Genomic DNA, 288,358 nt, shown 5'->3' with positions numbered 1-288,358 from the left:
CGTGTACTGCAACTTATTCACAGGGTAATTTGTATCAACATGGTATTTACAATTCAAATAGGAATGGAGATGTATGTAACTTATCAGGTCACACTCTCTCCATCCATCTGTTACACTGTGCTCTTTGAATGCTCTGTAAACTTAGAATATTCAGAAAATACTAACCTTCATGTCTTTCCTCAGTGTGTAAACCATTTGTCACCATGCACTACACTTGTGGTTTAGTCCAGATTGTTTTGTCCAGACTATTGTCATTTAGTCCAAGTGCCTTCTAATCACAAAGAGCTTGACTGAAGTGGCTTTGCTAAGATTACTCCTAAGAGTAAGAAATCACAGCTGCTTGTGCAATTTTTTAAAAAATTATCAGCTGTTATGGTTGTTTGTGTATGTGTTTTAATATATCAAAATATATTAATTCAGCAATCATATACATTAATGCAAAGCTATTATTTTTAGTTTTTTTTCATGATTTGAAGAATAGTCAGTGCTTTTTCTGCTCCCTGTCCTTAGCACAGTATGAACACAGAACTGTTAATTTTACAGGCCTTTGTGGTGCTTAGCATGGGTGTACAAAAGGTTTGTAAGTATCAACCATCTGATATTCACAACATTCCTCTGAAGCAAAGGGATATTTCTGTTCACATTTTAAAATTGGCAGTACTATACTCGGATTAATACTGGAGTAACAAGTAACTTTATGTGAACCTTTAAGGAAAAGAAAAACTCTGTGGCTTTCTGAAACTAAGTCTAGATGCAGGTCTTGTTCTAGTTCCACCGATACTGGCAGAGGTTGCCAGCACTCCTGTTTTCCTGAAGGTCTGTGACATAAGCAATTTCTTACCCATTAGAGTAGAAATAAGCTGGGTTAGTTTAAATAGTAGGAATATAGTTTTTCTGACACAACTTTTCTTTCTTACTAAAATGGGCTGGGGTATATTATCATACAAGCAAATAGGCAGCAGATTTGGAAGGTGTGACACCCTATTTCAAGAAGGACAATAAGCAGCTAGAGACAGAATGACTTACTAAACTCTTCAGATGACACAGTGACACCAAGAAGAGAATATAGTCCTAAGTTAGCAGGTTACTTGTAGCCTAACAAACTGTCATGTTAGGAATTTTTTTTGTAACTACCTACCACTTACTAGCCTTTTCCATTTCTAAAATAACATGTTAGTTTGCCCCACAAAGACATGTGAATCCCAGTTCATTTTTGTCAGTTCCCTGCCCAGACTTCTTGATCTTTGATTATGTGTTGTCCTTGGGGATTTGGCTCTAAAAGGCACCTGATAGTACTGTTCAAGTAGCTCTTTCTGTTAGATGTGGAGTTTAAGGACCTGGGGGTGTTGGCGGACAGCCAGCTGAACATGGGCCAGCAGTGTGCCCAGGTGGCCAAGAAGGCCAACAGCATTGTGGCTTGTATCAGGAATAGTGTGGCCGGCAGGAGCAGGGAGGTGATCATGCCCCTGTACTTGGTACTGGTGAGGCCGCACCCAGAATACTGTGTTTTGGGCCCCTCACTACAAGAAGGACATTGAGTTGCTGGAGCGTGTCCAGAGAAGGGCAATGAAGCTGATGAAGGGTCCGGAGAACAAGTCTTATGAGGAGAAGTTGAGGGAACTGGGGTTGTTTAGTCTGGAGAAGAGGAGGGTGAGGGGAGACGTTATTACTGCCTACAACTACCTGAAAGGAGGTTGAGGTGAGGTGGGTGTTGGTCTCTTCTCCCAGGTCACTAGCGATAGAATGAGAGGAGACAGTTTCAAGCTGTGTCAGAGGAAGTTTAGATTGGATTTTAGAAAAAAATTATTTACTGAAAGAGTAGTCAGGCACTGGAACAGGCTGCCCAGAGAGGTGGTGGACTCACCATCCCTGGAGGTGTTCAAGGAACGTGTAGACGTGGCACTTCAGGCTATGGTTTAGGAAGCAGGGTGGTGTTGGGTTGACAGTTGGACTTGATGATTTTAGAGGTCTTTTCCAACCTTCATGATTCTATGATAATGGGAGAAAGCCTCTCTAAAGGACTGGCTGTGAAACCAGATTCTTGTGTTACATGGAGAAATGAGCTTCTTGAATTACAGCCAGCAGGCTATAGGCTTCAAAGTGTTCTTCAGTTGACCTGCAGTTGACCTGGCTGGGACTGATGTGTTAAACAGTATTCAGGTGTTGGTGGAAGGCTGTACTTGCCAGGTTTCAGTGTCTGGAGTTCAAGTTCAGAGAGTCTGGAGAAATGCTCAGACCTGTGGATCTCAGAACTTTCCCAGTAGCTGGAGGTAAAGATTTCTGGATGTGAGTGGGGAAAAAGAATCTTTAACAGAAGTAACAACTCACAAGTAGTGAGGGACTGAGGTTAAGTAGCTATGAAAATCTTCTGAAAGCATAATTTGGAGGAAAAAAGCTATTTACTTGTTTGAATGATTGACAGTTCCATCACTAGCATTTTACACAGCCTAAAAGCTCTTTCCATTAGACAAAGCAAAGCATATGCTAGTCCTGCATCACACTGATGCATTTAGGACATAATTCTAGCTTTCTGTAATTGTTTACATGAATAACAAGCTTGAAAGAAAATTACTGAAAATTAATTGGTGAGTCTGCTTCCAGTCATGTACACAATTGTATTTGAAGATAAAAATCTGGAAGTGCCCATCAGACAAAATTGTCTTACATCTTTATAATAATGGTGATTGCTAACTTGCAGGAGTAAACCATAGCAGGGTTTTTCCACTTGCCACAAAGTGGGGGGGGGGAGGGGGGAGAGGGGAGAGGGCAAGTCCCAACTACCTGCCTACTTGTTCCATGTACTTTCAAGTCTATTCTTGTGTAAAGAAGAAAACTCATAATATGACATTGCTTTTGCATTTACAATTACTCTGAGCACTGTTTTGTTTGCGTTCCCTCTCTTTGCTGTGTGAAATATGTGAAAGGGTAGAGCTGCAGCTGCAGTAAGAGATATCTTGGTAGAACCTTGCATTATTACTATTAGTTGTCTTGACCTGAAGATGGGGAAAGAGAAATAATACACTAGTGGAAATCTGTATTTAAGCATAGCTGCAGAAACCTGTTTTAGGTAAATAGCATGTTGTGTGCCCTGTACTGCCTCATGTAGTAACTAGAAAGCTTATGTGGGCTTGAATTTATTTGGCTGGTCTCTGATGAGGGATTTTGGTTTATTACTGATGTCTGTAAACACCAACTTCTTGAGAATGGGCTCTATTTAAAGAGCAACGTGCTGGCCAGCACACATGAAATATTGGGTAAACAGATGATGAGCCTTGCTCCAGTGCCTATCTTATTCTAGCTGATTCACAAACTAGATAAAAAATTTGCTGAAGGATTTTGTTTAATTCGCGTGATTAAGACACATATTTCTACAATAAAATGTCCAGGACTGCATGTTTCAAAGGCTGTATGAATATATTAATAGTTTTCACTGTATGTGTATAATCAAAGATTAATTCCAGAATAATATACTTATTTTAACCAATTATTTACTCTACACTGATTATTTAATATCCCTTTTGAGGCATTATTGTTGTGAGACTCGGTTGTTGTTACTGGTGTCAGTAAAATGAAGATATATGACGAAGTAAATATACTTGAGAGGTATGCAAAGTAAATTTCAATGAAAGATGTCTCATTTTAGGATTACTTTCTGTTTTGTGAGAAAGAAGAAAGCAAATACTTGTGATTTAGATGTGAATTACACATTTTCTCCTCCTTAAGGAATTTATAAGGTACTTATACCTTTTTCTCGAATCCTTAACCAGATGTGGGCTTCATTATTTTTAGGCAGATGCTTTTTATAGACTGTTATGTTTTATTGAATGGTAAATAATTTCCTACTGTATAAAGTCACAACTCTATGGACTAAGCTTTTCATTAAAAGGAATATCTTCATTACAACTTAAGTTACCTTTAAGCTGGAGGGTGATGAATCTGTGGAAGTATGGAGGTATGACAAGGTAGGGGTGACCATGAAGTGAGGAACTTGCAAATGTAAGTTTTGAAGGGTGTCCTCTGTGATACTAACAAACTAGGAGCCCAAGGGGGACTGGCAAGGGTATTGTCTTGACCACTGGTGATCTTGCTGGTTTGTACCATATTACTGGGTGATCCAGAGTTTCCTCTCTCTTCTCCTCTTTCTCCAGCCCCAATATAAGGAATGGGCTTCTGTGGTTCTTCTTATCCTCTGAAACAATGAAGGTTGAATGTGGAAGAGGGAGATGATGTACTTTATCAGAAAATACAAAATTATTATTTCTTCTTGTGATATTAAATCTCTTCAATTTCAGAGTTGGGATGACTTGCAGTATTTTGAATCTGGATGGAAATTTCTGGTGATTTACAGACAAATAAAAACAATCAAATTGTGTTCTAGTTCTTGTAACATGGTACATTATCCACTTCAAAAGTCATCTGGTAGTTTTATCTTCTGAATTCCCTGCTGTTCTACCTCATATTCAACTTAACAGTTTCTGTGACTGCCTTGAAAACTAGATTGTGATTGTGTTTTGGCTACTTAAAATATTCGCTTTCTTATTTAAGAAGTAAAGGTCTAATCCTGCTAAATGGTGAACAGCTTCCGTGGTTATAATGACTTTTCATACTTCCTGTTGTGAGGAATACTTGAGTGAGCCCTTTTTAAAGGTAGCTTTAGCTTTTTGTAAGCATGAGTCTGCTGCGTAATACTACTGGTAAGCTCAGATAATAATATTATCAAATAATCTGATTCTCTGTGAAGGTTAGTGTGGCTAAGGGGTTCAAAGTGATTATTGATTTTTATTCCCGAATGTAAAATCTGGATTCCGCTAAAGCAAGTCTCCTGTTTACAGGACTTGAGCAAAAACTTTCAAAATATGCTAAACCTTAACATTCTGTATTGTGTTATAATTTATATCCTTCATCTTATGTCCCCAGTACTAGTGCTGGCAGATAAATTCTCCGTTGTCATTTGTAGGGAATATCCTACTGCTACTTATGCAATCAATATATGAGATTTTTTTCCAAATCTTTGTTTGCCATGTGCATTTTATATAGCCATTTATTTTCCAGCATATACTTGGGGAACACTGCAAAAATTCTGGTTGATTGTCTTAAAGTCTTCCAAAAAATGCATCTCTCTGCCTTGTTTGAACATTAATTGTTCACTTTAGAAAAGGTCATGTTACATGTAAGTCTGATTTTAGAAATTTTTTCAGAATCTTGCATATCCAAAGATGAATAAGAGCTATGCCTGGCATTACTTTTGACAGATAATGGCATAGTTTTTTCTTTATATAATTGTAATTCTATAAGCTAATTGATTATTTTTGCAAATTAAACTGGAAATGGGTACTGATAAATTATATTCCAGTGCTGATCGACAGCGTGGTCTAGGGTTACTTGATTAAATGCATTGTGTATTTGTTGAGAGAAGATGGATAGAATGTGTCACTTGCAGCATGGGTAAATTGCTATTGAGATCATTGTACTATTTTTCAAAAAGCAACCATTAAAGATAAAGGCTGACCTTTCAAGTATGTTGCAAGTGAGATTAATGCATGTACAGAAGTGGAGAAAGTACTTTCTTTAGAGACTACGGCATTGTCTAGCAAGTATAGATTAATGTGATGTACATAAGTTCAGCCTCAGACTATGGCTGATTTATTCTTGCCTTAATCTCTTTGCCTTGTTTTTATCATTCTAAAAATTGAATCAATTTATTAAAAATGCTGCATGCAAGGAATCTTCATTCTTTTATTCATCTGTGTAATATATTAGAGAATCCCAACAGAACTGGATAGAAAAAATCAGAATATTTAGCAATGTGTATATATACACATCTCTATGTAGGACATGTGTACATGCACATATATAAGTATACGTATGATGGACAACAGAATTTTCTGTGTCCTTTGCTTCTTGTGAAATCATTGATACTTTTTTCAAAGGAGATCCTATTTCTTAAGTATAGTATCACTTGTCATATAATTTTAAGCAGATATTGCTTCCTAAATATTACTTGATGATATTAAGCATCACAATACCCTTTACAGAACTGTGACTTTATGGTGTACAGGTTTGTTTAACAAGAGTAACCACAGTAATGTGAGTGCTTGTTTCTGTAGATAAAGAAATCACATGGAAGTTAATGTTAACAGAGTGGTGCAGCAGCAAACAGTAGAAGATCGCCCAAGTTAGGGGAGACGAGTGCTGCATTAGATATTTCAGGTGGCAGGAGTCATATATATGTGTTTAGTTTGCTTCTTTCAGTTACCTGCTGCAATGATACAGGCTGCTCTATAATTTTAGAATTTTAAAAATATTTTTTACCTGTGAAATGCAGCTATTTTTCTAGCATGGATTTATAGACATTAACATCTTGTAATTTCATTCTTCATAGGATAAGATCAATCTGTTTCTGCCTCTAATACAAGTTCAGTTTTGTATACTATACATGGTGTTGTATCTCAGAAGACAAAAAGGCAATAGGTATCGCAAAAACATTTCACAAACAATTGCCCTTTTTGGTTAATTTGTAGGTTATATGTAGTTTTGCAAAGCATCCTTAGGGTCCTTTTTACCCCTGTGGTCTGGATTGAGTCACTATAATGTTATATCTTGTATGTGGCATAGTGAGAAACTTGCATTTATTAAAGTGGGAATTTCCTGTGGTTAGAAACGCCTTTGTACTGGCCTGGTCAGATAAAAGTTGTGGGAGAAACTAAGGCTACTCTTGTATTATTAGCCCTTGAATCAGAATGAGTGGGGCAAAGATGTGGAGAAAACCTATGTATAGACTGGTGGGAGAAGACAGAAACCCGTGCCCTTTTTGCACTAAAGAACAAAATGCCGATAGAGTTTTATATTCTGGGAAGAATATGTAGAATGGTATAGTGCCTTTAGCTGCCAATTCTTTTGGACTACTGAGTGCTGGGGGGATGCTGTGGTGTTGGAGATTCACTTTCTAGAGGTGAAACTTCTAGTTGCAAGTCAATACCATTGGCAGTTAGAGAGTGGGAGGAAATAGGGATATAGCTATCCAGTAGTTTCAAATGCATGCATTTCCTTAAAGGTGTTATCTTTCATTATACAAGTAGTGGCATTGCAGCAGTCCTGCATGAGTGAATGTTGTAGAGCTCAATAACATCTGTATATGTCTTTTGCATCCTTTTCAAAGGCAAGATGTTATATAGCCATACACTTACACTAGTAATTCTTCCTGTTTTCTTTCATGTCTGATACTGAATATGTAACTGAACTTCCATTCAAGGCACAAGGAGCTGAAATCTGAGAAATTCTGGGATCAGAATTCAGTGTTATGAATATCTGTAATATTGGAAGGATTTAATTAAATCCTTATGCACTGTTGAATGTATCCTGAATTTCATTTCAGTTGCAATCAAGCATCTACAAATGGAGTTGGTGTAATTGCAGGTTTTGTGACATCTGATAAAGGATTTTTATTAGCAATCTAAATCAGCTACAAGATTTGAGAATAATTTGAGGATTTTGCAAGTCCAGTAGCAAAAGATGGGTTTTATTTCATGGGAAGTCTAGTTGGTAGGATATTTTTGTTTAAAGAGTAGAGATCCTAAAGCTGTCATTCAGGAGTAATCAAAAAGTTAGGATTTAATGCTTGAGGTTTTTGTGCTTTTATGCAACTGCAAGAAATTGGACTCACATTTCCATTTCCTTGGGGAACTGTGGGCTCCAAAATGCTTGTATCTTTTAAATAAGCCATACGTCTCCAAAAAAGGCAAAAATGTCATAGGAATGACATTTTAAAATAAACTGTGTTTTTTCCACATTAAAGTTTCTTGTTGAAAGGCATAAGTTCCCTCACCCCCACCCTCATATGGTAGAAATAGATGCAGTTTTGCATAACCACTTCTGCATGATAAATTATCATGTTGGTCTTGAATACACATAAAAACGTGATTACAGAAGAAATAGAACTGAAGAAATTAGATTGTGCTTTTTGGTCAATAATGAAATTGAAAAGCTTCGGTTGCAGATATATCCAAATTATGTGAAACTAAAGCAGTTCAGATGTGGTTATTTTACCCGAAGAACCCTGAGCAATGGTAATGCCTCAGAGAGATATGAAAGATTTGCTATACCATGGAAATATATTGAAAAGACCATGAAATTAACAATTCAAGCTGCAGTTTCTCTACTTTATGCACTGAGGTCTCTACACTGGTTAATTCACTCCCCACCTATGACTCATTCAATAGTATACCCAGCCACTGTTTTCATGTTTTGGAGCACTGACTGCAGAGGTACTATTTTGGTGTCCAAAGTAGGCTTTTGGTTTTATGAAGCGTGCACCATTTAGACCAAGTTTCACTGCTAGAATGACAGGAACGGTGTTACTTTTCACTTCAGTAAACTTATGTGCTTAAAGAAAATGATAAGCAGTCCTCTGTAATCAAAGATGTGTTACTGAACCAAGTATCTCTGATTTTGATTACTAAGGAGATGTTGGCCTTTTTTCAGTGCATCTTAATTGAGGATAGAAGATGTACAGTCCATGGCTCAGATCTCCATTCAGATTGTTTAACTAATACCATGTCTCTAACGTTGGTGGTTTTAAGCCAGTCTTCTACTGAAAAGAGAGATCCTGCCTTCCCTTTCATCCTCTGCCATGCATTTTGCTATGTCCTTTGGGCTGTTGCCAAGGGAGCGCACAGTATGCTGGAGCAAGGAACCATGCTGATTGAAAATGAATCAGTTTTTATGTTTTTTTTTTTTGCTGGTTTAGTTCCAGCCAAATCAGTTTTCTGATAAGCTCACCATGTGGCCACACAAATGCTTGCACTAATACAAGGGAAGCAGCACTGCTTAGGGTAAGGGGAAGTAACTTGCCCCTTTGGTAGCAGCGTGGTATTAGATCAGATTCATGTGGTCCATTGAAGCACAGTCTTTGTTGTCTGGCATTAAAAAATTAAACTAAAGCGATTGCACTCATGTGACTGTAACCACTTATGTCTAGGGTCCTTCAAAGGGTTGGAAGTGTCTCTCACCTTCTCTAGTTTCATTGCTCCACATTCTCCACGGGGTCCATTATTACAGGACTGTACGGTTGATGCACAGTGAAGCATGGCAGTTGAAAGCTTCTTCCTTTCCTAAAAGTAAAGGTCTGCTGTTGTTGCTGTGCGACATAAAGAGGGGTCTTATGTGCACAGGCATTTTGCCCTATATCTGCAACAATAGTTAGCAGCTAATATAGTGATGCTGATGGAACTTGAAGTGAGAGAAAGAAAGCTGGCTTCCAGGTGAGGTAAGCACTGGTATTAACAGTGTTAGTGTTTGTAGTGGTCTTGTAGATACTATTTTTTGTTTATATCAGTAGTTAAATCATCAGTTGCTGTTACTCAGGTGATTTCCTGTATTAGACATTTTTCCTGTCTGTTTAATTGTTTAATTGATATCTGCTCCTTGCCATCATCAGTAAGCTTCTCTTCTAAAAGTATCCAGCTCTTAAAGGAAGTAATTTAAAATCTGTGTTTTAGGCATGCAAATTTTCTTCTGTGGTCTAAGTTGCACATTTGAGTCAGGGATCTCAGTCCATCTGCCAGTAGAGATTCTTGATGCTGCTGCTCCTTTGTTCAAAGCATTTTATTCCAACTTTCTGACTTTCTTAGTGGAATTTTAATTTTGTGTTGATGTAGCAGTAGCCTTTAGGGGTGGCAAAGATCTAGAGGTGGAGACTCCTTATTTTTTAAAACACACCTGTTCGTTAGCCAATCAAGCACTCAAACCAATACCCTCCAACCTCCTGAACATCTCTTTAGGGAGGAGTGCTGCATCTGATCTGACTAGCTTGTGGCCAGATGTGTGATGGAATGGAGCAGGTCTGGGAGTGAAGAACTGCTGCCTTCTGTAGCAATGAGTTATTACCATGTTCCTTGCTGGTCAGTGATAGCGTCTACTGGCAGGTGGTTTCCTGTGGCAGGTGCAATGCCACAAAGAGTTGCTTAGTCCTTGCTTGGGCTGCTGATTTCCTAGGAGAAGCAAAAGAAGCTGAAAGGTTTATTTTAGTCATTAAAGTCAATGGCTGTTTCTGTTCTCAGTGTATATTCAAGTAAGAAGTTGGGGTTTTTTTTTGTTTGATTAAATGTGCAAAATTTAGAATGTTTTATGGAGGCCTTGATCCCTACATTACTGAACGTGGGGAGAATGGAATTCCAAGTTAAGAACCGGTAGAAAAGAAGCAAATCCTACAAAAAGGGAAGTATTTACTGTCTTTGTTCTGTCAAAAAATGTATGTGATACAAGTATGTGACTTTTTTTAACCATCAATTTATTGTTGTTTGCAAATCTTGTAAGGCTTCCTGATTCTTTGCCAAATCTCTAATTCATTTGATTTATATATTTATTCTTGTAACATGAGTTTGCTCAAGGATATAAATAATTCTTTTTTTTGAGGGTGAGAAAGACTTTCATGGTGATGTTTTGGTAACTAGAATAATAGGGCCTCAATTTAACCATAGGAGCAATGCAAAGCAGCCTTAGACATGCTTGTTTTCAGGCAGTATTTTTAATGCAGTACTCCATGTAGCTTGATAATTCTTTTAAGTAAGAAACCCTTAATCCCATATACGCAATAACATTTTCACAAACTATATAATTTATTGCCAATCTATGTGAAATACATTTTATCCATTAATACAGCTATTGCTAGATGATGTTTCTATTTCAAACATTTGAAAGGTTAGACAATCAAATTAAAAGATGCGTGATGAAATGCAAACATTCTGAACTTGCTTGGCAGTGAATCTTAGGTTATGTTTCATGTAAGGATGCTTTTCTCCCCTTTTCTTCCTTCATATTCTCTCCAATCTTCAGATACTATCAGCTTTTCCACTTTTGGGATTAATGTGAGCTTTGGATGTTTTTAATAGGAGGGCGAAGGAAGAAAGACATTTTAGAAGATTAAGTTCTGAATTTTCGTGTTAGAATTGCAGAATTTCTGCAATAGGAATGGCAAACAATGAAATAAGAGTGCAACAAAAGAGAATGGGGGAGACATCTTGTTGATGATTAAATCCAGGTACTTGAGAGACAGTCACTGCCAAAACTGATACAGTTTAAGGTCTTTTATATCTTAATTACTTAGAAGAAAGGAAAGGTCATTTGCATGGCATGCTCTCAGACTTCGCAAACAATTCTCTAAAACATGAATTTCAAAGTGCTGCTAAAAATGTAGTCTTCCTGCTTGTTCGTACCGTTGAAGAGACTAACTTAGGCACATTTCCAAAGAACTATTTAGTGATTTTTTTTTTCTATTAAGTTTTAGAGTGTATGGGGGTGATGATATAACAAAAAATAAATACAAGGAATCTTCTGATGGAAGGTATTTTGAGGTCAAATGAACTGAAATGCACTCATGGATTATTCTGCTTTCTTTGGCCATTTGTTTGATCCTTATTTTTATAATCAGTTTAACAGAAGTAAATGTAGGAACAACTACTATAGTCTTATTCTTTAAGATGGTTGAGGAATTAATTGAATACGCAGAGGATTCACAAAAACACTTAGTGTAGGATGTGTACAAGTTTTCATGCTGCACAGTTTCCATTGGCTGTACGCTCTGAGGAGTCAAGTTTGCATTTACATGTTTCCTTGTGAGCACATGAGCACAGGCTGCTTAGCAGAAATTTTGCATCATAATACCTAAGCTACTGATACTGGCCTCTATGAAGTACATGGAATGAAGAACAAATTAAATAAATAAAAGAAGTTTAATCAAATTATCTGCTTATCACTATTTTCCAATTTTTAACATTAGAGCTGTAAATTCTTCCAGTAAATCTAGTTACAAGGACCAGCATCTGGAAAGATTGCAGTGACCTGTGAGTGCTGTGGGTTGTGGTTTTTTTATTTGTTTGGTTGGGGTTTTGTTTTGGTTGAAACATTTTTGGCTTATTTTCCTGTCTTGCTGATTTTGCAAACGTTCAGATGCTACCTGAGTTTTTTCATACTGGGGCTATTGTAAACTTTGGAAGTTTCTAGAGGAATTTTTACTAAATGCTTCTTGACTAGTTACTGTTTCTGCTCACTTGATTTTTTTCCAAATGTGAAACTGTTTTGATTAGTCTTTGGTACGATATGGGTATGTGTTAGGATTCCCAGATGCAAAATGAAATTGTCACATAACATCTCCAAAATAATCTGGCTAAAAGCACTTTTGGCCCTGGGCAGAACAGTTCTGTCCCATTCCTGCTTTTGCCTTGTGTTCCTCCTGGGCTAAATGTGGTTTGGCCAAAAAAAAGATTCAGAAAAAGTTTACTTTAGTAAAGACATTACTCTGATTAATACTGGTGTGGCTGAAGAGTATCAGGTTAAGGGTCCCTGTGGGCCAGCCTGTACATCTGTTTGGAGCAAGAAACCTTAAAGTCTGAGCCTTAAAGTCTAAGCCATATAAATTGCTTTATTGCTGCAATAAAGTTTCTTATTATGACAGAGGATGGAGTTCTCTAAAGCACAGAACTGGTATTTCAAATATGTCCCACATTGTCCAGCGTTGTGCACAAATTAATTTGAATCACAGAATCACAGGTTGGAAGGGACCTCAGGGATCATCTAGTCCAACCGTTCCAGGAAGAGCACAGTCTAGACAAGATGGCCCAGCACCCTGTCCAGAAGACTCTTGAAGGTGTCCAACGTGGCCGAGTCAACCACTTCCCTGGGGAGATTATTCCAGTGGTTGACTGTCCTCATTGTGAAAAATTTTCCTCTCATGTCCAATCAGAATCTCCCCAAGAGCAATTTGTGTCCATTCCCCCTTGTCCTCTCCGTGTGACTCCATGTAAAAAGGGAGTCTTCATCTTCTTTGTAGCTACCCCTTAAGTACTGGTACATGGTGATGAGATCCCCTCAGCCTCCTTTTCTCAAGGCTGAACAAACCCAGTTCTCCCAGCCTATCCTCATATGGCAGGCTTCCCAGTCCTTTGATCATCTTGGTGGCACTTCTTTGGACTTCCTCCAGCTTGTCCACATCCTTTTTGTACAGCGGGGACCAGACCTGTACACAGTACTCCAGGTGTGGCCTGACAAGCGCTGAGTAGACGCGGGATAGTGACTTCTTTATCTCTGCTGGTGATGCCCTTTTTGATGCAACCGAATTTGGTTTCATTGTCTCATGTTTATATGCTGTAACAATGATCCAGGGAGTTCATAGTAGTTCAGAAGCATCTTGAATCCTGAGTTGTTTGTGGACCTCAGTGCTGGAATTGTCAACATATTTTTTCCAGTTCAGCAGTAGATTGTAAATCAGCTATACTCTGGCAGTTTGCAAATTTAATTTCAAAAAAATTAAACTGGATAAAGCCCTGAGCAATCTGACCTCATAGCTGACCCTATTTTGAGCAGAAACTGGGACTAGAGATCTCCTGAAGCCCCCTTTGACCTGAATTATTCTGATTCTAAATAGAAAGTGGGTTGGGTTTCGGGTTTTTTTTTTGTTTGGTTTTTTTTTTTTTGGTTGGTTGGTTGTTTTTTTTTGGGGGGTGTGTGTGTTGGGGGGTTATTGTTGATCTGTTTTTCCCCAGAATGGGACTGCAGGAATTCAGGTTTAGGAAATCGTTCCCTTTGTGACCACTCCACAGTCAAGAATCTTGCAGAGTGCCAGAAACTGGAGTGGTTGTGTAGGTGGATCTGAGAACTCATTTCTACCCACTTTGACAGTGTAAATATTTGTTCCACTGAATAGTGCAATTGCCTTTTCCTGTGGTCTTTCATTGCAGTTTTTGACATGGATAATCTTACTTCAGAATCACAGTCAGAAAAGCGGACCCTGTGTTACCCACTGGCATTTTCTACATTGTCCTGTCATTTGCAATTCGGGTCTGTGTGTCTTTTTAGATTAAAGCAATGCATATGTTTTGTAGTCATAAAGTAACAATACCTTGGGACCCGTAACCAGGTAGTGACATTTCCTGTCCATCTTTATCCCTTCTAGGTATAAACATGTCAGTCAGAGGTTGTATGTATAAATTCCAGGTGGTCCCTTTATGTCTCCAAAGACCAGCACATGAGAAATGGCCTTGACTACTTCACAATGAAGAATCAAAATTTCTGCTTTGAAACTGCATGGGAAAAGATCTGACAGCACAGGCACGTATAGTTTATTTTACTTGAAAAACAACTTTGTCTGTTCTCGCTTTGACATTGTTTATATCATGAATTCTTAATAGGGATAGGCAGTATAGAAAGCATGTCTGTCATGAAAGTGGTGATCAAACACTGGCACAGGTTGCCCAGAGAGGTTATAAAGTTGCCATCCATACAGATATTCAAATCCCGACTGGACATGGTCGTGGGCAACCTGCTTTAGGTGACTCTTTTTCAGCAAGGGGGTTGGGCTGGATGATCTTGATGGGTCCCTTCCAACCTAGACCATCCTGTAATTCTGTGAAAGTTTCCTTGCAACCAGAGAGCTGCAGTTCCTGCATTGGATTGCATTTTACTGTCAATAATCCTGTCTTGAATGATTTCAACATTTTTTTTTTTCACTATATACATCATCCCTAAGGCATTTAATCACAGCGTAATATCCTGCTATTGATTTTAAATCAAAATTTCTGTTGATTCCAAGGGGAATGATGACAGAATATGACTCTGGAGAGATCAATCAATGTCATACTCAAGTCTCCTAACACCTAATTTCCTACATGACTGAAGCTCAGCACTTGTAAAATTTACTGCCTGCTGGTATTTTTAAAGGGCCATTTTGATTTTATAAACCATCCCTCAGCAATCAGGGACTACTTTGAAATGAATTACATTATGCATCTGGGAACTCTTGTTGTATGTGTAGTGAAATATGAACAATGTTTAGCATCTGGACACAATGAATCAGTCAAAAATTATAACTGAAAAAACAAGGCATCTATTAAAATTTATTCCAATTGCATGGGGAAAACTCAGCACTTTTACCTAGAAATTTCTTTTAATCTTTTTAGTAGACTGCTGAGTTGGTTCACAACTGAAATTTGACAGCAGTAACTGTGGGTTTTATTTTAAGCTCCTGTAGTGTAGTAATTCTGTAGTTGATTTTTTCCCCATTGTATAAAATACTGATAGGAAATAACCACCAGGTAGAAACACCTGGTGAAAGAACAAGGAGTAAAAACATGATAGAATTTATATAAAAACACAACCCTAAGCGGTCCGTAGCATGAGGAGGAAGAAACCATCCCTGTATATCACAGAATTACAGAATCACAGAATGGTAGGGGTTGGAAGAGACCTCTGGAGATCACTTTGTCCAACCCCCCTGCTTGAGCAGGCACACCTAGAGCAGGGGCACAGGAACGCATCCAGGCGGTTTTGAATGTCTCCAGGGAAGGAGACTACACACCCTCCCTGGGGAGCCTGTTCCACTGCTCTGTCACCCTCACAGGAAAGAAGCTTCTTCTCATATTTAAGTTGAGCTTCCCGTGTTCCAACTTGTGCCCACTGTCCCTTGTCCTGTCATTGGGGACCATTGAAAAAAGTCTGGCCACATCCTCTTGATACCCACCCTTCAGGTATTTATAAGCATTGATAAGACGCCCCCTCAGTCTTCTCTTCTCCAGGCTGAATAAACCCAAGCCTCTCAGCTTTTCCTCGTAAGGGAGATGCTGCTGTCCCCTGATCATCTTCGTAGCTCTTGACTACCAAGATGGACGTGCTTAAGCAGTTCCCTGTCCTTCTTAAACTGGGGGCCCAAAACTGGACACAGTACTTCAAATGTGGTCTCACTAGGGCAGAGCAGAGGAGGAGGATAACTTCCCTCGACCTGCTGCCTACACTCCTTTTAATGCACCCCAGGATACCGTTGGCCTTCTTGGCCACAAGGGCACAGTGCTGGCTCAGGGTCAGCTTGCTGTCCACCAGCATTCCCGGGTCCTTCTCAACAGAGCTGCTTTCCAGTAGTTCAGCCCCCAGCCTCTACCAGTGCCTGGGGTTGTTCCTCCCCAGGTGCAGGACCCTACACTTGCTCTTGTTGAGTTTCATGAGGTTCCCCTCAGCCCAGCTCTCCAGCCTGTCCAGGTCTCTCTGGATGGCAGCACAGCCTTCTGGTGTATCAGCCACTCCTCCCAGCTTGGTATCATCAGAAACCTGCTGAGGTCACACTCTATCCCATCATGCAGGTCATTGATGACTATGTTGAACAGGACTGGATCCAGTACAGACCCCTGGGGAACACTGCTAGTTATGGGCCTCCAGTCAGACTCTGCCCCGTGATCATGACCCTCTGAGCTGTGTTCTTCAGAATCCTCCTTATCACATACCTCGCAAAAAAGAGGATTCTCTCCTTTCTCCCTTCCCCCATCAACATCACCTCACCACCATCATGCTCCTCCAGTGAAGATTTGGGACACTGAGGCTTCACTATAGCGTTCTTGTAGGCTGAAGCGACTGACCTTAGGACCCAACGGGCAGTGAAAGGCTATGCATAACATCAGAGAAATGGGTAGATAGTAGAAATCTTGTGTATGTCAGTTCTGACTCAGTAAAATTTGAACTATAAATGTTAATATCACACTTTAACTGGACAAATAATTCTTTGATTAGACTGTTAAGGCTTTAATTAAACTATTGTAAGCTGTAGCTTTGCATATAAGTAGTATTCCCCCTTTTGCCTGCAAGATGTGAGTAGAACGTGAGTCATAAGTAGGCACATGCTCACACTCTGCTCCTTCTCCACCCAGTTCAACAGCGGTGTAGGTATGTTCACATCCTGTGTTTTGGGGCAGTGTACGTGGAAGAGTTGACATGTCCGTGAGATACGTGGCATAGAACTGAGTGGACTGAAATAATTCGTACCATATTTTTCCACCCTTCTTTTTTTCTAGAGTGATCTGTGTATGAACAAAATCTTCAGAGACAAAAGACTGTGCTTATGACTATGCATCTGCTATCTCAAAGGGCTCAAGAGGAAACATTTGGCTTTTTTGTGATTATAGTATTTTTCTCTGATAATTTCTGTAACGTGCTAGCTGGCCTCCTACATCAACTCCTGAATGGCAACTGACAGCATTTTTTCTTCATGAAAAGAAATTTTTAATGGGCTCTACCATAAATAGCTAGAACTTGCTGTCTTATGTGAAAAATACAGGATATGAGTCATTATCAACAGTAGGAGACCTTAGATCCTCTGTAGCTTTACATTTCTTCTGTGGCCATATCAAGGAGTGCATTTAATCTGAGTAGCACATGTTCATTCCAGATAGCTGTAGGAGGTGACTTGTCTCCCACTGGCTGGTTTCGTAGTACCTGTTCTCTAGTAAAACCTACTCCAGTCTTTCAAGAAACTCCAGTTCATTTTGCAGTCACAGTTTCTGGTACCTTAAAGTAAAAGTGAGGAAAATTCAGTAAGTACTGGCTTGTCTTTGGGACAAGAAAGAGAACAGGCTAACTCAGGAAGCCAGACTTCCGTTCTTTTGGGAGTTTCTGATGTCCCCTGTTCTGCCAGAGGGGTCACTTTTGTGATGTAGCTGATGTCTTTCAATGAATCTTTAAACTAGGCTAACATTTTTAGTAGCCAAAGAGAAATTATTTGTTATTATTCCAGTTTCTGTAAATCTATTTTTTCCCCCCTAACATTTTTAAACACAGTTCAAAAGCAATGTTATCTATTTCTCCTCATACCCCATTCCCAAGAGTTACATATAGATTTTGAAATTCTTGAATACGGTTTTGAATTGCTTTACAGTTCAGTCTTTTACAGATAAAGCCCAAGGACAAACATTGTAATTTACATTAATGTAGGGCTCAATGGAAGAATACAAAAGCAATATCTTCCAGATCTTTTGACCCCCAGGACTGTGCTTTAATCAGACACCATACTTCTAGTTAATTTAGCAGTAGTCTGCTAAGGAAACTCAAATTTAGGAGACCTTATTGCTTGAAACCAGGACTGAATAAACAGCTTTAATGGTTCATATCTGGCAGGTCATTTCCCACATCTTTTAAGGTAAAAAGTTAAATGTTTGTTTAACACAAGGTGAGAAAATAGTGGTGACACACTGGTAATGGCTGGAAAATCACATTTCAGGTGGTCAGCAGGAACTTCCAGTGTCCTTTGAAGGCTAAGCAAAGTCTGCCTGAAATCTGTCCCACTTCTTAATATTTCAGCATGCTGTGTTTTGTTGTGTTCTGTTATTAGAAAACACCAGAAGCAAGCATTGGAACACAGGTGATAATGCAGGTGTCTGTCTCCTGGGACACTAGCGACCTACTTGGCAATAAAGTTAGGCTGTTCTTGTGTACATTCTGTTTATCATTCTTTTATGCAAAAAATGTAGCCTTTTTAAAGAAAAGCACTGAATGAGTGCTTGGGGCCACCTGTCCCTGTTAACCTGGTGGTTAAATAAACTTCTGACAAGTGTGACCCATGAAGATCACATTTCTGTGTCCCTTTGTGGATCCCAGGCCAGAAAGCCTTGGAATGAAAGACTGAAGTGAACCTAATAGCTGTAAACTGAAAAACTACCTGGAATTTTTTCATCAATGTGTTTGAATACTGTAACTATAGTTATTTCTTCCCATCGGCCATCGTATATTGCATTTTTTTGAAGGTAGCATCCACAAGGAAATGAGGTACTACATAACTGCATTTTAAGCTTCAGATTTACAATTGTAGCTACAGAGAAATTCCATGTTCTGAAGAAGCAGGTGGAGAGAACTCTAGTTAGTACTAAGGGCTCTTCTTTCAAGAATGAAAGTGAATAATTCAGCCAGGATTAATTCTTAACAATTCTTAACAGAATTGCTGTTCTGGATGAAAATCTCTATATTTTTTCTGCCACACACGATGAATACATATATCTGAAAAAAATGGAGAGTTGAACTGAACTTTACTCAAATATTTCAAATATTTAGCATGAAATCACTAGTTTGGATTTGTCCCCATAGAAGAAAGGCAAGAGAAGGCTCAGGAATGTGGCTGGACTTCTGATAATAATACATGTTTTTTAGGCATCAATCATTATTTATTAAATGTAAAGTAGAAGTAATACTTGTACTTCAAATGTCGATAAAGAGTCTTTTCCAAGTAGATGATTTTTATGGTTGGCAATACTTAAGCTCTTATTTGAAATTCTCATACAAAGGTTGCCTGTTACATGTTGATGATGGCAGCCTCGTACCATGAGGGGGTTGTTCTCACATAAGAAAACCTACTGCCTTGTAGCTGTGATATTATACTGTCAAAGGAACTAATACATACAAATACCAGTTTTCTGCATACATTTCAAAGGAAGAAGATAAAAATGATGTATACAGTGCTGATGTTCCTTGGGAAGTCGTTTGGATTTGTCAGAATATATGCAGTGCTATTTAGTGTTATAGACCAGCAAAAACTCTAATCTGAATTTTCCTTAGGTACTGTGGAAACATCTTCTGTAGCTGAACTTATTTAAATGTTAATGGTTACTTAGATCATGATACTTTCATCAGAAACTGCATAACGTGTTCCTGCAAATAGCTTGTGAACTTTATGGTACATTAGGTCATATGGGAACACCTGTTAAGCTGATTTCTGTGGCTGTGGCAAGTAATAATGTGGAGATTTTGACTGTGGAATTATGAAAATCTATACCATACTTACAGTAGGGTAACTGACCATGACTGGGAGGACATACCTATCTATAGAGTCACCACAGTGAGCCGAGGTTTAAATTGTGGTCTAAAGTGGCACCTAGCAGACACTGGTTTCCAAATACTTTTCATTCCCGTGGAAGCTACACCTTCAGCTCCCAGTGCAAGTATGTGTCAAGTGACTATTGTTCTGCTAAAGCTGCAGAATAATGCACTGCTGGGGAGGCTGCTGCAGTCACTCAGGTGGAAATCTGGTATGTTTGGACTATAAGACTAAAGACAAAAATCTTACAGCTGTGTCTGAATAAGCTGCTTATGACATTTGTAAGTAAATAAGTAGGAGAGGGCTGATGGGCCCTTGACTAACCTTGAACTGTCAGATGTCAGGCCAGAAAAAGGATGGGCGGCAATGTGCTTTGTATTTTTAGATGTCAGCTCGAAGCTGATTTATAGTAGCTTTCCAGTCTCAGAGCAAATGGCTTAGGGCTTCAGGGACTGGGCTGGATGTTACAGACTTTCCGGCATGTACGCAGGCAGCTCAGAGAGGCTTTCAGTACAGAAAAAGAGTGGTCAAATTAAGGGATTTATGTAAATCCACACTCTGAAGTTAGTCTTTCTGCTATCTGAGATTTCTGATTCTAAAAGACGAAGTGCATAATCCTGAAATTTGGCAAGTGCCACTGAAGATGAGTAGCTGTTGCCTTCTCTCGGCCTGGATTTTCCGCTTCTATTGGAGCAGTTATGTGCAAAGTTACAGATTTCTGGCATTGCTCACCAGCCTTCAATGAGCACTTTTGCTTTGGTAGCAAAATACCTATTTATATTTAATGGTTAAGAAGTTACCTGCAACAGAGCAGACACGACAATCTCTTTCATCTGCTGAATTTTAATTAACTACCTGTTACAGATGTATAAAAGTTAGGACATTAGCCTGATTTGGATAAGGCCAGTTAACATCTGTGCTTGCTTTGTAGCTAAACAGAGAGGGAAGTTGTATTCTAGACACCTTTCCTTTGTGATACACTTTGATTTAGGGGACTAGCCAGAAGGTGAAGGTGCATATTGCTTCTGCATCTATCACTTCGTATGCTCCCCATTTTGTGGCAGGCAGCGAAGCTGACTCACAGTTCAAACACTAGTGGCTCATGATGTTCACCAAGTGGCGGTCCCAAATTTCATATATGCTTTCCTCCCATCTGGTAAGTGGATGAGTCATTTATGACTCAATTTTCTCTGCTCAGCTTAAGAATAATTCCTAATGAGTCAGATAGAATGTTTTCAGGAACTTCTGCTGTTGGAGAGCACTTCACCTCTACTGCTCTCATCTTCTCATCTTTCCCATACTGTCAGCTGTGGTCTAACTTCCAGAGCAGAATCTTTTTACTCGAAACTCAGGATTGGTGAATTTTCTGCTTTAGTGAGCCAGTTCTGATTCAAGTATGACTTTTATCTTTGTCTATAGTACTGTCACGTAGTGAGGTGGAGGGTCAGCTTCATGGATTGTAGTGAATTGCAGCGTAAAGCCCAGGTGCTGGAACTCGTGGAGGTGCTTGTGGTGCATGCAATACTTCTTCACAGCATGCTGATATAGGGACAGGACCTGTGCTTTCTGGTGGCCATGTCCACCAGTGCCAACAGATGATCATGCTCATGGCTGTCTAATCCAGCGCCTCAGCAGCACAGGTACAGGCTTGCCTTCAACTGGAGGACATTCAGTGGGCCAATTAGGGTGACAAGTTTGTTATTCCTTCTCTTGTGCACAGTGAATAGAGAGAGTTGGCCTGGGCTTTTGCACTAGATCTTTCTTAATTCGAGGCAGATCTTTGTATGTTGGCTCTGTATTTGGAGTGCAAGTTCCATATAAGTCCTTGTCATGGATGACTGTACTCTAACACAAGCGACAGTGAGAAAGGGCAGGCGCCAGGCTGCTGGCAGGCTGCTGACAGTCACTGGCAGGCTGTTGATCAGTGACAGGCCTCTGGAAAATGGTTAGGACTGCCACATTTGTAATAATACAAACTGGGCAAACTGTCTGCTAGTATGCAGCAACGGTCTGCATTTGTGCAGAGAGCTTCAATAATATTCTTAAAGTTGCTAGTAAAGTCTATAGGTGATTAAGAGGAGGTAAAGGGATGGCAGAGAACTTTTGGTGGACTTATCTTCATATGTATATATGTACTTTCTTGACATACTGCAGCTAAAAATGTATGCAAATGTACACTTCCCAGGGAGAAAAATGCAGATAGTGCATCCATGAGATGCAAATAGCAGCTCATGCCTCTTAACATTTTCCCAACCATATGGCCAGTCCTATAGATGTGCCCCTTATGTAGGAGAGACCCTGTTCCATGTTTTACTGCTGCACGATAGATCACTGGAAAAGGAGTTTGAGAACCACTAATTGAAAGAAATTTCAAGTTTCTTCCATATTTGAATCTCAGAGCTTTTTAATTTCCAAATAGTTCCATGAATAATAAAAGTTTGTACATTTAAAACTGAGTCTTTGGACTATATCTCCTTTTACTTATCTTTCCATTTAATTGGAACCAAATAGCTGTTTCTCCTAGGCTCATTCTTTTGCCTCTGAAGTAATTTTGTTATATTATATCCTCACTAATTATTAAAATCACATCTAAACAGCATCCATTCCTGATGGCTTCTTGATTGTTTAAGGATTCAGCACCAGAAATAGTATTTTCTTCACAATCTATATCTGAAATTAAATGCCTCAAAATAATGTCATTTATGGCTTGACTTCATTCTCTGTTAGCAGATATTTTCTAATTGGTGATTGAAGATAATGTGGATATTGCTGCCAAACTTAAACTTTGCTTCAGTTTTTAGTAAGGTTGATAATATAGAATGTAGAGGCAAAAAAAAAAAGGATGGTTAACAGAAATACAGTTAACTGCATGAAAATGAGGATTCCTACATCTGGAAGGAAAATGAAAAACATTTTAATATGGTCACCTGAAAGGGATCAAATTATTTCCTCTCCAGACATCTGATAGCCATGGAATGTGAAAGGTTTTTTATTTAATTTATTTGACACCAGAAGGCTCTAGGATTATGTTTAAAATAACTCAGTTTGAAGAAAGGGAGTGAAACAGACAAACTGCAGTCCCCTTTGTTATCAAAATAATAATTAAAAAAATCCTCTTAAACACATTTTGAAGGAGAGAATAATTAAACAATCATATTTGGAGACAAACAGTTATGGAAAAGAGAAACAAAAATGGGCTAAGACAAAAGAAAAAAATCAGGGTGGAGTAAAATTAGTAGGTAATACTCCCAAGCATCAGCTTACAGCCTGGTCTTGGACTTTGGTCTTACTAATAGCTATAGCACAAAGTAGGAATGTACTGATTTCAGTTTATTCATGCCACAAAGTCAGGAGGAACAAAATAGTGAGGGTGATAGTAAACTTATTGCATAAAAACAATTGCATGACCTTGTGAAACAAAGTAATATCAATAGTAAATTTAATAATGGGAAAGGTAAGGTTATGCTTCTATTGATTAACATTTCTATTAGAAACTAGAGGCCATCAGTTGGAAGTGGCGGACAAGATAAAGACTATCTTTCACAAGGTGACTATGAGGCACAAGAAGATGTGTAACCTTGAAAAAAGCAAACATATTCCTAGCAGCATATTGGCTGAGGTCATTCCAGCAAAGATGTGTACCCAAAGATGGGTTCAGTGCTGTTGAATAAGGGGCTGATTAATCTTTACATGCTTCAGCATACTGAAGCCTTGCTTGTGAGAGAAAAAAAAAAAGTATAGAAACTATAACTTTTCAATTCTGCATGCTAAACAATATATATAGCTTACATGCTTCCATGACTGTCACTTAATAACATTAGTGACTGTAGAGGTGCTTTTAGCATCACTGGAGATAATGCTACTGGCTGCAGATTTTATAGCTTGAAGAAGATGCTGTTCTCTAACATGTAGTTTTCCAACGAAGCACTTCGATTTATCTACCACTGAACAGAACTACATTTCATTACTGACTTTAATGGAATTGGGAAGGGACCCAAGAATATCCTTATTGGTATCTGGTGTTTTGTAGATGCCTTTGGAAAATCTGGTATGCAGAACTGACCAAGAATAGCTGTCTTCTCATATGAAGTGATCTGCAAATAGAAGCAACTGAGAAAAAGATCTATGTTGTTGCCATTGGCATTGTTGTTGCCAACTATGTTGTTGCCATTTTATTCAAATTAGAAGAAATGGTAGGAGAAGACAGTTAATTTCGTTGCACGCACTGGCATATTATTCTTTATTCATCACTTATATTTTCAATAGCACAAGCTATGAAGTTAAAAAAAAAAAAGTAAGATAAATATTTGGAGAGTGTCCAGCAACAAGCTATGCCGATGGATCCTCCTGGATTCTTTTTGAACTCCAAATAAAATGTAATAGGTGTTTAGACTCAGTGTAGGTTTAGTTTGAAAAGATTTGTTAAATTAATTTCTTCCATTTGTTTTGCTGGAAGAAATGATGCAATAAAGAAATGGGGCCAAAACTCTCAGCAGTTTTGCATTTCAGTGGGTTGATAACCAAATTATTTTGTTGTCAGTGAAACATGCATAGATTTACATCCCTCACATCATAACTAGTATCACTAATGAAATATGAACTAAAAAGTAGTTACTGAAATATTAACATCCAGGGCACCTCTGCAGCCTGACAGTCCCACTTGCATTAAATCCTATCCTCTCTGTCCTGTCACTGGTTTATTAACTATTTTACAATTCTTATACTGACCCTCACTTTCTCCAGTGCATTAAGAAACTTTCCATGTGGTTCCTTATGGTTTGTGGAAGTGTGACTTTACAAGTTAATTGATATTTATACTCTGGATCATTCTCTAGCTCAAAAGAATTTTGTGAAACTTTTAAAAAGTTACATTTCTGTTTAAAGGGAAAGGTAGCTGAAGTTCTCCTTCTGTACCACCCCAAGTTTGTACATCCATGTTTTTGCTGAACCCAGCTAGGATTCTGGGAAAGTAATTAAATTATCACTAGTCATGGCTAGGCAAGTCAGTATTTTCTAGCAAGGAGGAGTAGAGCGATGGATATAAACTTAAATGTCAGTAGATAATTCTCCCACGGATAGCGGATGTGAAATGAAGAGGTGAGGTGGGGCTGAGCAAGAGTTTGATGCGTGCTATCCAGGATCTATAACCTGATATGATTTTTACCATACGTAACACTTATTTTTGGATTCATTATTACTTTTTCCCATAGTATGTGTTCTGCTACTGTGTTTCAAATAGTACAACAGAAAATCTCCAATAAATTGTCACTTTCCTCACAGAAATCTAGAGGTTTATCATTCAAGATGCTAGTGTTAGAGAGGTCCAACTGTTCAGGCAGGGACGTCTGAGCTTTGCATGGATATTTTGGGTGAAGTCACACGAGTTACCACAAGTAATGCCGCAAGAGTAATATGAGCAGCATTGGAGAGCTGTACTCCTCAAGGTGCCAAGGGCAGAAGGCTTCTGATATATGAGGGCTACATCTAGTCTAGAAGATAATTCTTAAAAATGTTGTAACTGATCTAATTTTCACTTTGAAGAGTTAAGCAGGTGCATCTGCAGTTGTCTTCACTTGGTACTTCTGTGCTTACCTCTGCAGAAGGGTAGTGCTTGGATCCTGCAGGGTATAAACTATTCAGTATTTTTTAGTTGTATCAGGCCCAAAGAAATCCCTCCACATTTAATTAGAAGTGTCAAAACAAGTTTCTGTGTGATACTTTGACCTTGGTGTCTTAAAAAATTTCAAAATTGTTTACATGTCTGGAACTGTATATTAAAAAACTCCCCAAAGCCCAAACTGTCTTAATTCAGCTTAATTCAGTCCTCTGGACTTGCATATTTAAAATAATTTTTTCTAGTAATCTTTATGATGTTAGCAGTTCTCCATTTTCTTTGAAAATTAGCAATAAACTGGATATTGTCAGTAGGGGTTCCTTTTGCATGCAGAGGAACGCTTCTCCAAGGTATTATTGCCGTCTCTGTCTTCCTTCCAAACCTATAAGCATATACTCAGCTCACCATACAGAACACAGATGGAACAGAAAGTCATTGGATAATAATTCCTTGTTCACTGATTAGTCTTTGCTTTAAAAGTTGTGTTTGAATTTACTGCTCCATCATGCCAGAAAGAAAGGGTGAAGTTATTTTTTTTTCCTCCATGTAGCAAGCACATGGCAAGCAGCAGCAGCAACATTAACTTATCCATTTTGCTCTGGCAATGTACTTCACTCCTCTGCAGGAGCCATCCCCTGTGTGAGATAAAATGCTTATCTCTGTAGCCATCAGTTCGTAACGTTTTAGATAACCAAAGTGAAGGGCAGCTTTAGTGGTGATTTGCACTCCTCCAACTATGTTAAGAATTTTCTTCCTCAGGAAAGCTATTGAGTTTTGTTTCATATAGACCAGTGCAGAGCAAATTAAAATTATTGCAGGGATATGAACTGAAACAGCATTCTAAAGTGAACATAATTTTTGGAAAAAAAAAAAAAAAATCTGCAACATGATTTTCCACCTAATTATATACATTTTATTAAGGATTATATACCTGTATTTTAGAAACTTTCTAAACCCATTTTCTGTTTTATATTGAGTTTAGCAAAGGAAAAAAATGAGCCACCTTTCTGTTTCATTCTTTTTTTCACTCTGTATTTTCAGTCTTTATTTTTTTATCACAAAGGCAGCTTGTTTCCACATCGCTTTCCCAATCGAGTGCTCTTTTTTTGATGTACTTAATTAGATGACTCCAGACAGCATGAACTGCACTAAGCTTAAGCAACATCAGCAGCTGATGGCATTGTGTTGCCTAACAACTTCAGATCAGTTTCTCCAATTGTGCTGAGTTGCCATAGTAATATCTGCCCACTGGTGGTGGACTTGCTTGAGAAATTTAAATAAAAAAACCTGTCAGACTAGCGTCATGACAGATACGTTAGCCACAGCAACAATGAGCAACTGGAAGTTACTTCTGTCGCAAACATAAATGAAGCTTAATTTTGCTTAGGTTCACCCCTAGTTCTATGCCTGGTTTGGGAGGTCCAACATTGTGCTGCTTTATTCGATAAATATAAGTATATAAATATAGGAGAAGGGCACACATGAGTCCACAGAATTGCTTTCTATCCATGACACTACTGTCTCCTCTTGTTTAGGGTCAACTGGATTTGTACCTTACCTTATATTTATGCTTTATTCTGTGGAATATTTCAATATTGGACACTTAGCATGAGTGTCAAATACTTGTCTCATGTGAACAGTACTCAGAGAGGACTGGTTTTAATACTGTGTTTCTGCAACATGTTTCCTTTTCCCTCTTTTTGGTATGGAACCATGCTTTATTATATTTCTTCAGCTTGCTGCAAATGTTCTTGAGATAACCTCATTCTCCTTTTTAAGCAGTTCAGTTATTTGGAGAATATAAAGGAAAGAGGGAGAATGTTTGTGGATATGATTTTTAATTATATTTTTTTAAAAATACCTCTGAGTTCTGAATACTTCTGTGTCTTCCCACTTCTTTAGAGTCTTTCAGATATTTTAATGTATATGATATAGTTGTAGCATTGAGGTTTATGTGCCCTGGAAAGCTCATGTAGCAACTTTAGCCCATTAATAATTATTAGCCCATCTGTTTTGCTTCACTGTCCTATTGAGACAGATAGAAATAAACCCAAATCACTGCCTCTGCAGAAGACGTTGGAGCCTTTACTTTTGATGCGTGTTTCCAGAGTTGTTCCATCTAACTCAACAGATTGAGAGAACCCTTTCCCCTCTGCTGTTTGGTCTGTCTGTTTAGGTTTCCTGGATTAAAATGCAGTTTGGTCAAATACTTGCACGAAATGATGCTTTAATTTTGTCTCCTTGACAGGTATTTTTCCTCCCCTAAACAGCAACTGCTTGCTTTTCTCAGTATGCTCTGCAGCTGTGGTATTATGTGACAATTGACCTAGGTTTCTGTCTTGAACCACAGTGTCGAAACCTGTTTAGGAAGTATCATATTGTCCCATCCCACTCTGCCTTAACTGTCCAAAATTAAATGTGATCAGAGTGGGACCCTGTTTAAACAGACACAGCGTGGAATATTAACTGCTTGCAGATGATGTATTTGCTTAGCAATTTGCAGGCTATCATTCTGATTAATAAAAAAAAATCTCTGTATCTATGGAAACAAAGTGTGGAAAATAGCTTTTACGTCTGAAGAATGTTCAAGGAAAATGGCTAGGTGGTCTTAAAAATCATAGCAGATGTCTTCAGAGCAAAACTCAAGGCACTGCTGGCGTAAAAAGGAATGTAGCAATGTGCAATGTGTAAAACCTTAACATTTTAACTGCATTCCAATCAAAAATTGTGTTAGCAAATTATATTTATGCAAATCATTGCATCTGGAGTTTTTTATGTTATGGGTGTCGTCCCCCCCCCATACTTTTGTGAATTGCCATATCCTAATTAAGAAGATGTCCCAACAGATTATTTAAATCACATTTATTATTATTAATGAATTGCCCCATGTTAACGCTAAAAGAAATTAAAATTGCCATGAGGAAAATAAACAATATTTGCACCAAATTTGCCATTGCTTTGCTCTCTTGAAGAGCTTCTGTGTGGAACTGTGTCTCCTGCCCAGATTCTTGCTGTAAAGTAAGCACATAGGCATTCTTCTTTCTTTCCCCTTTTATTTTTGTGGCTAAGAAGTGTTGGCCAACAAACGACAGTTTTAGAAAGGCTCCTGGCATTAAAAATTCTAGCCTTAAAGATGTGTTTTTCCCCCAGTTTATTGACTTCTACAGGTTATTGTTTGATCTGCTCAAAGCATCTGTTGTCATGTGCCATTGTCATGGGAAACACAGGGAACGTCTACATTCTTGTTATGACAAATAAAATTGATGACTCAGTTTACGCACCTTCTCTGATACTGTTGATAGATGTGGAGGGTCATAATCTTCCTCAGTTATCACACTTCCATTCATATTACAAATTTGTCTTGGAAAACATGAACTAGATTCCATCTGGATGAAGGTAAATAAGATTTGCTCCAGGAACACACACTGCTTTCCAGCCAGTAAGTGGTGGTTGATCCAAGGGACTAGGCAGAGCTTCTCTGGAGTAAATTCCCCTGATACACATGTAGAGGAGACATCATGCCCTAGGCTCTACATACTTACTCCTATTGCAATCTGTTATCGAGATAATTAACTGAGCTGTGAGTAGACTGGAGTGAAAACCCAGCTCTCCCAGGATGATAGCTCTGAACAGGGCATTTTTCCTTAGAAAAAAGAAAGGACCTGATGGAGCAAGTGGATTTTATATTTCACTATCTTCACTGTTTCATTAAGCATATTCTTTAACAAATTATTGTGAATGAATGAAATGTCAAAAAAGAATATTCAGTTTTGTTAGTAATATGTTAGTATAACATATTTCATAATTCAGGTCCTTTGTTGTAACCTGTTCTAACGTGCAGTTAGGCCGAAGGACTTGCCTGTTGATTTGCTTAAAGGAAAGGCTTAAACTGAAAGAATAAACAAAAGCTTATCTAGTGTATCTTACCTTGATCAGCATTAAGCAGGACACAGATCTGAAATCCTTTGTCAATAGTAATTTCTATAGGTTTTGTGTAAAGGCAAAAGGATGGAGCTTTACAGAATGTACATTATATGGCCTTGGGTGGTTTTTCCAATTTTTTTTTTTCGGTGAAATACTGCTCCTCAGGGGCCAGTGAAGGCATCTTGAGTATGATGCAAGTTGAAATGAGGTGCAAGCTCTGTGTGGCAGCAGAGGTCCCCCCGTGCTCCTTGTGAAACCAGCCTTTGCTGACGGCAGGAGAGCGGCTGAAGGAGCTCTTCTGTGACCGTGTCTCATTTAGATTGATTGCAAAGTTTGGTTTTCATTTAAAACTCATGTTCTTGCCTGTGCTCTGTGTTCTAAGGGAAAAGAAACTTCTAGAAGTAAAATACTACTAGTGAGTCAACCGTGGGAGCTTTTGCTTGGGTCCATCTTGTAGACAGAATCTGAATGTATATTTGGAGGCTTAGGGTCCTTAATTTGGCCTGGCCTAGACCTCTTTGTAACAGTAGTGGATCAGTTAGTGGGGAACAAAAAGTAGATAAAAAGAAGGAAGGAAAAGAAAATGTGATATAACACATGAAACAAAAATAAATGAACAGTTACCAATAAATATTTAAGGTATGTCTCAAGATATATTTAAGGTGTATAATATATTTAAGACATAATGCAATATAATAGAAACATTAATTGTCAAAATATACATGCATGAGCCTTTGAACATTTTAACACTTTTTAAAGGCCCATATAAGGCATAAAAATTCAGCTTTTTAAAACTGCTATTATTGCATTGTTGGACTATGCACGTTTATTTGCTTGAAAAGAAACTGAGCTCAGTGAGGTATCCAAGTATATTGCAATAGTTCTAGCTGAATTTACACCTTTTCACTACATGTCAAAAGAACTGTTTACATGGATGAAAATATTTTAGCAGTTAACTATTACAGTGGAATTTATGGGCAGCTGAGTTTGGAAAACATTCATGTAGAGGCAGTACAAAATGATGTAATTTCATCTGCAAAAGTGTTTGTGAAGGACTACACTGTGCTTTATCTAGCCATAAGCAGCAAAGCGCTCCTTGGTCGATGGTACAGCAGAGTTTTTCTGTGCAAAAGATTTTTGTTTTGTTTTGTTTCCATATGCTTCCAGATATGGTAAAAGTTTACAGGAGTGTTTCCAGATCATCCTTGTAAGCTATACCGTGTGTGCAGTTTGGAAAGTCAAATGTCTGCAAATGTGTCTGGATATTCCAGACATCATTGGATTGGCTTTGCAGTGGGATTCTCTTGGAGGGACACAGATTTAATTCCAACGAGTGAGACAGAAACTTGGCAAAACTTGGTGAACAATCCTAATGTAGACAGTCTTCAGATTTCTAGCACTGAGAATTAAAAAAAAACAACAACACAACCCCCCCCCAAAAAAAAACCAAGACGCAAACCCTGCTCCCCCCCAAAAAAATCCCCAACCCCCCAAAAACGAGAAAACCAAAAAATCCTCCAGATGTAATACATACCAGATAGCTGCAAAAATGCCATTTTTTTTTTTTTTGTCATCCTCTTTAAGAAACATGTCAAGGAATAGTTGAAAGTTATAAATATTACATGCACAAACCTATGATAGGACACATGCTCCGCTTTCACTTACTAAAGGGGAGTCTGAGTCATGGGGAGAGTGAGCAAGTTAGGCAAGGTCATACAGGCTACCTGTGACAAAAATAGACCCTCCCTCTCCAGATTCTCAGGCTGGTGCACTTAGAGCAATGCTTTTTTCCAGTTTGCCTGTTTTTAAACTAATTTCATTGAGAAGATGTCATCACTGATAACATGTAAAAGATAAAATGATGAAGTATTTGAGAAGACTTTTAAAAAGGCTTATGCTAAATTAATGGTGTTTCTGTAACAAAGTTTGGCCAGAGACCAGAATATTCCTTACTTAGTTTCTAGGAAAGGTTACATCCTCAGTATATAAATGAAAACAACTGCAAATAAAACAGTACTTTTTTTTAAATCTAGCAGATATGACCAATTTACCACAGTATAATTTGTGTAAATTACCCCATTCCTTTCAAAATCTGAATCACGGCTTTTAAAAGTTTCCAGTTCAGGTCTCTGTATCACTGCATGTAAAAGAAGTCGTATAAAAAAATAGTCAGAACATATTCTTAGGATATCACATCTATTAAACAAATTATTTCAAAAGCTCCTCAGTCTACGTATGTATCTATATCTGAATTAGAATAGTTTATAATTGTACATTTAGTGTGATACTGGTAAAAGATAGCGAATCTTCATCTGCAGAAGCCATACTTCAAGAAAGGCACACTTCTGCAATTCCTTCAAAAAGCATCTTTTTATCAGTGGAAGATGGACACAGGGATACAAAGATATAAGAATAAAGAATTGTTAAACTTGGAACTTTATTTGAATGGCTAGTGTCTGTGGAGACACAGTGTGGTTACGAAATCACAGTTTACTTACAAAATCATTTGACTTCAATATTACAAAAAGTTATTAAAAGTAAACAGGAATACTCTTTCATGTTCTCTCAAGTATGAGTGGGTACAGAAAGTATCCCATCTATTTCTTTTAAATTTTCCTCACAGGCTTAACATCCTCATAGGTATCCTCATGCCTGTCTTCCTGTGTACCAGAATGAATTCTTTGTGAAGTAGAAGAGTGGCTTGAACGGGTATGTGATAAAATAAACCAACTGGAATTAATAAATATTATTATTCTATAATATACACCATAATTAAAAAATGTACTTAAAAAGAATGGACTTAAGCAGAACATGCCTTTGTGTACCATATAGCAAAAACATGAAAATGGAATTTTTGCTGATTATAGGTAGGCTTTGTTGGGATGACCTGATTGAGTGCAAGCAATTTGTAACAGTGGCTTTGGGTTTGTATTTACATAAATCTTCACCTTGCACCAATTTAAATAAATAGGTGATCATGCAGAAAACAACACATAATCAAACCTCACAACACCAGTGCCCTGTTAACGTGAACGTCCTTTAAAATGCAACCTTAGTCATTTTGGTCTTTGTTTTTAATAGAGGGAGTTTTCTGCAGGTGACTGAGACAGAATGTGGAATATACAAATGACTTTAATCTAGGACATGTTTTATTATTTGTGCTACCTTGCTTAAGCCGAGTTTTGCTGTGTGCAGCTGTTTATGATTTTAATTTATTTTCCTTTGACAGAATGCTTTTCTTGCATAGTATTAAAATGTTGCCAACGTACTTTTGCTAGTAGAAAAAAAAACCTGTGATGGTTTGTTTGGAAGAGAGGTTCATTTTAGCTTTGCCCTGCAGTTTTGTTGGTATAGCAGGGACAGGGTAAGTGCCAGTTCAAGTCACATTTCTGTGTACTATGTACGAAGAAAATAGCACATGGTTGATTTCCCTTCCCTGTCTGTCATTTCTTACAGAATTGTTTCATCACTTAGTAGATGCCTCAACTTGTTCAGTTTTCAATTCTCAAATGAGTATTAAATTTCTACTTTCATTAAACCTCAGTGTATGTGTTACATTACAGCTTTAGGGTACTCATACAGATGATTACACGTATAAATTTAGTTGCAACTGCTGAAAGTCGTGTAGGATTTTGGTCTGCCTATTTGTTGAACTTCCATGCTGCATTTAAAGGAAAAAAAAAGGCCTCTTTTAGTTTTATCCACTGGAAATGAAAACTTTTAAAAGCCTCTTATTTTAAGGCAAAATGAACACTGCTCCAACACATTGATTATTAAATAGTCTGCTCTGTAATAAAGTGTGAGCAAATGTTATCTCCATCTGTGGTCTTCACTGAAGACTAAATAAGGGAGAACTTACATCTAAGAACATTTTGAATATGATGCATTTGCTGTTGAAAAGGCCAAGCTTATGGAACTTCTATATTGCAATATTAGTACTTGGAAAACATGGAGTCTGTCTTCATTCATGTAAATGAGACTGCAGATAGGAGGACAGAAAGACTGACAACTCTGCATTTAAAATAAAACTTGGATATCAGTGTCCCATTGCTGTGCTAGGATGCATTTTACTGAATATCTTTGAATCCTAAAGGTCTTCTTTAGTATAAAGGTACATTGAATATAATATATTCCATGCTTTACTGTAATTTAGTTTTGAGGATTCTTCTCATGCTTCTGTTCCTTCCCAGTTTTAAACTCTATCTGAGAACAACAGGATGCTCTGTTTATTTTATATAGAAAAACAAAGAAGCAGAAGTGTAGGGCATAATTTCAATTATTTTGAGAAGTATAAAGCATCTTCAGTGATACCTAAAATCAGTGGGGTTTAATCAGTAATTCTCACAATAAAGGTTTAGGTAAGGACCCAGATTGCTATAGCTTAAATTAATAAAAACTTTTAAAATGTTTTTTTAAGAAAATAGGAATTTAAAAAAGCAGACTGTAGCTGCTATATATTCCGCATAACAAAATTTAAAATAAATTTTTTTGTTCTGTAGTAACTGAAGAGACACCTAAGTCAGCTTCAAGTTCACTCTGATGTACAATGTCTGTCACAGAGGACCTAGCCTCAAGCGAGTGCACTATATAATTATGGACCCATGCTAGTATTTCTGTGGAAAACTTGCAACTGTCCTTGAGTACTTAATGCTGAAGGAGAAACAGGTTCATAAAGTGGCACATGAAGGGGCTAACTTGTCCCACTGAAAATATAGCTCCTTCAGCTTTAAAGGACAAATCCAAAACCAAATCTGCTAACTCTAAGGAATTTCTACTTTCTGATTTTACAACATATTAATTAGAGGATTAGTAACAGTACCAGTTATATTGTTACAATGATATTGCAATGAACAATCACTAAAATGCTACTGGGATGATTAGTTCTTTTTCTTATTTCCTTTTTTATTTCTGTAGGGGCCAGCAGCTGCACCCCCTGACAAGTGGCTCTGCTTGCATTGTAGGTTGAGGCAGAGCATAAAGATACTTCATAGCTTCAGAAAAGCTAGCAGAAGTACGGGATGCCTTCAGCACGTAGCGTCAGGGTGATGTGCGCAAGCCCACTTACCTGTTACTGTACACCGTCCATGCAGTGGTAGCTAATGGCTATTGATACCCACACCAGCCCGCTCATAGCTCACTTAATAACTGCGCTGAAACATCCACTGTAGGCAAAGGTGCCTTCCTGGGTTAGCAGGTCTGCAATTCAAAGTATAAGCAGACACTTGTCCGCATAAGCATCTTCAAATGGATATTAATGTATTTCAAATTATGCTCTGTCTTAAATACTTCGAAGTAGGTCTGCAGTTACAGTTTTTATTATTTGCTTTTCTAAAATTCAGTGTGTAATTATGCAAATTTCCAAGATGTTTTGTTTATCAGTTAATTAAAAATCCAAAATAGTGTTTTTCAAATTTATTCTCCTGTTTACACTTTCTGTTCAGCAAATGGATTCTTGGCTTGGGACCAAATAACTGTGTTTTTGTATATTTAAGTCCTAAATGTACATATATAAGAAGGACAAAAATGAAAGGGATAGAAGGATAAAATGCAAAGATTTAATTTATTTAAAGTGGCAGTCTTGTAAATGTATTATTCTTCTTGATCCTGTTCTTGCTTTAAAAGAAATGGAAATCTAATTAGAAACTTTATTTAGAGAGCATAAATTCTTCATCAGGGAATTCTTTTTATACTTAAACTCCATGTTATTTCTTGGATTTTGAAGACAGTTGCCAACTGCCTGACAGTGAACAGATTATGGATAAAAAACTATATCTGCATTAGTGTGATCAGAGTGATGAGTGTTTTAGTTTTGTCTCCTGTTGTTTGTTTTCTTTGCTATTGTCAGTTTATTTTTCCTTTGTTTCTTTTCAATTTGAGCTTTCCAGCATGTCTGTAAATATTTTGTGGCATTGTTTGGGATGCCATGGGCTTACACTGATTTTGGATTAGGTCTATTTATACTTACACTGAATTTACGGCAAGAACGTTGAACATAAACCTTACAGAGTTTTTTCCCTATTGTTTTTGGTGCATTACAGAAGATCTTTCTAAGCTGCTGTCTTCATCCAAATGGCTGAAACCTTGTATACAAAATGAAACAAAGTGCTGCTTTGGAAAATACAGAGAGATTATGACAAACTTGAGATACTCTGTATTTTTTAAATTTCTAGCAGAAATATTCTGTTTAATCCACCAGATACTTGCTATTAAAAGTATGTGGAGAATAGGAAGAATCAGAAATGATGGACTAAAATAATTCTACAGAACAAAATATTTGTTAGTTATAAAAGGCCACTTTTTTTTTGCAATTTACACAAGTGCCAAGTGTAATTTTCTTTGTGCAGCCCTTGGTGCCTTGGTCTGGTGTTAGTTTCTTATATAGGAGTATACAATGAAAGCTGGCCATAGTTTCTCTCTCCTGCATTATTTTGTGGCAGAGATACAGCCCTTTTATCACATGCTATAAAAATCTCTTATATTTGCCTGAGCTATATGTAAACTATGGGATACCAAGTATTTTACATTCATAAAGATTCAGATTAGAATAATAAACTTTCACCTACAAAGAGTGGTATGAAAAAGCATTAGAAAAGTGTTTTTAAAAATGTATTTATCCTGTGTCCTGAACTGTGTCTTACAGAGGCACAAGCAAGCAGTAAATTAAAGATGGGGTGAAGTTATCCGTAATGGCCTTGGTTAGCTTCTCCATTTATGGCCTACCATTGTGTCCCCTTGGAGCTGCCCCTGCCTTTCCTTATGTAAGAAAATGCTGCTCTGCATGCTTCCAGCTGCCAAGAAATCCGTATTTGGCAAACTTTAAAAAAGGTGGGTGCTATTGTCTTTTAAAATCCTTACAACTCTAAATCCAGAACTTTTAAAGGAAATCAGTTGTTTCATGTCTGACATGATTGGGCTTTTTTATCTGAGAAAATAATTTGGAAGAAGACTTTCTGAGGTTTATTTGCCTTCAGAAAAGACTAGAACCCAGTTTAAATAGTTCTGACCAAACAGATCAGGCTTGCTTTTGAAACTTAATCTCATCTATCATCAGGAGCTTCCTAACTTTCATGAGTTACTGAGGAAATCTAAAACCATGTATGGTTTATCTTCTTTTTCTTCTCCTCCTCCATCTTTAAAAAAAAAAACAAACACAGAAAACCAGACAAACAAAAAAGCCCACCCCAATTATTACTGCTGTTGGCAGAGGTCATAGCTGAAGAAGAGTTCTCCCCTTTATTAGGAAGTGACAGATGGAAACTGAAGAAAGGTAATGGGGAATAAAAAATTTATCAAAACAGAAGCTCCAGCTTGCTTAGGAAGTGGTTGCAGTGTGGGAAGAATTGTTTTTATCTGCTAGTAATTGTGTGGGGCAGTGTTGGGAGATGACATTTATTCTATTAAAACAAGTTAGAAACGTGTTTGCCTTCTAGTACTCATTTTAACTAAGTTCAACAACTTTGTTAGCATGGAAGTTTTTGTGCATATTCACAGTCCACAAAGAGAATGTATCTATTGTTGTATCTCTCAGCTTTTTTTCTGAAATACCATTTCGTAGTGTATAGTCGACTATGGAATTCTTACAAACAGAAATTTAATTTGAAGATATTTATTGATTAGGAATGTAAATCTAAGGAAACGTGTGTAACTAGATTTTCACTGATGAGCACTTTCTTTTTTCAGTGATCAGCCCAAAGGCCACGGATATGTTGAATAACCTGATGTTCTGAGTGAGTTAGCAAAGCGTTTTTTTTTGCATGTTCTCTAGCCTTCTAGTCTAAGGGGTAGGAAAGCATTTCCAAAAAAGCTCCTGGATATGGATTTAATCTTTATCATTACCTCAGCTTTATTTTGAGGTATACTTACTTCTTTAACATTTCTCCTGTGAGGGAAGGAGTTGAGGAACTGAGAAGGGACTGGAGAAGGGGTTTAATATTATGTGCTTGGCACCTTTTGGGTTTTGTTTTTAAATGCTGTAATTTAAAAAAAATAAGTAGAAAATAGTATGTCTATGTTTCATTGCAACTGAAAAGTATTTACCCTCTCAGATATTTACAGATATAAATCCTAGGAACTATAAAAATACACACTAATGAGGATTAATGAACTGTTACATAAGTTAGTATTTAATTGATTTGGCTAAATATCAGTCTGTATGAACAAATACAATTTTTTTTATGCAAGTAATGTTTTTTGCATATGCAAATATATGTGCTTGGAGCTCTGTCAATCCCCAGCAAATTCCAGTGGTCTTTTGTGAGATTATAGAAGGCTTTGCCAAGTGTACTTTCAGATAATTTTTCTAAGCAAAGTTGGAATCTAAAAATTTCCCAAGAAAGCTTCAAAGCATGCAATTTCCTGCCAATTTTGCAAAGTCAATAACAGGGATGAGCTAAGTACACTTTATTATCTACCATAAAAAGTAAAATAAATAAAATTACTTTTAATCTTCCTTTTACCGTTGTCACAAATTTAAAATCTTGCTAAATGTCATGGAGGTAGGCCCGTGGCAGAGGTTTTCCCCAACTTGGTCTTTCGTTTTCTCTATTCTGTGCTTTGCTCACCATGCCATACATCTCTCTTCAGTAGTAAGTACATTGTCACCATATCAATATATCAAGTCATCAAATTGTGACACATAGCATGAGTGTATCTAAAAGAAAAAATGCATTCAGAAGAACTCTAAAGTCTGTGCTGATACTTACTTGGAAGGGCATAAACCATGCTAACAGTAAGCAGCATCCAATAGAACATTGTCCCAAGCCAGTTTAACATAGATTTCATCTATCCTTAATTCTAAGAACTGTTTACAGAAACCATATTTGGTTAAGTTACTTTTTATTGTCACCAGTAGATGATGTCAGTCAGATGGGTCTGAATCTGCAGAAGGCATTACTTTTACTAAAGCTTCACTAAAATTAAATTTGGAATTTGAATCGATGCCCAGGAATGATGTCAGCTGTAGCAGATTAAATTTGCTAAGGTCTCTTCATTTTAAATGTGTTTTTAAAACAAAGCAGATAATTCTTCCAGGCTTTGGCCTTTTAATGTTTTTAGCCTTTGTTTGGGCTGAATGAACGTTGTACTTTGGTTTATCGAATATTAAATTTTAAATCTATTTTGTAGTACCTTTTGCATACAAAAACATGGATTTCATAGATGCATATATTTCAACAATAATATGTAAGTAGTTAAAAATTCAATATTTTATCTGTCTTTTGCATGCTGTCATAATTGTTCTTGTATGTTTTGGAGGAATGAGTAAAAGGAAAGGCAGATAAATAATTACTGTTGTGCAGTACTGTCTGTCACTTATTCTCAAAAAATCAAATGCACAACATAGTTCTTCGAATACTTATTAGTGAAAACAGTATATATAACATGTAGGAAAATACTTAAATAATTCAATTTTCAATTTTCTTTCTGTGATAGTATTGTATATTAGATACACCTGTCCAAGATTTTGTATTATTGTAACAAGATAATTTTATTTTTGTTCCATCTGGTGATATGCTTACGGTCTGACTAAAGCCTGAAAATTGCTAGCCTTTTTATTTGTATCCTATGTTACATTAATAGCAGTTCTCACTATTATTTATACTTAATCTGCTAAAAATCTTAATAACATAATTAAATCAATTGCATCCTGCAGCAATAAATTCTTCAGGTAAATTATATCATCTATATCCTGCTACTGGAGACAATGTGAAGTGTTCAGACCTCAAGTACTTTTTTAAAAGAACTTTCATGTAATTGGAAATGAAAAGTCACAACTTACTGCAGTGCAAAGCACAGCTTTGCTAATACAACTTTATACATGGTGGAAGTACTTTGCTGTTTGTTAGAATCGTAGAGCCCCAGTTTTAGCTGGAAGGGACCTCTGGAGGTCATGTAGTCAAACGTGATCAAGATACTTGGGGACTTGTCCAGCTGAGCCTTGAACACCCCCTAGGATGGAATTCCAAAGCCCCTCTGGGCAACCTCTTCCAGTACTAACCACCCTCATGGTGAAAATTCTTTTCAAAATACTGGAATTTCTCATGGTAATTCCCCCCCCGCCAAATACCAGAGTTTCTCATGCTTCTACTTGTCTGTTGCCTCTTGCCCTATAAACGTTCACCTTGGAGAAGAGTCTAGCTCCATATCCTCTGTATCCTTTGACTAGGTAGCTGTAATGAGCAATAAGGTCTCCCCTGAGCCTTCTCTTTTACAGGCTTCCCAATTCCCTTGATTTTTCATAGGTGATAGAGAGCAGCCTCACAAGGACCTCGTCCAGCTCCTTCAGCGCTTTTGGATGCTTCCTATCGGGTCTCATGGATTTATGTCCAAGTTGTTTAAGTGATCCCTTCCTTTTCTCCCTCTACAGCAAGCAGTGCTTCACTCTCACAGTGTCTGCTAGGAGCTGCTTAGGGACTTGGGAAGCCTCCGGACAAGCTTTTCCAGGGAAAAATAAAATTGGTCTTGTCTATTCTTTTTTAATGCCTTCCAAAGAAGGTACTTAGGAATATTCTTTACCATCCCTTCTTTTCCTCTTTTCCAGATTGTATCTTTATCTATGTTTACACCTGTCTTTCGCCAATGCTCCTAACTATCTCAGTACCATGAGAATTTCTTGTCTGGGACCAATCAGAGAAGGCAGAGGGAAGAGGTTTGCCATTCCTGCAGAAAAAGGTTGGCTAGGTTGCACCTATGTAGCTTTAGTCTCTGTTTTTTCTATGGGATATTAACACGTGAGGATTCACTGACGCATAATGCTGAAATAAGGAGGTACTAAGGTAACCTTCGTTGTACTGTTGGATTCTTCTGTTTCTGGACTCTGGCTTATACAAAGGTCTTTATGTGAACTGGCCTATTATTTTTTTTAAAAATTTAGACGTAATGTTACTTTCTGGTGGAAAAAATGTCAAGCAGTAGGTTGCTAATGCTAGAAAATGTTTATTAGGTTTTCTAGTGTAATTAATCACTTTGATCTCAGAAGTGGTACATGGGTGCTGTTTCACTCTCTTAGAAGAGCAGAAACAATGTTGGTCTGACTTCTGAAGACAAGTGTAAGATGAAATCTTTCGATCATGTTCTGCTGTTATACTTGCGCTCCTACTTTTTTGGTCTTGTATACTTGTCATAGCACTTGGATAAATGATATTTCTGCTTGCTTGTTTTCCTTGTGTTTTCCTCATAGTATACTATAATTTTCCACACTGCCAGAAGTTATTTATGAAATTCAGAAAGCCAGGTACAAAGTTCTTGTAAAGCTTCTAGCTGCTTTTTTTTTTGTACAAAATAGCTGCTTTTTTATGCAAGGGGAGTATATCTTAAAAATGTATTGGAAATCATGTTATCCACTACTCCTAAATTTTTCTGGTCTTCTTTATCAAGTCTTTCAAAAGACAAGGGAAGTTATATTTAAATAAAAAAGTTCATGTCATACATAGGAATTGTGTAAACCTTTGCTAATTTTAGCAACACTCTTGGACAATCAACCTCTCTAGGCCCAAAAGCTCTTTCCTCTCCAGAACTCATTAGTCACATAATTCAGTCAAGTTTTAACTGGTAAGCAAAGGTACCATAACATGGTTAAGTGAGGAAATTTTACTCTGACCACACATTTTGCACAACACTTGAGCACAGTTTTAGCACTGCTTTGTAACCTAAAGTGGGAATTCTTTGCTGTTGGACATCTGCACAGGGGATGTTTCTTTTCTTGTTTTATTTTGTTCTCTGCTGCGGCTCAAATTTTGACACCAGGAGTGGTCTGTTTTTCCTGAGAGTGAGGTGGCAGTGTATACCTTCTTACCTGTGACTGTAAGCTCTTCATCTATAATAAGTGGGAAGCAGGGTTTGTAGAGAACTGCTTTTCTTGTCAGTTGAATAGGAGAAGGAATAATACTTTACCCAGCTGGCATGTGCTGGACAGTATCATTGCTTAGGGTACTGTGTCACCAAACAGAACCACCCCGGATACCTATCTTCTGAAACATCATGAGGACTGGTAAGCTGCTTGCAGTTGTCTCAGTGACAGTCTCACTCCTGAACTGTGTGATTTTAAAATACCAATACAATAGACAGAGAAAGAAAAGTTTAATTTGAGAGCGTTAGGCTTCCTTCTGTAAAAATCTCCCAAGTCAGCATTTTTTCATAGAACTGCTTTGTTTAGCTTCAGTTACATTCACTATTATACTTCTATTTTCAGAGAACACAATTCAAACTTTTTTGAATATATCTAGTGTTTTGCAAAGTAAATTTATACTTCTCTGTGAAGTACAGCCTTTCATTAAAACTTAGTTGTGTAACTGTAGAAAAGAATAATTTATAAACTTTTATGAATTAGGTATCAATGATTCAGACAGAGTTTAAACTCTATAATAACTGATCAGAATTCAGGAATAGAGCTAAATTCTAATACTGCAATAATAAGCTGATATCAGTTTGAGATAGGTTACAGGGCCCCATCGCGGCAGTCCTAATTTGAGGACCAGATACAATATGTAATTTGCGTTCTATGAAGGTTTGTTGGAATGCAAAATGAAGCAAAATCCATATGATGGAATGCTGAAAATGCTGAATTAGAAAAGCATGCTAGGAGTAATTGATAGTTTTTTTTGTTTCTTGCTAAAGTTGAGCAAAGAAAACAATGTTACGATTTCTGACAAATACTAGACAATTTGAATGTAGGCAATTTGTGGATAAATGAAGAATCATTAACACAGGGAGGGAAAAAACCCAGTCCTGAACTATATGTACACAGTACTGGCCTATATAATATTTTTGTTACTCAAGAAAGTGATTTCAATATCATTTTGATACTTATCCCAAAATGCCAGCTCAGGGCTCCGCAACCATGAAAAGGCACGTGAAAAGTTTGTAATTCTCAGGAGGAGAACTGAGAATAAAGCATGAAATATTATGCCACTCTGTAAATCCACATCAGTTACATGTGAACAGTAGGAAACTGAATGGTATGGAGAATGTGAACAGGAAATAATCATCTAATGCAAGAATTTAGGGATATCATATACAAGTAGCATGTGTTGCTCTTAAAGCATACAAATGACAATATATTTTCTGTAATGGGTTATTGAAGTGTAGAATGAATTGCCCCAGGATGTTGTGGAGAATAATAAATAAGGGATTTCAGGAAAGCTTTAGGCAAATTCACATGGAATAAATGTAGCAGGGGCCATGGGACATCCTATCAAATGTAATCTCTGGCTCAAAAAGTCCCTAGTTTGGGAAGATGCTGGAGAAGGCTCATTTTATGCTTACCTAATTTCATATTTGTACTCTAGATACGTAATGTTGGCTGGTTTTGCAGACAGGATATTGGCGTGCAGTAATCAAATCAAAGTCTTTATAGCCCTTATATTCCAGAAACTGAGCTGTTTTAATGAACAAAGGAAAGATATTATTCCAGCTATATCCAGCATTTTAGTCATCTCAGTAATATTCTGGCAGGTGCTTCAGTTTAAACTTGAGCTATGACCATTTAGTGTAAACGTTTGCAAGAATTTTAGTTACAGCTCAAATCGTGCTGATATTAAACGTTTAAGATTAACAACTGGAGCACATTCTTTCTGTTTTATCTATCAAAATTTAGTACCTTTACTTAAAAATAGGATCACAGGAGATATTTCCTGTTGAGTAAAATTCCTGCTCCGTGACATAGAGGCCAGATCCTTCATAGTGCAGCAACCGTAAGGGACTTACTACCCTAAGACCCATTTGTAAAGGACCACCCAATGCAAAGGATTGTGTCACTGTGTGGCCTCTCTTTTGCAGTTTATGTGTCAATTGCTTTTTATGTCAATGCTGATATGCAAAACAGCCTCACAAAGAAAAGTTCCCTAGGCCAGAAGACCTCAGTGAGAGCTGAATCAGGCCTTATAGAAACAGTGGAACTGTCTGAGTTATATTACCACTTTCTCAAGTAAAAGCCCAAAGCAGAACACCTTAGTTCACAGATTCATTAAAATCAGTATGGACTCACCAAAGTTTTGCCCTACACGAAAGGTAAATGAACTGTTATTTGCGTGTGTAAATACAAACTAATGTCATTAAGTTCACTGAGTTAATTTAAATGTTATAAATTACTTGGACCGATTCTATAAACAATCAAAGTATATTAATTACGTTTGGGTACTGGAAATGTTTTAAACTAGGTTTGGGTTGATTTTTTCGTCAAACGGCAGCTTTCCGTCAAATTTTTGAGGAAGGTATATAGTAGTGAGGAAATCCTCGTAATCCTCAGACAGGCTGCATTTAGTGAAAATTTTGTAGCCTGAGATTAAAATTTATATTATTTAAGATCTTGTACCAGACTAAAAATGTTACATGTGAACTGCAAAAATTTATTCCTGGCCATTGGAACCTAAAATGAATGTTGATGTTGTTAAACTATGACTTACTAAACGTCCTATTTTCCTCCAGTAATTTTCCATCACAATACAGTAAATATTTTTCATATCCTAATGTACAGTCATCTTTAAAACAAAACAACAACCCCCCCACCCAAAAAGCCACATCACCATGTGACGTTTGTTAAAGCTAGTTGTTATTTTAGAATAGAAACACTGCACCTCTTTTTCTATCTATATTGGTAATTTTGTGTTTGACTTGAAATATTCCCTGAACTTAGCATTTTGTAATTTTCAAAGGGTATGCTGTCATTCTTTTATCAGAGGAAAAACAAAATGTCGCGTTTGAATTCCACATCTAGCTTTTCTTTTTCTGCAATGATAGTCAGATATCTGTCCTAATGGTCATCATTTAGGTATCAAATGCTGCCCTGGAAAGTGGTTGACAGGGTAAAGATGCTTAAAGTAGTTCTGAACTAACAATCAATCGTTAGTCCTCTATCCTGTTTTACTGGGTTTTTTGTCTTACGTGTTCACCCAGGCCATTCTGTAGCCTGAAAATAAAGGGCTTACTTTCTTAAATAAGAAAAGGCTTATTGTCTGTCTTTTACGCATCTTTTATTAAAAGTCATGTAACTAATCTGATTGATGAACCCATCAATGTTGGAAGCTATCAAACATACAATACATTTGCTAACCACTAGTTATTAAAAAAAATAAAATTGCATGAACTTAATCTTTCTGATGACAAATTAAGTTACTTCACAGAAAACAGCTGTGGCAGCACAGAAAATAGAACTGTTTGAAAGCTCAGCTGGGACACTCAGGCTGATTTCACAATGAATTGATTTTAGCGAACACTGAAAATTGTTTTGATCTTGTAAAAGAGTGACAAATGTACCTTTTCTGTTGGAGATTTAAGAACTCAATTTTTTTTTTAGTTAATCAGTGTGATTATGTGGTGATTGGAATATGATCCGTAGGTATGGACAAGAGGAAGGAATGTACTGCAGAGGGGGTTTATAAGGCAAGAGGTGGAAATGGAAAAAGATCCTATTATTGGAAGTTGGTGCTAAAGCAGTTGGAAATGAGGGGCAAGATTTTAGTAAAAATAATAAACACTGGAATAGTTTAGAAACAACTTTGGTTCTTTCTTACTGTCATCTATTACTCTAATCTGTAAAATTAAGAAAAAATAGTGTTTTGTAAAGATATACTTCAACGATACCATTGCTCTTGAAAACTATGTGGAATTGGTCAAACTAGTGAGCTAATCTGTGTTCAGCAATGCACCTGATGGGGTGAAACAATGCACTTTTTAGCTCACAGAATATGCACATATAGTCATTGCTTTCTGTAGATACTTTCTGAAGAGTCAGAAATATTTTCATTTTGAGTGAAGTACAAACTGCTATTTGTTGCTAAAGTGTTTCTAGAGTGTTGGATTGATAGCATGGATATTTTTAAGAACACTCTCTCTTTATAAGAAAATGACTGTACTTTATTAATAGAAATGAAAATTAGATTTTACCAGTCATGCGAATTCTTCTGTGAGTAGCTGAGTGTTCTTGTGCTTATAATGTGCTATCCCATTGCTTCTCTGTGGGACCTGCTGCTATCTGCTTTTTCATGGGATGTATTTGAATATCTCAACCCAAGCTAATTAAAATGCCTATTTTCAAAATCAAGGTTAAAAACATGGAAATAGAAAAGATACAAGGGACTGCCTGTATTTCTGATAGATTTTTGTCTGTCCTGTCCTTAAGCCTCAGTGGAAAAAAACATCCATTATCACCCTGGGTATCCGGCTCTAGTGTTTAACTATCATAATTAGAGAATGTTTCTTAATTTCTCAACTAAACTTTGTTACAAATTAAACTGATTACTTCTTCTGCTACCCTAACTACATATATTAACAACTACTGATTTTTTTTTAGTTTGGCATCCAATATATATTAAAAAAGCATCGTATGTAACCAAACTCTTTTATTTTTATAGACTAGTAAATACAATTATTGCATCCTTTCTTTAAGTTAGCTTTATTTATAATTATATATACTTACGCTATTTTTTATTGTTGTTTTCCTCTGGACTCACTCTTATTTGGCCAAACTATTAAAGCTTGGTTCCGAAAACTGGACAGAAGACTTTACCAGAGATCTCTTAAACACCTCCTGTATTATGCATATTCTGAAATTTGCCATTTTTGCATCATGGTTACTTTGTTGACTTAATAATGAGGAGGGAGAGCCCTGATCTCGTAAGGTAGCTGTATCAGATCAAGCAGAAATTCTTCATCTCTTTTCACTTCTGTAAGCTGATAAATCTGTACTTGGTTAATGCTCAGTCTGTGTTCTGTTTTAGGGGAAACCTTTTTTTAAACTGTTTTATTAACTGTTTAATAACTGTTTAAACCTTTTAACCATTTTATTAAATATTTTTACATTTTTTAAAACAGTGGAGTGAGTTCACTCCTCTATCTCCCAGAGCTTGACATAGGTTCTGTCTGAATTAATATCCAGACTTTTTTTTGCTATTGATAGGAAATTTACAACTATTTACATATGCTAAAAATGGTTAGAAATTATGTTGATGAAGGTTAATACAGGCAGGAAGCATTACAAACGAACAGAAGGAAAATAAGATAGCCCAGAAAAGGATTCTGATGAGCTACATAGGGCTTACTTTTCCTTTACACTCCTTTTTTGTAAGTCTTTATCGCTAGTGCAATTTCACTAACCATATCAAAGTTTAGTCATCAGTGTTATTAACTGTACAGAGTGATTAAGATAAGAGATGGAGTAATGGTATTTTTCGGTTCCCACTTTACCCAGCAGTCCTATCAGTGGTCTTAGAATAATGTCAGGTGCAAAAAAAAAAAATTAATGAAAACAGTCTGTGGTGGAAGAGTTACAGGTATTCTTAAAGTAGGAAAAGCTCTTTTTGTTGTATACCTGACAAAAAAGTAGTTTTGCTGGCCTCCACTAACAATCAGTCTTTCAACATGTGTTTAGCATGCAATTGCTCAGCAGTCAGTAAAGTATAAATTAATAAGGTAGATAATTAAATCATGTTTTTAGAACCTGTCATTCTAAGCAGCCTAACATTTAAGAAAGAAAAATTAATTTTATTTGAAAGCTCATCATTTTAGTTGGTTTTTGACTTGAATTCACGTATTTCTCTCTTCTAATTTTTGCTTGGAAAATGTATGCACAGACATTTATAACAAATCATGGGTTGATAGGAAAAACTTGAGAGAAGATGTTTTGCCAGCACAACTTTAAAACTTACCTAAACTTTTACACTTTGGTTGAACTTGCATGTTCCAATATCATTAAACACATTTAAGTGATACTAAACATCTGACTGTCAGCACAGTTTTGTTCCTGTCATTAATCTTTTTGCATGCTAGACTGTTGAACTAATTTTTAAATGTGCTGCCAGTTCTTACCATCAGTTTAATACTCCACACATCTTTTAAGATGCTGAAAAGCCAAAAGCTGGAATCCATCTTGTTGGAATTAAGGTTACAATGCAGAATATGTGAAGAAAAGGCCCTCCTGATTTCAGCTGCACTTAGACTTCAAGTCATGTAGCAATTCCCTGAAGTGTAGAGGTTCTGAATAGACTAATTCTGAATCAGATAATATTGTGCATACTCCAGCACAGTCACATCACGTACTTAATAATATCCAATACAATTAGTTTCTCTTTCATACTGACTTTTGGAGAATATTAATTTTGTATAGATTAAATTTTTTTAAATTAGAAGCTGTGGAAAGTAAACTTGCATTTGCTGATTTTTCTCAGGTTCCTTACATTTCTACTGTAGTTTTTGTACTACACAGCAAGTTATCCAGGCCAAGTTGAAGGATGTGTGGAACGTATTCTTGGCTTTTTGTTTGATTCTCTATATATTTACTTTTTTACCATGCATATGCAGTACCACTGACCCATCATCTTGTTTACTGAAGCAGAAAGCATTTTGCAAAGGTTTTATCGGAGACTACTGCTTTATAAATTAAGGAGGAAAACCACTGCATGTACAGATACAGGGTTTTTTTATCTTGAAATTAAACAGAAATATTTTTCTATGTCACAAGAAGCACTTTTATATTGAATAAAGGTGTAAGAACTACCATATTTCTATCACTCAGTATTCTGTTCCCACTGATGGGCAGGAGAAAAAACTTAGGAAAGGAATATAACAAAGAATAGATTCATAGAGTGATCCTTCTCTACCGTGGTTTTTTTACCTTGTAACGTCCCACAGTTTGTTCACATCCTGAGCTGGAGGTTTCATGTGAACCATTTTGTTTAACACCCATTGTTGGACTTGTGGTTAATATCTTATCTAGTCCTTTATGGAAATAATTTATATTTTTGGTATTTCCCATTGCTCCATGATGTCGAGTCCCACATTTAGTAATGCAGAAGGTGCAGAATTACTTTCCTGGAGATTTTTAGTTCTGTTCTGTTGCTCATCAACACTTATATAAATCAAAGTAGTTATCAGGGATGTTGTGAAGTGAAAAAACAATTTTTTCCTGTTAACTATTTATGTGTTTTGTTGATTCTTATCCTCTGCTTTCCCTTTTGTTTTACCTGCCAGTCAACCACTACCAAATGCCCTTTTTGTCATGTTTTCTCTAAGGATGAAAGATTTGGTGTGGGATTGGGACTTTCTTCTCTCACTGGTAGGCAAGGTTCCAAGTGAAACCTGACAACCCAGGTTAGAATGCTTTTATTTGCAGATGTTTGTCTTTCCCCAGAATACGTAAAGTAGGAAAGAGGCTATAGTATTCAGTATTAACTGCTTAATTTTTTGAGGGGAAAGCCATTTTCTGATAACCCAAACCTAAAATCCTCTAGCTACAGTTTAGATAATCATGGTTTAGCTTTCAGTACACACCTGAATTTTTCTGATTTTTCAAATGCAAATTTTAGATGACTCTATGGGACTGAAACAGGCACTCAGAGAGTGAGAAGATAAGCCTGAAAAACTCGTCATCTTTGTTTTGTGCTTTCTTCTGATTGTTGGAGCATAAGTTACAAATTTAAACAGCAGCACAATAGTTGTGACTGTCTCTACATTGAAAAAAATATAGAGAATCAGATTTCTTTTACTGTCTTTCTCCCTGCCCCCCCCCTTAAGCAGGAGCCAAGGTGGGTCCAGGTAGTATCTGCAAGAACCTAACTGTGCATTTAGGGTGATGTGTCTAACTATTTTTATTGCTTTCCTCTCTTGATCAAGTGGCTGTTTCATAGATGCAATATGCTGCCATTACTGAATAGATTTTTCCTTCAATATTTTTGTAACCTGGATTGAGGAGGTCATGATCATCTTATTTTTCTTTAAAGCAAAAGCATACATGAATGAAGACCTTGATACTTTTGAAAGCACTGTTTGATGTAATCTGCTTTTAAGTTATCACATGCAATACTGTATATCATCCAGAAGTGCCCCAAACTTACAGGAGACGTTATGATGCAGAAGGTCTTGTGTCTCAAAAAGGTTGCCTTTGCCCTTCTGTCCTGAAAGCTCAGATTTGTAGTTCAGGTCTGGAAGGGACTGCTGTGTGGGGTGTAATGAATTGATTCCACCTGTTTGGGGTCAACTACTCGTGGAAAGCCGATTTACAGTAAAAACAGCTACAGTAAGGGTAGATTCCCTAATTTACATCTTTAGTTTGAGATGAAGAGACATTTTTTTCTTTGCTAGCATCTGTTCCATTATAGTCTTTTATAAATATCAAGAAACATTTTCTTGTTGCTATGGTCTTTGTGTAAGTAATGTATAGCAAAAAAGGAATGATTTTCTTGATTTCTTTTTTGAGTAGTCTAAAATAAATGCTTGAAATAACCTCTTTTAGACAATAATTAGCTGAAACAACTTTACTCCATGTTGTCTTTGTCTACACACATCTTGCCACCATGGACTAGTTATTTTCTTTACCTCTGATGTAGTTCAGTGGAATAAACTGGCAAATGCTTTGCCAAATCTAGATTTCCTAATTCCTTTTGCTTTGTATTCTGTATTCTCTCTCTCTCACTGTTTATATGCTCATTCCAATAACTTGGCAGTTACACTTTTTCAGTCAACCACAGCTTTTTTTGTTCGAAGGACTTTTACCTTACCATTCTCTCTTCTGTCTATGATTATCAAAATTATAATGGCTTCATAAAAATTTCTAAAGAAGAGGCCGAAAACATATGACATGTGATAAATGTGCCGTGGCCTCTGATAAAAGGAGCAGAACTAACCTGGAACATTTGTATTTATTCTACAACTGTCTATTCTACCTATGGAGTCGGTCTTGCCCTTTTTGACAATGAAAGGTAACGATTTCATGTTGTTATGAAGTACACTGTTATCCTTGTGATTCTCTGTGGGAATTTCAATCCGTTTTATTTCAACACTGCTGCTTATAGAATGGTTTCCTCTTTTTGCAAAAACCAGCATATTAGTTTTGTAGCCAAACTGCTTCCTGAGGGGTTCCTAAAAGTTAGTGTTTGTTTCATAAATGTTCCTTTTCAACATCAGACAATGCTTTTCAAAACCAGTTTGCCAATTCATCCTAAATAAAGAAGTTAAAAGCCACCGAACCTTAAAAACCTGTAACCTCTGTTTTCTTAGGTCATGCTGATTGCCCCATCACACTATATAAACTACGTGCAATTGCTAAAATCCCTGTTTTCAGAAACTTTAATCTGGGTTTCAGTGGTTCTCTATAGTTATGTTTTGAAGAAGGTAACCACAACCTCTCACTTTCTTTCTGAAGTACTACAGTTAAGTACTGAAAAGCTATAGCAGAGTCACTTTTAATGGGAACTAAGACTAAAGAAGACCTCAGAACTATTCTGTAGTTCTATTTTTTCCTCACTCAACATCCAGTTTGTTTTCTGTGTATGAAACAATTGTCTTTCAGCTTAAATTACCAGTGAATTTCTGCTGACCAGTTCCCACATACCTGGAGAAAGATGTAGCACATAACTGCCAACTGAGCATCTATCTTAAAAGCAGGTCAAGATGGTCCTTTTATCACCCTGCCTTGAACAACTTGCATGCTTCATTTCATTCACTGACATGCAGCACACTTTCTGCTGAACATTTGTTTCTTCTTGATTGACAGCTGTCTGTCTTTGTTCTCAACACTTTTCAAACTCTGCTTCCAAGGCCTCTTTCCAAGCCCAGCTGCTCAAAAAATAGTCATCTTTTTATCTTCTTCTGTCTTGCTACTAATGATGCAGTAGCAAGTTTTCCCATGCTGTTCTTTTTGTTCGGGTTTTCCATAGCACGACTCTCATGCATTCCACATCTCTGCAATTATTCCTTTTTCACCATGTCTTGATCTCCCAGATTTTTCAGATTGTTTGGTACACTGAAGCAAATGAATGATTCCTTAAAGTAAATGAATGAAAGACCGTATTCAAATTAAACTTAAAAATTGATGTGCCTGTGTAAGGCACCTGGACACATAAATTCTATTGGCTGCAGTGAGGTCCTGGACAAGATTACTGCAGATTTAAGACATCTGCTATAATCAACCCAACTTTACTTGGCACTGAACTGGTCTGTGAACACTCAGACGCAGTCATGACAGACTTTTGGAGCTGGTGACCTCTAGTAAGGGGCAGTATTGAACAATCAAATGTGACAAGGTCTTAATATGTCATAAGTAAGTTTGCAGATATATGTCTATTTGTACCCTGAGGTTTATCAGCTGCTCTGCTTGCAAGCTTTCATGGATATTTGTTTTCATTTTTAGTTGCCTAAAAGCTTTGATAAATCTGACTCCATGTTCATTACTAACGTGATATGCCATGCACTTAACAAATAGAAGATATTTTTTCTCCCTGCTGTACTTAAAGCTTGGCACTTGCAGGACACATGAATGAATATACATACTTTAGTGATTATATGAGAGAGCCTCAAATACAGTAAATCAGATGTAGCAGAAAATACTAAAATGTAAAAAAAAAAAAAAAAAAAAGGAAAATGTTCCTTGTTGGGTCTCCTGATTTAGATCATCTAATCACTGTTAATAAATCAATCCCAACTTTTTTACCTGCTTGAGTCAATGCCAATGCACTGTGTAGACCATATGTGTAAGTCTTTAAAATTGCTATTCCTCAATTATGTAACTCTACTAATTTTATTAATATATTCTATGGAGAATCTGAAAATCCAAGATTATAGTAACATTAATATTTTGCCATTGCCAGATTGCTGGTGACCTATGTATTTAAATAATTCCATGAACTTTAATAAAACCAAATATTCCTTTTTCCTCTGCTGTGCTTCTTATTGATTAATAATTCACACATATGGGCATTGCCAGCAAGCTGGAAACTCTGCTTGCGAAGAAGGGTTGCGCATCACAAATGCGAACGTAATAGACAATGAGGATGGCAGAAGGAGACATGGAGAACACTGTCTAGCAAGCCATTCCTTTTCTGCAAGGGCAGAATTTGAGTGATGGGATCTCTGTCCTACCTTAAGTTCTGTTCACTAAGTCCCCTGGCAGGCAGTTCCTCAACGATTTATTTACAATGGTGTTGAACTCTGTCTCACCTAGCAAATAAATGCAATGCTTTACCTGCTTAAAATTAAATGTGTTTTAGGGCTTGCTAGATCAGGGCCAGGACAGTCAGCATACAGATCGAATACCTGCTACTTACAATAAATTTATCTTATCTTTTTGAGGGTTTGCTGGTTTTGTTTTGGCTTTGAGTTTGGGTTTTTTCTCCCTTATATTTTCAGATTTCTTAATTTGTTTATGGCTCTCCTGCAGTTCCACCACAGGGAAGTTTGTGTTGTCAGGTTTGGAGGGATGAGTATTAGCCTGACAAGTCACCCTGCCGGCCTCTTGATACTTCCTTAGTCTCCATTTGTCATGAATTAGATATTTTGAAGATAATTTCAAAGAAAGCAGCATATTTAAGTTTCCTTCAGGAGCAGAGGATTTATTTGAAATAAAGTTCTAATTCTCATCAAAACCTGCACAATCCCTTTCCTGTTTTCATAGCTAATCTCTAACTGGGCTAGCTGGAGGGTTTTCCCAATTTTAAGGTAAGTTGTTTTCATAGTAAGTGTGTGATTTTGGCATAACTGTAAAGGTCTCTCAGTACTCAATATTGAAAAGCCAACCTGATTTCTTTACTGTTGGGTGTATTTTAAAATTATTTATTTGGATTGATATTACTACTGAAGTGAAGTGTTTTTAGATGAAAGAAAAGGAACTTGGACACATTATCATTAAGTATGGGATCCTATCTGAGGATTAAGTGGTACTGGGACAGTTTTATTTTTCCATAATTAAGGGTGAAAAGTTAATTATTCCTATTTTAAGCTCCATATTGACTATTAGAGGCTTTCCTTTAGCATTCACTTTAGTATGGAAATTTTAAGCTGGAATTAAAAGAAAAAAAGAAAAAGCTGTGGGCAAATGTGAAAGAAGGTTATATTTTTATGGGAGGAAGGTAGATTGTAACAACAACTTGCTAGAACTATAGCGCAAACACCAGGTTAGCTGGGGCAAGAACAGGAAACTGGAACAGGAACAGGAAGTGGAAAGAGAAAAACTATTTAAGATAACTTATCATTTCAGGTGCTATCTCTCTGGTTGATTTGGCTTCCTAAAGTAGCTGCTTCTTGTTTATTATTCTGGATCTTCTTTAGACCATTTTGTTCTGCAGGGGCACAGATGTATTTCTGAGCAAGTCAGGTTGTCCATAATTCCTCCTCCAATCCCCTCATTGTCATGTACGGGCTGTACTGTGTGGTTGTCCTAATATTCCCGTGGCACACTGCTGTCCTTTCTGCACCATGTCACCTCTTGCAGCTTTGGCTCTGTCATTCTCAGCCTCTGTGACTGCCTTCCTCTGAGTGGTAGGAGGCGTGCAGGCTCACCTGCTTCGTTCTCTGAGCGTTATTCGTAGAAGCTAAAGGGAGGAAAAGTCCTTCCTTTCCCCATGTCTCCATGAGGATTTCTTTGCTCACATTTCCAAGATAACAGCCTACCTAAAAGTTGTTTGTTTGTTTTAAATGGTTTGTTTCTCTCTCCTTAGGGATATACAGGACGTGTGCTCTGGCTACTTCCTTGATTTTCTAATGCCTTATCTATCTGTTTTTTATGTGTTTCCTGCTGTTTCTTTCGTTTTCAGATTTCACAGTTTCATCCTTCAGTGTCATCTCTGATGGTTTGCTGTATTGGTCCTGAGGATAAACCTTTGGGGAGGAGGCTGCTTTGTTCATTCTTTGCTTAAGCCATGCCAGGTGCTTTCACTGTAGGACTTTCTCTTGTTGCATTGGCGAGGTCCTGCAGAGCAAAGTTTTTACAGTTTTCCCTTGTGGAGTTCTGGTGAAGTTAACAGGTGTATCTCCATTTGCAGTGATATTATGTGGGCAGTTTATTCCTTCCCCCCTTCCTGAAGGATATTACATGTTCATAATACTTTTCTCCAGTAAACCAAAGCAATATCTTTTCAACTACTTATTTCCATTTAAGAGAGAGAGAACAGCTTACAAACACCACTATTTTTTCCGTTGTAGAATTGGACAACAAGAGCCGGGAATACTTTATGAGAAAAAAATAGGCCCTTAAAATTCCCCTCTGTCCCTGGAGGTTTATGTGGTTTCTATAAATACTTAATTTCTTTGCATTGCTTCAGATGTCTGGCAGTTAAAAGGCCGGGAAGAGCCCAGATTAGTGTGAGAGGTTCTCATTAGTTATTCCATGGAAGGATATTTATACTCTTTCTTACAAAGTTTAGTTGGACTCCGTGCATAACAGGAGCAGAAAGTTTGAAAGTTTTTAAGTGGTTCCTCAGTGAGTTTTCAAAGATACTACCGCTGCCTTTAACCAAATACATGCTTTGCAGTTTTTGAAAAAACAGCTGCTTGTATCTCTTCACTTTTGTCCTGTGATGCTGTACAAAAATTCTAAGAGATGTCACTCACCTAGTAACTGTTTTCCAGATATTGCTAGTAAATTTTATGGGACTGAGTCTTATATGTCTGAATCAGGAACAATTCTGTGAAAGTCCGTGAATCAATACCAGTTTAAAATTGTGTATGTGTTAAGTCCATAGAAGTAAATGAAATGTACTATTTAATTATCCACCTGAAATCAGTGTGTAGAAGACACATCTCAAACTGGTTTATAACTCTCATAGGGTATATTTTAAATCTGTAACGTGCATAAAAGGTGTCCTAGAGAAAGAAAATTGATTAGGAAATTCTGAAGTGTTAGGATTTTTTCAAAGCAGTGAGCCTAATTTTTATTTTTTCTGTAAGATCCTGAGTACTTAACATTGTTATTAATTTCTGCCAATTGCATCAGATGGGAGCCTCTCGTCATCTCACATTGTTGTAAAATTTAACGATAAAGCTGTCTAGTTAAAGCCATACTGAGATATGCATCTCCTACCCTTAGGCTCCTTCCAGTCAGCATCCGAGGATACTCATCCTCACTGTTCAGTCATGGACCAAAAGCCCCTTTTCCCAGCCATGAGTGGCACCAGTAGCTGGAAAAGCTCAGACATATTTACTCCTACTTGTCACACCCTTCTTGCATGGCTACTTGCACAGCTCTTACTCTGACTGAAACAAACATGATCATTGAGATAAGTCTGTGGTATATTTGATTATTTGGCTGCTGCTTCAGAAATGAAGATTGTTACTGACTCACCAAACAAGACAGGTGCTATTTACGGAGTACAGGAGCTGTTCTGCAAACCCAAGTCTGTGCCTGAGTAAGCAGTAAAGAAATCCTCTCCTTTGCCCTCTCCAAAACCCAGCTTTGGCTGTACAACTAGGTTCTTAGGTTTGCACTTGAAAGACAGAGCTGGCAGTCTGCTGCGTGGCTGGCATACTGTTTAGTCCTCAACCTTTTTGCTCTTTGCATGCACTTAATTGTTTTTTGCTGGTAGACGCACACAGTTCAGCATCAGATTTTGATATACGCATGCTGCTACCCCGAAGGATTCGCTGAGCAGGCTGTCTTGCAGCTGCTACGTTTTTCAGCAGTTAAATTGACAGTTACCTACTGTGTGGAGTTGCTAGGAGAAGGTGAATAGTCATCATTACAGCATATTCCTTCAATAACAACCTGTAGAGCTCTCTGATTTCTCTTCTGCAGGGATTTATACATGCCTTCACTAGTGACTTAGCATTTGTACAGTCATATTTTTATTGAGAGGCTGGTAGATATTTATTCATTAAGAATCAACTCAGGATCAACTAAAGAGAGGAAAGCTCTGGCATTTGAACATGCACTCTTTTTGTAGGGTGATGTGGCTGATACTGGCTTCTACCATCTGCTTTCCTATTGCAGCCTGTTTCTCCAACCTGCAGAGCAGAAACCAGCCTTTCTTTCCTTCTGGATTGTTAAAACCATTCACATTTATCCTGCATGGCAATGAATTATAGTCCATCTTAAGGAATCTTTTGTGCTTCTGTGCGTATTCCTACAGCAGAAAAAGTGCATGGGAAAGGAGCTTGAGCAGTCGGTAGTATAGTAGCTGGCACACACGTATGGATTAGACTCGTGAGGTCAGAGGAGCTGTGTGTACTTGCTCTGTGCTTGGGGAGGGGCAGGGGGGAAGACTGGATTTGTCTATCAAAATGAATAGTGATTCAGGCAGGATCATCCCTCAGCTATTGTAATTCTGATGTGTTTTGATATGACAGAAGCTACCGTCTAACATGCGTGGATATTCTGCCATTTGTAGTGGACTAAAGAATGCTTTTACTTGCTGCTGAGCCTGACTGTAACTGTATCCCTGTAGGACAATAACGATGGGGGCTCGAGCGACGGAAACAACTCGGGAACTGGAAAGCACCTCTATAAAGTATCAAATAGGAGGACACGCAGAGAAAATGTGGCAACGGCTCAAAGGAATGTGAGTAGCTTCTCTCCTTGGCTTTTGTTCTGTTCCCTGGGAAAGATCATTTTCATCTGTTTCTTAAAATGACTAATTAGCAAATGAGAGAGTTATCTCTAAGCTGTGAATAGTATTTGCTCTCATAATACAGTACATCACTCTCATATATGATGGTACTTAGATTGATGTCAGACTCTGTATAAGGTTCAATCACCTCATTTAAAAGATATATAACTAGTGAGAGTTATTATCCAAATTGAAATGCAGGTAAGTCCTTTCAGGTTAACACTTCTGTAGCTCTGCTATGATTTTGTAAATGTTTTCTTCAAAATCAGCATTGCTGGAGGTGTTTCATCATTCCTGTCAGTATATATGAGTAAGTACATATAGGTGAGTATATTGCAGTTCCAAAGGCATATCAATACTTTGCCTTCTGAGAGTTCAGATAAAGAAATCTATGTTAAAAGGTGTTTAGCTATTAGGAGGATGCTAAGTCTCTGGGGTTTTGTCAATTATTTTGGTGCTTAATGATGCTAAAAGCTGATTGAAGGACTATTTGAAGGGGCCACAGTGCACCTGCTGTATCTAATTCACTCCTTTCAAATGCAATTTTCAGTGTAGACTTTTGGTGCAAATGATCAGTAAATAAACATCTGCAACCTGTCAGAGAGAAACTCCATCAAACTAGCATGTTCTAAACCCCTTAAACATCAGCTCCTCTTTTTAAGTATTTGTCTGGGTTTTGCTGTGAAAGCTGATGTCAGGATGTTACAAATAAATACATGTTACATTTTGTTGCAAGGAAATGACACTGTTGTTTTTGCTGGGAAGTTTTGAAATACTGGGTTTCTAAAGGTATTCCACAGATGCTATATAGTGCCTCCGCTGTTGAAGGAAAACAGGTTACTTATAGGGCTAAGAGGATTAGATACGCTGGCTATGGCACTGCCTGTTTCCCCTAAGCATTGGGTTCAAGCTGGCTGTGGGAAAGGGAGTTTCCACCATCTGCTTTCTTTCAAAAGAAAGTTGGTTTGCTTTGCTGGGAAGTCACTTTTCAGTTGCGGCCAGGGTTTTATCAGAACTTCTCTATGATATATTTTTGAATATGTGCTCTGAATCCTATCATCATTCTGTTTAAGATTATGCACTTTGGGAATCATTTTGCGCCTAGAAACCCCAAAGCAAATATTTTGATCATTTCCTGATGCCACACATCTTACTTCTGAGTTTCTGCTACTACAGACCTCCATCAGTTTGTGCAGATTTCTATTTGTGTAGGGTCTATGCGGCTGCTTTTATTCGTTGGGTAAGTTCTCTGTTACCACTAGGTTCTTGGGTTGCAACATTTCCTTTCAGCTGCCTCTGGAATGGTTCCATTAAACAAACTAATGTAAATAACTAAATATTAGTGACACTCAGTACAACAGCTCCAGGAAATAACGTTCATGCTTCTTTAGGAGTAGTTAAAACAAGAGTTGGAGTTTGTGGTTTATCAAAATCAAATGGAGCTTAAGTGTTTGAAAACCGTGCACTTTTTGCAGGTTGATGCCAACCTCATGACTGTTGTGACTGCAGGACAAGGTAGTGCTAAAATACTCGTAACTAAAACCAACAGGTTAAATTATTAGATATGTGCTTAGCTGACTATTTTTCAGACATCCCAATGATTAAATTTTAATTACTTGCTAGTCAAGTGGAAATAACTGACTAGTCAATATTGTGAATATTATGTGGGGAAATTTCAGAGAGTTCAATTTTTCAGAGCAGCTCTCTGTGTTCTGTAGTGTAAGCATCAGTCTTTAAGGAAAAGGACTCATTTTGCTGATGTACAGACATCGAAGTAGAAGTATGTTTGTATGTGGTAGGGGAGAGGGACTCGTAAGTGGGACTGCCGCAGATAATCTGACTTGGGAAGAATTCTGTTATAAATTGTCAGTCAGGAGAATTGTTTCATCTTAAAGAGGGGAACTGTTAATGAAAATAGTATGTGTGAAGCAAATTATTGAGTTTTTAAAGGAGTGTACGCTAGTATATCGACATCAAAGTCAAGATGTGGTATGAGTTATGAAGCTGAACCTATTCTTGCTCATAGAATCCACAGGTCTACAGAACTTTTACCAATGTATACGTGTGATTTTGACAGTTTTACCATATTTTGCCAGTCAAAAGTGCAATTATTATCTTCTTGCAAGCAGGTCATTATTTCAGCTTTTCATATAATAGGCATTTAATTATGGATTTGGCTGCAGAATTCCATGTACATTTAACCTCATATGTCATGGGGTGTTTTTGTTGTTGGTTTGTTTTTTTTGTTTCTGTAAATGGAGGCTGTTCTATAAGACAGTTGAGCTGAATACACTTAAGGATAAAATAAAGTCCTTATTTGAGTGCCCAAAGAGAAAAGCTGGGTATTGTGAAAGCTTGAATGAAAAGGCATTTCTATGGGTTTTCTACTCTATAGGCTTGCATAGACCTTCCTAACCTAATGCTCTTGTTAAGTGCTACAATAAAAGCTTGGATGTTTTGAACAAAACTAAAACCATGCCTAACTTTCACCAGGTCCATGTGGCCCTACAGCCAAGCTCTGCCTTCTGCATGGCAAGTCAAAATCCAATTCTATTTTCTTTACATTGCAATTGCAGCAATGCTGCAATTGTCTGGCATAAAAGAGGTTGAGATTAATAACTTCATCAGCATTGATGCTGAGTTTATTGATATCTGAGTGTATAAAACAAGCTCACTGAAACAGGACTTACTTGTGAAAATGAGTCATGTATGTTTCTGTCTTGACTTGAGCTTCTGATCTTTGAATTAAGACATTTTCAGTATGCAGATTGTGAGCTTCTAACATTTTGTACTTCAGGAGGAAATAAAAAACAAGTGACAACTAAATAACTTGTATAATAGAGGGGCTTTTATAATTCTTTGTTATGCGGAAGAGTAAAAGCAAAAGCCATTCAAGCCACTCCGGAATTCCAGCTGCATGACTGAAGAGGAGTGTTGTACACCTTCCTACTTCAGAAGGCATGTCATCACTGCCTGGCCAGGGGTTTTCTTCTCAGACTGTTCAGTACCAATGATTTATACTTTTTCTCCCTTAGCCTTTCATTCTCTATCAGATGGAATCTTACTTCAGACAGTAACTAAGTCTCCAGCTTAAATGTATTTTGGTGTCAATAGGACTAGAAGATTTGCTACCTAGGAGTTTCTCTTCAGATGCTGATAGAGCATGACAGTGAGGTCTGAAAAAGAAGCAGCTTCCTTAAAGCGTTTGATTCAGAACCCAGATAACCAGATTTAAAGCAGAGCTCTGTATGCTTACTGGCTGTACAGTGTTTGATATTCTTCTTAATTTGCAGATAGAATTGACTTTGTGTTTTACATTATTCTGTGAAATGGTGTGCAGTCTGTTTACAGTATACGTTGCCTGTCTCCCACTTCACTCTGTCACCCACGGAATGGCCAGTCCCCCTCACCTTATCATATCCTGCAAGCGTCTTCTTTGCAAGTAGCTTCTTGTATCCCCACCACTGATGAACCTAGTATCAGCAGTGAGTTCCATTTCTGAGCTTTGAACTAATTAGTGAGAAAATAACTTGCTTTTCATAGATATACATATTTGCTAGAATTGTCTCTAGGAGGCCGGAAAATCTCTGAATGGAAAAAGTTCAAATCCAAGGTCCCGAGAGTTTGGGGGATTGGAGTTCACATGTGGTTAGAATAGGCGACTTTATGGAATTGTTACTGATTTAAAAAGAGAATATGTGTTATTGCTATCACTGTGCTAAAACTAACTTGTGCTAACTTGGGTGGCAAAAGGGATTTGAGAAAAAGCATAAGCTTCTTTCCTTACCTTCTTCCTTTTCCTCTATAATAAACCCCAATTTCTGCACCATTTCGGCAGAAAGGACAGCCTGTTTTAGACACTAAAAGAGACTGATTCATAGACCCAGTTTGTTGATCCTGCAATGCTGCAGTGACAAATGCCTGTCATTGTATGTGTACACATTTTGTAGAGACAAAAAGGGGCCCTCGTCACTGATTTGAAGAAACTTGACTTGATGTCGAGGCAAGTAGAGAAATGGCTTCCTCCACACCTGCTGAAATAAAAAAAGCAGAGAGAATGCCTTAAAAGGCATCAAACAGATTCCAGATTAGCAGCCTGTTAGGTCTGAAAGGGACCAGAATGGGTAACTAGTTAGGGAACCTCACCTGGTCATTCCTTCACCAGATCTGTGAATACTGGCAGAAAAGCTATAGAACAGTTGCCAGAACTGAATACAACAAAGAGGTCCTACCTTTGTTTTTCTAAGTTCCATGTTAACATTATATTTTAGAGTGTATTTGGTGTTTGTGTTTGCTTATTGTCCTTTTTTGTGTGATCAATTTGCCTAAACAATGAAAGTTCAGTAAAGGTTAGTTGAAGAGATTATCATTATCAAAACTTAACATTTTGTGATACAAAGGTTTATAAATTTGGGAGTACTGAACAATCAAAGAGAGGAGAAGAGGTAGAGTTACAGGTGGATAACTATGATAAAAATTGGCAAGACAGAAATTGTCATTTACTGCTAACTACATTGGGAACAAATGGATATACAGTTCAAGTAGTTTTTTACTTGTAAGGTTGCCTATTTTTACTTTTTCCTAATGTGAAAAATTTAAAGGAAAATCTTAAGCTCTTAAAAAAATTCAAATGACAGCTATTTCTATAGGGAATCTAAGTAAAATTAAAGTTGTTATTTGTCAAATATGTTTTGAGAAATGCTCTGAACAGAAAATTGAAGACATTATATAATGATTTACCTGTTGATTGATATGTATCCTATTAGTGCTATAATTACAGTAAGAATTGTTCCATCATAAATCATGAATGGCTTCTGAGTAGTCAAGGTAAACGATTTATAATGATAACTTGGTAACTTAAAAATATGTATCTAATTAAATTTATAATATGATAAATGTTAGAATTTTCAATAACTATAGATATTTTAGCCATACTCAGCTACTTAGCAGTAGCAATTTAGAGAACACTTTTATCCAGTCATATTAGAACAGTGATCTTATTTTGCCTTTAGAAAGGTATCTCCATTATTATCATGTACAGGAGACACAGAATTAATTTTTTGTCTCATACTAATTTTTTTGCTGAAATTTCTGGCACATATAGTGCTTTTGATGGATTACAGTAAATACTAATCCTCCAATTTACTGTGCGTAGGTGAATTGCTGTGCTTATAGAAAGCTCTACTAGAAATGATTGCAAATTGAAAGAGTGGTGTACAAGCCATAATTTGCCTATGATATCACTAAGAACAGCAGCAGTGTGTCTTTACAGGCCTCACAGTCATAATATAATATAATATAATATAATATAATATAATATAATATAATATAATATAATATAATATAATATAATATAATATAATATAATATAATATAATATAATATAATATAATATAATATAATATAATATAATATAATATAATTCTAAGTCCCCCATTTCTAGACCTTTAAATGTACGTGTACATGCTCTCTTCACATATGCTTCCAATTAAAATGAAGTATTTTATCTAAGGACACTGCAAAGGAAATTAAAGATAACATTTCATGAAGCTGACTGCAAAAATGCAATGAAATGTAGTCTCAAATTTCTATACTCTGTATTTTTGTGTAGCTTAGACTTCTGACTCTACTTATGCTACATCAAACATTTCTAAGATTTCCTAAAATATGCTTTCTGTGACTATTTAACTTACAAATGTTCAATTCAGATCTCCGCCTAGAGAGAGATTGCACATAACCCACTACACAAATAATTACTTTCCTCCTATTTTGAACTCGCGCCAGCTACTTGTGTAGGGGCCCTTGTTTGCCCTGCAGACCGAACAATTACTATAAACATTTCTTTCAAAAACCTCGTCCTCCAATTAGCTGGTACACATTGAAGCCTGCCACAAAATGGTTAGCAGTTTCTGAGAGCTATTGGTCAAAAACCCTGAGTTCATACTTCCCTCCCACATGTAACTCCCAGTTTCTGCTCCACCTCCACAATAGAATGAAGTCAAAATATCTGGATAGGCAAAAAAGTGCCTTTTGTCTTGCTAATTATATGGAGTTGGAAAAAAGCAAATACCTGAATACTGAAATTACATAGCTACGAGTGGAAGTTATAATAAAAATAGGCATTGACTTCATACATCTGAAAGAGAAACATAACCCCAGGTTTATCAAAATTGTGTCTGACAGAAGTTTTCCTGTAAAATGTCAAAATAATCCCTTAGGAGTGAACTAAGCATTTAGCACTGTTCCATTTTGTTTGCGTTTGCTATCTGATCTGGTTTACTCACGATATCCTCTCTGGAGCAGGGCTAGAGCAAAATAGTTGCCATTATTTCTGCTGCCATTTACTGGAGTCTTTAGAAAATTAAGACTGCAGAAAAAGGTTTAAGATTTACTGTATGGTAGCAGGTCCTCCTGTGCTACTGTATCTAACAGGCGGGTTTTCTTTTTGTCAAACAAAGAAAACATCCAAAGTGCCCCAGAAGGAAGCAAAATCAACCAAGCAACCAAGGACGGAATGGGCTAAACTTGACCCACAAGCTGCAGAGTGATGATGTATTTTACACCTCCTCTGGAGACAGCAGGTGTTTGGGAAGTTTTCTTTTTTCCCTTTAGTGCCTTCCCGTACAATTTCATTAAGTACTTGAGGTCACCAATGCAATTTCTGGAACTTTTAAAATAAGGCCTTGTAGAGAGGAGCTATAGTGGCAGTCAAAACTCAATGTGAAGTCAATCCTTTAATTTTACTAAGGAGATAGGGAAAAGGGAGCACTTGTGACTAAAATAAGAGAAAATTGCACTCTGCTGTGTTTAAGGGAAGCTGAACAGAAATTGAGTACATCAGTTACGAAGTTACAGCTGACAATGAAGTGACTCAGTTTTCACGGTCCATAAAGCTTTACAGTTAGTCAGGCAGTGTTGCAGACTAAACAAGCCAGCCTTCTCCTGAACCTCTCTTTTCTTTTAGAAAACTGCTTAGACTTACTTGTAAATAACTACTAGAGGCATTCAATATCTTTTAAAGGCTTCAGCTGGCTGCAGAGTAGTCTGTGGCTCAGACCATAGACACACAGTCTCTGAATACATATATGCAAGGAATAATGGTCTTAAAGGAGTAATCGACTTACTCCTGAAAGTTTGGGTGATTCTGACTATTTACCAGCATATGTAATTTCATGAGTGTAATTCAAATACTGTTAGCATGACCTGTTGCATTTATTCCTTGTGGATTCTGCTAGACAAGTGATTTCCAAACTGGTGTCTCTGTGAGCTGAGGGAATTTATCAGCAACGTGGTCCCTACAAGATGACTTTTTTCAGCAGCCGTCATGGATTAAGTTATCCCCCATGACTCATTCTTGTCTCCTAACTCTCATTGCTGCCTCCATGCTATCTTTCTTAGCTGTTCTAGTATGACTGGTTTGGATGCCATGTGGGGAATTCTGTGTTGAAAATAGCCTGTAATAACCTTTTTTTTTTTTTTTTTACCCCTACTATGAATTCAAACTTGAATGAGTTCCTAGGTTGGATTCCTTTTGCGTTTCCGTACCTGGCTGCATCCTTACAATGGAGGAGGTTGCCTGAGGTTGGGAATATCTGAAGATAAAGTGAAAGAGAATGGTCCTGCTTGAGCAGCTCTCCAACAAAACAATCATAGTCTTAAAATACTCCTGCTTTAAGTCCTTGATCCTGTGATACTGTAAATTCTATTCTAGGGTACCTAGTATTGGATCAAAACATGACAGAAAGTGTTGGTTCAATATGAACTTGTCCTGAGGGTTCAATTCAGTTCCAGTATTTTGAAAGGTTAACTTTGAGCTTGCAGATTTTATAAAGATCAAGTACTGCCCACGTCACTCCAGCTTTATGATGCATCAGATAACATCTGTGCTCCTGTAGTCAACAGAAAGCTGGCCTGAAAGAAAGCCAGTATAAACATCTGTGTTGTGTACTTTGGCTAATTCAAAGCAATTGTAATCACATATTTGCACCTCAACTAAATCAGTTAAGTACTGCTAGGTAATCTGTAACTAGCAGTTACAGAACTGTAATCTAAAATCCCCTAAGCCTATTGTTTGCCTCTGCTGTATAAAGCTCTTTGCCACCACTGGCAATATTTCGTGTGTCCGCAAATCAAAAAAGGTGAAAACTGCTATATTAAAATTTTGATTCTTCTTGATCTGAATGCCCTGAGAATGAGTACTCATTAGCTGCCATGGTGCTGTTTATGCTCTGTATGATGAAGCTGGACAGTCATGAGGTTTAATATGGGTTCCTTAGAATGAGTAAGAGAAACGATGCTCATCTGAGTCAGTGTCATAAAATGACAAAAAAAAAAGTATTCCTAAACTGCTTCCCTGTTTGGCAATTCAGGCAGATACATCTGATTTTAGACCTTCCAGAGAAGCCAGTATTCCTTGAGGTATCATCTGCTGGAGAACAGAAAAATGTGAGACATACATTAAAGCTTTACTTTTTCCAGAGCTAGTAGTTCTACAAATATGCCTCCGAAGTTTTAGAAAAAAAAAGTATCTCAAGTCTTCCTCAGTGATCTCATGGCTGCTGCATGATGGCATAACTAAATGTTTGTAATACTAGTCATTCAGCATGTTTGCCTGGTTTTGTTGCTATTTATTTAATGGATTTTTCAGCTTTAGAGTCTGCTGAATTACAGCAGTGCAACCTTCCAAGCATAATGCAGATATTATTCGATGCAGTGTTATTTAACAGGGAGAGATCTAAAGGAAGATGTTTGTCTACGCAAGCGCTTACGTCCATTATCTATTGTTTGACATTGGCTGCAGTTTGTTTGACCCAACCCTTCTCCAGACTTTTGGCGCCCCCAGGAAAACAAGTAGCCTCCATAAATATTATGCAGACATTTAATTGTTGTGAATTTCTCTGACAAATAGTGTTTGGAGGCAGTTAAATCTGAATGGTTCACTGTTAGTGTAATTTATGCCAGAAAGACACTAAGGAACAGACTACTGGGTAGTATTTACTTCTTTCTTTTGTTCATCTACAATACAGAACTGTTTTTCTGCCAGGGAAATTTGAAACGAAATAGTATTGTTGGCATTTTTCTACTGTATTGTCTGCAGAATTTATTGAAGAATTAACATCTAACATCATGCTTACCTGCAGTTATATGTTTTATATTTTTATTTACTGTTTGTTTTGAATAGTTTCTTTATTTTTAATACCACTGACACCACTTAGTCATATTCAGTGTCTTTCTTTTCCCTTTTTATTAAAGGCTTGATGAAGGTTTGAAATTTTTTCCTCTAAACTGAAGACTTTTCTTAATGTCACTGTATTTCCTAACCCCAAATACTGAGGGTACCTAAATAACTGAGACACCTGTTTGGTGGAGATGCCAAACATGCCAGCCTTAGCTGGATTGTGAATGGTTATCCCTTTTGACAGTCCCTTTTTATCATCAGTGTGTTATTTTCTGATGCACAGACAAGTGCACTGCAAAAAGCATTACATTGTTGGCATTGATTTCCATTAGGGTGGGCTGGAATGCAGAATTCCTGCTCTGAGCAATATTAAATACATAAAAAAAACCCAAACAAACTTGAAAAAGGCCTCGAAAACTAAATCCTCAGAAGTATAAATATTGTGAAATGTCTTAAAAAATTTGAATCAACTTCCCTTTCTGACTTTTTCTCCTTCCAAGACCATAAACTGAGGTGGCAGTAAGCCAGTTATTTGAAGACCAGTGGTTCTAGTGCCTGTGCTGACAAAAATGACTCAGGAGCACAGGTCTGAGCAACCCAGGGGAAAAATTACCTATAGTCAGGAAATCTCTGAGATAGATATAATTTTATAGCAAAGTAAGCTGTGCACAAAATCTGAGATTTTCCGTCTGGGAAAAAGTTCAGTTTAGAAAATTACTGACCAACTTTTATTTAATTCTTTTCAACTTCACTAGAAATACTTTAGGTTTTATGGGTAATTGAGATGTTTCTCTTTCACAGAAAACTGTTGAAGTATCACAGGTTTTCTCTCATCTTGTATTTTTTCTCTGGTAGTTTGGAATTTATGTTTCAGTGGCTACTAAGACACCTTCCCAGCCGTAGTGTCAGTTAAAGTTTACAAACCAGGTTTTTAGGATAATCCTATAACAGTCAATGGCAGCAAGATGGAGATATAATAGTCTTTTCCCTGCCATATACTGCTGTGACAAGGAAACCCTATTTTAGTGTTATACCTCTCTTGAACAGACATTATTGGTCTTAATTCTAAATAATTGGAACAAAAATGAGACTTCAAATTAATTTACCTGTGACTATTTTGCGTGTATGCGTGTACTTACAGTTCTTTAAATGTGCTTTACAGAAAAATACATAGTGTTTCTCTTCTTTCTTTTCTTCTTGGTTACAAGCTTGGTTACAAGCTCAAGTTAATAATGACATGAAATTTCTATCTCAGTCTCTCCATGTAGGGCATGTATGTGATGCTTTTAACAGTGGCGTGTTATGATATTGTGCTGGAAAGTGTTGAGCCCTTCCTTCCTATTCCCACCATGAAGACTTCTCAAAACTGTGTAACTGTTTTTTTTTGTTGAGTGAAACATTACACTTACCTCTGGAAGGAAAACTGTAATCATTAGATGATAGGAAGTATTATGTAGAGAGGTGAGACTATAGGTAGAAAGAGTGAAAAAAATTTATACTCTTCAAAATAAGTTTATCGCTACTAGATACTTTCTGGTTTATGTAGATTTTGTCAGAAGTATTATGTTCATCACTTAAAATGCTGTAGATAAAAACTTTGCCTTATTTGGGCCTTTTGACTTTGAAGTTCTTTTCTAAACAGATTGATTTAATATTGCTGATTCTCTAGAAATATTAAAAAATATTTGTCAAAGACATGTCAAAATGAAGAATGTTAATAACATATACATGTAAATAGTTTAGTGATAACTGTGAGGAAGATTTGTCTCCAAGAGGGGAATATTTAATTCTATTTTTGGTTGTTCTCTTGAGTAGTTTGGTTAGCTATTGTCTGCCTTGTGTGAGCTACGCATCAAAAAGGGATTCCCTCGCTGCTTGATTACTAGCACATCCCTACTGTTCCAGAAATGTTTAATATATAACGTGTCAAAGTACCTAGGCATGAAATTGTTAAAACATTTTGGGTCAACACACTTCTGAACCTATATAACTAATAGGTTTCCTGGCTTTGTAATTAAAAAAAGTATGATGCATACTTAGTAGCTTTCTGCTGTTAAGTGGGTTATGTCAGATGACCTTTTCGGTAAGAAATGAAAGATTAATAATATATTTCTGTCCTGTGAAACAGAATTTGATTTTCCAAGAATGCCAAACAGACAGGTCACAAACACTTATGGCCTAGGCCTTATGATTCCTAATTCTGGTTTAATACATCAAAACCCTCCCCTTTTATTCTTCAGTACTGCAAAAATGCGCACATACACCCCTGTTGTAGATTGAATGTGGTTCCTATGCTGTGTGAAACTGAACATCAGCTAAGAGAAAGATGGTTTGCCTACATAGCAGATAGGGACCAAAAGGTTTCAAAGTGAATGTACAACAGCTGCAAGTCTGTTTTAGAGATGGATATGAGGTAAACACAGGATGCGAGCATCCCAGAAGGTTATGATAGTTCATAGCTCAATCCAAACTTTCTGAGTTGTTTCTATCACTGTTACAGACTAACCCGAAGTTTGTGTTCAAACACTTAGAGCCTTATAGAAGACTAAACTGTGATAGATTTAATATAACAATGCATGTCCTGATGTTTGAAATAAACACGGTATTAGAATAATTTCAGAAAATCTTAGCTTTGATTTAGTCCTCTTAATTGTGTTTCTGCTTTTTCATTAGAATCTTGCATATCTATTTCATATCACATGCCAGCTCTGCTACAGTCTAATTAAATTCAACACTAACAAACGTGCCATGATGTATTGCTTTTATCACTTTCTGGAAAAACAGGTGGCTCAGATGGGCATGAGCTATATCAAGCTATCTCTGTCACCTACTTCACCCTTGACTTACACTCAGCTTTGACCAGATTCGTTCTGGATGCACAAGAGAGTCAACCTTGTCTTAGCATGTTTTAGCATGAGCTCATGTTTACCCTCTGGCTCTGTGCTGATCTTCTTTATGACAAAGGGCTATATCCAGAAAGTGTGTAGTTTAAAAGTATCGTTATGTTCAATACAAGATGAAAGCAAAACGTAAAGAATGGATGAGTTAATTGAAGTATATAATTTCCTACAAATTTTACTGAAGACCTTTTAATTTGAAAGTTCAGAACATTTTCATCATCCGTTCAATGCTAAAATCGTCTCTTGCTTGAGGAGAGAACTCAGAAGTTGCAGAGTCCTTTAATCATGTTAATGTTTAGGGAAACATGGTTGTTAATAGAGCTTAATTTTTAAATACTTTTCAACCTTTATATATTAAATGTAATCTCAAATACATCCTTAGTTTGAATAAGCAAGGGAATAGAGTGAAACTTTATACTTTAAAACATCAGTTTCAGTAGATGAAGATTTCAAGGGCAAGGATCTCAAGGAAAAGGTAGAATTCAGAGAATTTTTAGAGATTAACTATATTCTTTTCATTCCCATTAATGAAAAACAGTATTGCAGCTTTACATGCGGTGATTCTGCATGCAAATAGACTCAGAAAGATACTGCGTAAAGCTCTATAACGACAATGTAACGTGACAATAGATGTGATTTCTCATACTAAAATGCATTCTTAGCATTTGACAATGATTAACTTTATGATGATCCTCTTGGCAATGAACTTTCTATGTTGTACAAGCTATATTAAATCTGCCTTTAGCTGGCACCCATGCCTTACTGAAGTTGGCAGGCTACCACATGCGTGGAACCAATTCCAGCTTTATACATGGGCATGAGTGCAAAAATTTCCATATCATGCTTCACTTCTGAAAATTAGTTGATTTTCGCAAGAGGGCTGCTGCATAATACAATTCTGTATCTCAGCAAAAAAGTACTTCATGGCCCAGTTATGGGTTCTACTTGCTCAGTCATCTGCTTTTATCCAGTCCATTAGGATCTAATAATATATAAAGGCACTCCAGTTCCTGGCTGTTCTGGGGCTTTGTGCTTCAATCTGAAAGATCTGAAAACCTTATAGCTTTGTGAGACTGCGGTTCAGAGGCGTAAGAAGATGTCAAGATCCAATAGTCAATTTATTCCTTCAGGTGAAATGTGGTGTTGGACTACAGATTTTTCTGAAATGGACAATGTGAAAGAGATTTGGGGTTTTTGAATGAGGAAAAAATGGTGTGTAATAATTAGCACCAAAGGTATGTCATAATTAGCATAATATAGTTGATGTCATGCCCATAGACATTGACCATAGAACTTCAGCCTGTGATTTCTCCATCATGTCCATAATTTAATAAAACTAGTCTGGTTCTGGCCTCATTTACACTGATATAATTGGAGGCTACTGAATTACAGCACAGTAAATGAGACCTCAAAACAAATTTACCTTATTGTGACAAAAGAGCACAGTATTTCATGGATGCAGTGGAATTTGACTAAGATTTATTGGTTACTCCTTTTTACGAACACTTTTTACAAACTATGTCAAATATGTAGTAATTTTTCAAAGTTAGTTTTTACTGGATGAGATTCTTCTTTTCTTAATTGCAAAGGGAGCAAGTCACCTGACAGGACAAGAATGGTTCCCTGAAGCTTCTCAGTTTTTTCCTTTACTGTTTTTTTCCCCTTCTCCCAAAGGAAAGAAACATGTTTACCTCCCTTTGTCTATCACTTGGCTACAGCAATAGTAGTAACAAAGAAACAGATTGCAACGAATTTGCTATTTATTGCTATGATTTTGGATTTTTGCCACTCTTGCTAATGAGCTATGTTTTTGCAGATAGACAAACTAAGGATTGGCTCCTCAGCTCACATGCACTTGATTGTATCCTGGTTTGTCACTGAATTTATTTTTAACAATAAAATCAGCAGATTGTAATTAGTATTGTGATCGTCATTAATAGATCTTGCCATGTTTAACGCAACCGTGAAACCTTCACTGTGCAGGTGAGGGGAGTTAGACATTGAAAGAAAAAATGGTTGCACAACATCATCTAAAATTTTGTTTTAGCGGTTCTTCTGTAGTAATTTGGGGAATGGAAACAGGGAGGAAGGGAGAGATAGGTGGAAAGGGAGACTTTTATCTAAAGCCACCCACACTTAGAACAGCATGCAACTAGCATGATCCACCCAATCTTGAACAGAATTTGGTATAATAGTAGGAGTATATACTACATTAAGTGCTGAAGTCTTAAATGTTGTATTCACATTTTTATAGGTAGCTGAAGGCTTCTCACTATACACTCAGCACTGCTAAAAGAGTATAACAAATAAAAGTTTGAAGTTTTTTTTTCACTGCTGAGTTGCCCCAGAGGAAAGTGTCAGAAGCATAAAAGCCTTTGTTGCTTCACTTCATGATTAAATCCAGCCTTCCCCATTGAAAGAACTTCTTTTGCATTATTACCCTGTTACAAAATGTCTCTTCCCATCAAAAATATTTCAGTTTCCCTATGCTTCTCTTCCTAGTTAGCACTGAAAGCCATTCCTAACATTGTGTGTCTAGAAGCCTCCATTCTTTTGTGTGCACAGAATTAAGCTCAGCAGTTACACATGTAAAAGAGATGTTTTACTGAGTAAACTCTCTCTGCACCAAAAGTAGACTGCTAATGAGCAAATGTAGGCTACCATTTTTGATTTTTAATTTCATTATCCACAAAGCACCAATGTGTGGTTGCAGCTACCCAGACTGCCTTACCTGTGTAAATGCATTATGAAAGTGAAAATGAACGAAGGCATTGTCTGAGCAGCAATATGTTACCAATTATAGTGGTGTGGTTATACAATTATAACACTTCTACTCAGGCATTTGCACTTCAGTGGAAGGTAGCTTATTTCCTGTTCACATTAAAACTTTACTAACAAGTTTAGTAAGCATAAAAAGGTCACATTTATACTGTGGGAAAAATTATTAACACCAGAAGTTATCCCACTTATGTGTGTCCAGCTTCAATCCACAGCTTTGGGTACAATGACACGTGCTTACTTCAGTAGTCAGGCTAGTTTCTTCTCTCTTACTTCCCCACCCTTTTTTGGAAAGGAGAGTTACCTTTAATCCAGATTGTTTGTAGGAATCCAGATAATTTTAAGGATCTGATTTATTGGCACAGTTAAAGGGATAATGGATGTGACATGGGAATGAACTGTCAGAGCTGGGGTGCAAGTACTAATTTACTGCTGAAACTGGTGTATTGAGAAACAAAATTCCTAAACTGTATTGAAAAGATTTTCCTTCGCTAAAGCTGACAAACACAAGGAAATGCTACCCCAGTGCCGTTCACAGCAATGCCAGTGCTGAAGCACTGTTAACAAAACCATGAGATTGCCTCCATCCCTCCCCCAGTGCAATCAGAACAATAGAAAACACTGAATCAAAGATTCAGTGGTTTACATTTGCTTGGCACCATGCTAACTTAATCAAGAATGAACTTGCTCAAGGATTTTTTCCATAGAAAGAGGACAACAAGACATTTTGGTAGCACTCCCAGAGTATGACTCACAAAGAGAAAGCAGCACGGAGAGAGTGGATTTTTTTTCCTTTCACAATATCACTGTCTTCCTTTCAAGGTTATGCATTTGTTTTTGTTTCTAAATATGTTATTTTATTATCTTCCTATTAATATTTGAAAAAATAGTCTTAAAGGTAGATGACAGTAATATTTATGGAGTGCGTTGTCATTCCCGTCCACTTTTGCTGAAAGATGCATGCTAAATTCCTTCTGTGTTTAGTCACTTCCATACAACATGAAATCCTGACAAGATTGCAAGTTGTCTTGACTCCTTACTAAAGGGGCTTGTTCTAGTAAAACAGACCAAACAATTTATTAAATTGTCTCTCAACATTCATTCATTTGCATTAAGAAGTATTGTGATGGGCAAGACTTCTCTTGATGTTTAAAGTACTTCTCACTCAAGCTAAGCCCAACGGCTAGCTTTTCATTTCTTTTTGCCCCCTCTGCCAAGGTGCTAGTCATTTTTTATCAGTCAGCTTCTAAACAATATACTCAAATAAGATGCTCACATTGCTCTCCGCTTAAAAGTACTGATCAATAGCTTTGTCCTACTTATTACAGAATGCTAAGGTTGCGAAGTCCTAAACTTGCATTTAGTTGCAGTTACTTGGTATAAATTAGGCCATTGTTCCACATTCTTGTTAATGTCATGCTTCCCATCTGCTGTAGTTCATTATGATAGTATTGCTTATACTGTCTATGTACATGGCAATCAAACAACTTCTCAAACATTTCAAGTAGTTCTTCGAGCTCTAGTAGCACAAAAACCTTAACATATCTGGGACTATTAAGAAAATGCCTGTTGTTCTGAGAGCAAGGGAGTGAATTAGTACCTGACCTAGAATAAAGGATTAGTTTCTAGTTTCAATTGATTCTGTTTTGGTCATGTCACTGTGTTTTGCAAGCAAGAGGGTTTCTTTTAACACTTCACCTCTCAGAGAAAGAGGCTGAAGTAATATGAATGGCTGGTGGTGCTGAGGGACTTATTAATCAGTAAAATCTAGTAAGTAAACCTAATACATTTCAGATAAACATATGTTAATGGGGCTTTGGGAAGTGTGCGTTTTTTGGGTGGATGGCTCCTTGCTATTTCTTTGCAAGACAAAAGTATTAAAAAGGTATTTAAAAGGAACAGTTAAGACAAAAAAAAAAAAAGAGAAAAATATATTTTGGAAACATGAAATATATATCAATGCAAATTATCAGGATTTATTAATATGCCGAATATTTTGCTTTAGATAAGAAAGAAAGAAAAACAGGAAAGAAAGTGTCACACATGTTTGTGTTACCACCATGAGACATGTCTCTGTGACTACTGTTGATTCTGGATGTACCTAATCACATGTACAGATCTATGAGTCAGAGCTGATGTGCACTGAGGGCTGTAGCTGAGGGCTATACACTCTAGATAGTTCCAGTAGCCGCAGTGTCAGGGTTGATTTCTGTGTTGGCTTTTCATTTTAAGGGGAATTCCAGCTTTTTTTTTCTTTTTTCTTTTTTTTTCTTTTCTCTTTTTCATGTCAAAGGTAGCAAAACCAGCTAACCAAATCACTTGACTAGAAAGTTATATCAGATTCTCCTTATCTCTACTCCTGTTTGCCTCTGTGGTTTTTGGCTTTTTGGTTGCTCGGTGTTCCCCTGATGTATGCCTGCAGGAGACTTCATTTCTCTGGACTGACTTCTGAGGCCTCTGAAATCCAGAGTCACTGGTAAACCTGATTAAAAGCTAAACTATCCATCCTATAAGAAATGTTAAATTCTGTAGGCAGAATTACAGATTGGAAACTGTTTCAAGGTTGGGAAGTTCGTGCATCTTTTATTTTTCTGATATCTTATACAATCTGTTTATCTGGGAACTCAGTAGGAGCCCAGACAAATGATTATTGATTGGTCAAGTGATTTATCATGACCGGACTTGCCCAAGTCCACCTTGCAAAGACATGAGAGTGGTATCTAGTTAAAGATGATGATACACAGGGAGAACGAGTTACGAAACCTCTCCTCACCCTCTTCCCCTCAACCTACAAATGAAAGATTCTGGACAGTGGCCAGACTTGGAAAGTAGCTCTACACCGGGTTCACAAAAATGGTTTTTCAGTTTGACTTATCCTGGTTTGCTAATAAAGACAGTCTTTGTAATAGGGAGTTTTTACAGTGGATATATGTGGGTGCACCACAACCTTCCACCCTCTGCATACTCACATAGACTTACATCTCATTACTGTCTAGCTGTTAATTGTATGTGTCTGTGAACAATGATGGCTTCAAGTACTAAGCTGTCAATATGACTTTCTCAGATGAACATCTGAGTAGGTGTAAATGTCATGATAAGCATGCTGCCTTTATGTATCACAGAAAGTTATTATCTCCTTTTTGCTGATTCTTATGTAACTATACTTTTGGCTGATAGAATAAATAAGGATTTTTTTTCATAGTCAGTTGTGTTAAGCATATATGCATATATATGGGTGAAAATTCCTCTTACTATTAGTGATACTTTTTCCTTCAAAATACTTGTCAAGTCTGACTGATATTTTTTCACATGTTGTTACTGAGGTGAAATTGAATGCTTTAGAGCACTTAGATATGTGAAGTTAAATACACCGATATCAATTCAAGTCAGCAACAGCAATTGGCCCTCAGAAACTGGAGAAAGAAATTAATCGGATACTTTCTTTTGCTTAACAAAATGTAAGAATAATCTTTAGGGGTAGCAGCACTGCATACCATTGCCAAAAATGTATCTGAGGGGCTAGAGGCAGGTAGACTCATCCATAGTTTTGAAAGTTATAATAAATTTTAAAAATACTATTTGTATTCATTTTGGATTTTTTTTCTGTCAGTTTTCCAAACTGAAATAGTGTTAGACTCATAAAAATAGCAAGAAAACACACAGGAATAGTAAAAAAACACAGCATGAATTTGATATGTTAAACATAAATTGGAAACTAAAGAGGCATCAAAAGTAGGGCAGTGAAGTCTCCACATTTAAGATAGGTGTTGTTAATGCAGAATCTCACAGAAAAACATTTCCTTGCACAAAAAAAAAAAAAAGCAAGATCATTAAGCTCCTGTACAAGTTTTGTCCTTATAAGCACTTGTTATTATTATTTAAAGTACAGCAGCTAAAAAAATTTTAGAGGTTTCTGGGCATTATTCTCTGGGCTGTTTAGGTTGTAGGCTGCTGGGGTAGCTGTTAGGCTGCCCTGTTAGTGTTGCTTCTTCCCAGGAGTCAAAGTCTGACAATTGTGATGAAATGCAGAATACTGATAATCAGACAAAAACCAGAATTTAAATGCAACAAAGGTTTGGGGAAATTCATATGTGAACTTATAGGCTGCCGGTACTCATTTTATTTAACATGTACTGCTACTCCAAGCAGGCTTTTTTTAAAAAAGATCTTTATTGTAGTTTTGTGTCTTTTGTGTCAGGGTCATGAGCAGATGCTTGAACTTTCTAATCTCTTCTTGGCGGATCAGGGCATGGAAAAATCAAACAGCGCTGCCTGCTACTTTTAAACCTTTCTTTTTCAGTGGCTATTGGAGAACATGAGTTTGAAAATGTTCAAACCAAATGTTCGCCAGGCATCTCTCAGTGTTCACATAATCCTCAGTGCTCAAAGGCTTTGAGAAAAAGCATGAAGAGGAAAGTATTTCTTATTTCTTATTCCTCCTTAAAAGATACTGCTGATTATACTTGTCCATTAATGCCATAATTGGATAAACCAGAAAATGCTCCTTTGCTTCAGTTTAACTATTCTAAATCAAAGTTTCTAAACATTGTTTTCTTAAGTTACCTCTGTGAAGAGCATAGCTGTGTGCAAGACATAGGAAACTATGCTCAGGAGTGACTGACTTTTGTCTTTGTTTTTAATTAAGTCTCAGGTAAAATGAAGAAGTGAAGGCTGTACCCAGCCTTTAACTTTTGATGGAAACTAAGCAGAGGACTTTAAGGCACTTTTGATAGTCTTGCCTCAATCTGTGATGTAGATAAATTCCACTATTACAAGAATCTGCTCAGATAATGGACATAGCACTAATTATTTCACTAAGTATCACCATGTCACAAGAAACAAACTCACAGAATTACAGAATCACAGGTTGGAAGGGACCTCAGGGATCATGTAGTCCAACCTTTCTAGGAAGAGCACAGTCTAGGCAAGATGGCCCAGCAACCTGTGCAGCTGACTCTTGAAGGTATCCAACGTGGCCAAGTCAACCACTTCCCTGGGGAGATTATTCCAGTGGTTGACTGTCCTCAGTGTGAAAAATTTCCCTCTGGTGTCCAATCGGAATCTCCCCAAGAGCAACTTGTGTCCATTCCCCCTTGTCCTCTCCATGTAACTCCTTGTGAAAAGGAAGTCTCCATCTTCTTTGTAGATACTCCTTAAGTACTGGTACATGGTGATGAGATCCCCTCAGCCTCCTTTTCTCAAGGCTGAACAAACCCAGTTCTCCCAGCCTATCCTCATATGGCAGGCTTCCTAGTCCTTTGATTATCTTGGTGGCCCTTCTCTGGACCCCCTCCAGCTTGTCCACATCCTTTTTGTATAGCAGGGACCAGAACTGTACACAGTACTCCAGGTGTGGCCTGACAAGCGCTGAGTAGAGCGGGATAGTGACTTCTTTATCTCTGCTGGTGATGCCCTTTTTGATGCAACCCAGCATCCTCTTGGCCTTCTTGACTGCAGCAGCACACTGTTTGCTCATGTTGAGCTTCCTGTCCACCAGGACCCCCAGGTCCCTTTCCACAGAGCTGCTCTCCAGCCAGGTGGATCCCAGTCTGTGCTGCACTCCCGGATTATGTTTTCCCAGGTGCATGACCTTACACTTGCCCTTGTTGGCCTTCATAAGGTTCTTGCTGGCCCACTCTTCCAGCCTATCCAGATCTCCCTGCAGAGCAGCTCTCCCTTCTGGAGTGTCTACTTCCCCACTCAACTTGGTGTCATCAGGCTACACTTGATGCTGTTATCCAGGTCACTTATAAAGATAATGAATAACATTGGGCCCAATATCGATCCCTGGGGGACTACACTTGTGACGGGTTGCCAATTGGAAAAGGAGCTATTTATCACCACCCTTTGGGTGCGGCCTGTCAGCCAGTTCCCCACCCACTGCACAGGCAATTTGTCTAGGCCATAACGCATTAATTTCTGCAGGAGGAGGCTGTGGGGAACTGTATCAAAAGCCTTGGAGAAGTCCAGGTAGACAATGTCCACTGCCCGCCCCATGTCAGCCAGTCAAGTCACTTTGTCATAGAAGGCCACCAGGTTTGTGAAGCACAATCTGCCTTTAGTGGAGCCATGTTGGCTTTTCCCAATCATGTGCTTCATTTGACTTGTGATGGCCCCCAGGAGGATTCGTTCCATAACTTTCCCATAACTGATGGGCCTATAATTACCCAGATCCTCCCTTGAGCCCTTCTTATATATAGGGGTAACATTTGCCTTCCTCCAGTCCTCTGGGACATCTCCCGTTCTCCACAACTTCTCAAAGATTATGGAGAGTGGCCTCGCAATGATGTCAGCCAGCTCTCTCAACACCCTCAGGTGGATGGCATCAGGGCCCATTGATTTGTAGGGGTCAAGCTCCTGTAGTAATTCATGTACTAACTCTTCCTTCACTGATGGTGGGTTGGTGTTTGGATCAACTGGCAATTTCATTCTCAAAGCCTGGGACCCAACAGTGTTGGTAAAGAACCAGGTGAAGAAGGTGTTGAGGACCTTTGCCTTTTCAGCATCGTTGGTGATTGGCTCTCCTTTTCCATTTAACAGTGGGCCTGTGTTTTCCTTCTTTTTCAGCTTATGGTTGACATACCTGAAGAAACCTTTCTTGTTATTTCTCATGTCTAGAGCCAGTTTCAATTCAAGCCAGGCTTTTGCTTTTCTAACTGCATCTCTGTACACTCTGGCAATGCCCTTGTAGCTCTTGACAGATAATCCTCCACTTCTCCATCTCTGGTATGCTTCCCTTTTGGATTTGAGTAGACCCAGGAGGTCATGGTTGAGCCATGGGGGCCTCTTGCTCCGCTTACTTCCCTTTCCTTTGTAGGGGATAAATTGGCTTTGTTCTTCCAATAGAGAGTTCTTGAAGAACTCCCAGCACTCACTAGCTCCTTTGTCTTCCATGGAAGCTTCCCATCAAATCCCTCCCAGCTGAGCCCTGAGAGAGCTGAAGTTTGCTCTTCTAAAATCCAGAACCCTTGTCTTAGTACTGACCTTCAGCACACTCAGCAGGATCCTGAACTCCACATTACTGTGGTCACTGCAGCCAAGGCTATCGCTAACAGAGATATTACAAAGCAGGCTTTCTCTGTGAATAGCAAGTCCAGCAGCGCCTCATTCCTGGTTGGCACATCTAACATTTGTATGAGGAAACAGTCCTCTATGCATTCCAGGAACTGGGTGGATGACATGCGAGCTGCCATATTGTTCTTCCAGCAGATGTCTAAGTAGTTGAAGTCACCCATAAGGACCATGTTCTGGTGGCCAGAAGCTTGTTTTAGTGCCCCAAATATCGCTTCGTTGGCATCGTCGTCGTGGTTAGGTCGATAGTAGGTGCCCACTGTGAGGTCCTGCTTGGAGATGACCCCTTTGACTTTAACCCAGAGGCATTCGATAGAGCAGTCACAATCACCATAGGTGACTTCGATACATTCAAGGTTTTCCTTAATGTAGAGTGCGACTCCTCCACCTCTTCAACCCTGCCTGTCCTTACGAAAGAGCTTGTAACCATCCATTGCGATCCCCCAGTCATTTGAGGTGTCCCACCATGTTTCAGTTACTCCTATGATGTCATACCCTTCTGAGTGGGCATGGAGCTCAGGTTCCTCCTGTTTGTTGCCTAGACTGTATGCATTTGTATATATACACTTGAGGTGATTACTCTTCTGTTTCACCTCTTGGGAGGCAGCTAAGGAACCTTTATCACCACACTGCTTGGCCTGACTTACTCCCCCATTGGATGTGCTGGTGTGAGCGTTTTTGCAACGGATCCCACCCCCCAAGTCCTTCAGTTTAAAGCCTGCCTCACCAAGTTAGCCAGCCTACTGCTGAAGATTCCCTTACCCCTTTTAGATGGATTCCATCCCTCCCTAGCATGTTGTAGTCATTGAAGAACACCCCATTGTCATAAAAGCCAAACCCCTCACGGTGGCACCAGCCACGTAGCCAGAAGTTGATATACATTATGTGCCTGTTTCTGGCTGTTCCCTTCCCTCAAACTGGCGAAATGGAAAGGAAGATCACTTGGGGCCAATGTTTTTCACTTACTCCTCCCCCCCCCGGGCTAAAAGGTCTTCCTTGATTTTACCCAGGTTGCGGCTCTCAGTGTCGTTCATGCCTACATGAAATAGTAATAGTGGCTAGTAGTGGATAGTAGTCTGTTTTCCTGATGGGTTGTGGCACCCTCTCAGCAACATCTCGGACCTTGGCTCCTGGAAGGTAGCATACCTCTCATGACTGCTTGTCAGGTTGGCAGATGTGTGCCTCAGTACCCTTCAACAGAGAGTTACCCACCACGAGCACTCATCATTTCTTTTCATGATGTCCATTGTATGTTGCTGGTACAGTTTCCCCTTGCAGGGACTCAGCTCTGTCTTCTTAGCCACTGTCCTCTTCTTAGATCCATTTACATGTAACTGGGTTTCTGCAGCTGTTTCATCATATCCCATAGCTTAAAACTCCTCTTAGTTCTTCTTCAGGATTTTTTCTAGAGTTTTATTCGATGTTTCCTCCACATACCAGTGTGGAAAGCTTAATATTCTTGCAGTATAAGTAGAGCCTTATACCACATCTCTAGAAATTCTTGGACTTCTGTTGCCATTGGCTTTTCTTCCTTTCTTTTTCTTGTCTTCGAGCAGTTGTTTTCTTGTTACATTTTTCTGTGTGTCTGTTTTAACCCTTGGTCTAGAAAAATATGCTACAGCTTTTTGGACATATGCCAAAATAATAAAAAAAAAGGGATAAGTGCCAAGTTCTTAGTTTTAAAATAAGACCAGCAAGAGAGGATGAAATGATTCATCACTTCCTGGCAAGTGTAATTATCACTGCAATCACCATTCATTATCTATTTGCACCCTTTAAAGATGGGCTAAATATTACTGTAAGTTTAGAAAGTTATCATTTCAACTGAGTAATCTGAAAAAAAAATTAAGGCAGCACAGGTGTGTGCGTTAAACAGGAAACGATACTGACTTCTCTCCCTTAGAATGACCTGCAAATTACTTCTGTGTAAAACTGGTATATGCTGAGGTTAGGATAGCAGCTACACAAACAAAACTATTTCAGCTAGTTTAGCTATTGCGTTTGTCATTGTTGGAAGCTGACTGCTGAAATGTGAAACCTCTTAGCTGTGTGTTTATTCGCTGTCTAAACTGGGACATTGGAGGTCCACTAATGTTTAGTATTCAGTTTGTGTATTTATCCATCCTGTTTTAAGCAAATCACTTGTAGCTTCACTCCTATAGATGCAATTATCTATAAGCAAACAAGGAATCTTATTTTAACAAGATATAGTTGTAATTTCTCTGTATTTTGAACCTTATAAAAATGACTCAAAGCATAATTCATTCTCCCTATAAATGAATTACTGTGGGATGCAGATTCATTCTCACCAGTCATTGCTGAAAGTTTAAAACAAAATTCAGACTTGGTAACATATCAGTGTACTCATTTCTCAGATGACTTATTTTGTGAGATCTTTGGAGTAGTGATCAGCTTTCTGTTCTGTTTGTATAGCAACTGGTACAATGACGTCTTTACCTACCACTGGGAATTTTGGGTGCTATCACAGCAAACAAATGTGTAAAACACATTGTTTAAAAGTCTTACAATGCATGAAAATTTTTTTCCAAGTTGTTATGAATGACTGCTATGTTAGTGAAAAATCTTCACCTAACAAGTAAATGCTATTATTTAGTATTTCAACATCTATTTTTGCATGTCACCTGAGCTCTGTTCATACCCAGGGATGTTAGGTGCAAAGAGCTGCCTTTATTCCCCTGATCCTGTGGCATTCAACTCTAGCTGAAGATCTCTCCTGTGACTTATATTGTTGTACGTTAGAATCAAAGCCTTCCCAAAACACATCTCATGCTGCAATACCACCAAAAAATGGAGGAATCAAATGGTGTGTAACAAAAGGAATTTTAAGAGTGGAAGGGGGGGAGGAGGGAATTACTTCAATGGAATTAGTAAGGGAGGGAGAAGACCTAAAACTCCCCAGAACTGATGTGTGTGGGGATGGCACTAACCTGCATTATCTTCTAAATTCCTTGAATCACTATGCCCAGCTGCTGATTAATTACAGTAGGACAAAATAGCATTTCAAAGTAGGTTTCAGCTTTAGAATAAGTGAGCATGTTGTCTGTCTAAAAGGGCTGTGTCAAAGTGTAGACATTTCAGTACTTTTACATCAGGAAAATAAATAAATGGATATTTTGTACACTGTGATATTCAATTTAGAATCTTATATGGATTTGCTTATTCAAATTTCATAGTATGAAAAAGTGCTGGAAATTAAAGTAGATTTCATTTCCTTCTTCATTAGATTGATTAGATAGCTGGGAAGGGCACTGAACACCTTCTATGTTTTTTTAGAGTCCAGGGTAGTTATATCTTTGACCTCTTCTCCAGGCAACCTGTATGAGGCTGACTTGTAGAATTTCAGTACTATTCCTACTTACTCCTGCCCCAAGTCAAAGATGTTAGTGAAGAGTCCTTTAAGAAGCTGAAACAGGATAACCCTCCCTGGTTTTGTATCTTCAACCTAAGAGGAGTTATTGACAGATACTGTTCTTGCATTATAATGTTGCTTAACTTGCAAGATTGCATTGTGCTGATGGGAGAGGGTAGGTAGGTTTGCTGAATTCCAGACTCAACTAAAGATATTTTTTTAGTTAAAACCGAGATTATGATTATGCAGCAAATTACATGTAACCCTGTGATCTAGTGAGTCAGCCTGGTGGAGCATAGTGGCCACGTTCTACAAGGTTCTTCAGTATTTCTCACTGTGATTTGAAGTTTTATTTGCATTACTGACTGAGCAAAAGTCTGATATCATAGATAGGATTTGTCAGCAAGCTGGCAGAACATAAGTTTTCCTTTCCTGGCACAGATCACATTAAGAAATTTATCAGGGAATATTATGCAGACTCAAAATCTGTCAAAAATATGAATGACGTTGTGACAGAAACCACCTGCATAGCTCATGATGTTCTTGGATCAAAGTACCAGCAGGAAATTGCTGCAGTATTCCAAAGAGTAAGTGTGGTTTTGGAACAAAGCAGAAACGTCGAGAACAAGTTGGTATTTGCCTTTTGTCACTTTAAAGCAGTTCCTTAAATCTCATACCAAAGGACATACTGAATTTGTGGCAAGTGCTGGTAAGAAATGGTGAGTTACATATCCACAAATTGACAAGATCTGTATAAGGCTAGGGCACCTGATACATAGGAGGGATGAAAAAGATATTAGGTATTACTGCATAGGAGAGGGGTTTCAAAAGAAACTGTTGCTACAAAGTCACTGAAACAAAAATTTGCTTGATACAGGAGGAGAAGCAAAGGAAGAAAGAGTACGTAGTTCTTACAAAGAATTTAGTCCATAAAAATCAAAGCACCTTTTGAAGGGAAAAAATTTCGTCAGCTCTGGATGTTTAAACTTAGTCAGTCTGAGTTGAAAGTGACCTGTCCAAGATAAGTCAATGGACTAATCAAAAGCTCAGGGCTTTTAGGTCCCAGCCCAGAGTCTTATCTATCAGTCCATGCTGTTTACATTTGTACAAGAGGGAAAAATAGCCAGGTTATTTTTGCCATTAATCTATTCTAAATGCCACTCATTTCACTTAACAAAGGACATTTTGTGAAGCCATCGGATTCCACCATCAATATGGCATAAACATATGAGGCTTTGTGCAGTATTAGCAATAACAAGCTAAATCTCTGTGTCAGAATTGATGCTGTCTTCTATGCATTCGGATGTCACTTCAACATCATAACTTTAGATTAATCTGAGAAAAACTGTAAGGATAATGCACTTACCACTCATGACACATGTAGTTTCCAAGGTGATTTCATACGGTTGGTGAAATTGTTTTTTATCAATTTATATTTATATCTAACTTGTCAACATCACTGTAGAACGAGTCCGAGGAAGGGTCATTGCTTACAACAGTTACCATAGAAGGATATTTTCCTGCACACTTGAAGGTATGCTTTTGATACTAGTTGGCTGAAATGAGAGTGTGAGTTTCAGTCTGTTTGCTGTGTGGTGGCTTTGCCTTTTAGACTTAGTTTTCCCTCTGCTGTTGTCATTGTGGATGAATACAGCGACTTACTTCATCACCTTTTTTTATTCTATGGTTCCTTGAGAAACATATCCATATAATTGCTTTTAGGGCTCAGAGGAACTGTCTAAGAATCATACACTGGCTGGAAACTGTATTTGTCAAAGAGTTATCAAAGGTTTGTTGTCAGAATAGAAAGGTGTATGCACTGGCTATAAAGTGCTCTGACACAGGTACAGTTTTGTTCTATAGTTTGGAGTATTATTAACTTATAGAAAGAGCTGCAAATACAGAGAGAGCAAAATTAATATTCAGAATTATATTTGTGGTCCAAAACTACAGTGCAATTGCCAGGCTTTTGCCACATTTAGGCAATAATAATCAGCTGTACAAACACAGGATGGGGAAAAACTAGCTGCATTGCAATACCACAGAAAAAGATCCAGGCAGTAATCACAAACTTGAATAAAAGTCAAAGGTCTCCTGCTGTTACAAAAGAGGTAAAATATCATGCTGGGAGATATAATCTCTGCTAGCACTTGTGAACACTGTCACAGTGATAGAATTTCTGCAGTTCATGCATCTCTTTCCAAACACTAGTCATTGTCTTGGCTTGTATTGTTTCTGCTGGTTGCAAAATACTACTTATGTATCTGGTTTTGAGCTCTACATGCCCGTCACAGTGTTCTTGAAAGGTTTTTAACCCTTTTTAATGTTCACAATGTCAACCTGAAGTGCAAAATGTTCTTTACTTGCAAATCTAACTGGTCAAGAGCAAATACAGTCTTTCAGTAGTATCATTCTGAGATATTTGTCCCATGTCATCATCATAATTTGTTTGGTTTTGGTTTCAGAGATTCAGACTGCATGTTTGTGTTAATGAATGATTAGGTCTTTCACTCTTCACTGTTTTGAAGGATATGTGTTTGAAGTTTTAAAATCTTCAGGTTTAGGTGGAATGCAGTTTTCTTCAGCACCTGCAATACAGTTTCACAGTTAGTCTCCTTGCCTGATCTAACAGGAAAATACTGCGTTGTGAAGTGCATCAGAACCAGTTATTCTAAGAACAAAACGTACTTACTGGCTTATTTTCTCACTGCTGGCAGCCATTCCTTCAAGAGACCAATGAAGCGCTATTTAAATCTGCAATTATTCCTTGTGTTTCCAGAAAGTCCCAGCTCTCTGGGAGCTTTTAATGGCTCCATTCTTGCCATCATGTTTCTTGCTTTTGATACCCTGAGCCACTCGGAAGTCTAATTCGTCGTTATCCCCAATCATTATCCCCCCCATGGCTTTGTAACAAGCTTCTGCACAGCACAGTCACTGTTTGAACTCCTCCTGAGCCCCTGCCCGAAGATATGGTTCCCCAAACCAGAGAAATCCAAATCACAAAACCAGTGATTTACATAGGAGTATGAAAGACAGACGATATCAGAAATAGAAAACAACTTCTTTTTATATAGACCTATTCCTGGCATTTCTGTGGTCTTCCCTGTGTTTCTTTTTTAAAAATGATCATCCCAAAATTGCCTTAGCAGAGTTGACCTGAGCTCATAACATTTTCCTTAGGCTATATGTTATTGTGAAATGTTTTTCTTAATCATGGTATTTGAGCTGGTCCGTATAATATCACTAAAAGAATAATTTCCTAAGGGTCAAAGAGTATAATGGAAGAATTCATATAACTAATCTGGGTAAAGGGATAATTAAATAGGATTGCATTGATCCAAGTGAGGGAAATTCTTAGTTGTAATTGACATTTTAATGACAGAATTCATGCAGGCACAGTGGTTTGTATAGAACCAGGGTGGAAGCCAGGCTCATAAATGTCTCAAATGCTCTGTACGGAAGACTGTTAAATGAACAATTCTATTTTAGCACCTGTCATATAGTAATTAATTATAACATGCTTATTTTATTTTACACGCTATTTAAATGATCACCATTGTTAAATACTTTCTTGATTATATGTATCATCAGAGTGAAGCCATTCACCGCACCAAACTGGAATAATTCTACGTCATTGTATTGAAAGTCTTTAACTCACTATAGTGGCCTCGCAATAAATATTGTGGGTTACCTATCAGAGTAAAGGGTGCAAGCTCGGTCTGCATAGTTTGCAGTGAGGCAGCGGACATTGGCAGGTGAGAATTGGCTACTGAAAGGTTAATTTGACCCGTGCCTGGTTATCTCAGTCTAAGGCTTGGAGAAGATTCCATGCTAAGTGCCCTGCTCAGGGCTAGGTGGCAGTACTAAGGGCTGTTCTCTTTAACATTCCTGTTTCTGAGCTATACTAGTGCTGCTAACAGGCTGTGTGGAGGGATGTTTAGCATCTTCGTGGCTCATTCTGTTCTTATGTAAAAGGGTGTAATTCCTTACCTGAAAAATGGCAGTGAGCTTACTAATATTTCTGGAAGCACATCTGACAGGTCTACCCAAGTTCAGGGCTCTCGTGGGGGAAGAAGGTTAAAATTCAGTGGAGAGTGTTTTTTCCAATAGGTTTTCTTTAAAGGAATAGAAATAGTTCCTTCCTAAGGCTATCTCAGATTGCATTTTTTATTTCCACTGCAGACGTCCTGATTAGCTAGGACCTATCCTAACTGGATAGGTCTTTTTGCTGGGAGTATGATTTACCACATACAGCATATTTAATGAATATTGCTCCATCTGCTCTTTGAGGCCCACACTGACAGTGAGTTTAATTGTGCAATGAATGCTACTGACATCAGTGGGACTGATGTTATAACAACTTCTCTCTGATGTGAATGAGAGGCTCTCGGTTTTTCAAAATGTCCACGATGAGACTACTACAACTCATGGTGAGAAACACTGAATTCGTATAATTTAACTGTGCACATCAATTGTAATGAATTGGTGTTAAGCGTGCTCAGCTGTGTCTCTGTTGGCTGGTTGGGACCAGTTACATGACCATGTACATCTTGTATTTCTTCTTTCTATGTGTTTGTATTTAATTCTTGTACCAAGCAGTCTGGTCTGAATATTCAAAAGCATAGAGTAGTAGACAAAATAAAAGTCTGATAATAGCAGAGCCACTAAATGCTTGGCGTTCCCCATGGCACACTACTGGGCTTCAGCAAAAACATTGGTTTGTGATATACGTGGTGGTGTATCTGTAACATGTTGTTTGGCTGGATTGGATATTGTTATCTTGGATATGTTAATTCCAATTCTAGCTTGTCTTGTCAGGATAGTATCAGAGTAGCATTAATGAATGTACAGATCTCCCTGCGTAATTATAAATTCTGCAACAAGATAATTAAAATTTGCTACTCAGGTATTTATATCATTAATTTCAAATTAGTCGTCTTATGCTTTACTGCTTGACCATTACATATATAACAAAAGAGAGTTACTGTGCTCATGCCAGTGGTATTTAAAAGCTGTTGAGAATATGTATTTTATATTAAAAGGGAAAACGGGTATTAATGTCAGTGGAGAGCTGATTTTGTTATTTATAAAAATGAGATTAGAAATTAATTGCTAGTGTCAAACATTTAATAGGTAGAAGCAAGAAAACAAATACTAGTGTGAAGTATACTTGTCAAAGAAGAAATTGATGTCAAAATGACCACTGTATTGTACAGTGCAATGGCAACTTTTGCTTTTGTCATGAGAATTGGTAAATAATAGATGATGAAAATGCACAATATTTCAGTGTGCTGACTAAGGCGAACCATGAAGCTCCTGGGACTCAACAGAAGAAACTTGCATCTTCGCATTAATGATTCTCATCTGAACTGTGTTTCAGTGGTTTAGTTCAAATTGCCTATTCTGATTCTAGTCAGAAGGTACCCACATAACATAGTCCAGAATTATAATAAATAACACAACTCAGCATGTTTTTTGACAGGTTCTAAAGAAAAAGGTGAGATGTAATGAGTGTGAAGCAAAATTGTTCATCCTTCCATTAGGGGATGAGTGGAACTGAGTGGTAAAATTTTAATAAGAGCTACAGAATTAACATCTGTTGGGAGGAGGGAAAATGCACCCAGTCTTCAGTTCAAATAACGTAAAATATTTTGCAGCAATCAGTTTTAATCTACATCTTAACAAAATTATTTTCCAGCTGTTGTCAAGATGTTTTCAGATCCTGGAAAACCTTTTTCTTACTGAATACTGTGTTTTAATTTATCGTTCAGTAGTGACTCATGAGAAGTTTAATAGTTCCATGAAAGACATCAGTACACAGATTTTGTGAAGAATTCTGTCCTTTGTTGCTTTTCGTTCAATTTTAAGACTTTAGTATGAAATATATCAACTCATTTCTAGGTCCAGGTACACCTACAGATCATAGATAAGGAATTTAACAATGCCTTGGTGTTTGCTTTGTCTTTTTAGTGGATAAGCAGAACAGTGCATTCTCTGGGGCTGGGAGCATAGCCCATTACATGTGTGCTAAATTCATGTGTAAAATAATTGCATGACTAATAAAACCAATTATATTGTACCCACATTCAAACATCTTAGAGAATTTAACTAGCAAAATGAGTCTGCCTCAGCCTTGAGTTCAGGCAGATTATGGTACAAAATGAATGCATATTAAATTTTTTTTGCAGTTTGTGGTTCTAGTTCGGTTCTGAAGTTATTTTTTTCTGAAATAAGATTTAAAATGTATGAATGGAGAAAGATGTTTTTGCATGAAGAAGGGGAAGAGAAAAAGATCCAGGCAGAGACCTTGCAGGAAACCATGACTCATTGCTTGTTTATAAACTATAACGTTTGGTGTGTTTCACATTCTCTAGTCAGGTCGTTTTTATTTTATATTGCTGGCAAACTTTTGACCCTTGATAAAAAGTGTGAGCACTGAACTACTTTTGAGTACTGTTTTTATTTTAAAAAATTGTTGACTAAATAAGTGATATTCTGACAAGCTCACCGTAGATTAACTGACTGTCAAAATTTATCCAAAGGAGTAACAGGTCCTGAACACAAACACACTAGTGAACCCTTCTTCAGGATCATTACCAGTGATTTCAGTAGGAAATATACTGCATATCCCACATTCATATAATTGTACTCACTTTCTCTAGCAAGAGGCTGAAGGATTCTTTGTTGGCTTTGCACACACACTTTTTAAATCAAATGAGCTGATGCAATTGAAATAGGTTTCAGAGTTCTCTCATATCTAGACTACAGTTAGCAGAAGAGCCTTGTTTTATGTAGTTTAGTCATACTAAGAATTACCTCTACTGGGGGGGGGAGAGAGAAATATTTGATATACAAAAAGTCTACATTTTTCCTTTGCCTGTTGTTTTTCTTCTCTGGAAATACTACTGCCAAAAACAGGGTGAGTTTTCTTCTGGGTCTCCTTAAAGTTTTGCTAGAAGAGATAAACTTCCCACCAGTCTTCTGTCATGAGTACACATAAACTTGGCACACTTGGAAGGAAGGATGTCATCACAGTAAATAGAGACTTGGGAAGAAGTGTGTGTGGTGCTGGGAGATGGTGAGCTGGTATAAGGAGGAAAATAATGTAGGTAATTTGTATGTAGAATAAAAGATATAACTCTGTGCAGTCTTCTTATCATTGAAAACCAGTACCGTGTATTGCAAAGGCCACAATAGATTCTAGATGGAAAGAAAAAAAATTCAGATCATTACTGTATGCATTATGTTTTGTGAATATCTTTGTAATAGAAAGATAAGAATGATCAAAATGTTATTGTGGTAGAATAATAGATTTCTGAGTCATGCACAAGACATTTTTTGTCTATGGCCATGTTACATATCTGAGGATAGAGCTGAACTCAGAATTTCATTTATCACTATTTGTAAGACTTTAAAATGATGAATGTCAGATTTCAAGACATCTACGGGGAAACTGTTATTTAAAAGCAATTTTCCCAATCAAAAAGCAAAGCTCTGGTATTATTAGGGTTGCTATTTCAAAGAAACAGCTTTGTAAGATGATATATAATCACCTGTAGAGTTTTTGTTGTTGCAGCTTCTTTTGTATCTAACCAATGGATAATGGCAATGTGGCCAAAGAACAAATAGTTGATAGAAAAGGCACTTTAGCAACTTCCAGACACTGCTAATCCCCTAGGAAAATGCATGTGTGTATACTTCCAGATAGTTTCCATGTCTTTCAGACTGGATGCCAGAAATCTAATGATGAAAACCAGAAAATGTCAATAACTGTGCATAGACCAGAGTATTTTAACCAATAAGAATGAAGTACTAAGAAATAGCTGATCTTGGGGACTGGATTCCATGATGAAAGGCAGTGCAAAATACTTTCAAAATCTAAAATGAAAAAAACCCTTATTGTATCTGAAGCAGAATTGCCTGAAAATAAAATAATTATTGTTCATATACCATTAATCAGAACAGGCCTACAGTTCTTCCCCTTATTTTGCAATGGTTTCTCTATTTTGTGTGACTGATGGTTGTTTAAATTTTGTTTCAAGTTCATGCTATGCCACCTACACAGAAATTTAAAACTGGATTTGAATGCGAGTTAGGAAGAAAAACCTATGTAATGGAGAGGTAGTTATAATCAATTCTTGCCTCTTTATTCTAGTCTTTCAGATGAGAACTTCCATTGGATATAGAGAAAATTGGTATAGCCTACCATGTCTCTTCTTATTCCTTTTAGCATAGCCTCTGTCCTATTAAATGCACATATATTTTCCATGGGGAACTGCAGTTTAGCAGAGGAATTCTTTTGGTCATGATCTTGCTGTGGTCCATCAGACATTCTTAACATATGCCACAGTTATGTTTTTCTTTTTGGACAATTTTGGAGTTCTAAACTATTTTTTGCTCTGTTCAATTATTGTAGTGAATATTTATACTGACATACATTTTAATAAGCTTTAAAGAGTTTAGCCATTATTTTTTGCTTGCTATTGTGTACCCCAACTGTACTAAGTCCTGGGCATTCTATTACTTTTCTCCCCCTTAAAGAACACAGTATGCTTAGTCTGTAGTTGCTCTATTGTCCAGTATATAGTTGCCACTATATGTATACATTTAGAAAACACATGGCACGTCAATTACAGTGTTTTCCAATAGAGGCTGAAATTCCATCCACTGTGGCCAATAATAATATTGGACTGGCTCAAAACCAAAGAATGCCATGTTTTGACTTGTGTATCTCATTGCTAATTTAGCATCATATATCCCAAAGGAATTTCTTTCTCCTTCTCATTCCCCTCCCTTACTCTCCTTCTCATCCCCCTCTTCCCATTCACTGAGGATGCAGAGTATAAAATCCTAATAATATCAGGTAGAATGAAACAAAATATAACTGTGATACTGGTCATGTTCCTCAGAAGAGTTATATTAATGAGGAAGATGAATGTCCCCGTGAGACATTCCTATTTGTATTTTTTGGTATTTCAACTTATTTTCTTTGAGGTTGGCTAGTACTCTTAAGATGTAGTAAAATATAAAAGCAAAAGTAGAGGACTGGGAAGCTTCTTAAGCAAAGTTCCTGTGCTCCAGTCTGAGTAGGAAAGTCTTAGCAGTGAAATTTATGTCTTGAGTTGACAGCATTGACAGCATTGATGTAAGTAAACTGCTCAGTTTGTGTGTGCATGTAAACAGGGAAAGCAAGAGAAAATAAAACAATTTCATAAATATTCTTACTTATGAGAGGTAAAAAGGGAAGGCAGAACTTAAAGACCTGCAGAACTGTTTGCACAGGGCTTTGCCACATGTACTACAATAGATCCAGTAACATTTCCCAACGTTTCTATCTGCATTCTGAATGAGTCACAATTATCTTCAGTACTGTCTAGCTTTTCAAGCTTGGAGAAGTCATTAGGTTAAGTTTTAGAGTGGGTTTTGCTGACGTCAACACAAAGGAAAAAAATGAGGCATGTTTATGTATGCAGAGTACAAGAAGCTAAATGCAAACCTGGTAGAGCAGTTGGGTGAAAAAGCATTCATCCTGATCCATGACAGGATGAACTGTGCTAAGGAATATGGGTACCTATATGGAGAATGTGGGTAGCTATAACTTAGTCCTTAAACCATTGCACAAACACCAGTAGGTAGTATTCTATATTAAGCATGACATGCTTGTGATCAAGATTACCCTTTATATGGCAGGCAATCACAGCATCACCTATAGCATTTAACTTGTGTCTGGGGACAGAACAAGATATAAGACACCTGGGCAATTTTATTGGCTTGATGTGGACAGTTAGATTTGGAGACCCTGCATGTGGATTGGAAGCTGGTAAAAGGGGTGTTGAGAGACATATCCCTCTCATTATCCTGAAAAAGCTGTGACAGATGTTCTGTCTCAGAGAGAGCCTTGGAAGACCCCCTTCCTTGCTTAAGTGACAATGAGGGCATAGATAGATTTCACATCATCCCCTACAGTTTCTTATGCACTGAGTTTAAATGCTTAGCCTGTATGCAGCCATTATGGAGTAGATTTAATCCACCAATCATATAAATACGTATATAAAAATCTTGTTAGGAGTTGCACAAGATACACTGATTTCTTACTGTAAAAAGTTTCCTCTTCATGCTTTAGTTAGTGATTTAATTATGTTACAAATTTCCTAAACAGTGAACTAGTGCAATGTACTGAAAAATAAAGCAACACTCCCATTGTATTTCCTGCTTTAGATTTTTGTATTTCAAACCTGTACATTTCAAAAAAGAGTAAGAAGAAAAGCATGTAGAAGCACGTAGAAGTATGTTGTCTTTGTGTTGTGTCCCCCCTCACTTCAGTTAGTCCAGAAAGTAAATGGATGCATGAAACTTAGCTCTCTACTTCTTCTCTTGTTGCTCATGAACAATAGGGGAAAGCCTCTGACCCCCACCTCGCTTTCTTATGGAAGCAGAACAGAGATTATGGCATTTAATGGATTAAAACTTTAAGTGTCACACTTCATTACCAGAATTAAGGACCAAAGTTCAAAATTTGGGTGAAGTGGCAAATAGATGAAAGACTTGAAAGCCCGAATGGTAGAGTTGGTTGGTAAATGGTTTCATGCACACAAATATCCCAAACTAAACAGCAGGTTCAGTTAGAAGCTGATAATAGCAGTTGGTTACCAAAGAATTTTCAAACAATAAAGTTGCATGGTATATTCAGAGATCATTTACTCTATTTTCTCCTCTGAGACAAGGCTAATAATTTCTGAAAGGTGTTCATACAGCCTTTTAAAAATCACAGAATCACAGAATCACAGAATGGTAGGGGTTGGCAGGGACCTCTGGAGATCACCTTGTCCAACCCCCCTGCTTCAGCAGGGACACCTAGAGCAGGGGGCACAGGAACGCATCCAGGTGTTTTTGAATGTCTCCAGGGAAGGAGACTCCACAACCTCCCTGGGCAGCCTGTGCCACTGCTCTGGCACCCTCACAGGAAAGAAGTTTTTTCTCATGTTTAGGTGGAACTTCCCGTGTTCCAACTTGTGCCCATTGCCCCTTGGCCTGCCATTGGGCACTATTGCCCATCGTCCTGACACCCACCCTTTAGATATTTATAGGTATTGACGAAATCCCCCCACAGTCTTCTCTTCTCCAGGCTGAACAAACCCAAGTCTCTCAGCCTTTCCTCATAAGGGAGATGCTCCAGCCCCCTGATCATCTTGGTAGCTCTTCGCTGGACTTGTTTGAACAGTTCCCTGTCCTTAAACTGGGGTGCACAAAACTGGACACAGTACTCCAGATGTGGCCTCACTAGGCAGAATAGAGGAGGAGGATAACCTCCCTCGACCTGCTGGCCACGCTCCTTTTAATGCATCCCAGGATACCGTTGGCCTTCTTGGCCACAAGGGCACAGTGCTGGCTCAGGGTCAGCTTGCTGTCCACCAGCATTCCCGGGTCCTTCTCAACAGAGCTGCTTTCCAGTAGTTCAGCCCCCAGCCTCTACCAGTGCCTGGGGTTGTTCCTCCCCAGGTGCAGGACCCTACACTTGCTCTTGTTGAATTTCATGAAGTTCTCCTCGGCCCAGCTCTCCAGCCTGTCCAGGTCTCTCTGGATGGCAGCACAGCCTTCTGGTATATCAGCCACTCCTCCCAGCTTGGTATCATCAGTGAACTTGCTGAGGTCACACTCTATCCCATCATGCAGGTCATTGATGAATATGTTGAACGGGACGGGACTCAGCACAGACCCCTGGGGAGCACCACTAGTGACAGGCCTCCATCCAGACTCTGCCCCGTTGATCTACTCTTAAAAACCTACTCATTGTGGTTCCATGAACAGATTCCCTCAGCAATTAATGTGCTTATTATTTTCCATTGAAAAGTATTCTTTTCACCATTGAATCTTTATTATCTCAATTTATAGCCCTATGAGCTATTTTGTAGTACATTACTTCTTGACCACAAGGATAAAGAAAATAGTCTGTTTCCATAAACTTCCTTGGCTATGTTTATAGTCTGAAAGATTTTAAATTATGTTTACTTTTTCTTTTATTTTCTTTAGGCTGCATTATGTATGACTTTCTGCCTTTCCTCATATAAGATATTTTTTAGATTTCTGGTTTCTCATGGCTTGGTCCAGTATGTCTCTGCTAAATCCTGTTGCCCCAAAGCAAGGAACAGTGTTTCAGGTAAGGTTTAGGAATACAGAGAGAATGGGAGGTTGCTTTTCTGAACAATACTCCCTTTTATATGTTCCAGGATGATGCTTGTTTTTTTCATAAGACTGCGATAGTATGTTTAGTTTGATACACTGCTACTTCCCATGCATTTTATGAAGAAGTGCTGCCTAGCCAATGGCCCTTTGTCCAGCAGATTATTCCCATGTGTATGCAGAGCTTGGTATTTTTTATATCCTCTTTTTTTCTGAACATTTTGCATTTTGTCGTTTACTAGCTTAATATTATCAGTGCTGGACTAAGTATACCACCTATCTCCGTCCAAACCACTGAAGAAAACATTGAATAGTGCTGGCCCTGGGACAGGAAGCTGCTTAGATAAATTATCTTTCTACTTTGACAGAATTACTACTCTTTCAGTACAGTTTAGCAATTATTTTCTCACTTATATTTCAGCAGTTTCATAGAGATAATTTCTTTTTTCCTGTATGTGGTTGATCATGCATTTGTAATTTCTTTGTCTTTCCTTTCTGTTCATCCTCCCAGCTATCTATCTTTCTACAGGTGTAGATGAGCCCTTAACCCTGACCAGCAATGCCTACATGTATCTTCATTAGCAAGTAGATATTTCAGCTAGAAAGTAGAAAGAATCAACTCTCTGACACATACAGATTACGGGTTCTTAAATTTACCGTCTTAATTGCCCATAGCTTTGAAATTAAAGTATGAAAAATAATTACATTTCTAGACTTCTGGCAAAGAGCTACAGTCCAATAAGAAATATGTGGCATTAAAACAAGCAGAATAAAATATTTTGGGTTCTAGTTCACATGTAGTCTTTTGCCTTGAGACATAGTAAAGATATCAAAGTACTTAACTGTTGCTATAGAACTTGAGGTTAGGGAAACAGGTTTTGTGAGTGGTAAAGTATTATGTGCTTTTGGTCCCAAAAGTCTGCTTTCACGTGAACATATATGTGGGAGGTGAAATAAAAATACGTTGCATCACATAGAAAGAGCAGTGGCCGTTGACTGTGATGGGCCAACAATAGCAACAATAACTGGAAAATAAGTTGAAAAATAAACAATTTGGGATTTTTTTTCTTGAGTTTTATCTAGTGTTGGCAAAAAATTAAATAAGATACCTCTAGGGCATCATTTAAATAGATTTTTACCCTTCTAATTACTGCTGAAAGGATCAGTCTGAAGTAAAAAATATGTGGAAGATTATCTATAGAGGACTTTTTAAAATTGCAGTAATGCTTTCAAGCAAAAGACTTCCTCAGTCTAATAAAAATGCACCTCTTCAGTGCATTCTGTGTATCAAGTCTGGGTATATCCTACAATTGACTGATATTACTCCAATATACTCTAATACTGTAATCTGCAAAAAGCTACATGCTGGTAAATTTTATACATGTGATTTTTCCCCTAAAGAATACAGGAATAATCTTGGTGCGACTTGGGCTTCGGGCAGTCTAGTTAATCTATTGTATCTTTCTGAAATACCCTTTCTTGAAGAATTTGTGTGAATACTTATTCAACATGTAGACATGATTTCTGAATATTATAAGGAAAAAGTAAGTGGGTTGTTGCTGTGTTGAATGAAACAAGTCATCAAAAAAGGCTCTTTGGAAGATGAAAAACAATGCAATTAAAGTGAAGTTCTATTAGTGTTTTATATTAGTATTCCTCTTTTTTTTTTTTTTTTTTTCTTCAAACAGCTCAAAACTTGTAGCCAAAGTAATTATGCTGCAGGAATTTCACCTCCCCCAAACAGTACTTTTTACAGTGCCATGTTTGAATGGAAGTCCCATCAACAACAATGTGCATTGGACTAGGCCCAGAAGAATTTACTTTAAGATGCATACTAGTTTCAGGGCCGATAAAATTGTTAGATGAAAGGTTGGGGAGTTCAATGGAAAAACATATTTGGTATAGCTCTCACAAAGAGTTTGGAGATTTTTTCTTTCTTTCTTGAAACTCTCAGAAGATATCAGGATTCTTACCCTGAGCTACAGATAATCCCTCCGAATAACAGAAGTATAGCAGTCCTATGCATATAATGTGAAACAGAAAGAGAAGGGAGATTTCTTTGTGATATTCAGCTTTCTGTACAGACAGTGAGTGAACACACTTCAAAGAGCAGAAAATTATTTTAAATGCTGAAACCCAGAGCAGGAAAACTACACGAAGAAAACTGTGAATCTTGGCAGGGAAGAATAAGTAAGATCATGACTTTAACAATATGACAACACTCTAAACACTGCATATTGTTGAAGACAGACCTTCAGATCCTTCAAGAACTTGGCAAAAACTAATCTGTGATGTGATAAAGATAATTGTTTTCCTGATGAAGGCATGTTTCTCTCTACTTCTCAAAGAAGTAGTAATGAAAAGTGGGGCAAGGTGAAACTGAATTGACACAAAAGAACTGGTGATGTCTGTCTGATAATTTTTCCTTAAGATAATTACTCCATGGCTGTGTCAGGAAAATAGTTTTATATAGAGTGGGGTTCAGTTCTGGGTCCTTTCAGCCTAACCAAACTTGGCACTGTCACTCTTGAGTAAACATTGTATATTAGCTCTAGGAAGAGATTCTACCTGTTTCAGTAAAATCCACTGAAGTGCTAAATTTTCCTTTGTGAAAATACGTGTTACTAGAATGTTTGACATCTCTCTGTTTATTATATAGCATTATTTCATGGAAATTTTATTAATTTAATCATCGTGCATAATGTAATATGAGCTTTTTTGGTCACGTACAGCCTAAGACACATCTCAGTGTTACTTACCTGTATCCACAGCAGATGACTTAGCAGTGTCCCTCAAACTTAATTTGATAATGCCAGTGTTATGCACTTAACTATGTAAATCTACCACCCTTCTGCTCTCCCTCCAACCAATAATGCAATTGCAAAAGGTGCCCAACCTTCCTGATCCTACTTGTCACATATCAATAACTTCATCTAGCAGTTACTGAGTGCTTTTCAAGAGTTAAGCTGCAAGGGAGCTCCAGTGCTGGGTCATAGGGAAGAAAAACTGTGGCAGGCAGGTCCTTTGCTTCCTCAGCAGGAAGGGGGCACATGGTTCCAGGGTAGTGTGCAGCCAGAGTGTACAGTTACACACATGGTGATGGCTTGCTGCTGGTTTACTGCTCCTCTGGCTGGGTTCCATGTTTCCCATCAAGCCCTGTGCCAGCACAGCTTTATTATGGGCCCTTTGACGTGCCCAGTAAATGGCATCTCACCTGAACCAGTCGTGACTTCAGTTCACTGAGAACCACAGTCAGATGCTTCTGCTTTATAGCTTTCTTTACAGCCTGTGTTCACTGCAGTTGAATTCTTCCTGATTTATGTCAGCGTGATGTCCAAGAAAGCTTTTCAGTTTGGATCTCTGTTGAAATCTTATCTTGCAAACAGTAACAGTTTGCTACCGTCACTATCTGAACTTGGTCATTTTTGTTTTCCGCACTCATGTAGTGTTGGTTTGTTTTATGTAGTTATGGTCCTACCAGCTGCAAACATCATATTCTGCTGCAGCCAACTCTAGGTTATTAGGTTATGAATGCTAAAAATTATGAGCAGTGCTTTAATTTGCATAGTTATATCCACACATCATCCAGAGTGAATAAAAGCCAGATTGTAAAATAATTACAATCTCTTGAAGTAGAGCCAGCTTCACAGACCAGATCCATCCGTCTTCATTAATTTGTATACAGTTCTTTTACCAGAACAAACTTTCTAAAGGTAGTCACATGGGAATGCTGAAACAGCTGCACAACTTTTATTTTGAAGAAAAAAAAGTTGAGCCTCGGAACAGTGTGTTTGAGAGAGAGAGAGAGAGAGAGAGAGTGACTCTGCATTTAAGACTTTGACCAGCATGTGTAAGAAGTGCTCTCATGGGTGGAATAATCTAACAAATTTTTACCTGGGTAGCACTTGGCAAAGCTCCTCTTTTTTCTTGCACAGTTGAAAGGAATCCAGTACAATTCTGTGCTTTGATCAACTTGACTCCAGTTTTGCACAGCCTGCCCGGTTTGGTAGTGCACAGCCGTGCCTGGCTTATGTGGCCTCTATGGCCCTTTTCTGCTCCACTGTCAGAAAGAGGGAGGGAGGCTTCCCCCAGCACCAAAACATCATTCTGTGTGCTCTCTGCAGCACAGTAGCTAAGAACAAGATTCCTGATTACTCCCTGGTCTTTTTGGAGTTATTTGCTCGAAGAAGTCTTTTTCCCCACTTTAAATGGATGATTGTGTTACAATTAAGAAAAAGCATCTCCAAAGACCAATCTTTAGGTAAGTGATGCTATTATTACTTTCAGCTGAAAATTTTATGAACTTTACTCTCCACATCATATTTGTTAGCTTAAAGGTCATACACAAACACACAAAAAATTGTTCAAAACAAAGAGTTTAATATTTTGTAGCCTAGTAACATTTTAGATGTTTTTGGTGCTCAGAATATTTTTTTTTAACTTGTACCGAGATTTTATAGAAGTTCTTTTTCTTCTCCCTGTCATCTGCGTTCTCTAAAGTTTTGTGTGGCATTGTCTTTCTTATGAAAGAGGAGCAGCATAGCTCTTGAAAACTTTTTTCTTGTGTTTTGTTTTCCTACAGCTCTGCAGTCCCTCAGTGTATTCTGGAGTTACAAAACTGTTTAGAAGTGGAACGTAGTTCTTGGTTGGTTTAGCTGCTTATGTCTGGATGGTAGAATTTTAATAGTTGAAATGATACACCTTTCAGAGTAAAGTAGCTTTCTTGCTGGGACGTACATACAAGCGCTTAAAGTATAACTAAACCATAAGACTCTTCTGATAGGAAGGGTTCAAGTTTAAAGAGTAACAAGCTGGAGTTTTTGTGAGGTGGTTCTTCACTGCTTCCTGCATATGTTAGTTTGATCTGTGAAACATCCTTCGGATTAGTTTATATTTTAAAGCCAATTATAAAACTCTTTCTACAGATCAGGATTAGATCTAGTTTACTTGTACTTTTTACCACAGGAGACCCCTTTCTTTTCTTTGGCCAGTCCTAGCTTCAGGCCAAGTGTCCTTGAGTGGGAAATAATGTTTCTCAAACTACTGTGAATAAGGATGAAGTGGCTGTAAGATTAAATAAACCTGCAATAGCTTGCACTTCTGCTTATGGCTGGTGACATCTTTAGCAAAATCCCAGCTCTTACTGTGTGACATCAGTAGAATATTGTAACCACAGCGTTGATATGAGAAATAAATATAAGATTATAGATGGTCCCAGAGCAAATACAGGATTGTTATTTATTGGATGGCCACTACTGATGTCATATATTATGGGACTACAGTAATGGTTGGTATTGCTGCTCCAGAGTAAGTTCAGACAGGTAGTCATGCCAGGATTATGTCGTACTAATGTTACACATGGAGAAATCTTTCAATAGTGTTGCAGTTATGGTGCAGAAAGAGAATCTGGACATTAAAAGGTTACTATGGGAGTGAAATGACTTAACCATTAACCTTAAATTTGAATGTCCTGTGCAGATTTGCTATGCAATTTATATTGTAAATTAAATAAAACATTTTGCATTTTGCTTTAATAAAGTGGAGTCAAGTTATTTCACAGAAAACTTATGACTGATGATTAAGAGACAGTTGATATTTTCCTCAGATGATATCTTTTTATTTAAGCCAATAGCTTATTTTAATATATTTCTATTTAAACATCAATAATTATTTTTAAGGATCTATGATAATTATCCCATAAACTGTAACTGAAAAAAAAAATTTAAACACTGTTCTTCACAGTCATTTGGGGCCATTAGAATTGCGGGTGAGTAAGTGCATATTTCCTGATGCGTTCAGGAATTTGCTATAGAAATCTGCTGTAGCTAGTGTAGTAGTGGATAGTTTGCAAGAGCTTTCTTAACGGATGTTTCCCTAAATTCTCCTGTGGGAGTGAAGTTAACTCAATGAAATACAAGGAGTTTCAACATTTCTTACCGAAATGCATTCCTGCAAATCAGTTCTAAATACAGAATGGCAACTAATTACTGTTGGCATGCTTAACCCAGAGCAAGAAAACCCCTAATATGGAAAGCCCCCTAAGAGTCCATGGCTCTGCAGTGACTCTTCTGGCGAAAGATCTCTGTAATACTACAGTAAATGCTTAAGAAACATTTTCAAGGTCGAGACCAGCATAATATTTTAGGCAGCTCAAAGAGAAAGACAATCTCCGTACGCCATAAAGATTGTATCATGTACAGTAAATACAGATGCTATCGTAGTACATTAAAGAGCTGGGTTTTTTAATCTGTGTTCATTTTCCTTATGACTTTGGAAAATATTCCTCCAGTGAAAAAGTATTCTTATACAAGAATTGTAAAGATTTACCCTCGGTCCTTTTAATCCTGTAATTTTATCTCCATGTAGGTCAAATGGTTTTACTGGGCAAAGACTTTACATTGAGGTAACTGAATCAGCGGTCTAGTCAATTTTTCCCTCGAAAAGAAAAGAGAAGAAAATACCAAATTACCCAAAATGTATATATATTTACGTTTATCCATGCTTCCCCTACAGCCAACACTGTTACTCTTAAAAATCACATCTTTCTTGCGAGCTATGTCAGAACTTAATAAGTACATATGAATATCTTCCTACCTAGCAAAGTTACATTTACAGTGGATCCGTACTTTTACTTGAGTTGCCTTCCCAGTAATGTAAAAAAGGCCTCGAGTATCTATTCTAAATAATCCCTTCAATATCACCAATCTTCTACATAAGAATAGGATAGGTATTATGTTTCAAGATGGGGAACTCAATAATAAAAAGTAATTTCTGACTAATTTTCAAATTTTTTGTAAGTCCTGAATTCATGAAGAAGTGAACATATGAAAATACTGAGAATGAAGTGTAACTTCTGGAATTTGCTACTCAGTAGTTCTTGCAAAGAGCTAAAAAATTCATTCAGAAATATAACTGTGAAAAAGGCACATCAATTTGGATAAAATTTTGTAATTGCATCAGAAACTGACTGCCAAATACTTAGAGATTCCTGTATTCTTTAATATCAAAAGAAAAGTCTGCTATGTGCAAAGATGCATTTCAACAGACTTGTAACTTGGATGTTCACTGGCTATTCTAATGCTATCATAAATTACTGAGGACAATCCATATTTTTATTAACAACAGCATCTTGAACATGTTTGCTATAACTGGAGATGGTGAAATTAATCCAAACAATAAACAAATCAGCTTTCTCAAAGCAAGCAGTGGGAGCTGCATAGTTCTGGCGTTTAAAATTGGACTGAATAAAGCCATAGAAAATATGCTTTAGGGAACAAATCCTTCCCTGCCAACTGCATAGATTAGATGACATAAGTGTTTTCATTCTCAAATTTCTATGATTTCTATTAACATAATCTACACAGTTGCTAGTAGAAGCTTATACTGAAGCTAACACACTCTAATTCAGTCTTCGGTGGGGTGGGTTGTATGACTTTGGTCTTCCTGGTCTTGACTGTGAATGGGAGCAAAAGGATTAGAGTATCACAAGGGAAGTTGTTCTTCTGATATCTCTGCCTTGGCAGGACCCAAGAAAGCCTGGAATTATTTGAAGAGACTCATGGTCATTTGAGATTTCCAGATCAATAGCGGTTGGATAATAACAAAGATTTTGTCCTTGCTGTGTGATGTCTTTGATTTAAGGCTCTTAAAGTGTTTTAAAAATATTAATGTGTTAGCTGCAAAATACCTCTCTTGTCTGTTCTGCACATTTTCTGTGGTCTCATGCAATTTTGGATCAAGGGTTTTCCCTTAGAGCAGTAGGGTCAGGAAAATAGGGCTCATGGTGCTGAAAGCAAGAGAAAGAACAAGGGTGAAAAACACTTATTTTCTAGCTCTTCAGGGAGCTCTATTATTATCTTTTCTATGGTCTGCATACCCAGACCAGTCCATTGGTCTCTTGCTTCTAGTCCCTATAAATTTATACAGCTGATTCATTATTTTATTCTATACTAAAATCAGCTCCAAAAAGTGGATGCTGATCATTACGGGCAGAAAGTATTCCAACATGACTTTTACACCACTACAGGGCACACAGGTAATTATATCCTGTATATACTGTATAGTATATTGTAAATGTTTGCAAAGACCTGGTTTCCAGAAAGTGTTTATACTGCTGTTTTGTGGAATAAGAATAATCCATATCACTAAGTTCTGGGATTTTTTCATTTACATGCAGTGTAATAAAATATAGAAACAGCATGTTCTGTGACTTCTAGATATTATAAGTTTTTGGCAGGGACTCTTTTCCTCTTGAAAAAATATACTAAGAAGTATTTTCTAGCAAAAAAAAAACCCATCAGTGTAATGACCTTACATGGCTTCTCTTTTCTTTCTTTCTTTTTTTTTTTTTCTTCTCTTGGATGCTCAAAATATTCAGGAGTTTTACTAAGTACAAGCAGATACATCCTCATACTATGCTAATGCATTATTTTTTTTCCTATTTGTGAGTTATATCTTAGTCTCTTTATCCTGTGGCTTCTATATAGTATGTATTGACAGGAATATTTGTGTATTGCATGGGTATAACTGGTGTTTGCACCCTTTCAGTTAGTGTCTGTAGAAAAGGTACCGAATCAGAGCAACATATGAAAAGGAAGCAACTTAGTAAACAAGAAAAAAAATTATGTACCTGTGAGCAGCCTCAAAAGTAGTAGATTTTAGCTGCTTAGAAGCTCATAAAAATAGGATGTTTTCTCCCTTTATTTGTAGTGGCCTTGAACTGGGTCCAAATTATTATTATCTTTATACTGTGTCTAGGGAATAAGCAGATGTATGGGAAACTTTGCCAGGTTTATGTTGAATTGTGCACTGCGATTACAATGAATGTACATGATATATCAATACTGCTAATGATAGCTTAATTGTAAATTAATGTAGCATATTAATTTAATGAGTGACAATTTATTCCTGTGGTGTGGGAGGAAGGTGGGCAGGGAGGAGAAGATGCAGTCATCCTTTCCTTCTTGCTCCAAGGAAAGACTGAAATCTAAAAACACAGGTCCACAGGAAGACCCTGAAATCACAGTCTCTTTCTTGGTTACCCCTTGCCCTAATGGCAAAGTTTGTTGCAACTTCTGCAAAACTACACAGAGTTCATAGCCATGGCCATCCTGTTGATGATGTTGATAAAGGTCTTTTCTGCCTATCTGCTTGCTTCTATCTCTTCCTGTGTGGCTTTAATGGCCACACTGATGGGTAAACACCCAGAGATATTATATAGTTGTGTGTTGGTTTTTTAAACGACAGTACCTTAGAAGAGCTAATGTAAAAATTGGAGTGAGAAAGAATTTGGTGTAAAAAAGTACTAAGAAGAAAAAATTGGGCTTTGGGAGGAGGATCGAGAGGACAGGAACCATCTGCTGCTAGCATGATAAGAAGTTATGAAAAAAGAATTTGACTGAAGCAGTAAGTGAAGACATTTTGAGGAGTATTCAGAACACTATAAAAAGTTCTGTAAAAAGCTGTAAAGGCTGTAAAAAGTTCTTATAAATTCAGGCTAATAATTTACACTGTTTTTGAGAACCATGGCACTTCCAGAAGATGTTGGAAAGGAATATAAAATGTAAAGCAGTACATCAAGGAATATGGACAGTAGGTGGCATTTTTTGTAAATTAAGATAGCAGGAGAGACAGAACAGTAGATTAAGTAGGGGGAAAGCATGGAGAATCCAGTTTTCAGACAGATGATATGCATTTATTCAATAAGTAGGTTGAAAGGAGGCAGAACCAAGTATGTTAGAAATGTGGAAAAAAGGAGCAAATGTCTTACATTAGCTTTTGTAGCTTAAAGATGTTCAGATACATTTGAACAGCTGTCCAAATGTTAGTATTCAACCCCATAATCATACTAGAGGAAGGTGAATAAATCGATTTTAGAAATTTCAGCAAGAAAAAAACCTGATTGAAATTAAATGAATTGGTAATATGTTGTAGCATAGCATGCTCTATAATATAGGTAACTTGGCCATAATCAGACTGAGATAGGACATTAGAAGTATTTTTATAGCCATCCCAGTAATGGTAGTCTAGAGTGCTATTGAAGTAATGCGGGAAATCCTGACTGGTTTTAAGAGCAGACTTGTGAAAAGGACCATTTGTTCTGGTACTTTCAACAGCTGAAAACAAAAGCTTTTGATGGATACGAACTACTGCTTTTTTTTATATTTTAAGCCACTAAACTTCCTCTGAAGACAGTTCATTAATGAGGGTATGCTTATTTATTTAAGTGAAAAACATTTGTTTTATATTGTTGTATATCCAGTTTTGTTCTGCCCTGGGTTACATTATCTAGAGAACATACCATATGAAAACCAATATTGCCCATGTATCTCAAGCTTTCTCTTACAACTTTCCCTTTACTTTTTTGCTACTTAATCAAGAACAGATTTGACACTAACTTTGATTGTAAACTTCAGAAGAGGAAATGTTAAGTGAGAATTTATGTACATTCAGTGATTAACAGAATTTTCTTTTCTAAGGATTGTTTTTAGCTGGAATTAAAGTGTCATTTGCATGGTTTGGAAGGACATTCTCAGGAAAGTCAGGTTATGCCTTAACTAGGGTCAAAAGTAGGCAATTTTTCAGATCATAGCAGAAGAGCAGCAGCACATCAGGCATAGTTAGTTGCTTTTCAGAGGAGTTAAGAAGGGAAGAGTGGAACTTCTCCTATTATCCCTGAAAAAATAGGAGTGATGACCAGTGACTGTATAGTAGTCACCTGGCTTTGTGGCAGTACTCCTTCAAGAGGAGAAAGCAATGAAGAAAGCACAAAAGAAAGTTCAAAAGAAGACAGTGAATTTTTTGCACATCCTAGAAAATGGAGAGGACAATAAGCAACAAAGAAATTGAATTCCGTTGAGATCTGAGGCTGAATTAATGTTTTCCCTGGTGGGGAAATTTTTTTTCTCCTATTTTTCTTTGAAAAATCAGGAGTGAAAATAAAATTCATTGTGGGGTGGAATTAACTTATTCTGGAGTCAAATTGAAGAAGTAAATTATATGTGCAAGTATTTGGGGTCCTGCCATTGTGAAATATTGTATTGGAAATATGTTTAATCAGACCTAGTACCCATAAAAACCCCATTATGTTGCATTCTTCACTTTTTTGAGACAAGGCCAATAAGTGAAGAAGAAACACTGTAAATGGATATGGTGAAAAGAAGAGCACTGCCCCACTGCACAGATCAGCAGTGATTTATATTTTCAAAGTGGTAGGAAATGGAGCTGTAGCAAAAGGTAAGAGTCACTCCTACTTCAAAGATTTGCAGCCTTCAGTTTGGTGGGAAAGATTTATTTTTACCCCTCCCTTGCAGTATGTGGAAAAAGGGACTGGCCACTTGGGAGGAATACAGAAATGTTGTCAGGGTATGCAGAGCTGCAATGAGGAAGGCCAAGGCCCACTTGGAATTAGATCTGGCAAGGCATGTCAAAGATAACAAGAAGGGCTGCTTTAAATACTTCAGCAGTAAAAGGAAGACTGGGGATACAGTGGGCCCACTCCTGAGCAAGGAAGGGGCCCTGGTAATGCAGTATGCAGAGAAGGTGAGTTACTGAATGCCTTCTTTGCCTCAGTTGTTACTGCTAAGGCTGGCCCTCAGGCATCCCAGCCCCCGAGGAGAGAGAGAAAAAGTCTGGAGAAAGGAAGACTTACCATCGGTTGAGAAGGATTGGGTCAGAGATCACCTAGGCAAACTGGATCCTTGCAAATCCATGGGCCCCGATGGGATGCACCCGCGAGTGCTGAGGGAGCTGGTGGATGTTCTTGCTCAGCCACTCTCATCATCTTTGAAAGATTGTGGAAGACAGGAGAGGTGCCTGAGGACTGGAAGAAAGCAAATGTCACTCCAATCTTCAAATAGGGCATGAAGGAGGAACTGGGAAACTAGAGGCCAGTCAGCCTCACCTCCATCCCTGGAGAGGTGATGGAGCAGTTCATCCTGGAGTTCATCTCCAGGCATGTAGAGGACAAGAAGGTTATCAGGAGTAGTCAACATGGTTTCGCCAAGGGGAGATCATGCTTGACCAAACTGATAGCCTTCTGTGATGGTATAACTGGCTGGGTCGACGAAGGGAGAGCAGTGGATGTTGTCTATCTTGACTTCAGTAAGGCATTCGACACTGTCTCCCATAGCATCCTCATAGGCAAGCTAAGGAAGTGTGGGTTGGATGAGTGGACAGTGAGTTGAACAGAGAACTTGGCTGAACAGTGGAACTCAGAGGGTTGTGATCAACAGAGCAGAATCTGGATGGAGGCCTGTCACTAGTGGTGTTCCCCAGGGGTCTGTGCTGAGTCCCGTCCCGTTCAACATATTCATCAATGACCTGCATGATGGGATAGAGTGTGACCTCAGCAAGTTCACTGATGATACCAAGCTGGGAGGAGTGGCTGATACACCAGAAGGCTGTGCTGCCATCCAGAGAGACCTGGACAGGCTGGAGCACTGGGCCAAGGAGAACTTCATGAAATTCAACAAGAGCAAGTGTAGGGTCCTGCACCTGGGGAGGAACAACCCCAGGCACTGGTAGAGGCTGGGGGCTGAACTACTGGAAAGCAGCTCTGTTGAGAAGGACCTGGGAGTGCTGGTGGACAGCAAGCTGACCCTGAGCCAGCACTGTGCCCTTGTGGCCAAGAAGGCCAACGGTATCCTGGGATGCATTAAAAGGAGCGTGGCCAGCAGGTCGAGGGAGGTTATCCTCCTCCTCTATTCTGCCTAGTGAGGCCACATCTGGAGTACTGTGTCCAGTTTTGTGCACCCCAGTTTAAGGACAGGGAACTGTTCAAACAAGTCCAGCGAAGAGCTACCAAGATGATCAGGGGGCTGGAGCATCTCCCTTATGAGGAAAGGCTGAGAGACTTGGGTTTGTTCAGCCTGGAGAAGAGAAGACTGTGGGGGGATTTCGTCAATACCTATAAATATCTAAAGGGTGGGTGTCAGGACGATGGGCAATAGTGCCCAATGGCAGGCCAAGGGGCAATGGGCACAAGTTGGAACACGGGAAGTTCCACCTAAACATGAGAAAAAACTTCTTTCCTGTGAGGGTGCCAGAGCAGTGGCACAGGCTGCTCAGGGAGGTTGTGGAGTCTCCTTCCCTGGAGACATTCAAAAACACCTGGATGCGTTCCTGTGCCCCCTGCTCTAGGTGTCCCTGCTGAAGCAGGGGGGTTGGACAAGGTGATCTCCAGAGGTCCCTTCCAACCCCTACCATTCTGTGATTCCATGATTATCCTTTTCTGGAAAGTCATATATTTAAATCACCTGGTAAGAATATTCATTTCTGCTTTCCTGAAGCATGAATTCCTGCAGTTCCCACAGAGTACACGGCACCTGTCTTGTCTCAAGTTAGCATGCTTTATATCTGTGTAAGAAATCCCATGATGAAAACTGTAGCTTGTCCAGTGTAGTGGCTCCAACAGGAAAGCTTAAGGAGTCAGCAAAGAAAATATGCCCTGTCTCACATGTTTAACAGGCAGGTTTCATGTGTTGTAAACTCAGTCTTTAATTTGTGGTGCTGAGAAGGATGCATTGGTGCATGGCTTAGCACGCAGCTAGAGTCAGGGACAGGGATGAAGGTACGTGTCTTGCCTCTGTATCTGGGGTTGGAAATCAGTGGAGGAGGGAGGGGAGACTGAGTCTTGCTTGAAGCAGCAGCAGAGAGGGAAAGTGAATTTCCTTTATACGGTTTTTAAACAGCTGTTTCTGTCAAACTAGGCTAATTATCTTCCAGCATAATCCTGGCTAGATCACAAGTATCTCATGACCATTGGTTTAAAAACCAGGCTAGGATGACTTTCTGGGTTTCTGATTTGCCTGGGTCCACATAAATGCACTCAAAGCAAAAGAAATCATGGTTCACCCATGCAGCAGAACCATGTATGTTAGGGATGGTTACAGTGTTGAGATGCTCATTAGCATTTGTTTATTAGTGTGCTTGGAAATCATCTTCACAAAATAGGAGAATAAGAACAGGGTATCTCAGGAAGACATGACGTTTAAAATATTTTTATTTTTTCCTGTCATAGACTTAATATCTTTCAGTGAATTCTGTGGTTATAATATTTTGGCTTGGCCTTAATGACCTGTCAGATAATGTAATTAAAAATTTTTTTCTAAACCAGGAGAGAACAGTAAAGAACAATCCAAGCCAATATTCTATTTATTACTGGATATTAGGGGAATCTTGAGTTCTGAAATATTTAATTTTCTATTAAACAAGCTTACACTTGCAAGCATTCATTTTAATTCTTCAAAATTTCACCTTTTATGTACATAAAAAGGCAGACAATAGGAAAAATGACAGAAACTGTCTACCCACCTAAGAATGATAACTATATTGATTTACTTTTTAAATGAATCTGAAGGTGAGAACAGGATTTAGCAAGGTATTAAAAAGAGTTTACATTTTGAATGTTACTAACTTTTTGACTTGACTATGATGCCTGTGAAGCAATAATGACAAAGTAATGAAGAAAATTAGCAAAGTGAAAGAGGGACTGAGGAACAGCTTACATAAAGCTTTGGGACAGTTATCCCAAAGTAGTTTCTGAATTCTGCTCTCAAGAATGATTTTCAAGTTGTTTTAGAAATGTGAATTTTTATGACCTTCATAGACAACTGCATAGGCTGCATTGGCATAAACCTGTGTTTTTTTGAGCCTCGCTGCTAGTGTGCAAAGGTGGACATATTGGTATGTTCTCTGATAAGAATTTAGTTGGCCATTGCAACACTATATTTAAAATTATACCACTTGCTCTAATGTTCTTTTCTGGCAATCTGGTTTTATTCAGAGTTTGGAAACCTGAAATTCAGCAGGAAAGAGGGGAGAACACAAAGGACTTCAAAGCTTTATGGATAATACAGGATCATCTGGAACTACTAACTTGACTAATACAAGCAATTCAGTTATTATTATTCAGTTAGCTATTATTAGCTATACTAACTGTACATACTATTAACTCTAGTGTTATTCAGTTAGCCTTAATTAATATCTTAACTTGTATACATAAACTTGTACATAGCCTTAAATAAAACTCTGTGTCTTCATTTATATATTGTGATCTCAGTGTAAAATTAGCCTGTCCGATGTAAAACTAATCAGAAAATGTAGATTTTCTTCCGGTATCAAGCATAACTCATTTTCAGCTTCCTTATGTGTCTCTGCAAGGCATTATATTGTGTTGTGGAGACATAACAAAATCTTTATTTTTAACAAGAAGCATGCATGGAAATTTAGAAAATAATATTTTCCATTACTTCATCTTTAAGTTTTGAAATTATTACTATAATGCTAGGAGACATAAGTCAGGAATTTTGGATGATTACAAAAAAAGCAACCAAAGAAATTGCAAATCATAGAAATATGATTTATTGATCAAATATTTGCAAAAATTATATCCATCATGAACTACTACAATAGGTGCTTTCTGAGCACAGATATTTATAGATTATCGTATGTCTAGATCATTGTGTAGATTACGAAAAACCCTGCCCTCAATTTATTAATCTTGAGGATTATGCTTTACCATAATAAGAATAAATCCAACATTGTCTATTACTACTTTTTGTACTGTTACCTTTTAGTAGGCTCAGTCCAGATTGAGAGCCTTTTATGTTAAGTGATGTTAAGTCAATGCATTTTGATGATAGATTCACAAAAAGTTAAAAACATTAGAAATCTCATCACAAGGAAAGGATAATTTATGAGGATGGCTGTGGATGGATGTTCAGTGAGTTAAGGAGAGGGAAAGCCAGGTATGTTGTTGATGCTGGAGGTGCAGATCAGTTCATAGTAAGAGCGGAGGAGTCATCAAACCATGCTGTTTTTAAATGGAGAAGGTGACTGCATGCTGGTAGTGGGAAGGGAAGAGACCTGCGTTTTGGGAAAGGCTGAAGAAAGAGCTGGTGGCTGTGAGTGGGAAAGGACATAGGAAAGGAGACAAGTTGGAGGATTGGGCATGGTGTAAGCAAGTGAGGCTATGTTTACATTGGAAGTTAAGTCTGAAAGATCGCATTCTCTTACCTGCACACACCTTGCAATGGAGATGGGGTTTCTCCAGCACTGTGTGTGCCCACTGCTGCTCCAGGAGCCACTGAAGCACCCCTCAAGCTGGTGCCAGTGCAGGTCTTGTGATGACTGCATGTCTTGTGGCAGTGTCAAAACAGGGTTTGGGTGTTGCTGTTTCCACTCTAAGGTCTCTCCCCACTGCTCAAAATTTCTGTACTTCCTCTATACTTTTTTTTCAGGATGACTCCTTTGTTTCAGAAGTCTCTTCTAACTGGTTAATGTTTAATGCGGCTGATGGTCATCTTCCTGTTTAACAGAAACAGTTTTGGGAAAACACCCTTTCAGAGTGTTTTGTGTATCCCGTACACGTATGCTATTTATACTCATGCGTGTTTGTGGTGTTTGTGGTGTTTGTGGAATTGAGAAAGGGAGGATGGTGAGAAACTTTAGAGAGAATGTGAAGAAAAGAAAAGGAAAAAAGAGAAAAAAGAGAGAAAAATGAATAATAAAGAAGTTAAAGGAAAATTAAAAGAGGAAGAGAATGAGAATGAGTAATGTGGAAATGTAAAGATAAGCAGGTGGTGAGCTGACAAAGAAATTAATGAGAATATGGTCATTTGCAGTTTTACATGCTTACTCATCCCTTAATACACTAAAACATAAATTGTGTTAATTACTGCATGTTATCTGTAGGTAGAATACAAATGGTGATGCTGATGAAATATATTAAATATTTAATGTTGGCCTAACAGCGTGTTTGGGACACTGCTGGTGTGCTGTTTTGTACTATTCCCAGGCAAACTTTTCCAAGGTTAATGATGAATTAAAGAGACATTACAAGAACAGTTGCTGAGTCATTTTCCAACCGGCGTGAGTGAGCTTTGTAATGCTCCTTGTTGTTAAAAATGTCTGACTCCTTAAGGTACTTTAAGGGATCTGAAAAACGCACTCAGGAAGCAGATCCTGGTGGGTCTGTTTTTTTTTTAGTTTGCAATAATTAAGTAAAGAATTTCCTGATTACCAGAAATGTTGACATACAGCTTTCCTCCAGGCCCACATCTAGTATTTCAAACATTGCCTGAAACAGAGAAACTAAGTCCACTTTATTGTTCTCTACTGCCATTTTGATTGTTGGAGCTCAAAGGTTTTCAGTCCATGTTCAGATCTTAAAGAATGCTGCTTTTGCCGTGTCACAGTGGTGGTTATAGATTTTACAGGTAAATGTTTGTACTTGTTGAGGAAATGAGTTTTGTGTCCTAGTGGCATCAGCTGAGAAGCATTTTGTGCTGAGCTGATCCTTCTTAAATTATTAATCCCCTAACTTTAGAAAACCCAGTTTTCAGCACCAGAATAACAGGCCCTGTTAACCTCTCATTTGAAAACTAATAATGTGTTTTCTTGTGGCTTTGGATAGACACGGACTGGAACTTTTGTTTTAGGTAAAACAGGTAAAATGCACTGGTGTAAAACTAATATATCGCACTAACCTTCTCTGTTGATAATGGACAATTACAAGGAATTGTTTAAACATTGTTGTGAACAAAATTAATAGCTTCCTTAATGCTGGAGAAAGGATTTTAGTGCTCTAACATGCTTCATAAAAATAAAAATTAAACTAATATTCTACCTGAATAACTGGGCTGTTTTTTCTAAATAATTAACAGCATTTTCTTGTTGTTTTGAACAAAAATAAATTACCAAGTGCCTGTAAAAATGCATGTAGATTTTAAACAATTTTCAGCAAGACTGATCTAACCAGAATGATTGCCCCTTCAGGGCCCAAATTAAAACATACTGTTGTGTTACCAGGTCTCTCCTTTTACATTCCATCCTCTTGGAATGTAGAAAACAGCTTTAATGACTCTATTACCTGGTGTAAAACCAGACTACATAAAGGTTCTCTTAGGAATCCCAAAGTCTATGTCTTAGTCCAGGCTGAGCTCCATTCTGCTACTGGCTGCTTCCATGACCTGACTTATCTTCTTTGCATATTCTCTCAATATCTGTGCACTACAATGAGCTATGCTGTAAAAACATGCCCAGTTTGAGGAGGAACAGTTTGTCATCAGCTCCTTAATAAGTATTTCCATGTGTACCTCTCTGGCTTTCAGTCATACCTTTGCTTGAGAAAACAAATCCAGTTCTTCAATATTTCCCTTCAGGTATTGTTTCCTAAATTTCTGGTGTTTATTATTGTTTTCCTTTCAGTCTGTGGTATGTCTACAGCTTTCTTCAAACTGGAATTCCTCCAAATGGACCTCCAGCAACAAGTTGTTTAGGGTGTAGTTGTTGGAAAAATGGTATGTCTTATTGTACACGCAACTCTTTTATCACCTCACTAAGACTTGCTTTTTTATCTTATAATCCATTCTTACTCATGTTACCATTCTCTATATAGTTTACAGGTAGTTTTCTGCGTTGCTGCTGCCTCATCAGTTGTCTCCACCTCCTTTCTATTATATTTTTCAGTTGTCTGCATTGAATGTTATTTTGTGTAATGAGAAATATTTCTCCAGATTATAAATATTTACCTAAACTCCTAGGTACTTGCAATTTTACCCATTTTATTGACTTGCACAAGCTCTTATCACTGATTTTTATTTCTTCAAGAGAATACGCAATAGATCTGAGCTGGTATCTTATGGTGCCCAGCTTGAAATAGGCTCCTTTGGCAGTGAACTATTGCTAATTATTTATTCAACCAGACATATCCTCATCTTAGGTAATTTCATCGAAGTTGTATTTCCTTACTTTCTTTATGAGAATGTCTCATTAGGACAGCGGGACAGACTTTACTAAAGTCAATGTATTACATAAACACTTCCTTCTTACACACTAGACCAGTTAGTCTAGCAAAGAAGAAAATTAGATGTTTGCCATGATTTGCTTTGGGCAAATTAATTTTGGCTGTATTTATTTTTTTTTTAACATGTATGTTCTTATAAAATGATTTATTAACTATGAGATTTGTTTCTTTCTGTGAATCTCGGTTAAATGGATGGATATATTTCCCAGGTTCTTCTTTACCCCGCCAAAGTCAGGTACTATGTGCATTTACTCAGCCTTCTAATACCCCCTCCCTATTACTTTGTGAAGCTATAACTAATGAATGAGAGCTGGTTCCTTAGGTACATAAGAGTGAATTTCATCAGGCTTTGCCTATGTGAATTTGTGTTAGTTTAATTCATTTTTATGCCTCAACTTTTATGATTTCATTCCCATTCATACTGTATTTCTTTTTTCTTTTTCCTTCTTTTTCCTGTAACTGTGACCTCGAAAGATGTCATAATTTAAAAAAAAAATCTGTTTGCACTTTTCTGTCATTGCGTATTTCTAATATTGTGCATAAAACTGAAATAACGGCCCATCATCCCTCTCCTCTGTAAATGTCTCTGCTTCTTGAAACAATTAGTTGCCCCCAACACCTTCCTATATACCTGTGCTCTCTGACATATTATTTACAAAAAAAACCCTCAGAGCTCATGTCTCATTATCTTTATATGCTTTTGGCAATTTCTTTCTTCCTTATGTTGGTAATTTTCTGTAAATTTACTTCAGTACTTGATCCCTGTAGTAATCATTTAATAAAGCTACTTCTTCCCAAAGGCCTTATATCTTTCCAGCCTTTTTGCTTTACACCATTTGTCTACATATTTATTTTTCTCTTTTGGGCCTTTAGCTTCAGCTGGAAGTAAGAGTTAGAATGCTTGCTGTGCCACTGATTGCTTCACTGCTCTAAGGATTGTCTGGCAGTGCCATCAGTGACCATGAAAGAGCAGCAGCAAGCAGAGAACTGATCACATGTGGTTTTTGAACATTATCTTGCACTGACTCCTCCAAACAAAAGTGAAGGGTGAATTCTCTCACCAGCAGGAATCACTGCTCTTAATAGGAGATTTGGGATCTTGGTGGACAGAGGACTTGCACTGAAGGTAGAACACTTCCTGACGTGTGAGTAGGCAGTGGCCAGTCTTATGCAGCTGGTGATATAACTGCAGCCTTCCCTAGTTAGCTAATTTCCTCAATCCTGCACGTCTGTGTTCATCTTGTTGATTAAGTCCTTTGTTCCAGGAATTTTCACACTCAGACCATGCCCTCCTGCTGCTCTCCTGAACTATGGAGCAGCTTCCTTGGCAGACATCTCCCAGGCTGCATGATGCTTCTGCCCAGCTTGCTTTGGCAGAAATACAGAGTCTGCTTATTCGCACCAGGGTGGCTGTTCCCAGTGTCAAGATTATTTTGTGGACCAAGACTTACTAGATGCAGGCCAAAGAAGAGATATTGGTGTTGGCATAATTTTGCTTTCCACCCACTCTGAGTCTTCTCCTCTGTAGCATCTGAAATAGCAATGGAAAGACCTTCCTCTGTGACTATTATCAATAGGTGAATTTAGCAGGCAAATTCAGTTTGTCTCCCAGCTTTGTTAGAGTGCTTCTACACAGCCAGATTAGTGTGACATCAGGACCATAGTAACACCTTACCATACCTTCTAGCACACAATACAAACTAGTAAGTATTAAAGCTCACCTAACAGGTGGGGGAAACTAGATCAGGGCTGCAGGACTGATCATAAGGAAAAAGGAAGAACCAGGGCTTTAGTCAAAGACTGGGAAGACTACGTGGTCGTTACTGTGTCTTAGCTGTTGGGGATCAGGTCCCAGAGGAAGCCTAGTAGCAGCAACTTCTTCATTCTAGTGCAGTCAAAGAAACTGGTTTAAATAATTGCCAAAGGAGGTTGAAATTAATCTGTTTGACTTGGCACTGAAAGAACTGCTCACATGGGCAATAGAGCCACGAGTTACCACCTCTCATTTAAACATGGAATGTGACTCCAGCTCAGCTTAGCATGGACTAACACACCTAATGCAAATTTATATCTGTTGTGCTGGTAAATAAGCTGTGAACAAATTCAGGGATAAAAGCAAAATTAATAACCATGCTAAAGACTCTAGAGAAGTGTCCGGTTTAGCTTCTGTTATAAAATTAAGAGAATTTAACAGTAAACAAACAGCATGGATTACATATATTACAAATTCTTCATGTTTAAATGTTTAAAACCATGCCTGCTCTTCTACAACTGTTCATTTAAAATAAAAGTTTTGGGTTTTTTCCCCATACAATAAACTCTCCTTATTTTGTATAGTGAAAATTCACAGACTAAAGAGTGACTGGATGAATTGGATTGCTATCATCACTGTCCCAAGATGTTGTATAGATCCTGAACAGATCCATTAATGTGGTATTCTTTTTAAGCTGCAATGCAGATGTTTGAAACTTCCATGTAAAGTGTTCTTCTGAGACTGCCAAGTATGCATCTATAGAAACTTGCAAACTGGTTTGGTAAAAGGGATTGATTTCATTATATCCATATTTTTCCTGGTTATCCTTTGATGGTGTTTCTTTACTAAGTAAAGATGTGGTCCTGCAAATAAATGTGCCCATGGGTAGTCATTATAATGAAATAAATGAAACTGCACATAAGAAAACACTCTACTTGACAGTTAGGTTTTCAGAGTATTAGTCTGTAGAAGGTAAACAAACTATCCAACACTCATTTGGATTGAACACAGAGTTATTTTTAACTCCATTATTCTGGAGTTAAAAATGAAACATTAAGACCTCTGCAGTGCGTGGAGCCATGATCAAATTACATTTATGTAAAAACGATCATATTTGTAAGAATTTAGAATGTAAATCTGTCTGGACATAATTGTAATTTTTTCTCTTTATGGGACTGTAGTAAAAAGGTTGAATAAGTGTGGTATACAAAACTGTTGTTGATTCAGTTCTCAAGAGAATATTTCTTTAATGTTAATATTTTAATTTTAAAGCTCTATCGTGTAACTTTTCAGAAGCTTAGTCCAACTGCTGAGACAGATGTTACATATCTCTCAAGATTGAAGCTGCTCAGTGTGAAGGCCATTTGAGAAATAGTCTGTACACTGTTGTATAAAGTTATCATTTACATGGTGCAGATATATAATATCAGATGATATATTGCAGAAGGGAGCCGAATACTACAATTCCAAAATATGCAGGAAATATGAAAACTAAAATGGCTTTAGAGATTGTACTCTGCTCCAAAAGCAAGAAATAATTATTTCAGATCCTCTTTTACATAGAAATTTGCAACTGAACAAAGCAGGCAAATGACAGTTAGGAATGATTTAATGTTCGTATATTCACTTCTTTATTATTTCTAAATAAATACTGGTCCATTTTAATTTATGCATTAATGGGTTTTGCAAACAAGAAGGGATTACTTACTGTATTTACCTGTGTTGACTTCATGCTTAATAGAGTACGCACACTTACTCAGAATAAATGTCTGCTTCAAATCCAGTAACATTTATTAGATAAATCAAATCTTCTGGGGAAAAAATGGTTAAATAATCAGTGATAGAGGTTCTACCATACTTTTTGTGATTTATTTTAATGCTTAATTACTTTCATTGTTAAGAGAACTCTAGTGGGTTTTTTTCCTCTAATTTCAACTGCGTTTGATCCTTTTCTATAACCTGGCTAGATTGAAATACTTATCTTTTTAAGTTTTTGTCTCTTACTTAAACACTGTAGACTGTGTGCTAGGAACTCTTTAAACTGGCTCTATTTCTGAATGGAATTAACTTGTTTTACTGTAAGGTATTCATTCCCTTGTATTCATGGATTTTGTCTCCAGTTTCATAGCCAGTTTTCAAAATCTTCCTTGAATTATGAACACCTGGTTAGACTGCAGTGTTCTAGTGCTAAACTCACCAGTTCCAAACATAGAGGTATATCACCTCTACATCTGCTTAAGATTCCTTTGTTATGCACCTCAAACTGTAATTTACTCTTTTTAGGTACAGTATTCAGATAACTCATGTTTGGCTGGTTATCCCTCATGATACCTAGGCAAGGCTACATGTGTATATGTACCTTTATCTGTTTATTTAAGAGCTCAGCAGAAAAAAGTTAGATTTATTACATTTATTCACTCAAACAAAGTGAAAGAAATATGACAGTTCAAATTAACTGACCTGATATAAAAATACCTAATCACTGGATCAGAAGGTATTATGGGCTTGGCCTCATAGTGTTTTTATATTTTACCACTTAAATTTAATATCTACTAGGATAGAAACAAATTCCAGTTTATGGCTCCCATGCTAATGTCTCAATCACTAACTATTTTCAAACTTAGCTCAGTGACTATTTCAGTACTTAGCAAAGAAGTGACTGAAGATCTGCTTTGTGATTGTCATATGGCGTGGCAATTAGGACCTTTCCATAAGGTATCAGAGACCCCTTCCATAAATCAGACAAAGGGTAGATTTGAACAATTGCAAACCATAATGATCAGGTGTGGATTAAACTGCATTAACTGCTCTCAGGACTTTATGAAATCTTCTATAATTTCAATTATGTGAATCTTCTAATCAGATTTTATTAATTAATATAACAATTACAATTAATTTATTAATTAAAGCAAATACATGCTTATCAATTAATAATTCCAGTCCAACTTATTATCCAGCCTTCTAACACTAGTGACAGTCAACAGAGATTTGTTACAGTGTTATTGGACTCCCATATGTAGCTTCTTGGTGTTTACCTTGGTACCCTCCAAAGGATCTATGTTTTATTGCAATACTGTACCATACTTAAGTATTCATCTTCCTCGTCAGATTTGTAAGGCAACAGAGAGACTTTCCACTCCAAACCACATGGATCCTGTCTCTCTGTAATTCCCTGCACCAGACATTCTTAATTTCCTGCTTACAGGAATCCTTCTGTCTGGGCCTCAACTCTTCAGATGTCACCTCTTTTTGTCACCATGGGGTATCTCAAAACTCCATAAGGTTTCACCACAAAGACCATGAAAGATATATTTATTCCTCCTATTGCTCAGTCTGTTACTGATCTAGTTCCCTTGGAAAGAATTTTCAGGAGGAAGAATAGCAGATGCCAGTATATTTGTCAGCACCATCTGAGCCAGCCATCCTTTAATCATACTCTTTTATCCCAGATGATTACAAATCCTTCCAAAATCTTATGAGAAAAGTTGTTTGATATCTATGTGGAAGCAGTCCAGGAAAATCCTTACAGTGTTGGATGTATTGCACACAGCTGTGCCTAGATGGATAGCTTCACCCATCAGTGAAGAATTGTTGGGCATGGCAAAATTCTTTTCGCACACAACACATTCTGTACCGCCAATCTCCAAGAGAGCGGATTGTCATCAGTGGAGGCCTTCAGGTGAGCAGTTCTTTACTTGGCTCTGCTGGATTTTCTGGTGGTAGAAGCAGTGAGCAAAAAAGTCTGAACAGCGGTAGTCTTAATCTCTTCCATATGTAAAAGTCCAACAGATATTGTTCTATAAAATCCAACACAGGATTCCCGGACCCCCTTTACAGACTACTTTAATTAGGGCGTGAGGGAGTTTTGAGTCCTTTATTAGTGATACTCAGCCTGTAAATGGAACATCACTGAAGGCACTTTGTGCTGATTCACTAGATTCTCATATCCATTGCAACAAGTGTCAGGCATTCTTCAGCATTTGAGACAATTCTTTGAGGACTGCAGTTTTTACTGAAAAAAATGATGAAGCTTTACAATTTACCTTAAAGATTCCAGTGTAATGGTAGGATACAAGAAGTTAGCTCTCCATCATCAAGACGCAATTGGGAACATGATGTCAGAAATGTCTTAGGTAGTGTCTGCATCTGTCCTTTGTGAGAGATGTTTCAGACCCTTAATCATCTTTTTGGCCTTTCGCTGGACTCACAGAGCAGTCCGGTTCCATTGAGTGAAAGTATCAAGCACCTCCTTTGTACCATAAGTACCAGTTCCTGTGGACTAGGTTCCATTATGTCAGTTACCAGATATTAACTATATACAGTTCCACATGAAATGCTTCTGGCAAAGTGATAAACAGCTCTTACAAGGACTACTAATGACATAACAATTTTATGAAAGTCGAGAATGTTCCAGTATTACCAAACCTGGCCTTTGACCACATGGATCCAAAATGCATCTAGAAATACCATGTACAACATCAGATCTGAACAGGGACATGTTTTGTGTGACATACTTTTTGCAACTATGCAAACAATGTTTTGTGGTCCCAAACCTCTGCCTCACAGCATGAAACAGGTTGTTGTAGCTTCACAAATTGAGATTTAAGTTTTGGTAGCTCTAGCTAGGTAAAGGAGTCTTTCCACATGCTGTCAAATGTAGAAAGAGTGATTTATGGTTTTTTTTTTTGTTTTTAATTTGTTCAATGTTCAGAATGTAAATGAAGGCTAGGCAAAATTGTGACAGTCTTTCTTTCCCTAAAGTGGTCATTAAACATGACCTACAGTTTCAGTAACAAGCATTTTGCCTCCTTAGAATCTTATAACAGAGGTCCATTTTATGTAATTTAAAATTTGTCAATGATGTTTTGGTATTTAAGGCTTCCAGTTAAAAGTGCTCCTAATTTGAGAAACCAACAAAATTATAAATGTAGGAATATAAATTTGTCTTTTAAAACAAAAAAAGGTATAAATCTGCAAGACTAAAAGTTAAAAGCTATTGTTAGAAATCGATAAATCAGGCTTAGAAATGTGCACTTCATTTTGTGTAAAATGCACTTACTAACTTTTAGCAGTTCTTTCCATTTTCTGCTTCGAGAATATTTGGCTTATTTCAGACCTTTGGTCCCAAAGTTTCTACTGAGTGCTGAGGAGGATTGGTATAGGATTTTCAAAGGTACAAGGAAAAATGTTCCTTAAGGATCTTTGAAAAAGTTTCCTTAAAATTCTTTTAGGACAATGAATTCCAAGATGCTGAAAAATGTTTCAGGATCTAATACTGGCATCAGATACAAGACACAAGATGTGAGGAAGCAGATATAAGAGAGCCAGCAGGCTTTTGGAATGAAAATCTGGGAGGCATAGGAACTCTGAAGTTTTAAAATTTGTCTTTAGTCTTGACAGATCTCCCGGAGGCAATTGAAGAAATGTTTGCAGGCATAACATTATTTGTGCATATTTGATTGTAAACATGTGGATAGCCATATGGTAGAATATGAACGAGGTATGGGAGTGATGACCTGTTGACCATGAATGAAGAGAGTGGATCTACAGAAATTTAAATGTGGAGTAGTAAATATGCTCATTTAAAGGAGTTACTTGCTTGGTCCTCATTTAATCTCTGAGATCTCTAGGATTACCTTGGTTAGAGTCATAGTCTGAGAATAGCAGTGACAGGAGATTTCTGTGAGGACCTTCTGACTATTGAATTTATTTCCTGTTTTCTTCTAAAATAAGCCTCCACTGACTACCTCTCAGCAACTCCTACAAAACTTTGTGTCCCTGGCAGTAAATAACAGTGGTAAAGCAGCTTTACTAAGAAACTAACTGTAAGGGCCTTTAGAACATCTTCAAAAGTTGAACTTTATATACATATATGTATTATTGAGAATAATAGATTTTTTTTTCCACTGTATTTCTATTTAAAACCTGTCAAGTCATACTTAAAATAAGTAATCTCACTCTGGACTTACATATAGAGTTGGTTAGGAAAACGTCTTTTCAGACTTCTTTTTAAAATATTTCTCAACACAAATAAGTACCCTCCCTTTTCATTGCCCTTCTTGGGAGGGACATCTCAAAACATTTTTCTTATTTAAGCTGGAGTCACAATATGGAAATCTTTGACACCACCTGACCTTGGGCAAAATGCTTTTTGATTGAGTAAGTGTATAAGTAAAGAAATGTGTAAGAAATAGTTTCTTATATTTAAAGGATTATCTGTTTATCTTTTTCTTGATAGTTTCTACTTATCCATGAGTTTTAAGTACTCCATATGTATAATTAAGTTACTTTTCACTATTCATGTAAGATTATGCAAAGTACAGCAATTTCTGGCTTTAATAAACTGTGGTTGAAGTGGACAGGAAAACCTTGGCTGATTTAAGAGGTATACAGACTGCTGTATCTATTCTGCTTTAGAGATGAGTGCTCTGTCTCCTAGTCAAAATATTTCACAATAAAAATTTTACAGGCTGGAGAGCATTTCCAGGAACAAACTGTTAATGTGGATATGAGCTGGAATAGCACAGGAAAACAAGTTGTGAGGAAATGATGTTGAAAGGGAAATGAAAAATATCTTAACTTTAAGCAAATTTATATCCTGTGAATGCCATCTCTTGAATGGGAGGTCATAGTCTGCTAAGACTATGATGCCCCATCTGCAGCTCTAATAGGAGGCAAATACTATGGCTGTTCTCTGTTCAGTGGTAATGCAGTATTTTTAGCATATGCTGTTGTAGGTAGCTGCAGGAGGAGATGGGGGAGAGTGAGCATTTCAGAAGGTGAATAAGCTGTTACATGCAGGTAGGCTTCCAGGCAGTAGTACAATTTGAGTGGAAAGTAAAGACAATAAAGATACAAATGTAGCAGAAGTAATGGACATTGCAAAATGCAGTTGTGCTAAAATTGCCTAAAACTTTGATTATAAAGACCTGTTTTCTTCATTTATAACCTTGTCAAACCTACACTGAAATTTTCCATGCTAGGTGTCTTTCCCAGGCTGTTTGGTTTTTTTTGTTTTTTTTTTTTTTTTGTTTGTTTTTTTTTTTTTTAAACTCATGTGAAGGTTTTAGCTGAAACAGTACAGTCATTTCTGAAGCTAGGCAAAAAATGTTGCCTTCCACTTGAACAGAACCCTACTTTAGAGTGATTCTTGGGTTCCCTGGCACTTGGAGTGTGGCAGAGAGGTAATTTTGTCATCTGCATTGTACCTTTTACTGACTTCATGAAATTTTATCTCAAACTGATAGTAATAACCTTCCACTAAATTTGAGTTTTAATAGACTGGGTATTAGCTTGCTAGGGTTGTTAAGCATGGTCCCCAGCGGATTCTGTCCAGTGCAGAGAAGGACTGTCTTCACAGCTCTTCTGTGCCAACTGGGTTGGGTTTGAAATTACAAAGCGGCTATGCTAGGGAACTTTCCAGGATAGTCACATTGTTCTCCAGAGTGCTTTTGCTTGTAACTTTGCTATAAAATTCCTGGTTCCTGCAGGCCTGAAGCTCAGGGCAAAAATTCAAGGTTGTCAAAATGATTAAAGCTATAACTGCTACGCAGAGTTGAGTAAGAATCTGCTCAGTAAAGCAAATCAAAAGCCCTCATACATCCTGGGTTGTATTTATATTCATGTGAAGAAAAAAAAAAAGAAAAAAACATCTGCATTTTGATGCCAGCACAATTTCAGCATGTATTCAGGTTGCTTTCTTCCTGATAGCTCCATGTACAATACAGTGCAGTTACTCCAGAAAGCAGAAAGTTGAAATGCTGGCCCATTTTTTGGGCCAGGTTTTCCTTTTTTGATACCCTACAACTGAAGTCCTGCCATGCGCAGCTTTCATAAAACATTAGTTACCTAGTTACTTTTGCTGCAGAAGCAAACTTATTTCCTTTTTTATCTTCTTTTTTTTAAAACCTTTGCAGAAATAGAACAAAGTGAAACATAAACCAGTCCTATTAAATGTTTCCACGATCTGTTCTGGTCAAGCCAAAAAGGGTATTACAAAATTTGCTCTTAAAGAGAAACAAAAGAAGAACACTAAATTTATCTAGGGACTTCTACTAAACAATGAAAATGTCATGCATTCTCAGGGAGTATATGAATCAGAAAAATGCAGTGAAATACTTGATTCTGCTTTTAGTATTTGTTTTAGTTATGCTTCTCTCTGCACCAGTTCATAAAGCTCTTCTCTCTCGATAGTTACTGCAAAGAAAACTTCTAAAATCTGTTTTACTATGAGAACGTAGTACCATCATCAAGGGAACAAGAGTGCCTAAACAATGTCATTGCTTGGCAAAGTCACTTACTATCCTACCCCCATTTCATTGGTAATTTTGGGTATGATGTGACCGTCTGAGTTTTCTCAGATGAGAAGGTTTATAACATGTAGGGAGCAAAAAGCTCATGGGAAAATTCCTTTTGTAACCTTTTCTCTGTTATTTTTCTTGACTGTTAGTTCTCATCTGTGTAAAATATGTCTGCCATAGTACAACTGTTAATTACTTAGTTGCTGTCTTGCTGTGAAAGTAGAGTAGAATTATTCATAAAATTACTTCAGTACGGTTTCTGACTGATGAAAACGGGGAACTTGGATTTCTTTAAAAAAAATCTAATAATAGAAAAGGGGCATGTACTTAAGACATTTTAGCCCTGGAATCTGGGAATTCATTTGTCTGATACAGAACTGGTGATCAGCCTACAGTTTGTTTAGATCGTGTTACTTTTTTTGTTAAAAAAAAGATTTAATCTTCCTTCCTCCCAATAAAGTAATCTTAAACACATTCTATTAAAAGGGTATGATAGGCTGATGTATATCATTCTGTGAAACTGTGTATTTTAAAGAGAAATTACAAAGCTTTGGAAGCCTGGACTGTTCCTCATCATCTTTAGGTTGTGTTTAATATTCAGATTTGAGTGTGCCCGGGGTATTTTACGATTCCGATATATTCTGAAAAAGGAGGGCAAAACATTGTGGATTCAAAATAGTATGTAAGTAGAATTATAATTTCATTTAAAGCTGATGATTGCTCAGGTCCCCTTCAAGGAATACTTGAAAAATAGTGAATGAACAGTTGTGGAGTGTTAGCTGTCCATTATCTCTAAGTCATATCTGTCTGGGTTAAGGTTGTGACCTAAAAATTAGATCCTGAAAAAGTGTCTGAAACTCTATTCTTTGCTAAACATGGATGTTCATGTTCAGTGGTCGGTTTATTACTGATGTCTTCCCTGCAAGCACTGATATGCTTTTAGAAATAATATAAGGGCTATCATTCACTACTTTATGAACAAAATTGTAACAAACAATGTAAAAAAAAAGATATTCTCTGACAAAATATTTTCCGAAGAGTGGCATTCTTCTAACTTTTTTTCTTTTTATATTTAAACTAACCTTTGCTTATGGAAGGGTGAAGGATTGCAAATGGTTCATTACATGTTGCCCGTAGTGCTACGCAACCCCCTTCAAAGAAGTGTGGGCAAGAACTCGGTTTGATCATTAGTGCATGCACAGGTAGGAAAACAGTGGCATGGGAAACTGTACTAAGTAATGATTTTCCATGCTGGGCCTGTCAGCAGTTTTGAAATTTTCCCAGGGTAGAGGAGAAAGGTACAAAATGGATAAAAAACCCCAGATTTACTGGAGATTAACTGACACTTCGAAACACCCTCTACCCATGCCTCTTGGTTAGGATACCGCATATACTAAAGTAGACTTCTTATGGGAAAATCAGTATTACAATTTGCTTCTGCTGTTTCTTCCATAATTCATATTAACCTCTTTGCTGAAAGTGTCCTGTTGATCTCATTGATTGTAGTCAGCTTTCTGTTTCTTTTAATTCCTTGTTGCTCTGCTTAATTAACGTTTTGTACACTCTGTTAACATTGTTTCTTCCTGACAGTTTAGTTATTTACCAGCTTCTCTTTCGCCACAGGTTTGTCTATCTACTATATTTCTCACTGTTACCTTTTTTCCCAGACAGAAGTAGCTTAATAGCTAATCTAAGCTACAGCATACACAGAGACCATCTTGCATGTGAGCACATCTCAAGGTTCTAATGTTCAGTTAACAATCTTTTTACAAATATAGGTACAGAAAAGAAATATGTCAAGACTGGTGTTGACAACATTCAGTGGCAAGGTTTTCCTCTACTGAGATCACAAAGATTACTCAGCTAATGCAGTGTTTTCTCTTTCTGACGTTAGGTATGACCTTGTGCAATAGGCCTTTTCAAAGAGTGTATTTCCTTTCAAGATATGGTTTCTGACTGCATCTAAACTTGTTGGCATCTTCACTCTGAGTCACTGTGTAAAGAAGAACTGAACAAAAAAAACATGGTAATTTGGACCTGTCGCTGGAAGCAAACAGACTTATGAGGGTATATACAAGGTTGCTGTGATAGGTAAAGGTGAAGGTGATTAGGTATCAAACCAGGTAGCCTGTAAACCAGAAACATCTCCCAGCTTCTTAGTGTGTTGTTTTGTACTGTCATACAAATCTAAAAGGAACATAATTCCCCAAAAGAAAACATTTATTTGGTCCCAACAACCATGGGACCTTCGCTGTACACACATGCAGTAACTCCAAGTGAGTTTCTTAACTGCGATGTAACTGGAGGCCATGCTGTGCTCAGAAGAACACAGCCTACCTGTATGCTGTTGTAGGGGTAGCTTTGGTAAGAAAAAGCCTATTATATGTTCCACGGAGATTGGAATCACTCCCTGCAGTGTTATTAAGAGTAGAGTTTCACACTACACCTACACTACACTGAGGTCCTCTTGGCTGCATGTTTCCTTTCCCTCCCTGTCACAGCAAGTTGCAGGGGTAGCCAAGAGGTGTGTCTGTTTAGCCAGGTGAGCCTCATTCCCTTTCTTGCCCACCTGGGTTGTAGAGAGTGCTTTCATCTTCTTCAGCTCAGGTTGTTGAACTGAATCACCTTGTGGCCACCCTACCAGGACCCTTCTGGAGAAGCTGGAAGGAGCATGTGGATGATGGGAGAACAGAGTGTGATCACTGCACTGGATATCAATCACTGTTACCCCCATTTGGTGGCATATGAAGTTATGTCTGGAAGAATGGATAGAGAGCTGTTCTAGGTAAAACACTGGCGCAAAGTTTGGCCCTGATATACCAGAATCACCATTATAGTCAGTAATGAACATAGATACACAGTCTTTTTAATAGTAAAAGGCTATAAAATATTGATCTCAAGGATGGTTCCTTGCAGATATGCTTTATCACTTCTGCATCGGTAGTTTAATTCCCCTTGTGTATTTAATTATGCTGACTTCTCTGAATATAATGCCAATTTGCAGTGAAATTAGGGACAGTAGTAGACCTATTACCATTTAAATTCTACTTTCATCCCCAAAGGAGAGTCTATGTTTATGTTGCCTTCTGCGGGAGGTGCATGTCCCTTGTACAGCAAAAGAAATCTGGAAGATGGACTGCACGTTTCTTAGCTGTTCAGGGGACATGACCCTGTGATGGCAGTATTGCAGAATAGTTGCTCACAGTATAGCCTATTCCCTCCTGGTTCCATTACTACATGTTTTTTTAGCTGAAGAAAGTTTGTATAGTGTATTGGAAATATAAACAGAGCTCTAAAAGCCACAAGGCATCTTTAACTACAGTGCCACAAACCTTCTGTTTCACAAATAAGTATCATGTTTTCCTTGGTTTTTATTAGCACTTTCTCACTGTTACTTTTTCCATCAGTAATACTATCTTAGTATGTTGGAATTCATTACAACAGTTTTAAAAGGTACAAAATTACTGTATTGCAACAATGCTCTGCCTTCTAATTGTCATCAGAGTGAAAAGCTCTTTCTTATTAAATATCTTCTTTTTTTTTTTTTTTAAATTTAAGGAATAAATATTCCTGTTACATGATTGGTTTTCTCTGTAATCCTGTTTCATGATAGTTACTGAACACTGCTTCAAATATTTTGCCAGTTTAGATTTGTTTCTCAAACAAACAGGAGGTTTTTATAACTAACCCTGAATCAACCACCTATTTTTGGAAAGCAAAATGTTTCCATGTTACAAAGATTAGCCAGTAAATGAATATTAACTTTTGTTTCTTTGTGACATAAATAACAGGCGGAACAACTTTGCTCCAGGCAACTTTGTATTTTTTTTTCCTCTTATTTTAGGGCACACAAGGTAAGTTTGTTTCTGAGTATTTAACTCAAAGGCTTAAATCAGGAAAGTAGGTATCTGCAAAGGTATATCAATAAACTGTGCAACTTGTTAAAACATTCTGGATTGGTATAATCACGATGTTTAATAGCTTATTAATACAGAGTGTACTGCTTAGCTCACTACAGCTAACTTTAGTTGCTGCTCTGTTGACAGTTACACCTGTTCATTCTTGCTGACGTCAGTCGGGTTTATATGGAAGTTAAGCAAGACCAGTAATTGGCACTCAACATAAAATGTTCTGTTTGTAAAGAAAACAATGTGTGCAGTAAGGAATGAGTATCAAGAGGGCTTAAAATGTTTTGGCATATTATTAAGAGGAAATATTTAACAGGATGGTTAAACTTTAAGCCAAAATTATTTTCCCATTGGCTTTATTAAAAATATCTCTAGATTTTAAATGAGAAAAAGACACCTATATACCAACTGTAGTCACCATGACAACAACTTAAACACAGAAGACACATAACCGTATTACTTGGCAGCATAGTTAACTTACAAGCTAGTAGATGAAATCAGCAGAATGTAGGCTATACTCCACCTAAAATAATAAATTTTTATTCTGTTTTAATACATGAGCAAATCATAGCACGCAACAAACATGAACTCATGCTCTGCCCTATTTATTGAATATTTCTTTTTAAATTTCATCTGAATAACTAAAACCTTTTCTTTTAAAGACAGGCCTTTTTGGGGGGAACTGTGACTGTCTGCAATTTTTGCTAAAGTTTGTGAAAATAGAGACATAACTTTCTTGACTGTGCAGCTTGGGGGTTTGTGTGGGTTTTTTTGCAGAATTATGGAAAGCAGAGATGGCAATGACCTACCAGTATCAAATCATGCAGCCATATCTTTTGCCAGTGCAAAAATATTCCCCAAACTACACTGAATGTTATTGTCTAGTCTAGTTTTAAAAGTTTAAAGCTATGTAGATTCCATTGTTTCCCTTGGGAGCCCAGTTTGTTTCACTGCCAGGAAGCTTTCCTGATATTCAGCCTCAATTTTTCCATGTTTAATTTCAGTCTATTAATATGAGAGTTGCATACTGAATAACTATTCTACTTTTTGTTTATGGTCTCAAAATATTTGTAGATGCTGCCAGTCTAGTCAAATATGAATCAATCTATACTTAATTATTTTTAACTTTCCACTTTAATTGAGCCTTTTAAGCTCCCAGTTAAGGCGCGCTCTGAGCAATTTCTACTTTCTATGGATTGGCTTGGTTACAGGAAAACTTAATTCCATTTTTTCTTATACCAAAGTCATATGAGAAGTAATGATCTCTTTCTTTTCCAAGATCTAGTTAAACATCTCCAAATTACAGAATTCTTTTTAGTGGCATGATAACATGAATATTTGGGCCCTCGAAGTCTATCTCAGTAGTGCTCACTTTCAGCTCTCTCTCCCCTTGAAATGCATATTGAAATATGTTTCACATTTTGCTTAGAATCTAATGCTGTGAGATTATTTTCATAACGTTGTTTTCTATGCATTTACAATACCTTTTAAATCCTCTTTCTTCTCACCTGGCTTGAAATCTGAAAATTTCATTAAGGTTTTTCTGTTATTAAATAATAAGTTTTTTTAAAAAAAGTTTTAGTCCTGGATATTAGCGAAGATACAGCATCTCATCTTGACGTTACTCTGTTTATGATTTTTATGTCAATTTTCAGTTCTCGAAACTAGCTGCCTTTGTGGGCCAATTTGAATTACATTTCCCAGTATTCCAGTGTCCAAATCTTTCTGGAAATCAGTGACATAATTCCTACTCTACTTAATGCACCTACTTGTTTTACTGCTCCATCAAGAAGGCACTTGAGAGTACTTGGCTCAGTGCTTATAAAAAACAAAACGCTGAATTGCTCATGATTCCATAATTCCCCAGCTAATCAGTATGCTATTCTCTTATTGTGTGCTCTGAATTACTAAGGAGCTACGAATTCAAATGACTTGTTGACAGCCACCAGCATTGCAATTTACTTTCTTCAGTTCTAACATTTACTTTTCACAGGTCTCCAGTATTAGATATGTATATTGTCAGTATACTGGCAAGCTTTTGGGGTTTTTGGTTTTTTTTGCTAATGCCTTCTAGATAGGCATATTTCAAGCACACTTTGATATATTTTAAATTCTTTGCTATGTAAATCTGTTCATGATTATTGTGTTTAATGAGAAAGAAAATCTGAACATCTTGCTTATAGGAGAGTGACTTCAATCAGCTGCACAGTTTAAAAGTGGTGGTGGACTTCAGGGACTATTTGGATACATCTATTTGCATCCTGGCAGATTCACAGTAATGAGCTAATTTAATACTATACCTTTAACAGCTGCATTTAGACCACCCCAATGCCTAGAAGAAACTTTGTAAATCTTACCTTCAGAGCACACAGAGGAGTTAATTATCCCAGTACTGGAGCAATTCAAGCAGCTGTCCTCTGAGATTCGTTGTCTCCATAGTTCTTGGACCTACTGAGCTTATGTAAATGAATTAAGGGGTTTGTGCAAATCTCTATCTGAAGTATTTGGTCAGTTCTTATTGGACATATATACCTTTATCTCACTCCTCAGTCAATACTTCCTTGGAGGCAAAAGAAGTACCCTCTGACTTGATACTTAATTCTTGACCTGATGAAGGTGCATGGCATTGAGGGCTCCCTCAACAGGGGACTGGCTGTACCAATCACCAGAGTGCCTGTATGTACAACAAAGTAGTTTCTTTAAGAAGCTGAAAGTAAATATCAGGGAACTGTTTTGGAAAGAAAGGAAGTAGGTAAATGAAATGCAGACTTATAGGAGCAGCTAAGTCTTTATGGGAGAGGTGTTCCTGACACATGCAAGACAGACAAAGATAAAAGCTTCATTTTTTAAGGGTATCCTAACACTTCTTATAATGGAAAGGAACATACAATTTTCTGCTGGGATCCAGAGTACAGTGCAGAATAGTACAGTGAGCTTTATACCTTTCCCTGAAAGCTAAGTATTAAAAAAACCAAATCTCTTAAATGTATTGCACAGAGTTCTGTAGTCTGTAGGTAAAACCTTTTGATGACTTGCATAGGTAACTGGGGGTTAAAAAGGACAAGTATTTTGCTGGTGCATATAGTGCCAACAGGGTTTCAAATTGTGAATTATAAATATGTTAAGAATGACTAGGAGCAAGAAACAAAATGAGCAAGAAACAAAAAAGAGATCATCATGACATTTTATAAATAAAAGATAAAAGGTTCTTTACACAACAGAACATTATAGTGAGGGATTCCTTGCCAAAGGACATTGTGGATGCCAGAAGTTTATGTAAGTGCAGAAGGAGACTGAACAACTTCATAGAAGAATAATATATTTCTAGATATACAAAAACCATCTCTGTGTCAGGGAGTCCTTGATCCCCACATCGCTGAAGGCTGGGAGAGTATCCGATATCACTCTATACCGCTTAGGTTCTTTTTCTCTTCCCTGGACTCCTCCTTTTGGCCATTTTCAAAACTGCATACTGAGCTAGATGGACTTTTATTGTAACCCAGTATAGATGTATTTATGTTACCAAGAACAAAAATAAAAGTGTGTGATGTCAGTTTTTGCTGAAAAGCTTGTAAACTAATAAGATTTCGCCTGAAAGGCTGAAGAAAGGAAAAAAGAAAGGAAAGAGACCAATGGTGCTTGAGTTATGAAGATCTGTTTGATTTAAGATCTAGAACTTACAAAGACCCAAGGCATTTAACCAGAAGCATAATCAGGTGGGCAAAATTCATTCCTCTTTCTTGAAAGTCATCAGAAGCCAGTAATAACCACTGGGTGATTAAAGTTGTTCCACTGTGTTTAATAACTCAAAATTAACTCATACTCTTAGTTATCTGTATCAAAGATTACTTTAACTTCATTCAATTAAGTAGATAAGCAGCTATTTCATATCTTCTTTTTCAAGATCCCAAGCTTATTCTAGTTATTATAGCTTATTGTATCAATTTTCCCTCAGTAAAGGTAACTTTACATTGTGAGAAAGGAAAATTTAGCAACTGACCTGATAGTCATGAAGAAAGTTTTTAAAATGGCCTTTATTGGGTTGCAGATCATAGAATTATAGAATAATTCAAGTTGAAAGGGACCTCTGGAGGTCTGCTCTACCTCCACTCCCAAAACAGGGACCAATTTGATCAAATTTTTGCAGGGTATTGTTCAGCTGAGTTTGTAAGAAGAGGGTCCATTCTTGGAGTCCAAGGATAGAGCTAATAATATAATTTAGTGTTGTTCTTTTTAAAAAACTGTCATTAGCTAAAGAACTCTGGCTTTATCACCTTTTTCATGATGAATGATACACATACTTTAGCTGATATGTTGCAATGAAACATGCTTATCAAAGATGATACATCATGCTTACTGAATCCTGGGGCATGAACAACAGGGAAAGTACAGTAGTTCTTTTTTCCGGAAAATAATGTAACGTGGTGTTGAGAAGGCCTGGCTATTTCTTGTGTGGTAATGAAAAAACACAAATAGGCAAATGCCATTGCACCATAAAGCATAAATCAATGAAGTTTAAACACTGCAGTATTGAAGTTTTGAAATAAATCCTCCAAAACTTTAACTTGTACAAAAAGACTGGAAGAATTAAAAATATTTCACAATCTACATCTAGTTCCCCTATCAAATTCTGAATAATCCATTCTAATGTTGTGTGGTTACAGCATGATCTTTTTAACATTCAGAAAGGGATTTAAAATTAAAATCACCATTGAGTTTTATTGGGTAACTCTCCAAATTAAGGCCCTTGTGTCAAGCTACTCGGTTATGTGTATCCATTTACTTGGGGATATAGTGAGAGGGCACTGAGGTACACTTCTAGTAGGCAAAGGAACTGGCAAGCAGACAAGTTTTTCTATGAGGATCTTCTGACATGCCACCACGCACATTGCAGCCTGTGGTCTGTAACTAGTGAGGTTCTGTGCTTCGCCTCCCAGGAGTCTGCAGACAGTAAGCAAGAAAATCCATGTGATATCTCTGCTTGAAAAATATTGTGGGGGGAGGAAACAGACTGGAAAGAGTTGCTGATCACTGTTTAGCTTGAGCAAGAGCAGCTGCAAAATTTTATGCAAGTCATCAGAATAGGTGTGCTCAGCTGTCTGTTCTGACCCTCAGATCTGTGACGTTTAAATGTGGAAGTAGGCTGTTGACTTAAATGGGCTGATGGTGACCTTAGAGTTACACACATGATTAAATAGCCCGCTGACTGAAGGACTAATACTGTCATTTGTTTGCTGATATCTGACCCAATTTACATGTGAGAAAAAAACAGTTAAGAATTTAAGTTTTGCATTTGGTAATCAAACGTTTGAACTTCTCTGCCAAGCAATATGCACCTCTGACATAGCAGGAAAAATGTATTTAGCATCTGGGCAGACTGAATGAGAGACAATAAGGGAAGAGGCATCTGCTTGTAAGTACTTTGTCTGTTCCTCCTTAAGCATGTGGGGGACTTCTGATAGTTTCAGGAAACTACTTCTTTCACTAGTGGCTTCATATGCCTTTACCATCATTTGTGGGTGGAGCTTCCCCCATCTGCACAGCAGATGAGGATTTTGGACAAGCTGTCATCACAGGAGTTCTTAACTGAGCTGTAAAATATCATATTTTAGGTACAAAACTTTTCAAGATCATAGTGAAATAAGATATATTTCACTTTGGTTCTGTGGAGTTTATTTATAGATGGAGACAAGATTTGAGAGCAATAAATTGTGGAGACTTTTCAAAAGAAAAATGTAGCTAAATAATCAGAGTTTCTTCATCAGTACCTTTCAGTGGTGTTCCTATCATTGGCATGTAAATACTAAAAGAAAAGTAAATGTTTTTAAAAGTATGCTTTGAGAATGCTTCTGAGGTTAGTAGTAAATAATTGTAAATACTGTAAATATTGCACATGGGAAACACCATCCGTTCATTCTCTGCTGTGGAGCTGTTTGTCCTGTTTAACCGCAAATGGGCTCGCTCTTTCTCAGAAGTTTTGTAATATTACATGTGGCCTCCCTCCCAGTGGCTTTCCAAGCAATTTTATTTCTGCATAACGAAATTGCTTTTTACATTATGAAAGCAAATCTTGGCATCAATACAACTCTGAACATCTAACACAAAATATGGCAACCTGTTTAAGTACTTATAAATAAAAGGCAGTAACTGTGGCCTAGTGTTGCAGTTTGCTAAGAGGCAGTAGAAGTGGTGATGGGAATTCAATCATTGTGTAAGAGGCAAGTTTAGGAAGGGCGGTTAAAGAAAATTAGCGTATGTGTCATTTAATGATACTGAAGTATTTATCTCATCCTGTGCAAGAACTTTGAAAACATCGGACAATTATTCTCATGTGGTTTGAGAAAAATTAAACATCGAGCATTATTGTGTTTTTGAGCATAACACTTATAAAATGATTTGTAGATTAAAAAAATCCTGTTATGCTTGCTTATTTTACTAGCAAAAAAAAGTCACTTTGGTAACAAACAGCAGCACTGAGTTATATAGCTAAACATCACTTGGACACAAGGATGGTCTCCAGTCATTATCTCTGTATGTGCACATATATTCAAATGACCCCAGCTTTCATGAGAGTAATTTGTATTTTGCAATATTGGAGAGTTATCATCAGTTCCATGAATTTTCTGAGAACTGGAGTACCACATCATGATTATTTTGAACATGATGCAGCTAAAAATCAATGCTTTTTTGTCAGACTGGTTATGGTTTCTGTCACTCTAGAATCATCTGTCTTTAATTTAAGATTTAGGAAAGATAATAAGGGTGATTTTCTTATAGTGAAAAGACTGACTTTACAGATTTATGACACTTCGATGGTTATATGTGGCTTACCCATTTTATTTTCCAATATTATAAATATATTGAATGAAAATATACCATAGTTTCCAATCAGATTATTGCCATGTACATTTTATATCCTTGAAATTCCTTTGCATTGAGTAATAAATTTGTCTTTCTTGGACTACTTGAGCTCTTGAGCTACTGCATTTTAGAGAAAAGGCAGAATACTAATGAGCAAAGTCAAAGAAAAATTTACTTTTTTATTTTTTTCAAGCTGATGCACTTTCTATATTCATTAATCCTAGATTTAATGACAAGAAATCTGCATTAAATAACTCCCTTTGGAGTGAAATTATTATTATAATCAAGTACCTTACTCAAAATTTCAACTTTTTTTCTCAATTTTTCATAATTAATATTAGTATTGTAGTTTCTTCAGCGAAAATGTTAGTTACCTGCAAATATTATGGATCTACCGTATTGTAGCAGTTACAATATAATCTGTTTTTTGTTATTTGCCTGTGCTATTCAGTAAGGAAATAAAATATGTAAATTATGTAACTGAATTCTGTTTGAATTTTGCAATGAAATGTAACATTTAAAGTTAGCTCTTCATTCATATTTAATCATCTGATAGGCTTGGCAGAATCAAATCCTCGAAACCTTTTTTGTTTGTTTTTTTTTTTTAAGCTAGAGAGTACTGTGACCATGTTAAGCAAAATAGAGATAACTTATCACAGAGTATGGCAGAAAGGTGATTTAAAGACTGGAATGCAAACATCAGGACTGGTGTTAGTAGGAAACACTTTGAACTTCATCTAAAAGTTAGGTTTGGCCAGGCAGGTAGTTTTCAGTAGTCAGTCACTGTGGTGTATTCAGGCTGTAGTTCTGGGCAATGTAGCTAACTCCCTGCTGGTTTTTCAGCATATGGGAGAAACACAGGGCACAGAGTGGCAAGAATAAGCCTGTGAGCCAAGAGAGTTGCGTTCTATTTCCCATGACCCCTGGCACCTATCTTCTCATGTTCCTCAGTATCCCTATTTGTAGAACAGAGATAAAATTTGGTGTGTAAGTCTCAAATTGTTTATAAAATGTCACAATATCCTTGGATAGAAAGTGGTATGAAAATATAATCTATTCTACCAAATGCAATCCCACACTACTAGTCTTTTCCACTCTGTACCTTAATGTTTTAGCACAGCTAATTTCTATGCAAATAAACTGTCTTGACAAAAATGAAGACGTTAACTCACAAGAAATAAGTACGTTGATGATAGAAATTCATACAGCCCTCGGCAGACAAGTTTATATGTAATTTACTCCTAGGTTAGTTTCCAAATAAGATGCCTTGGGATTGAAACACTTTTAATAGTTTGGGTTGTTTTTAAGTTTCCATGAATTAAAAGGAAAATAGATTAGGAAATTTAGATAACCTACTGGTTCTAGCTATACAGCATAGAAACTCTTAATCATGTGTTCATTATAAAACATGAAGAATGACTCATTACTACATTTATATGAATTGCTGCTTTTTGCACAAGACTGAATGTAGAAGCCAAATAAATATGCAATATTTAAATTTTGAGAAGTTAACAAAACCTCTTTCTTTAACTAGGAATAAGAAATTGGCAGGATTCTGTAGAATCCTTAGTAAACTTTTAATGGAGATGTGACTAACTTGAAACAGCTTTTAAGATTTTGACAATAGAGCAACCCTTTCCAAGGTGGCACGGTTGGGGTGAGGGCAGAATATGCAGGTTATAAAAGATGAACAAATACCTCATTGCTGATTCTGTAGGATCTTCTACTTGTAATTCTAACTGATGAAATGTGACAAAATTACTGCAATTTCTTCTGAGAGTAGCCATTCAGTGATTGTTAGATTTCTATTTTTACGAAAGGTTTCCACAAAAAGTTACTTTCGCATAACATATGTTTTGTCTGTGAGCATATGCTTTTTTTTTTTTTTTTTTTGAAAACCATCTTTTAAGCTGCAACTTATTTTTGATTTTGGAAAACTCAAAAATCAGACCTGACATCTTCCATAAAATTCTAGATTCTTTCTAAAAGCACGTAGTAACCTAAAATCACCATATTTGCACATCTACATAAATACTTTCTAAAGTTAAAACCAAGCACAATTCAGGTTCATATCTTTCTATTTGAAAATCACTAGGTCAAATTCATAGTTTTAATGTCATGACCCATCCTTGTTGAAAAGCATAAAAATTACAAGACGAGGTTTTATTTTACGGTTTAAAGTTCAGATTAAGACATAATTTAAACTATCAGCATGTGGCCATAATGCATCTCCTTGCTTAAAAGCAGCGTGAGTTATAGAAATATTAGATGACGTGAAGATGAGAAGGAAAAAAATTTCCCTTGCGCTGAATGTCCTTGCTTAGTTAGTAAAAGATGTGAACTGTAGTTTTTTTTTCTCTTGCTCCCAACATAATTTTTTGTATTTTACCTTCCTGTGAAGAAATTATTCTGGCTGGGGAATGTGCAGGGCATGAGTGTCCCTGACCTTGAAGGGAATTCCTCTGTCAGGACACATAAGACTTCAGCACTTTCAGGCCTTTGCAGCTGCCCTGTCCCAGCGTACGCTGAATTGGATGGTTTTCAGGCAATTCAACAGGCTCATTCACAGCAAATGAATAAACGCATCTTGTAGCAGAAAGTATGTAAAAAGTGCCAGGGCAGTTAACTATTAATTAAACAGTGGCAGTTACTCTTCTCTCAGGAAACAGCAGGATGAGACTGCGATCTTCTCAGGTTTTCCATAGAAAATAGTCAGGAAAGGTCAGGGAGCTGGGAACTTTCATACACTTTTACTACCATTATACTCCTCTGCTGTTGCACTGGTTCTTTTTCTGTCTATTGCTTCTATTTTCTTCTGGTACCTGTTATTATGACTAAACTTTAGTAATGCCAGTAGCATCATATGCATAAGCAAAACTAAAATAAAATGAATATGTCAGACTGATGGATGGGTCCTGACATAAAAAGGTTGGGATGCTTTGAACTTATTTGGGGCTTTTTGAGCACAGAGAACTCTGAAGTATTTTGTACAACTGAAAGTATGATCTTACAGCTGACAAATGACTTTCTAACCTCTAGAAACACATTCAGAGACATATTGCTATGGAGACTCTTCTTCAGAGGTCATGGAGTGGCTAAGGAGTCTTTATATAATTATTGAGAGTTTGGTGCCAAGGCAGAATCACAAGCAAAAAAAACCCAAGAATATCCTCTTAATCCTCTTAACCTTTAGCTCTACTTTTCAGCTGACATTCGCTCATGTGGTACACACAGAAAACATATTATTCCCTGTTGCTTCTTATGTTTACCCCAAACATACAGTCTTTTTCAAAATCCATTTGACTATAGGAATTAATAGCCAAATTTAGATAAAACCATTTGCTTGGAATAACTGAGGAGTCTCTTAAAATTAGTATTATAGGGCACTTGGGTTTCTGGGAAGGTTTTATTTTAGTCTCCAGTGACGTGATATGGTATGCTGTGCAATTCAGCAGCAAAATAGCTGGCGCTATTTGAAAAGTACACTTTAGTAGTATTTTCCATTGTTCACAGATGAAGCTTTCTGATTTAACAAATAGTACTTCTTTCCTTTGGAAAGAAGTAAATATTACAATTATAGATTTGCAGCAGAGCCAATTCAAGTGTTCTCAGAAACACAGGCTAAACTTATTTCTGCCTCAGCATTGAGACAGCTGTGTCCAAGTCTCTATTATGCAGCTACCCCCGATGCTGTGCTGTGTGGCACTGGTGGCATTTCTGATGTCTTTTAAGTGGGAAAGAAATACGAGAGGGTCACTGAGATCTTAAAAGAGCTGAAGCAGGGGTCTGAATTATTTCCACGCCACTATTTTGCTCTGTCTTATAGACCCTTTGTATGTTTTGATGGTTTCCTAAAAAATAAAGCAGGCAGTCTGATTTTAGCGGAATAGATTGGGTATAAAGATAGAAGGATGTGTTTATTTACATTACTTTTATAATAACTTTTTAGGAGAAAACTTCTATATACCAATAGTAGTGCCATAGGCAGAAGCAAAATCAAATAACCTCTAGTAGCTGGGCGCTCTCTACAGCAGCATAAGATGGTTGTCTCCCACTTTGTACAGTGTTGCATGAATAGTGCTAAAAGAACAGAACTGCTGTCTGCTTCAGTGAGAATCTCAAAACCAGAATGTCTCAATTTAAGCATATAAAGCTACTAAATTACTTGCATCCATTCCACAGACATTTTCTACAGTCTGAACACATTAATCTTCTAGTCTGTAATAGATAAAATGGCATTGTATTAACAAATGTTTTCTTTAAAAAAAGAAAAAGGTATTGATCGTCCCTTTAAGGATGATATTTGTACCATGATCATTGTAAATATCAGAGAGACTGTTGAGATGTCTGTGAATTCTACAAACAGAAACCACCTGGAAAAGTTACTTTGATTGGTTTAATAAATTAGAGTGGGAATGCATAAGATGCAGATTCAATACATCCAGCCAGGATATTCTGGTAATTATCCACTTAGACAATCATTCAGTTACTTCTTGTCAGCCCCTGATTCCTTTTCTCCAACTATAAGTGTTAGCTTAGTATCCATCTTACTCATACACTTTGAAGTCTAAAAATATTCTTGGTGTGTAAATTACATAAGAGTTTTGGACCTCAGGTACAATCATAAAGCCTAAAAAGTGTGACTGAACATGATAAACTGATTTTTTTAAATTATAGTGTGTTTTTTTTTTTTAAATAGGGTAAAGTGATAAGCTATTTTTAAAGATACTATCACTTTATGTAGCCTTTAATTATTATCTCATTTCTGAAAATTGTCTTTAAGATAACCATCACTTTTAAACAAGTTCATCCTTTAGTTTCTTTCCCATGCTCACATAAAAATATCTGGATATGATTTGGAGGGATTTTAGGGTCAAATGAGCAGATGCCATGGGAAGGACAGGTGAGAGACTGGATTCCAGCTTTGGTTGTGATGAGCAGTGATATCAGTCCTGTTCCTTGGGGGCAGGTACCATCTCACACAGCTGACAGAAAAAAATCTCAGCTGGTGTCTCCCCAGGGAACAACAGCGTATGTCCTCGGTTTGGAGGGGCGAGGCAGGTGACTGGAAAGATTTTGTACTCAGATGGCAAAGGGGAGGAGGGAGATTCTTGCGCTGCAGCACAAAAAAAAATACCATACATTTTATCTAATGGATTTGGTTCCCATTTACATTATGGCCAGTACATTATTTGTCCAGCAGTGGAGGCAGATTTAATCTGTGCTTCCTTGATACCATGCTGGTGTTGTAAAAAGATTTTGGTGTAAGAAAGTATGTTGCTTTCCTATGCATGTTACTCACGTCTCACGCTTGACTGAGAAGCAAGGTAAAACCTGGGCACAGTAGTGAATGACAAGGCCTCCTTTGTTAAACCACATTATAATCACAAAAGGTGAAAAATGATACAAAACGAGGGATAATTGTGCTCCCGACATCTCAGAAGGCTGCAGTATATGTGCGCTTTCTCTGTCTCTGTCTCTCTGGCTTTCTCTCTTTTTTTTTTTCTGTTCTTCTCACAACACATGTACAAGACCAGGCTTTTTATGTCATACTGCAGCAGTAGCACCATCCCACACACTCTCTGTCTCTGAAGAAATGTAACCCTTCTCCCGTTTATCTTCAAGTAGATTTCAGTGATTTCAAACTGAATGTCTTCTGTCTGAAGGAGTGTATATCTGCTTAACCTGTAAAGAAATGACAGCCTAGGCTTGAGTCAGTCGCTCAAATACAGGCATCTAGTGCCATTTGAGACACCTAAAGGTGCCCGAGTCATCCACCCAGGGCTGGCAGATATGACACAGGACCTGCAGGACACCTGCGCTCTTCTGGAGCAGCAGCTGGGGACCAGGTGAGATACTCCAGGGCATCTCCAATGGTGCAAGATGCCTGTATTAGATAACTGATTTGAGCCTCCTGTTTATGGGCATAATGTATATTTAATGTATAAGATGACTGATCAGAAATTAAGTTCCTGGTTTTGTTCTTGTTTTATTCTGAGGCCAAGTTGTACAAATCTATAATTACGTCGTCTCCCTCTTGATGCTAATGGAACTGCTTATACACGTAATTGCTACTGTTGTGGGTAAAATGTACATGACTGAGTTCTCCAGTCTCCAGTTCTGGCTATGCAGCAGCTGTTCTTGATGGGAACTTTGATAAATGACAGACCATTTAAAGTTTGTCTTGTTCACAATATTAAAAGAGCAAAGCCACACAACTTTTAGAGCTAATAACTAAAAATGAACATGTATATTTACACAGAAGGCTTTGCACTTTAGGGCTTGTAAAATCTTCTCTCAATTCTGGCGGCATACAATTTGTGAAAGAAGCAAAAGACTAGATTATATAGCATCTATCTCTGAGACTAGATTTATGTTTGTGTGCCAGAACAACATTAAGCAAATCCTCTTCTTCCTGCTAAAGAAGCTAGCCAGTTTGTAGCTCTCAAGAATTTTCTTTTTTTCAGTGATAAACATTACTTTGAAAACTTTTCCATGCACCTGGGTACTGACCAAAGACAACAAAAAACAGAACAGGAAGCTATAATTCAATTCTTTACTACATGGAAGGCTTTGCAGATGACCTAAACAGCTACATTATTTATATGCACTGGCTTTTTAAAGAGGTTGATATGCTTTTTTGGCTGATGGAAGGGGAAAAATCTGTCTCTTTTGGTGTATTCTGTGTATATTTAATTGGCTTTTAATCCTCTCCATAGTTACGTGCCTATATTGCTTTTCCTTCTATTTCAGAGAACAAGACAGAAAAACGGCATAAAGCATTTCCAGTGAGATGCCTTTCAAACATACAAACATTGTGGCTGCACAGCTTTAAATGCTGAGGATTTAGAGCAAAATCAGTATAAGATTAAGTTATTACTTAAGCATTTCCTTATTTGAGATGGATATTAGGAGCAGTTGTGATAAATTATATTTTTATTATGAATGTTGGTTGGGTTTTTTTCCATATCTAAGGTTGATTATCCATTTTGTTACTACTTTTTCAAGTCTGATTTAGGGTTTTCTTAATATTTGGAATGTTAACATTATATCAGAGCTGAAACTTATGGCAAACCTCAAACCTGAAGACAGACTGGATTGCTTTGTAGGTTGGCTCCTTTCCTCTGACCTAGCTTGAGAAAGCATGCAGGCAGCAAAGTGACTTCTGGCACTGCTTGTTGGGTCATGGGAGGAAGCCAATTCCTCTAGTACATCAGGTATATGCAATTCCTTGGAAGTGCTTCCTTTACAATGACACGTAGAAATACATCTCAAAAAAAAAAGAGATGGAGGGAAAATTATTCATTCGCTGTGACAGCAGTTGTTCTTTTTTTTTTTTTGCTTGGAAAGATCCCAGACATTTTCAGTTACATGACCTCTCCAGCTGATACTGATGGCCAACTATCTGTACAGGCAGGTTAAAGTTCAAGGGATCTTTTGGCATCATGCCAGTTATGATTCTTCAAGCAATTTAATACAGTGTTTCTTTCTGACATTTGTAGATATTTTCAGTTGATGTGTGTCTCTCTAGAGATAAAGAACTGAAGCTGAAATTTTCTATCATTCTGTCAAAAATGACTGAACAAAACAGGAACAAAATCTACATCCTGCCTTCAGGAACTTTTAAAATTTCTGTGGAGTAGTTACAGTATGCTTCAGTTCTCCAGAACCTTTATCTTTTTTTAATCCATCCAATACTCCAGTCTAGAAAATTCGTCTTCTAAGCATACATTGATAGTATGGGATCAAAACCTGCTAAGTAATTAATATTTATTGCAGTTACTGGCAAGAGGTGTAAAATGCAGAAATCCAAATCTGTTGAGGTGAGCAGATCTTTAGATCAGGTACGTTTGCACAAGATAAAAGGCTCCTGCATAAGACATCTGTCCTCTTCTAGAGAGATGACAATTATGTGTCCACTCTAGCTGGCTCCATAGAGTCAGCTGGATCACCAGATTAAATTTTGAATCTATTTATGTAAGTGGATAATTATTCCTGTTCTTTTGGAATTGGAGCTAACTTAGGTATTATAGTTATAATATCTATGTTTATGTGCAAATAGCTCTTACTAGGTGGTCTGAGCTTAAAATATAGAATTTGTCACCCTTTGTGGAGCTGAAAACATGTCAACAGTGGTTTAAAATAATGTTGATAATAATTTATTGATTAGCTTTAAGAGGAAATTTAATTTTGTAAAAAGGAACATAAATGAAATCTTACTAGGTTCATTTATTTTCCTTGTGAATTTTTACATATATGATATTTGTTCCTCCTTCTCTGTCAATGCTTTACCACCTGCTCCTCTCTGAAAAGATGAGTCGCTTGCCTTAAGTATGCACATGAAGAAACTACAGAATCATGAGTTAATATGCTTATTTTCCTAGCTGGAGATCCTGGTGCTTATTCCATCCTGGTGTCCTAGTCTGAGTGGCCATGAGCGAACCGGATCATAAAATCATTGAGGCTAGGAACTAGGACCGGACTGTTGTTTGTTGTTGGGCTGCTGAGAGTTCCCTGATAAAACAGACATTCAGGAATTGACTGATATATACTTACGTCAGCTAAGCAGAGGTCTAACGTACTTACTGATTTAGAGGAGCAGACCAATCCTTATCAGATGGCCCAGAGGATGATGCACGTGAGAATCAACTGCCGAAGACATAGAGCTGTTGTTTCATGTACCACTGCAAACCTTCAGAAAAAAGCAAAGTGACTGCAAAATGCTTCCACTGTTCTGTGCTCTACTGATAAGAGGTTTTTGACAAAAAAAAAAAGGCTTGCTTTTCATAAGAAAATGCTAATTATTCAAACCCAAAAGCTTTTCTGATACTGTATAATTTTCAGTGAAATTTTAGTTGGAAAAAAGATCCATACTTGTAGCCTACTTGATAACCAGTACATTATTTGGAAATTGCTTTTTTTTTGTTTTCTTTCTGGGATATATTGAAAGGTCTAAGGAAGTTTTTGTGGTTTTGTTTACTGTGTTAAGTAATATGAATGCGAATAGCATTAAATGTAAACATAAATATTAAATATTGAGATGGTGTAAATTCTGAATGTGGAATACAACATGTGACTAGGAGAACCACTGTAACACGTTGGTTTACTGTGATTACTACCAGATTAGACATTCTCATTTTAAATTTTAGATTGATAGCTAAATCTAGCAGCTAAACAAAACCAGTCCATTTCAATAGGAGGATGCTGGAAAATTATCTGCCAGATCACATAATTATACTGTCTAATCCAACAGTAGAGGAACTGCAAGGACATTTTTTTATTAATAGAGAGTACGCGCTACCATGAATCCATCTTACAACAGTGTTTGTCTTTTTAATAATTACGAGCAGCTAATTAAATGCAATGACAGGTCTAATAAATAGAGGTTCTATAGGTGTTGTGAATAGGATTATCATGACATATTTATCTTAGTTTCTTTTTAAAACTCAAAATCTCTAAAAGGTCTGAAAAACCTCTTAACTGACTTTTATAGGGTTCTTATAATCCTGTTTATAAAAGCAAAATTTCCATGTTCATTCGCTGATGTAGGTCCACAAAATACTGTTTAAAGATTTTTCTGTTTGAATCAGATTTATGAGACAATATGTTTTGGAAAAGTGCCACAGTTTTACAAATGTGGGATTGGGAAGTGATGACAAGATTCATAAAGGCAACTCAAAAACTGCCTTATTCATCACAAGAAAATGTTGAAGCAAATCTGAAGAAAAAGTAATTATAATTTCTGAAGCAGACCTAGACCTTACATGTATTAAATGCACGGGGTTATAAATTATAAAGGATGCTACTGAAAAACACAGTGATGTTTAAGGTAGCATTTATTCCACCACCATCAAAGAAAGGAAAATTTGGATTGCTTTATGAGACACCTAAAATTGGTAGTTTAAGACATAATTCTGAAGCCTTCTGCTGGTAAAAATCTGTTGGAGTTAAACGGAGTAGTGTGCATAAAAGGACTGGAAATTAAAATAATTATTTTTTTGTTAAAGATGTGTTTTCCTCTTAGAATATTTCATGCCATTTCAAAATAACTGTGCCATGTACTCAATTTATAATTTGGAGCTTGAAAGAGGCTACATTGCTGAAAAAAACCCAGCATCACAACAGAAACCTGCTATCCTGATCAAGTTCGTTCTGGGTAAGTAACAAGAATAGTGGTGAGGAAAGGAAAGGTTGTTCTCAGTGAAATTTAGTGCTAAGTTGCAAGACAGCATGGTACTTGTGTTGTTTGAGAAATACTTAAATAATGAATCCATCTTTGCATGGGAGAGCTGTTCTGTCTCGCGAGTCCCAGAGTCCCACCTTGCTGACACCAGTCGCTTGGCTCAGCTGCCTGCTGCATTGGCTTTGTGGGACACCACCATAGCTCTGCTCGTGCTGGTGATTTTCAAAGGCACCCATCTTGAATTCTTTGTCAGCTAGGCCTGTAGTGAAAAGAAGATATACTGCAGGATTTACTATCTTAAACCATATGATTTACGTTTTTTTGTATTTTCAGGTCTGAAACGTTGCTGGAGAGCATTATAAATGAACTAAGTGCATCTGAAGCATGAATTGTGCTTCATTGGTGACAGCAGTAAACTATCTTTCATGAACTGTTAATCCATATATCTTTAATATATGCATGAGGTATTCATGCATTTCTAAACAACTCTTCTTACCTGTCTTCATAATTAAAGTTGTTTAATGGCTTTGTAATGAAAATTTGAATATAGGCTGAACTAATAAAAATTCAGTGCATGTAGTCTTCACCTAGAAAACACTGATTTTGTCTTCATGCCATTATACCAAAATGCATCAGAAAACATGTGTGCTCATGTAAACTGATGTAACTCCACTGTGTTCTGTGGGATTCATGCCAACTAAAATTCTGACCTGTGATGACTAACACCATTACTGACATAAGCATTATATTGCAGAGAGATGACATAGAGTGAGGACATAGTTTCCTTCAGTCTTAGAGAACATACAATATTTCAAAATTACTTGCTTTGCATCAAGTAAATATTGAAAATAAGTACCTCTATCATCATTCAGACAGGACTCAAGAGTAGTCTGTAGGAAGCTGCCTTGCCTAGTGACTCGACTGTTATATACTTGCAAGAGTTTTACTTTCATACTGTTCTAGATAAGCATTTGAAAAAATTTCGTCAAATCATACATCTAAAATTAAACTGTAACTGTGTATTAATAAAATTCCTCACTATGTGAGCTATACAGTTTTGTGTAGTATATTTTGTAGATGAAAGACAAGCTGAGGGAAAGTGCCCTCTTAATGCTGGTACTCCTCAGTTCAGCCCTTTGGCACGTCAGTTTGAGTGCAGGGAGTTGAATGGCAAGAAAAATAACAAACCACCAAGAAACAACTAGAGAGGACCAAGCCCAGTTTAGAGCAAAAGTATCAAGGGACCTAAGTGAAGGAAGGCCTACAGGGGTGAAGTTTGTCTTTCACATGCCTGGCCCCAAGATTAGAGGAAATGCTAGATAGGTTAAAGGTCAATGACTAGAACATGAAAGTGGACAGTGGGCATCCATGAGCCCTGGCAGGAATACGTGGAGAGAGCAGGGAAGAGCCTGTGTTCGGTCAGAGGTGGAGGCAACCTGGAATAAATGGAAAGATGAATGGCAAAGCAGAGGAAAAGATAAAGGTTTTATTGCTGCAATCTTTGCACTTGCAATTATTTATCTTTGGGCTAAATTGAAGCACAAGTACTGACTGTTTTTTTAAAAAATCTGAATAGCTTTCATAGGATTCTGAAAAAAAGGGTCTGTAGATGTACAATGTGGTTAGTCTTGTGAGGTTAATATAGTTAATGAAAAAGAATGCAGCCTGGATTTTTGGCCTTAAAATGTTAGGACAGTCTGGTTGTAACCAGAGGTGATAAGCCACAGGGGTAAAACTCAGAAATCTGCCTCACACAGGAATTATTCCCATGATTAAATTATGTTGTCAGATTTGGGGGCTCACATCAATCTATGATCAAATATGTATCTGCATGTCAACCTCTTCTGCCTCTGAGTGGAATTAATTAATTCCTTCTGCTGCAAAAATAATTGAAACCCATGTCAGACAACTAGATAGTATAAATGAGGTCGTGAAAGTTTAGTAAATTTTTATGTCATTTCTGTAATCATGTTTGTGGTTGAGGTGCCAAGATCTCCTTTTTCAATATGTCAGAATCTAGCAGAATAACTGTGGTTGAGTAACTGCCTCCAACTCTAATAGCACAAAACAATTAGATCTTCTTTTGATTAATCCCCTTCAAGAGTTATTGTTGCCATTCTGTGAAATCAGTTTTGAAAAGGTTTATTTCTTTGTACTGGAAGAATATCTTACTTGGCTGTTTTGTGTTTGTTCATTTAATGGTGCTCCCATTTGAACTTTAGTAAGAGTATTCCAGAAGAGTGTCTGAGATTTACTATTCTGGATTAAAATTTAAACTACATGCAGCTGGCATGACCTGAAAATGATAATCATAGTGAATGAAAAGCTTAAGCGAGTATTTATATACTAGTACATTTTGCAAACAAGAGTAGAAAACCGTTATTTTATGGCAAAGCATACTTTAAATTACTACCTGGATTAACTTCACATTAAATCCGATTCACTGTAATACAAATGCCTTTCTTTAATACCTGATCTAGGATCTACAGGAGGAAAATTATTACATTGGTTTTACTTACATTTCTTCTTCATGTAAAATTCATTAACATTTATCGAACAGTAAATATCAGCAGTATTTTAAGATATATGCTGATCTATGCAAAATTAGAATCACATTTGTCAGACAGCAAATTTCAGAGATAATAAAAAATGAAGATAAATACAAAAATGATACAAAATACTTATAGACCTTTATTCTCCAAACAGTTGCGCCATGGATCATACGTTTTTGGTGTACGTATACCTGCTTCTTCATAACTGTTAGCTGTTCCCACGTCTCACTTTAATTTCACATTATTGAGACTTAGGCAAGTTTCTCCATAAAAATAAATAATAATTTTTGCTATTTTAGTTACTGTATTAAGTGTCAGTTTCTCTTTTCTGGCTTGTTCACATTTCATTCATATTCCTTGGCTGACTATGATAGAGGAGGGCTTTAACGTGACTTCTTGCATGCTCTCGGTTAATCAATCAGGCATTTCAACACAGGTTTCATAAAAAAGGAAGCAAATCCATCTTTTAACAACTGTTGCATTTGCCTTAAATGTTAAAAAGCTAGATTTAGATCTCTTTGTTGCTTAGGTTGACCCCCCCAGCCTCATGGGGAATGCACCTTTTCTAATTCAATGTGTATTTAATTTTTTTATATATGGGAATACCTCTAACAACTTCTCACTACGAAGTTTTTAATAAACTGGAGCAAAGTTTCCAGCTATGTCTTTACCTTCCAGTTAGGTGTTTTGCAATCCTTTTCCACAGTTTTTTTTTGAGGTGTATCCTCACTATAGTATGAAATATGGTTGATTTTTTTCTCTCTCTTTGTTTGTGTATGTATAAATGCACAAAATTGAAATCTCGGGATAATGTTAACACTGAAATCTCACACATCTTTCAGAATTACATCCTTGATTCCTTGAATCAACTTAAAAGTTGCCTAGAGTCCACAAGTTCCTTTAATGTTCCTTACAATTGAATTTCTAGTCATCAATAATCATAAAATACGGCATTAAGAAAATGCAAAAACCCACAGAAATAATGAGCTGAGATAGATATAAAATGGCTTAGAAGACTCACTTCCTAGTATGGTCAAATATAGTGTTATTGAACATTGCATAGCGGAGAGCCAACCACAGTCCTGACCCTGTATTCAAGCCATATAAGCACATAGACAGTCTTTAGCAGTTACTGTCATTTGCTGACCTAGAAAAGGGTGGTGGCCTCCCGAAAAGGTGATATCCATCTGACTCGCTGTCATTTTCACATTATCTTTCCAGGGTGAAACTGTTCTCTAACGTTGACTATTCTCAATCTGTAACGGCAACAAAATCTTAGAGACTTTTCGTCCCAATGATCACAGTCAAACAGGATGTAAACACTCTCATTAACCCTGAGTTCTTATTTTTGTGGTTTGCTTGATCAAGGCACACACGCAAAAACACGTTCACCAGAACTGAACCGCTGATTAGCTTTGCACTTAGTTTTCCTTTCACCATTATCCCTTCAAGAACATCCTGCATTGCATACTCGAGACATTATGTAGATATCTGCTGGTGAAAGCAATATATTGGTAGGAGACTATGGAATAAGGCACTTTCTCATTTTCTTTAATTTTATGAAATTTAACCCCTGTATGCTTTGCTCTAGTATTTCTCTATGGTCTTTATTCAGGTAAACACTCCCTCACGACCAATGCCTAGATCGATCACTACTGTATTAAAGCTGCCTTGTTTTTCTTGGGCAAACTACTGGCTTACTTCTCTGAGTAATGCTATGTTAGATTGAAGTGAATAATTTGATATCAAAACTGAAGATTCCAGTAAAAATATGCTGAAATAGGAGAATCTCAAAAGCAAAGGAAAACAAAACCATGTATTGTGTGAGAATATGACAGGCAAATCACAGTATGTAATTACACTTTCTAACAAACTGTTTTTCTGCCTATTTTGAGTTTTCTATACACACAAGATTTTCCTAAACCCTTATAAGAGTGCAAACAAACATTATCTTATACCATTGAATCAAGAACTTCACTAGTTTTCTATATTGAAATTAAAATGTAGCCAGGTTCTTACTTGAAAGGAATGTCAAGGCTTTGCAGAGACTGAAGGATAGTGATTCATTCAGTGGAGCTATGAAAAATAAGCACAATTTAGCAATTATGTTAGTCATGACCATAGGGGAGCTGAACTTTTCAGGTTAGATTTCAAGTCCCTAGAAGAGTATATTTAGGGATGTCGTACTGTCATCACCTTGAAGAATTCAAATTTTAATTTCTGAGTCCTAGAAAGGCACAAACGTTAAGAACAGAATTTTATGTTATTAAAAGCCGGTTTTGAAATTTTCTTACAAACCACTGCTTGCTTAGAAGCTCTGTAATTTTCCAGCTGAAAGCTCTTTCTGTTATAATATTTGTGTAGAAAACAAACAACATTTCTGAGCAATTTTACAAGTAATTAAATATAGCTGGATGAATATAGTTATGTGGTTAATTTTAAAATCAGTGTAGGACTTTTTTTAGAAAGTAATGGAGGAGTGCATCGTTTAATAACTAAGAAAGATGGTAATTGTGTTGGACAGAAAGCCTAAGAATTATTTTTAGTGGGTTTTTTTTTGCCACAAGAGCACAAGAGGTGCTTTATAAGGCACAGTCCATGTACTTTGCCTTAGGAGAGGGTGCTGGATCTGATGCTCTAGTTAGCAAAGCCAGCTGTACAATGGTGTAGCTCCTTAGAACTGAGTGATCATTATTTAAAGAACATTCTTTCTACAACAAAGAAGCAAACAGGTCTCTTCTGTGAGAAACATGGCCTATTCTGAAAAATTCTGCTGTAATCCATTCAGGCTGAGAGATATCTTTTGTGTTATGTTTTCTTTCACTTGATAATATAGAGATAAGTAAAATGTTATCTGCTGCAAAATTCTCGATGAATTAGTATAATTTCCATGTTATTCTGATCACGAATATTCTCTAAATATTGTCATGATCAGTTTGAGCACTACGTTCTGAATTTTCAATCTTGTCTGCTTATAGTATGTGTAAAGTATATATAAACAGGCAAATTACAGTCAGCTACATATATGAGGAGGAACGAAAGATTAAAGTAATATATTGGAGGTGAATTACAGTCTATGATAAATTTTCTAAGTTAAAAAAAACCACAAGACAAAAGTAACACTTTTGGTAATAGATTCTGGACTGCTGCTGAGGCGTGCTCCACTTCAAACCTGGAACATCAACAAATTGGAAGCTATTAAAATATTGCCACTTTTTAGAGAATAAGCTGATAATCAAGTTGGTTTAATATCATGTTTTCAAATCAGGCAAGACAATGTGAACAGCAGTTGGGGTTAGTATATCTTATTGGGACAGATGAGTTAAAGATCTTTGTGGGATGTGTAAGAGGAAAGAACCAAACTCATCAAAGTCCTGTGTGCTAGGCAGTTCTGTGGTAAGGATAGTGGCCTGTCTCCTCATGGTGTCCTCTAGATTAGAGCAAGGCTGCAGTTTGCTACTTTCTGCATAATGCTTTCACAGTCTATTATTCGGGTTTTATTAAATGTGCAAGGAATAGGGGAAACTCTTATGGGTAGCATGAATTAAGGCAAAGAAAACACCAGCAACTAAGGAATGGCCTTTAACCTGGTTTACCTTCCCAGAACTACAAAGCCTGAACCCTGAATATTGAAGTGCCAGGCACTTTGCAGGCTGAGGAAAATGGCAGCTGTATACCAGGCATTGACTACAAATTATTTTTTATTCGGTTTGATACAGTTTGTGTTACAACTGTTTCCAGAACCAAAACCAATATGCATATAGCCCATATATACTATATGCTAGATAATGGGCTTAATGTTGTATTGTTCAAGAATAACTTTTTTGGAAATACTCTTCCTGATGAGCTCCATGGACTTGTTTCTGTCTAGTTCTACTCACCCTGAAGTATTCAAAGATGGAGCTATTCAAAGACAGGCAGTGAATTTCAGTTTCTTTCCTGATCTTAATTAAAATTTAGTTTCTCATATGACAATTCCTAGATCAAGCTTGCATGTGTAAATAAGAATGGTTGTGTTACATTTCATCCTATTTATCATCATTCTTAAAGAATATAGGGGAAAAGTTCACCTGCTTGATTCTTTCCTCTTTTAAACATTTATACAGCTCTCATACGGGTTTAAGCTTTTCTAATGTTCTACTTCTCATTATCAAGACCTACTTTGAAGTACTTTGACTTGGCAATTCTTCAGCAGAACATTTATTTTTAACAATTCAAAATGCTAGAAGTTAGTTTTGCACATAACATAGAGTGCTGGATTCTAGCATCTCCTATTTTTTTTCTTCATTTTAATCGCAGTATTGCAATTTTAAATAAAAGCCCTATTCATATTTTTACATTGTCATATACATTACATGTACTATATACTTTCTTCAGAACCACTGAGATGGTAATCATTTTACATTGAAATTGTACTGTAATTACTACAGCTGTTGTGCTAAAGCATTTATGTCTTGCTCTGTCTTTTGAATGAAAAATTCTTTTAGTGAAAATAGATTTGTTGAAGCTGTTAATTATTCAGTAAAAAAGACTCCTGAATTAAGGTGGTGGTATTTTTTCTACAACATTTTAGGCAGTCTAAAGTGAGTATTAAATTATTTTAATATTTTATTCAGCGGTCTGTAATAGTTCATAATGCAAATATTTGTATTTTTTACATTTCACAATTTTATCCCAACAAATAGAGATCTGTACTGTGTTCCTCAGAACCCATGATACCCTTTAAAAACAGAATTCAAAATAAATTGGCTATGTCATTCCATCTGGAAGGTGTGATTATATATTAAAAGTATAACTTCTGTATTCTGGTAATTCAAGTGTTTAATTATAAGTAGGAAAGTAGGACTTCTAAACCAAATGACAAGGTAAAGCTTGGACTGAAGTAGGATTATGTTGGTTGTTATGTTGGTTGTTATGTTGACCTTTTAGGCCAGCTGAACCATCTACCCTGATTCATCTGATAGCATAACTGCACATACCCATGACCTCTAATCTTGACCTGTGTAAAGAGTTCAGCAGAAACCCCCCTACTCTAAAATATCTTGAAGGTGAATCAGATTGTTTTGGCAGTATCAGGTTTAAGATGTATTGTTACACTTGTGCTGTCAGATATGGGGGGCAATAATTTTTTTTAAAAATGGGGTGAGGATAGCTGAAGCATGATGTCTGACCATGTTCTTAGACTGAATACAAGAGTCTGCCATTTCAAAAAACTTCTTCTGTATTATATTTTTATGTAGGTCTTTCTGTAGCTTTTGTTGACTTAATATAACGTCAGTGATAAGTTGTATATATGTTGAGAGAAATGGAATGGAAGATGGCATACTAAGCAACCAAATGGTACTCTTATTTCATGTTCTGCCCATGGAAGTCAACAAGACAGAAATAAATATAAAATCTTTTGTAAATAAGCACAGAGGACCCAGATTACTTACCAGGACCCAGTTCCTACAGCTTGATGTCTCAAAAAATCTGTAACTATTAATGAAACAAATTTAAAAGATAGCTGTAAAGATTTGGCCACAGTATGATGACTTGTGGTATGCAGCAAGGAAATTCTGTCCTGGTTCTAATTTCTATCCTGGGGAAATCAAAATGTTAATTATATTCAGAATATATAGTACATAATGTAGTTTGATTCCACAGAGAAATCACAGAACCAAGTGTTGTTATTTTAATGTCAGTGAAGGATATTTCCTGGGTTGTTTGCTCATATGTGACTTTATCAAGTAGAAGAAAGGATACTTGTTATAAGTATCCTTTTGACGATATTTTTAGTGCCAAACACTTACCAATCTTCTGTCCTTAACAATTGCAGAAATTGCACCAAAAAGGCTTTCAAAAGCCTTCACAATGACAGCAACTTATTTTCTTTGTAGTAATCTGGAAAATATTTTCAGCACAAAATTACCGGTTCTGGTTAATGCAGTCTTAAATGAAAGAACATCTGTTGACTTTTTATACAATTGCTTTTTCTTACCTAGAAGGACTTTCTACCTCTTTGCATGCTGTTTTCAAAGGACAAATATCGGCAGTCTTCAACCCAGATTTTCTGGTCCCAAGTAATGAAGGAGATATTTGTCATGTTGATTCAGGCTGGGTATACCACTGACTTCAGGGTGAATGATAGGACAGACAGAATAAAAGAAAGAGTAATGAGAGATCCATTTCAAACCCCTATCATTCTGTGATAATTGGTAAGTTGATAAGATACCACTGCATGGGAAGATACCGTCTCATCTATGAGTTTCAAGACTAACTAAAGCAAAATGTAGTTTCTAGCAGTGCTAGGCAGCAGAGGGAATATGAGGGGTAGAAGACAAACATTTTCAGACCATTAAATTTATCTAGTTGCTGACAAGAGAGACTCCATTTACTGGGTTGTATGATGAGATCAAATATTTAGTTCATCACAATCATATTAAAAGAGTGCGGATCATGTAAAGGGGAGAGGGATTGTGGCATAATACTGTCACCAGGAGAAATGTCTTCTAGCAGAAACTCTTTTAAAACAGCAAACATCTCCCATGACTCTTTGACCGTCCCTGGAGCACAAGTAGGTCATGATCTTTCTTACAAATATGGGAGATGCAGTTGTGATGACTGGGAGCTGTGAGGTAGGGCTAAGAGAGTTCCTCTGAAGTGCAGACAGTGAGATATAGCAGGCCTGGGCTCCTTTGGTAATTTCCAGTGGTACAAGGGTTTGGATACAAGTTTCTTGCTGGAGCCAATACTCAAATGTGAGTGGGAGGTGATCTATTTAGAAATATCTTTCTTCTGCCGTGGAATATTCTTTTAAAAATAATGGAAGGGACTGCTTTGGAAGTCTTAGTGGCTTAACTTCTGCCTTTTAGCAGCTTCTTCAATCACTGTGCTCAAAGCTGCTGTCTGCAGGAAAAATAAAGCTTTTTAAACAGGTATGGGGCATAAGGGCTATGTGCCTTTTCTCTGTGTTTATTGCATTAGCTCCAGCAAGTAAGATGTACTGGAAGCCTTTTATCATCTTCAAGCATGATTTTTGGCAGGTAATGAGTTTACATTTGATTTCCCAGGTTTTTGTTGATAGTGAATTTAGCTAGATTATGATGAAGACTTTGAGACTTACAGACTTTTAAAGTATTTGGCAACTTCAAGATGAAATAGCTTTACCTATCACTCTATATAGTGTATATACAATGCAGGGGAGCCTTATAGATCAAATGTCAATCTTTAGACAAAAATAAACATTCAGCAAAATCCATTAGAAAGATAATTGGCAATTTACAAATTAGTCCTGTAGACTGTGCATTATTTGTCTTTGATTTTATGGATTGATTGTGACATGGGAATATCAGATAATGGAAATAGACATTGAGGTAATAGAAACAGTCTTAGAGTTTAGGTTAAGGAAAGACTAGCTGGTTACTTGGATCCAATAGAAGATCTACTAGAAGACAGATGAAACACCTGAATGTATATACATAGTAAGTAATTTGAAGTTTGAGGATTTTTTCATTAAGCTTCAACCTGGAAAGCGATTGAACCAAATTGGCATTGATGATGGATAATTAGCAGAAGCGAGAGAAAAGTTTGAAAGACAATTAAAGCTTGGCTGAAATAGGTTTCATTCTGTATCCTGGGTCTGCACAAAGGAAGGTGAGAGAAATTCACGTGTGTGAGAATTTGTGCTGATGCCATACATTGACTCTAATGGTGAAAGCTACTTTTGAGGAAGGGTGAGTAACCAGGGGAGGCAAGAGACAGAGCAAGGAAGAGCAGCAGTGACAGGATCCCAGATAAGCCTCCACCTGGGGTATCTCAACAGGCAGTAGGAGGTGATGATGGAGGTGATGATGAAAGGTTACGTAGCTGCAAATAGCAGACCTCTAGTGTTACTGAGGTTAAGACGCTAAGGCTTCTCAGGCACTTGCAATTTGTTTGATCAGGTTTGTTGAGAATTATACAAAAATTCAAAAATGCTTTAGAGAGCTTGGATCAATTTTTGGTTTCAGGTGGAAACTATGTAAGGCTCCATGGCTTTCTGTGATTTCAGCTAGGTGCTAAAGGAAACTTAGGCATTTTGACTGAATTTTGATTAAGCCTTTAAACACATTTGAACCTGTTACTAAATGAGACCCAAAGGATAATATTTACACCATAATAGAATGCTAAATATGAAAATTTATGGGATGAGTAAGGTAAAATGAATTGAAGCCTAGTAGAGAATACCTGCCTGAAGGAAAACCACTTCAACTTGCATAAATATGATCAATATCTAAACAGCCAAGGCAATTCTATCACTGTGAAAATGCCAAGTTTTATCATTAGGAAAGTGTAAATTTCAGTGTGTGTTATATAGCTGCAGAACTATTTTAGTTCTTCAATATGGGATTGAAGTTTTAGTATATAAAAATGTTGGCTGAATTGCCATCATATTCAATATTTATTTTCCAATGACTGAATCATAATTACAGATCAGTGTGTACCACTCATAGTGCTTAAAATAATCATGAAAGGAATGTGATTCGTGAAACCCTTAGCAACCACGAGGCTTCCTGTGCATATGCTTAGACACAGTGGTGACGGAGAAGTAATTTCATAAAACATATTTGCAGCACTGGAAATGTGATATATATCTTTCTTGCATTTCTCAGTATAAGAATTTATTGAAAGACAGCACCTCTAATTAAAAAAATATTAGGTAACTGCATTTAAAACTGTATTAATTACAATTTCAGGGAACTGAAACACACATCAAGGTCTGAGCCAAGAGCTGTCTGTTCTAATCTTTGCTCTCCATTGACACGCTTGTCTTGCCATGACTGGGAAAATGTCCCTATATTGGCATGTTTTTCCCTACCATAATGTAAAAAACCCCGCTGAAGTAAAGGTTAGCCATTTTGAAGCCATGTTAGTTGGCCACTTGGTAGCTGCAGGTAGGAGCAGGGGAATAGGAGTGGCTACCCAAAGGGATCACTCCTGAATCCTTATTACTGTATTCTGGATATTTCTCCAGTATCTCTCATCCATTTGTATGATCAGGTCCAGTCTTTTATAGCCATATATTACAAATATTACAACTGTGTCTGGCATTTTCCTTTTTCACAGTCAGTGTTTATCTTCCATCTTGTCAAAAACACAAAAAAGGGAATTATATCCTTTATGATAATAAAAGATTTCTAGTAATCCATATATATAATTTCTTACTTGAAAAAGTGAGACTATGGACTTTGTGTTTAGTTGATTGTTATTATTACAGTCTGTTTTTATTTCTGATCCATGTTATTTTTAAGTATTTGTTGGGGGGACTAGTGTATTTAGATAAAGATTTATATTATAGAATCATAGAATCATAGAATTGTTAAGGTTGGAAAAGACCCTTAAGATCATTGAGTCCAACCGCTAACCTATCACTGCCAAGTCCACTGCTAAACCATATCGTCAAGCACCACGTCTACTCGGTTTTTTAAATACTTCCAGGGATGGAGACTCAACCATCTCCCTGGGCAGCCTGTTCTGATGTTTGACAACCCTTTTGGTGAAGACGTTTTTCCTAATATCCAACCTAAACTTCCCCTGGCACAGCTTGAGGCCATTTCCTCTTGTCCTATCGCTTGTTACTAGGGAGAAGAGTCCGACCCCTGCCTCATTACAAGCTCCTTTCAGGTAGTTGTAGAGAGCAATAAGGTCTCCCCTCATCCTCCTCCAGACGAAACAACCCCAGCTCCCTCAGCCGCTCCTCATAAGACTTGTTCTCTAGACCCTTCACCAACTTCGTTGCCCTTCTTTGGACACACTCCAGCACCTCGATGTCCTTCTTGTAGGGAGGGGCCCAAAACTGAACATGCATGTTCTTAATAGAAAATTGTAAAATTCAAATGATACCAATTCACATAAAAATAATTGGAATTTGGGCAATTTATCTAGGGAATTTTAGAATTCAAGTGAAATAGTGATATGTTTTGTTTGTTGTGTCTTTTCCAAGATGAAGTTGTGCTATTCCTATTTCAGATTTCTCCTATTTCAAATATTTTCCTGAATCCCAAATGTGTAGGTATGTAAACCAACTTGGAATCTGGACTGGGCTGTTTTAAATAGATGAGCTGAATGTCTCATTCTTAATGATTTGGAATTCCTGGATATTGGTACTTTTTCAGAATGTTCATGTTTGAGTGAGGATGTAACTTCTGCCTTTGAAGCTCACTCACTGAGTAAGCAATGCTTTCTACAGGTTGTGAAAATTATTCAACTGATTATTACAAGAATCACTACAGGTAGCAAAACTGGTTTCCAGTTTTAATTCTAAATAGATTTAGAGGAAATTTTCCCACTTCCCCAAAGTTTTTAAAAACTAGTGGTGTTTAAACTGTGACTAAGCATATTGTCAGAATATGGTTAGTCTCCTCCTCCTTACTTTTAATTTCACATTACATATCAGCCCATTTTTAGTTTGAAATGTTCATTTAGAGGATCAGAGTCCTTGTATAATAAAGATTACAATTATCCACTTAAGTTGCTTATTCAGTATTAAATAATCCAAACAAAACATGAAATAATTGCTTAGAGAAAATAATAATTTGTTCTGTCCTTAAACTTTTCAACATGTTTTCAGTATTTACTCATAGCCTTTTCAAGGAATTAATATGTTTGGTACACAGCTAGGCTTTTCTTAACTAGTTCATGGGAACATAATGATTTACAACTTGTATACTGGACTTGACTTGACCTACACAGATAATTTTTAAACTGGCATTGTGATTATTGAATATTAATATGAATAACTATTTCTCTGTAATAAGCACTAGCATCTGTTTATTATTTTCAAAGAATTATCCATGTGTTCATTGCCCATCCTTCAACAATGATTTCCATTAATTTCAAAATGTAATGGGAAGCAGGGTTGGTTTACGGTTTACTTTTTACGGTTTATTTTACTTCCCCTTTAATAGGATCTGTGGCAAAAGCCATCTTTTTTTGTACAAAGTTTCCAAAACAGTTTTAAGTGAAGTCCAGATGTGTAAGTTAGAAAGCTGTTTCTTTGCAGTGCTAAATGGAGGGGCTTGATCAGATGGCAGTCTTTGGAAAAGCAGACACAGCATCTTTTTCTCAGGTTCAGAAGCTGATTTCAGGCTGAATTTTCCTCTCCTGGTTCTTGAAGATTCTTTAGCTGAACATTTAACTCTCATTTATTGTCAGCAATCACTGGTAATTTTCTCTTGAAACAGGAAGAGACAGTCTTTAAAATCTGAAATTGAAACTGTCCAGCTCGTCTGCCCTTCCACCTTATAATCTCCTTTAAGTAATCCCACTCCTGGCACCTGTCGCTGTTATCTTTATAATCTGTGTTTAGGACAATTATTCAGTATTTCCAGACATATTTCTTTTGTTGAACTTTGCTTGATTCCGTAGAAGAAAACATTTTCTCATGATGATATTGCAAAAAGTCTTTTTTAAAAATCACTGATTCCTTGTCTTGCCTTTTTTCCTGTAGTTACTGAAATTGTCATAGGAAGCCATCTCAAATACCCTAAAATCTATTCTAAATTAATTTGGTACAACCCCTAAAAGTTACAGTAGATTTATCAAAACTTTAATTCAAATATGGGTAAGTAAAGAATTTTAGCAAGGAAGGAGGGAACAATTGAGCCATGATTTTGATATTGTTAATAAAAAACTTGCTGCTTTAGCTCCTAGTAAAAGCCTCGTTTTCTCCTGGTTTGTCTGTGTTGCTGGGTAGGCCTCAAAGCTTATTGGCCATAGTTGGACATAGGCATCAGCTCTACAGGGAGCTGGGGAAACACCGGCCCTGGTAAGTTCAGAGATGGCACTGTTAAAATAGGTAGGAGCAGAGCACATTTAGATTGTCCGTAAAATCATTTAATACCACAGCACTATTCATGGTGTTTACTCAATATGACAGAAGATGGTTCTCCACCCACTCCTTTTATTAGTTGCACATGTCTCTTTCTCCCTTACAAACCAGGGCTGCTAGTTTTAAAATGCTGTTTTCAGTTGTCCTGGGAGAAATAATCTGTTTCCTTTTCTCTATAAATCTCTTTCTACCATGTTGTGTAATGTTAACTCTGCATACAGCTTTCTTTGCACCTTAAAGGAGTTCAAACAGTCCATTTTTCTATTTCAGAAAGTAGGCCCTGCAGTTTTTTCTTGTTGCTATTATTTCTTAGTAGCACAGTTCATAGACAGGGTAGTACAACTAGCTCCAATTTTAAGTAGCATTTCAGGTTTTCTAGTGGTTTTTCTCATGTTTGTTTTCAATTTATCCCACTTAATTAAAAGAAAACAAACAAATAATTAAAAATCCTGCCAAATACAGCTGGAATAATAATTGTTTTCTTTTCCTTGTCCTTGTCTTGGGGAATGCTGGGCTATAACACTTGTTGGTTTGCCTTATAAATTACATATTTATTCTTTACTAAAATATTTGTTTCATTTCTGAAACATAAGCTCTTAAACTCTGTGGCTGTTTCGCTTTAATGCATAATATGTTGAGTATATACAGGCCATTCACATGCTGTTATAACTCTCTTAATTTTCCTGTGTTGGAAGTCCATTTTTCTAACTTTTGGGGTAGACTTCATGATTATCACCTGACAAGTGTCTGATCAGCAACACTGTGGAGGGGTTTTATTGCTGTGTCCGGCTTCCTAGTGGGAAACTGTAGCGTAGATCGAGCCAGATTTTTTCTTGGAAGTGCACAGCAGAGGTTGGGGGCCACTGGGCACAAGTTGCAATAAAGAACATTCTGATTAGATACTGGGAAAAATAATCCTCCATGAGGCTGGTTAAACATTGAAACTGGTTGCCCAGGGAGTTTGTGAAATCTCCATGCATTCAAAGTTCAAGTGGAAATGCCCCTGAGAAATTTGATCTAACTTTGAAGTTATACCTGACTTTGAGGTTGGCCCTGCTTTGAGCAAGAGCTTGCATCAGGTGGAGGTCCCTTCCAACCAAAATTATCCTGTGGTTCTATGATAGATCTGCACTGAGTCAGCTACAGACACTCTTGAGGACATCTCCACAAAGCGTGGATGCACGAGATGACAAGGTCACTGGTCATCATTGAATTATATGGATTTTGTCCTTTTGTGATTCTGTAACCTCTTCAGAATCACTTTAACTTTGCCTAAGCAGCTTTTCCAAATTGCCTGGTATGTTATTGTGTTCTGCATTCCTCCTAGAATATGAACTATAACTACAGGGCAGGTTACATTGGTTGAGTGCCATCTATGCAGCAAGATACTGCAGGGTCATTGTGGCTTAAGGGCTCTCCCAAGCACTCCTTTCTTCCTGCAAGCATCAAAATGCTTCCACATAGCTGTCATCTGGTCTATGCCCTGAGAAAATGTAGAACCACTGGAAATCATACGATTTCAAGCCATTTTAAGCTATTATTGGTCTACCATAACCTGGCCCTCCGCTGTGACATGTTGCATTTTTAAATTCGTTTAAATGCTTCCACTTTGGAAGGTGTAATTCAGATACTTGCTCTGTCAGACACAGAGGGAACAGTGCAAGTGGTAGAATCGCCCTATGGCTACGACTATTTGCAAGTAGTGGTGATGATGCTGCCAGACTCACCTGGGCATTTTGGCATCGGTGCTCAGGAGAGGTTGTATGTGTGTTTTTTGTGCATTCCTGAGGAGCAGACATCCCAGGAGAGTTACAGTGTGTGCGCTGGGTACTGCAACGTGAGTGTCTATGAATTAGGTTCTTCAGTCTATAGGTACCCCTGAAGCGGAAGGAGTTATGTACTGGAACTGCCTCCCCATGCATGAGGATATTCCTGTGTAGGAGATGCACCTCCACAGTATTTCATCCACCCACTTCCCTTCTCTGAGAAAATTTTACATGAAATTTTCCATTTCATTGATATGCAATGCACTGTGTAAAATATCAAGTAAATATGGTTGCTAGGAGCCTTGTTTGTATTATGTTCTCTGCTAATTTGAATTGAATTAAGACTTTGGAGAACTGAGGAGGCTGATCTTAAAACTCCATTTGCTAAAATTATCCTCGCAGTCTTGGACGTAATTATACTTAGGCCAAATAAATATAAAGAAAAAACATGAAAGTGGTTTTATGACAGAACAGTACTTTCCAAGTTTATGAGAGATCTGTTTTGAACATCACTGCATTTTTTAAAACTCATAAATTATAATTAGGTCCAATCAAATATTGTATATGCCCAATAAAAATAATATATAGTGTATATATAACATATTGTACATTTTTATATATGCTCTTCCATGTCATAAATCTGATTTTTTTCTGAAAGTAAAGTCAGTTTAGTGCTGACTTAATTTCAATCTACTTTTTAACTAGATACTTGTTTCACACTTTTTTCCCACATTTCGTACACACAACAAAGATTATTTTATGGAAGTTAAGTTAAAATAATGATGTATCTTTAATTACAGAAATCTTTATCTTACATAATACAAAACTGTAGATTATTTCAACTTAGAGAGATAGCACAGAAAGAAGGAAAATACCCATACTTTTTAAAGCATCCTTTTAGTTACAGGTCTGCACAGTTACTGATAAGGTTTTCATTTCACTCCAGTGCTGTGACTACTCTGAATGGTTAAGTTGAGCAGTGTCAGAAGTGTTCTTCTCATCAGAGGGTTTAGGAAAAATCTGGTATTCAAGGAGTTTATCTGTATAAGTGTATTGCTACACAGGCATGAGTTGATGCATTACAAAATCCCCTCTGGGTGTATCCGTGTTTGTAATGTAAAAGAATGTTCTCAAAAAGTAAAAGTAAAAGCTCACTTGGGAAAATATTTGGATTTTTCTAATGCCATATGCACCATCTTTCATCTGGTATAATGTTGAATTTTCTGCAAACTCCAAAATAATGGAGCTCCACATTTGCTCATGCTACTAAGAAATACAAATTGTGCAGCACAAACTTACTGGAAGCCTAAAGAAAAATTAAAGACGTTGAAACAAAGCAAAATCAGTATTTAGCGGATATTTAAAAAATACAATAAACCTTCTAAGCACAGAAAAATTATCGTAAGACAACTTGTAAGGTTTTATTTAATATTTAAAAAAATTAGAGACTCGGGCATAATAGTAATGTCACAAATTAATATAAAATCACTCTGATGGTAGTTACTGAGGCCTCACTGGGATGTTTATGCCTTTTCTTAATAGATCTCACAAATTTAGCAATCTGTAAAAACATACAACTGATCATTGTTATGTGCTTTCTAAAACCAGATTGTTTTTAAAAAAGACAAAGAGATGCAGTGACAGTCTCTTGCCTCTACATTGGCTATTTTATTGGTTCCCATATTTCAAATGGAAAATGCAGTCACTAAAATTTGATATAAGCAGCGTACTGATATTTTTATTTTCTTTTTCACAGATTAAGATGCTTGGTAAAGCAGCTGGAGAAGGGTGACATTAATGTGGTGGATTTAAAAAAGAATATTGAATATGCAGCATCTGTGCTGGAGGCAGTTTATATTGATGAAACCAGGTAAGTCTAAGGGGAAAAAAAAAAGGAAAGGATGTTGAGAATCACATTTTAGAAATTTGGTCTTTGCATGCAATTGTAGCTGTCATGAGCTGAAGAATCATATGTGGCTCTTAGGTCTTTCAGTGACAAGTTTAAAGCAAGTAAGATTCCAAAGGTCAGATGTAACCGTTGTCTGGAGAGTTTGCCTAGTTCTCATCTCCCTCATTTGTCAAATGTCCACGGTATAAAGTCATAAGAATTTTCTGAAGGATGCGTTTTCTTTCCCCCACAGGCCACATACTGATAATCATGCTGAGGTCTGTATCACTGAAAAAAATGAGCTGTTTTGGATTGAAATGCTCACAGAGATGAGTCAGAACATTATAATCTGGCCCGTAAATACATAAATTCATGGAAAGCTGTGATTTATTTTATAATGTTTGAAGCTTTGTTTATGATTATTGTTACTGGCAGTATTACTGGCAATCATCTTTAATGTGGGTTGACTCCAATTAAATTAGAAGTTCTAAGAATTTGGCTTCTTGAAGGAATTTTAAGATATGTCCTATATTGAAGTTAACTATCTAACTTACAGTTTCTATTTCAGTGTCTAAGCAGAATGGTCTTGTAAAGGTGTCTGCCAAAACTTCCTCAATACTGCTAGAGCATGCAGTGTATGTCTCGGTTCTATACTACGTTTAAGAAGTCTGTCATCGTCCCAATTATTTCATGGACCTAACTCTTTCTCTCTCTCTCAGTCTGTTGCCGCCCATCCCACCCGCCTTGCAAATCTGCATATTTGATATGGTGCTTAAAGTACTGCTCTAACTTTTTCCTGCTTCTTTTCCTTTGATGCATGTGATTCACACACCAAACCTTGCCAGTCAGGAATTTGGAGCATCTACTACTGAGCAATAGAAAGCCTACCCATTTGAAAACAGAAGAAAGAAAACAATAGCAAATAAAGCTGTACCAATGGTCCATTTTTCAGAGATTATGCTACAGACTAGGTTGGCATGATCACTTATACAGGTGCCCTGCTCTTAGAGTGCGTGCATGTCCCAGTTCAGTAAAAAGATGACCTGAGCAGCATCTCAGCCACAATACGGTTCTTAGGGACACTTTCAAAAGTGTTCATACTGATCCCAAGTTAAATACACAACTGGAAAAGCATTAGGGATCTCAGTGACTTCAAAAGTGCTCGTGTGTCATGAAGATTCTGACAGATTCTGTTAAATTGAGGTTAACTGAGCAGACTTGGGCATTTTGTGTGACTTCCAAGGGACCTGGGCTTTGTAAGAAAACTGAATGAATTTAAATTAAATACTTTAAAATACTAGTAGTTAATATACCACTGTGGATGTATTTATATAAGTTTTGCTGACTGACTTAAGTTAATCAAGCTTCTTTTACATTGAATCAAGGGTTGTGGACTTACATTAGTTTGTAGTAAAATTTGTAGTTAAATAGATACAGGTCCTTAGGGAGTCAGATAAAAGAAATGATCAACAGACTTCTCTTTGGGCTTATATTACCACAACAGAGGCATCAAATTTCATTTTTCAGCAATTGTTCTAAATGTAAATCTTGTTGGCACATCTCATGTGCTCAGGAAGCTTTAGAAGATCATGGGCCTCTCTCCCCTGTGTTATGGGATACTGGATCGCCAACAGTGGTGAGAGCTTAAGTATGTGTTTTGTACTAATAACCATGGGAGCTGTGTCAAAGCTGCATAGGGGACAAGGACATAAACCACTGATTATTGCTTCCATTCATCTCCCAAGCACTGTGGTTAAATTGGTATAGCATTCATAACTCTTTCTCAGTAGTAGTACTGCGACTATGAAAATAATGTGAGATTTACTTAGGTTCTAAACTGAGGCCTCAGTGGAAATTAATAGTGTTGTTATAGTGAGGAATACAGTCTTTCTGGCTCTGTGTGGGAGCATTGAGACAAGTAACAGACATTTCACACACAGAGAAAACTGGTACACCTGAAAATACATAGGCTTTGGCAGCCTATAACAGGTGCGTTATTTTTACTGTAAGCAAATATTGAAATAAACTAATTTCCCTCTAGAATTTAACAGCAGGATTATTAAACTGCCTAAATGAAAATAAACATATATAATTTTATAGGGGTTTGGAAGATTTTAATAGTCCTTGGGCTGTTATCTTAGTCCTAGGGGCATTATGACCTCATAACAGTGACTATTTCTTTTAAAAAATTCTACTTCCGTGTATGGATAAAGGTTTTCCTGTTCCCTAGCTTGATGCACAGCAATGTTTAATCTTATTTATTTATTATATCCAGTATTTTGCAGAACAATCTGATTTTTCACTGTGCTAAGTCAGAATGGATATCAAACAAACCCGAGACAGTTATCTTGCTTGGTTCTAATTTATTGAATACTTCTATTCTCCAATGCAACCTCAAAGTGAATTTGTAAACCTGTCAAATTTTTGGTAGCAGTCCTTATATAAATATGCATTAAGCATATAGTTTGTGTATATCTTTCCATGTCTATAGCTATATTTCGGAAGTATATGTTTATAGACATGTAAAACAAATTTTCTTGTCCATGTTACTTATGCTGTAAGTAATAGTTAAAAATGAAGTGGCTTTAATGAAACATACTTTTCAACTTTTATTCTCTTATTTTTAGTGTTTTGCATTTTATACCCTGTACTCTTCATTTTGTTTTATACAGTTTGATTTTGTTTTTAATTTCTCTTCCTTCAACTAATGCAGTCTCCATTAAATTCAGACTCAGAGTGATGCATTTTTTGAACCTGGTGGTTTTGTGTTAAATTTGTGCTGAGAATATAGGCTAGCCTCTGCTTCTTAGTCAGAAAATATTCCATAGAGTGCTGTTTTAAATTTTGATACTTCCCCATTAAAAACAATTTGTAAATTAAAATATTTATTGTGTGGCAGAGAGAAACTGTAGTCTCCACTAGTACTTTCGTAGTGAACTCTTTTGCATGGCAAACTGCAAAGAAAATCACATTTTAAATAGTATGACCAGTATTATGCAGTCTAAATCTGCACTACAACATTTAACACACAAAGAAGGTCTCTCCAGCTTCTGGGAAGCTAATTCTTAAGGAACAGAAGTAGTGTATCATTGAGTCAAATGGCAATGGAGGCTGGAATTAGCTTGTGTGGGTAGATTTGTCCTCGTTCCCACCAAAGAATACAGGTTCTTTGTCCTGCACAGGGCTACTGCTGTCAGGAGTCTGGAACTGAGTTAACTGAACTCATTAGTAGATTAGAAATAATGGTTTAGATCATAAGCAGAATGGCCCATTTCTGCTAAGCCTGAACATGCAATTTAAATACGTTGCAAAGTGCAAATGACTTGAGTAAGTTTCTTACATATGAACTGCTGTATGGATAAAAATAATTGCTATAGTATAGAGCAATAACAATTAATACACTGAGTAAAGCAGTGAGAAGCCATCTGAGTACAGATTACTTTTATTAACTAAGTCCCAGAAGGAATTTGCATGCTTTAATATATATATATAATTGCTGAGATATAATAATTGCTGACGTTTGGCTTACAAGATAGAAAAACTAATGATGTCTGGTTCTACAAGGTAGAAAGTATTTCAGGCCTAGGACCAAATGTTCAGTACAGAGTTTTTGCAACTCACATGAAAATACCCATGCTTTCTATTTTGAGCTCATGATTGACCCCTGGATTTTTGTGCTGATGAATTTACTGGCCCATTGCTTATATATCCAAGCAGAGGAAGACCTCAGCTTCAACCAGCCACCTAAAACTGAATCCTGTCTGTGGTGTCCTCTTCTTCCCCACCTTTCTGGGAGACAGACTTCAATATCAGCTGAGAGAAAGCCCTCTTAAATATCTCTACAGTCAGATTAGGAATTGCAACTAAGACAGAATTGCTTAGGAGCATCCGTTTAGCTCATCTTTCAATTATGACGTACCTCCTATTAAACAGCATAATAAAATGGTCCCACCAGTGGTCCCAGACCTGTTGCAGAACGACCTTCTGCAATTCTTCACAGGCAGAGATGAAAAAAGCAAAAAGAAAAATCAAAACTAAGGTCAATAAAGACATGCAAGTACAAGGTATCTCACAGAGCACGTTCAATAATGTAACCAAGGATCAAGGAAGAGCCTGGCCTGTTCCACAGCTCTGGGGAACCATTTGTGCTACTTACAAAGTAAATCTCAGGCATTAGTCTAGCAAAACCACTTTTCTCTTTATAAGCCTGAGCTTTTCCTGTGATCAGTTCCAATTTCTTACAGTAGGAGATACAACACACAGGAAAAAAACGGGTTACTTCATTTGAGCTGATTGGAAATCCTGTATCATTCTATGAAGTCGTGTGTGCACATAGAAGTACTTGCAAATGTGTAAGCTGTCAGTGCCTTAAATCTTTATTTATGATGCAACAATCAGCTGGAAATGGGCCATAGAATTCAAACCCTTTATAGCAGAGTATGAAGAATTTTTCTCAGGTCCTCTTACTTTAATTTATTTTTCTGTCTGCTCCTCTGCTACTCTACACTATAGCTTTTTATCTGAGAATAAGACAGCGTTTTCTAAAACTGTGTACACATACTCAAATTTGTACATGCCCTTTCTAAAACTACATGCTGTTGGGCTGGAGAAAAGGCAGAGAAATAACACAACAGGTTTTATTTATGGAGTTCTGAGAGCAGACTCCCTAGAAACAGGGATAGGCAGTAGGGTTAACCTTCCAAAATTACAAAAGTTTGGTTTGGGGCAGTGACTGTCAACAGACCATAGAAAAGGTTCCAAGCTGATGGAAAGTTGGAAGGCTCAGAGAAATCAGACATGCATAAGTGCCACTTTCCTATAAGCTTATTTGTCTGTGGCCCCATGTCAATTAATAAGTTTGTTTAATAACCCCTGTTTAGGACTGCTGCATCTCTCAGTGCTGAATAATTATAAGCTGCACTAAACACTTCCTTAGAAGAGATCTAGTGCTTTGGTAGCTGAAGCAGAGGTTCACTGTCAGCTGAAAATAATAAGTGAAACTCTCACAGTTCCAGCCTCTCAGCGGATCTCCTCTATGGAAGAAGTTCAAACCCACTCAATAGGTGTTATAAATAATTCTGACAATTCTTGCAGAATTTTCTCCATTAGTACCTGCCACTTGGCTCAAGGTAGTGGAAGAAGGATATTTAGAGTCAAACAGGAAATAAATACAGCCTGATAATTCAGTCATGACAGCTGTTCCGTTCCTTGTAAACATAGCTCTTTATTCATGCTAACTGAGAAGAAAAGAAGTCAAATAAAATCTAATGGAAATTACAAGATTAAAAAAATATATGTGTGTTCCAAAGCCAAATAAAACAAAAAATTTAAACCTCTTATGGAGAATATTTTTACATTGTTCTGGATAAAATCAGAATATTTTTTGAAAGCCTTAATATTTTAGAAAATATACTTGATTTCAGGAGGAAACTTAGCTGTGCAGTTTCAATTCCATATGTGGTTTTTAGTTTGGTTTAGGTTGTGTAATGCCCTTTTAAAAGGCTTTAACCTCTTGACAACTTTTGACTTAGAAGAGATCATGTGCCAGTAATGTATGAAGTAGCTTTGTTGTATATAGCTGGCAATTGCTTTGAACATCTTTGATTCAACAAGACAAAATTACAAATACAGGTTATGGCTACATACATGAAGTGAAAGGAAATTTCATTAAGGGTAAGTGATGTTATAACAATACATGTTGGCATGAGAGCTCTGGAAATAGTGAAGATATTTCAACAATATTATAATGGTAAACACAGTCCTTCAGAAAAAATCTCTTATTTTTAAAAAAAGTACACATTCTGATATGTATAATGTTAGCAAAAAAGGAGTTCATTAAACCCAAACTTTGTGACTGCTGTTTTAATAAGCACCTTGGACCGTACTGAATTTCCCGTGCACTACTCCAGTAATGCACCAAATATTTCTGTGGTTTCTGGACTTAAAGCAGGGACAAACATATCTTCAAATTGTGGACAAAAAGGAAATAGTTTAAACTGTGATCACGTCACTTGCAAGAGAAAGAGTTTCATCATTTCATCTCACCAAACGTCCGTATGATTTTAAAGTGTGCCACAGAGCTAGTTGTTACAGGAACATGCATGTGTATATCTTTGTCTTGTGGAGTCTAAGGAAGGAGAAAGGAGCAAATGCTTTAGTAGCTGCTGGTGCTTACAGAGCTGTGTCCCATGGAAATGTGAATGGAGCTTAGCAACAGCCCAACAACTAAATTAAATTCTGCCGTTTCCAGGAGATGCTGAAGTGAGGAATGGTCAGTGTAGACTGTTCTTGGTCAGTACACAGTTTTGGTTATATTTGCAAGCTGCAGAAGGCTGTTCCCTGGTGTTCTCAAGTTTTTCAGTACTGCAACAGAACCCAAGTCCACGGCAGCTGCTCCATCCTAGGCTAGTAATTAATATCTAAAAAAATAATGAGCTGGTATACTTATTTGATACCCACGTACTTTCTTTCACTCTCTCCTAGACATCCATATAGGTTTAGCAGCTTCTCTGTATTTAAAATGAGAGTGAAATTCAGTGAAGGCTCCATCTCTTATGTTTCTTGTTACTATTTTTCACAAGCCATGTTTTAGTATCAGTGTTTCAAGGCTCTGAGTTTGCACTACATCAGCTGCTGCTGAGCATCTTACAGCAGGAATCTGTTGCTTGACATTACAGGACTATTTGCATTCTGTTCCCACCCAGCACATAGCATCCAACATCTAGCTGACTTTGTGAATCACATAGTTTTATTGACTGTAAGGCTCTGGTTAGGGAAGAAATTGTGCTAATTTAGATACCATTATTCATTAAGGGTAACCAGCAGAGATGGTCACGCTAGCAAATCTCTTTGCAGGTGCAAGGGTTAAGAAAATTAAAATCTCTTATATCAAAGAGATGTAAATATTTGTTAAGATTTCTAAAAACATATATTCCCAATCCCTGTACCTGAAAAGACAGATTAATTTGTTCGTTTATACATGAAGGTAACTGTTTCGTTCACAGAACAGCGGGGCACTTGGCCAATGATGTAATTTATTTTGAAGGATCTAGACAATATCTCTCCTCAAAATTAGCTTTTTGGAAAAAATATGGAATAAAATAATCTGCCTAATAATACAAAGATAAAACAGTGGAATGGGGTGCCCTATTTGATAACTATTTGCCAGATGGCAGGTATGGTATATACAATTACTCTCTGAGTTGACTTAAAGAAAGTTTGGAAGTGGCAATTATTTAAGCATGAAGTTAAATCATAGTCCTGAATATTCAGTCAAGTTTGCTATGAGTGTGTATTGCTGTCCTCCACAGCCAACCCGTGGTTAAATGTACTTTGCCTGAAGTTGCTTTGTCACCAACAAATGCACCATTTGAAGAAAATAATTCAGTTCATCCATTAAGGGAATCTACAGATGATACTTCTGTAAAAGCTGCTATTGAGAAAAAGCTTGTGTTGAGATTAATTCGGTATATTCCACTCGTATAAAAGCTTAAAGTATGTCTTTAAAATCTTTTGTACTAAACCAAAGTTTTTTTCTGAGAGGGAAGCTTAAAACAGCATCAAAGTTACATTAAAAAAATACACTTAAAATCACTGAAAATCTGTTAAACAGTGACTAAAACTTTTCATGTTAGTTAGGATATTTAATAAATGGCCTGCATACCTTTTCCAAAGATATTGAATTTTTCTATCTCAGATTTATTGCTGTTAATTTATGATTCATGCCCTGAGAGAGTCCCTGCCATATAGAGCTTCCAGAATACTGCATTAAAGCAATTGAATTAAAAAAGGAAAATACATCAGCTTACAGCTGTACTCCTGAAAAGTGATGTTTTTTAATCATGAATATCCTGACCTGAATCTGAAGACAGCTGATGGTCTTTGGTATGCACATCTGTATTTCTGAATAGGCAGTACATATCAACAAGTGAATGTTTCCAGTAACGGTGGTCCTTACTCCATTATGTGCTGTTGTAATGCATCCAAGGTCTTTGCCATTTATTGTAATTAATTGGTAGTTCTTAATATGAGGACAATTATTCTAAGAGTGTGCTAAATTTAAGAGTACAATGTGTTGTTAAATTCATAATTTCCTTTAGAAAGACCTTTATGTACTAAAATTGCTATTTGTTTATCCGCAGTGGGAGTCGGAGAATCTTTTAGTGGAAGTTAGTGGAAATTGTAGTGGGCAATAGAGGATGTAAATATTGATTGAATATATTGATTCATGCTCATTTGGGAAGATAGTGAGACACTAGAACACAAATAATTTATGAAAATGCAAATTGGCCATTTGGACTGTAATTTCTTTGCCTTCTGCATTCCAGACCTAGAAGAGGACTTTGATTAATTCACTTTTAAGGGGTTGATCGTTAGCTTAATTTGCTAAATGGTAAAGAGCTAATACCAATTTCTCAATCCTTTCTCTGGAAATCTTTCACCATCTCCGTTAGGTAGTATGACTGATCAGCAGTGAAGGATTTTTTTTACCATAGCCATTATCTAATTTTTTTTTCATTTTCTTTTCTTTCCTCTCCTCCATAGTACATCTGATATATACCTAAGGGAAAAAAAATATACTTCTGACTAGTCCATTACTATATTTAATATTCTGATTAAATGAAAAAAGAGCTAGAAATTATCACTCCTTGAATTTTGAAAAATTATTCTTGGCAAAAAACACAGTACTGTGACAGGATGATCAGGTTATTAGTTACTATGACTGCAATATTAATTGATTGCTAAGCTGAAATGCCATGGACCATGTCTTACTTATTCCCACAACTGTCAATGGGAGTTCCACTCATGGAACAAATAGAATTAAATAACCCAGGCCTCCCCCTCTTCTTCCCACGCTTATCTCTTCCTCGTATTGCATATACTTAATAGGCTAATGATATATGAGCAAAAAAAGTGTATAAAACGCTGAAATTCTGAGTTTGTGTTGAAAAAAGGTACTTTCTGTGGCACATTGTGTTAGAGCTTTTTTGGTTTGTTTATTAGCGTTTTTAGGTATTGCTTAGCTTTAGGGAAGAAAATATTAAAGTGTGTGCCTTGGTATATTAATATTTATTTAATTCAACTAAGATATTGGAGTTCATGCCTCCCAGTTGAATGGGATTCTTCTCAGTAGGGTTTTACTTTAAGGCTGACTTTGTGGAACAACTTTAATCTTTAAAATTAAAAGTAAATGCCTGCCATCTCTGATTTTCAGTGTGGTTGATTTGGAGGATGGGTCTTGCAGTCACTTTACTCCAAATATTTTCTAAGCCAGAGGTTCTAGCCTTGTGTTTGACAGCCATGGTCACTTGTTATTTTGCTCATTAATTTATCCAATGGCATTTCTGAACCTATGTGGAAATTTACTTATCACAAAATGTTGTAAAATTATATTACAATTTAAAATTACATTTTACAATTTAAAATTACACATTTCAAAATCTTGGGAAAATCGCTGTAATATTTGGCAGGAAGTTCAATGGTTTAACTGTGCTTGTCTTTGTTTGACCCTGTCTTCTGATACTGCTTCACCTTTTCCCCTTGTTTGTTTGTTTTGTTTTGTTTTTTTAATTAAAGGCATCCTGAATAATCACCTATAGTAATAATTTACCTATTCCTCTGTGATTTATAAAGTGGCAAGTTACAGCAAGAAGTCTACATAACAGTAGAATTACAGAATGCAGAATTTATAAATATATTTTCCATTTTTCTGCACAATAATAACTTTCATTAGGCAAAAACCAAACATGAATAACTTCCTAGTGATTCACTGATTTTACTGAAGCTTTTGAAAGTTGTCAGTTCTAAGTAGATATAAATTAAAATAGCAGTAATGTAAGTACTCAGGAATAAAAATGTTCTGAATATACACTTTAGACTTTTATGGTTTCTTTCCAGTAATTATAAAAAACATCGTGTTGTAGAATTTATTCAGAGAAATGATAATGTTAGAATGCTCAGTGATTACATCAGAGTGATGTTATAATACGTCTGCTCAAGGAGTCAAACTTAGTTGTGGTTAAGTTCTGAGCAACAGAAGTAGTAACAGCAAGGACAGGCTTGTAGGGGTTCTGTGATCTACTTGATGCATTCACTGCAGTGATGTACATCAGTAGGCTAGGGGCCAGCAAACAAGCTGCAAAATGGTTCGACATAAAAAGAACAAGGTCCATCTAAAAAAATATGGTGGTGGCCAATCAAAAACTGGTTCTCGTTCGGTGAAAAAGAAAATTTCAGCTATTATTGCAAGGTAAGCGCTGAAGTACTGTTAGTACTTCTGGTTAGTGTGTACAAGTTCTGATACTTGTCCTGAAGTAGTAAGTAGTAAGTAAAATCACTGGTAAAAACAGTTGGATGTCTTTATGTCTCAAAGTATAAATTTGCTTTATTTGGCTTGTTTTAAAGAAGCTTTTTCACAATCAGTGAGTAAAAGCTGAATGATCATATGTATTTCACAGAATCCACAATGTTGTGTATGTATCTATATGTATGTATATATACATGCACACCCATAGAAATATAATGGAAATACTCTAGTTTATGATCACGGTATAAAAAGATGAATAAAATCGACAAAAGTTACAAACTGTGAAATGTTGACTATTGGATTCTAAGGATCTGTGACAATTAAACATAGTTTGTATCATGCAATATATAGCCTAATTTATTTCCCTTCCTAAATAAAATTACCATCAAATTATTTACTCACCTAACCATCCATTTATTCAGAGTTGTAGACCTATATATGAGCCCTGTCCCTGTAATTACAGACGAATGGCAGTCATTAGTGAATTTATTCAAAGGCCATTTATAGCAATGCATATGCCATAAGTAATTTTCCCCAATATAAATCTTATTCTTATAAAAGGTCAAGAAAGGGTAGAAAATAGACAGTTACGAGACAAATGACTAGCCATTGTTTCCTCTCCTTAGACGGTGTTTCTGTTAGGCTTCTGAAAGAAACTAATTCTTTTTGAGAAGTTACTAAGGTTTTGGGTTGAGGGATCAGTAAGAGCTTGTACTTACAAAGGATTGTGCTTACAACATAATTCTATGCTGCAGTTGCTTTCCTGGTTGTTTAAGTAGGAACCAGAGACACTGAAACTCTCCCTCTTGCATAGCACGTTGTTCAGTCGCCTCTCATCAGAGAGCAGTGGTCTTATGAAAATTACTGGTTAAATAAACACTTTTTTCAAATACTGTTTTCTCTATTCTATCTTCATAAAGTAACTCCTTTGTATGGTAGTACAATGATAGTAATATCATTTGCAGACTGAATAGTCCTCCTATTTTACAGATGAATGGTTAAAAAGATTAGAGAAACTGCAGCATGTCTTGCTAGCCTTAATTTGTACTCCAGCAGCTCGTATCTGCAGAGCTCAGGACTTGCTCCCAAATTCAGATCTGCACCAGGCTATAGCAAACTGATGTAGAGCTGTGCTTCATGCTGCACAGGTGATGTGGAATATCCCTGCTGTGTGCTCTGAGGCAGCCTAATGCCCATGGTCCTTTTATTGCTGGAATAATTTCATCTCATTTGAGTAACAGTTGGAATAGTTACAAAAATGTGTTTTAAGGATTATAAAGTTTATTCCTGATTACACTACAAATACATCAAATGTCAAATATTCCTCAGAAATATAAATGTACTGATCTCTCTGGGGATATTTAATAACAGTGTTAGATTAGTAGGGATTTAAGTGGACTATAACAGTTTTTAATTTAGGGAATAAAATCAATTTATAGCCTTTGACCTATGGCCAGTTTCAGCCTTGGTTCAGTTTTGCAAGATTATTTGCCCAAATCCTTTCCTCTGTACAAGTCCTGCTCCTCCAAAATAAATTACTGACTTTGGGCTTGTGTCCCACTGTTAGAAAATCTCATAATTCTTGTCCATTCTGTTCCTCTCATACTCTGTGTTAAAGAGCCTTCCTAGTCTGATAATTCTATGTCCCTATAACCAGGAACATTCCTGCTGTTCTTTCAGTAAACAGTGCTGTTTTGGGGGGCATTTTATGGATTTTTTTAAAATAAACTCCAGCTGAAAAGTCTCATAAAATATGCTGCCAGCCGTATGAGCTGCTGAAACTGAGAACAAGGCAGATGAGCACAAATATACTGCAGTCACTCACTGTTCACAAATAATTTATGACACTTCTGGCATCATGCTTCCTACTAGGCATTTTCCTATAGTCACTCAGATAGTATTAGACTTATATGGGGTTTCCTTTAAATTTTACTGTATTCAGGCTTTTCTTCATCATCCATTTTGCTGCTTCATTCCTCTATAAGCCAGAGGTTGGTTGGTGATGCCATGCTTGGTTAGGCATGGTTTTGAAAACGCTGAAGAGAAACAGAAAATGAAATGTGTGAAAGAGCCACTGAATAAATATGAGGAGAGAGTACACAAATAAGGTGAGGAATCAACAGTTATGCTAAGAGTAGAAAGAAAAGGCAGCGGCAGAGGTGACAACATGAAAATGGAAAATGAAGTGATAATTTTCTTCTCCCAAATACCCATCTGCAAATGCTGTTAGTTGAATTCCCACCGAATACATTTCCCAGGAATTCTGTTCGTTGAGGAGAAGAGAGCCAAGTTTTCACTTGACAAGCAGACTGTCTGATAAGAAAATGACACTCAAAAATACTTTGTCCATTATTGCTTTATGTCCAATTCACAAAAACTCAAGCTGTTTCAGCAAGACATCACCAGAGAAATAGATCTATGCAATCAAATAATGCTTGCAATTCAATTGGTATCACTTTTATTAAAACATTTTTAAAGGGTGGCATGCTTTACATATGCTCAGGTCATCCTAACTCTGGGGTTTCTTGCATAATTGCATGAAGGAAAACTTGTTATCTGACTAAATAAGGGATTTAATTCTTAGAAAATCCCAGCAGGCTGAGCGATATGGGCAAAGGACAGCAAGAAAAAGGTTATGTTCCTACATCTGGTAGGTTTACAAAAGAGTAGAATTGAATTGAAGTGTTGACTTTGTTTCAAGAGAATATTTGATTACATGTTTCTTCTAAATAAACTGATGTCCTCCAATTCAGTTCTGTTGAAATGAAGTTTCTTTTTAATACTTTTTATATTTTGCGAGAGGAATACATAGCTTTTCTAACCTTTTGAACAACTAAGAAGGCTGGCTTGTAATCCAATCTTGTATAATAGCTTTACTGCTATGATTTTGTTACCCTGCCTTCAACAGGGATGCAGATCTCCACACAGAAGGAATTAATTCTCTTTAATACTTTTATTGCACTGGAATAACATGGCAAACGTATACGGGGTGTTCATTAAAATGCATTCTCCATTTGCTGTGTAATACAATTTACTTTGCATTTAAGTATCAAAATATTTTTTGTACAATTTTGGAGGACCGCTGGTGTTCTCAGTTATAACAGCAACCCCTCTTTCTATAGGTGCTCATGTCAGCCACTGTTTCAGACCTCTCCTCAGGATTTTGTAACTCATTGATTACACTTCAATCCAGCAAAGCTGTGACATCTTTGTAGAAAAAACTTCACTTGCCTTTACTTGAATATCTTCCATTTGAGTATCTTTTACCTTCTGGAATATGAGCAGGGGGAGAGAGAGAGGATATCTGCTGTGCCCAGCTTCCCAGTGGCCTTGATATGTCTACCAGATAGGACATTTATCTGAGTCAACATTGACTCAGCAATGTAAAGCAATATAAAGACGTTATATTGCTGAGTCAATTCTACAGATGACCTCCGCTCCTGCTAAATTAACTTTTGTTAGTGGCTCACCTGTCCGTACTCTTTTTGCTTCATTCTGCCATCTTCTTGGTTACCTGCTATTTATTTTTTTGTAGGAAGCTTTTGGACACTGAGGATGAGCTCTCTGACATCCAGTCGGATTCGGTCCCGCTGGAAGTGCGGGACTGGTTAGCCTCTACATTCACAAGGGAAATGGGAATAGTGAAGAGGAGACCTGAAGAAAAGCCCAAATTCCGAAGCATTGTGCATGCTGTACAGGCTGGGATTTTTGTAGAAAGGTGAGACCTTTGTTTTCTTGTTCTAGCAAGTGCTGCATTTAACTGCAGAATCTGTCGTTGAAGATCCCTTAAGTGATGAACCTGAAGCAAAACTTTGAGCCAGGATTGAGGTTTCAATTTCTGCAATGGCTGTATTTTTCTACACAGAAATCCTCTAAAAACCTCTAAATTTGTAATTAAATTTCCTGGACTTTGGAAAATTCTGGGAGTGAACTTCATAGCTTGGCAACTTCTACATGACAGTGTACCAAAGACTACACTAACATAAAAGACCAGCAGAGGAGCTTTTCTCGTAAGCTCATCAAAAGACTTATATCATCTTTGGGATCAGACCCGTAAATAGCTTAGTATTATTTCACAACTGTGAAAGAAGAATTTTAAAAAGACAAATTGTTCCAGTACTTTTTAGAGAAATACTATTACTTAATATTTTATTTGTTCTTTTAGGATGTACCGAAGAACTTCTAGCATGGTTGGTTTGGCTTACCCAGCAGAAGTGATAGTAACATTTAAGGTGAAATAAGTTTAATATTGTGGAATTTGAATGTATTTGTACTTACATTTGGTGACTTCTGGAGAGATATAAATGTATTTTTTCTACTGAACATACCCTAGCCATATTTAGTACTACAGAACTGAACACACAGAGAACAGAGAAGTTAAAAATTCACAGATAGCATATGATTCTGTTTATACTTTCACTGATTAGTTGTGATTTCATTTAGATGTTATTAGAGCAACAGGATGAAATTTCTATAGAAATTTTTGTAGAAATGTGAGGCGTGGTTTTATCAGCTCCCAGTGGTATGGTAATCAGTGTCTCAGACAGCAGAATTTGTTTCCTTTTTAGGAAAGAAAAAGGAGAACTAATATTGGGATGGAGCTAACAAAAGAAGCCGCAGCTTATGGAACAAGTATACTGTTTGCTGTGAATTTAAGGATTACTGTACTTCACGTGAAAGGCAATCTTTTATAGTAGTAAAGTTCCTATGGCTGTGTATGCAATTAAAAAGTGGTATTTCTTGAGAATGTAGTGCCTCACCTTTTCCCCTGAAAGTCAAACAATGTTATATTATTCTCAAATTGGTATATGGCTATAGTGTTAATGACACTGGATAACAGCCTAGTTAAAGGATGGGTATTCACATTGGCTCCATGGAGTTCTATAGACAATTTCTAAGCAGAAAGTTAAATTTGAAAGATTAAGGCATTTGATTCGAAGGACACAAAGTTGCATAGGTCATGTTACAAGTATTTTATTCATACCTAGCACAACTATTTTCATCGCTAACATTAAAATAGTTATTAATGTGTTTTCTACAGTAGGAGTTTGAAAGAATTGGACAATAAAAAAACCCACCAAACTCTCCCCCTTCAACCCCAAAAAACCAAAAATATCTTTTCCAGTGATTAACTGGAAACCTACTTGAACAGATGGAAACTTTATGTTCTTTTTGTTTTCCCCTCATCTACAGGATGTTGATAAATGGTCTTTTGACGTATTTGCCCTAAATGAAGCAAGTGGAGAGCACAGCCTGAAATTTATGATGTATGAGCTGTTTACCCGATATGACCTTTTGAGCCGTTTCAAGGTCAGAATCTAGCCACAAATAAAAATTTGTATGCAAAAATAAGTATGTCAAGTTTTAAATACAAGAAAGCTAGGATATGTTTGAAATGGTATTTTATTGTACAATGCAGTGCAGAATTTCAAAGGATATGGCAAATCAAACATTGTAATATGCCAATAGTTTTACCAAATGGAACTTCACCCAGAGCACTCAAATTTTTCTGCAGCCCAAGAAATGAAAAGTTATGTACACCATGTCACATCCGTTTGGGATGGGATGTTGCTAGTGAGCAGCTAAATGATGTTTACAGCATTTAGGTAGACAGATTATGTATAATTATTATACATATATTATTAAATATATATTTTTTAAATATACATAATTAATAGACAGATTATGTATACAGCCCATCTACTCAGCAGTACTGAATCAGAGTCCCAGCTTTATTGAACAAAGATTCCTAATAAGGCAGAAAACTGTAGTTAGTCCTAAGTACTTTTTCATGTTTTAGATCATAGTAGGTTGCCCAACACTGAGCAGGGGTTTCAGCTAAACCTTCCTCTCCTAACCAGCTTGGGAGATTTATAAAGAGAAGGCTGCTTTTCCATGCTGTTTGCAGAGGGTTGCAATACCATATGGAGTACTTACAACCCACTTTGAAAGGCTGAGATTAAAAAATGGATCAAAGTGCCAAATTTATCATTATAATAATACCGAATGAAAGTTTAATTACAGTTTCAAAATCTCTCCACTGCAAAACACCGCACTCCATTTGAAGGGGCTGCCTCACCCTGAATTGGTTTGAGTATTTTAATTTTAACCATAACACAAACTCAGATTTTCCAATCAAGCTTTTCCCTTCAAGCTCTGGGTCACTGAAGTCAGAACCACACCAGGGCTACCATTAGCAACATAGTCAGAAGGTGCACAATATTACTGGCTCAGTGAGTTTAAGCCCATTCTCAGTCCCACTGTTTACCTTGCAGAGCTTTTAAATAAAGAAAAAAAAATCTTAAGGAAAATGTAATTTCATTATATGGGAAAAAAATGGGACTAGATAGTACCTGTACTTCATACGTTGCCTGGAGGAAGAGAAGGAAGGGAAGGCAGATTATCCAATTCAAAGAAACCTTGTCTCAGGCAAGGTAAAACTGGTGAAGAAAAAGAGATAATCCTATTGTTAGACTCCTGTCTGTCATGTATTATATGAGAAATCTATGCATTCCTGGTACAGACAGACAGGCATCTCTTGAAAACTATTTGGTTGATACCTCTGCAGTCTCTCGTACACTAACCACATGCTGTGTGTGGTGTATTTAGAGGCGCATAACTTCTACAAGAACTGGGTGAAGGCTTCCTGATGCAAGTAAGATATTAGATCTTTACATGTTAAATTTTACTTTTGTTGTTTATTAACTAAAGTCTATGGTATATTTATTTGTGGTTTATTGATTGCATGATTAACTTTTCAGCTGTTGCAGGAAAAAAAGAATTTCAATTTTTGCTTCCCACCAGATTCCTGTTCCCAATCTTATTTCATTTGCTGAAGCTCTTGAGGTTGGTTACAGCAAGTACAAAAATCCATATCACAATTTGATCCATGCAGCTGATGTTACTCAAACTGTGCATTACATAATGATTCACACTGGTATCATGGTAAGAAATACTTCAAAGTTCAATTTATTTCTTTTCTTAGCCTACGCTGTTTTGGATACATGTGTACGTTTGCCTTCCTTGAGGAAAAAGCTCCCTTGAAAATTGTGCAGAGATGGATTCAAAAGTACAGTTCAGGCTGGGAACTTTATGTCATTTTAACAGTTCTTCCAGGCTGAAACACTCCTGATGTGGAGGAAAAAAAAATAAGAAAAATCCTCCTTAAATGCTTTTTGCTTTTCATTGCCTGGGCTCGGGCATTATATATCACACTAAAAGAGATATATTTGCAGGAGTGGGTGGGTGAGAATTTTCTGCTTCCACATCAGAGCCTGGGAGGTGTGATCAGGCAAGGAAGCTTTAGTATCTGCTGAGGTCCTGGCTGTCGAAAGATACACTGAATCAGTGCAGGCTTACTCAAATACTCTGCAGCTGCTTTTTCTTTTAGTTTATAACCTTATTCAGGACTGCTCTTGCATACTGTATGTGCCTATAGTAGGCAGGAGATTCTATCTGCCTTGCACTATTGCAATATCCCAATATTTTTTAGTATTTGCTTTGGGAACTGAAGTACATCCGTGCAAGCATTTTTACTCTAAACACCTTTGATTTAATACCAGCAGTGGGAGTGTCCTCACTATCAGTTTGCTAGACAAAAGTAAATACTGACCAAAAGAAAATGGACATTTCTGTTAATGGCCTTTTGATGATTTTTCTTCACTATGAATGCACTTCTTTCATAAAAAAAAAAAGGTGGGAAGTGATAGTGTCTGATTTCTGTTTTTAGGGCTGACTCTAAATGTTTGTGCTTTAATATATATATAAATAAATGACAATTACTGACTTATGTTAAGTCTTTTCTCACTGAAAGCTTTGCCTTTGGCCTCTGGGGAGAAAAGAACAAGTACCTAGGCATTGCAGGGTTTAATTCTACTGTTTGGAAGAAGTGTTCTGCTTCTAAGCATCAAGTTTTTAAAGGTACACTTTAACACAAGTACTACTTGGAGAGTGAAGCCTGCAGTCTACAGTAGCCAAGATTCCTTTTCTTATTGAGAGGGTTGTCTTGAGAAAGGACTTCCCTACTAGACCGAAGGATAGGCTAGACAGCTCTTGCCAAGATCACTCCAAACCAAAGCTGTCGTAAAAGATGTTCACCTATAAAAGTAATATTTTAATAAAAGAGAAAGCTTGAAAAGATTAGATCATGGTTCCTATCCTACCCTTGTCTTCTACTGTAAGATCAGCTGCAAGCATTAAGTGATGTGGGTCATGTCTTTGTTGCAGGGATACATCTGGATCAGCAGCTTAACAGGGAAGAAAATCCCTCTTGTATTATAATTGATAAACATCCCCTTGGCCCATTGTAACTGTGCCCCTCTACCCCTCAAAAAAGACAGTAGCATCCATATTTTCTTTGTGATGCCAGGACAAGATTCCAACTTCCAGAGCTATCCTAGTCAATTTGGGATGTTTAGCCATTGATTAAATAACCTTGCAACACACTTTGAGTATCTCCGAACACTGGATGAAGGAACCTGTTTCTTATTTGAATATCTGCTATTCCTCCGGGTGCACACGAGAATGAGAAGGCCTCTTCAACTCAACTTTTACAATACTAGGATCTTAACCTTGTAGTTGCACTTTGATGTGATTTGGACAACTGTTTTCAGAAAAGCTTAGACTTTACTTCTGTTATTTTGCTGCAAAATCTCATTAATATTGCAATGCTGCTACAAAATATTCCTATAAAATTAGGCCAGATTTTAAATATTCACATTTGAATTGCTGAATTATGATATTGGAAAGTTCTTGGAAAGATATCTAACTAGGACAACACTTAGTCAAGAGTGCCTTCAAACAGATGTAGCTTGCCAGGCAGAAGGAACGATTATAGAAATCAGTGTTTGAAAGAAGGCCTAGTGATTCTGCAGCTTGCAAAGTATTTCTGTCCCAAATGTCATTTGCAGTTTGAGAATGCATCAGTATCATGCAAATGTTCTATTTAACTTGAGGTTTTTTTCTGTTGCCTGGTTAACCCTACAGAACCTTACTCAATAACAATTTAAAGTTTGCATCTCAAGCAAATAGTTTTCAGAATACATTCATTGTAATGCCTCTTTTCACTCTGCTGTATCTTCTAACAAATACGTGGATTGGATGCAATTTGATGTAATTCTAGATAAAATTTTTGCAGATTGGCATGTGATTTGAAGTTCTTCTGTTTTCGTTGTATCTTAAGGAACTGATACTCACTCCCAAATCTTGCGAAGAATTGATGTCTTCTTTGTTCAATTCTGAAACATATACTGAAGCAAATGTTTCAAAAAGCTGGATTCTAGAAAATTCTTTTCATGATTCCTGTTGTTGAGGTCGTACATTTTGTATCTTTTATAGGCACCTGGAAAACAGCTGTATTTCAGCATTTGCCAAAAAATTTGGCTGGTCAGAGTTTATGCTTCTCCACAAACCTTTAGAGAGATTCCAGTGAGGAATAACACATATTCAGAGTCGCGTTTAAAGAAATGATCACTGTATTTTCCTAAAGTAACTGTCCATCTTAAGAAACAAGATCCAGCGACCTCAGATCAGCATGTTAGAAAGTTAGATATCACAGATGGCACACAATCTATTAACCTTCCCAAGAGATTAAATCCCAGATGATACGTCTGAAATATATAGCTCAAGCTTGCATTTATGAAGTGTTCGTTTTTATAAAGATTTAAGAATCCAAGTCCCAGGGAATACATCTTGTAAAGAACTTTTGAGTCATCGATCATCTTCCCACCATCCCTTTTCTCCTCCCACGTACCTGTAATGCTCAAACTAAAGGAAAAAATTTCTTTACTGTCAATAAGTGCATTGTGAGACTCTCTTTCTTACTCATTTTTTAATCCATCGTTGCTTAAGGAAATAGTTTGAACCAGAGCTCATGAAAAGTTGAAATGTATCTGTTTACTTATAGGCAGTTTATAATACTGGAAAACATCTCTCAGTAGAAGAGATCTTTTCCAATAGGTGTTTCACCTGCATGGCATAGTATATTCCAAGAGGGAAGCAGGTTTCAGCTCTTCGCAGTCTTGCAGAGCTCCAGATACCTGTATTTCTATCTCCCTTTGAGAAAACCACTTGTTAGCAGTCTCTGTAAGCTTTCACCTGCTTCCTTAGAAATCCTTTAGGGAAAGTAGTTCTTTGATTCTCTGATTTGAATACTGATCTGAATTTTAACCGTACAGCTACACTACAGTCTCTAGAATACATGCTCTCATATAGTACTGTATGAAGTTTCTGTGTAGCCCATAGATATTGTTCGTAAGAAATGTTCTTCTACTTATAAATGCGTTGTCTAGCAACTATTCTGGTTACTAAAAAAGCTGATCTTTGAAAAGGTGTCTTAAAGAAAAAGTTTATGTTTAGCTTTAGTTACTAATAATTTCTGAGTTTCTATTCTATTTGGTATGTTGAAAACATTGTGAAAGCCAGGACCGGTCATGGCCTGGTTTCTTGTGACACACAATACGATGAAGGTCATTGTTTCCATTTTTAGAACTGCTTACAGTACAGTCTCATTCCTCTGTTGTGACCTTTTTTAATCTATACTGCTTCACCAACAGCCAGTACTTGTTGTTCCTCAGCAGTCTTATTTTGTCGCTGCATGACCTATTTCATCGTTCTCTCATTACTTATGAATTTTGACTGTTTCCTTTCTTCTTGTTTGAAAGAAGTACTACTATTGGAAGCTCATACTACTTCTGGCAGCTTATACATCGTATATCCATTCATGCACAGGTATATGCTTATATGAGTGCATAAGGATGACACCATTCTTCAATCCTTTAGTACAGAAGCTTACTTCTACACTAGAAAAATCAGAAATAGGTGTGGAAATGCTTGACTGGCGTTTGACTTAATCAGTCCTATGACTGCGGGGGTTAATTATCGTATGATTTTTCTGCCCCCATTTGTAGATGGAGTAAATTTTCTCCTCAAGGATGATTTATCATTCAAGAAATAGAAATTGAAAGATAAAACAACAGAGGTTATTTTACAAGCTGAGTGACACAGAACAGCCTAGGTTAGCAAGAGGTATAAAAGTGCACAAAACTCTAGGGTCTGCATTATTTTATATATGTGACCTGGATTACCTTTTGTTCTGTGTAACTGCATACTAGTCATATGCACCCTTTTTTTGCATTAGTACAAAGTGTGATAAAATATATAACAGAAAAATCTCCCATGGGCCTAATTTTAGTGCTACGTACACTGGTAAAATATAGCTAATGCTGATGCTGTACCTAGAATTTATTATGTACTGTATATGTTGTTCACTAAAAGGCAAATTATAACCTTAATTTCGTATCAAGGTTTGGCTAGTGCCATGTACAGGCTAGCAGATTAGATACTTCCTACTCAAAACAGCTACAAAGTATACCATGTAACTATCTCAATAACTTACATTTTTGGCTGCCAATATTTACTTTGCTAGTGACCATAAGAACGTTAACTTGGTCCTAGAGATATCATAAAAAGTACAAGGAGTAACAAGGAATTACAAGGTGTTGTGGATATATAGTTACCTGGAATAAGACAAGAATTAAGTTTACTTAAGTTGAAGGTAATGCAAAACATTTCCAGTCTGTAGTTTTAATCTGAATTAGGCTATTATAGAAAATATGACTAAGATTTGCTTTTTGTTTACCAGCACTGGCTCACAGAACTGGAAATTTTAGCAATGATCTTTGCAGCTGCCGTCCATGATTACGAACATACTGGGACCACAAACAATTTTCATATTCAGACAAGGTAAGCGAATTGGTCTCTTAAGTGTCATATCTGGAGTTTGCTGTTCATTGGTCTGAACTGTTTCATACCTCTTACTGACACAGCCAGGATGTAGCCAGGTCATTCCTGATTTTACAAATTGCTTCCTTGACCTCTGTACAGTTAATGGCACTGCTCACATGAACAAAAACAGTGTGGAAAAGTAACGAGTTAACTCCATAGTGTTTGAAATAATTATATTTTGGAGCTGATATGTCAAGAGAGATTTAAAAAAGATTCAGAACATGGACTTCAAAACCCCTCACCCCTCTATTTGCTCACATAAATTCTGATACTTTTGACTCAAAAATTTCTTCTACCAAATTTCTTCCCCAGAAAAATACCACTTCACTTTCAGCAATGTGTCTGCACATCAGGTTCTACATTTTGTTTCAAGTTCTGTATTAAACTTACAGGGTCCTACTATCGAGGGAGAAACCTTCAAGTACAGCTTTAGAAATACCTATCATGAGTCCTCTCCTAGCATTGTTTGACAGCATCTGCAGTAGTTACAAAAAAGAAATTGAGAAAGAAATCCAGTTTGAAAGACAGGCTAACTGTATTCTTTTGCAGATGCAACATGGCATCCTAGCCTCTGGTCCAGAACAACAGCATAGACCTCTCTCCCTTACAATATTTTCATGTTATCAAAGGAAAATCACTGACCATTCCATTAGTGGGTAATAAATGGTACACCTGATACTTAGCCTAGTACAAAGCATCTTATTGTTCTCTGACACTAGGCTATGCTTTGTTTTTTGTATCCTCAGCTGAGGAGTCTGCTTTACCTGCTCTTGAAAAATATTCATCAAAGCACTGCATATTCTAACAAAACAGCTCTGTGCTAGAAATTCTACTAGAAACTGTGAAAATCTATATGTAATTTTGGTATTGTAGGTTAATCTTTAATTAAGAGGGAAAAGATACTCTAGAGGGTGCTAATGTTATGGCAAGGGTCTGGCTTTACGAAGCACTTGAATGCAATCAAATTTCAGCTTAGCATCTCTTTCATTCCTTTGTTATAAGGCTCAAGGTTTGGCTGTTTTTCTGACAAAAAAATGGCATCTATTTAAAACATACAAAATTGAAGTTTTTAAATATTTCATTATTTACAGCTCCTTCTGATTATGAGTGACATGGGCCAAAGCACATGTCTCTCAGAACTGGGATAGTAACTTCTTAATACCCATGCTGTGTGTGAAGCCCCCTCTGCTGGTGAATCCATTACATTCTGAATGGTTTTGTCACTAAAGAGCACTTGAGTAGCCTAATTAGAGCATTTCTGTGGCTCTGTGATCCTATTTACAGACAAGAAGCTCAAAGATCTCACAAATTTTTGTCACAGTTATATAAATAAAACATTACATATTTTAAAATATTACTTTCCCACATACAGTATACACAGTGATATAACGATAATTTTTTATGGAATTGGGATGGAAATTTTATTAGTATTTGATACAGCATGAACAAATAAACATAGTCTGATATACAAAACAGAATCCTACCTTCCCCAATGCCATCATCAGGATGCTGTTGCAAATTCTGCCTTTTTATTTTAACACTAGGTCAGATGTTGCAATATTGTACAATGATCGTTCTGTTCTTGAAAATCATCATGTAAGTGCTGCTTATAGACTCATGCAAGAAGAAGAGATGAATATCCTGGCAAATTTAACCAAAGATGACTGGAGGTAAGACCTACTGTGACATTCAAACTTATTTCCTGTATTTAAAAATAATACAAAACACCAGACCTTCCCTGTGGAGTCTATTTTAAGGGTTCAAATTATGGGAAGCAACTTTGGCAGTGGAAGGAGTAAAGGATATTTAGAGTTTGGGGAAGGCTGCTGTGGTGTAAAGAAGGGCTGTTTGGGAGACTTCATGTAATTTTCCAAGTGAGGCTGTACATTTATGAGACACAGTGTTGGACTGTGTGGACAATGTCTCAGATGAGATAGCCCTTCAGGAAAACAACATTGCTGCCTCTCTTGAACTAGCTTACCTTTGTATAACAGTGGGTTAAAACCCCAGCGCTGCCAGCTTGAGCACTACTGGAATTTCTGCTGTGTAGCAGAGCATACTCACATCTTGGTTAAGCATTAAAAAATGAATTATTTGGAGAATCCAAAAATAGTAAAATAAAGGCCCGGAAGCACTACAGAAATCTCTTTCTTCTTCTTCTCCTTCTCCTTCTCCTTCTTCTTCTTCTTCTTCTACTTCTTCTTTGTCGTCGTCGTCATCGTCTTCTCCTTCTCCTCTTCTTCTTCCTCCTCCTCCTCCTCCTCCTCCTCCTCCTCCTTCTTCTTCTTCTTCTCCTTCTTCTCTTTCTTCATTATTTTAGTGTAATTCCTGAAGAAAATTTGACCAGCTGCAAGGATCAGGATCATAATTGATATGTCACAAATACTAAGACCTGTAAGACCAAAATGAACAAGTGTTAGAGATAAGATTTTCTACATTATTAAAAAGGACATGTTATCTTTGTATATCATTGACCACTACATATAGCACTTAAAATGTCTCGTGTGTGTTTCTGTAAACATAGCTATTATTCAGAGATCCTAAAAGTAACTTTTAAATAGGTGGACTGTGAAGTCAGAGACAGATGTTCTGCTTCCAGGAACGTCTCCCACTGTGAATGATGCCACCATGAATAACAAAGTTATACACTACTTTTTTTACCATACTATATATTTATGAAGGAATATGTGAATGTCAGAACAAATTTTGGTGTGGTGTATATTTACAGATGTAGGTCTGTTTTATATGGTAGATTTACATGATTTTACCTATCTACGTAATTAGAGCACCCCAAATAAAACATTTATTGAATGTAAGTCTGCTGACCCTTTTGGGTTTCAGTTCATTATTTTTCTGTACCTTCTACAAAACACCTACTATTAAAGTATTATTAATCTTTCAGTTAATACAAAGTGAGAGAGGAAGCATACACTTTTTCATTCTCATGAAAGATTTCTTCTCAGAGGATACTCATTTGGATTTAGTTGTAAATATAGTTCTGGAGAAAGATCTCTGGAGGTAGATGGTAAACTTCAGCAATAATTGTCATATACACATAGATTTTCATTGCCAAGATGAGACAGCCTTGCTCTGCTTGGAACTATTTTGGAACTGATAGCGTTGGGTCTGATAGGTCTGTGTGACCCTATTTTTGCTTGTTCTAGCTATTAAGAATGGAGAAAGTGATCGTGCCAGTAGACAGCCATCAGAGGCTGGTATTCTGTCTTTTAAAATGATCTTTGTAGAGAGGTAATTATTTTTGAATCTTCAAACCTGTTGCCTTGCCTATGTTTTTTTTTTGAAGTGATGTTTTTTCATATTGTATCCTACCAGAGAATGCTTCCAGGTAGAAAGGGGCAGATCTTCTTTAGTTGAATTTCAGTTCAGGACTGGCTTGAAGGATGGCTTGAAGACACTTACGTACTTCCCCAGTCCTGGCTTCTTCATCACTGGGACCACCATAAATGAGTATGGTTTGGGAATCCCTGCAGCAACATGCAGTTGCTCTAGCTGACAGAAATCTGGCTGCCACCTAGTACAGTGCATCCCAATTGTTCCTTTTTGTCATGTCACTGGGGAAAAGAGTGATAGGATGGAAACTCCTGTGAAAGAAAACATTTCCCAGTGGAAAGAGGAGCCAATGGTTTCCAGGTATGTGATGTTTACACATATTGCTGCAGTGGACTGCAACAGAATAAAGGGAGGAATGCAACAGGTTGTCTTCACATATCTGAAGCACACTCTTCTATGCATAGATTGCTCAGTCTGGTCTTCCCACAGTTCTTTTTCTTTATATTATGGACCCTTTGCTCTAACTTCTGTTGCATTTAATTTCTCCATGGTTTTTGAACCTGTGATAAACTACCATTCCTTCAGAAGTTGCTCAGTCACAGACTAGGTGTGTTTGCACTTGTTCAGTCTCCTCTCACTGTAAGTCAATCTGGATTTCCTGGAGGATTTTATTTTAGTTTTGCGAATTTTACATACACTGGCTACACAAATCCAGTCTGCTATTATATGCAGCCAGTTCGAAATTGGTGGGATTTGGCAACCAGGGAAAGTAGAATTTACAGTCTCATGTTGGGGCTATTCAGTACAATTTAGAAGAGATGTATGAACTGACTAATAAGCTCAAGCAACTAAATAAGGATGCTCAGTTCCGTGTTTTGTCACTTAGCTAGGTAATTGCAGTCTGTACTTTCAAACAAGCCGGTATCTTCCAAAGTAGCAGTCGGAGAACCTGCACAACCTGTTGAAGTCTGATACTTAATTTAGAGGGTCAGTTGTGGAAATGATGGTTTCCTGGTATTTGTTTCTAATATCCAAAATCCCTGTTACCCTGTCATCAAATACAGTTGTTCGTTGGTGCAATGACAGATCTGTTTGCCACTTAAAAGAAGCTCTGCAATTTTCTAATTATTACTAGTGTGAACTTCTTGGTTCTATACTAAAATTCGTGGTGTTAGACTAACAGTTTTGAAGTTTGCACTGAATCAAATTGGCAGCAAATTGAAATGGTAATTTGTTCAACTTTTTAATGTACTTCCTGGCACTGATTAAATTCTTGACTAGTGTTAGATCTGTTTTCTTGAGTTGCAGTGATTTTGGTTTTTTAAAACTTAATATCCCTGCCTATTTAAACTCTGGTTCTGCTAATTATTTCAGCAAGATGAAGCAAAATAACTGAGAACAACTTTATAGTATTACATTTTCTTTTCTACATGTTAACGTTAAGAAGATAAACGCACTAATAAACTGACAGCTTCAATTAAGTTTAAAACATAGGGTTTGGGTCTGAGCAGGGAAACACTGCCAACGTTCTGATGAGGATGCCCTTTGTGGATAATGCACGTGACATTACTAGTCTTTTCTCACCCTTTTCTCAACTCTGAAAATATATTCTAGTTTTCCATATTGTCTTGTTTCTTTCACTTAGCACTCCTAAATATCTAAAGAGGGATCCCTTTTTGTCCCCCTTTCTCCTTTGATTTACCAGGCTTCTGGTGTTCTAGTACCCTGTGTTTTACATCAATAGTTATAGGTGGCTAGGTGGTATTAATGTCTCAAACCATTCCAGTCATAAGGCCTATATTGATATATTGCCTGATTATATAAAAAAGACCAAAAACCAATACACATTATATACAATGCATAATGAACAGCTTTTCTTCCACAACTTCCCTTGGGAGTCTTCTGTCTGAGGAAAGCAGGATTGCTGTAACTTGCAAGATGAACCTTACGTCTTCAGTTCCCAACTTGCTTTTGCTCATCTTAGCATGTTCCTGCATTTTCTCCTTAGTTTCCCACTAACTAAATGTCTTTGTCATGGACAAATCCAGGTAAAGCTGGTTTCTCTGTATTGGTTAACTACTTTTCTGAGAAACTCACGTGCCACTCCTTGTCTCTTGTTTATTACGCAATAATTCATGTCTTTTTTTTCAATCATCTTGCATCTATTTTTTTACAGTACCCTATCCATAGGACATATGGATATAGGAGGGTTAAGAAAGGATGACAGCACAGGACATGACAATTTACTTAAGAAAAATGGAGACTGTATACTCAAAACCAGTAAACTTCCAGTTGTGGGCCCCAAAATACTGCTATGCACTGTATGTGAATACTGTTACCACTTCCCATCATAGAACTAAGAATAGCAACACCTACATATCTTTTTGCCGTGGTAGCAAATGAGCAATGCTAACTGTATTATCCCGATGCCTGTAGCTGTGGACTGCTTAATGAAGTGGGCAGAGGTTTCTGTCCAGGAGTTACCGATGAGACCAACTGAGGTCTCCTTCAGTATGGAAACTGAGAAGGTCTTTTTTCCCTGGGAAATATTTTGAGAATGGTTTACACAGAAAGTTCCTAAGAAAATCTCCCGTTGAAATGGAGAGTGATAATTACTTCAGTGTTATAAACAACAGGGTTTAACAATGAGAAGTCCCCAGTTTTCATGCAGTGTTAGCTCTTCTTTTTTTTTTTTCTTCTTTTTTTCTTTTCTTTTTACCGTGTTTGGCTGTGTTTGAAGGGTACAGTTTCAAAGCAATGTGGAGGAGAACAGCTGGGATACAAATTAATTAGTATCTTATGAGGTCAGATAAGGTAAGGCATTTTCTAAACACAAGTTGCTATGGCTGCATATTATTGAGTAGAAGTGAGAGGATTGAGTCTTTATCCAGTTACATCAAAGCAAATCAGGAATAAATACACAAAAATCAATGAGGACTATCAGCTTAAATACAAAATTAATTTGGCTCAAAAGCAGTCTTAATAGTTGTTATTAAAAACTGCTCTAACAGCCCTAAAGAAAATGGCAATTTACCTCTCTAAAACCTAGTCCTTTGAAAAAGATGGATTAAGTAAATCAAAGTTATGAATACAATATGAAAGATCAGTGAGAATGACTGCACTAGGATTCTACTGTTGTAATTGATACTTGGACATGCTTACGAATGGGAGTGTGCTTATGAAGATATAGGCTACATAATTAAAGATTTAATGTGCTGAATTGTCCCCGATATACATATAAGCAACGCTCTTGCAGATAAATCCTCCTAGGCATTTAAAAAGCATGTAAATAAAGACCCAGTAGACCCCTGCATGGTCTATATACAATTATTCTACACTGAGGAAACTGAATTTCCCAAATGAGTAATTAGTGCTGATAAGATTAATGCACTTTCATATACAATGAGAATTAATACACTTTCTTACTTTATTCATGTTTTATTCTTTTCATATTCATTTCATAGAAAGCTGATGGAAAAGACAACATCTCTGATCATAATACCAAGATATAGATAAACTATAAATCCTGAACTTGTTCTGATTCATGAAATAGGCATTAAGGTATTTTTGAGATGAAGGGTACTTTGTCATAATGCTCATATATTGGTATAACATTGATAGTGTTTCACATGTAATACCTGTTGCTTTTCTGAGGGTTTCCACAGCCTTCTTCCTAGGTTTAGTGTAATACCTGCTCTGCACTAATAAGAGGGCAGTAATAAAATACACAAACATATCCTCTTGTGTGATGGTAAGCCCAGAGACTGACTGTTTTTTTGAATACTCTACTGTTGGAAAAATAAGGAAAGACTTATAATGGGTGACAGAACTGCATGTAATTTTAGTTTATACATTAGAAAAGAGGGATTACAAAACAGTGTGACTCTGAGATAATGATTGCAGAGTGCATTTTCTGAAGTACATTGCTTTCACAGAATCTGTTTAGGGTACAACATTCAAGTTGTTAATAATTTATTTAAATGCTTTTTAAAACATAATAAAACCCATGATGTTGTTTAGAGAGTTATAAATTAACAAGTACTGCTTAAACAAATGTACCATACATAGAATAAATGAATTGTAATCAGTCATTTTGCTTTCAATTATTCTTAGGGAGTTGCGTAGCTTGGTCATTGAGATGGTCTTGTCTACAGATATGTCGGGTCATTTTCAACAAATTAAAACCATGCGACATACTCTACAGCAAACAGAGGGGTAGGTTATTTTCCATTCTGTTCATTATCTATAGTCTTTCAATGAGCTTATGTACAAGAAAAGAATTTAAAGAGTTGCTTTTGTTTTGAGGTAATTGGAACGTGTCCTTGAATTGACAGGGTAGACAAAGCCAAAGCCATGTCTTTGATTCTACATGCAGCAGACATAAGCCATCCAGCAAAATCCTGGGAACTGCACTACCGGTGGACCATGGCCCTGATGGAAGAATTTTTTCGACAGGTGCCATTTTAAAATCTTTTGATAAATCTAGTTCAGGAAGCAATGGTTACACAATTAAATTTTTTTCATAAGTCTACCAGCAAGGATGCTGTTGGTTGTGATTGACAAGCAATATATTCCTTACTCTTCATACATACCACTGACATTAATTCAACTTTTATGTGTGTGAATAAGATGAAATTGTTATAGCTCTGTATCTATTTCAGCTGATACCAGGATTCTAAGTGTTGTAGCGTTTTTTGTTCTTTCAATAATAATATAACTTGTCAAGCTGTTTTCATTCTGTAGACAGAGATTTATATATGCCTTGAGTTAAAAAGAAGCACCAGCAGGGTAGGAAGAGGGACTTGAAAATAGGAAGAATTCACGTTCAGCAAAGGAGGCAAAAAGTTGTCTCCATTTCACATTTCAGAAAGCCTTCCTCTTTCTTTTCCTTGACAGTGCTTGCCTTACATACGCTGCATAGATCTGAAGGTTTTGCTTTCATAACAACCTGATCCAAAGCTAGATGGTATCATCCTGTTAACGTTGTGGCCGTATGTCCTAAAATAAAAACGAAGACACACCTTTGTGAAAGTCTCTTTATTTCTGTGAGATACTGAATTCAAAAAGAAAGCCCATTTGGTGCTGGTGTCACTGCTGCCATTTTTTTACTCGCAGCGTGTGAAAAAACCACATTTATCCAAAGGGGGAATACTCTTCCTGTAATGAATATTTGTGACCATGCACATTTTTAACATAACAGTAAGCAAAATTCAGTGTAGGTATTGCACAGTTTCTATAGTTACACAGAACTTTAAAAAATGATTACTACATGTAACAGAAGAGTGTGTGTCTTGCTCATCTTGATTGTAATTATTTTGCTATATGCTGACATTTTCAAATTAGATAGGTCACGCTGGAAAAAGGGGTCAGAGAATAAAAAAGTCAGTATGATAAACCATGAGGTTGTTAGGCCCATCTGCCCTAGAAGGTTCTTGCTTGGTTCCTAGAGGTTCTCTATAGGAATAGTCAGTAGGAAGCATCAGGACATCCTTGGCTCTAGGCTTTGCACTAGGAAGACAGACTGGAGAGCTGGTGCCTTAATTGAAATAATGAATGGACTAAGTTTTGTGGAAATACTGAGTAGAGTCGTGAGTTTGTGTCTACTTCTGTAAATGGAAATGATGAGGATTTTAAACTTGAGAGGAAAAAGGAGGAACGTATTACCCCATATATATGCTACTTGAAAAGGTCAGAAATGACCAACTGTAAAAACATTTTAGACACAGACTAGACAGAGCCCATGGGGCAGTGAGGCAATGTGTCCAGTCAAGAGACTGTAGCATTAGCAATAAACAGTACCACACTGGTCATTGAGTGCATAGGATCAGCTAATGTTTTAGTTATTCCTTTATCCTTTCATTAAAAGAAGTAACTGGATCCTAAATAAGCTGCTAAAAGACTTGAGAAGGCATTTAACAATAGAATGAAATCACCATATATGTATTTCTGCAACTCAGCAGTATAAATCGTGGAAGTCTTTCAGGCTGTAGAGGAATATGCCAGCAGCTGAATCCCTCCTTATACGTACTACTGAGAACAGTGTGTGTGGAGTAGTTCTAACACATTTAACACGTGATGAACTGTACATATATAAATGCACTCAGCAGTGCAGACACAGCAGATCTCCTGCTTCCTAGATGCACTGGCTTGGTTGTGCATCCTCCGGTCTGTTGATCTGAGTGTGTGTGGTAGAAATCTCTGTGATTTCCAAATCTGTGTTAGCCAAGATGAAATAGTCCAAATCTATACAGAATCCACTAATTCCGCCTCGTCTTTCCTTTAAAAATAGTAATTCAAGTACTTCTACTGCCTTACAGGAAAAAAGCACCAAAGCCTGTAGCTGCTGATGCAAAACTAATGCTTTAACAGAGAGCTTTCAAAGTAGTGAGCACCAGGAAAAACGAACCTAGACAAAAAACTTGGTTAATTGCAGCTAATGATTAAAATATGCACCAGTGTTAACTTCAGGGAAAAAGCCAAACAACACTTTAAGTTTAAAAGCAACTACAGAAAGTGTGTTATAATGCCCAGGAAAATCTGAGCTACTTGTTTGAAATAGAAATACACCACCCATCTCAAAACCTTATAAATAAATAAGTAGTTCAGGTCACTCAAAGAAGTATCACAGGTCCTGTAGCATTATGCTCTCAGTCTAAATAGATCCAAAAGCACAAAAAGAGAATTTGTGCAGTGAGTTTTTTTATTTTTTAATTTTAAATATAATTAAATTCTAATGATCAATTTACATATCAGTTCTGTGTCCATTATTAAAATTTACAATAGACTTAGACTTACATGACATTTAAGTATTAATTATGTATTATACTAATTGCAAAGTAATTTATAATTAGGTTAAAGAGCTACTTGAAAACATTAAAAAAATCAAACTGATTCTTTGCTAGTGTGGAATTTTCTCTTTTTTAATACCTAATTAAGGGAAGATTACAAAATTAATATTGCTTTAGAAATCCTGTGTTCAACAATGTCTGAAATTTCTAGAACGACCCCAGTTTATATGATATCACAGTCTGGCTCCTGCACTTACATGGAGGTACCACTAGCACGAGTAGTAAGTGTTCATGTGTTTTTCTATACTCTGAGGTCAAATTATGAACACTTGGGCGTCAAACTTAAAGGCCAGATTAATAAAACTCTCCATGTCCGCATGAAATGCAATCTGCGAGCTACATCTGTTCCTGTGGCTGAAGTGGTTTTATTGGTATTATAGTTCTAAACCAGTTCAATAAAAAGATTAAGGAAGGTTGATACTGCCCCCTTCATCCATCAGCTTTTGGTGAGATTTTTTGGAAAATGTTCATGTGCTGCTCCCCACTCAATGATCATGAAACAGCACTTTCCATGACTAATGTAATATGTAGAGCCATCTTACTTCAAAGACTTAAGTTTTCCTATATCTATAATGTCGGTGCTTTCTGGGGGCCAGGTTTGTTCAGCAACACAAATTATAGCCTACTTTGAAAGATGTCTCTTCAGGGTTTGTTTGTTTTTTTCACCACTAGACTTTCTTTTTGAGCTTTTGAAAGTCCGTTGGTCTACCATGCTGAAAATGGAGATACCCCTGTCTGTTAAGACTGTTACGACAAAGAAAAACCCTTCTAATGTCTTAGGTGTTGATATATTTTCAGAACTAGCTTTGTACAAGTCATCTGAGTAGTGAAATTAAGCTTGTGCTTTTTTATGGCTTCAGCAGCAGAGATGCATGCCTGCTAGTGAGAACAAATTCAACTCAGATCATGCCCTTTGCCTGTGTAAATCCACTGAAGAAATTTTACATGTTGGATAAACCAATGTAATAGAAGGAAATACTTAGCGTTTGGCATACTATTACAAACAAGTCTAAGTATCTCCAATCCCATTACATCTGGGATCAGCAGGACTAAACTGTAAATGTTGAAGGACTTCATATATGTTAAATCTCATTGGTAGATGCCTTGCTCTTGTGGAGAACTTGCTTTCAATAAGTTCCTTTATAAAATTGTCGAATGTAAGTTAGAATTTTGACTTACTTTTCCTGAAAATTTAAAGATAAATAATGAGGTTTGTTTTGCCTGTGGCTTGATTTTGGTTAGGAGTGTAAGTGAACAAAGTAATCTGTTGAATAAATACTAAAAATGTTCAGATTTCTTTGTCTTTCTGTCCCTCTATCAAATATGTGCTTATAATATTAAACATTGTTGTTTGCAGGGTGACAAAGAGGCTGCTTTAGGTCTTCAGTTTTCCCCACTCTGTGACCGCAAATCTACTTTGGTAGCTCAGTCCCAAATAGGTAATGACAAGTTGTGTTTTTTTCTTCTATGTGTAGGAGCATGTAAAATCATGTGGACATTTCTTATACCCATTTTGAATTTTAAATGTTCCAAATGCCAGCATATAGAAGGTATTTCTTTGCATCTGTCTGTTCACCAAACTCATATGCTCTTACAGCAGAAATGTGCTGATCTGAAAAGAACATGAAGTTATTTCAGCACATGTGATGCCAAGGAGAGGTAGGAGAGGGATTAACCAAAGTGCTGGGCACGAGCCCAACTTTTACTGTGCATGCTTTAGAGTTTGGTAGATCATGTCCTCAAACAGATTGACTCTTGCACAAGAACTCACAGGTCTGTCCCTAATACAATCTGAAAGCCTGCTACCATTTTGTAGATGCATCTCAAAGCTAATTCATGCATCAGATCTCTGGACTGCAGTTAGGACTGTCAGTGTGGCAGGGTCAAACTACACAGAGTCAAGCCTCCTTGGGTTGACAAGGGCCATGGCATTCTGTTCCCATCAATCCTAATTGCATTTTGGTCGACAGTGGCCAAACTTAAGCTTCCCATTTTCAGAAATCCAGGTCTTGGCTCTCTCTATCCCCATTTCCATCAGCAATAATAAGGAAATAAAAATTGGTGAAGATCACTGGGGCTAGTTACAAGGAGGTATCCTAGAAGCATACTAAGTAAAGTGGTATGTCCTACTGACAGCTATAGCTTTTGTGTGAGTGAACACAGTACTAGGGAGAGATTCTATAAGTGACATTGTCTTATCCTTGAACTGAAGCATGTCATCCTGTCTGATCTTGTCAATCAAAATGTCCTTTATTCCATTTTACTGGGACTTGAAAGGCAACGTGCTTGAGTGTCATACCTACTGCGGGAGGGAAGCTGACTCCTATGCTGAAGCACTGTTGCTTGCCTTTGTCCTGTGTTGCATGGTTAGAGGATGAAGACATCTGGAAATCCATTGCTAGCTCATGTTTTAGTATTTTTTTCTGTTAAGTGCTCAGCAGAGAATAATGCTTCATTCTTTCACTGTGTCATTCCATACCTTGATGAGCACTTTAAAATGTAAAAGACATTGTTCAGAACTGACATCTCAGAACTGTGGGATGAATGCTGTCTCCTAAGGATATTGCTTGCTCTCTTCACTGATTTGACAGAACACTCCTACACACTGTGAAATAACACTTTACCTCCACAGAATAATAAACAGCAGTTTGAAATATTGACTCCTTGGCAAGAAGATCTGAATAGTAAAAGCGACAGTATGACTTCTAGCCCCTTGGCTCAACTATAGCTTCCCTTCTATTCAATAATTAATATTCATTTCAAATGGTAGGTGTGTTCTGCAGTGCATAAAATTTAACAAAAAAAAAAAAAGGAACGAAAAGCTATAATTATTAATATCTAGTTAAATCTGTACAGCTTCAGGTGGTTTTGTTCTTAGTTGTGCTTTTTTCCTCAACATTATACTAGTGGTATCTAGTATTTTGAATCAGGACTACAGCCAGAAAATCAGCCTAATATCAAGTATTTGTTTTTATATTTGAGAGCTGTGAAAATGTAAAATCTGATTTTCTTTCTTTTTCTTCTTTAGGTTTCATTGATTTCATAGTGGAACCCACATTTTCTCTTCTTACGGACTCAATGGAGAAAATTGTTATGCCTCTTATAGAGGAAGCGTCAAAATCTGAAAGTCCTGCATTTGGGACACCCAGGTATGCATATACTGCTTATTTATTGAACTAACATAAACTAACATAATAACGTCATTCTCAGAATTATCGCAATTATTTTAACAGTTGGAAAAGTAACACAAATAGCTGTACAATATTGCCATCATGTGGTGCTATGTTGTATTTGCAGTATGCCATTACTCCATTGACTGCGGACAATCTTGCATATAAAAAGGCAAAAACACAATAATGAGAAGAATACACACATACAAAATATAAAGTTGATTTTCTACAGCATATCTAATAATCTTTTTCCTTTGACTATAATCTTTGCAATAGATTATTGAAATTCCTAGTTCTCTTGAGCCATTTTCAATATAATTTTAACTGATAGTACCAAAAGTCATTCTTTGCTTTGTGAGAGACAATTGGAAGTGGAGGTGGTGAATGTGGTTTCAGGTTTTTTTCTGGTTTTTTATTATGCCATAGGTCACTTTCCTTCTTCACATTTCCATTTTAGTATTATTTGATATATACACATGAGACAAAATTGATTCCCCTTACATTCTTCTTGAGAGATCTAAATACAGTGTAAGTGAGATGCAGGGGGGGTTTGTACATCAAGCTCTTGATTTTTGCATCATGGTAGTTGTCTATAAAACAAACTAGCTATGATAGACAGTGTTATCTGAGTGACTCCACGCTGAAAGCATCGTTCAATAATCAGATGCTGCTTTTACAAATATTGCCTCTGTTACGACATTATTTTTTTTCATTTTAAAACTGTAATTGGGGCTTTCATTGAGGCTACTAATATGATAACTCTGCTGGGTAATTTTTCATTTGCTGTGCATTAGTTAGATTTTTAATAGCAAAATTATGAACTTAGCTCTTTTCTGATCATGAGTTTGCACGTATTTTGGTTACTAGAAGTAAGTAGAAGTTACTAGAAGTAGGTCTTTATGGCAGTGTTCTTAGAGTTTTGGGGAACAGTGCTAAACTAAGGCATTATTGATAACAAACTTGTTTACCTACTCACTTCACAGATGGGTGATTAGCAGCTGCAAATGATTAGTAGCTCCAGGTTTCATTTTTGGTTGGTGTACATGACTGAGAGGTAGACGAACAAAGGCTTATGATCCAGCAAAGCTTCCTCATGTCAGGTGGAAGATAAATACAGGGATTTTTCTTCGTATGGAATCAGGAGCTACACTTATGAAGAGAGTGGAGAGCCTATAGCAGGATACAGAAATGTCTGAGCCAGCAGAGTTGCACAAACACTACTGGGTGGATGCCATGTATATGGTGTGACATTCACTGTGGTACCTGGACAACGTTAGAATTATAGCCTGTTCTTTCCATTCTGTCCCATTCAACACCTCTGGAGCACATGGAAATTAAAGCTAACTGTTCTTGTGCAGTTCTCGCTGATATGTTCACTGCAACTGTATCTTCTGATTAATTGAAATCCATTTGTATGCATATTAACATCTGTCTTTGCTACCAATGAGATAAATGATGTGGCATAATTGCGTAAACAAAACCTAATATGACATGGTTACCTGTACAAGGCCAGAAATAGGTCTGATTTTTAATCCTAAGAAAAAACAGTGTTCAGTTTGACCTCTACTTTACCTTACATGTAAGGTAGCTGCAGTAGCCCTTAAGTGGATTTTAAAGCCACTGTACTAAATCCTGCTTTGACTACACTTGAACGCATGTACCTTGAAGGGAATTTTCAGCTGAAGCTGAACTTACTTACCTGTCATATACTTCTGTGTCTTGCTTTTTTAAAATGGGGCAACAAATTACAATCAGGTGTTTTTCCTTTGAGCCCCAAAGATACCATTCACTGTTTAAAAAAACACAGCTAAGAAGCTGCTTCAAAATGGCTACATAAACATTCTTTCGAGAACCAACTTAAAAGTAATGTATTTTCAGCTGTTGTATTTTTTTAAGAATTCCCTGGAAAAAGATCGGTAAGAATTGGTCCCACGTTACAGCTTCATGGGTTGAAGAAATGTCTTGTATCTTAGGTACTCTTTGGTGTAATCTATTATTTTGAGTTAGTGATTGCATATAAGTCCTAAGGAATTTGATGCAAATTAACTTTTTGCGTATTATTAAAATTACCTGACTGTGTTCTTAACTTAGGGGTTTTTTTACCTTCTGCAGCCAAAATAGTTTGGGAGCAGTAAGCAACGCTGAAGCACAAAGACGACCCAGTTTTAAAAGTACAACTGATGGAGGGACTCACACAGAAAATTCTCTAGCAACTGTAGACCTAACAAGCTTTAAGGACAACTTGATGAAGATCATTCAAGCAAACAAGGAAAGATGGAAAGAATTAGCAGTAGAAGGTATGATATACTAAGGTGGAATGTTTTCATAGGTTACTCCCTAAGATCTCCCCTACTTTCATTTTTTTTTATTTCCTTCAACCTATAAAAACACATAGTTGTCTTGTATTCATATTTTTTATGTCTTAATGTTTGTTTAGATGGTCCTGTTTTGCTCTCCCAGGAGGTATAGAGAGATGTAGGCAGTTAGGTGATGAGAGGAAGTCTTATAGCCTGTACAATAAGGCTCTGTGTTGATCAGCTTATCTTTAGAGGTCTGGTTTAGAAATGCATGCTTGCACATTTAATCATAACTGATACTGACATCTGCTTTAAATGCCAAAATCAACTATTCAAAGTAGTATGTGCTGCCAGATTTCTTAAGGAACATAAAAGTTGTACTTTACTATTAGAAATGCTATTTGTTCCCCACTGTATGGAACAAAATTCAGTATTGCAGGCTTCTTGGGACTATGCTGTAGGCAATTTTTAAATGATTCAGTGGATCTAAAGATTTGAGCAATTGCAACATGTTTTAAACCAAAACAAGGCAAAAAGTGACTCTTCATTTGCTGGTTGATAGTTAATAAAGCCAAACCTGCGTCAAGCATCTTAGCTCATAAGCCATACCTGAAAATTGTCTGGGGTTACACTTGTCTGAGTGAAATGATTAGTGATAATTGTTGAACACAATTTATAACCATGATCCAGGTTAAGTTAATGGCATTTGGGAATATTTCGACCACGTCTGTGTTGTTTCCGAGTAAGCAGCTGGAATATTTCAGTGGAGTGTTTCACTGCTGGGACTGGTCTTGCTGTACATGACCTAATACTAGCTCCAAGGAATGGTACCCTGGAACCCAGTGTCAGCCTTGCCTTTCATCCCATCATCCAAAGCAGCATCTTCTTTCTCAAAGAGGTGTCAGACAAGAAAGAAAAACACTGCTGAGCAGTGCTAAAATTTCATTTAGTGCTAAATTGTGAATGAACATTCACATTAGGAGAATACTAAGTAAGAACAAGCTTCCATAATCTATTGTGACAATGACTTGAGAGTTAGGTAGAAGGGGCAGCTGAGGAGGAGTTTTAACTAACATTGTCTCTTCTTCATGAGCAGCTTCACATGATTGATTGCCTCTTTTGGTATTGTCTGACTAACACTAACTGATCAAAAGGACAAAGCTGTGAATATGCGATAATCGGTAGTAATAGCAGACCATCATGGTGCAAGGTGAAATTCCTTTCAGACTGCACTCAACTTTGACTAAGCTTGTAAGTGAATAAACTGAGACCTTGAGCTTCAGGTAATTTCTTCCATCCTGTCTGGATCTCCTGTTACCAAGATGATCAAAGGACTGGGAAGCCTGCCATACGAGGATAGGCTGGGAGAACTGGGTTTGTTCAGCATTGAGAAAAGGAGGCTTACAGGGAATCTCATCACCATGTACCAGCACTAAAGGGGTAGCTACAAAGAAGATGGAGACTCCCGTTTTACAAGGAGTCACATGGAGAGGACAAGGGGGAATGGACACAAGTTGCTCTTGGGGAGATTCTGATTGGACATGAGAGGGAAAATTTTTCACAGTGAGGACAGTCACCCATTGGAATAATCTCCCCAGGGAAGTGGTTGGCTCGGCCACATTGGACACTTTCAAGATTTGGCTGAACAGGGTGCTGGGCCATCTTGTCTAGACTGCGCTCTTCCTGGAACGGTTGGACTAGATGATCCCTGAGGTCCCTTCCAACATGTGATTCTGTGATTCTGTGACTCTGTTGCTTGATTAAAAATATTTGGGTTGCTCTGGACATACATATGAAGCAGTGTTTTATTCATATGTTAGTAGGAGCACATACGGAGGGAAGAAATACCGGGGGTAAGTCATTGCCAGGTGAAAGGAGTTTTGTTATTGCTATCATTATTCCTATCTAGATAATTTATGACAAACCACAGAGCTGAGTGCACTGAGAAGGTCACATTTAAGAGGGCCATATGCCATAGTAGTATGCAGGCTGGCTGTTAGTACAGATTTCCAAACACACTTCTTGAGCTATGACAAACAGTACTCATGCTGTTAAAAGAACCATCTGCATTCTTGTCAGTGGGCTCTGCAAACACTAGACATTGTTCCCAGATTTGTTCACGGCTCAGAAGTTGTCGCTATAAAATGTAGTAATACAGATGCATAAGTAATATAGAAAGGAAACTAGTGACAATCCATATAATTTGCTGAGCATGGCTTGAACTTATTCCATCTTCTCACCTTTTCAGGTTAAGGCTACACCGGTAGTACTGGTTGGGAGGCAGTCCAGCCAGAGGTGAGCAAGGGCTGAGGAAGATGGTCTGAGTCCTATGCCTAGACAGGCCAGAGCAGGAGACCAAGACACACTGGCAGTGCTGTTGACAGGGCAGCTTTCCTGGAGATACAGCAGGCCCAGCTGCTGGTTCTACCCCTCTCTGAAAAGGCAGTTGCTGCTGAGGCTTGATTCAGAGCAAGCAGCTTTTGCAAGGAACAGTGTCCTTTGTTTTGGAAAGGCCTGTGTTGGTAAGGAAAGCGTTCATCTACCCAGGGAGCTGTGCGAGAGCTTTCTTAACAGAGGGCTCATGAAATGAGATGGCTCCCTTTCGCTAAAAAGGCTATGTCTTGTATAATTGATGCAGAGGAGCTCAGTGCTCAATAGCCTAAGGGTCCTTAACCTTTCACCACTGGAGAGTTAGAGGAATCTTTCTCAGGCCTTTCAGGGAATGCTGTTAACAGGGAATTACCATAATGATCAAACATCTGGGATTCTAATTTGAAAGCCTTGATGTTTAATTAATATTCCAAACCCCTAATCACCAGATAATCTTTCTTTGTTCAACTCAACACAGTGATAAAGAGACCATTCCATCCCGTGCTTTTTTCAACACATAGGAGCAATGGCTGCTGCTATTTGCAATTGTGGTAGGCCTAGCAAATGACAGTAAAGATGCTCAGATGAGTCTGAGAGGTTGTTTCATTAGAGAAAATGTTTGCTAAATGGATTTTAAGGTCTGGAAGATATTGACCTACTGAGAAAGCGGTAAGAAAAACACAACTTGTTGAGAAAGATTTAAATGTCATGTAAGATCCTTCATGATGCAGTTCTTAGAACATAAGAGAAATTGTAACACAATGATTTAATATTTTTAAAATACAATTTTTATTCCTTCTGCCTACAACATTTATTCCTTCATTCTTATTTGGTTCTATAAAAATGTTCTAAAAATTTACTGATCAAGTTGGTCCGTGGTTGGCAAGCTCACGTACTCTTAACACAGTAAAAGAGTATGGACTAGTAATAATGCTTACCCTCTGTTCAGTAGATGTCATTGTAAATAAAGTTACAGGGATAAATAAGTATCATTAGTTTCACTTTACAGTTTAGCAAAAAGAGGCACAGACAGCTTAGGACACTCACCTCAGGTCATATAGTATCAAAAGGGAATGCAGCGTACAGACCAAGGGTCAAACTGCCAGTCTGATGGGTCCATTACTGAAGCGTGCTGATGTTGTGTGTCTCCAGGATAATACAACAGCAGTGCTATTTGTTCCCATTTTATGCTTATGTAACTCTTCTGAAGAATTAATTGTTACTGGTCCTGACCAAAGGTTGCATTATTTGTATGGAAAGTGATATGTGCCAAACCTCGTCCTCAACACCTTTTGGCAGTACACTGTGCTGCACAGCTCAAAGGTGTATGTCTGGGATGACTGACTGCATTGGGATGGGATCAAAAATGTGTGAGGCTGAATAAGGCTCCTGCACTGTCCTATGCTTAATTTTCTTGGTAAAAATAGGAAAAAATAACAACTATTGCATCTTTGGAGTAAAGATCAGCTTTTTTTTTTTTTCTTTTTCCCCATGGGCAGCAACTTTGAATAACAAATGTCTCTTCTGAAAGACCTCTGCATGGTACCTGCAGGCCCCCCTCGGGCACTTTCAGTCTTGCATACTTCCAGTCACAAAACCAGGGTTCGTTTCCATTTTGTCTTAAAGATTTTCTCTGCAGACGCACTAATAAGATAGTACCAGCTGCTGAAATGCGAAAATCTGAGAGTGATGATCTGATAGCATGTTAACGTAATTTAGCAGCCGCTAGGAAGGGTGGGCAGTGGGAGGATGTGTGTGACAATCACAGAAACCGACATACAGTTTGGCACATGAAATCTACCCTAATAGACTGTTTTAATCTGTTGGACAAAAATAAATTCAGGGGCTAAAGGTGTCCCATCTAGGACCAGTGACAGTGATTTTAATTGCAGTGCTAAAATGTTTAGGTCATAAACAGTTTTTGAGCTCATGAAAATGATCATGATATATTCTGTTTTTTTTTTTTTCATGTTCAAAATGATCAGCTAATCCAGAAAAGTGTTAAGAACAGTGGGAAAAAGAGACTTTTTCACCATGGTCTGAGGAAGTGCCATAAATTGGTTGAGCTAAGAGTAGTAAGAAACTTTGTAACTTTTGGTAACCCACACACTAAGGAATGATAACTGAACGTGGTAACAGAACCTGTTATATATCCCCCTGGAGTATACACCAGAGAGCTGGCCTGCCTCTGCGTGTGACAAACTACATGACTTAAAACACCTTTTCCCTCTAGTAGGCTCAAAAAAACATGTCCCTCCCTTCCCTTCTCCAGAAAGTCCCAGCACTTAAGCCCCTGTGCTTACAGCTAAACAGCAAAAGAGAAGTAAAAGGTGGAGGTAGACACCCTAGGAAACAATAAACTCACAAGTTATTTTTAACCAAATCTTTTAGTAAAAAGTCTTGGTAGCTAATTAAGCCTTTGCTACTTTCTCTGTATGATGTAATGCTCTGACATCAAATGCCACTGGATTATGTGGTTCACAGTGATTTTATATACTCCTATATCGGTGATGAAATTTATGTGAGGAGTTGAAAGTGGAAGGAATCAGTGTCTAAATAATGCCATGGGTTACTTCAATGTATTCTTGGGTTTACAAATGGCAGGTTGGTAGGGAAAAATCATGGTTGTTTGGGATCTCTTGGACATACCTTTAAACTTACTTGGGAGTCCCCGAGGCACCAGGGTCAGGCCTTTCATTTTCTCCAAAGTTTTGATGCTTATTGCCAGTCTTTTCCTCTTCTCTTTAAAATGGCTGATGTGAGGACATGTCTTTTAGGAAGGTGCAGTTCCTTCCCATGATGTCCCGGTTTTGGTCCAGCAGACAAAAAATCAAAGTTTGTGGTAATTTTGATCATAACATCCAGAAACATTCTTCACTACAGATTCCTCAAATAATTTAATTCTTAGTGAGATGAACAGCTTTTCTCTCTAATTCAGAACTTTGCTAATTCTTAATACTTCAATATCATTATGTCTTTCTGTAAGAGTAAGTTATTGTAGCTTATTTTCAACACAGCCAAAGAAAACTGCAATGTGATTCAGCAGACATTTGCCTTACTGGGGTTTAGTGCTATGGCAGTCGCTGCCATTAGCTGAGTCGAGGTGTTATGTTTAGACATGGCTTTTGTGTTTTTCCTCTCCACTCTTGTTAAGCTAGTACATGCTCAAGTGGTACAGTTGCTGAAGACAGAAAGGTATCTTAGAAGCCCTGTACTGTGCAGATTATAATAGTTGAATGCTCTGTTTCTTATTACAGAAAGGCCAGGAAAAGAAAGACGGTGGACATATACTGAAGAGAAAGTACCAAAATGTAGAAAAGCTTCCTCATCATTTAATAGGCCATGCCCTGAAAGTGTTGCTGCATACACAGGCAGTAACATAACTGAGCTGGTGGAAATCAGCATTGTAGTTGATAACACAGACTCACCAGATCTTCTAGAGCAGCAGAGCAGCGATACTTTGGAGACCACGGCGTCCTGCGTCATGGTGCTAGAGAACGAGCTGTATGACAGTTTTAGTGTTTCGTGGACAGTTTAGTCCTTCATTGGGCTGACAGGAATTCAGTGCTCCCATTCACTCCAGCAAACAATAAAAGAAACAGGACTTAAAGAACTCACTTCAATTTTCAGAGACTTATTAAGCCAAAAGAAAAGGTGACTTAATGAAAGAAGAGTAGCATCTGGTGAAAAGGGGAGGGGGAAGAAGTCACCTTCACTAATTAATGCATTTTCTGTAGATGCAAAATTACTAAGTACCAGAATTTTTCAACTGTTCTGAAATTTGGCTATTGCCTTATATGACTCTACGAGTTTTCCAAACAAACAATGCATTACAATTATTTTGCCAACAGCCCAGCCTAAACACAAGGGAAGAAAGACACCACTTTTACCATGTTTACATATCAAGTGCCATTGTGGCTTCTCATGAAGGACAGTGATTTAAGGCAGGAGTTTGGAAAGGGCACAGAAGTACAGAAGAAAGGGATGAGATTGAGTCACCCCTAACAGACCAGTTAGAAGGAGCCATTTGTTTTACAGATTAACTCACACAATTTTTTTTCTGAGTAACACTTGGGTTCTTGTAAAGAAAACAATACCAAACAGTTGAAAATATGTAAAGAGGCCTGGCTCCAGACACTTTTTACCAAGTTAAAACAGAGAGATCAACAATAACACATACCCTGAGTTGACTACACTGCACAACACACTTGACTGCCTTTATCCAAATGGATGTGATAATCCTTAAGCTGTTCAGTGCCTAATGACAGCCCTCCCCCCCCCCCCAAAAAAAAAAAGGGGGAGTTTTCTAAAGGGTCAAGAAGGTTGTTTAACCTTATTAATCTTATTCATCTATTTACTCTTATTAAATATTGTCAATGTTGCAAATGCCAAGTTACACTGTTCATTTAACATACGCCATTTCCATCTGCAGCTGGCCATGGCAATGTGTGCCCAAAGGGGAGGAGGAACTTGCTCTTCCCAGCAGCCCAGTACAGGGTATGGGGCAGCAGCCTTGCCTGCTGCCCTCGGTGGGTCCTGGCAGTTTGTGGCTGGCTGGAGGCAGAGGCTCTGCTGCAGTACTTATTGCAATTCTTATTGTCCAGCACTGGGGATCAAACATCATGCCAACTCTGCTTCTCTTACGAAATTGCTTCTTATGCAATTTCTGATGGTATTAACTGAGCAGTGCCCTGATTGAATTTTAGTTATTCAGCCACTGTCCCAGTCTCAGTCTCTTTTAAAGACTGCTAAATATTTCTGTTTCATCGGAGTGATAGGACAGCAGAAATGATAGAAAATGCCAGTTATAAAGGTCCTATATACTATAGAGTACAATAGTTAGCTATTATGGAAATCTGTATTTTTCCAGCATGTATAGCATATTCCACAAATAGCTGATATACCATAAGAATCCAGGTTTTTTCATCTTTTTCGCACTGGATTTCAAAAGGATTGAAGCTGAGTGGAGCAAAGCAAGTCAGAACATAGACTCAGACATCCAGCAGATGAGAGACTTGAGACCAAGAGAAAGGATTGGTGGTCTTAGTGAAAGTTGTGATATTATCATTGAGGATTTTGTACTTGAGGCTTCTCAGTCTCAGTCACAACTACCAGCCAGTCCTCCTCGTTGCCCTTAACAAACTCTTCTCACATGAACAAGATACTTTTCTTCAAGTTTATTTAACTGAGAGTGACTTTGAAATTTTATCACCATGGAATGGTAATCACAGATATGATTATCACCATAAAAAGACTGATGTTTAGCAATAGTTTTAACTCCACAGATTTTAAAATGCCAGAGTATTTTTCATACAAGATCATATTTTTCTCACATATTCCTTTCTGCTGACTTCTGGAATAAATAGTATTGCACCAGTTTAAATGCAATAGGTATGACATTTAACTAATATGTTATCAGGTACTTGGTACACTTGGTACAGTGATACTCCATTTCAAAGCCACATCCATCAGATATGCATACACCTGAGTTTTGCTGTGTTTTAGATATCCTTAAACAGACATGCTTGAGATAATCTCAAGGACAGTCATTGAGATAAAAGACCATCATGACGGAAGTTAAAAACAGGCCATCAGCGTTGTTCTGATTAAACTGTTAAGCTTCATTTGCCAGTTTAAGTTCAGTAGGGAGTGAAGGAAAGACATTTTAAGTTTAGATATTCAGCTTTATGAACTAAAAAATAATAGTGGGTTTTGCCTGTATGAATATTCTGAGATTTCTAATATGGGAATGAAGTGGTCAGCCACCCAGTTACACCAAGGCAAATCTGAATTCTGGTTAGCATTGTCCTAAAACACCATTCTGTGAGAAAAATACTGTCTGTTCTTACCAGCTTTCAGGTTAAAAAAGCCACCTTTTGTAGCATGAGTTAAGTTAATATTACAGTTTCATGTGTGATTATAGTTCACCTTTGCATTCCTCAACTTACAGATGCATCTGAACAGCATCTGAAATATTTTATGTTGGATTTTCCATGGATTTTTTATAAAGTTAAGGAAAAATTCTTGTAGCTCTGCCATATGGAGGCAAATATGGCACATAAATCAGTTTCTTGGGACAAAAGCCTTAGGTAGGTAGATTATACCATGAGTGACAGATGCTTTAATTAACATGTCTGGATTGAACATGAGATTTCCTTCAAGCTGCATATACATATTTCTTAACGTCTTTAGCCCAACGACTTCTTTGTAAGAGCTGCACTGAAATCTGGAGGAAAAGAGTATCTGTCCAAGTTTCAGAAGATTTGGAGTCCAAAACAAGCAGGTCTCTAAAGTTTGTAAAAAAAATGGCTTAAAAATGTAGAAATTGCTCAGATTTGAAAGTTCTTGATTTTTTAAAAAGCATGACAGGAAGTATAAGAACTGACAAAAGAAGGAAATATTTAATTGTTCCATGCTTCTGCACATCAGTTCAGATTTGGAGGTGTTCCTTTCCATCCCCTTTCACAGGCCAAATTGTACTTCAGGGGCAGCTTCCTTTGGATTCAGAAAAGTGAGGTGATGAAGATGCCAAATGCTGACTGTGGTAGAAACGTGACTACAGACTGGGCTATCTTTCAGTTGTCATATTCAATCACTTTTGACCTGTATTTGGGCTGGTCACTCACAACCAGAGTTTCTAGGAGCTGCTGGTTGAACTCAGTAAATATCTCAGTGCTTGGTTTCCTTCCTTAATACATTGTGCACAGCCATGTTAGAAATTTTATGCAATATCACACAGTTATTTTGTGGAGGTGTTGTTCAAACTTCAATGCTTTCAGTTTTTAAATTGATAGTGTTTTGTATCTTTTATAGTAGTACACGGATTCTAAAATCTGAATTTATGAAACAGAGATTCTAATAGTAAGAGAAATAGGCCCTCCATGAAGGTGGTACAGTTATTTTTATCAGACTTCTCACCCTCCATTGCAAGTTTTTCATTCTCTGTTTCCTTCATCTTCTAGTTCTTCCTGGTACCACCTTTCTGTGCTGCGCTGTTCTGTCTCCTTTTACTCTGGGCCATTTCATTTGTACTGTTCTCCAAGTCTGCAACAGAGCAAGAAATAGAGCCTTCCACAGACATTACTTTCTCCTGTAGCTGCTGTCCCCTGAAGCACAATTTCCCCTGTATTTCTTCCTTCCCATCCTGTATGTGCCACTAGCTGTAACGGCAGCCGTACTGGATTGCATGTGTGTAACCCTCTATAACTTGGTCCAGCTGAAGCTCTGTATTAGCTGGCATTCTGGACTTTTCCAGGCTGATAGGTCAACTCTTTTCAGGGCATCCCTTCAGTTCTGATGCCTCCCCCATCCCCAGCAAGGTGCTGCCCTCCATGGCCTTTCTATGTTGCAGAACTGAATGAGCTCTGCTCTGCCTAGTCCTGTGGTGGTAAACACCACTGCTGGGGGACGTGCCTGCAGCATGGGGTCCTCCTGCTCCCATCCTTCAGCTTAAGTGTGTCTGATGATGCTCCTCGCTTTGTACTATGGCCAAAAAAAAGAAGGGCAAATCAGAGATGAAACCAGAAAGTGGACCACTATGGTTCAGTTGCTATAGTATAATCAGGAGCAGAATCTGACTCATATTAAACACACCAGCGCACGTGTCCCCATGCAGAAAGTCAATGTTCACAATATTCCCATGTGCAGCTCTATCAGTCGCTACTCTGATATCAAGCAATTGTAGCATATCCTTCTTATCTAATTCACCTATTTTGTTCCCTCTTTGTAGAAGAACTTGTGAAAAATGTTGGTGAACAGGAAAAAGACCAAAGCAGAAATTCCACAGATGCACAGTTACAGGAAGAGACAACAAGGATACAAAATGAGAGTAGTCAGGGAAGCGATGGTACAACCTGTCCTCCCAGATCCATCGTCCTACAAGTAGTCTCTTTCGACACTCCTCTGAGTGATGAATCCAACTCAGAAAAATGCACTAACTCTGATCCGAACCAGAAAGATCTCACCGATGCCCAGCAAGAAACACAGAATACAGACCCACTGAATGGTAATGCTTCATCACAGAGCACCAGTCAATCTAATGAAGCTGTCCAGGGTGAAGCTGCAGCAGTGTCTGGTATCTCCCTGTCAAACATCGACAGTAATGTAAAATATCAAAATAAGGTGTCGTACAAACCACCAGTGTAAGACAGTTTCTTAAGGCATATGTAGAAACAATAGTGTCCTAAAACCAGCAAGTAAAAGCTGTTTGATATAAACAAATATAATCTCCTTGATATTAGCTCTTTAGAATCTAGCAGAAAATTTTTTATGTAAAATACCAAGACCTTTAGTTGAACTGGAAGGATGATTTTAAAGTGATTTGAAGATGCATATTTGCAATTAAATTGCAGGTTTTTTATCGGAAAATGAGGTAAACTTTCAAAACGGAACTATCTAATATTTTCTCTTCAAATAGGTAATTATACTTATGCTATTACAATGCACCCCTCTTAGTTTAGGCACCTAATATGATTATTATTTTGTAAACCATATCTATTTTACTAAATGTAATGTGAATTTTAGAGTTAACTCTAAGTAGATGGAATTTGCTAACTGTAGTAGTCATGGGACTGTGTCATTCCCTTAATGAGAAACATCAGTCTCCTGACACTGTAGCTAGCAGGACAAGTGGAGCAACCAGGAAATCCCTATAATGTCAGAATATTTTTTTTAGAATATAAGGATTTTATCACAAGCTAGCTGTGATTTGGTATCTGTTGATTGTAAGACAGTATCAAGGGCAAGATGCCCAAGCAATAGGAATAGATATTATCAAAGTAAGAGACAGACACTGCACTTTCTTTTTATTTTCTGAATTTGGTTGTTATTAGAATAAGCTTTGAGGAATTAAGGTAATAAGAATAATCGAGGCATATAATGACACTTCGTTTCCTCACTTCTAATTAAAATGCTTAACTCATTAATGCTTTTATGACAGTGAGCCTTGCAATAATGTGCCAGAAGTATGTCATTGTCTGAGCAGCAACACTGAAGGCTATAAGGCTTAGCTTAGACATAAGTATACGACTTGGCATATTTCTCAAAAATGCTTTTTATGGATAACTCCCACTTATTCTAGAGTTCCCCATTCCAGCGCTCCATGCTTTTCTTGTTGACAGGTTTTTAACATCAGAAATAACAGATGGTTAATTTAGGGTCCTAAATCAAAATATTTACACTAAAATTAATTTCACAGCATTAGAAGCTGTCTAATAATTGGCATTTTTGTCTTCTGACATGTATTTTTTGTACTGATTTTTGTATTAAAATCCAACTTGGAATTTAAGTGCCTTAGAAAAGTTTCCCATCTCCTGGATGATGAACACAGTAGAAAAAGCTATATCTTACATCTTTCAAACTATGCAGAAGGCAGTTGTGGTGTAGCTGTCCTTGGGGGTCTTTAGATGGCTGACCAACAAAAATGCTGTTTAAGAGGTCAGATACAACTCAGCAGAGAGTTAATGCACTCTGTTGCCTTGTCAATCTTTACATTCCACCTTTCCTATGAGAAAAGAGATTTCTTATTTTAGAAAAAGCTAATCTCATTCATTTTCTAAGGCAGGGAATTTTCTACAGAATGCTTTTTATTTTAACACTTCAAACTGCAAAATTTATGAAAAGGGTAAGAAATGGCTGAGTTTGTAATAGTGTATTTCCAGAGGCAAACACAATCTGGAAACTACTTTTTTCTTGAAAATGGTAAAAAAGTTTTAATAACATGAATTCCACTGGTCCAAAGATGTTCCTTCACTAGAGATGGCAATATTCAAAAAAAGTTCAGATAAATAATGAAATAGAAATAAGAGATTGATTCAGTTATTTTGTGGAAATAAATAGTATTGGTAAGGTCTGGAAGTAAAAGCCTGAGCTCATATGAGGACTTTGGTCAGCTCTTGCATCACTAAAGATGTACTTAAGCCATGGACTAATAACAAGTCATGGAAAAAGGGGAGATATAGCAGGAGACATAACTGCATCAAGTGATTAATCACACAGTAAGAGAAGCAGCAAGTTATTTTTAAGGCAACTCCAGAGCCTGAGTGATGAGCCAATACTCCCTTACTGGGATCCCCCAACTTACATCTGAGCTGTTGGTGGTTTTGCAGCACACATTTCTCTTGCTGCTTATTGCCACAGAAAGTTTTGGTATAGAAAGGCAGGTTTCTGCGCTGAAACTAAATATCTATGCCTGAAAATCTTAAACTGCTGTACAAAGATCTTTGGAAATGAAAGGGAACTGAAAGGATTTTTCCCGAAACCCTCCTTTACTGCAAGCTGTGCCTTTTCCTGCTGGCAAGGGTGTGTAAAAAGTAGAGGCTACTGCTCACACCATTGATTGAACACATGCCCAGCCAATGTAAAATTCTGTTTGGAACAGGTCTTCAAATTAGTTTGAAAACTGTTCATCCGATATGGTTTGTGAACAAATGTAGTCATCAGTTGTTGGTGTTGTCATAGGAAATTATATTGTCACAGGAAATGATGTTGTCAAAATGCTGTTGTCATGGGAAATTAGGAGAACTTATGCATTCCCAATTCTTTGGATCTTGCATTCTAGAATAGTGACTTTTCACCTGTTTAGACCTGTGAATCCTTAAAATTTTTCCAGTAGAAATATGCATCCCTGGTGAGCCAGCTTAAGCCTACAGAAAGTTTTTCTTTTAGTCTCATGAACTTCTCATGGATCCCTTTGTAAGTAATTTATAGTCCCTCGAGTCAGAAAACCACAAGATGAAGCTGGATTTCTGATTTACGCTATCATGAATTGTTAGTAGAGTGCTACTATGCATAGAATAAGGATATAGGTTAAATGTTATTTTTAAAGGCATATGACATTTAAAGGCATTTTTAGTTGTCATTTTATGTGAAACTTCTGTTCACTGTAGTATGTTGAATTTACTCTCATCCATTTCCTCCAGTGATTTTTGTGTTCGTTTTCCAGCATAGATAAATACCCAGGTAAATGGAGAGATTGATGAATGTTTTGCTTGGTTTCTGGTGCATATTAATGTCAGAGTCCAACACTCTCTGACCAGGTTCTTTTAGATATTCCATATGTGAAGGATATAATGTTAACTACCGGAAGATAGTTGATGTTACATGGAATTTCTGATTTAGCAGAGTGATACAAAGTATACTGAAAGCACAGTACAAATGTAAGTTACACTTAGTAAAATAGAGCAATTGCAATACACAGCTCAATGACAATGCTCAAGTGAGTCCCATTACTGGTCTCTAGAATATGCTCACTGTCACAATGCTGGGTGTCACCAGTAAGGCATACACACGTTGAAGCCAGCTCAAGCCCATTGCTCGCTTCAAAATTCTTTTGCTAGTTGTGTAGTTTATACTCTATATTGGCTTAAGCCATGTGTTCACTCCCTCCACGCTGGCCTGGCTAACTCAGGAAGACAGTCACACTCTTTTAATGAGCTTGGGGAGAAACATCTACACCACCAGTTGGTCCCCCTCAACTGTGATATAGTCAGTGGATTCACTTAACTGACACAAGTACTTATCTAAACCAAAGGCCACCCTCTGCTCCCCTTTGTGCTGAGATTGTCAGGTTTCTTGCAACAGCTCTGGTCAGTCACCCCTTGCATTATCTCCTGAGCTTGATGGGCACATGCCCCTTGCCCATCTCCATTGAGCCTTCTTCCATTGTAGGGATCTGTTGGTCGGTCATGATATCATTTACATTCTGATTTTATGTCATTAAATAGTTTGATTTATACTTTAAATTTAATAACAACTTATTCTTATGTTTTCCCTATTTTCCCAATATTTAAATGTCATAGAAAAATATTTTGAATATTTTATGGTCTTTTGAAATTATTTACAGAGGGACTATGTCATCATATTCTTAAAACATTCTTTCCTAAGGACAGACCAGCCATGTTACTATGTAGTGAGAAATCTATCTATACATTATTTAAATACTGTAATCTGTTAAGTCAGCACTGATCTTTTCACAGAACTTTGTTCTTCTAATAAACTGCAGAGGAGACCTAGTATTAATTTTTCAACTATGTCATAGATGATATAAATAAATGACATATATGGTGGGCTTTTTCTGTGCCTGCCAATTAAGAATGTATACTGCAGGTATTTACCTCACTGTAATGTGCAGTGGCTGGGGCAGCAGACTTTCTACAAACACATGGTGAGACTCAGGTCATGGCTTTTTGAGATGAAATGAATGAATATTGGGTTTCAGCAGCAACTTTAAGTACCTCTGCAGAGATTGTGCCACCGTGTTAAAGGTAACTGAAAAGACAGGCAATGCAGGCATTTAGTACTGGAATAGTCTGCAATATTCAATACCAAAGGGAAAACACAGGCTAAAGAGTTTCATAGAATCAGAGAATGTCCTGAGTTGGAAGGGACCCGCAAGGATCATCAAGTCCAACTCCTGCCCCTGCATAGGACAGCCCCAAATTGACACCATATCTCTGAGAGCATTGTCCAGTTGCTTCTTGAATTGCTTCACATTTCTATTTCACAGTGGTGAAATGTTTTAATATCATTCTAAATGGAGGGAATGACATTAAACTGTCATTGTTGTTGTCGAAAGGTAGATATTCAATATTAGTGCTTTTGTAAGAGTTTTCATCGCTGCAGTGTGTAGAAGTCATAACTACAAAGCACATCAGTGCCTGTTTTCTCACTCCCCCCTACTTTTTCTCTGTCACATGATGTTTGAGATGGTCGAGAGTGAGTGTGTTGTGTATGATGCAGTAGCACCTGGCACAGAAGGGAGGTATAGCACAGGTAGCATCTCTACTTTTCACTTTTGCACCTCTGTTGATGGCCAGCAGATCCAGACAGGACTCTTTTAACGAAGGTCAGATATTTTCAATGGAATGTCACTGCAAGCAAGCAGAAGGTAGCATACACATGACCTTATTTTTTTCCCTGCTTCCCAAATTAGGATTATTTGAGTATTCTAAGAAGCACTATACATCCATCAGGACATCATTAGTGCTTTCCATACTACAGGCTTTTTTACCTCTGTACTTTCTGTACTGAAGATGAGGGGTAGAAGGCTAAAGAGATGTCCAGAGTGCTTGCTGACTCCTAGGGCTGAGAAGTAAGCACCTGTGGGCTCTGGGGCTGGGAGGATGAGATAGATTATAACAAAAAATGCAACATAGTTATTCAGATTAAAATGTCATAAGTTAGCTGTAATTGTTCTGTCTTTATAAAAAGCAAAAAACTCAGATCGGTTTTCTGCGAGTGAGCAATTGAATTATAACAGAGGTAGGGAACACAGGGGAGGATGATCTATCTGCATTCTTGGGAACTGTCACTGAATGTTTGGATGTCCTATGATGAGGGGGTTCCCCGTTAAAAAAAGAAAAAAGGGACTGTTTTCCTCTCCTTGTATCACATCTCTTTCTAGGTGTACTTCCTGAGACTATCGCATTTTATTAACAGGAGTAGCTCTGCCCTGTGTCCTGGTCAGTGCGAAGGGAGAACTGGAAGGCTGCTATTACAAGAACTCCAGTTCTGACTGAATGTTGTTTTTCTCCACAATACAATTGTCCTTTTCATCATCTCACTTCCACTTAATTGAATGTTACAAGGTTAAGTGGAACTATTACAAGGTGATTTTTTTTAAGTGATGATTTTCCTTTTCTCCTGAGTGATTTATTAATTAGAACATTAATTTTAAAAACTGCTTATGTTTAATTAAACAACTCCATGTTTCAATGATTTATAAATGCTAATTGGCACACTTTTAACTTTTCATTCATGATGATAGCCACATTAATCCTTAATATCAAAACGTAAAGGAGATAATAAATCTGTGATAAAACAGATTATCAGTAACTTCACTCTGTATGACAGTAGAGGACTACCCAGTCACGTGGAGTTATACACAGCGTTCAACATCTGCAGTCAGTAACTGAAAGCCTCTGGAGGATAACCAGGGTGGATAGCAGCGGACAGATCCACATCAACAACGTGCCAGTTTGATTTATGGTAATGCAAATGGCATCAAAGAATTATCCGTGCCATGCAAATGCTAGTGACCGTTAAGTGCCACGATGGCTGTGTGGTGCTCAGCCAAGTGTGGAACCCTCTGCATCCATGCAAAGCGGGTGCAGATCACTATGATGCCTGGTTCGTTGGTGTTTCTTGGGCACGCTGTGGCTGAACAGAGTAACAGTACATCAGGATCCTGGTACTAAGGGAAGGTATCTGTGCTGGTGCATGGGATGAGGATGGAAGGAAGGTTATATTAAAGAGCAAAGGTTGAGTTTAAAAAAAGGATAGTGATTGTAAGATAACAGCCATTGGCAGCCATTCATAAGGCAGAGTTGATCACATTAAAAAAAAAGTGATGCATTGACAGGAAGTTATGTATGGTTTAGAATTTAATGTTTAGTTTTTATGAAAATTAAATATGCAAAGTTTTTGGTTTAAGGCCTCCACAAACCACTCCTGTCCCACTCCTAAAACTCTACTAACCACTCTATGTCAAGTATAAAATTTAAATATTTAGATCAATAGCTTTTATTTTCATACCCCTCCCCACCCCCCTTTTTTAATGGAAAATAATAAAAGTTATGCTAAATCCTTAGAAACAACTGCAGGCTGAATGATCTGGAGAAATTCATGTTCTAATTCATGTTAGTCCAATTTTGAGACTTTAAAAACCTTTGGAGAACTGGTTGCCTATATTCCACCCACACTAAATTTATGTAAAATAAGGGGTGGGGAAGAGTGCTGCTTAGGGCAATATGGCCCATCTGCAGGGGGCATCATTACAGACTGGGCAGTGCTTGCTTTGCCACTGTTTATGGCAATGAAACAAGGGTAAAATCAGTAGCAATTCTCACTTGTTTACAGTGATGTCATGCTGAACTCATGCTTATTAATTTTATTCTTTTCTCAGTCTCATTCTCATAAGCTCCCTTTCCTCTCTTCCTTTTTTCTAAACTGAAAGCCTCTTCTTCAACTTCACCTTGATGTCTTTCAATTTTTCTTTCAGGTCACAAATCACACTTTCCCTTTCAGCTGTTTGTACCTTTGTGTTCTGTCTTTCAAAAATATTATTCTGCCTCTATTTTTATTTTTATAACTTTTCTTATGCTTCTCCCAGAATATCTTCTCTGCTTTGAGACTTCTGTGCTTTATCAGCATTATTAATCACTGGTGGGACCACTCAATCAACTGGTTAAAACAGAAAAGTTACTATATAGTTCGTAAATAACACCATAAGTTTGCTACATTCTCCCCATACTTGCTATCTCAGGTTATAATTTCCTCATCTGTACTCCTTCAAAATTACTGAAGGAATAGCTTAAACGACAGCTTAATATTATGATTGGAGGTTTGAAATTCATGTTGTATCACTTACTTTGAAAGCTGCTTGTGTCACTCGGTGTCATTTCTCCTATCTGATTGAATTAATTGAATTCTTAGAACTTGACACTGGCATCTTTCATTATCTGAGAGAAGCTTACTCCCAATTTGAAAGCCTACATTAAAGAAGATTTACACAGCACTTGCTGCAGAGGGTGAATTTTGACTTTCAGTAAGTTGGAAGATAAAATAAACCAAAATCAAACCCTTACTTACACTTACTCATGTAAATGTCTTCCTATTTTTTTCATGATGTGATCTGTTGCTTTTGTTCTATCTTTTGCCTTATGGATAAACTGTCATGATTAGTTAATTCAATCCTATGCTTACTCTGGTGAGAAAGCAATTAAAGAAAGCAGTGCCTGAAACCTCATTTTAACCTTAAAAATGTTAGGGGGAAAAAGTTCCTGTCTGTCTAGGGCTGTGCAAATTCTTTTAACTTGGTTAACTTCCTCACTGAGGTTCCCAGTCACATTTGTTTATCTTCCAGGTGAGCCTAAACACTGTAAGAAGTCAGAAGATATAGTAAAAGCCACTGAGCAAAAAGAAGCACTGATACAGAACTAGATTTGCTATTTCTTAAAAGCTTCTGACATTTCAGGCACAACAGGTAATTTTGCCATTTCTTTCTTATAATGGGGAGAGTTTTATACCATAAAGACTCAAAATTGCTACTATTATCCTCTTTGTTCTATTCCGGTTGTGATTTTATTACAAATTTTTAAATGGGGACAAGGTACACCCCCATTCTATGTCCTCTTAAAAGCCATTCAGTATAAGGAAGGGAAAAACAATATACTTTTACATCTCTGAATCCTTAATGTCGGACTAAATGGTCATGCAATAAACCATCCTCAACTCAAATACATTAACTACTGGAAGTAATGATACTAAAAATCTATTGCTTATGAATTTTCATTTGACCTCTGTTGCAGGAGAAAAGAACTCTAGCTGTTCCTACCCCATGCTCTCAGAGGCTGTTATCTGTCAACTTGTTCTTGGATCATCCTGTTTCTGTGGAGAGTGATTGGACAAAATGATCAAAATTGTAAAACATAAAACCCTGAGCCGGTAACTCAAGGCACTTAACAACTCCCAAGATTTCAGCTGTATTTGTTGTTGCAATTCCTCTTCTATTCTGCTTTCTTAAACTAGCCAAAATACTTTTTTCTGCCAAAGTTGGACCTTGCTTTATTGCGTCACTGACACCAAACATTTCCGGTTAACCATGAGACATGTGAAAACATGACATTTATCATCTGCACTGGATTGCTGTTATGTGTCACTGCTACTGGTGTCCAATGGAAATGAAAAGTCAAAATGAAATGTTGCTATAGACACTTGTTCATGCAACCATGCTGCATGCAACATTAAACTCCTACCTGTTAGCTTCCTTGAAATATCTGGAAATAAAAATATGTAGACAATACAGGGAAGTTCTAGAGTTATCCTGACCAGCCTGCGTGAATGATGATTCTTCCCCACTGTGGTGGCTGCCATATGGAGAGAACTGGTGTTTAACAAATCAGTATTTGAAATATATCTTTAAAATTAATTAAATAGCATCCAGGATTAAAGACTAAAACATTTTCAGCCTATAGTATTTTGGAAGGCATCAGCAATGGTGTCAGCCCTACCACGAAGCTGGTGCGTACTGTTTTGTAGGGCAGAAGAGACAGCTGCAGGAATACAGGAAAATTGCTTCACATCAGCAAAACAGTGTGTTGCCTCTCAGACAGGACTCAAAGGTGACACTGAAGCCTTATATCGCGGTTTGTCTCAAATGCAAAGGTGACAACATGGATCCAGCAAATCCTTGATAGTGTTTGTTTTGTTAAAAGAAAACACCAGACCATCTTTAACTGAGATGCTGTGGAAACGGAGCATGCAGGCAGTTACCTCTGCAAGAAGCCTCAGAATGAGCCCTCCCGCCCAAACTGTACCCAGAAAGAGACCCCATTTTCATCTCTGCTTCCCTCGAGCTGCACGTGACCTCTCCTGGCTTGCCCAGGCACCCAATGCAGCTGCAGCCAACCTCATTTCCCTCTGCTGGAACCTGCCAGGAAACTTCCATGCTCCCTTTTGCATTGTAGGTGCTTGGGTGGCTCTGGTCACTGCATTCCCAGTTCTCCTTTTTGGACGCAGTGGTTATTACCTCACTGAACAAAAAGTCTTTACAATCAGCCATGGTCCATTCTGAAGAAGACTCATGGAGGCGGTGGCACTTCCCTCTATGCAGAGGCCAATGGACGTTTGAGACCTATGTGCTATCCACCTGCTGCTTCAGGGATCTAACCAGAGCTCAACAGGCGTCAGGCTCAACCTCAACAAGGGCATGCTTTGTCCCCATGGAAGAAGGAATTGTAGAACAATCACCCTAGACTGAGGGATCCTTACACGTTCATACCTGTTGACTATCTCTGTTCTGACAGTGGAGCAATCGAAATTGAGCTGGGACCAGTGCGAGCTCCAAGCCCTGGGATAAGGGCATGCCAAAAGGTGGAATTCCTGTCATTGAATATGTAAGCCATATATGCGCTATGCATAAATAGTGTGCATAGTTTTAACTTAAGAAATGTTTGTGCATATAGGATGTAAAAAGTGCATTTAAATTGTTTTGTGTATCTAGTCCAGGGCTTGTATTTAGCATGGACAAATTTCTGTACAGTGCAGTTAACAAATGAAATGTTAACAAATGAAATTGTATCATATATGTTATAACGCAATTGATATTTTTTGCTAAGAGTTAAAAATTTATATATTCTCTGCTAGTGTTGGAGCAAATCATTAGTAGCCTGGACCACTCTGTGCACCTTTGCATCCTTCTGGGGAATGTTGGACTCTTTTTTTTTTTTTTTTCCTTTTTAATAAAATATAACCCATCTTATAGTTTCTTATTGTCATTATGACAAGAAAAGAAACATAATGTTCATACCCAACATTTTTTAATTGTAAATTGCCATATGCTCTGGCAGCAGAAAACCTTGTTGTTTAAGAACTGAGAACTTTGGACCTTATTTCAGCTATGTTGAGCATCTGTAGTTCCCATGAAATTTGAAAAGAACAAAATGTGACTGATGTCTTTAAGAACTAGGCCAGTTAGGTATTTGTTTGTTACAGAGCGTTCTTCAACATTGTAATTGAGACTGAAAGTCTGGAGCAATCAGAATTTCACGTTTTTATTGTATTTTCAATTTAAAACTTTTACCATAGTTGAACCAGACTTTTTTTCTCTGTGTTTCTGTCCCATCGTGATTTATATACTCTGCGAGAATTTTTCTCCTGGAAATACAAGCAGAAATTATAACAGATTCTGCAGAGCACTTGGAGCATCCCATGGGGCTCTCAGTGTCCTGTTGTTATTATAGCCGGCATCAAGATATCCCACTGCAGAAACTAGAAGGAGCTCCTGATCTCACAGGAGGCACTCAGTGCCTGCAGAACTCATTCATTAATATAGAAATGTGATTTTTGTATAAATAATCCTATTTACTCATTTGTATTCAGTTTTAATCACTGTGGTAGATGTTACTGAAATACAAGAAAAGTCCTTAGTTTTTCTAATGCCAGCTGATTCTCTTTCTTTCTTCCTTTATTCTTAGCAAGATTTTGCCTGGACGTGACCCAAAGCTTAGTGTGTTGTTTGAATGAGGAGAAATTTTCTTTGGTGGAGAAGACCGATATAGCCAACACATGTTAGTTAAGGCTTTGACCTTGGGTGAAATTCACGTTTGGATGACAGAAGGGCTTCTTGAGAGAGCCTCTCCCTGAACAGTAGTTTCTCTCCAAAACCTGTAAGGCTGCGCTACCAAAACACTGCATGGGGCCATAAGAAATGGTGTTTGTATATGCATCTCTCCCACAGCATTATGGGCATGTACACCTGCATTGAGCACACTGAGGAGCTGTAGCTGTAGATTAGCCCTCAAGAGTTTTATTTTGTATTTTTATCTTGAGATATCTGACAGATATATTATGTAATATTGTTATGGGTTATGATCTAGCCAGGTTTTTTTTATTTAATTCTCAACAAAGCAATCTACAACTGTGTGTTTTTATTCTGCTGTATTTGTCCGTATTTCCTATGATGATATTCCCAAATAAATTTGATTTGAGGGCAAGGATTGTGAAGCTCCTGAATGTTAGTTACAAGTCTGCGTTCCTGAAGTGTGTTTGCTTATTTGCGTATGGTTGTCTTTGAAAAATGACAGAGCATAAATGGTTGTTTCCAACCTTTTCACCTGCTTGTTCTGTTTTTCCGTAACTGTGCTGGTTTGCAGTACAAGCTAACTTGCATTCTCATAGCACTCTTGAAAACAATTTCTTTAAGCAAGTCTTGCCTTCTTAGCTTTTACTGCTGAAATAGCCCTCACATCAAGAAAGCCATAACCGATTGAACATTTTTTCACACCAAAAATTTCTTACCATGGGTTGCTATTGATGGAGCTGCTGGGACTGTTCATGTTAGCAACAATTCTTCAAGAAGGGTATGAATTTCAGAGGCACCTCCATGGCGTGGTGCAAGTTCAGTGGAGCAGGGAGTAAACAGGGCCCCTTCCTACTCAGACTGGAAAACAATGGAAGGAATCCCATTGACCTAGACATGTGTCAAATCCTAACAAGGTACATGATGGAAATAAATCAAGACAACTACTTTATATCACATTCTTTGTAATTCCTTTTTCCCAGATGCTATCCCAGGTACATGCGCAAAGAACCTTCTGTTGCCAGAAGTCAAACAAGCTGCTACTGTGACCAAAATAACTTCAAATTAACAAATAAATCAAGATCCCCAGTGGTAAGTGTCTAAAATGTATATTTTTAAAAAACTATACAATTATTACATGAGAAAGAGAAAAATGTAGGTACAACTAACAGTCTTCAACAGAAACTTAAATTTACAGTAGTTTAGCAGACAAAAATGTGTCTCAGAGGGGAGTGCATCCACTTTTAAATCATTCTTTGAAAAATCACATCCTTGAAAACTGGTGTGGAAAAAATGAGTAGAAATGGTGTTTAATACTATGAGGAACAGAAAATGTCCTCCGTCAAACACACTATGTAAACATTTAGGGCACTTCCCTGGGATAATTTTACTTTCCTGGTCATTTAATTATTTAATGGGTCTCCAGAGACCCGTTTTCCATGTCCCAGGACAAACATTCAGAAGTTTTATCAAACTGTGAATGTCTAACTAGTCCCCTGGGAACAAAGAAGCAAGTGATAACCACAAAGTTATAAATGTGAACAATCTCTCATAAAAACTGGGATTTTAACTGTTCTGGGCTGAGCTTTGCTGCAAGATACTTCCCTTGTGCTTAGGCAAGTCATTTGCTTATAGCCCTTTTGTGGACAACTGTTGGAGAACTTTCCATTAGTTGAGCTTGAATAGATAATATCCTAACCAAATACGCTTTTCTGACAAATTACGTAATATATGAACTTTAAAGCTGATGAGTTTTATGCATTTGTAACATCCTGTATAGATCATTATTACAAACCTGAAGTAATATAGAATTATACATAAATAAGGTGGTCAAAATCAAAACAGTAGGTGCAATATGGGACTTGAGCTGGAACATGGTTAAGAAGATAGACGTTTTTTCACTTTTGTTTCGACTGTAATTATGAAGCTATCTCATCGTCACACAGGGCCTAATGCTGACACATTTACAAGCAACACTTCTGCACCTGCAAGAAGGACTTTTGTTAGAGTAAGACTTTGGGACCTGTTCCATAATACAATGAACAACCATCATATAATGTGAAAGTATTTTCTATTTATTTGTGTAAAGATTGATCTGATTGTCTTAATCTAAATTCAATGAGCCAAGGGGTCAAATTCACCTATGATGCAATTCCATGAAAGCTGAGAGAGCTGGTGTCATTATATCAGGAATTAGTTTGATAATTGGATAGTGATTGGTTGTCTCTTGCTTCCTCTGTTTTCAGCTGGTTTACTGATTGTTTTCTGCAGTGGTGGGGGGTGTACTCTGGCAGTCTAATGACTCTCTACAAAGCACTACTCAACTTTAAGCCATCTTAAATTCTTTCATTGAAATTCTTCTTCCTTTTCATTGAGACCTCTCTCCTTTGAGAGAGAGCTGCGTTTTTCTTTCCGGTCAGAAATGAACATTCACCTTTACTGTTTGGGGTACTCCAGTAGTTCACAGCTGGAATGAATGGCAGTATATTTGTGTCAAGCATTGTAATATGATGCACGATGCATCCTTATTTTTGGCACTCCTGTCCAAGAAAAACCCCTGTTCTGTTAGTCACAAGGTGGTTTGGTGTAGGGCAGAACTATGACTGCAGCCAGGGTAGTCCTGAGGGACGTGTGTGTGTTCTCAAGTAAATAGTGGGTACAGGAGCAGGGCTACAGAGTTGATATTTCCAGTAAATTAGAGAATAAAAATGGCACGAGCAATTTAAATATTATTTATAATTGACCTTCATGTCTGTTTTTAACATTCAATCTGCTGAGTGTTTAAAAAAGCAATTAAAAGTCCCATATAATGTTAAAACCCTTGATAAATGTAATAAACAAATGACATATTCGAAAGAGAGAATCTATGTCCCATTAGGAGAGAAAAAGAAAGATGAGAGCAACATATGGCAGTATAATTAGCATGATTAGGGAAGCACATCAACAGAATTTATGCTGCAGGGAAAATGTAATAAGAAACCAACACACTTTCCTCACTGCCTTGAAAACTGCAAATATCGCTCTCTGAAAAGGAGAAGATGCAGAAAGGCTCTCTGGCATTTAAAGCTGTAACTTGTGTTCTTCTGTCATTATTAAAGATGCACACAGCCATCTGCAAACCATTTATTTTTTGCAGAGTTCACATTGTCCCATTGCTTTGATTAATAAGGAGCAATATTACACCTCAGCTGCTTTTCAGAAAGATGCTATTTTGGAAACCTAATTAATACTCGTTTCACAGTTAGCTTGAGGTGTTCGTTAGTGCCAGATACTGAGTTCTTATTTGTTTCTCATTATGTGGAGGGTATTGCTTCTCAATGCCAACGTTTTTGTTTTGCATTTTGGAATAACCTTTCGACACCCTCACTTCCCACAACCCTCCCTTCATAAGGGCTAATAACACCTGTCATCATTATTTTAACATGCCTATTATGTCTGCTGAAGACAATGTGAGCTATTTACATAGATAGACTATATTGATGCACAGCAAATATTCCTGCCATTTTCTGAACAGGTGGGCCAAAGAGAAAAGCAAAATTTAGAAACTTGGCAATGTAATTCAAATCTCAGCTTACCACTAAGGGTCAGTATATACTAAGCAAATGAATCATTACAAAATTCAAACAGAGTATGTTTGGCCTAGCAGTAGTAAAAAAAATATTATTTCTGCCCTGAAAAGCCCAGATTATTTAATAAAAAATGAAAACAAAACAAACAAACAAAAGGTATAGCAGATATACCCTTTCTATAGATCTTGGACTTGTATAAACTCCCTCAGCCAGCTTTGCTATAACTGGAAATTAATAGTGTTACCAAGTGGCCTGAGGTTTAGTAGAGGGTGCACAAATATCTTGCTTGAGACCTACACAAAGTGCTGCTATCCTCACTGGAGGATAAAGGAGAAAATACAGCAAAGCACAGGAGACATTTAGCATCCACTTTGTTGCCAAGTATAACACTCTGCATGAAAAGGTCAAATGTAATTGTACATGTCAAGAACCAACAGAACAACTGAAACTCTTACTGCATCTCACCATTGCACTGAGCTGCTAAAGAAAGAAAAAGGAAAAAAAGAACAGGTGTGGGCCTGAGCGCCAACCTGAATGCCACAGGAGAGGAAGAAAGGGGAGCTTTAGGGACAGCATGTTTTACATATGCCCTTACATTGTACCCCCAGGGCTAGGGGATAGGTGACACCTTATGTACTGCAGGAAACATAAAAACTCTCATAAAAACCCCTGTGTCTCAATCTGGAAGAGAAAGAAAATGAGAAGGGCACCCTTCACTTAGCTAGGGACATTTCATTGGATGGTGCCAACTGCTAGGCTTGTACAAAAGCAGCCCCATAGACAGCAGCACCCCCACTTAGATCCCTCGCCAACCACCCACAACACTGCAGCCTACCCAGATCAGCTCTGGAGAGACCTTGGACAGCCACCGAACAGTGATAGCTCAAAAGCTGCCACTGACCTGGTCCTGGGTATTTTAGTCTGTTAGACAAAGTGCAGGTGGACTGGAAGTCCCTTCCCTACTTACTGGCCTGGACCCTGGATGCTGTGGGAGTCCCTGGCCCAAGCACAGCCACAGGACCTCTGCCAGCAGCCCCGCCTCAGAGTCGACACAATGGTGTTGGATGTGATAGTTTTGGTTCAATAACACCAGCAGTGCAAGACCTAAGGGTGATTTTTCAGTTTACATTACTGGGGACAAATTATGACATTATGACAAGACAGTGGGGTTAATCTTTGACCATTTCAACAGCATTTATGTCAGTCTTAAAAGAATGCAAGAAATTCAGTAATTAAATTGATGGCAGGATAAGAGAAGCTTTCCTGTATACTACACATCATATTTCCCCAAACGAAAGTATGTTGGCCAAAACTTGTGGCCATTCTCAAGTGAAAATCCTCTGACTTCAGGGGAAATTATGCTTTAGAAAAGAGCAAATCTTGGCTCTTACTTTGTATCTATTTAAGTATTATCTGTTTTTGCACCTGGAGAATAAACAACATATACCATCCTGTAAGTCAAGCTGTGGAATTTTTCCAAATAACTTACTAGCACAATGTCTCAATAAATCTCTCTGAAGGGAAGAACCTGTCATGGAATAACAAGGATAGCATAAGAGAAAGAAACAAGGCTGTAAAATGCAATAACAAAACGCCTTTAAACCACTGTACATTAATGAGTTAAGGGATACTGGGAAAAGACTGAGATCAGTCCGAGGAGACAGCTTCCTTTCAATTCTGCAAATGACATTTCCTGCAATACCTTGAAAGCAAGAACAACAGCAACTGTACCACAGTATGGAAAGTCAGTAGATTTAAGAACATGGAGGAGGGAAAGCAAAAAAGAGGCAAATCAGAGTTGATCATTAGGGAAGAACTATGTTTATTACCTGCCTGCGTGGGGTTTCTCTGCTTTATTTTCCCATCAGCCTGTTTGTGGAAAATGAACTAATAACAATCCTTCTCTAAAAGTCCTGGTCCCACCAAACCTGTAAGTGCTCCCCAGCAGGAGCAGGTATTGTGAGAGGAGACAGCTCAAACAAGGAACATGTCATCACGATTTTCCTTTAAGGTATTTTCATATTGGCATTTTCTTTGAGACATTTGGTGTCTGCTAACTTTTTACTTTCTCAATCCCCTATTGATTCATTTGCACTAAAACAAAAGAGAGAATTAATGATTTTTTTTGTTGGTTTTAATCCATGCTTTGGTGACATAAACCTTTTGGGTAACAATGATTGACCACGGACTCCCACAAAGAAAGCTACATCATTCAAGTGTACCTGTATGGAGCTGACCATGCTGTGAGACCACCAGAGCTTTCAATTACACACCAAAGCATATGAAAGGCTCTCTATTTAGGGGTGCTGATCTTAAATGTCAGAGTCTGCATGAAAACCCAGAGAAGACCTAGCTTAGTAAGCAGACCGCTTTTCCTGACCTTCCTTTCTGATTTCCCCACACCCAGACATTTCTATCATGGGGCTCACTAACAATCCACTGCAATGTTTCAGCTCTGCTTCATGACAAGCACTTTTTTTCTGGGCTCTGTTGTTGTACTGAGTCTTTCCTTATAGCTCTGCTTGCTGTACGCCTCACAAGTGGAAGATCAGACAAATAGGGTTTGCTTATCTTTTTAAGCTAAAAACGTCTGATGTATTAAAAAAAGAGCATCCTGACTTTGTCCTTCAGATGAGGTCCCACCAGCAAATGCTGTCAGGGTAAATCTATAGTAAAATCTCTGCAACAAGTCCTGTCCCTGTGCCAGAAAGGAGTGGTCTATTCCTGTACTCACACATGCTGGTTGCATAACCTTGGGTCAAGAAAGAGAGAAAGAAACAGGCTTTTAAAATTATAAAACACAGCTGGAATATTTAGAGATGGGGAGGTGATAAGACCTGGATTTAGAGACACATCTAAATACTGGTGTGGCTATCTGGGGCTCTTATCGGACCTTGATGTTTGATCCAGATCACAGCTGTAAAACAGAATTGTCCTCTTGTTGCTGCAGTAACAATCCTGGAAATACTCAGATACAGTTCAAAGTAAATCTACTTTTTTTTTTTTCCTATTGTTCATAAAGTGTAATCATCCTTCAAGTCCAACACTCGTCCTGAAACCAGATGTTCAGTGACGATTTCTCCAAGCTCTTATCAGGTGTTTTGTGTTTCATTTGAAATATTGAGATTCCAAGTGTTCAATACCTTGTCTTGGTATTATTACAATTCACACACATTTTTTCACTTGACCATAAGTCCCAGAGAGTCCTCGTCTGAGGCTTATGGGTACTAATAACCAGCAAAAAGCCATTAGTATCAAAAGCGCTTTATTAGCTAGCAACACAGATAGATGGTGTGAGGTTAAACACTGATGACTGGTTTACAACTGGGAGTACTGTGACAATGAATAACTATGTGAAGAGCCCGGTGCTGTGCAAAAGCAAAAGCTGTGGCAAAGCTGGGACCAGAGCCCAGCTCTTACTACCATTCCAGTCTTAACTTTGGTCCATTCAAATTTTTTCTGAAGGGTCATTTCCTTCTTTTTGTTGTTGGTGGCATAAAAAGCCCTTAGTCCCCTAAGTGCCGTAACTGCTTCTGCACAACTGAAGAGTCCTTCTTTTAGTCCGTCTTGCACACCCAAGCTGAGCTGGAGTCACGGATCCTGTTTGCAGTGTTTCTACAGAAAATGGAACAAAGAGGATAGGTACAGAGATACAGGTGGAGGGCAAAAAGATGGCTCCCAAATATAAAGAAATACTTGTTGACAGAGCCTGTTCTCAGCAGGTCTTCATGGAAGAGCTTGGACTGAGAGTGAAACCACCATGCAAGGCAGAGACAAAAGGCTCTGTGTTTTCATACACTTCATCTCCTTTTCTTTTTTTTTTTTTTTGCTAGCTCAGTCCTTTAAAAGAAACGTAAAGCAGTGGAAAGCTAAACTGAGGGCAAAACTTTGTATCAAAGGCAAACAGTTAATACAAAACAACAGTGAATTGGTTTAAAAATTGGCCATTGATAAAAAAGGAAATGATCTGTCAAGTGTGATTTTAAAGAAACATGGTTTTCCTTCCCCACTTTATTTCACTTTATGCCACAGAGTTTACATAATCTTAACAAATGGAAATGTTGGTATGAACCATGCCAAATTTGAACCAAAAACCCTAGGGCTCAGACACATGCTAAATAATTGTATCCTGATATACTGCCATTTACTGGCTGCAACTGTGACAAACGCAGAATAATCTGGCCCTTTTTCTGGCCCTGTACTTGCTGCAGGCGACGAAGGTGAATATTCAGCTGGTGCATGGGATCCTGCTCACAGGTCTCACACCCACCTGTGTTTCCTCTGATTCCCAAATTGAAACTTTTTCTAATGCCTCCAGACAACAATGATCTTGTGTAAAGAGAAATCATTTTGGCTGATGCAACTAGGCAGTCTCAGACCAAAAGCAGGACAAGTACTTTAAGCATGGTATAGCCAGGGAACGCAGGGAAGAATGTCTTTGCATCCTTCTTCACTAGACTAAGAGTCATCTCTGCTTATTTGGCTTCTATCTACATTACTGCAAGTAACTCTAACACCACTGGTAAAGCTGCCCTCAACTGACAGGACCATTTTCTGTGAACTGTACATTAGACAAACCCACTGTACAATATACAATCTTGTCTAAATGAACGCATTATTTATTTTGTGGCTTTTAAATCAGCTTTATTTACAACAGGTCTTAGAGTACAGCTTACACGCAGTAGTTAAGCTCTGGCAGTACTGATGTCAGGTCACTAACACATTTGCAAATTACATTTCTAAGTCATAGAAAATGAAAGAAAAAATACTTTAAAATAACTGTTTTATTTTTGGGTATAAGGATCACAGAAGAAACTTGCAGGTCACTGTAAAACCCAGCCGAGGGCACTCCCCAGGGAGCCCCGGCGCTGCCGGCACGCCGAGCGCTGCGGTGTGGGGACACAAGCAGTGGCAAATGGTCTGACACACACACGCTGTGCAGTTCAGTTACGCTCTGTGACGGGGCTCGAGGCAGCTCGGTGCTCTTTAATGGCCCCACTCCTCTTCCCTTTCACTAACGCCCTCTTCTTCCTCTGGAAATGCAGAATCACTCTGACTCTTCAGATGCTTAATCCCTGAAAATATAGAAGTCACGGTTAAAGTTGTGTTAGCTTGTGTCAGACATTTCCTTCCTTCCCTGAAGGAAGAAACAAACAAAAAGCCAAGCCTGTGGAATGGGTTATTTAATGCCCATACTGATTCCCTTTTTCACAAACCTCTTAGTTCAAGCAATACTACAGTGTATTGCCAACAGAAATATTGTCTTCCTTGAATATAGGCTCTTAGGAAATTTATCAAGTTTTGTTGGAAAAACTGCTGAAAGAAACCTTGTAGAACAGAACAAGGTTGCTTCTCTTTTTTCCTTGGTGATCTTTCATCAGGTTAATATTGCTCATCTCAAATAAGTTAAAACTTTTCAAGGCTCAGCTAGTAGATGTGAGAATTATTCTACCAGAATTTCAACTTGAGCCTCTTTCTGAACTTCTGCTGAAGGTTATTGCTCACATGGACCCAGTGCCCCATGGTCACAGTTTCCCATGTGCACCAGAGCTATTCTCCAGAGTGTCCCCATAGCCTGTACACGACCTACGGAGCAAGGAGAGCATCTCACCTGACAGAGAGGGAACTGCTGGAGTTGAAGTTGAATAATTTCTCACATGAAGAGTGTATTCTGTTGACCTTTAAATACCACATGGGGTTGGATGAAAAGGTTAAATACCTATCACAGGATATTTGGAAGTTTAAGTTTGAAGAAAGTTGTGAAGTCCTTGCTGCTGGCTGGTTTCAGCCAGCAAGTGAAATAGGATCTATGAAAATTAATCAAATTGCAAAGTTATTTTCCTTGTCCCATGTTCAGTACAAGCAAATAGGATTCAATGAATGGGCCTAATCCCATCTTCTCATCCCCACCTTGGTGTGATAGAAGAATTCAAGCTAAAAAAGGGGGCAAAATCAAGCTAAAAAGATGACTGATAAGAGAGACCAGAGAACAAAGGCTGTTTTTTTAAAAAAATCTTAACAGCAAATGCACAAGATTAGTTTCTGGGTACCCTAGTTTTTAACAAAAGCAGTCGTCGTGGGAACATAACTGTTAGTGAAAAACATGTGATTTCAACAAAACATAAACCTGAATTAAGTTTTCTGGTGTCATTACTGTCATAACATGAAAATAGTTTTGGTTTTATTACAGATCATACACAGCTCTACTCACCGTTTTAAATTGTCAGAAAAAAAAACTTCCCCTATGCATCAGTTCCTCTGTTGATGAGTAATTGCATCCCAGTTGCTTTACAGCTGGCTAATCAAACACCCCACTATCATAGCACTTGCAGAGGCACAATTTTCAAAAAGGGGTGCACCCTCAAGGCATACAGGGCAAGATCCAGATTACCTCAAATTGTGAGGAAGAGGAATTGCTGGTGTATGTCTAAGAGTTGTGGCCCCAACGTCACTTAACCTGGAGGTTGCTACGTTTCACTGTTTATGTCCATATCACTCCAAAATATGGGATACGTTTTTTTCCAAGTACACTGCATGAAACAAGTTTCAGCATAAGTTATTCTGGTTCAACCAAGTTACAAACAGCTGAAAAGAGGATCTTACAATGGGTCTTACAACAGGAGTGCAGCCTGCTCCACTTCCAACAGAGCCCATCACCTCTCTGTGCTGGGCTCTGGGCTCCTCTCTTTTTTGTTTTTCTCCATGCAGTCCTTGGTTCCCTGGGAAACTGTTTTTCAGATGTAAAACAAGCAAATAAATTTATGCTCCCAAGCCACAGTACTTTGTGCCCTGCAATATTCAAACCATTTCCAATTAAGTAACTGATACATGAAGAAACTCTTAGGGTGCTCAGCTACCACCAAGCTGTCCTCTTTAACAACATTCTTTAGTAACACAAACACTTTAAATATGATTTCACCTAACTATAGGTTAATGGGCATTAATTTGAAAATAATATTGTGTTTGTAGGGCAAATTTGTCTCCTGTTGCTTATCTCTGGATTTACAGCACCATTTTTTCACATTCATAGTACCTGTCTAACAGCTACTATTCAGTACTCCAAAAAGGACTTTCTAAGAGCCAGAATGTATCATGTTTCAAGAAGTCTTTCAAAGGTGAAAAAGGGAAAGTTATGGACAGAAAATAAGATATGTTATATACAGTTAGTATAGTGAAGCTTCATGGATGGTATTTTTGGTAGGAGTAAATACTTTTGGTTTTGTGGTTTAATTGCAATATTCCATATGAAAATTGTGGGAAATGGAGAGGAATTACATCAGTGAGCATTACCCGTTGATTTTCATATAGCAGGCAACTATCAATCTTATTTAATAATCTTTTCACAACCTTCATTCTACAGCCTGCCTTCACCCTTGCCAGTCATTTAATGCCACAGTGTCATTTAAAAGTAAAGACTCACAGGGTTTTCTGGACTGACCAATAAGTGCACAAGATTTGATGTCATTATTCATAAGCCTCAAGATGTTCTGACAACATCAGATTATCAGAGTTAACTGACCCTATATGTGGCATTATGAAATAAGACACTCAGCTGCACAACGAAGTAAGTTAGCATAAGTCAACATATAGGTAATGAAATTCCTATAGGTAACATATGAACATTTGTGTCAGAAAAGGCTGGTGGCTTTCCTGAAAAGATATATTTAATGCACAAGATGTCAGGGTTTTACAGTGCAAAAATAGTCTGGGGTAATAAAAATACTTAGTTAAATGATAGCAATCATACTCTTAGTTTAAAAGGATATCTAGCCTCATAACAATGCAGTAAACCGCAGTGGCTGCAGGGTGGTCAGAAGGCGCTGGAGCTGGGCATGCCCAGGAGAACACTGGCACGTTCATCCACAGCTCCTGCTCAGCTAAAAGAGTTCAAGAGAAGAGGCCAATACGGTGGCTCCCAAGCGTCACTCCAGCAGGGTTATTCAGGCTGTGTGCCCTGCCCTTTGTCAATGCGAAGTGATAAGCAGGTAGCGAGGTGGAGCTCTATCCACAGAGATACTTTTTCTAAGCAAGATAGATCTATTCATACCCAGTATCTTTGTTTAGCAATATCTAAACAGTTTGCTGAAAGGTTATAATCTGGCTAGAGATGGAGTGAAAAAATATTACTCAGATCACCCCAACCATTTTTACAACTGCTACTATGGTAACGTTAATTTACTAGAAAGGCTATTTCCTTCTCATCTTTTCAATCTTCATACACCAGTACACAGTTCATGCCCTCAGCTTTCTCAAACAGTAATCAAGAGGCACCAGAACGCTGTTTTTTAGGGTTTGTTGCTATTAATCAATTAGGCACTGTAGAAAAGATGAGTAACAAATATAAACCTAAGATTTTACTCATAGAAGAAAAACCAAATCAAAGCCAGGATATTTGGGGGGATATTAAGGGGGATGTTTTTGACGATGCTGTTTGTACATACAGCAGATCCAAGTTCAAAACATCAAGTTACTGGTTCCACATAAACTACACAAGCTTCATAATGATAGTTGCAGATAGGGAGGACTGCAAATGCTGATCCACAGAGCCACCCTGTCTAACAATGTCCCTTATTCCAGGCAGTGGGTAAAGCTGAATTTGTGGGCACCCTCACCCTTCTGAAGCACTGCGCCTGCACCGTCCTGATGCTGTTTCATTCTCTCTCACTGCTCTGCCCCCCCGCCCAGGTTGACCTGCCCTGCCCTGCTGTCCCCTTGCGTGTGGAGGTGGCTCATGGGGTCTGAGCCATCCTGCTGACCCCGCCAGTCCCCAGTCCCCGCTGGCCCTTCTGCCTGGGGATGGGGCTCTGCGCCCAACCCAACTGCTGCTCCACAACATTATGCCCTGGCTGGGGCTTTGCTCTTTGCCCAGGAGGTCTGACAGCAAAACCCTCCTTCCAGCCTGAAGGCTGCCCCTTCTGACCACTCCCTGACAGCAATTTCACACCCACAGGTTGTTCTTCTGCCTTAAAACAAAGCCTGTCTGAACAGTGCCACTTGGTTTTCTTCTTCCTTTTTTTTTCTCCCCCTCCTTTTTATGCTTCTAAAGTCAGCAAGACAAGAATTGTTTTTTTCAAAGGGCTTATATTTCACTACAGGTAATTCAGTTCAATTAATGCTGATGAAGAAACCCTTAATGCTAAGCCATATTCATCAGGCATGCACTAATACACTTTGAGCAGGTAATTCTTTTTAGATGAAGTCACTGCCTCAAAGCATATTTCTAGATTACTTTTAAATTATGAGTCCAAATGGGACAACTTTCTGGCATTTTTGCAGTCACATAATAACATCTATGCTGTTTATTCAACAGCTGTCTTTTTGCTTCTCTCCATCTGACCAAAGCACCAGATTAGAAGGCTAAGCAGTGTCACAAGATATGAAATAACCAAGTGTTCCTGAATGAAATATCTTGTGGGAAAAAAAAAATATTTGAGTAATTAAGACAGCTCCCCATCTCAAGTAATTAAGGCAGTTCCCCATCCTATTTAACACTTCTTTCTTCATGCAGCTTCACTGCCCAAGGAACAGGGTTGACATTTACCAAACTCAGAATTGAAGTCTGGCTGGCAATTTAAATTCCCTGAAGTTTGAAGGGTTATTGAGTTTTATGATTTGGACTTGATCTTCTCTCTGTCAAAAACACATTTCCAGATTTTCAGAAAGCAGCAAAAGGTGAAGCTGGGCCACAGACAAAGCAGTCTGATTTTCAGAGTTTCAGAACTTAAATCACTTTGAAATTATCAAGCAAACAAACCTGACCAAAGAGCATAACAGCCAAATAAAAATGTCTACTTTAAGCCAATCCTAAATGAAATATGTTCTGGTTCCCTTAGCAAAAATGAGAATATCAAAACAAAAATCATGTGTTCATGCCACTAAACAGGAAAAAACTTTTCTTTCTTATGAAAGATTTTTATCTTTTATTTATTTTTTTTTAATTTAGCAGTCAAGTATGTTTTGACTTCTCTGAAATTCCTTCCACATCTTTTTTATTTCCCAAACAAAACCGAATTTTTAAACTTTTTTTAAAAAAAAAAAAAAACAGGAAAAAACCAAAACTAATGTAATGAAAAACAGCATCCACCACAGGTCTTTGGCTAAGTTGGATCCAGTGGGAGTCAGCTGTAAAGATGACAGAGCCCAGAAGAGCTGGCAGGTCTTCAGCAGCAGCCTCCTCCAAGCACAGGAGTGGCCCATACTGGTACAGAAGAAAAAGTAGCTGTATCAGAAGACCAGCCTGGCAAGATAGGGACCCCATGACTGAGCTCCAGTACCAAAAAGATGATGTGTAGAGCGAATGAAAGTGGAGACAAGGTGAAAATGAGATATAGAAAAAACATACAGGCCTACAATACAGGGATGGTGTTAGGAAGGCTCAAGCTCAGCTTGAGTTGAAACTAGCAAAGGGTGTCAGGGGCTATAGGAAGAGTTTCTTCTCCTACCTTCACAGTAAAAGAAAAAAAAGGAAAATGTGGGCCTGCAGCTGAGTAAGGTGAGTGATCTAAACATAGACAAAGCTGAGGTGCTCAATACCTTCTTTGCCTTGGTCTGGACTGAAAAGGTCTACCAGACAAGGCCCAAGGAGGCGATAAAAGGTTGAGTCAGGGAACCCTTGAGAAATTTTGACCTACAGAAGTCCACGGGGCTGGTGGGCTGCATGCAAGAGTGCAGAGGGACCAGCTGGTATCAGTGCAAGGCCATTCTCTGTCATCTTTGAAGGGTTGTGGAAACCAGGAGAGGTCCTCAATTACTCACCATCCATTCTGCTGTGCCTGCAATACTATATTTGACCCCTCCTGTACAAGAAGATAGTGACAGATTTGTTCAAATACAGTGGAGGTGACCAAGGCTGTCAGGGGACATGACCTCTGAAGAGGGGCTGAGGGACCTGGACTTGCTCATCCAGCACAAGGAGCAACTTTCATGCACCTAACCACAGCCTGCCTGTACTTACAGGGAAGTTACCCAGAAGATGGAGCCAAGCTCTTTAAGGAGATATCTGGTCATGAATTGGAAAAGAGGATATTCTGACTGGATATATGGAAGAAATTATTTCACTGAGTATATTTAAGCACTGGTGTGGTTTCTCAGAAAGTTTGTGAAGTCTCTCTCCTAGGAGTCTTTCAGTACCGGACTAGACAAAGCCTTGAGCAAGCTGGTTACGTTTGGTGCTGATTCTGCTTTGCGCATCAGGCTGGACTATATGCTTTCCCGAGGTTCCTTGCAACCTAAATGACTGTATGATTTTATGAAATCAAAACTCAGCAAATCCATCTTATAGTTTATAAAAGTATATTAACATTAAGTGTGTGACTGAAGGTTAAATTTTGACCCAGGTGAGAGCTTCAGTTGCCTCCCTTCTCTGGGACAGAGATGACACATCTAACTGCACCAGTCAGACTGATCTCAGGAACAAGGTTTCTTTTCACTCCTTAAAACCATGGGGCCAGACTAAATCACCATTTAAGTACTGATTTTGGGAAACATATGAACTCATACTTAGGTTATGTGGCCCACTGTGATCTATACATACCTATAAGTGAGACATATACGTTTGTATTTGTTCCCAAATACAAGGGATGAAAACAATGGGGTTAAGGGTTTGCATTGGACCAAGTGCTACTGTATTTCCAAAATCAAGGAACATGGAGCATGTTTTGCATGTGACAGATAGATCTACAGTCAAAATCTCACATATCAGTCATGGCCCAGAAATGTCGAAGAAAAGTATTTCATTTCCTGAGAGGGAAGCCTAGGAGTAGGCTGTCCTGCAGAGCAAGTCCTAGCACACCTACTGCCTGCTGCTGAAATGGCGCATCTTTCTGCTGGGGCTTCAGGGGTGAATCATCTGTCTCAGTTGCTCTCTCCTGATGCATGGTGCCTGAGGACTGCTGACTGTCATTGTAGATAAAAGACTATGCTCACTGCCTGCAGATGTAACAGATTTAAAAACCATGTACTCTGGTAATATAAACAAAGCCTATACGCTCTTGTTACAACAGGAATTGCTTTCTTGCTCAACTAGGCATCTGCACAATGGAAGTAACACAGACTCTCAACATTTCACAAGATGTTTTGCCAGATGTTTCCAGAAGCATCAGATGCTCCATGTGAGGAAACTTGCTCCCTTCTGCTGGTCAGTGCTAGCAAGAGAGCAGCGAGGCTCTCCCTGCGACAGGCACTGCGGTACAGGTCACCTGGGCACCCTGCCCAGCCCAAGGCACAGTCCCCTGCACCAAGGAGCTCTCTGCTGCAAAAGGCATGAAAGGCTTCCTGCTGTTACGACCTCCAGCAGAAGCCAAGGACTGTCAGACCCCTCAGGAGCAGCTGCCCACGAGAAACCTCCTTCCACAGGAGCTGAGCAATTACTAAATGCTTTTTCTCTCTGCAACTTTCATCACTTCAATAGAATATAGCTTAACGAGCCTCCATTCTCAGCATTTTCTGCTTCATAAAAGTTTAGAAAAAGCAGGTTTAGTCATCTTCAAACATTCATTGTCAGGTGCCCACCAACTACACTTCCATATTTATTGAAATGTAAGAGTACTTGTCTTCCCTCTGCCCCATTTGGTGATTTTATCAGATACACAGCTGTCACTCTTGGTCATGGAAAACCTCAGAGCTTAGCCCATGCACACACACCGGAAACACACATCCCAGGTACTTTGACCTTCTTCATTAAAAATTCAGTTGCTTAGCCAGAAAAAAAATAATTCCTACTGTATCTTTTTCTGTTTGTTTGTTTTAAACAGCAAGAGCAGGACAGTAAAGCAGTAAGGAAAATGCTATCGATTCCCAAATGTCTATTTTGAGCTTTGTCTTGTTTCCTCTTTGCATACATGACCTACTAGCTCCTTCCTCATCTGTACAATCAGTTCCTGAAACCTTTAATCCATTTTTACTTAATTGGTTGGTTTAGCTAATCTCTTCTTGCATACAAGTCAGAGTTCAGTGCATAAGCTTTTGTTAGTAATCCCTTAAGAATAATTAACCCCCGTCCTTAACCCTACTTGTCTCCCCAGCTGCTGCCCAAGGCTTCCTTCTACCCTCCAGCTCACCAAGAATGATGCTCACTGTCTCCACCTTACCTTTTTTATTTTCTTTTTTTCCCCCTCTCGCTACATCCTCTGCTTCCTTTAACCAAGTTGCCCTTGGTCTTGGTCTGAAAGTTTTTTGGCAAAAATGCCTGGTGATCTCTAGCTTCATCTTTTCCACCTTGTTGATGTCTTTGCCTCTGATCGGTCTTTGCCCTGCTTTCCACTGTTTGTAATGCTTTTTCCTTTGCCACCCTCCAAAGGTCATTTTCCCCTCACTCCGTCCTCTTAGGATGCGTGACAGATGCTGCAAGTTTTCTTCTGCAGTACTCCCTATCTTCAACAGTGTACTTCTCAAATATAGAAGTAATAAGCACCGTTATAAAGGCTCTGATGGAAAGAGTTTGTTCCTTCTGTCCAAATTAAAACTCTAGTGTGCCTCTTTGGCAGAACCTTGCAGAAGTCTAAGCCATCAATTCAAAGGAGACAAAATCAAGCTCTTGAGCTCCACTCCTTTCCAAAATGATTTTGTTAATTTACTGTGGACAACACCATCATTTTTTTTCTCTGACATTCAGACTTACACATTTCTGATCTCCACTCTTCTCTAGATCACCAAACCCAATTTCCACCCAAGTTCTGCACGTTTTTCTTGCTTAATGTGTCCAACATGGTCTTTAGCATTTATCCAGTACAAACTGTCATGGAAACTCTCCTTATCCTGGGGTCTTCACTACTACCACATCTCCGTCTCTAGGCTTTATAAACGTACCTTTGCTCCTGCATTCAGCATTCTGCAGTTACAGCCACCTGAATCATTTCCTTGATCGCTTCCTATGCCACCACTGAGCAACTCACTTTCCCTCTTCAGTTCCCTCTATGGATTCCCTCCAAGATCTTTCAGACCAATGGTGGCTATTTGTGCTTTCAAGGAAAATTAAGTTTCTTTGCATATTATGAGCACCACACACTGTCATCTCAAATCAGGAATTGATACAGCTCTGGGGCTCCATTTGTTAGGCTTTCGAATGAGCATTTTCATCCTTTCTCCCATATCATACTGAATGCTGGAGAGATACAACTATCAGACTCCATGGCCACTTCCAAACCCTCCTCAAAATTCTCAGTTATGGAATTTGAGAAATAACCTGACAACATTTCGTTTGCCTGCATGTTGAGACAAAGACCGTCACACTCCTCCCTAACACTCTGTAGCTGTTCCTGGGTTTGATTGCTGTACTACAGCTGTGAGTTCCCTTGTGCAACAACTGACTGCTGTTAAATGCAGGTTTAATGCAGCATAGTCCTCATCGCTAGTGTGAGTTCCTGGGTGCTAATTTAACATCAATACAATATGACAGGAACTGCAGCATGCAGTGATCAGTGGGGGATTACTGAGTATGATCCAAGAGTAAGACCATGACTGGTATTTGTATGCAAACAGAAAATTTGTTTTGGATACCTTTTCTTGTGTTTCTTCATACCCACCTACAAGAATGGCTTTGGTCTGCCAACCTGGCAGCAATTATTTCATTTGCTGATGTTCATAAATCATGCAGCTCACCTCTGGCAGGAGGCTAGCCCTGCTTCCAAGCAGACCCAGCAGCCCAGCCTTGCAGCCCTGGTGTGTCCCAAGGCAGTTCCACTCTCTTGGGTGGTCCCTGAGCCACCAGTGGCCCAAAGAACATAAAAAAATAATCTGTGAAGTGACAGGAATAAAACACACAGACCCACACCTTGACAATTCCCATGTGTGTGAGTGAGCAAACGGAACAAATGTGAGGGAGGGAAGACAAAATATAAGTAAATGGACATGGAAAATTTTGCTTTATAGATGTAGGCAACTGTGAACAGTCTGCCTGATGCAGTGTTTGGAAGTTTCCTGAAAGTTAGGTTGTTCTTTTTTGAGAAAGACTGAAAGATGCTGCTCTGTGGAACAGTCTCAAAGGACTCTAAATTCTACTTGTGCCTGTCAGCTTTTGTTAACCAATGTTTCATGACAAAGTAATGCTAATCACTTGAAGCTTTATAAACGACATGCAAAGGTCTGCTCTTACTCCTGTGGTCAGTGAGTCTGAACACAATCAGGTCATTTGTTATTACACAGGGCTTGCTCCTGCTCCTCCAGAGTTAATGAGACTTTACCTTTTTGCTTTCAAAGAAATAAGGGTCAGCTTTTGTAATTGATCTTAATTTTCATTTATAAAGAAGAAATAACTTCAAACAGCCACTGTTGATTTACAATGAATGTATGTGAAATACTATAAATTAATGTTGTGTGTGGCTTTAAAGTTTGAGGTATGAGATAAACAAAGTGACACAGAAAATTGGCACACTATGTATTCTCAAACTCCTGTTTAGATTAGCCAAGGAAAAGCGAAATCAGACTGTCACTCTGTCCTTTATACTGATGGAGTCTTCAAAGGTCAACACACATGGTGGGCCTTCAACGTTTAAAATAAAAAGAATCTGAAGAACCAGTGTAGCAGTTTAAACTGTGTTGACATTTTAGCAATCTATACATCAGCAAAAGAACATGTGTGCTACTTTATTTTATACCTAAGCTCAGGCTTAGGAGGAGAAAACTATTTTCATGTGTCTGTTATGATTATGAGACCAAGATATTATTCAGTCATGCAATTTCATCTACTCTTTTTTTGTTGTTCTCTAATGTGCATGTCTTTCACAAGTGCTGATGACTCAATCAAAACAAATGATCTGAAGCACTGGTAAATATGATGGGTATATGAAGGTCACATATCTGAACTGGAGCAGATCATATTCAGCAGGTCACCATGGCCTCATAAATGTTTGTGAATGATCATTCAGATACCAGGTAACGAGGATTGACTAATTTTGTATATGTCTGTAAATGTCTACCTCTTCTCTTTGCTCCAGCCATGCAATACTCAGTCCTCATGGTGAGCCTATGACAAATTTTAGGGCTCATGCTACTTTTTCCACAGTCAAAAGACTCAGTGTTAAACTGTCACAATGAAGACTGTATGAGAGCAGCAAAATTCATGTTGCAAATGTCTGGCTGCGTTCCATTTTGTTCTTTCACACAGCACTTTCCACTCCATTTTGCCTCTCAGAAGTCACTTGAAGCAGCACTGGCTCCATAAGACTAACGTGAAGGAGCTGTTTCAGCACAGAAAGGCTTTTGTTGGTCCTCCACGGGCTGGCCAGAACATGCACTGGAGACAGACATAAGCTTCACTGTGGCTGAAGGGACTGCATCTCCCACTTACAGTAGCCAAAAGAGTAAACAGTGAGTTTTTTGTCACCCCAGACAACTTCTGCTAGTATGTAAACATCTCATTTTGCTGGTCCCTTCCTTCCCTCGCTAGCCCTCAGACTGCAGAAGTCAGCCAGTCTCCAGAGTTCAAATGAACAGCAGAAGCCCCTGAGTCAGTTACGTGGGTGTTTTGGCCTGTAACAATCTCAGCCCAACACTAGTTCACCCTTTGGATCATTTCTCAGCTGAGCCTGTGGAGGATGGCTCTTGGTCAAATACCTCAAAAACAACTTGAGGCAAAAAACATGCAGAGATGAAGAAATGACTTCCACATTGGTAATGAAGCTGGACAGGACTGCAAGGCTCACCTGCCAGCTCAGGTGTGCTGGTCTGGCTGGGAAGCTGGAGGCTGCAACCAGGATTAAAGCTCTTCAGCTGACATGTTTTCATACCAATTTTTCATAGTTCAGAGATAGACTTAGAGCTGTTGATAAATGTGTCTGAATTCAACCAGTGCAGGCAGATTTCAAAGGTGCTGTGCTGTGACAGCTCCTGGGAAGCTTGCTAGATGGTCAGAATCAATCCTCAGCAAGCAGCTCTCCGGATGCCAAGTTTTTACTGGGCAATATGTTTATTGGCTGGAATTGCTAAACCCTCACTTTTGATGCTGGTACCATTTGCAGCCAGGCAGCTGTCTGTCTAACAGTATATCAAAATCACAGAACAGGCAGAATTGTGCCTTTATGTTAAAGGATTACAGTAATTCCATCAAGCATAGGACCACATTTTCAAACCTGAATCAGCTGCTCCACAGTAACAGAAACCAACAGCAATGCTACTGTCACAAAATGTGTTAGAACTGGCCTTAGAAGTTTATGACTAACATTTCCTATGCATGGCTTCTTTAAATTAAAATATCTTACATTTTTGCAGGCAACTTCAATCTTATAATTCATGCACGTGCTGCTCCAGGCTACTTTATCGTTCCAGTCCGAGACACTCTTTAGGTTGACTACCTTAAAATAACCCATGAGGGAAAAAGCAGGAAATAGGCTTTACAGCTAGAAAATCACATCAGTCAGGACTTGGGAAAGCTGATGCTCAGGACAACATAAAACTACGCTCAATATTTTGACTGCAGCATCTAAGTCTGTTTAGAGGTAGGGACAAGGCAAATATTAGTTGGATAGTCTGCTATGTACAAAAAGCCCCAATGTTGTCATTCTACCTGCCGTAAGTAAAGGAAGGGAAAAGTTAAGGACAATTAGATAAATCTTAACTTTCATAAGAAGTCTGAACTTCTGCATTCTAAATTATATGCTATCATTTGACATAAATTATGGATCAAGTGTAGAATTAGGATGAAGGGTGTGCTTTATGCCAGAGATTCAATTGTATAAAAACAGTAGTCCTTTCCTAGCTGTAAGAACAATGAACATTTACAAAAGTGATCCTCCTCTTGTCTCTATAAACAAATGCTTTGTTCACAGGTACTATTTCTTTTGCTGTAGACAAAAAAATTATGCTCCCAATATGTTAATATATTAAATAGTGATTTATATGTGAGAAAGGAAATTGAGTCTCATACCAGTTTAATTTCCTCTAATCTGTTCCTGCCAATAGTGGCCACCAAGAACATTTTATCTGTTTTTTTTTTTAGTTTTCCTTCACCAGTTCTTAATGGGAAATCTCTGACCTGCTCCCCTGGCCACTTCTCTTACTACAGCACAGTTATTCAAGCCTTTATAACTTCTAATGACAACTATAAATGCATTCTTCTCCAAAACTGCACAAAACAGTCTTCAAAGCAAATGCATAAGCATTTCTCAGGGATTTTACTTCAGCAATTATTTCCTGGGAAAATACTGTATTAGAGAACCTGAACTGAAGGGTCTGAGCTGTTTGGTTGTTAGGTGGGCTGAGACTTGCACCCACTTGGGATGTGAGGTAGTTATGGTTGCCATGATATGGAAAAGTACACTGTGACAGAACAGCGCCATAGATTTTTTCCTGCCATGTATTTTATCTTCAAATTAAATTGCTTCCATTTGAATGGCAACTTCCATTACAGTTTAAAAAATGTATTGGCCATCAGAAATCTATTTACAGTGGGGACAGATGAAGCAGTATGTTGCTGCTGAAAAATCTGCAGCGAAGGTAGTGTGTGGCTCTGGTGGTGCTTCAGATGCTTGGGAGGGCTGCGACAAGAGAGCAAGGCAAACCCACTGCATGCTGCTGTTCTGGCAGCACATGTGGCAGAAGCAAAGTGAAAAAGGAAACTGCTGCTTAAGTGCAAACTTTTAAGCAGTAGGAACAAAGAGTAGCATTTGTACCTATGCTTTGCTTACAGTGGTTTCTTCCCAAATCAAAAGAAATTTGTGATATAAACTGCAATTAGTAAAGCATAGGAATAAAATCTTATACAGCAAAATCACAGAGTCACAGAATGGTAGGGGTTGGAAGGGATGTCTGGAGATCATCCTCTCCAACCCCCCTGCTTGAGCAGGCACACCCAGAGCAGGGGGCACAGGGCCGTGTCCAGGCAGGTTTTGAATGTCTCCAGGGAAGGAGGCTCCACAACCTCCCTGGGCAGCCTGTGCCACTGCTCTGTCACCCTCACAGGAAAGAAGTTTTTTCTCATGTTTAGCTGGAACTTCCTGTGTTCCAGCTTGTGCCCATTGCCCCCTGTCCTGTCATTGGGCCCCACTGAAAAGACCCTAGTCCAATTGTCCTGACACCCACCCTTTAGATGCTTGTAAGTACTGATGCGATCCCCTCTCAGTCTTCTCCAGGCTGAACAACCCAAGTCTTTCAGCCTTTCCTCATAAGGGAGATGCTGCAGCGAGCAGTTCCCTGTCCTTCTTGAAGTGGGGGGTCCAAAACTGGACACAGTGCTTCAAATGTGGCCACACTAGGGCAGAGGAGAGGGGGAGAATAACATCTCTCGACCTGCTGGCCACACTCCTTTTAATGCACCCCAGGATACCGTTGGCCTTCTTGGCCACAAGGGCAAAGTGCTGGCTCAGGGTCAGCTTGCTGTCCACCAGCACTCCCAGGTCCTTCTCAAAAATAACCTCTCAATGTGTGGCACCACCACTGATAACAATAACAATCACCTTTTCACTCCCCAGCCCGGTCCCTCCACAACCCTTTTTTTGGAGAAGATAATTCTGTAGGTTTCCTTTAAAAAACCAAGCAAACAAACAAAAAGGAATATAAAAAATAAAGGTACATAAATAAAAGAAAACAGGTCCATTCCTTTTGTGAAAACAAATGTTTGTTTCACCATAATTTTGCCTTTGATTGGGTCTCTGGATGGCAAGGATCTTTTTTTTTTAATCCCAGGGACATTTATAGTTCTAGACATTAATCATGTAAATAGGATTCTCATCCTGAGCTGTTCTGACTGTAGGTATTGCTGAATCTGAAGCGGTATCTGAAAGTACTGCTTGGACAAACCTTTGCACTGCAATACAGCTGCACAGCGGAACTGAGGAGATGTGAGACATGTAAGAACCCATACAGATTGGATGTACCAGGTATTTGACAGTTGTGATTCGATTATCATACAAGGACCAGCAGTTAAATTTAGGTCCACTCACAGGTCAGGTGTAGATGGAATCTGAGATCAGATTTCACCAAGATTTAATTATGCCCCCTTTTGCTAGAATATATAATAGGAGATGCTCGTCCCTAGTTACATGGGGCCAGTGCCACCACAGTCTTACTGGTTTTGGCCATGCTGCCTGACAAACAATTTTGCTCAATGCAGAATTAATTGTTAAACATCAGGGAGGTTTTGGTTTGGTTTTAAGTGCAAAGCTATGTGATTCTCCTCCTTGTTGTAATAATGATAAACCAAATAAGAAGGTAACATGGTGAAAGCCATCCTTGCTTTACCTCTGCTTCCTAGGTCTTTATTTCCCTTGTTTCCTGCTCACTGCTATGGCAGCCTAAAAACTGTCCCTGCGGGCTGTCCAAGGGCAGCCTGGGTTTGTAGCTAAACACAGATGCCCACCTACCTTTAGGTACTTTAATACTGAATGCACTTTCCAGTGATTCCTTATATGGTCAGCAGACAGAGAGACTTCCAGGGCTTGATTCTTCATTTGGCAGCCTGTAACAAGCCCAGGGTAACTCCATGCCTGACTTGGATTAAGCAGGATGGATTCAGGCCAGAGCATTTATAAAAATGACAGTAGCAGACTTCAATAGCTGAATATTTGCACTTGCTTGGAGCCTTACAGTATTTGTTTGCTTGTGATTAGAAAAAAACCTAAAATTTCACGATTTCCTTTATGTGGAAAAAAAGAACAAACATTTCACCAAAACATTTAATATTAGCAGTACTGAAACATTTAGTTTTGCCTAGTTTGTTAAACACAAAAATCTAGACATGCTATAGGAAAATTAATTAAATGCTTACACGAATTCAAAACACAAAGGAAATTAAATTTTTTTCATACGAAACCTTACTGAAAATGCTTTACAAAACATTTTCATCTCCACAACTTCACGAGCCATTTCTGAGCAGCTGTATTTCAGTTTTTCTTTAGGCATTATTATCTGACTTCAATGTTAATGGACAGCATTATCCAGCTGCTTTCTTTTGCCTGGACATCTGCACTGTGGCTCTACTTTTTTATATTTTGGCTGACGTGAGGAGTTTTCTGAGGTTGTGAAATCCAAACAGATGAAAAAAAGCTTACTGTCACATACTGAGGGGAGAGAATCCTTGACAGGGAAGAGGAGGCTGTAATACTGAGAAGCAGAAGCCTGAGTACATGATGGGGTGAATGAAGCCCTGCTTGTAACGAGTGAGCAGCTTATGCTGTTTCACAGCTTCTTCTGTTTCAGCCCCAGGCCTGGCATGGTACCCTGAGCATTCTGTATGGTTTATATTCCGGATCCATATTTTCTATTTTTGTTATTCTTTTTGTGGCTATTACTTCTTACTGTGGTCTGGGGCAGATACAGTGCAAGATTTGTTAGTGGCACATTTAAATCTCTTGCTGAATACTCTGTGCAGCCTGAGATTTTTAGGGTGCAGATAAAAAGCTTTCCAGTGAGTTGTACTTTTAAAAATGAAGACAGGAGCAAAATCTTTGCTGGTCAGCCAAAAATCCAAGGAGGTGTTTCTCTCTCATACTTCCATGTGCTGTGTGGCTTTCACTTTTAATTAATCCAGTCTGTTTGGTTTCTGTGAGAAGTCTATAAGCTTCTCTGTTAGTTTGCTGATGAATCCCCTACTGAGTTATAATTATAACCTTCATTGTAATCCTTCTTATGATGACAAAGGAGATAGGATTTTGGCATCAGCATAACCTGACATCAGTAATATTGTAAACATTAGAATGAGCTCTTCTTTTCTTGTAAGTGTTTTATAAACACCTTCAAAATTACAAAAACATTGTGATGATTAAATAAGTGATTGATAGGTCAATGTTTACATTAAATTATCCCCATTGCAGTGTCTTCATGGGTGGCATACGAATAGCAGGCAATTACCGTTTTCTTTATATTACAGGTACTGTAGCTGTAACCCTTACTTCCAAGCAGAAATCTGTCATGAAGAATGAACATTTTCAGTTTTCAGCACCTCAGCGCCTGTGAGCTGCTGAGATCATCTCAAGCAGCTGGGATCCATTTCAGAAGACTGAAGCTGAAGATGGCTTGAATCCTTCCCCTCTCCTTCTGCAGCAGGCGTTTCAAGCTAACCAAAGCAGAGCCCACAATATGTGTTATGAATCAAGTCAGCTTAACTGCCTAGGAGCACTGGAGTATTTCTGGAGGATCAGAGCCAGTCCCTCTTCTGGGGTTATTAATATGCCCTGGTGCTGAAGAGGTTTTTCTTGTGTTAAGAGCTAACTTATTTGGGGCTTGCAGCCTGCCCTAACCCTAATTTTTGATCCTGAGATATTTTCACCTAAGACACAGTATCATCCAGACAAACTGATATTTAAAGAGCTCTCTTACCCCAGTAGGAAACGTACTACCATTAAATAAGATGTCATCCATCAGACTGAAAGGTGAAATTCTTGTATGGGCAGCTGCAGGATGAAGTTTTTACTGGGCTTGTCATTACCATGATACGAAGGGTTTGCATTTCATAATTGGTAAGTAAACCGGCTATTGAATCACAGAATTGCTGGGGATGGAAAGTACCTCCAGGGACTGTCTAGTCCAAACACCTGCTCAAAGCCAGGTCAGCTGGAGCAGGTTTTCCAGGACTGTATGCAGTCAGATTTTTAATATCTGCAAGAATGGAAATGTCACAAGTTTTCTAAGCAACTTGTTCCACTGTTTGACCACTCTCACAGGAAAAAAAAAAATATTTTTTCTTATATTTAAGTTGAATTCCCTGTATTTCAATTTGTGCCCATTGACACTTGTCCTTTCCTTACATAGAAGCTCCTCATTTTTTAGCACAGAGAAGTGTAGCTGGGGGAACTGTGCCTATCATTACTGTTTCATAAGGCATAACTGTATCTAAACATAAAATTGTGTAAAAGAGGCAGTGTGGATGGTGAATAAATTTCCCTACTTTTCAATACTGTCCCCAGTGTTCAACATACACTTTTCCAAAGAATTCATGCTCCTAACTCTTAACGCACATCTTGTAGGCTGCAACTAAAAAACACGCTGCAGAGTGCCAGGACACAGCTCTGGGCACTGACCTATGCTGGCTGCACTGACCAGCCATTAGCCAGGTCCCCAGTTTTGTCTGTGCCAACTAGCTCTCACCCAGAAAATTCCCAGTCTAGTTTAAGCACATGCCAGAGGTCATTTCCACTGGGTGGAAATTATTTTTGGATGATTTTTTTGTAATTATATTTTTGGATGGTTTGGGTATCACTGGGTATACCCATGGTTTGGGAGCATAAAAAAGTCTGCAGCATGGATGTGAGCTGTGTGGAGCCAGCTGGCCTCAGGAGAGAAACGAACCCTTGAGCAAATGTAGCTGCGGGCCCTTACACTGCTGAGCATTTTGCAACTTGACTGTCTGCCTTGTTCTGCTAAAAAATTGCACTATTAGAACAAGAAAAGCATGTCTAGTTCCTTTCTCTCATATAACAGTTTTGTAGGTTTTAAATATGCTCAAAACCATTAGTGTTGACCTTGTGTCCAATTACAGCTCTTCAGATTGAGTAACTGATACACCCTGCATGACCTGTTATCATTTCTACCTCCTTAACTTCACCATCGTGTCCGAGACTATGCAAATATTTTTGTGTGCTGAAATCTCAGACACACCAGGCTGCTCTGAAGGAGTAGCGATAGCACAGCTCTCCGTAGTTTGGTGCAGCTGCTTGTAGAGGCTGAGGTTTGATATCAAAGCTGGAGAATAAACACCATGAGGTCCTGTAGCACACAGCAACCCCCAAAGAGAGACCCCAGGCTTTATGTGGGGCCCTTACCAACCTGAAACCGAGGTGGGAGACCAGCTTGGGCAGCAAGGTGGCCTCATCCACCAGCCTGGCAGGGTGCTGGGGGCACAGGGGCATGGCGAGCTTGGGCTGCCTCCGCAGCCAACCAGCAATGAACCAGCAGTGAACCAGCAGGTCTGTTTGCCTGCTGGCTGGGGCTTCTTCTGGAAAGACCACCCAGATGCAGACTGATGCCATTAACCCTTAAGAGATGGCTGGCGACCTGTTAGGTCCCACTACTGCAACCAGCAGGAAGGGAAGGAAGCAGGTACCCCTCTTAGTCCTAACCAGGGGCTGAACTATGCCCACGCGCTCTTGCTGGTCAGAGGGCGAGTGGGAAGGGGGACTCCTGCCCTGCAGCACCTGGGAAAACAAAGTGACCCTTTCCCACACAACACCAAATCAGAAACATCTGGTGGAAAACGGTTGTCCAAAACTGCCCAACCACAGTGACTTCAATGGGAGATATAGAACAGCACCACTTTGTTGCAGGGAACAATTTTCACAGAGTAAGTGTACAAATCCTTTGAATCAGGGGAGACAAATAAAACATAGTGATTTATGGTGTTTTGCACAATAATATAGGTGCATTTCCCTGCCTCTAAAAAAAAAATCCCACAAAACAATTCCATACATAATGCTTATGCACAACCAGGGTGCTTCTTTGTCCTGCAAATTCAGCAAACCCAAAGTCCTAGCTTAGACATCAGAATGGGTTTGGGACAGTGTCTCTGCAATTATCTTTTTGGAGAGGACAAAAGAGAAGATGAAAACAGTGAAAAGGTTATTTTGACACCTTTAGTAATATTTTAAATGTGAAATGTTCTCATTTTAACCCATGAAGCTTACTGACAACCCAATTCTTATATTTAAAGTTTTTTTTGATTGCTGGCAAATTAAAACCCGATATTAAGGAATCAGTTATTCAGCATAAAATGCAGTCACCACAAAGTATTTGCATTACAGTAGATACAACCAGTCTCACTATGCAGTTGCCATGGGCAGCAAAACATCAGGGGCAAAATCTTTAGTGGCTCTTTATTCTGTGAGTGACTTGAGCTTGTGAGAAACCTACCTCTTCTGGTTTGCCTGAGGCATCAAAATACCCCAGAGCCAGCATTCAGTACAACCAGAATGTAATTACACCATGGAAGCACACTATCTGGCACTTGTTAACAGGCAGAGCCTGAAAACAAGTATTGCCCTCAATTTTTCTGGAAAGCATAAACAGCGATCTAGGAGAAAGAGTATCAATTTAGTCGATTTCATTGTGGAAAATACAGACAAAGTACAGAAAAGGTAGACTCTTCTGTAAAGGCTTAGGCGTATTTGTATCAGAGTCATAGATTCTGTAAATATTATTTTTAACACTGTTCTTACTTTTGATCTTGCTAGGAGTGAGTTTGAAGAAAAGTCAGGGATCCCTCCAGGGATTTGGGGAAAACTGCTGGCATGCAGCTGAAATGCAGTAATAGCCTAACAGAGATTAGTTGGAAATTATAAATTGCAGTCGGACTTTAATATAGTTCTACTCTTTCTCTTATTACCTTACTTGCCTATTTCCAACGTGCTTTAGAAAAAAGCATTTAGTAATTCACCAGAACTAGTGGTAAGGAACTACTCCTACGTGTCACCAGGGGGAGCTTGCATGCCAAAAATCCCATTGACTTTTTTAATAACTGCTTTCTTGGGGCTTGCAAGGAGCTTGAAAGCTGAAATTACATAATTTCTCCTAATTTTTGAAAGAAAAGGGAAAACCTGCTTCCTACCTTTGCCTTTGGAGGAGAAGGCTAGCCTGTGGTTATGCTGTTATTTCGGGATACAGGCAGCCACTTGCTCTGCCGGCTGGGTCATGCAGCCCCTCCCTTCAGGGGTGTTTTCGCTGCCTCCAGCTCGCCTCTATTCAACTGGCCTCATCTTTCTTGAGCGTAATGTCTCAAACTGGACACAGTCCCAGCTACGCTGGGTAGGCGTGCATGGGTTTCCTATGCCCTGCCAGCTGCTTTCCATGTAAAAGTGCGGGTCTGGTGTGTCCGGTGGCCCTGCCAACAGACAGATGCCACCGTAGCAAGTGCCACAAAAACCTGCACCATTTCCAGGGTTTACCAGACATGTGTTTACAGGTCCTTCTTGCTGTGTGTGCACCTTGAGCTGAGAACAAATATTTTAGGTTTCTTTTTTTGCTTCTGAGTGGTCATTAGATCCCACAATTCCTTTAAAAGTATACTCAGAATTAGTTACTCTTTAGACTGCTGACAATCTTCTCTGGCTATAAAAGACTCATGGAATAATGTTGGTTCACAGGCTGGGTGAGTACTGAAAAACCTGAAAAATCCTCCTACTGTTGCAAGAAAAATTAGCAGCTACACCAGATGAGAGCTTTTTAAACAACATCCTTCTGGCCTGTGCAGCTTGCAGGAAAACTAATCCCTTTTCAGATCCATATGCTTGCTGCAGTATTTCCTGTGTTTTTCTGGTCACATTCACACACATAATTCATGTCAGTGTTCAGTCCTAGCTGTGGGCCTGAAAGGATGTGGTTGAAATCTTCAGGCTGCTTATGTTCTTGTCCCCATGCCAAAGCTCTGGTGGATGGTTTTGGGAACTCTGTGTTCCTGCTAAACTGGGCAATGTCGCATCCCAAGGGGTGAAGGAAGGGAGAAATTATGGAAGGGAGGAGAACCACATGGCCTTCTTTACAAAATTTTTGCTTTTCAATAAATTTGGCCTAATAGGCACCCACTTCAAAAGGAAAAAAAATCAATCCATAAAAAAAATCAGACAACATCCCTACCACAAGAAACCCAACACAGATGGTCCCTGAGAATCAGAAGCATGTTTTCTCTTAGCCTTATTTTGGTCTAACTGCAGAAATAAGGACCACATTGTTCAGGGACAGATAGCACAAAGCTAACACTACTTGGACATTTACTTGGGTCAGAGTGAAACCTTATGGTAGAAAGTAAAATAACTAATGTCAAGCTACTTCCCCTGGAAGAGCAGCTTGCGGGTAGGATCTGCTCTCAAGGAAATGGTTGCATTTTCAAACCTCCCAGCCCTGATCCCAGAAGTGCGTGATGGTTGAGGGAGCTCTGCTGATGGGCTGAGAGCCTGTGCCTACTTACACATGCTTGCAAGCGCCAGCACAGTTGATGGAGTCTTAGCTGGAAAGTCGTGGGATGATTTTACTGTACCAGTCACTGCTCAGTGCACGGTAGTGCCATTCACGCTATCAAATTCACTATGAACCTTGGGCTTGCCTCTAGCTTGTCATGTTGTCTTTTGACAGCTTTGCCTTTTGGGGGTGAAGATTTTTGTAAGTGAAATCTGACTTTCTGGAAAGGAGACATCAATACACTTAGAGGAACTGTTGAAATACACAGTTAGATACAAATACAGGGAAGGCTTTTCTTTTAATGCTTTTAAATGAGACACAAGCCCACATTCTACAAAGGCTTTTTGGAAAAATATTACTTAGAGAGGTACCTCTGTAGTTATACCTGTGTACTTTTCATTACCCTGTACCAGTCTCTATCTCCAGAAGACCCCAATATAAACTGAGCGAGCTCCTCCAGTGTCTTCCCACATGCCAGAGCCCCTGGCAGTGCCGTAGCAGGAGCGTGCTCTCCCCAGTGGGGCTGATTCGTGGCACAGAGCCAAGGAGTGGTGAGGACCTGACAAATACACTTCCCCCACTGTATGCATGATCCTGCAGCTCCTGTCCAAGAGCCCAGGAGGTGTCAAATGCTGAACAGGAGCAGTCGTACGGGCAGGCAGGGCCTGCTCCCATGTAATCTAGGCCTTCATCTGGTCATCTTTCTTGGGATAAAATTCAGGATTTTAAATGCTTGAGAAAAAACAAAGGGGAAATTATTATTTATTACAACAGGACTTGCTGGAGTCAGGGTCTGCTGTGTGGCTTGGTTGTTCACCTCCAGCATAGAGCACACAGCTAAGGCCAGGAAATAAATTTTAATGTCCTTCTGAATGACTGGCTTCATAAGAGCCTTACATCTTCTCCTACAAAAATATTATCTTTTCTTCAAAAGCTGTTTCAATTCAGAGCACAACACTGCCAAAATCTTTGGAATTTCACTATAAAGATGTCTTATGATATAAAGTAACCAGAACAACACATGTTGCCCTTCCTGGGCTTTCTACTTTATGTTTTAAAATAAGTACTAAGTGTCCCACATTCTCTTTCTATAAAACTTTATGATGTTATCTCTTAAAAGGTTGACTTTTTAATGTTGTCTGTTACTCTTAGAAGCAATTAATAATACTGTGATGTTTACATAGCTCTATATTTAGTACAACACTGCTTAATAACACTATTTTCAAGTCATAAATGCTGTTTCATGGATGTTGTAAATTACCCTTCTATCATAAAAATAAAGTCATACCCTTAAAAAGAGGCCAATTTAGCATTCATTGCATGAAGATTAGAAAGAACTATTAGATGTGTGGACTTCATGCTGAACCAAGTGAAGTCAGTGGAAATACTCCCCTAAACTTTGGTCCATGTTGGATCAGGCCCTTAAACCACATGTGGTGATTTAGGGACCAATATTAGTGCTCAGCACAATCTTTTCATTTTCACACTGCAGGTAATAGTGGCAGATGACAAGTTATAACACAAACATCCCAGTTTTGCTGTAGAGCAGATGTCAAACTTAATCTCCACTGAACACCTCAGTCTCTCTAATGGTACTGTGGTATTTATTGCAGCCAAGGCCAGAGACATTTTGAAGCAGAAGCCGCCAGCTGTGTGAAATGAAACATATTCAAAGCTGCCAACAGTAAGAAATTAAATACAGACTGCGGTGGTGTCTGCCAACTTTTTGGGCAGTAGCAGAACAGCAGCAGCCAACTGAACTTGAGATGGCAGCAATCTAATGTATCCCATTCACCAACTCAGTGATTCACTAATTAATTTAGCTAAATTTTTTTTAAAAAAAATGTATCTACTATCATCATACTACTGTACAAGCCTGAGGAAGGAGAGAGGACGGTAGAGAGAGTGAGAAAAAGAGACCAAGCACTGGAAGGTAGCATCTTGAAAAAGAACAGTACCATAGCCAGGAAATTTGTTCAAGGTCTTACTACATTAAGCGGTGTGGTTGCATCTAGGTGCAGTCTGATTAAGATGTGGGTAAGAACGGTATATGAATGAAGAACTAGTTTTGAAACCAAAGCTGTACCTTTCTTTTGTGACCTGGTTAGGCAAAAGGAAAAAACATAATGGTACAAGACTGCAGCATGATTTTTCTTTTCCCGGTGCTTCAGGAGGTCCTGGCAGTTTTGCACCTCCCACCCATGAAACTAAATGCACTGATGGTTCTTTGTTACATCACAACACATGAACAAACAAGAGCAGCACGCATGAATAATGAGGCAGAGCTTTGCCTTCTGTTACCCAAGAAACATCATCTTGAGACAGATCTTCTACTTAAAAGGAATGGATTGAAGAATGGGTGTCATCAGCCTAAAGAAAAGATGCTGCTCCATGAACACAACAGCTCTGCTAATGGATTAGAGGAGGATGCAGCCCAGACCTCGGGGTTTGCTTCAGCTGCTGGATGGTGCCTGCTTTTGTGGAGAAGTCCTAGCCATTTGCCCAGTATTTATCACAGCCCTTTAGCCTACTGAAAAGCAAGGAGGTCTGAAGTACACTATCAGGACTGAGAGGATAGTTGAAAACCACCTCCTTCTCTTGTTCTGGCCCTGTGGCTCATGTGCAGTACAATCATGTTAAAAAAAATGGTAGGTGCTTTGTCTTCATTGGAGAGATTGGGGAAATGTAATACCCTGAACCAAAGCCTCAGACATAAGTCTGAGGGAGCACGAGCTCGGTGTGTTAATTTTTACAAACTTGGGCTTGATGTTCAGAAAACTGTGTAAGATGTGTTATATTGTGGCTCATATTAATATCCTAAAAATTAAATTTAAGCCCATGTATGAAGCAGAAATCACACGAAGACATGGTATTTTTCATTGTAGTGCAATATGATGTTTCTTGTTCTTATGCTGATATGTTTAGTTGATGCTAGAAGCTCTTCACAGTTTGCCATATAAGAGGGCAGCCTGTAAAATGATGCAAGTTTCTGTAGTCACTGCTTAAGACTTACAAACTTAATTCCTCTGCCACTTGAAGTAAATTTAGCCTGCGATTTTTGTTCTGTGGTGATTCTCGTGGGCTCTGAACTCAGTGCTTACCAGACTAACAATAATCCTTTATGTCTCCAGACTCTATCTGTGTTCCTTGTTAACCTTCAGTCACAAAGTAATGAGATGCATCAGACATCATCAAGCTGGCCTAAGGGGTTACAGATTTGGACGGCGGCCACATACTGTACTAATTGCTTCTAATAAATTACATATTTCAGGAGGGACATCATGATTTTAATCATTTATTCTGCATGTTGTTTCCTTTGGAGAGAAGAACAAGCAGGCACTAAACAAGCTGAGCATCAGAAATTCATGGCAGAAGCTAGAAAGAGCTCATTTAATATCAACCATCATTGTAAATACTAGAATTATGCATGTAGCAAATCCCTGGGTCTGAACACTTAGGGAACAGCCAGTGAGTCCTGGTGTTTTAATGAGTCAAACCAAAATGATGTCTTTGAACATTCCTTAGATTTATAATAACTGAGATTTAATTCCATTTAAAATGTTGTAGCTGGGGCCTAGCTCAAGAAAAAGTCTTTGTTTCTATGCAAAGAAAAAATACATTAAGAGGGGAATTTAAAGGATCTATTTCCCAAAAGGCTGGGAGGGAAAACAGTCAAATAAACCTTTCACCTCTGTGGGGAAAGACTTTAATTATGATTTGATGGCAGCTAATTGCAAAGGTGGTCCAGTGAACATAGAAAGCTGCAAGAACTTTCTTTAAAGCCTGCTGATATTAGTAGGATCTTGATGCTGATCTAAATAGCCTCCTGCAGGGTGAACTAGGATGAGCGAAGGTTTCCTATTTCCCTAACCTCTAGCACACCCACACCAGTAGACTCAATGAAATCCTCAAACCACTTGGGAAGGCACTTCCTTCACTGAGGAAGACCTTGATGGTATTTAAATAGATGCTAGTATTAATAGCTATAGCTGGTAGATAATGCAGAGACTTGGGAGCTCTAGGGAGTGATGCAGGTTTGGGAACTGCTCAGACTGTCTTTGTAAACCTTTTTTCCTGACACTTCAGTCTGCATTTCCTTTCGAGGATGATCTGATATGCCAAACAAAACGGGCCTATCTAGGTAAAATGAAACCTGCCTCTGTACAAAATATGCCTTTGGATGGAAAGTTGGAGTTGTAGCTCTGAGACTCAAATGTTTTGATTATCTAGTGGTAATGAGTGGCCAAGGAACAAACATTACCTGAGATAAGTGCAATCTGCTTCTGCCTTGGCAGTCTAATCTGCCTTCCACTTGGTCCCTCTCAGCCTGGGAGGGTTATCGTCCCAAATCAGACTTCTCAGGAGAGTGTGAGGGAAAAAGGGTGAGAATCCAGTAAAGCTTCCAGGGGATCCTCTAACCCACCAACCAGAATAATGAAGATATCTCTAAGTATGCTATGTGGATGGATGGATGGATGGATGGATGGATGGATGGATGGATGGATGGATGGATGGACGGACAGATGGATGGATATTTGTGCTAAAACAGTTGGACTTCTTTGTACAGGCGAAAAAGACCAAAGGATTTTTCTTGGTTTTGTCATACAGAATGAGAAGCAAATTAGTAAATAGGAGAAACAGGCCTTACACAGAAAAAAATTGACTGGAAAAGATTGCCCTAGGTAAAACTGGTGACTTTTCAAGCTGAGAAACCTTCCTCTGGTTGTTTTTATACTGTTTTTCATAGGGAGGTTCAAGCAAACTTCAACACATGAAGAAGAGGAGCTTAAAATGAAAGAAAAGTGATGGAGATTCAAGATTAGTGTATTAAAGCATCTGAACTTACAGAAGGATGAGAGAATTTCAAGTTCAGACATAAAAGCCCAAGAATAACAGAAGGAAAAAGTGACACAAACGGGAAATAGAGGTGATGAATCCTCAGTTAAGAGTGTTTCTATACCTAGAAAACAATGTGAAAAGAGGTAATCACAACATACTGAAAATATGATGGATTAATTTCATGTAATCTTCAGATACTGACTTTTGCCAAAATTGCATGATATGTAAGAGTGTGGAATTAACAAACACTAGTGTGGCCAGGTTAGGAAAAAAAATATTTTTGAAAGCAAAATGGAAAACTTCTTTGACATCCATTAAGTTTGGTAATATAATACTAACAAGAATGCCATGCTGAGCTGTTATCTGGTTTGCTGTCTGATTTGCTCTCCAGATTACCACTTAAATCAATAGCTCTCACATTGATTTTTCCAGCACACTGTATTCCAGTAAAAAGAACAATGCTCTGAGATGAGTCAGCTATTTGCTCCGTCTGCAGGGACTCTGGTGCATTTTCATTTAGAAAATAAAAGCAGGAGCCAAAGTACACACAAGTATATAGTAATAAAAGCCTGCCTGTTGCACCATAACACAGCACTGTCTCTGCAGACACATGGGTTTGCTACAGCATGCTGCAGCAACTACAGACCTGCGTTGAGCTAGAGCAAGCAGTTGTATGGATGGAACCAAAATACCTGGGGGCAATGTTAGATAAATAATAATGCTAATTTTCAGTTTACATGACTGCTATGGAAGAGGGGAAAAATATGCCTGCATTTAACTAAGAAGCTCTTCTTCATATATTTACCATGACATGTAAGACATCAGCAAGACTGTATTTTCATTTATTTCAGATATTTTCATGTATTTGCATATTCCACGTAACACATACTATGGTTCTGGTGTTGTAGCTGGTCATCACTATTATCTGATGTTGGTTCCACTCATTTTAACCACGTTAACAATTTCTGATTTTGTTTGTAATCACAACATGCAGCTTCATTTACTCTTGCTTTTTCTCTTGCTTAGCCATGAATTCATGAAACAAGAAACTCTTCTCTCACACAGTTTTGTAACACTTTCAAGGAACTTGCAAGAAGTGCAGCGAAAATATTTTCAGTTCAAAGAAGAAATAATAATCTCAAGAGCTACTTGGAGATTTGGAGTCAGGCTGAAGCACGACTCTCCCTACAGTTTCTCTTGACTACCTTTCTGCTGCAAGCATAGAGCAGAACTTGTGCCATGGCCCCTTGTCTCCCCCACAGCTCTGCACATGTGGCTGCTGTCTTGTCTTCCAGGCTCTGCACCTGCATGCGAGCTTGTCTTACTTCTGGGAACTTCGAATTAACAGCAGCTAAAAACTACTGAAATGTCAGAGAAAAGTAACAAATGAAAATGTTAGTCCCTGTTTTCCACTACAAGTTCTGTTTTATGGAGATTTATTATCTCCATCTTCAAATGTAAGGTACCAGATTACAATCTATCCCATCTTCCATTAATAACAGCCCTGGAGAATACAGAGCAGCCAAAGGCGTTGTAAAGGAGAGAGGCTCAGCATGCAGAATCTCATTCTTTACTGTATATTGAAGACCATATTGTGAATATACTGAAGGAGAAACAGCCCACAGGAAATAAACATATGCAAAGCTGTGGGAAGAGTGTGTAATTATGAAGCCTGTTATTCAGAAAATACTGCTGAATACTTGCTATCTTCAACTGCTATAAAACCAGAATAATTAGAAAACCTCTGTATTTCTCAGTAATGCTTTCATAGCATTGTGTATTTCACATTGCTACATGTTTGCCTCCTAATCTCTTAGTCTAAACAAAATAACATTCATGTTTTCTTAAAAATGAAGAGGAAGGGATAATGACTTTTCTACTTCAAATAATTTTTGAATAAAAAGGATAGCATTTATGGCAGTTAAAATATGGTAAATCTGGAGCAATCCAGCCTGTTTACAGAAAGGGTTATCAACTTCCAGGAGTCCACCTGTGTATCTGGGAATACTGTGTAGTTTAGGGTGTTGAAGTATCAAGGAGAGGCATTTTGTGCTTTGCTTTGTTCCATTTACAAGATATTTCAGGTTTGTTGTGATCCATCTTGAATCGCTTACTTTCCTACTTTCCTACTGTTCCCTGGGAGTTAAGTTGATGTAGAAGCGATCTATGCCAGGTTTGGTCTCAGCAGGGTATTAAAGGTAACACTGAGTAGGCTGTAGCCCTTGAGAGGGGATATAAGGACCCATTTCACAGAGCACTTCATTTGCACAGTATTTAGTTTAGGCTTGTACAGCAAAATAAAACAGCAGTGGAGATCAAAAGGTATTATTGGTACCCATGCAGAGCTTTTTCCTTCCACGTATTATTATAATTGACTGTAATAATCTTATTTCTAATATCCAGTACACAAACTTTAGATGATTTTGACAAACGGATAGTTTAGGCTTGCGTGGCACCGGAGGGATATTTTAACTGTTGCTGAGACAAGTACTCGAGAACTAAAGCTACAGTATGAGATACTTAGAACTGCCTGATGTGGTAAATTACCCAATGACAGTGGCAATATTTCACACAACAAATCAGATGCCCTACTTTTTATTGCCAGGTAATAAATTATGTTAAGCAGAAGGAATGGAAATTGAGGCTATTCATTATCTCTCAAGAGACACCTGGTAGGATAGCTCTTGGTCTGCAGTCTGAAAACAATCCTGCACTGAAAAGTGTCAGGCTGAAGTGCTGGTGAATCACTGTAGGTTTTGCTTTGCTGCAAGCATGGCCAAGTCAAACTGTTCAGTCTTTTGAGATACAAGGCCTAAATGCAGCTGTTCTGATCCCAGCTAATACTCCTGCTGCTTTTAAGTTCATTCCCGAAAAGCACATAAGCACTTTAAACATTCACCAAGCTTTCTCATTTCCCCTTGTCTTCGCAAGGAAGGCTTTACACTTCCTATGATCAGATACCCAGCCCACAACTTCAGCTATTCTTTTCACAGCTGCCTGGCAAGGGGGGCAGAACATATAGAAGTGGTTTAAATAGCAAACAGAGGGCTGTATGGAGCCAGAACTGCTAAAACATATGTATTCTAGGAGTCCTCTTCAATGTTTGGGGTGGAATTATCTGTTATCCCAAACTAATAAAAGTATTGAGGCTTTGCAAAAAAAAGAAGCTTTTTTTTAAAAAAATAAAAAAACCAAAATTGCCACTGCTGCAAGATTCTGTGGTGAGGATAAATAGATGGTCAATCAGGTGGATGGACAATGCCAGACAGGCACTTCAAAGTGTGAAAACAGCGATGGCTAAGCATGAAGCTTTCATAGCTGTGCTGCTCATGGGCAGAGAGCCATTGCTCACACCCAGCGTTTCCTCTGCAAAGGAAGACACCAAGCCACGGCGCAAAGCAAGCGAGCCCTGCCAGGGCAGAGACAGTACCTGCACAGTACCTTTGAGGGCAGGTGGGGTGAAGACGCTCTGCTTCCTTTGCTTGGGAGAGGCGCTCTGGGACTGGGGAGGGACAAAACACAGAGAGAGGCAGTAAGAGACAGGGATGGGGTGAGTTTTCTGTTCATGACAGCTCCAGGCCTTGCCCCACAGCTGCTTTCAGAGGGTGCACAAACCAATCTGAGAAGTTTCTAAGAAGATTATATTGTAAAAATCTGATGCCAGCTCCCATGCTTTCATGAACACAGGGAAAACTAAGATTAGATAGAAGAAATATGTGTTTAATGGGCAACCTTTACAGCTCCCAGGCAAAACAAAACTCATTACTATTGAAAATTATCCTTCATTCTAAAAAAATACTATTAAGCATAAACGTAAGATAGCCTGTGCTTTTATCAGTTTATGTAACTGATTCTCATAAGGCAAATAAATGTTTGCATATATTAAAATAGTTGCAAGGTTTATATTAACCAATATTCCAATTGAATACTCTAGAATGAATGATTATAAGTAAGGTATTACTAAAATTATTAATATATACTTTTTTACGTAAATAAATGCAAGATCCCTCCCCCTGCACTTTTTCCATGTATTCTATTACTCCTAAAATAATAATTTCAGCAACCACTCAGCCTTTAATTGGGCCAGAGTTGTGTGATATATTTAGACAGAGTTAAACTTGTTACATCCCCAAAATCACATCTATGCACAAAAGATAAATTATTCCAAAATAATGGTAGCAAAACTACACATAGAGTAATAGTAGCATAATTATACCAATGTACAGTTAGCAAAACCAAGCTGGAATACATTCCAGTGCTAAAGCAGAGCAACTTTTGCACAATTAAAGCAGTTAACTTGATGTCCATATTATACAAACAGGAAATATCTCCATATAGAAAGGATAATAAAACTACATAAGGTCACACACATAGCCAGCTTTTGAAGACACGAGCACCATATCACATTCCTAAGAAAAGGTTAAAGAAAAGCTGTGTGTAGGCAAGCTTTATTTTTTTCTCATCTAATCAATTTCTAGATGTATTTGATCATAACAATGTTGCCTTTTTCCAAATATTTGCTAAAAATGCCTCTTTCCCTGAGTGCTTTGACTGGTATATAGTCTGTGGATTTTAATCAGATCTATTTCTTCAAGGAACATTTGAGACAGCTCTTAAGAAAACCACTTTCACACAAGTACGGCCGATCCTATTACCTTACCTTATCACAATAGATGGAATGGTAACATTTATAAATAAAACATTTTCTTCTTTTGAAAAAGAAAGCTATTTATAAACACCATGGGATAGGTTGTTGATCCTCGCCCCAGTAAATCTTTATAAGTCTGTATTTGAGTCCAAATTTGAACCAATCAATACCTCCTACTGCTATTTAAAGTGCTGCCTGCTTCTCTGAGCAATGGGTAAAGGAGAAAGAGATCAGGGGACTGCAGGAGCTACACAAGGGGAGGCTGGAAAACAAGATTGGAGGAGCTGACTTTTAACTCTTGTGCAAACATCAATGTACTGCCTGCTGTGGGCTTGGCAAATGATGGGAAGGGGAGAGAGGCGTTTGCAATGCTTTTGTAGACCAGTAGTGATCTGCAGACCCAAAGCAAAGCTGGATGAGGTCACCTGGCAGGGTCGTCTTGGGTTAGGTTTGCCATGATTTGCCAGGGCAGGGCAGCAAGGCAGAGGGGAAACTTGCCTTTCCCAGTTCCCTGCTACAGGGAGAAGGGAGAGCCGGCAGAGCTGAGACTCAACACAGCTTTACATGGCCCTGGTTTGAAAGCCATGGTTCTTAAAGGCCTGTGTTATTGAAGATGGCGTGACAATGTAAATAAAAACATTAACCAGCATGAATCCATGAATTTCAATGGGGTTTTAATAATAAATATATTTTTAAAAGTTTTTTTACTTACCTCTGCCTGTGAGATATTTGTTCTCTTCTCATCTTTTTCTGGGGAGGAAAGGATATGGAAAGAGAAAAGTTAGTACAAAAACATTTCTTAGTGCTAACACTTACGACTCTGCCCTGAACCTACAACACTATTGTAAATAAGAAATTATCCTCTGATTTACAGCTTTTCTTTCTCTTTTATGTTTCTCAGAAAAAAAGAAGCCCTGATTAGCATTTAGTCATAAGCACTATGTCTAAACCACTTAACTCCCATCTTTTGCCTTTGAATTAAGAGCAAGCAAGCGTCTTTAGCAGCAGGTCCTTTGGCCAGGCTGGCACAGGAGTCTGCGCTCACTGGTGGCCATCGGGGTACATGGCTGCTCTGCCCAGAGACTGCACTTTCTTCCATGGTCAGGAAAGGCTTGGTTGACAAATGGTGTGTAGCAAACTCACAAAGAGCTCTACTAGATTAAAATAATAATAATAACCTCACCTCAGTTAAGTTATTAATATACCAATATCTCAAGAGCACCTAACAACAATATGTAAAATCAGCAAACCAAAGACGAACAAAGACTAAACTTTCATCTTAAAAGTTTCGTGACATTCCTGGACTGAAATTTTTCCTGGAACTGCTTACTTTTGTTGCCTTAATTTGCTTTGGACTTTAGGGATGGCAGAAATAGTCAATACTAGAGGTTTCTAATGAAAATAAGTGTCTCTGAGAACCTATCTGAACAACTAAGTAAAATTGTATGAAGCAGAGGAGGGTGAAGAATCTTCCTATCCATTGCACTAAACCATTTTTTTTCATGAGATTAAATTATTTTTCTACTGTTGTCTTGATGTGGTTAATGGACAGAAAGCGATAACTTCTTGAGCCGGGTAATAGACAGCCCTACCCGAGGTGATGCAATGGACCTGATGGTCACCAATGCAAGTGAGTTCATTGGTGACATCAAGATTGGAGGCAGCCTAGGCTGCAGCAATCATGCATTGTTGGAGTTCACACTCCTGAGGGATATGGGAAAAGCTAGGAGTTATAGACAAGGCCCTAAATTTTAGGAAAGTGGACTTCCGGCTCTTCAAGGAGTTAGTCAGCAGGAGCCCCCGGGAAACAATCCTCAGGGGCAAGGGAACAGAATAGAGCTGGCAGACCTTTAAGGATGCATTCCATACAGTGCAAGAGCTCTCAGTTCCCAGGTGTAAGAAATCAGGCAAGCAAGGGAAGACACCAGCATGGCTGAGTCAAGACATGCTGGTCAAACTGAAGAGCAAGAGGGAACTGCACAGGCAGTGGAAGCAGGGACAGGTATCCTGGGAAGAGTATAGGGGTGCTGCGTGGTTGTGTAGGGATGGGGTTAGGAGGGCCAAAGCACAGCTGGAGCTGAATTTGGCAAAGGATGCAAAGAATAACAAAAATGGTTTCTACAGGTACGTCAACCAGAAAAGTGAAGTCAAAGAAAGCATAGTCCCCTGATGAACAGGAATGGTGGCCTAGTATCAACAGATGAGAAGACTGAGGTACTCAACAACTTCTTTGCCTCAGTCTTCACTGGTAACCTCTCTCCTCACCTTTCTCAAGCCAATGGACTGCAAGTTGGAGACCAGGGGGATAAAGCCCCTCCCACTGTAATGGAAGATCAAGTTCATGACCACCTGAGGAACCTGGATATACATAAGCCTATGGGACCTGACTAGACGCATCCCAGAGGCCTGAGGGAATTGGATGATGTAGTTGCTAAGCCACTCCCCATGATATTTGAAGTCATGGCAGTCAGGTGAAGTCCCTGGGGACTGGAAGAAGGGAAACATTGTGCCCATCTTTAAAAAGGGTAGAAAGGAGGACCTGGGGAACTACCGTCCTGTCAGCCTCACCTCTGTGCCAGGGAAGATCATGGAACAGATCGTCCTAGAAGCCATGCTAAGAAAATTGGAGGACATGGAGGCGATCCAAGGCAGCCAGCATGGCTTCACCAAGGGCAAGTCCTGCCTGACCAACCTAGTGGCCTTCTATGGTGGACAAAGGAAGAGCTATGGATGTCATCTATCTGGACTTCTGTAAGGCCTTTGACAAGCCCCTCCCCCAACATCCTTCTCTTTAAACTGGGGAGATATGGAAACATTCAAGGTCAGGTTGGACGGGGCTCTGAGCAACATGCTCTAGTTGAAGATGTCCCTGCTCACTGCACAGGGGTTGGACTAGATGACTTCTAAAGGTCTCTTCCAACCTAAACCATTCTATGATTCTGATGATGATTTCCCAAATATTTGATGAAGAGCATGTAGGATCTTTGATGCATGGTAGTTTGGAGCTCTAAAATAAGGAGTCATTAAAAACAGAGACATTAATCTTTCACTGTACCAATACCCCCTCTAAAATTTTCCACTTGCAGATATCACTGTGCAATTTCTACTGATGTGTGGCAGATCTGTAAATATAGGTCTGAGGGAAGAATTAGGTCCATGCAATATCACTTTATCTAATATTCTCTAGATATTGGCAGCTTGTGGTGCTGTGTGTAAGGGGATGAGCCAGTCCAGGCAGATTGCATTTTCTCTTGTATTCTTTACCTTCATATTCATGCATCTTGCAAATGTTAATTGACTTAATGGATTTTTTCAACATATATATTTTCTATTTTCTTTATATGAAAGACATTCAAATCACTTATATTCAGGGTTAAAAAAATGTAATTGAAAACAGTGCTGATTAGTAAAATATGGTCCCACAGATACAGAATTAGACAGGACAACCAGGACGCCAGTTCCTGCCATTGACATTTGTATGAACTTTGGTAAGGTGACTAATCTCTTCCTTGACTTCCTGACCTGTAAATAAGTATAGCAGTGCAAATTTAAGAATAGTAGTGTCTATTTGCCTTTGTAAAGCAAGGAGTTCTTTATATTATACTTTGGAGTATGAAGTTAGGCTGGCTAAGTGGGTGATTCTTTATGTGCTTTTAATCTTTCTTATTAGTTGCACACCAAACAGCCACAAACTTCAATGATTCAACATTGGATATTTTTTTAGCTCAGGATCCTGGATTTAGTTTCGAGGCTGACATTTGAATAAATCAGGAAATTTGAGCAGAGAGTATTGAAAAGCAAGTTATGTCCCATTCCTTCCTGAATCTCTAAACTTGCCGAGATTAAAAATATGTTTTGTACACCCAGGTTGAAGCTTGCATAAGGAACAAAAACTGCAGTCAGCAGCTTTGCCAGGTTTCAGGTTTTGTTCTTAAGTATGTGCACAACTCTAACTCTTTGGGCTTGCACATTTAGTGTTCTTAGTGGGATGCCATTAAACCTACCAGAATTGGAGAGTATCCAGCCTCTCCCTTCACTCAGCAGCCCTTATATGACAAGCAAATTTGGGAACAAGAACTGCTCCTGTATGGCGTTAAAGAAATCATTCATATCCACGGGGCAAATAGCGTCAATGAATAGCATCAGGTAATGTGGAAATTTAAGAATGACTTACAAAATCACACAAACAAACAGGTTTTCAAATCCAGTAAACAGAGATGAAAAACAAACCTAAAGGAGCAAAAGAGATGAACTTGAGGCTACAGACATGAAGTGATTCAAGGGAGCTGTGAGACAAAGGGAAAGGAAGAGCTGGTTGAAGACGCAGTTTGCCCAAAGGTACATTTTGACATGCTTTTATTTTTGAGGACAGAAAGATCATTGCATGCTTACTTTTGACAGGCATTTTGGTGGATAAGACTCAATGGAGAATGTAGATTTTTTAAGGAGAGATGACAAAGGATTGGAACGAGGGAAGCCAATATCCCTGAGTGCCGTATACTGAGACAGAGAGTAGAAAATAAATAAAAACTCTTTTTGTAAAGGAGCAAAAGATGAAAGGCAAGGGGGGCACAGAAAGAAGATAGAAGTGCTTATATGTAGCTGAGGTAGGAATGAGAGACAGGGACAGTGGGCTGTAGCAGAAATAAAAGGGTGAATTTAGTGGTGACAGAGAGCAGAGCCGGGGTGCAGTGTGGGCTGGAGCTCAGTCAAGAGCTCTCTGCCTGGCGAAATACTTAGAGCCATCTTGGTCTAACTGAAGGATTACATGAATAATTGTGTGAATATTCTTCCTGGGACAAATAGTGTTTTTCCGGTGTAACTTACAATGCTTTGAAAGCAGTCAAATTAATGAACGCATGTTCTTATAAGAGTCTCAAAGTGTTCTTGTGAGAGTCAGTGCATGTAGGAATCGATGCTCGCAATACAACAGGTCAGTTCTGGCATCAAGAGATTCCATGTAGAAAACATGACAACAGAATTTGTGATGAGAATGGAAGGTATAACGTAAGAAAGAACATAATCAGGTAGCTACTGCAAATCAGACATATCCACCTACGGAAGTCAAACAAGCCACACGTTTCCCACCCTTAAATCCTTCTCAAAATCATTGACAATTATAAGCTGAATTTCTTTGCTGAACCCTTTGAGCATAAATTCCTCTCGAGACGGGTCAGGAAATAACTGGAAACTAAATCACAAATATCAGACTTTGATATAATTTGATTCACAGGAGAGAATTAAATCCCTAGTTTCTCAGCATCCTTTAGTTCCCATTGACTACTGTTCAGTCAGGATTCTGCTCATAAAAAAAAATCATAGTTATACAGAACGAGAAATTTGCTTATCGGGTTTATAACTAGGCAATTATATCACAGAGAATGTGAATCCAAGTGATCAGCAATTTCTCTGTTATGTGAAACAAAAACCAAGCTGTCACTAGATAACTTCTCCCTACAGAATAGCTCTCTTTTTGGGGCCAGGAGGGAAGGAGACTTTTTAATGACGCTCCATTTTCTCCCTCACAGACCATAACGTTGCTCACAGAACACAATATAGCTGTATTATATTCCAAATCTCAACATATGGGTTTTTTCCAGTTTAACTCATTCCTGGCTGCTGTAATTAGCTCACAGGCATCTAATTACTCAAGTAATTTCTTGACAGTTTTTGTGGTGGTGTTTTTTTTTAAAGGGATATAATAGAAATCATACGAATAGCTGAGAACAGATTTGTACATACCTTAGTTACTGGAAAGTCAAGGTACGTAAAAATAAAATTGGAACTTTGTCTAGAGGTTTTTTACACCTGTGCTAACGAAAAAGCAGTTGAGGAGTTTCCCCTGTACTGGGTGAGCGTTTGAAGCTAGTGTGACCCTTACCTCATGTAGACTGGAGTAGCACCTGACAAAATAAACAGGGTTTCAGGCTTTAGTCATTGTCCTCAGGAAGAGAAATGGTCCACGTTCATCAATAAAAGTTTCAGTCTAGAGGATGTTTCCTTCAGTCCAGATATGTACACAGACTTTCTGAAATTAAGCCTTATTTCTTTAAGAAGAGATACTTCTGAAAGTTGATCTACCTGCGCAGAGCCCACTTCAACATTAGAATTCTAAGCTTTAGTCTTCACCCAGGGCAAAATCCTACCCACTTGCTGGGAAACCTGCAAGATTTGGTCTGGCTATGTTGCTGAAATATGGAGGAAGAAACACCAAGGGATTTGCCTCCCACACACTCTTGTTAGCACAATTCTTTTAAATGTTTATCAGCACAGCCACCCAGCCAAGGTGACATAATGAGCTGAGCTACCCCAAAGGTGTCATCCTATGAGGTCAGAACAGAACTGAGTGGAAGGAGGCTGGTTATAGGCAGGATGACAACCACCTGACGTTGCTGATCACTTTTTCTGTGAATCTCTGCTGTCATGCAAATAGCATGACCATGCTGGGGGAAGCCTTATGGTCACTTTAGAGTAAGATCAAAATTCATCTGCCTCTCTTCTCCTACTGGATAATATTAATGCACTTGGAGCAGCTACTCAGGGCAAGAGGTGACCTATTTTAAAAGACTTGGCCTCTGATATCACCCATGGGCTCTTCAGCGGAGTCATCCAGCAAAGGCTTATCTCATCCAGCTAAGTACCCTGCTTTCTTTTCCCTTGGCAAAAGCAAATAAAAGCTTTTTCTGAGGGGTTTCAGTCAGGAAGGAGGAACAGAACAGGTCAAAGAGGCCAGCTTTTATACAAAAGAAACTCAGTAAGAGCCTGATATAATTGTTGGAGAAAGCTTCATGTAGGGACTTTGGAATTTTCCTTGGGAAAACAAAGGTGACAAGTTTCAGATAAAAATCACAGGGGGCTGGTAGGGCTTTGGATTTGGTTAGTTTTCATTGCAGTGTCTAAATTTTCCTTTAAAATAATAAACACAATACTCTAATTGTTCAGATAGTAGAAACAGCCCATGAGCCACATGCCTATAACAGGTTCTAGTTAAAGAATTATTTAAACAAGAATAGTTTGAATCTGAAAGAAATGAGCCTGAATAGAGACTTTAAGGACACAATGTCACGGTCAATCTGGAGCCTTCTTATAGTTCTGCCCCCACCCCTGGATTAACAGTGCCACTGGAGAGAGTGATGTAGATGAACAGAAGCATGAATCCAGCCGTGCAGGACACCCCAGGCTACAGACAGAAGTCAGGTGATGCTACTGTTATAAAGCGTTCAGCCTGTTTTGTTTAATTTCATTAGTTTTGATGAAATGTCTCCATGGCCAAACAGTACTATGTCCAAAGCTTTCTCTCTCAAAAAAAAGTGAAAGAAATTAATCAATTGCTGACTTTTGAGCAATGTGATTAATGAGGATGTATATTTGGAAAAGGAAAATAATTTTCCTTTGGCCTTGGCTCCACTTAGCCATCTCCTGTGATGAAGAGGAGGGTGGCTCTCTCCTCCTGCTGGGGAGTTGGGGGATGCTTGTGTACCCTGTCAGTGGAAGGGGGAGCTCTGCCCCTAGTCTTGTTGCATGCTAATTGTGCAACAAGGCAGATCACATGTTTCAAAACCTTACATTTAAATGTATGACCCTCATAATTTTAGGAACTAAGAAAAGAAAGAGTTTATTTTCCAAATAATTCTTCATTCTCCTGCCACTTACTGGCAGGCAAACCTGAAATTTTCTGATATTTTATTTCAGTCATTTCACACTTCGATTTCTTCATCAGTAAAACAAGGACATTTTTAAGCTACCAGCTTGCTTCGCTGTTGTTTGACCACCACCGTTTGCATTTGTCATTGGTATTTGTAAAACAAGCTCATTGAAATTTCATTCAGAAATTAACTGGCATAATGTTATTTTGTTTTTTCTGCTATCAGACCTATTTTTTCCTTTCCTCCAGAAGACCAAGTAAGATTAAAAAATATTTCTTGCTCTGCTTTTGCCAGAGTTCTAACTACACATTGCCAGATCATCTAGCATGTTATGTCCTTCTGCTAAACCACTCAGGTAAGGAATGGAAAAAAGTCCAAAAAGGCAAATGTAGAAAATGCTTATGTAGTTAATTGTTTGACTTTTGCTTGCTGGTTTTTATTTGCTTGTATCAATGAAAACTTGACTACTGGTACACATGTAATTACATTCAATTATTTAAAAATATCCTGGTAAGCCCTCCTGGTGTGAGTATATGTTTCTGAAAATCTTCACATTGCAAAAGCACCTCATTAAACTCCACTGTCTCAGCTGCTGCGGTAAATGTAGCTGGTGGGTCTGCTCCCCTCCTCAGTCAAGTGCTGACAAGAGAGTGCATACATTGCGGTTCTGCTGCATTTCACACACTAATCAGCATCTAAATTACTGCCTGCCCTTTAGGGAACACTAATAACAAGGTCTGTATAGGAAATATTCAAAAAACAGAGGGGAGAGAGGAATTTGCTATATACACAAGCATTTGCATGCTTATTCTGTCAGGTGTTTGCAGTTAAGATATGTAGCGTGGGAAAGGTCCCATGTTACCCTGACAGCGCCATCATCAAGAGACCTCTTGTCACTCTGGCTCAGAGGCGATCATACAGTAGCTTTTCCCAACTAGCTCCTGACTGTAACCCAGCCCTTTGTAATTCACTAAAATGCCACAGACCAGATGAATCAGCTGTTCGAACATTTAAAATTTTCTTTCCAGGTAAATTAGCCCATTTATATTTACATAGCTCTGTATTTCCCACTTCCAATACTCAAGTAGCCATTACTAATACCAAGCATAGGGGCAGCGATCTCCTTTGTTAGACCAAATCCTTCCTAATGGTCCTCAAAGTCAACCTCTAAATGAAAAGAATTATCATCTTTTTCCTCCCAACACACACCACACCTGATCCAAACAGCATCTATATCACTGAACATCATACAGGCAGCATCCAAGGACCCAATTTCAACTGCAGAGCCACAAAGACATGAAATAAAACCACTGTTCATAAATTACAAAGATCAAAATTTCTTTGACATACATTCTGAGATCATAATCTGGTTTGGAAGAAACTGGAGACATTGCAAACCTCAAATGGGAATCTAAATGTATTTGTTTACATCAGACAAATCTCAGAGGGGAATTATAGTGCCTGATTCACCACCTTGTTATCCCAGTTTCATGCCAGACTCGTGGAAATCAGTCTAGTTTCACCGGCATTAACCTAGAACATGACAGTGATGAATCAGGTTTGGAGCCTTACCACAGAGCAGGGATGAATTACTGCAAGCAGCACAAAAAAATCATTCCTCTCTTATGCATTTTGTTTTCAACTTTTCATTCTATCTTCCTATGACACCTGTTAAGTAAAAATATAAAACATATTCTAAATAAGTCCCATAAATGAAGTATTGCTTCTCAAAACATACATTGGAAGATAATTCAGATTTATTTCCTTGTTTTCACCCTTCTTATTAATAAGGACTGAGTTGTTCTGTCTGCCTTCTTGGAGTTAAACTTCTGCCTGACTCTGTGGTCTTCCAGCTGCTGCCAGCTCTGTAAGGCTTTTTCTGATACTGTCCTGGCTTTGAATGACAGAACACAACACAGGCTTTGTGGAAAAACCTGTTATGAAAAAAATCCTTCCATGCAGAAGTTTCTTTTCCTCATATCACAAGAGTCCCTGTTCTATAGGCCTGCTCCATGAGAGGGTCAGGTGAGCGAGGAGTGTGGAGCAGACCTTCCTGGCATGACACGGAGTCCCTCATCCATCATAAGGAGACAATTACAGACTCGGCAGGTCTTCTCAGAGAAAGTAGTCAACCCAGGGAAAAATACGCCTGAAATAAATATTCTGTTTGGATAACCAATGTAAAGATTGACTTTAAATCACAGTATAAAAAACGCTAGACTTGAAGTTGCTTTCTTCTAGTTGCTTTGTAAGTGGCATTAACACCTCTTTGCTGAAGGAAATGGAGATGGCTTTCAAAGAACAACTGTCTAAACAAGAGGAACCAGGAGGACGTAAGTAAAAGTCTTTTTTTTCTTTTGACCTTTTAGATGAGATATTTTCTGGGCCCAATATAAAACTCTTACTAGATTACCAGGAATGACTCTGAGAAAAACTTTTCATATAATTTGCAGATGACTAGTGTGGACTCACGGCATCAGAGCTGGGAGAAAATTCTGGCAAGACCACAGGGTGTCACTGTGTGCAGAAGCTCCAGGTCAGGGTCTGCCTCTACATTGCTTCATAGCTCCCTTAAATTAATTCCTTCCAGAATAATACCATTTAGTTAACAGCAAAGCACTGCTTTTCATTTCCAGCACAACAAAGTTAAGCTTAATCACAAAGCTGCACTGTCTGATGCTCCAACCCTCTGCAAAGAGGAGTTCCATCACTGCCTAGCTCAGTGGGGCATTACGGGTTGCTGAGCAATGCTCCAGACAAAATGAGTATAGCACAGGAGTTCAACACATGTGGAGGGCTGCTCAGTGCAAATACTGTGGCAAATCTATGGTTTGCATCAGGAAAACAAATCAGGCAAAAGAGAATTTTTGAGGGACATCAGGCAGAAGATCATTTTACCACTGACTTTATTAGACCATAAACATCAGGAAGTTTTGCCATTGACTTAAAAGTCAGGATTTCATCCTAGATATATAGCATAAGTTTGGTAAAGAAAATGAAAAAAATATTAAAAAGGCAAACTATTTTCTTATTTAATGAACTACTTCTAGAGTTAGTGCAACTGGGAAAGAACTTCAGCTGTACATAAACTGGCTTCTTAGTCAGAACCCTTACTCATATCTAAACTAAGTAATGACAGTCACATTAATATTCACTGCTTCTCTGAGAATCCGGGTTAATTTGTTCAACTAAGTAAAAATAAGTGAGACAAACTGAAGGAAACTGCTGTGATTGGTGATGTGAATTTTGAAATCCTTGGCCTATTGGGAAAGTTGATGGTAAATTCAAGTCTCGGTATGTGCAAAGTAAGACTTAAAAGATACCTGATGACATACATGTGACTCTCTTTTATGCTCATCTATTTAGGATTATCCAAATCCCTCTTTTAGATTAAAATATACATAAGAAAACTTCCCTTATTCTTGAAGCAAATAAATGTAAACCAGGGTGACACTGATTTTCTGGTGTGAGCCAGAAGAGGAAAGTGAGAGCCAGCATTTCTGGGTGCCCTGGGTGGTGCTGGAGGGCCAAACTGAACTACAAGAAGATCTTGGAAAAACAGACTTTCACAGAGATATGGAACAAGGCAAAGGATAAGAACTGGAAAACAGGGCTGAAGCACAATGTGGTGTCTTAAAGTTTGTCCACCTGTGAGGAGAACTCATTTCACTGTAAGGTTACATTGACACAGGGTCTATTCTGACACAAAAGCAGATGCCAATAAAGATTACACCTTTGCTGCATAGAGTAAGGGCAGTTTCCACACTCACAGCATAACCTCACCTGGCCTGAAACCTGACAGTGAAAGAAAAGACACATACAAAGGAAATATGAGGGCAGTGGAGATAAAGATGATTTTTGAGAGGCTGGAGGTGGGCCAGAGCTGTTGAGAAACAGCCAGCAAATACTCAGAGAAACAGGTTCAAAGAGAAGAAATATGCCTCTGAAATTAATGTGCCCAGGGAAAACATACTGCTAGACTACTAAATATTTGCAAATAATGGTTACTGTTTTACCAAACATTACCAAAGCCGTTACACAAAAACTTCCAGAATAGCTTGCAATTACTTTGTCCATTGACTCAAACAGTCATAACAATGTATTAGCTTGTGGAAAGACTTAACATGGTCATTAAGTATTTTCAAATACAGAAGGAAGCTAAGTATCTTGAGAAGATGGTTACCCAGAGTTGTGAATTCATCAGTAATGTTGAGTAGTATTAGTAATGTGTTACCTTCCAGCTGCTTGCTTGCTTGCTTTATGTTCAGTCTATGCTCAAATGATGTATTGAAGAGGTTGAACATCTCAATACAATTGAGGGAAAAGTCATGAAGAAAAATCCATGGTTACCAGAAATATAATACTAGCTGATCCCCTGATATACATTTAAGCCATTTCCTAATAGCTTCACACGCAGGAATCAATTGTGATGGAAAAAGGCTCAGAATTGACTCACCGATTGCTATCTTTGTATTGGAGTTACAGCTGCAATAGCTATCACTGTGAGCAGTTCCTTTCTCGGTGTGAGCTGTAGGAGTATTCTAAGCTCAAAAATAAAAACCAGCAGCAGTAGCCAAAACTAAAAAAGTCAAACATTTCTTAGCGTGCTATAGCTCATAAAGCCATTAAAAAAGGTATCTTAGCTGAACAGTTGTGCGTTGCACATTCTGGAAAGTGACATTTGCCAGGGGAGAAGAAAACAAATAGAAAACAATAAAACTCTTCCTTAGCCAGTGATTATTATTGCTGCCTTTGCAGTTTCCTTCCTTTTGGAATAATACTTTAAGGATTTCAGTAAGAATGTGTTGTAAAGCTAGTCCTGGCCAACTGCTCACGACTTGCTTGTGGTTAGAATGCACACGCATAAATCTTCTCATACCCTATGCACGAATCAAGTGAGCTACTAATAATAGTACTTCTTGGGGTTTATGACCCTTTTTACAAAAAAAAGATGCAAATACCAGTTTTGTAAATTCATTGTTTGGTTTTCTAAGCTTTCAAACAGTAAGCAAAACGAGGTTCCATAATCTCATTCTCACATTCAGCAAGACTAGGTGGGATGGAAAAGACAGGGCAATCACTGTTAACTCAGACTGAGTCAGCTGTAATTTCCAAAAGCATTTTTCAGAATTTCTACTAACCTCACTACATACCAGAGCCAGAGGGGACCCTGGGTTTTGTTTTGTACATCTCCATCTGCAAGGTCACAATCAGAAACACCTCGCTGTGATTCCCATAGAATAAGCTGTTCCACACCTTCCTACAGGATATGCTGTACACATTAATGCCTAAGTCACACACTAGTATCAGCATTTTAGGAGGCTTGAAAGCACATTTCTAAACAATTACAGCCCTGCTGTCTACTTACCATATTTCAAAAACAGACAGTAAAAACCTGATGTTGATCTGGATCAAAATATTTTCTGGATCACAATACTTTAAAGGGAAAAGTCTTTTTTCTCCCCTATCCCCCAATCACTTTTTAGTTCATCAGTACAACTGCACTTCAAAATGAAAAGGTTATAAAAGTGGACTTAGTAGTACAAATATGTTGCATTCAGACCAGCTGGGCCTGCAGGTTAAATTGCTCCCTTGATTCTGCAGATCCTAATATAACAGGGAGAAGGTGGAGCAAGTGCTGCAGCTATATAGTAGCAGATCTCAGAGATGCTACTGTTTAGTGGTGGTCAAAGAAAACATATCCAGAACTTCTTCACTTTCTGACTGTCTGAACAGGCCTATGGCAGGGAACACCAGAGAGGCTTGAGGGGAATACTATCACCGCAAGCCTTTCTCTTCTCTCAGTGATGGGAGCTCATGCTGAACTGTTTAGGCTATGGAATGCCTAGGTACCAGGATAAGCAGTACTTCAAGGATGCAATAGAGCTTACTGCTTTATTGAACTTTCCATCTGCCTCGCTCAAGCTCATGTTCTGCTCCATATGACTCTTCTCTGCTTGCCTCATCAGAATGAAGGGCATGGCCTCTGATGAAAAATGCTGCCTTTAAAATGCACATACACCTACTTAGCACTGCTAACTCTGTAAGTGCGGTTTGGTTCCACAAGATGAATAACACCAAGACATTAATTCTCTGTGGTATGTCTGCATCCCAGGTATCCCAGGGAAAACAAGAACAAAGAGAGAGCCTGTAACTGTGCTTCATTCTGCTACTATGATATTCTCTCAGTCCCCCAGTAAAGCCATTTGTGAAAAATACTAGAAGCGATGACTTTAAATACAGACACATGAATAGTATTTTGAGGGGGAGAAGAGAAAAACAGAGTTCTTTCCAATATAGTTTAATTCTACCACAGAACTGCTTTGATTACTGTACAAAGAGACTTGGCTGGTCCAGCTGATCTTGCTTCCACCATCTGGTGACACAGACAGCTTAGATTCATGGGAAAGCAATGCTAAGATCTACACCTCCCTGCACCTTCTCTGAATTTCCACAGTCCACCCCTGTGTAGTTGGCAAAAGCTTCCATGACTGATAGCTTTGTTTTGTTTAGAGTCTCTACTAACTTTCAGTCCAGGTTCAGTAAATTCCCACTTTTATTGTATTTTGAAGTGAAACATTAACTTCAGTTACTCCATATAAAGAGTTAAATTTTGTCTCTGAAAGCTTAATAAATGGGGCTATCTTGATTGATGCTTTAAGTGCAACCCCTTCCCGATATTCTGAACATAATGAGGTTAGTGCTAAAAGCTGGATTCTCTCTCATCTATCTGCATTATCTGTTTATTCCGCACATGTCACCATGGTAAATGAGTGCTGCATTAAGTACTAAATAGCAGAGGTCAGACAAACCCTGTGGGGTTTTTTTTCCCCGCAACAGGGCTGAAACATTTATTAATGGATTTTAGTTTATTACCTGATGTAAATAAATAAAGAATTAAGAAAAAAATCAGTATTATCACATTATCAAAGTATAATTTAAACACAATCTGAAAACAAACTTATTTGAATTTCATATTCAAAACATTTTTTCTTGCAATGTTTAAATGGACTTCATTTCAAATTGTCAGTATGATTTTTTACCACTTAAAAAAAACCACTCAAAATCAAAGAGAATGTTTGCTCCAGGCTAAATGGGACCTATTTTGATCCAAACATTTTTTTTTCTTTTGAAGGCCACCAACCCCCAAAATTGTATTGTCATGTAGCTGTATGAAATACAGCTTAAGTTCTGACTTAACTTCTGACTGTAAGAAGTAGTTAATTATACCTAGACATTTTTTAAATAGAAAAACTCACATTCACACAGAATCACAGAATCACAGGTTGGAAGGGACCTCAGGGATTATCTAGTCCAACCTTTCTAGGAAGAGCACAGTCTAGGCAAGATGGCCCAGCACCCTGTTCAGCCGAATCTTGAAGGTGTCCAACGTGGCCGAGTCAACCACTTCCCTGGGGAGATTATTCCAATGGTTGACTGTCCCCGATGTGGAAAATTTCCCTCTGGTGTCCAATCAGAATCTCCCCAAGAGCAACTTGTGTCCATTCCCCCTTGTCCTCGCCATGTAACTCCTTGTAGAAAGGGAGTCTCCATCTTTGTAGCTACCCCTTAAGTCTTGGTACACGGTGATGAGATCCCCTCTGAGCCTCCTTTTCTCAATGCTGAACAAACCCAGTTCTCCCAGCCTATCCTCATACGGCAGGCTTCCCAGTCCTTTGATCATCTTGGTGGCCTTTCTCTGGACCCCCTCCAGCCTGTCCACATCATTTTTGTACAGCGGGGACTAGAACTGTACACAGTACTCCAGGTGTGGCCTGACAAGCGCTGAGTAGAGCAGGATAGTGACTTCTTTATCTCTGCTGGTGATGCCCTTTTTGATGTAACCCAGCATCCTGTTGGTCTTCTTGGCCGCAGCAGCACACTGTTTGCTCATGTTGAGCTTCCTGTCCACCAGGACCCCCAGGTCCCTTTCCACAGAGCTGCTCTCCAGCCAGGTGGATCCCAGTCTGTGCTGCACTCCTGGATTATGTTTTCCCAGGTGCATGACCTTACACTTGTCCTTGTTGGACTTCGTAAGGTTCTTGCAGGCCCACTCTTCCAGCCTATCCAGATCTCCCTGCAGAGCAGCTCTCCCTTCTGGAGTGTCTACTTCCCCACTCAACTTGGTGCCATCAGCAAACTTCATCAGGCTACACTTGATCCCATTATCCAGCTCACTTATAAAGATAATGAATAACATTGGGCCCAATATCGATCCCTGGGGGACTACACTTGTGATGGGTTGCCAGTTTGAAAAAGAGCTATTTACCACCACCTTTTGGGTGCGGCCTGTCAGCCAGTTCCCCACCCACTGCACAGGCAATTTGTCTAGGCCATAACGCATTAATTTCTGCAGGAGGAGGCTGTGGGGAACTGTATCAAAGGCCTTGGAGAAGTCCAGGTAGACAATGTCCACCGCCCACCCCATGTCAGCCAGTCAAGTCACTTTGTCATAGAAGGCCACCAGGTTTGTGAAGCACAACCTGCCCTTAGTGAAGCCATGTTGGATTTTCCAAATCATGTGCTTCATTTGAATTGTGATGGCCCCCAGGAGGATTCGTTCCATAACTTTCCCATAACTGATGGGCCTAAAATTACCCAGATCCTCCCTTGAGCCCTTCTTATATATAGGGGTAACATTTGCCTTCCTCCAGTCCTCTGGGACATCTCCCGTTCTCCACAACTTCTCAAAGATTATGGAGAGTGGCCTCACAATGATGTCAGCCAGCTCTCTCAACACCCTCAGGTGGATGGCGTCAGGGCCCATTGATTTGTAGGGGTCAAGCTCCTGTAATAATTCACGTACTAACGCTTCACTGATGGTGGGTTTATGTTTGGATCAACTGGGAACTTTGTTCCCAAAACCTGGGACCCAAGAGTGTTGTTAAAGACAGAGGTGAAGAAGGTGTTGAGAATCTCTGCCTTTTCAGCATCCTTGGTGACTGACTCTCCAATTCTGTTTAACAGTGGGCTTATGTTTTCTTTCTGGTTTTGCTTGTGGTTGACATACCCGAAGAACCCTTTCTGGTTATTTTTGACATCTACGACCAGTTTCAATTCAAGCTGGGCTTTTGCTTTCCTAACTGCATCTCTGCACACTCTGGCAATGCCCTTGTAGCTCTCAACAGATAATCTTCCACCTTTGCATCTCTGGTATGCTTCTCTTTTGGATTTGAATAGACCCAGGAGTTCATGATTGAGGCAAGGGGGCCTCTTGCTCCACTTATTTCCCTTTCCTTTGTAGGGGATAAATTGGCTTTGTTCTTCCAATAGTGAGTTCTTGAAGAACTCCCAGCACTCACTAGCTCCTCTATCTTCCATATAATCATCCCATGGAGCCCCTTCCAGCTGAGCTCTGAGAGAGCTGAAGTTTGCTCTTCTAAAATCTAGAACTCTTGTCTTAGTACTGACCTTCAGCATGCTCAGCAGGATCCCGAACTCCATGATATTATGATCACTGCAGCCAAGGCTATCACTAACCGAGATGTTATAGAATTCAGAATTCTCAACAAAAGAACTGTGTGTAAGTATTTGGCACAGTGCAAATCTGTTAGAGTTCCTCTACCAAAATATTAAGCCTTATGAATGCAACAAAGTTAGAAGCTGTCCAGCTAACTTCCTCACCAGGATTGGTAGCCGTGCAGACTGCTATTCTCTACCCAAGGCACACCTCTTTGTCATGTTAATAAACACGAAGGTGATAACAGAGGTAAACAGTCTGAAAGCTTATCAGTCCTGATGCTGAATAATCAAGAGCTGGAGATCTGTAACATGAAGCTATATATATTAAAAATGATTTGCAAATAATCTCCTGGGGTGGAAGAAGGCTGTTTCTATGGTGCTTTTGTATAAGGAATGAGGAAAACAGATGAAGAGTACAAGGTTCAACTCTAAAAATACCTCCTTCACTTTCAGATAGTCCCATGGACATTGACCCTTCCCCACACAAAACTAATAGGAGGCTGGGAGCAGGAGGAACAAGTAACGTCACAGGACACATTAGGGGCTTAGCTGCACTGGTAAATAAAAAAGTATGTCAACTCACCTGTTGGGGATTTAAGACTGGAATAAGAGAAATGGATAAATGCAATTCCACCTAAACTGGGAGCAAGTAAACTTTTTTTTGGCTTCATGGCCTCTCAGCTTCACCACTTCTCCAATGTAGATGTTAAGGAAAGATTTTTTTTTTTCCAAAAAGAAAAAAAAATTGCTTCTCTTTGGAACCTGTGAGTTGTCTCTTCTGGACTGCATTAAAAACAGCTCATGCCCAGTTTCCTGACATTTTTTTTTTTAATGAACCTTTCTTTTTATTTTCATGGGTCAGATCATGGAGACTTTACTCACACTGGAGATATGTGAGGAATTTATGCTGTGCCTTGTCTGAGGGGCTTCTGTGAGCCTGAACTGCAGAGTAAATTCAAAGTAACCCAAACAAAAGAACATCTGAGCATAGTGTATATAGGTAACAAAAAGGGATGTAGTTTGCCACTGAATATTTACAGTCAGACATCAGCCTGCAAACAGCAGAATATTTTCAAACATAGACATTTTCATCTCTGTTCTGGAGTCCCTGTTGCCTGTCAGGTCTTATGCAATGTTTGTTTCATGTATTTTGTTGCTTCACTGTGTCAGATAGTCCTTTCCAGAACAGACCTAAAGAACATGAAGGTCTTCACTTCCCCAACCAACAGTGCCTGATCTCTGAGCATCTTGGTGCCATTGATAACGTACACTGAGCTGTACCGGTCCTGTGGTAGGAGGGAATACAAATCTTTTTCATTGCTTATTGCTGTACCTCCATGAACTCCTAGACTGAAATAAAAACAAACAGCACACTTAAATGGTATCCACATTTAGCATATAGAAAGGTCAACTAGTTTGACAGAAAAAAATATACAGTTAATGACAGTTTTTATTAATGTACTGCTTTTCTGAACGCTTTATTACCACATCAGAAGCCTAAATTTGCAACTGAAAACAGCTGCTATTTGGCTTACTCACTTTCTGTTTCCTGAACCAAAGTAAGCATTATGTCCTACCAGAATCTCAAGCTTTTGAAAAACATATCAGTTTTCATGAACTGTGAGACCAAGCATTCTCCACTGCTTCAAGATTCAGTGAGACTTTTGCCTGAGAAACTATAGCAGGACTGTTTGACAATGACCCAAACCAGCTGCCTCCTACCTAGTAGGTCTTTTTTGATCCCAATTTATTTCGCCTTGGCAGGAAAAAAAAAAAAAAGTGACCATTAGATGTGAAACACACATTCATTCCACCATCCCTGGATGTGTTCAAGGCCAGGTTGGATGGGGCTTTGAGAAACCTGGTCTAGCAGATGATGTCCCTGCCCATGGCAGGGGGGTTGGAACTAGATGATCTTTAAGGTCCCTTCCAACCCAAACCATTCTATGATTCTATGTTTCACCTAGAAGGATAATCTAATAAATATTAGTCACAAACCTGTTGGGTAGAGCATATCGCATTTATTCCCTCAAGGATGTTGTGCTGGTATAGTTTGCATCATCAGAAAAGCACATCTGTATGAGCTAATGAGATTCTTTTTGCGGGCAAAATCTGGGAGTGTCTAGAACCAATTTAGCATGAAAAACCTTATCTACTTCAGGTTGTCATGGGATTGCCACAGGTGTGTAGTTTTTCCTCCCACCACCCACCTATCTGTGTTGTCTGCTACTGCACTAAATATTGAGGCTGCTCCTGAGGCATCTCTCCAGACCTCTGGGGAAGTGGCAGTAGGCTGAAAGGCACGAATCCTTGTCTGGACAATGGAAAATCAGCTGGGAACAAGACAGAAAAACTGTTAATGCCTAAAGACAAGCTGCAAGCAAGTTCCTTGTCTGGAGACAGGCACAGCTTGCTTATCTTCAGATTATGATTTCCAGCCTTCAGAAAACTCAGATGTAATGAGTTGTACTTGGCATATATGTTTTATATTGCTTTTGCAGTGATAATATACTCTTTCTGTCTTGAAATAAGATTTGCAAAATACAAAAAGGCAGCTCTGGAGAAGAGTTATCAAAACACATTGCTATGTTTTTCTTATTTCCAAACACTGAGTAACATTTACATTACAAGCAAGGAAGCCAAAACAGGCAACTGAGCAGAAAGGAGAGCTGGAAACAGCAAACACATAGAAAGTTCAGAAATGCAGAAGTTTATCCTAATGTTTATCCATATTCTAATGCTTCAAGAAGACTGAACGCTTTGACACAAATTGAACAGCCTTTGCCAGCCAGACTGTTTGATGTGTTGGCTCTGTGGCAAAGCCAGGCCGTACAGGAACATTGGCATTGCTTTCTGATCAAAGTGAGGCCTAATGGCATCAAACTGGAGTTGTGGTCTGACATGTTTTCCTCCCTCAACCGTCAGTTCTTTACATTGCCACCAACTTTTTCGTGAGCAATCGTAGTATGATATTCTGCTAGTTTAAAACATGGTCAGACTTTTATTTCAGATTATAAGACCTGATTTTCGTATATATTCTGCTATGCTTGGTAGGGAGACAGGAGGTTGTGAGTATATTCTGGCAGTGCAGAAAAGGTTGCTTTCAGGGTATGGTGATCTTCAGTTCCTGGTGGCTCCAGTGATATTGCAAGAGAAAGATGAAGCAGGAGAGTTTTAGCAATTTTTGGATTAAGGTCTTGTGATCTTAATAGTTAAATGTATCTTTAAAACTAAGCATATACTTATGTTACTTTTTTAAAATACGGACATGGAGCAATTGTGGCTACAGCAGGGTATGAGTGTGTTACCCCAGTAACCCATACAGGCATCCTGCACAGGATGAGATGCTGCATGTTTATGTAGTTCTGTCCACTAATATTTGGTTTTGCTTTCACAGAAAGTAAAAGGGTCTTATAACGTCACATGAAAGTAAAACTGATTAGATATTATGAAATCAAATACCAGTTGCTCACAAAATATTACTCCATTGATGGCAACTGAAGCACGATAAAGTTAAATAACTTCATAAGTCTCAATTTTCTAGTCCTAGTTTCTCTGCTCAGATGTGACATAACCCATCACAGAATACTTTACAGAGCACTTACAGAAAGAGTTAAGGGTTTATTCATTGCTATGTTGTTTCACAGGCAGTTATTGTTGCTGCTGCAATTAAAATTTCTCTTCTGTTGACTTTGATTGCAATTATGTATGATGTCAAGCAGAGTGAACAGGAGAAAATGCACCAGTCATTGATACTAAAGGCTGGATACTAGCTCCTCCAGTCACATCTACTACCTGTCTTTAAATCATTTGGTGTGGTCTAGCCCTTACTGTCTCCTTGAAGCAAGGAAGCCAAGCAGACGACTCTTATAGTTTTTGAGTAGCTGTCATTGGTTTAAAATGACTTAGCCTTAGTAGATATTCCATCTGCACTTTATAGCACAATGGACCTAAACTAAATCAGTGAAGACAGATTCCTGTCAAAGCTGTAGCAGGCATCAGGGATGGATGAGAAGCCTTAGAAGAAAACAACTATTTTAGATCTTTGTACAGCACAACTCAAACTGATTTTATTATAAATTATAAATTTCTGAAATGTCCAAATGCATTTTACTGCCTTCTGGTTTCCAGATGGGTCTGCATCCAGAACACCAGAATGCCACAAAAATGCTGCTTTTTTCCTGCTGCAATCAGAAGCAGCTGCCACAGAAGGCTACAGAAAAGTCTGATTCTTAGAAAATGCCTGTCTCTGTTTTTCAAAACAAAAGAAGTTTAGATAATTTGAATAAACTTTTCAGGAGCAACCAAACATTTAGAATTACATTAGGACATACATTTCAAACCCTTGGAAGCATATCCTTCACTAGCTGTTTGCTCCTAATGAGGGAATTGGCGTACTCCAGCGGGTAAAATTCAAGAGACAGGATTCTGGTTTAGCCCAGCTCTAATTTAATACGTGGCTTTGGCAGTATTGCTTAAATTCTCTGCTGCTCAGTTTCCTTGCTGACCTCAGGAATCAAGCTTCTAAAGCAATTTGCTGGGATTTCAAGTTCACACCCTTACTGTTATTATTTTATTCACTGTAAACATATGCAGTGGTGAATTTAACATTTTTGGAGACAAATCGCTATCCAGCATACCATTGAATTCTATTCAAAATCCAATAAAAGACCAGCATTTGGGGCTTAAACAGTAAGGTGGCAAGAGCCCCTAGGACCAGCTGGCTCCTCTGAAAGTTGAAAGTATACAATAATTTCAGAAACTGCACAGCGCCCTGAAAGATCAAGCCCACAATGAATTTTTTTTAGTATTTATACTTCTATCGTAAAGCTATTTTCTGCCTTTCCAATTTGGCTTGCAGTCTTTGTATTCAGTGCGTGTACACAGCTACATGTGCGTATCCCGTTCAGAACACTTGCCATATCGAGCACACCATATGGAAATATGCATGCGCGTGCTCATGCATAAACCATGTGGTGAGGTGCAGGAAAATGAAGGTGCTTTTAAAGTTTTTATTTTTATCTAACTTCGTGGAAAATTAAAAAAAAACAAGACAAGATTATAATTTAACCAAGAATACCTTTGTCAATATTAGTTTCCAGTATCTAGTAAGAGGGGATAATATCTAAATGAATAAATATAAATAAGTGAAGAAGGTGAATATACAGGCTTATATGGAAGTTGACTGATACTTGTAGCAACTCTGGCTTGTAATAAAAATGATTTATTTAAAGATTTGTTATGAACATTGCAGGAAATGAGATAACAGACATGGACCACTTTGTTTACAGTAAAATTTCCTGTAAATTAAAGACAGTTCTTATTCTCTGTTTGGTTTTGATTTGGTACTGTACCAAGTATCTGTTTATAAAAGGAAATATGACAGTACAAAGAGTACAAAGTAAATTGCAAAAGAGGTTAACAAATCAAGGTGATTGCTTTTAATGAAGGTCTAGCAACACAGACACTGTAGATCCCATTAAGGTAAGGAAAGTTGGTCTAAGGCAGATCTTTCGTGCACCGTTACTGAGAGCTGAGCTGCCTGAAATTCAGGCCCAAAAGCTACTCTCCAAACTGGGGTTGGTGTTAGCCACACAGCAAACTCATGGGTCACACTCGGTGTCAGAAGAATATAACCTTAGCCATGTATCATGCTTGAACCTCCCTAATCTGTGTGCTGTGCAGCAATGACTTCAACCCCAAGAGCAGGGTTCTCTAAATGCTTCTTTCTGCACTTTCTGAGGAATTTCAGCTACTAGTGATGTTAATCAGAAGTGGAGAACCTCAGCACAGTGCACTAAGTGGAGATCATAACAGAGCTAAGATGGTTCTGGTTCACTGAGGTGCCGGTGCATACAGTGATGGCCTAAGAGACACATCAGTGAGAAAATGCCTGAACTGCTTTTAAAAAAAAAGATTTATGTAATGAAGAGATTAGGCAGGAAAAGATGTTGCAGAGTACTATGTAAAAGTTTTGACATAAAGTAGGTATTGTGTTTCAAAGGGATTATGTCTCAAGGACTTTTTCCTGCAACCCATTTTTGCTGAGCTTTTCCACTTATAATACTCCCTGAACAGCTTATTAAAGAGTCTTTCTGAAGTCACATTTATGTGACAAAGTATGTTGGAACCTCAAATTGTGCCATCCCACAGAAAATCTTCTGGGAGGAGTTTTGGATTACGGTAATGTATTCACAGTTGGAAAAGCATATGAAAACAGACATCATGTGTTTCATCAGAAAACTAGAAAACAACCTGTTTTGCAGAAGCAATTCACTGTGGAATTAGCCCTGGAGCTGCCCTGGTATCCCTAGAGATAAGAAAACCAAGACTAGGACTTCATGGATCTCCAAAGTATCCCCCCAAGGAAAGAAAATGTTTATGGATGGAAGTGCTGCATCAGGGTCATATTCTCCATGTACTTACAAAAAACAGTTTACATGGGGGATAAAATCCTGAAATTATTTACATTATCTGGAGGCTAAGAGTTACTCGTATTCATGGGGTTTACTCGAAACTGTTCTGAGATCCATTGTTTGATATGTAGTGTTATGAAATTAACGCTGGAGTTTTAAAACCACGTGGTTAATAAAACCGATTTGCAGACAATCCTGTGGGTACAACAGGTTTAGTAGTTTAGAAGGTACATTGGCACTTACCTGGGGGCACGTGTTCATTCATGATGACAAGCGATGCTGGGGTAGGCCTTCTTTTCCTGATCTGTAACATGCATAAACCAATGAGAGTCATTAGGGTCCACCAGCTGCCCCGCATTCAAAGCAAAGAAAAAAAATTCATCTGCTGCATTCCTGAGTATAAACCAGGCAAAGTGGAAAAAAAAAACAACATTTAAAGAACAGCAGCACATCACAGTCTTACTGACTGCTTCTCTGGTCTGACAGTGATCAGGGTCATGCTGCTGCTCGGACATAGAAAACACAAGGGAGAGCTTTCCAAAATACCTTCAGGATTCGCAATCATCTTGAATAAGTTTTTGGACATGTATTGCTGACATGTATCAGTCATATATTAAAATATTGACATTTAGCTTTGCTTCAGGAAAATGATTGCAGCAGTTTGTGAACTTATGTGTGCAAATACCTAGTACTGTCATAGCATTCACAAGTAATTGTTAATATTAATATTTTGTAAGGGCACTTGAGAGTTGATATGGCATGAATGCCTTCCAACGAATTTATGCTATTTCTAAACTGTGGCCCGAGGTGTTAACTGCTGTTCTTTCACTAAAGAAAAACAATACTTGAGACTTTCAAAGAATATTTGCAAAGAGCACTATACAACAGATCTGTACATATCAATATACAAACCTGAATTGTATGCAGTTCTTCCTATTCAGAGGTTATTTGATTAAGTATTTTTGTTCTATTAACACTGGTTGAACAACATTATATTAGACTATCCTCCTATAACACACATATTTGCATTGAAAGCTTTGTGTTGCTTCACTAAAACCTCCAGGCTACTGACATTCTATTGAATTTAAGAGAGGGACACAGAGTATTTAAGCTAGAAACCATTCCGACACAAAACCTCAATGTCACTGTGTTCGTTCTTCTTTAGTTGCTGAGCCAACATCTGTATTTAGCTGGGTTCAAATTTTGCTTTCAGAGATGTAAATGGAAAATCACGTCATCAGGGTTAATGGGTTTATTCCAGATTAACGTAACTGTAGCTGACAGGAGAATGTACTACTTTAATTTCATCACACACCCACAGTGAAACTGTATAGCACTTGGAATTAAACTCTAAACATAAAAAAAGGACTGCTCATAAATACTGGGTAGAATTTGGGCCGCAGCATTTCAAAAGCCATGGGAATTCCAGGAAATCCTAATCCTAGGGTTCTCACAGATTTCAGAAAAATATCACAACACATTCTGTTTGAATTCATTGCAGGACTGTTCCATAAGGTATGGACATCTCTCAGCTCAGAAGTACCTATGGACAAAATGAAGACCTGCAGCAATTCTACCCTGCACCCTTCTAGTATTTCTTCATTCAGTGGTCACTCACAACTCATCATTTTCTGGCAAAGGTGGCTGCCTTTTAAGAGACATGACATTGGAATATTCAGGAAACCAGATACCTGTCCTAAAGGTGTAAATAACTTCATAGCTAATGCACGGAACTGTTAAGGTTATGATATTCCCCTGGTATAATCTAAAACTAGACTTACCAAAATAGAAGCAAATGTCAAGAAGGACTTGCACTGAGAGAAATATACTGGGTCACCTAATTATGATTTATCCAGCTTTTCTCATAAGATTCCCTGTGTCCTTTTTTTATGCACATCTGTGCATATCTGTACACAATAACAGATATCTTTTCCTCCTTAGACATCTGTATTGCTATATATATATATATATTACATGTATGTGTATGTTTTGGGAGTGAGCCAAAACCTAAAACAGCACACACATAATTCCAACGTGGATATAAGTCAGGTATATTTCTACACGTATATATTTTTCAAATATATAAAACACTGTAACAATGACATAAAGAAGAATAATGAGAAATACAGGAGGTAACTGAAGTGATAACTATTGTGCAAAACATAACTTATATTTTCTTATGTTAAAATGAATGGTACATAGAATCATAGAATGTCCTGAGTTAGAAGGGACCCCCAAGGGGTCCTCTGTGCAATATTTCCGTTAGGTACCTATTATCGGCTTCATGCTTTGCTGGATGTACAAATAATATACTTTAGTTGATTTGTTGAGAATGTGAACTCATGTAAAGTGTATGTATTAGGGCACAAGTCCAGCTATAGGAAAGGCACAACAAATATATACTGAATAAATGTACCCAAGGTAAAGAAGCCTTATTCTGGCTAGAGGACATATACTCCTCCCTCTTTGAGTGTATTGCTATAACCTCCAGAGCATTTATTCTATAGTTACACTAATATAAGTTAGAAGAGCATTTAGGCCACAAGTATTATCTGTTCTCACCCCACATCTTGCCCCCATTCCTACCTGCTTTCCTCAAAACACCAAAAGAAACTCATCTTCCTTACCTGTTCAGCTGCCTCAGGATCTATTTGACTCTGAAACAGTGGCACAGCAAACTGTATTTTTTTAGGACTGTTGGGCTCCATTGTGATGCTGAGGTGAGTCAGACTAGAGAAGAGCCTGGAGCTTGAGACTTGGTCTGCGCCTCTCCCAGGGCGCCCTCCCCACAGTCAGGCTGAGTGCTCCTCAGTAACAGCTGTACCTCCCGACTTAGCACAGGAATCTGCGTGAGCAGAGCAACTCCCTTATTCCATATCCACAGAGATGCCGCTGCCTTGGCTATTTTCTTTTTTTCCCCTCTCCCCTCTCTTCTGCAGTCCTTCAGATCCTCTCAGCACAAAGCTGAAAGGAACAATAAGCTAATTGTGTACCAGTTCACTTCTACATATGCCAAACATTCACTCAGAAGCTAATTGAAAATGCAATACTAGCATTGCATGGCCTGGAGCTCTGGGATTTGAAAAAGAGGATCTCTCCACCATACATTACTATCCGGCTGCTCAGAAGTGCAATGCAAGCTCCCTTTGAGTATTGCTGATGGGTTCTTAATTATTGATGAACACAAATCAGGAAGTTTTCAGATTTTGGGGGTGGAGGTAGCAGGAGGGGTGGATGCAATAATTCCATCTCTGTTACAGTGTGCCAGAACTGCTCTCTTCTTCTCATGTATCAAACAATTGCCTTTGCTCTTTCAAATCATTTTCTAAACCTCTTTCAGGAAGATTTTTGATGATGATGGTACACAGATGCCTACACTTTCATGAAGTTTATCTGATGTGCTAAGTGGGTTTGCAGATTTAGACTGCGATCTCTTCTGGTGGGCTCCATTCTCACATGATTTCAGATACTGAGAACACCCACATTTAAGCCAGCTACCTGGGCTCCCTCATGCTAGACATGTCAAAGGGCATTTCACCCTGTCCCAATTAAGTGGAATAAAGTGTTTACTGGAGATGACATTTTCTCTCCATTAACCCTAGAAAAAGTAAAGATGACTCAGACTAGTTACCTCACTTTTAGATGGCTAAAATTCAGAGGGACAAATCCTACTTTGGGATCTGTACCTTCTTCCAAGACCAGGAAAAGAAGTTGGTCAATCATACTAATAGTACCCTTTGGTGACTATAATTGATTTTCACTTTTCATTTCACCTTAATTCAAAAGAATTGTATGAAATGATACACAGCAATCACTGACTTAACCTACATCTTTGCTTAGAGCGCCTGACCACTGACAAGCAGCACAGCAGAGCCCCTGCAACAAAGGTGTGCTTGATGCCAAAACTGGATCCCCAGACAGAAAATGCTGTAGAGCCATGACAAAGGGCTATGCTGAAAGCTTAGCTCTAAGTCAAAGAGCATTGGGCCAATCTCCTGTTACACACTACGGACAA

General features: G+C 38.0%; 2 protein-coding genes across 6 annotated transcripts; one reads left to right on the top strand and one right to left on the bottom strand.

Annotated features, from left to right (window-relative positions):
- Positions 1 to 56,029: 56,029 nt before the first annotated feature.
- PDE1A (phosphodiesterase 1A) lies at positions 56,030 to 221,364 on the top strand. 5 transcript variants are annotated; one of them, XM_075093667.1, is made up of 17 exons: positions 56,030 to 56,060; positions 56,297 to 56,410; positions 161,674 to 161,787; positions 175,647 to 175,829; positions 176,277 to 176,343; positions 177,305 to 177,421; positions 178,916 to 179,056; positions 183,753 to 183,853; positions 185,440 to 185,565; positions 191,300 to 191,401; positions 191,521 to 191,641; positions 195,392 to 195,473; positions 197,063 to 197,183; positions 199,317 to 199,501; positions 209,601 to 209,876; positions 217,734 to 217,853; positions 218,179 to 221,364. In XM_075093667.1, exons 2-16 carry the CDS (start codon positions 56,307 to 56,309, stop codon positions 217,808 to 217,810), a joined length of 1,917 nt encoding a protein of 638 aa, XP_074949768.1. In that variant the 5' UTR covers positions 56,030 to 56,060; positions 56,297 to 56,306; the 3' UTR covers positions 217,811 to 217,853; positions 218,179 to 221,364. The 5 variants fall into 5 exon arrangements, with proteins under 5 accessions (XP_074949768.1, XP_074949767.1, XP_074949771.1 ...); XM_075093666.1 differs by lacking the exon at positions 56,030 to 56,060 and having other exon boundaries at positions 56,260 to 56,410; XM_075093669.1 differs by lacking the exons at positions 56,030 to 56,060; positions 56,297 to 56,410 and adding an exon at positions 97,751 to 98,196.
- A 6,404-nt stretch (positions 221,365 to 227,768) lies between these two features.
- PPP1R1C (protein phosphatase 1 regulatory inhibitor subunit 1C) lies at positions 227,769 to 287,269 on the bottom strand. The gene is made up of 5 exons (XM_075093656.1): positions 286,971 to 287,269; positions 284,587 to 284,647; positions 261,532 to 261,569; positions 259,613 to 259,673; positions 227,769 to 229,593 (listed from the first exon to the last, which is right to left on the bottom strand). Exons 1-5 carry the CDS (start codon positions 287,049 to 287,051, stop codon positions 229,505 to 229,507), a joined length of 330 nt encoding a protein of 109 aa, XP_074949757.1. The 5' UTR covers positions 287,052 to 287,269; the 3' UTR covers positions 227,769 to 229,504.
- Between the last annotated feature and the right edge of the window lie 1,089 nt (positions 287,270 to 288,358).

Source organism: Phalacrocorax aristotelis, chromosome 5, assembly GCF_949628215.1.
Source record: "Phalacrocorax aristotelis chromosome 5, bGulAri2.1, whole genome shotgun sequence".
NCBI classification, from domain to species: domain Eukaryota; kingdom Metazoa; phylum Chordata; class Aves; order Suliformes; family Phalacrocoracidae; genus Phalacrocorax; species Phalacrocorax aristotelis.
Note: the sequence above shows the minus strand (reverse complement) of the source record. Positions and strands in the feature narration are given on the sequence as shown.

What these genes read in the sequence shown, in the direction of transcription:
- PDE1A (XM_075093667.1), top strand. Translation starts at nt 56,307, where the DNA reads ATGGGGGCTCGAGCGACGGAAACAACTCGGGAACTGGAAAGCACCTCT. An exon ending in TGATTCACACTGGTATCATG is followed by an intron (nt 179,057 to 183,752) that starts GTAAGAAATACT and finishes TTTGTTTACCAG; the next exon opens with CACTGGCTCACAGAACTGGA. An exon ending in TTAACCAAAGATGACTGGAG is followed by an intron (nt 185,566 to 191,299) that starts GTAAGACCTACT and finishes AATTATTCTTAG; the next exon opens with GGAGTTGCGTAGCTTGGTCA.
- PPP1R1C (XM_075093656.1), bottom strand. Translation starts at nt 287,051, where the DNA reads ATGGAGCCCAACAGTCCTAAAAAAATACAGTTTGCTGTGCCACTGTTT. An exon ending in GAATGAACACGTGCCCCCAG is followed by an intron (nt 261,570 to 284,586) that starts GTAAGTGCCAAT and finishes TTTCCTCCCCAG; the next exon opens with AAAAAGATGAGAAGAGAACA. An exon ending in CAAATATCTCACAGGCAGAG is followed by an intron (nt 259,674 to 261,531) that starts GTAAGTAAAAAA and finishes GTCCCTCCCCAG; the next exon opens with TCCCAGAGCGCCTCTCCCAA.